The sequence below is a fragment of the Indicator indicator genome, chromosome 5, assembly GCF_027791375.1.
Source record: "Indicator indicator isolate 239-I01 chromosome 5, UM_Iind_1.1, whole genome shotgun sequence".
In the NCBI taxonomy this organism is placed as follows: Eukaryota; Metazoa; Chordata; class Aves; order Piciformes; family Indicatoridae; genus Indicator; species Indicator indicator.
In genome coordinates, this window is record NC_072014.1 from 31,122,773 (window position 1) to 31,368,197 (window position 245,425).

The 245,425-nt window shown below is 40.6% G+C and overlaps 2 protein-coding genes across 2 annotated transcripts; both read right to left on the reverse strand.

Annotated features, from left to right (window-relative positions):
* Positions 1-1,408: 1,408 nt before the first annotated feature.
* ADCY5 (adenylate cyclase 5) lies at positions 1,409-209,004 on the reverse strand. The gene is made up of 21 exons (XM_054380728.1): positions 207,994-209,004; positions 86,928-87,077; positions 81,878-81,999; positions 55,426-55,537; positions 55,124-55,251; positions 51,425-51,583; positions 50,231-50,372; positions 41,605-41,745; positions 29,147-29,169; positions 24,455-24,599; positions 22,779-22,876; positions 20,564-20,651; positions 13,989-14,105; positions 12,188-12,352; positions 10,574-10,749; positions 6,793-6,819; positions 5,835-5,967; positions 4,390-4,653; positions 3,854-4,058; positions 2,965-3,089; positions 1,409-1,537 (listed from the first exon to the last, which is right to left on the reverse strand). The coding sequence occupies exons 1-21, from the start codon at positions 209,002-209,004 to the stop codon at positions 1,409-1,411; spliced, it is 3,660 nt and encodes a 1,219-aa protein (XP_054236703.1).
* Positions 209,005-221,250: 12,246 nt separating this feature from the next.
* On the reverse strand, positions 221,251-241,558 carry HACD2 (3-hydroxyacyl-CoA dehydratase 2). The gene is made up of 7 exons (XM_054381157.1): positions 241,419-241,558; positions 235,210-235,327; positions 234,832-234,850; positions 231,538-231,626; positions 224,466-224,587; positions 223,631-223,809; positions 221,251-221,333 (listed from the first exon to the last, which is right to left on the reverse strand). Exons 1-7 carry the CDS (start codon positions 241,556-241,558, stop codon positions 221,251-221,253), a joined length of 750 nt encoding a protein of 249 aa, XP_054237132.1.
* Positions 241,559-245,425: the final 3,867 nt, after the last annotated feature.

Genomic DNA, 245,425 nt, shown 5'->3' on the forward strand with positions numbered 1-245,425 from the left:
TAGGAAAGTCAGCTCAGTGCTGCAGTACAGAGCTCCTTGTAGTGTCAAATGGCAGTTGCAGACAACTCTCATATTGGGATGATTCTATTAAGACCATCTATGAAAAATTAGTTTCTTAAAAGAAAAGTTCAAATAGGCTTTTTTTTTTCTCTCTCTTCTTGTAAGAGCTCCTGTTAGAAGATTTGCTTAGAGCTCTTTTTGACGTTTGACTGATACCACCTCAGTAGCTAAAATTTAAAGGTCCCGTTTCCATTTGTTAGATGCCACCCTCTGAATGCTGCATGGAATAACTGTGTGACTACCATGGTTTGGTTTTTCCTCTTCTTTGGGGTTGTATGTTTTTCTGGATTTTCATTTAAAAAAATGCATCTGATTCAGCCTGGAAACTCACCTGTTTACTGTTGGTTGATCGTATAGTGATAATCTGAAAACTGCCAAGTCTGTATTCAGAGTATTATGCACAAAAAAAAAAAATTCCACAAAAGTCTACAGGTTATATACACCTCCCACCACACCTTGGTGTGGACAGCCTGCCTCCTAGTTTATATATAATTTACAAAATATAGAATTTGGTATATCTGTTAGATCTCCATGTTTTCAATATTACAAAATAAAAAATACAAAAAAACCCACAACAAATTTCAGGGGAGTTCCCCCCCCACAAAGTGTCCCTTGTTTACATCTAGTCTTTCCCATGTAAACTGATAGATACCAATGAAGAGCACAGAAGACTTTTTAATAAATATGGTTGTAGAGCCATCTTTCCTTATCTTGGTCTTCCCTTTCATCAGACGTGCCAGCCCCACTCAGAAGACCAAGTCATTTTTAGCCACATAAAAGAAGGAAAAGAGGGGGCCAGGCTCTGATGTCTTTTCACACTAAAACATTACGGACACCCTTGTTAAAGGCCTTTTTGTGTGCTGCAACAGCGGGTGTCAATTCTGAAAGCCCATTCAAAACAGCTAATAAAAGCACAGTGGTACACTTCAAATAGCTGGCAGTATGGGATGGAAACATGATGGGAGTGCAAATCCGTTCCAAAATGATGCTTTGTAGTGAATCATACATTCCTTCAACCAAGTAAATGTTGTGGTGTGTCAATAAATACTTAAATAGCTTCTCTATATCAACCTGTGGTAGCAGCCTTGGTTAAAAATTCCAACTCCATCTCTTATCTGTGAACTCTGTAGTACACATCTTTGGTCGACTTGGCGCTCAGCCAGGAACACCTCCAAGGTGGTTTCTTTCGATTGCCTTTCGTGATGGGTGGCCAAAGAGTTTGCTGATACCAGCTCTAGAGTCACAGTGCAAAATTTCAACTGCACTGCATATTCAGCTTCACTGCCAAGAAGCCATTCACAACCTCGTGGAACGCAGACTCCGTCGTTGAGTGATGCTGCGGTTGGTGCTAACTAATCGGAGGCCCTTCATTTAGAAAGTAGGTGGTCATTTCTCCTTTGCCTTTAACCTTAATGACCCCTCGATATTCCAGCTGATAGTTGTTGGCTGCTAAAACCTGGTACATGTCTGTGGTTACCTGCAGAATAAACAAGAGTAAATGGATGCTTGTCACACCCTTCCACGTGGCCCTTTCATTTACTTTTGGAGTAGCCCATGGACGACATTAAAGTAGGATCAACTATTTTGTTTCTCAGCCAACTTTTGCGTATTGATCACTAACTAAAAGGTTGGCACAGGTTGCAGAACAAACACAACCCTTAGAAACTGAAGAAAACCACAGAAGTCACACGTGGCACACAAAAACCAGGGGAACCCACAGTTTTCACAGAGGTCACAGGATAAAAGGAAACAAATAGCTACATTTTAAAAACACCTTGCAGTTCAGGATCACTGGAGTGGAAGTAGGAAAACAGGTTAAACATATTTCAAAACTTCTCAAAAATGAGTTAGAAATTACTCAGTGATGTACAATTTAGAAGGAGACATTCGGGAGTTTGTTTTTATGAAGGAGCAGGGAGAGGGCCATGAGAAAAACTGAACAAATGGAAGATTCTAGCCAGCATCCAAATTTCCTCTGCAGCTGCCATTCAAAATTAATCAACTGTGCTGAAGAACAACAGAAGTTTAAAGACCAGGTTTCCTGAGTTACTTATTTATGACAATGTATTTTCTCACCCCTTTTCAGGTGGCTTTAAATATTTACATTTCTGGTGTCCTATTGCTGTAACATTGCTGTGGTGATTTGCTTAACAGATGAAAATGGTTCATGGACCATCTCACAGGGAAGTTCAAAGGGTGTTGGATGAATATTGATCCAGTTAACTGACAGCTTAATTGGAAAGAAACAACATGGCTCCCCTTCTTGGGTTTGACCCCAGTTACTCTGAACTATTTTTATATCCCTTCAAGGAATGACAATCTGTTACTGTGGAAATGGGCCCAGCGAAAGCAGTACAGTGGAAGTGAATCACTGGAAAGGTCACTGTCTGAAGGCCAAGGAGATGTCTGAGTACAAGACAGTTTCCATTAACCCCTTAAACTGTCCTCTTGCTCTAGTTGTATATCCTCATCCTGCTGATGTCAAGATCCTTGCTAGCCTCATAACACCCAGCACCTACAGGGCTGTGAGCAGAGAAGCGAAGTACAGAGCTGCACCCCTGAATCAAGCCCTGGGAAAGTGAAACAAGCTACAGGTGCACATAGCCAAACTGAAGCTGGCAGCATCGCAGGACTGTCCTCACAGTGCCAATGTGGCACACAGAGAAGGAAACGCAGCAGAATTAACCTGCAAGTTTTTGACCAAAGACTGCAAAACTAGTTAAAATTAAAGGGCAAACCTTGGTGGTACCATAGCCTTCCCCCATTGTTCTTTATTTCAGTACTGTGTAAGTAGATGTATGACATAAAGGAATAAAATGAAACAAAAATTCCAATCCTATATAACTTTCAAATGCCATGAGTGACACAGGGCTGGCTATGGGAGTTTCCCAGTGTATTCCTCACCTGAATCCTGTCAGGCACACCGGTACTGTCCATCCGGCTGGCTACATTCACCGTGTTGCCCCATATGTCATACTGGGGTTTGCGTGCTCCTATCACCCCAGCTACAACAGGACCAATATTGAGGCCTGGAAAAGGGAGGACAAATGCCACAGTGCTCAGATTCATCACACATGAACCACATGAAGCTGGAGGCAAGTTATTGTTCAGACAATAAAAAAACATTAAGGTTCATTGGTTCTCGCTGTGCTTTACCCTGACATGTAAAGCTCCAGCCAAACTGAGGGGAAAGAAACGTATAAAGAAAAGTTGGCTTCTTTGACTCATTGTGCCTGGCTGGCAGCACAGGCTGGATCTGCTCAGTCTAGAGCTGCTTTCCAGTACCATCCATGATAAAGTTTATTTGCCATCTAGCTGCCAAGCAAACCGCTCACTTGGAAATCAGCACAGAGCTGCTGTAATGGCGAGTGCTTGCAAGGCAGCAGCACACTGGTCATTCAGAACAAATACCACACTTCATCTTCACATTTCTTCTCAATCTCCTGTCCCTTTTTATTCCCTGACTTGAAAAACAATTTTATGTACAAGAATGGCAGCTAGGGACCACAGGGGGTGTAGGCAGGAGCACAGCACAAGGCAAAATGAGCCCAAACTCAACCACTGTGTGTGGTTGTGCCCTTCTCTTTAGGGCAAGGCTGGTTGCCCAACCTGGTTGCTGCTACCCTGAAAAAAACCACACTGATGTCTCAGAGAGGCCAAAGTGGTCACCAGGCACAAGACAATGAACATCACTATATAGCTAAAGTAAGATCTATGGGTTTTATGCTCCATAAAATCCCTGTCTCAGGTTGACAACTACCTTTAGTTAATCCTGTAAACACTGTGACATTACCTATCTTCATCTGGAAGTTGTTGAATGAATGTTCATTAATGTATTTCATTTGGTCCATTAACCTCATGGCAAAATCAGCCAGAGCTTTGATGTGTGTCTTCCCTTCCTTGTCGTAGGTGGAATCGTTGAGGCCTGATGCAGCCATGTATGTACTGCCAATGGTCTTGATCTTCTCCAGTTGCCGAAACTGGTCTTCACTTATGATCTATTTCACAAGGGCAAAAGAAGTAGATAAACCTTGCCAAACATAAACACACTGGTAATGTCCTTGCACATGCCTTGGTACAAGCACTACAAAGTGCTGGGCAGAGCCTCCACTACTCCAAGTATAGGAAGAAAGGGGATTGGATATTCCGAAAGGCAACAAGGGAACAGAAGGGATTTTGATGTGGAAAAAATTAAAGACTTATAGAGCGAGGAGAAACAAACCATGGCACAAGGATTCAGTAAACCACCTTCCTTCAAAAGCTCAGCAAAGCTCAATTAAATTTACTGTTTTGATTCACTCTGTCCAGTCAGATTTTTATGTGACTTACTTCATCAAAATCGGCAATGATTTCATTGAGCAGCCTCAGACACTCCACCCCTTCATTGTTGGCCTCCAGCTCCACGTAAAACTCTGAGAAGTTGCTTATGGAAGCGAACATGACAGCCACACACTCACAGGACTGGTAGTACAGTTCATCATTTCGCCGCTCCTGAGCCAAGAAATGGGCTGCCACATCCTTGGGCAAAATGTTGTGGAGGAGGCGTCTGTTATACGCCTGCAGCTCCTCCATTTCTTCTTTCTCTTCAGTGGCCTAGTTTAGGAGGGAAAAACAGTGACGTGCTTACTCTTCTGGTAACTCCTCTGGAGAGGGCAAAAAGCTGAAAATGAGCTTGCAGGGAGAACAAAATACAGAAGAGAGGGAGAAACTGCAAAGGAGGGCAGAACCACAAGGATGATTAGGGGACTTGAGCATCTCCCCTATGAAGAGAGACTGAGAGACCTGGGGCTATTTAGTCTTGAGAAGACTGAGAGGGGATCCAGTCAATGCCTATAAATATGTGAGGGGTGGGTGTCAAGTGGAGGGGGCCAGGCTCTTTTCAGGGGTTCACAGTGATAAGACAAGGAACAATGGACTCAAACTAGAACATAGAAGATTTCACCTCAACATGAGGAGAAACTTCTTTACAGTGAGGGTGATGGAGCACTGGAACAGGCTGCCCAGGGGGATTGTGGAGTCTCCTTCTCTGGAGACTTTCAAAACCCACCTGGATGCATTCCTGTGTGGACTACCCTAAGTGATCCTGCTCTGGCAGGGGGGTTGGACCTGATGATCTCTTGAGGTCCCTTCCAACCTCTGATGCGATACTGTGATACTGTGAACCAGAGAGATGCAGAAGCGTGTTTTGCAGTGGCAGATGGTCCATGTCTGTGTGCACACATGTATTCAACCTGGATAAGATGTCTTCCTTTTAGGGAATTCCACCACTGTCCTACTATCCACAAGTACACACATCTGTCTTTCCCAGTCAAGCACCCAGGTTTCAGGAGGAGGACAAAGACAGCTCGTTGTTGCTAAAGCCTGACTGCATGATTGGCATAGAATTACAATCCTCTCCCTGAACCCCTCAAATGCTCATTCAAGTGCAGTGATGGTCATGAAGCAGAGTTACCATGCAACACATAAAACAAGCCTCTTCTGATACTCTGGAGAGGACTTTTCACCAGCCTGTAAAGCCCGCCCATGTCTCCTGTGGTACTGGAGGTGTGTCTGATCAAAGGGAAACACGATGAGGATGGGTCGGTCTGTTTCTGTGTCAGTAGGTGTGGATTTGGGTTTAATGTTCAGTTGGAACTGCAGCTTCAGGAAGGACGTACCTAGGCCTAGGTAACTAAACTAAACCAAGCATTTAGACTTCACTGTATTAACCTGACTTCAGAATCACATTTGATTTCTCTCTGCAGACTCCTCCAACACAGCAAACAGCCACTAACCTGGAGTTTCCAGAGGAAATCAAGTCTTGCAGTGGATTCTACTTGCTGGGCATGCAAGTACAGTGCCAGGACAAAGACAGTAATGATGACAGGGGTCACGATCTTCAGTGCAACTCGTGTGGTCACTGGAGAGCTGCAACCAACGACAGAGCAGAATTTCCCAGTTAGTCTCAGCATGGAGGAACACAGCTTAGCCACACTCCCCAGCTCCCACTTTAAGACTAGCCAGCCTCTGAAGAAAAGTTTTGTTTCTTTCCCCTCAAAGCACATGTTGGTAAAGGGACAAATATGACCTACAAAAAGCTGAGGACTTAGGCTCATAAATGCTGGTTTCTAAAGCAGGACTTTGAAATTGGAAATTTAATCCAAAATCTTAAAAAGAGTTAATGTCAGTACCAAAGCCATTTTTTAGAGCGTGACCATACATGCTCAGCTACCACTATGCTTGGCAGAACTGAAATGCTGACAGGTCTTCAGACTGTATTCACTGTGTCTTCTCCTCTGGCTTCTCCAGAGTCATAATGCTGGAACTGTTCGACACTCACTGCTTCTCTAATTAGTCACTTCTTACCGCCCTTTGTTTTTTAAGTATTCTATAAAAGCACTAAGACATATTCCCATCCCTTCTGACAAGCAAGCAAACAAAACCTGGTTAAATCTGAATTACAGATTTAGTATGGAAATACTGTTTTGACAAAACCTTTAACTTAGTAAGCTCTATGAGATGCTCTATAAAGCAAACGTAAGTCTCAGAAGAAAGAGGATGATGTGAGAGTATCCATACATAGAAAAAGGCAATGCTCAGTCCACTTAGGGCATTGGCACTGTGTTGTACCAGCTCACAGTGACGCAGTCAAATATCAGGCACTGCTGGTGAGTGAACGTGCTGATATCGCACCTTGTCAACAGGAAATGCTGACCAACAAAACCCCAGAAAAAATATGCCAAAGTGACTCACCATGACAACGTTGCATTTTCAGACACGCTGGAAAAAACACAAACAAACCACAAACACAAGGTTAGTAAATGTTTGGTTCCCTCCAGCACTCTTCCTGCTGTAATTCAACAGCACCTCTGCAATGTGGCACCTCTGACGCTGTGTGGGGCTACAGCCTTATTACAGCAGAAAACTGCAAAAAGCTGCAGGGGGGGGGGAGAGCGGAGGGAAGAAAAAAGAGGGTCTGAGCTACACTCAAGCATTTGGACTGATGGTGCAACATTGTTTATGGGGTTAAAGCAACATGGTTTATGAGGTTAAATTATCTAAGCAGCATCAAGAGTCAGTCCTTTGGGATTTTAATGTCTCTGTGGGATTCTTAGCAAATGCTTGTGGGTCCATCACTACTTCATTAGGTCAGGCTGGAAAAACGATCTAAAGGAGAAAGCTTTGGGCTAACATCTTGTGAGGGACAGCTCCTCTCTTCTCCATTTATTCTAGCATACAGATGCATTTCATTTCTTTAATGTTACTCCCTTGTCCTGCAAGTTGCCTCTCCCCAGCTATGTGTGCTGCACACCAGTGCACTCAAAACCCTCATGTGGGTTGCTATTGTTATTCACAGTACTGCAAAGTGAAGCAGGGCTGCTGGAGAGGATGGAGGGTGAGCTTTTCTGATGGGGAAAGGGTGGAAAGGAGTTTTCTGGTAGGTAGCTGTCTGAGTTCCTAACTGATTGATTGCTTAATGCTGCTGGGTTTCTTCTCAAGTGTGGGTGGAGTATTAGGTGGCTGAGAACCATGTACGTGGACCTTCTAAAACACTATTTAAATGTAAGGAAAGAGATGAGTGGTAAAATACTGTAGTGTCAGTGATGCAATTACAGCTTTGCAGGCTACTAATATGATACATCTGTAGTCTCAGAATTTCATAGTTGTCTTGAGAGCTTCAGGCCAGTTTTCTGGGACTGGAGGGAATCTCTTGCTACAGAATCAAAGACACAAATAATCAAAATTGAAATAGACAAGGGAACCTAACTGGGCATAAAATTTAAAAAAAAATGAAAGCATAGTAACTTTCTAACCTTGTTTGTTCTGAGACATTTTCTGCAGCTCTGAGCATGTAATTTCTTCTGACATGGATTTTGCAACCCACCGTTGTCTTGCACACAATCTATTGCACAGCCTCTTGGCCAGCTCCAGCACTGAACATGTGTGCTTGGATGTGGAACCTGTTTGGGAATCCTGGGGACAGTGATTCCCACACTAAAGGTTGGGTTTAGTTGCAGACACTTCTCACATGCAGCATGATTCCCCTTCTAGCCAAGGATGACTGCCTGTCTCCCTGTTATGACTCTGTCTTATGACAGGAGCATGGCAGAGCTGATGCTCTGTACTGGGGCTGCAGCTCACTGAGGGTGTTAGTCTTGCTCTAAAATCTTCAGAAGAGACGATGAAATGGAGCAAACCCAGCACTTACAGTAAGGCTTTGGATAAGTGAAAATGCCCAATGCAAGCAATAATGGCACTACATTGGTAGCTTGCTCCCCCATGGGAAAAGTATTTCCAGTAGCAGATGGCTCTTTAATTACTGGAAGGTTAACACAGAGAGAAGCTTGCTAAATAAACTGTTCAGTGTAAGTGCAGCTTGAACAGCTCTAAGGGGCCTGATGAACAAATCACTGGGCAAAGCTCTTTGGGCTCCTCTATGCAGCAACTCAGAAGATTACATCATATCTTAAACTCAATGTATTGGGTTTATCTTCTACACAGGGAAATGGTAATATGAGAGTAGCTCTGTGCACCCAGTTACACTCCACGTGTCACCACGCTGATGTGTTGCTGCAGTCATGTCTAGCAGCTCCCAATGTGCCATAATCAGCCCTTCAGCTGCCTGCATGCTGGGTTGGTTGGTACACAGAAGCGTGAAGTGACATCTGCATCACTTCTAATTATTCAGAGTACCATAATGGCTGCAGAGCAGACACTAATTACATGGCTACAACGGGTACCCAATTAAAGTAGTATGAGGTCATGTTGCCTTTTTTTTTTAACATCAGCTGTACAATATGGTACATCTCTGAACTCTGTGCTACATGTTGGGCTCCCATTTCCCACAGCACACAATATGGACTGCCAGACACTGGGACAAAAACTGTCCATGGAGAGATTTGGACAAAATGTCTTTCAGTGAGAGACAATCTAACATCATAGGAAGCTATTTTTAGGAAAACATGCTAACCTTCCCCACTTCATTGTTGACATTTTGATTGTGAAGTTATGTAAATTATACTTCTAAGAGCTGTAATTTTGCTTAGTGCATGAAATAATATTTGGGATATAAAATGCTTTTATTCTTATAATTGTGATAGAAATTGCTAAATAGCTTCTGCTGTTGCAATATGTAACATCTGCCAAAGAAGGAAGGAAACCTCATTCTTCCCATACCTCCACAGAAAGCTCCATGGGGTTTCCTACAGAATTTCACTCGCTTGAGTTAACAAAATAATTTAAGTGATTACTGCCAATGGCAATAAAAGCCATACCTCATTAATTATTACTAGGCACACAGGAATGCTAAAATCATGGAATATTTATGTGAAGGCCAGAAGCAACCATGTGCATCTGGCTTGAAGGAGTTAATGACCATTAGGAAACCCAAGCAACTACACAAGCGATTTCATAACTTCTAAGATGGACTGGGAAGGACTGGGAGTCTTCTCAACTACCCTCCTGTTCAAGACAGGAGTAATCACAGCTATCATTCTTGACAAATGTTTCACCTAAATCAGTGCCTTCTATACCTCTGACTGTTCTTTGCTGCTCTGGGTGCTCTGTTATCGTGAACTGCCTTCGTGCCCCAAACTGGAAAATGTATTCCAGGTTAGGCCTTCTCACTCCTGAGTAGAGGAATGGTCTACTTCTCACTCTTAGAGGCAACTCTCATTATATATCCTAGTATCAGTTACCCTAAGAAAACAGCATGCTTTTATTGACTCACATCTCAAATACAACTGTTGCCTGCAGGGGGAAATCACCAAAACAAATAGTTACCACAACAAGGCAATTCCCAGTGAGAAATGAAACCTGAGGTTTGCCGATGTGCCAAATTTCCCTCCCTGGTGTGACCTTCAGGGGAGGGGCAAAAGAGGTTGCCACCATGATTGATGTGTAACCTGGTGATGAGAAACCACATTTTGTAAGTAAAAGGGCAACTCCCACTTAGTCCAGGCCCTTCTGTTGTGAATTATGATGAGGCCAGCTGTGATACTGGCTTTTCGAAGGCAGACGTGTCCAACAGCAACTGTCAGGAGATCACTAGCCAAACATCCAAAACCACCATTCCACCACCCCAGCCTGGTTTTAATATACCAGATGTCTGAACATCTTGGTGGTTTGCTATCATGTCCCTGAGCCAGCTCAAATTTGTTGGAGACTCTTTTTTATTTTTTTGAGAAATGACATTTCTGCATTGGGAATGTAATAGCAGAAGTGAGAATGACTAACTACAGCTCCCCATTTCTAGAAGAAGAAGAAATATGGATCCACTCTGATTCCACTTATATTTTGTTACTAATAGATAGTTCATTAATCAAGGTCCACATTAAAAACATCTTAAAGGGAACTGTGCTACTCTTCAGAGGTGGAGAGCAGCATTGACAAAGCCTTTAGTACAGCCATGCCTTCTCTGGTGTCATGCACATCCCCAGCTTGCAGCACAGCCTCCACAGTCTTACCTAATGCCACACTGAAATCATTGGGTGAAAGAAATTAGGTGAAGATTTCAGAAGTGAAAGGCACTTACTAGATGTTAGCTGTAACCAGGAGATCTGCATTGTCAAAAAGGTTGACCCCTGGCACTTCCACAATGAGAACATAGATAAATTCAATGATTAACATAAGGATCAGTTTTCCAATACAGCTGATCTGAAGGAACACAGAGCAGGCCAGCAGACTCAGTAAGACACTGTAGGTAAAGTACTGTATAAAGACAAAAAGGGGAAAAAACAAACAGAAGAGAGATGAATGTCAGCTAGATAAATCAAAACAGAAAACGAGGCTAAACAGAGGAACAGAAAGGGACTGGGAGTTACATAATTGAGCTGACCAAACATGTAAACCTGGGGAGGCCTGTGGGATTATCCCATGCTACAGGACCCTTAAGTGTTAAAACTGAACTGGTGGAAAGGAAAACTTGCATTCTTTACCATGGGTTATATACTTTACAGTCAAGTGGCACAGGGCTCTATACCAAAGCTTGTGATGTAGGTTCACCTGCACATGTTTACTGAGTTAGCAGAAAGCATTATCCAGTTATGCTGGAATACTTCATGCTTTAAGGTCAAATTTTGGACTCAAGTTCACTTATCTGCACAAGCAAGCATATTAACAACTCACACCACCAGGACAGATTGAGGCCAGTTGGAAAGTACTGCCTGTGTAACACACTGGTTCCATTAGCAAGATACATGCTGAACAAGCTTTTACCAGTGGTCAAGACCATGATAATTCTTTTTTCTGACAGCAGTTGCAGAAGTGTGTGTGTGTGTGCGGTAGTGAAGCCTTTACCACACCTGGGGGGTGGGGCAGCAACTTCTGCCAATCTGAGAGATGAATGTTTATCATGCCAGTGCTTTGGAATGCAACTGTAGATTGCAGGTGCCATTTATGGCTCCTGAGAAACTAGCATGGATACAAAATGCGGAGAGGCAGGTTATCCACCTCATCACCCTCCTGCTATTAAATCCATCAAGATTTAAACTTTCATTCAGTCCAGACAGGCCTATTTCTGGCCAAAAAAACCCCTGTATCAGGTGCCTGAGGCAATCCATCCTTGGTGGTTTGTTTGTTTGTTTTTGCTATTAAGAACATTTTTTGGTTTCTTTGAACAAGTTGTTCTGAAGAGGTAGGATTGCATTTGAAAACTGAAGCAGAACATTATCAGGACTGCTAACCTGCCTGAGGACAGAACCTACTACACTTAGTGAAAGATATATAAGCAAAGTTTTTCATCAGGACACAAAACAGTAGAGTGAACGGTTAAACCTATGACAAGACACTGCTTTGCAGTGAACTGATTCTCAAGAAACACTGAGCACCCACAAACTCCTTTGAAATGACTTGCAGTTCTGCACACCATTAAGGACTACTGGAGAAAGGCCGTCTCTCCCGCTACAAGCAGGATCCAACAATTACAAGAGCCTACTGATTATTCAGCCCTGAAGGAACTTAAACATTAATGTGAACTCATGATAATAACTTCAGACACTTCAGTTTGTGTGTAGTAGCCTGTGTCAGTCCTATAACGTCAGTCATGAGCAGCCTTGCTTTCCTCTGAATCACTGAGATTTTTAACACAGCTTTTATATCCCCTTTTCAGTTCAAGCTGTGCAATCAATTTTTTTTTCCCAAGCAATACCTCTGGAAAGTTGCAGTTGGGCAAAGGACTGTCACAGAATCCCTGCAAGGTGCCCAGGCTGTAGTTGGAAGTCAGGTTGCTGATAAGGCATACATCGACCTGATCCGGAGTGATATTGTATTCTGCAGCCATGCAGCTGGCAAGATCCACAGTGCTGCACATGAACTGAAGAAAAATATGATATTAAACTCAATGGCATAAAGAAGGGTAAGAAAACAAAACAGTTTGCATCAATTAAAGATCCCCTTGGAAATGCTGTAGCAATGTGTAAACTCTGCAAAATGAGATTGCCAACTTACATGTCACTGTATACGGAACAGCTATGAATTTTCTCCTCCAAAATATTAATTAATAATATATATTATTATTATATTATTATATTATATGTATAATAAAATATATTATATATAATATATATTATTATATTATTTCCAGGCTATATACGCTGGAATGCTAATTTTATGCATAGCTTCATATACAACTTTCTGCATTAGGGGTCACAGGCAGAGGAGCTGCAGATATCACATATTCAGATATATCCTGCTGTCTGTGATAAGGTCCTGCTATTGCTCTGTTTCTGCTGATGGGAATTTCTGAGCTGATAACTTGCTGCTGCAATCTCTAAAGCCTCTGCCACAGATCCTTCTAGAGGGAAGACTTTAGCAGCATGGCTCAAAGGCTGATGTGCTATGTTAGACTGAGGAAGCAGCAGAAGCCTGTTCTGATGGGCTCTGTTTGACCATTTTGCTAATTTTTGCATTAAGTAGTTCATGAATGCAAAGAAACAGGCCTTATGCAGAGAAAAAACCCAACAACTCTAATTTCTGCATGGTGCTCAGCAACCTGCACCAGCTCTTTGCAGGTAACTATGGAGGAAGGCACTGGGGTGTCAATGCCACTGAGTTATGATCTCCTATTCAAGTACCTCCACAGAGTGCAAAATTGTTCATAATTCTCTACTATGTGTATAGGGAAACTGAGGCAAGAGCAAGCAGTGGCCTGATTTTTAGGTGTTTAAGCCTCTCCATGCTCAGGCATATCACCACTGCCCCAGCTGAGGCCACAACTGAGGGGAGCAGAGGGCCATATGAAGTCTTTGTAGCTACCTCCAAACTCAAGACATTAAACTTCTCTCTTCCTCTCCCTCCCCTCTCGCTTAAAAAATGAAATAGATGTATATGGGTTAGAGAATATTCAAGCAGTTCTTCAGAGTACATTCAGACTTCAAGCCGTTGATACAAGTGAGAAACCAGCAGCCACAAGGTCCTCTGTAACAACCCATCCCTCTCTCCGAGTCTGAAATCAGCAGCAGAATTTGCATGCAAAGCAAGACCCAAAAGTGCACTCAAAGCAAAATCTTCACAGTCTTATTAGGTGACCACTGCACTTGGAGCAGGATGCAGCACCATGCAGAAGGCCAGCACAAAGCCTGTGCAATACTGAACTCCCACTCAGCACTGTGGGAAATAAATGACACATCAGCCTTGTGCTGGCCCTTCACGCAGGGATATGCTTCAGGCTCAGAGTATGCTTCTGGGGTAAGCTTCAGGCTTGGCTTCTGCACTTGGACTAGAAGCATTTGAAAGAACCAGAAAAGAACATGGGTACAAATTGGTGCCAGGCATATAATGGTCTATAGGAACGCAGCTGTTTGGCTTTAATTTCTTTACTGTGACCTTAGATGTTGTAAGAATCAGGCAAGGTTACATTAAACTCAGTGGTCATAAGAATGATGATACTGCACAGCACCAGTAAGAAAGCAGGCAGAACCCCGTGGGTGAAAAGGGGTGAGTGTACATACCATGTTGACAAAGGCAGATAGAAAAACCAGGATAATGGCAAAGACTCCAACTAAGGTACTATTGGTCCTGGACTGTACAATCTTCCTAGAAAGAGTCTGGAGTGGAGCTGGGAAAAGCTGCATGTGGGGAAAAAGAAAAATTGTTAAATATATGTAAAATCCTTGCTTGTTTGAGAGATTACAACCTGCATTTGAGCTGCCCACGTCCTTCAGCTTGACATGTGTGCAGATGCAGCACAGTGGTTAGAGAATGGTGATGAGAGATGGTGGCTCTGGGACAAGGGTGAGCAGGAACATGACTGCCTCATGGCAGCAGGCCCAGCTGGCTCACCAAATCTTCTTACTCCTGCCTAATGGGAATGATAGCTTCTCTAAGCTGAGATAGCATGGCTTGCAGGGCTATGCTCATCCTGTTGTGAGAAGCAAACCACAAGCCATCTGTAACTGAAATAGCCAGGAGCTTGAGCCTGTGAATTACTGGATCAAAAATTTAAAGAAGCAGAGATTAAAAAAAGACATGTCATATCCCTTTGATCACAAAGGTGTATCAGAAGACTTCCTGATACCATTTCAGAAACAGACTGTTAAGAAGCCTAGGCTAGCCTTGTGATCTGTCAGATTCTCAGTGAAGGGTGCTGGAGAAATCAGCTGGCCTTGCCTGGTCTATGGCACTCAGCACCACAGACACATGGGGCTAAAAATAACCACTGGTGAGGGCGATCACAGAGCTCCCCTAGACAGACTGTCCCAGTGATTCACTGCTATCAGAGCTGGAAGCTTTCTTCTAATTGCTTTCTGACTGCAGGCTACCAGCATGCTTTGCTTTAGGTGCTGCATCCTGTTCTGGGTAGAAGCAGTCTCTGTGTTAAAGTGGAGAATAACCAGGAGTGCTCTGCAGCAGTATCACACCAGGCCCCCTCACACTGCATTAGCTACAAGAGAAGTCCTGAAGACAAAGAGAGCAACCCTTTCTCTTCATGAACCACCACCATCCCAATGCAAGCTCAGGGCTGGAACAAAGAGAGATGGATGCCAGGAAACCCTTGTGCGTGGACAAACTCCTGCTGAAGAACATTGGCCTGCAGTGCCCTTCCTCTCCATGCCAGAACCGAGGGGCTCTGCTGGAGACTGCCAGAGTTTTTTCCATAACCCAGCTCTCTCGTCTCCCCCAGCACATGGCATGAATAACCATGCCACTAGAGGATATTTTTAGAGACACAAAGAAGCACAGCAAAGAGACACAGCACTGCAATTTAACTATGACTAATGTTTCTATTAAAAATCTTGCTTTTCCCTTTCATCCTGCACTTTCACATCTTCGGAGATACAACATTTTGTCAGTGCATAGCTTCCCACACGGAGTCCTACAATGCAATTATGAAGCATTTGGATGGCCAAAGCACCCGTTAACTGGTGACTCTTACAAAGGGAGAGAGAGATTGTAGCAAGTTTTAAAAGGGCTGATTCCACCTGTTAACCAGCACATGCATAAAATTCCAGCAAACTCCAGGTGAAAGGAGAGGGCAGGGCTCTGTGGAGGCCAGGAGGAAAGGGGAAATCAGGGTTATGACTTATTTGTACTGAATGAGAACTGATTTAAATTCACTGAAAGTTTATGCAACCCTTTAGGCTCATGCAGCCACTGTAAAACAAAGAGACATTTTGCCTTCTCAGAAATAAACCTTGCTGATACAGAAATCCTTGGCTCTTGATAGATCATGACCCTAAATATCTCCTTGCCTTACCATGTCCAGTTGCATTCATGCAGATGTTGGCTAGCAAATCCCTACCAGTGCAGGGATGTGGGAAATGTCATGGGGCTTTCCTGTGGTCATTTCTAGGATTTGAAGGGAGAAGGAGGATTTGCACTGCACATAGACAGTTTTCTCACTAGATAACAGCAGGACAGGTTTTCCTGCTAAGCCCTTTGTTTAGGGCCCAAGTTCCTCAAAGGTATGCACAAACTTAACCTCCTTCTGTAATCTCTGGGAAATCAAGCACCTAAATAAAACTCAGGAGTGCTTTGTTGTGGATCTTGGCTCAGACCCCTGCTGCCAATGATCCCAAAAAAGCCTGACTTTGAACCAAGCCTGAGATATCAAGCAAAGCCATCAGTGGAAGACAGATAAATTCTAAAGAAAACATATTTTCTTTGTATTAATTTTGGTTCTCCTTACTTTGCAATCTAAGGAAAATGTTAGATCAGTAAACAAGTACAGATGGAAAAAGTCCTGAAGAGGAAACAAATGCCAAAAACCATAGGAGGTCAGGACTGCAATAGAGTGCAACAGTACAGCCATGCCACATGTCTAAGGAAACTCTGCCTTGCAAACAACATTCATGGAGGCTTTATCATGTAATGATCTCCCCATTTCACAGAGGCAAATGGAGACCAGGAGGAATACTTGTAGATTGGAGAACTTCTATGAAAGAAATGCAGACCTGTCTCAGCTCTGACAGTTCAGCTCCATTCTCTCAGTGTGCCCTTCATAAAAACACGTACCAGTCAGAGGCAAAACACAAAAGAAGAAAAAAAAGAAAATATGACTTCCCCTCCTGTTCCTAAATAAAATAAAATCCCTTCTGTCCTAGGAAAAGAAGCAGAACATCAAGATGTTACAGTACAGTGAAAACGGATGCACTGTTTCTGGTTAGCCCATTGGTTTGTACTGTCCAACACCATTTATTCCCTTAAATAAGACTCAAATTTTGCCTGAGTGCAGAACAGGACAAAGGAAGATCTGATGGTATGGAAACTCTAAGCCTGCACATTGACTACTGAGAAGAGGGGCTGAAAGAAAGGACATGAACCACATGGACAGCTAAGATTCATGTTTGGGTTGCCACACACAGGTGAGGTCACTCATTAGTCCTTTTAAAATCCCCATATGAAGAAAAATAAACCACAGTGGGGAAAAGGAAATTGGATTGTCCAGTCGATTCCAGTTAATTCTGAATTGAAATGCATAAATCCTGCTGGAAGACATTAGCTCCCAGAAGACAGAGGCTCTGAAAGCATGCAGGTCCCAACATATTTAGAAGGTGAAGGTGGGGCACTGTGGTACAGGTAAAAGTGCAAATTTAAAATGTTATCCAACAAGTATTAGTGTCACAACCCCTAGTTATCTGAACAACAAAAATACACTAAATAAAACCTATACTTTGCAATAACAGCTGATCACAGACAGAAGAGTAGTATTTATCTTTTTTGTCTTCTTAACATATATTGCAGACATGGAAAACTACTTAGATACTTGCTGTTGTGCTGTGAGATGAAAAAAAGCTATGAGGTCTTTAAGTTCTGATTTTTCAATTTGTAATAAAAGCCTTTGAGTCATTTTGAAGTACATTAAGATGCTTCTGGAGTATCTCCAGGCAACTTGATGCTGCAGATCCATTTATGTAACTTATTTCACAGTGATTTATTAGTCTATTAAAAAGTACAGTTTTCAGACGCATTCTTTCCCCTGCTTCAGAGAAAAAAAAAAAACTTTAGGAACGTCTACACTAACTTTGGAAGGCAAAGAAATAGGTAGGCAGGCTACACCTATGTAAAGCTACAGAAAAACTTATTTTCTCATAAAGGACAATTTGAAATGTCTCTCATACATGTTGGCAGGAACATGCAAGAAGCTGGAGTCCACGCAGCAGTGCAGACACCAGCAGTTAAGGATTTTAAGAAGAAAGACTAACTTGGTAAGTTAATAGCAAAACAGATGTCTGTCAGCAGAGTATTTGCGAAGGGACCAAGCTTCCCATGACCTTATACTCTATTGGGAAGGAACACCATCTCACAGTGGCCAAGTCTTCACGAAGCATCAAAGAGAAGAATTGGAACCCTCTTGTTTATTACAGCTGGAGAAACTTGGAAAGTCAAGCTGGCTGCACTGGCAGTTCCAGGATCAACTTCCAGTCCATGAAGAATTTTATAGCAAAAGATAATCATGAGAGCAAAAGAAAATAAAACATCATCAAGCTGCCCAGAAAGAGCCTGCTGGCCACTGTCAAAGCCAGAGATGAAGATGCCAAAACAGGGAAGGAAAATCTCACATGAAAGCAGGAAAGAGGAAGAAAAAAAAAGTCACTTATCATGTAACAGCATAGCAAACAGGCAGAAGTTATGCTTATGCTGACATCCTGTGGTGGGCACCTGCTTCCCAACTTTGTGTGGAATGAACTCTTGGTATGTAAAACACATTGCTCTCCTATCCCACATCTGAGTGTGAAACAAAACAAACGGCACTGACATCCCTGTGTCTTGAAACTTCACCTAAAGGATCTGTGAAAGTGCCTTCCTTGTGCCACTGTGTAAAAATGCTTCCTGCAGCAATAACAAGTACAGAAACAAAGCAACACCCCTTAAGCATGGGCTGGGTAAACCCATTGCTTAAAAAACTGTGACTTGAAATAACAAAATCTTTAATGACAGAAGGAGGCTGTAGTAACTGGGGGCTGCTGCCATCAGACAGGTAGCTAAAAGTACCCATCCTCTAAACAAGCCATCTCATCATCAGGTATTGTCAGCAGAGGATAATCTGAAGCACTAAAATAGGGGTAATCAAAAAAGTAGTGGGGATGGAAAGCCTGATGTTTTCAGGAGACACTGGTCATACTGAATGTTATCCATAAGCACCTTGTGTATCTGGGCCAACACACTGAAAACTCACTTTTGGAGATGCCAGGAGTTTCACAAAATCCCATTAAATTCTGATGTTAGTCGGACTTCCCTCTGATGTCTGTGTTTCCACCTGTGCACTAAGGCAAAGCCAGCCAAAAAAAACAGTTGTAGGCACTACTGAACAGAGTTATTCTAGAAGAATTTGGAAGATTAAGGAAAATAAAGCAAGACTGAACATCTGCCTAGGGTCTTGGGGACTGAAAAATACTGTGTGCTTTTTAGACTATCATTAATTAAGATTAGCAATAACATTAAATCAAAAGGCCCAAAACGTTTAAATGAGTGCTGTTGTCAGGATATGGAAGCAACCTAAGCCCATAAAAGCCAGTAGGTGGCAAACAGCTGTGCACTTTGAAATATGTCAGGCTGCAAGTCAGCCAGCTCAGACCCTTCAGAAGTCTGGGTCTGCCACAGCTTTTGCTCCAGTATAGCTGGTGCATTGGTGTGGCTCTGCACAGCTGGCAGTGTGCTGTGATGTTGCTGCTGGTGGCACTGCAGCATCAATAGATGCCATCACAGTTCTGCACCAAGTTTCCAAGCAGTTTGTGGCTGTGATTGGAAAGCAGAAAGCGAAAGCTTTTCATATCCGTGTAAATCAGTTGTTAACTAACTGCTAAACACACTAACTGCTGATATACAAACTAGCTACAGTAGCATCCTCACACACAATGGACACACCAAGTATAACCAGGCATGTTTGGGTATCATTTCCCAGCTCAAGGGACCCAAGCCTTCCTATTAGCACTGTTATTTCCGACTTGTAATTCTCATTGCTGGTAAACAAGCAGGACCAACAGGATGCTGTGCTTACAAATTAGGCTCCCTTTAAAATTGTCATAAGCCCAAGGGAAGCCCTGTGAGCAAGTTGTTAAGTTCAAATATAGCCTGAAGCTTCTTTCACTGGGAACAGTTTGTAGCTCTTATTAAATGAGAAGACAAAACTTAATTCTCCACATCTAACTTTCAAAAATCAAAAACACATGAAAGGTGCAAGTCTGTCAAGAGCACCCACACTCAACTGTTGAAAATAGCACAGAGAAGATAATTAAAGTGCAGCAAATCATCTGGCTGACACAATCCATTATCCCACTGTTACTTCTGCAGGATGAACATAATGCTACTGAACTATTTTATTCCAGGCTCTGAGGAGCAAAGCTGAGCTTCGGCTAAGGAGCTTGAATCTGAACGTATTCCGTGTTCAGACACTGCTAGACTGGAAGGATTCCCAAACCCGCAAATACAACCAACTAGCAGCAACATTTTAATAGAAATACCTCTGAGTGAAAAAGATGAACACATCAGCCTTCCCCAAACACTGACTGCCAATTTACAAAAGACTCCCAAGAACTCATATGCTTTCAGATTTCACACAATGTATTTCTTTGCTGATCAAAACCAGTTACAAGAAAGAGCCCACCAAATTTTGGAAGCTCTGTATGCTCATCTGAGAAAGGCTGATAACCTTCTATATGTTTACGGCTTTTATTTCCCCCCAGAGCATTTTTCCTTGATGATGTTCTGGGTCTGATTATCTGCCTACCCAAACATGCATATGCGGCAGGGGCCGGTACACAGGCAGCTCCACAGGAAGCTGGCAGGGAGGAAAGGAATGGTCAGAGTTTTGTTCCGTGCTAGAAAGCGTGTTCTCACAGCAATATGAGAGTGTCTGCAGGGGACTTAACAGACATGCAGATCCACAGAGTGGTTACTTCTCACTGGGCTAAAGAGATGCCAACCCTTACATCTGTTTGCAGATCATTCTGTCTTATCAAAGGCTTTTTCTTATCACATAGTGTTAAAAGGATAGCTAATAAAACATGCTCTGTTAGCTGAAGAAACAGATTGCTGACCCAGTTATCTTAGGCAGAGGACTCCACAAAGAAATCACAGTACTCACCTTTACACAGGAGTAAATGACTGAGACAAACACCACCGTAGTCAGGATCAGGAAACAGGTGAGGTAAAACCCCAGCATAAACGCAGAGCTGAAATCAAGGAGATTTTTGGTTTTTAAAATGCACCCCATATAAAACAGCTACAGTTCTGCTCTCCACAACATCACATTTGTACACACTGCACAGGCTTTCCAGTTAGGATGGCAGGAGGGGATAGGCAGTGCCTTGAATACCAAGAAATACCCTGTCCTCTTTGAATTATTCACACAGGCTGCAGAGCAGACAATATTGCATCTTTAGAGCAATCACCTTCCTGCCAGACTGACAGCAGAGGGACTGACAAACACTGCATGCCCTACAGGAGCTGATAAAACAATTTGTTACGGCAAGTCAGCTCCAGCTGGCTGTGGGCAGGAGACCCCCAGAAGGAAAGCATGCTGAGCACTGCAGTGCAGCCAAGGGGGAATACTCTCCATGGGAATAGCTACCCATCCTTGCTGTGCACAGGAAATGTCTGTGCTGCACCATCCTCCATGGGCTGCCTCATGCTTGAGAGGGAAGTAATCATGGCATGACCTTAATCAGGGAAAACAGTCTGAGCTTGGCCAGCTTTGAGAGGTTCCTGCTCCTCTCAACTATGAATTACAAACAGGAACCCAGGACCAACATTGTTCTATACATTTTCATCTGCTTTGATCACAAAGATGTTCAGCAATTTCCCAGTGATTGGTCTCAGTGTGACAGGAGCAGTCCCATCCCAGGAGTTAGCCTTATTCATAATTTAAAGGAAGTGTTCTTGAAATGTGGCATTGAGGCCAACCACACCAAAGCCAGTTGGTCTCCATGTTCTCTCTGTGTACTACAAAGATAACTGTACTTGCTGATTCACTCCTGAAGCCTTTGAGAAATTCATTAAAGCTATTCTTCCTGATCACCGTAAATTGTCACTGCCATTTTGCCTCTGTTTTCAGATTTGAATTCCATGTTGTCTCTCTCATGAAGTTCTGGCAGTGACACATATACACCTGTGGTTTCAGTTGCTGCTGAACTGTTAGCTTCAATAAAAGATCAAAGCTACGCAATTGAATGTAAGTAAAAAAAAAGCAAAGCAAAAGTTGAAGGAAGGTATGACCTGCAATTAAAACATGTAACTTTACTTTTGAAACAACTCCTCATTCAGGCAGGCCAGAGTGCCTAAAAACTTACCAAAAAACCCAACCATCACCCTTATGGGTGGCATGGAAGGAGATTGAGCAGCATGACATTTACACCATGCTGCCATAAGGGACTGGCTTCTGCATAACACAAAGGAGTCAGCCATATGGTTGTCACAGATCAGAAATTGTCAAGTTGTCATTTAAATGTTAAACCGGGTTTTATGGAGACAGCTTAGTGGCTGCTTAGGGAGTTTGATGAGCAACACAAAGCCTGGTAGAGGGCCTCTTCAGGTGTGAAGTCACAGCAATAATATCCAGAGATCTAAAGTGTAAGCCCTTGCTGAATCAGTTACTCTCAAAGAACATTGTGGGGCACAATTAACAATGATTTATTTGCTAGGATTGATCTAGCTTCAATTCTGAGACTCGTGCAGCTTTTCCTCCAGTTTCCCAAAGCAGATCTGTTTGTTTACACAGAGCAAAAGATAACAATGTCAGACTGACAGCTCTGTAGTTCCCTGGGTCCTCCTTCTAGCCCTTCCTGTAGATGGGTGTCACATTTGCAAAGCTCCAGTCAGCTGAGACCTCTGCAGTTAGCCAGTCATGCTTCATCTAGGAAGCAGACCCAGAGATCTCAGTGCTCTGAGCAATGAGGCTGTGATAGGTTTTTCACCTCCTTGTGTCCTGCTGCATTCAGATAAGAGGACAGCCTAACCTCATGTTGTGGATGCATATTATGCCTTAGTAGTGATATTACTTAGTGATATTTGTTTTCCTCAGGCTTATAAACATGCTGAACTGAATTTCCTAAGATGGAGGTACGTGGCAAGAGAAATCACACTGGGAAAACAAATCCTCACGTGCCAGAGAGGAGGTTTTAATCTGCACTAGAAATGAGTGAGAACAATAAGCACCACACATCACTTGAGCATGAATTATTTAAGGATTTTTTCCTTCCCTTTGGTGCTCTGAATTCTCAAGAAAAAAAAACAACCAAAGAAAAGTAGGCCAGAATAGAGGAGGGGAGCAGATGGGAGCAAAGGGATGAAAAGGCACTTACTGTGGCATGATTATGATTTGAACGAAGCAGATGAAGAGGAAGACTAGGGAGGCACAAGCCACATAGGCTCCAAACCTGTCATCCACCTGCTTGGAGTACTGCAACAAATGCAAACAGGGTTATGTTAGTGGGAAACTTGGCTGACTGCCTTCTCTCCACAAAATCTTCTTACTTGGCTTCTGTTTAGGTCCTTGGAAAGCAGCACTGGTAGGAAACGACTTACATTACAAGCTCCCCTTCTCCCTGGGCTAGCTCTATGGGTATGAACATGATGTAAAGGCCAACCCACACAGCTGGTTGGAGACAGGATTCACCACCTGGCCCTTGCACAAGAGGAACAGGGATGGATTAACTGGGACCAGGATTCCAGATCACCATGGTTGGGCCTAAACTTCTTCCCTGGGAAGTCTCCCCCAAAAGGTACCGATGCTGCTAATGATAAAATCTTGTATTTTGTGCAGAGGACTTGGCTCGCTCTGACGGCAGCACAAGGACGCTGCGGTTTTCACACAGCTGCTCCTTCCAACTACTTGTCAACATAGCAGTCACATGGGAGTTGCATCCGATTCCCAAAGATGCTTTATTTAGCTTGAAGCACAGTTCTCACTACAGATGGTTTCCATGTTTGAACCACAAAATAAAAAGTGCTCAGAACAGGTGAACCACTAATTTCCCTAGCAGTTTTCAGCTGTAAAATTAAAGGGAAGGAGTAGGGGGGGAAATTACATGCTTGAGCCCTACACTGATTCACTGAATAGCTGTAAATCCTGTAAAGGTCTGCTTTTGCAATAGGCTATAATCCCTGTCATCGAAAGAGTGTTTAAAAAAAAAAAGATAAAATAATTAGTGCAAACTTATCACTCAAACTTTTTCCATTAAATAATGAGTCTAACCTGAAGACCACTCAAGTATCCCAAGGATCTGTACTTGAATAAAAAAAGGTAAAAAAATATTACTTTAACTTTCTTTGGGCAGTTAAATCCATTATTTTATATTGTACCTTTAATAATAACATCCAGGTACCTCTAGACTTGACTAAATTTAACCATGCAGCTGTCTAGAGCTGATGTTGTCTCTATTATATAGACAGAGAAATTGAAATGATCTTTGCCTCACAACAATGGTAGCTGAAACTAAATCAAGAAGCAATGAGCTGTTCAGGAGCCCTAGGTCCGTTACTCCCTTTTCTCACATTTGTGAGATAGAGAAACCCACATGTTGCTTAAAATGGACTCAAAAACAAAAAAAAAAAAAGACCAGAATTGCACCCTAATGACCCTAGGACCCTCCAGAGGTGATTCATAGCTCAGCAGGCTGAAGAAGGTATCTCCCGTAATTTCAAGGAAATAAGGGGTGACTGCAATCTCAATTTAGATGGCTCAAAGTCAAAGAAACAAACGTGTCTTATTCTGGATTCCCTTTACAGCTCATCATTGCATATTTATGTGAGTTCGACAGAAATGGCTTGGTTTTCCTGCCCAGTGCTCCCTCCCTTCAGGTGACTGCAACTTTCTAGGGACATGGATATTAAGGTTTCCATGAAGAAGCATGGGTTTTTTAAAGACCATCTAAAACCTAGCTTTAGCTATAGATATAAAAGCTTGACCTCATGCAGGAGAATTAAAACTCGTAAGAAGGCTGACTGACATGTTGCAATGAATTTTAGACAGCATTACCTTTTTCTCCAAGTCAGGCTCCCTGAATGTTAAGAGGAACTTGCGCACGTGCTCAGAGCGTAACCGATCAATACTTCTGGCATCGATGGCACGGCCAAGAAACTCATCCACTTCATCTTCTGGGTTCATACTTTCCTGTGTATTCCTAAGGATGTCACAAAAAGGGAGCATAAGAGGACAAAGTAATTTCCCTCTCCACCATATGTTATTATCTGACTGTATAACAAGCTGGAGGTTAATGGCATTTTGCTTATGACAGCTTCAAGTTGAAAAATGAGCTGAGACAAAAATGACACCAGTGAAAAAAAATATTTACTTGCCTTTTTTTCTGAATTATATGAATCTTTTTTCATGCCTTGCAGTCTTTTTTCCATCCCTCATTTTCTAAAACCAACCAGTAGTCTCCTTCTACTAGTCCTCTGACTTACTCTTCCCTGCACTGTTGTAGCTGGCAGTGCCTGGACTGGCAAAATGATTTCTGTAGCCAGCCATATTTCTTGCTTTCAAATAATAATTTCTGTGAAAAATTCTAAACTTGAACATTTCTCCATTTCTGAGAAAAGGCTGTTCACAGAATGAAGGTAGGGAAAAAAATGTGGCCTTATGCCCTACTGCCTCCCCTTCATGCAGTTATGAAAATAAAGCATAAAGCAGACAAAAATTTCTGTTTACAAGGTATTTAACTCAAGGAAAGAAAAAAAATCAAATTAGATTCTGGAACAAGGTCTCTAAATTGCTTATAACCTTAATGCCAGTGTGTTTCTGATGCTTAGCTACAGCTTCAGGGAAATGAGGCTGATTTTCAAAAACTGTTGGAAAAAACCCCAAACCTACAACTTAATCTCCCTGAAGCATTTTTCACTGAGGATCAGGAAACCTAAAGCACCTCCACAAACTTCCTAGTTATTTTTTAAAATCTAACAGGATTTAATAACTTGGTGTTGTAACTTTAATTGCCTGCCTTAAAACTAGCTATAGGCAGAAATTAAAAGCTAAACCTGGAGTGCTGTTTTTTCTGCTCTTCTTGCGTGACTGCCAAGGTTATCCACAGGATATGCCACTAGTTACCCATTGGGATATGCTCCCTACTTACACTGGGTCCTATTCCAGTGGGTAACTATTTCTGTGCACAAACCCCATAATGGCACAGCAACTTATGGCTTGTGTTGTGTGACCTTCACTTTAGGCACTCCAGAGAAAAACTCCCAAGGTCTGACATGCACGATGAAAAGCCACACTGCTTTATTTTCTGTGTTGTATTTGTACTGGATAACAATGCATAATGCACAAACACTGTGCTGTAGACAGCAGGCCCTTACAGGTACAACTCTGCAACACAGCAGAGACTGCTCAAAACAGCTTACAAGCCAGAATGGGACTCTATTTTAAAAGCTAGAAGTCTCTTTTCAAAAGAAAGACTCTCCAAAAGCTTTCTGCAAAACTGGACCAGATGTGAAGAAGGCCTCTGTAGTCTAACTCTACCACGTCCCTCTTGCCAAGAGAAAAATAAATCAGGTCCATCTATTTGTTTCCATTTCAACTCCCTTTGGCCCAGCCAGCGAGGTGACCGTGTCTGCACTGCAGCTGGGTCATGATGACACACCATGATCTATTTAGTGACCATATGTCAACTGCAAATCCAGCTTGTCTCAATGTCTTACCTGTATTTTAGCCAACATTCAGTGGGGTTTGAAAAAAGATTTTTTTTTTTGGGTTTCAGAGTTATTTAATTTCTTGAACTTCATATATTCCACTTTGGAATTAAAAGTGTTTTTGTCCCTAGAAGGACAGGACCTTCAATTTAGTTCTAGCTATTTCCTTAGAGGAAGCACATCTGCTTGAGCATTTAAGACAATGCTGCTTATTTTCATTCAATCCTCACAATACCTTCTGGACTCACTAAAATAAGCAAGGAAATCATTAGACTTTGTATTTACAGAATATCTTCCAAGATCCTGCAAGTTATTTACACTTTGGTGTCATTCAAATTTAGTCATTTCATACCACATATGAGACATGCAATACCTTTTCCCCTAGAAGCAAAGCAAAAGAATCAGCTCAGCATCTTGCTGAACCTCAGTTAAATTTCAAGTTCCAGTCTAAAAGTGTGAGTCAGGAAGACAGGAAGAGAAGAAACTGCCTGCTTGGGCTTTGGCCTCGGCCACCTCCAGTTTTGTAATGTAGCATTATGCTGCTGAGGGTATCTCTAATACTGCAATAACTTCTGTGGCTGCAGATTGTGCAGAAATACCCTTGCAGCTTTTAAATCGCTGTGCTGGGACGGTCACCTTCAAGTAGACTGCAGGGAAGCTTAGTCACCTTGCACGTACCTATAGCTGCTTGAGTGACTTTTGTAGCTAGTTGTACCCAAACTAAATTACTGTACAGCAAGTTTGGGTACATTTGCATAAATGTAATTTTAAATTGAAATACAAAATTTCCCTGTGGTAAGGAGTGCCCTGAAGGCAGTGCTTGTAAGTCAGAGCTGAGGTACTACCCTAGACTAATGAAAATCCTATGTGGAAGTACTTACTGATATATTGACAGTGTGGGGAGGGAACCCCCAAAGATTTCAGGCAACTACAAAACTTCCGGAAACACCTCTTAAAAGCACTGCTGAAATACCTCCAAATGCAGCCAAGAGAAAATTGTTGCGAGGGACAGCAACAGCATGAACAGAGCTTGGAGCAACTTTCACACTCTGCAAATGTGAAAGCTAGCAATTAAACCAGAGATGCTGGCTTCAGAGTAATCCAAAAATGTTCTGCTGATTTAATTGCAACCACTGCCAAAACTACATGTATGCCATAATTTGAAATGGTTCATGCCTAGATTCAATAACTAAACCTGCATTTGGGCACAGAAGCGTTGGGTCCTGTGTTCAGAGATGTGTGGTGCCTACAACTTCCGTCACTTTCTGTAAGAGGAAAGTACTGCTGCTCAGTACTCCTGCACATGAAGGCACTGGGCTGACTGCTTGACATGGTTTAGGTATCTGATTTTAATCAACTTCACCATGAATATTTTCTGCTAGAGATTTTTTTGACCAAATATTTGTTCCTGAGCGAAACAGATTTCTGGGTCAAGAGAATCTGAAAGAAGTAGTAGCTTCTTTTGGCACTGAGCAAAATACAAAAATTCTGCAATTTGTGTAATAAGATGGCATCACATTGAATCAACAGTGTAACTATACATCTCCTAGTTATTGGCTGCAACAGCTCAAGTAACCTTTTCAAACTATAGGACAGAGGAGAGACAGTATGGTCCTTGGAGTAACGGTAGAGCTGTCCTTCCTCACCAGCTGGGTGACTGTTGTGGACCAACACTGAGGCAGCTGAATTTGTTTTCTTGCCTCAACTACAAGGAGAGATGCTATTTCATAAGGAGTACTTAAAATTTCTATATTAACGTCTATTTTGCTGTAATGTATTAGTCCTTTTCTGTCCAAAGCATATCTAACATCAGCTGAGTTCCCTGCAGCCATGGATGCAAGAAGAAACCCTGGTGACTCTGCCTAAACACCTTGTAGCACCAGCAAAACATCCTAGGGTGCAGAGAGCTAAACGTGTTAGCAAAATCAAGTTTGCAGTGAAGGACAAGGGAAGGAAAGAATGATTCAAACTTATCACCTCCCTTCACTTTTGGGGAGTTGCTCTCAGTGCTCAACCACCATAATGATAATTTTCTCAAGGCTGAATGCTTAGGGCCCACAGCAGCGTTCAGCTGTCCCACCTCACTCACAGAGGTCCACTTAGTTCTGACTGGCAGCCTGAGAAACATGATAAGGAGAAACAGCAACAATTTTAGGCATCAGTTTCCTCTGCCACTACTACCTGCTTTGCTCTGAGCAAGCTCACAATTAATGCCATTTGCTAGGATTGAAAGCATAATTATTTCAAACATCTGCAGTATAGGAAACGCTTCAGTTACGTCTAGCTGTAGAAGTTAAAATGAGAACACAATTGATGTTTTTTCCCTCAAAACCAAATTTTCAAACTGTTTGTTATATTGCTCTTTTAACCACTTTCTACGATCTATCTGAAAAAAAATGCTGCTCTAATGTGGCTGTATTTTGGAGCATGAAAGTTCAAATTTATTGTTTCAAATAAGCTACGATTTCTGAGTTATCTAGGTGAATCTGTGTTAGCAGGGGGATTGTACTGCATGATCTCTGGAGGTCTCTTCCAACCCCTACCATACTGTGAATTAATTTTTTTGTATAGAAGTAAGTAATATGCAATGGAGAGTAATACAAAATATATACAAATAAACTCAGAAAAGATAGATGTAATTCAATATGTACAGAATTGTTTTTTATCAGAGATGTTCAACACTTGGACATACTTTACAGGAATATTTTGTTCTTAGGATGTTTTCAAAGCAGCCAGTAGTGAAGAATACTGGGGGCAAGCTGAAGAGCAGCAAGCGTTTTAATTACAAAAAGCAAGTTAGAGCCACACAAATGAATAACTGTTTTGTGGTCAGTGGAAGTTCTGAACGCACATCAGTCAATGCTGTGTTTTCAACTGGCTGTCCCTCCATAAGAAACTTCTGAGGAGTCCAGGTTGCTACTCTTGGCTGCTGGGCATTAATTTTTGTCTTTCTTTCTTTCTTTCTTTCTTTTTTTAATATGAGAAAAAAAGTCCCAAATGTGCAAACATGACAGTATATGACAGAAGTAAATTTGCTTACTTGTCCTTGGGGTCCTCAAAACCCTGAAAGAAAGGAAAAGGACATAAAGGTTAGGAAACCAGGTTGACCTTGAGAACACAAAGTACTCTGAGAACAGCATTTTGCAGAGGAGTTTTCAGGGCACTCGTTTGTTAGGTGCCTTACCCACCCAGAGCATTGTTTTGTGCTGCTGTGTCATCAGGCAGACAGATCAGTTTTAGAAAGACAGACGTAAATGGATGGAACAGAAGGTAAGGAAAACGCTTCAGCTGACTGCTGGTCCGCTTCACCTCAGGTGTCTTGTGCAGTCACCATTACGCACGACACAATAGAAACACTGATATTGTAAATAAGGATGTATTTTATATAATGATAGAACTATAGGGGAGTTTGGGTTGGAAATGACCTTTAAAGGTCATCTAGTCCAACCCCCCTGCAATAAGCAGGGACATATTTAATTAGATCAGGGTTCTCAGAGCCCTTTCCAACCTGACCTGGAATGTTTCCAGGGATGGGGCATCTACATCATCTCTGGGAAACCTGTGTCACTGTTTCACCACCCTCACTGTAAGACAGTTCTTCCCTGTCTCTAGTCTAAATCTTCCCCCCTTTTAGTTTAAAACTATCATCCCTTGTCCTGTCACAACAGACCCTGATAGAAAGTCCCCACCTTTCTTATGGGCCCCTTGAAGTACTGAAAGGCCACAATTAAGGTCTCCCTGAAGCCTTCTCTTCTCCAGGCTGTACAACCCCAACTCTCAAAGCCTTTTTTCATAGGAGAGGCGCTCCACTACTCTGATAATTTAATTGAAACAAAACTCAGAATATGAAGAGTTCAACTATTGTATTCAAAAAGTTGCACCTCTTTGTGCCAGGGCTCAACTAAGGGAGGGAACTGGATGCATTTTGGTTTTCATCTCTTCAAGAGGAACCTCAAGGGGCTCTCCTTCCCTTCTCCCCTCACTGCATGCACACACAAAACACATTTTCTTGAATAAGATTTCAGGAATTATTTACAATATTTGTAAAGGCCAAAATGTTCACAATTCCATCAGGGTCACATAAACTGAGTATGTATTTATGGATCATCCGTGGTTTAAGTGGCTAGAAGGCCGCAGGAAAAAAATATGTACAGAGGCATAATTTTATATGTTTAGCATTAACATATATAATAGACCAAATTGCATCAAAATGGCCATTTTCCATGGGCTGAGATGGAATCTGCCCTCCAGCATCTTGGCTTAAATTTAACTGAAGTCAAGAAAACTTTTTATATTTGACAAGCAGGGTCAAATACTCAGAGGAAGAGTTTGTACCCTGTGTTTCAAAACATAACTCAAATGTAGCTGGGAGATAGGAAGAATTCCTTAAATTTCCCTCCCAGAGATCTCATGCCAGCACTGCTCAGAGCACATGAGGATACCGCAGCTGCTGGACCTGCAGGCTCTATACCAGCAGGGAGATGGCAAACTGAGATTCATCCTCGCTGTAAAAAAAGTAAAAAAAATCCTGCAAAAGTCTTCACACAGTCACCTTGTCCCACACCATCACAAACAAGAATGCTGACCAGACACTGAATAAGGTTTTGCCCCTGCAGCTAGTTAGCAATGTGGCAGTATGGTGAGAGGCAGAAGTAAAGCCAGCATAGACTCCCTCAGAACAGCATCAGCTTTGCAAGAGGGGAAAAAGTGGGTTTTGTCACTCAGCTCAACAGCCAGGACAGTGATTCACTGAAAGAGTGATTTCCATTTTTACATACTCCACTTCAGACTAAAACCACACTTCCAAATAGAAACTGCAACTCCAACATCCCCCATCAGAAGTTCAGATAAAAGTGCTCTCAGACCCATCTAACAACCAGCAGCAGATCCAGTGGGAAGAAGGAAATGGTCTTGTGGATTCCAAGTTAGCATGTCCAGTTATACAAGCCAAAATAAACATCTACTTTTGATTTCACATTAAAGAGTGATGAAGCAATCATTCGACTTTTTGTTGTGTGAGTTTTTGTGCTTGTGGTTCTTCTTTTTTTTTTTTCCTTTGCTTAATAATGTTGCAGTTGTCAGGAATATCTGACTGATTTATTTATTTATCTTCTAAGCAACGGTAAACACAGTGCCAAAACTGAAAGCTCACTGATTAATCATACAGACAAAACACTCACTAATTTGTCTGGTGTCATAGTCAGTTAGGCTGAAAAAAAAAAAATCAGCTGCACACAAATAACTACCAGAGAAGCGATAAGGCGAGGGAACTGATGAGAAAACAGACAGCACTTGTTTACTAGACAGACATCAAGCTCACATTTTCAAGCTCAGCCACATGGGAACTGGATGACTGGCTGCAGTGAGAGAGTCCCCATAACCCCTAAAATGGTCTGATTTTCACAGACAGCTGTGTTAATCATTCATCCCACTGAAACTACACTGAGATCTCATACTGCTGCCTTCTAGGTGCACCAGTGTGAGGCTGCAGACCACTTGGGTCAGGTTACCATAACACCTCAGAAAGTGTGTCCTCAAAAAAATTCCCCAATATTTCAAGCATGGAAAAGTATGCTGGAAAAGGCTGCATATTTAATTGGTTGATAATATGAGTGATCACTTGATCAATATGGAATTTGATTGTCCCCTGCTTCAATCCTGTGGCAAAACTGTTATAAGGAGTCTCTAAAATAATACAGAATCAGTTGATCTAGCTTTCAAACTTAAAAAACTACACTGTGCTTGAAACTCATGCTGGTAGCTCAAATTAAATAGGTGTTTCAAATTAAAAAATCATCAAAAGAGGCATATCCCAGGTAAAGTAAAAAAGGAAAATATTATCATATTTTCTTCTCTGTATCTTTATCTAACAAGGCTAAATATTCAAGAGTGACTTGAACTTTAATTAGGCAGAATCAGCTTAAAATTAAATGTAGTATGAACCTCTTTAAGTTAAGCAAACTAAATTATTCACTTCAAATATGCTTTCATACAGAAAACTCTTTAAACAGAATTGCCAAAACCAGAATTGTTATGGAGAAAGATCTGCAGGATAATTTTAGGAGAAAACCCTCAAACACAGCTTATTTAAAAAAATGGTCTTTTATTACAGGAGATCTTTCTTGTTTGCACTGAAAGACTTTGCCAAGACACAGAGCAAACACACCTCCAGGATCTCACTGCGACCAGAGATTTTCCTCCCTATCCATTAAAGCATCCATGTCTCAATCACACACCAAGAAGCCTTCTAAGTGGAGGAGATGATTGCACACACAAGGTTATGATGTTCACCCTATTTTGAGTTGGGAGGAACATTTCCCCTTGGGTTTTGGTTAATGTGTTTTCACCTCCTCCTACTTCAAGGGCATGCTTCATCCACTGAAAAATCTTCACTTAAATTATTTCCCTTCCTTTGCATGAGGCTTCGGCACTAATTACACATGGCTCTTGTTTCTTCTCCAGGAGAATTGCAATGGTTTGTGTTACACTCAGGGTGAACATGAACCACAACCAATCCTTCAGGAATAACACACTCTTGATCTAGTAGACAAACTCAAGCAGGAAGCAAAATAACAGGGGCTGCTGCAGCAAGTGGACCTATAAAGCATCCCTAATTTCACCTGTCTGTGCTCACTCCTGGAGGCTGGGTAGATGAGCTGGGTTTGTATTCAGGTACAGAGCAAGTTTCAAGCTGCACAAAGATGTCAGGGTTTGCATTCCTGCACACACACATATACAGAAATCCTCAGGAAAAGAAACAAACAAAAAAGCTGATAGAAATGAAGTGCCTATCATTTAGGAGAGGGTAGGAAGAGATACAGGCAGTTCCTGGAGATAAAAATATAAATCCCCTTGTAACTGCTTACAGATCTGTACCTGAATGAAGCAGCACAAGTGGCTTTCTAGGGTGCTATGAAGAAAAGGCTGGGAATTGTTAGCAGAACAAAAATGGCAAAAGTGGTAATGGCTACAAGAATCGGGCAGACAGAAGTTCATAGGAGTTCAAGAACAGCTTCATAATCATGATGATTAAGTAGCCTACATTAAGGCCAAAATTCCTTTTCTCTAGAAGGGAATATAAAACATGAGACTGGTCTTATCGCAGCGCAGTACTAATGGACTGCTGCATGTAGGACCTCATGCATTTTTTATTCAGCCTCATTTTAAATATCCCCAATACTGAAGTATTTCCCCTTCCCCCAGGAGGCTGCATTATTCTGCACCAGACTGCAAATGTAAAGGTAATACCATTTAATAATTGCCCTGAGACTAAACCAGTTTTCTCTCTGACTCCAGGAATATTAAGCCAAACTTAGCTGATCAGCTTCCTAAGAGGTACTAGTACCTACCAAAGCACAGTCCTGCTCTTTCCTCTTTTCTGCACAAGATTCTTTAAAACCCATATTTCTTTTAATGGCAGGTCAGGTGGCTCTGAATTTACAAGCACTTACTTTTAATGACTATCCTCAGTGGGAGTAGACATGTGCAGAAGGAAAAAAAGAGGAATATTATATTACTGCATCTGCCCCCAAGGCTTACTACTATTTTGCGGAGGATATTTTATGAATATCTATTGTGCTAAAAGCTCATATGACTGCCATCTCTCTGCTTGACTTCTAAATTAGCTAAGCCCTTTTCTTTGAAGATTAAAACTGATTCCCTAAATAGAATGATAAAGTGTTTGTCAAAGCCTTGACAAGCTGACTGCTATGTCATAATGCTTCAAATCAAGAACCATTAGAAATAATAATTCTAACTTTGAGAACATTAGCTGCTATTATTAACATATTGTAAATATGCAAAGAAAATTGGAATTGACTTTTAACTTTACATTTAGCTCCAAAAATCAGACTGTAGAGGGGCTGAAGAACTCTATGACCATCATAGTGGCAACCCGGCTGGGAAGCATAGATTTCACCCTAAAAACTTCACTAGCAACTGCACCAAAGATTGTAAGATCAAAAATGAGAGAGAAACTAATTTTTCTGACACTTTTTTTTTCTCTAGAACAAAGTTAAAATGAGACTCATATGGTGTTAAAGAAGAAATCAAAAGAACTTTAGACTTAAGGACAAAATGAGCTTTGCCAGAGGTCAGGACAACATGCAAAGCAAAGGTACTTCATAGAGACAGTGACCATGGAAAACAGTAGAGTGACAGGCTGAGAGCAGATGTAGTCAAAACCAAACCTGGTTTGGACCCCCTGCAAACCAAATTATTCATGTCTGTTTTCAACAGTGTTGTACATACCGCCTTTGTCCCTGTGGTTAGCAAGACAAGGCTACAAACATAGACACTGTCAGGTGTAAAAACAGGGACAAAACTGAAGGACTTCAAAGCACTCAAGCCAGAAATAGCACAATTTCTATACCAGAGTCCAGAAAGAACTGGCACAGAAAGGCCTGATAGGAAGGATATTTAACAAGCATCTAAGTGCAGAACAACAAACTGGCAGGAAACCAGTTTATGAAACAGATTACACGATGAGTGTGTCTGCTACAGCTGGAACACAGACTAATGAGCTCCGAAAAGGAAAGCTGAAGTGCTCCTTTTCTGCAGCCCAGCCTACTTGATAAATAGACTTTCATTCCACTGCACTGCTCACAGATGGCAAAACCCTCTATTTTGTTCTACTCAAAATGATTTTCTACACAGCCTTGGGCTAGTACACTGGACCTGGCCGAACGCCTGAATTCATTTGGCCTATCAGATTTTTGTCTAGAGAACATAACTTTTTGCTTTTGAAATAGGTCTTCTTCCCTTATTTTTAACTAACTTCTGAGTCTGAACTCACACCTCTGAGAAGTGCAGGTTGCTCACACTTCTCAGTTTTCTGTGAACTCTGAATCAAAATCTCTCCAGACCAAAGGTCATGTTTTCAAGCAAAATGGTACTTGGCTCTGCACCTCATTTGTGAACAGTTTCCAGAATTTGCAAAACAGAAAAAGACATAAAAATAGGTAGTCCTAGAACTGCTCTGAATTAGTTCCTGGCTCCCTAATCTCTGTCCTTTCATCTTTGCACTCCAAATGATGATAAACACAATATACTTCCACAGAAACTACTATCAAATAGCCTTCTAATGAGATGCAGACATATTGAATCTAAGCCTAACCATCCTTAATTGAAATTACCCACTGGCACTGGACAGAGCTTCTCACCCTCCCTGAAAACCAGACCCAAACCAAAGGATGCAGCAGACCTGCATCCTTTTGCCATTAAAGCTTACTGCCAGCTTTAGGAAGCTTTGGAAATCATCCTGTTAAGTGCCACAACTCCACCTCTGATGTCCACCTGTGCAACACTGCTACGAACATTAGAGAAAATGTTTCTGTGAATAAAAGAGAATTAGTACCTTTATTTCTGGAGGCTGAGTTTCACTCAGAAGCTAACCAACACTTTTGAATAGTGACTCGATCCAAACCACCTTTTCCTGTATGACTATGATTTACTCCAGAAAACGGTATTAAGTAGTGGAAAAAAATATCAGTGCAAGACTTCCAAGCAAAAAGTAAACTCTGCCTAAATTCCACAAAAGCAGCTGCAAATCATCTGTTGCATCTTGCTGACACTTATCCCTCTTTTAAAGAATTTAATCAAGGATGATCGCAAGCCCTGATCTATGAGAAGAAAAGTTAGGTTTGCAGATGAAAATACAAAATTTTATGAAGCTTCTGGCAATCTGAGCAATTTACAATGCTTTATATGGTTTCCAGTCGTTTATAGGAGATTACACAGAACATATGAATCAGGCAAATCCTCTTTTCAGAAGCACCAAAGCAATTATATAGCATAACTGCAGGATAGGATTCCTTCCCTTGTTTGTGAGTTATCTAAACCAAATTTGCTATATAAAACCAAGACTTGACTAACAATTTCCTTCCAGGTCTATAGCAACACAGGCAGATTACAGCAGAAAGCATCATTTGAGGGTTTCTCCCTGTTTGATGAGTTCAGGGGATTCTGCACACTACAACAGCAGCAAAAAAATAGTGAGTCAAATTCTCCTCCATTGGGTGCCCCTGCCCAGCTCCACTGAGATCAGTATTGCTGTTACCAGATTTAGCAGATGATTGCTGGAAAAGAGGATAATGGTGACCTTCAGACAAATGAAACTCTTAGGAGGCTGTACCTTTAGTGCCTCATTCATGGACTCAAGTTCTTTGATGGGGATTCACTGCTGACTGAGGAAAACTTGCCCTACTGAGTTTTATTTTAATTTTGTATACGTTACTGATGTTTGAGTGGTAAAGTTGGCACAGAACCAGCTACAGTGTCTGTTCCTCTGATGCACCTGTTCCTTAGTTTTGATTTTTGAGTAAGAAGAAAATCTATTATAAGGGCAACTTGGAGACACAAAGGGAGGAAGTAAGCCATATTTGCAAGGCAGCATGAAGAAAATTGTTTGATTTAGGACAGGGTGAATAGGACAATAAATTATATTTTATGGTTGAATGATCAAGCTTGTAGATGAGTGTTGTTTAGTCAAAAAGTAAACACAAAGCAATCAAATATCACGTAGAAGACTGTGCAGAGCTCTGAGCAGTGCTGAAAGAAAGCAGGCAGTGCCTACCTGAAAGAAATGCTTGTTCTGTATCGTATCCAGGATGCATTGTTATAGCCTTGCCTCATTTGCATGCACTATTTCCTACACAGGTATAAACCTTATGTGATTTTATTTCAGTTTCTACTTTGTAACTAACATTGATGTTATACCCAATTTCACTGCACATTAAATGCCTCATTAGCAAGACACATGAAAGAAGCATGGTCAGACTGAAATCAGTATTGCAGATCTTCAGGGTTTTATTTATCTGTTCCTAAATTTTCTCATGTTAAACCTTTCTAACAGCTGAAAAAATAAAAGGAAATCTGCCAGGCAACTACAATCAGGCTCAGCAATCTTGTTAGCCACTCTGCTCACATTTGATTAGAAGGACTCAGAGGTACAAGTTTCTAAACTATACCTTCCCCAAAGCATGTGATACAAGCTAAGCTGCTCAGTCATACTAGCCACTGTAAAATAAATAGGACAGCTGTATGGCAGCCTTAAGATCATAGAAACAGAGAATCACACAACAAGAGTTTGGAAGGGACCTCAAAGATCATCTGGTCCAACCTTTTCTGGCAAAAGCACAATCTAGACAAGATGGCCCAGCACTCCATCCAGTCCAATATTTGGGAACTCATCACTTCCCTGGAGAGACTATTCCAATGGCCGATTGTTCTCGTTGTGACAAATATTCCTCTTGAATCTAACTGGAATGTCCCCAGCAGTAACTTGTACCTATTATCCCCTGCCTTTTCCATGTGACTCCCTGTAAAAAGGGAGTCTCTGTATTTTTTTAGACATCCTTTAGATACTGGAAAAATATCCCACTGGATATGGTTTTCTACCTACAACCTTGGAAAGGCTGAGCAGAGTAAAAGATGCAAGACAATCATTTGCCACCTAGAATTACGCTGCAACTTTGGAAGGCATCAACAGTTGCCTTTTTATTGCTGTTTACAACAAGCCTCTTTCAGTTTATGTCAAATACAATCCCCAAACAGTTTTTAATAGCAGTTTTGTTTCACTGATGAAAACTTAGACTCAAGTAGTATTTCCAGAAGTCTAAAATCCATCAATATTTATAAAAGCACTTTGAAATCTATATTAGGAAAAGCAAAGTATTTCTTAGTGGTGTATAAATATTGTTATAGCTATAAATACATGAGTACTCTTCAATGCTTTCAAGTCTGTTTACTTTTGACCCTTTTGCAGTTAAAAACTGGACCAGAGAGGTGGTGTGGAAGACAAGACTGGTGTATGGAGACTTGTGGGAATGCTACTCCTTTGTGCACATCATGAGCAGTACAAAAGTCTGCATTTCCAGAGACACAGTCACTGGTCCTGGACTGACTGCCTTTGTTTAGGAAACGAGAAAACATGCTGTAAAACGCAATAAAAATGGAAAGCAGCTGTGCCGCTCTTTTGCCGTGCTCTGGCTCTTTTCATACTCTGTATACAGCCACAAAGCTGATCCTGTCCAGGCTTCTCTGATGGTTCAGGGAGTGTGAGGCAGCCCTGCACTCACTCCACACCAGCAGCATTGCCCTGTCCAACTCCATGGGCTCTGAGGGCTCTGGCAGAGGCTGCCAGCTCAGAGCAAAGCTCTTTGCCCTCTCCATTTGATCCTGATCTTCTGCTGCTGCTGCTGCAAATGTACCAATTTTTTAGGGCCCAACACTGACCTAGCAGTCCAACTCAGCAGTCCCCAGGATCAGCATTCTCTGGGCAGTGGCTTCACCAGCTAACGGATCAGGGTTACTGCTGTCTGCCCGGAGGCTCTTCACAGCAAGAAAGGCAACCACCAAACAACAGGAGGGGAAAAAGAAGGATAGGAGATGGTCTGGAAACCAGACTGGTGCATGAAGGAGATTGGAAGGGCTGTTGGGCAGGATGGGATAAGCTGGCACAGTTGCAATTCCAGCTGACTTGGACCCTAATTAGCTAGGGTAGGTCTAGAAAATAATTCCAGTTATCCAGAACAATTTAGATTTCTGCTGCATGGACATGGGTAAGATATTTTGTGTTATTTACATGTGTGTGCAAGCACCTGAATAAACTCCTGTGGGACAACTCAGCCTAGGAGCATCATGGAAAGTCAGCTGGATTCAGCAGAAGTTAAGCTCGAAGCCACAAGCTTGAGAGTGGCAGGGACCAAAGACTTCCCCACGCTGCTGGGTGGGCTGCCCTCCCACACAAACCACCAATGCACTTTCAGTGTGCCTAGATGTGGGAGTGTATTGAAATGCCACACCAAAAGAGGAGGGAGTTTGAAAAGGGATACATGGCTGCCTTTAATACTAATCTGCCTCATAAGAATAGAGACAGCTACCAGAGTCAGTATTCTAAGGAAAGGAAAATGGCCAAAATTATTCTGTTTTCTATTAAATGTAACAGTTCCCTCCCCAAAATGCAATTCAAGGAACTTGAATATTCTCTTTTGGGGAATAGTAAGTAGTGCCACAAAAGAGTTGTCTCCCTTTTTTTCTGGAAATACAGTTGTCTTCATAATGCAAAATATTCTGATCTTGTGACAAAAACCTGTTTTTATAACCATCCATATTACTCTCTATGCACAAATGTATTCATATCTACATATCAAGATAATCTAACTGCACAGCACTGCAACATTAAGTGGCTGCTGCCTGAGAACTATCCCACAATTACCCTTATAAACATCTGTTTTAAAATTGCAGAGCTAGGGAGCACCAGGTTTTAAAGAGAAAGGCAATGTTGCACTGCCTGCCTTCAGCATACTACTTAGAGTAATCCAACCTTACATGTTTGCAATCTTCAAGACAAAATACTACACGGAATTGCATGAAAGAAGCCCAAGGAAAAGGTGGCTGATGAGGAATAAAGAACGCATTTTCAGGACCTTGTGAAAGCTACACCATTTTACCAAGATCAATGACATGTCATCCCAGAGGAGCACTGAAAAAAGCCTTTGTAGTTCTGCTCCCCTTCTGCATTTTGCATTTCTAAGGAGGGTGTTTACAGGCAGTGTGCATGTGTGTGCAGTCAGCATGCACTGTGCATGAATTTCAGCACACAGCATCCATGCAACACAGTGTCAGATGTTGTACCACTGTGCAAAGCCGAGTGGTGCAAAAAAATGTATATTTAAATTAGAAGTTAACACAGAGAGAAAGAGTTGAGACAGGAGATGGAGAAATTGTTCCTATGATCTAATCAATAAAATATTAATCTAGCAGATATTAAAATGGTTTCGAGGCCATGGAGAGCAGCGTGGTTTCATTTTGACTAATGGGAAATACTATAAATAACAGATTTTTAAGAATAGTCCCGAAGAACAACAAGGAGTCTATCTGAAAATAATACATCTGAATCGGGTTTAAATTGGTTTGCAAGAAATATAGCCTGACGCATGCAACATCAACCTCTCAAAAAGAAGCTTAATACAAGAGGCTGTAGAGAAGCAGAATGAGTGGAAAAGATTTTCTGAGCTGCTGCATTTATAAAAAGGTAAATACCATTAACAGGGATAGGTTCAAGATAAGGATAGAGAAAAAAAAAAGAAAAAGAGAGAAGCTTTTCCTCCTACAAGTGAGGGGCAGTGAAAATGTTAGGGCTCAGCTTGACATTTCAATAAATAATTATGTTTTTCCAACTGAACAACCAGCTAGACACGGCAAACTGTAATTAACACCAAGAAGCATAATACCACTTGGCATGCTTACACCTTGTTTCTGAACAGGAGGCTGCAAGAACCCCTTAAAAGCTATTCAAAGAAACTTATAATTATAATTATGTGCTAGTGTGATTAGTCTCTTCTAATAATGTCATGCCTATTGAGTGCACCCTATTGAAAAGCCCACATAAAAAATGCACAGTTCCACTGATCTGTATGCTTATGTCAGAAGCCTTCATTTGGAGATCTGAGAAACGAAAAGAAACTTGACTATGGAGATTAAGAAATTTAGTTTAGCACTGTAAAATAATATTATGATTGAATAATATTAGCACCAACTATTAATAAATGTGTCAGCCTTTCCCATTAGAAGACACCATGTGGCCGCTTATAGCTATGCCAAAATTTTTAATCTGTGGGAGTGAATCTCATGTTAAAAAGTTCTTTGAGTACTTTAAGTCTGTGATGACCTGGAGTAGAACTTTGATTATGGGCAACAAAGTGGGCAATAAAGACACACTTTTGACTATGCATGAAGGGTCAGACTAGCAGCAGTTAGGTTATGGAGCAATCACATTACAAGACAGTAAGTAGTTTTATGATTACAAATAGCATTATAATAGAAACTCAAATGTCTTCATCTTTATTGCATAAAACAAAGATATCATCTACAATTTTATGTAAAATAAGCCATTAAAAATGCTCTCAGTCCAATTGTCTTAACAGCTACCTCTTGTTCACTTTAATCTAGAAGGACTGAAAGGTATAAGCAAGAAATGAAGATGCTTGCTACTTTAGGCCAATTAATCTATGTACTCAGGAATGTAATCTCAAGAGCTAAACACAGCAGTGTGATTCCTGGAGACCCCTGAAAACACAGGAGTATGTAGCTTCTAGAAGGCAAACAGAATTCAGCTGTTATAATGCAAGCAAGAAAGCTTTGCAGGTGCTGGTCTGCAATGATCTAGTACAAATTTATGTCAGCTGCTGTTTGACTGTAGGTAATCACATCTGCTCACATGGCCTGGATGAGTTTTTAGAAGGTGGGACAAATCAGATGAAAGAGCCTTCTTTGCGCCATTCAGCCTCCCTTCGCCTCCCAAACAACTTTGCACCTCATCTCACACTCACTCACCTCCAGATGTACCAATTATTGTTATTTCCAGAGTCAAAGCAGAATTTACCACCCTCATTTGGAAAACACCCTCAGGGCTGCAAAAACCTTCAGACAAAGCAGGGAGTGATATATAATGCTGTATTAAGAAAAGAAATGAATGTCCATAAAGCAAGGCATTACCATTCTCTTCATTTCCTTGGAGACCTGGTGAGCTCCGAGGTGGTTATAAAAGGGCCGGTCAACACCCCAGTGTGGTGGGTTATGGCTGATGGAATTAGCACGCTGACGGTTCATCTTGGCTATCGTGGCTTTCTCATCTTTCTGAAACACAAAACATAGAAGAAATTTTAAAACATTTTCATGGCAGTCATTCTCCAAGTATCTCTTCTGATCTCTCACTCCAGAAGCTGGCTTTGTGCCTAGAACTTTAGGATGTGGTCAGTGATCAGAAGCAGACCACCATTTATTTTTCTTGTCATTTTTCAGAACACTTGCCTATAAATAGTGCCCACTATTTTACTCCTTTGCTTGTTTTGAATAACCACCATAATCTGTGTAAACAGAGGGAACACTCCAAAATGGAGATACCTATTTTCAAACTGAGTAGCTTCAGATAAGAAATTGCCGTTCCAAACTACACAGAAGACTCCTGAAAATGAATAATAAAATAAATAAAAAATCCTTTTGGAAGAGGAATGACACATGGAGCTACCTGGTTGAGGAACAGGAGCTCTGAGAATAGAGGACACCTTTCTCTGTAGGTAAAAGCAGATAGTTTTCCACAGTTACAAGAGCATCTTCCCAGACGTGATAGCGGAAGCATCTAGATCTTGCAATGCTGGCTAGGATTTTTTCATTAACTTTCCTGAAGTTTGGCCAAAATATTTGGATTTCTTATTAAACCTGGCTTTGAATCTTGGTTGTAATTGTGGCTTACTGCAAATTTTGCACAGGATCTATTGGAAAGGTTTCATTCAAGCTCAATGTCAGTTACAAGAGCACAGAAGTGCAGCATGTAACTAGGCTACAATCCAGGCTGGTTACTTTCTTATTTTTAATATATTCTTTATCTAAAAAGACAGACAGGTTTCCATGTAGAATGTGTTCTGTGGAAAGACAGGACTTTATTGCACAGGATCAAACGCTTTAACCTTCTTCAAGGAGGACTGCACTGCAGACTTGCTCAGTGAGGACTGAAATTTACCTGCACTGACTCAGAAGGAAGGGGGGTGGCAATTATTACATCCTTGCCTGAAAGAGGCAAACCGGAGAACTTGAAAATTTGGACGGTACGGATAGGTACAAATTGCCTGCTTATAATTTGGGAGATTAAGCTTTTTCAAGAGAATTGCTGCTTCCATGAGATTACTGAAAGAAATTAGACATAATATTTATTTTGGAATTCAAAAATCATCTAGACATTAATAATTTAGAAAGCATCACTCTAGTATTTTGGTTCAAGTGCTGTATGACAATACAGGTAGGTCCACATCTTTTTTTTTTTTTTTTTTTTTTTTGCCTGGAGTCTGCTTTCCCTACCTATTTATTTTGATTCCCCGCTATTCACCATGACTTGTACCTGTCAGGAGTTTGCAAAATGCTTGGTGTAATTTCCATGGCAACCAGAGAGTTAAATGTCAAGTGCTACACTGACTTAAATTATTTTTTTTAAAAGATGTTTTAAAAAGCTTGCTAAAATTCGGTGCTGGGAAAAGCTCCCTGATTGACAAGCATGGGAAACCATCATCTCTTGTCTTGCAAAGAAGAGACAGCTACGACGACAACATTTCCCATGAGACCACAAGTTCACCACGCAGGCACCAAACGTTCCCAGGAATGTAGTGCTACAGGCATCGTGACGACTAGCTGGGGACGTGGTGCCACTTGCAACAGAGGCCCTGTGTCAGGCACCTCACTGGTCCTGTGACAATAAGTAGCACAGGATCTGGTCACTGCTGCCCTGGGCTGCCAGTAAAGATCTTTCTCCATCCATCCAGGATGACAAGTGTAGGACCTCAAGGAAAGTCAGTGTGAGTAAACCTAAAGGAGCTGTCAGCTTCCTGGGATGTTTGCTGGGAATATGTGCTCCCACATTGCACATCCCCAGGACAGAAAGTGCCTCCCACATCACTTCTTTCTGGTATTGAAGCCATCACTGTTTCATCTGCAAGAACTGAAGCCTCTGTCACTTGGCACCAGCTGAATTTCACATGAGCAAACATGACAGAGCCACTGGATAACCTCCAGGAGAACTGTGTTTTAAAGGTTTCTAAAAATACATTAATGTGATGCAACACCGATGTCCAGATCTGAGTTGGTTTGAGATTTTGTTTTTTTAGAAGTCACTGCTCTTCATGGTCTCTGCCATCATTTGTAACACTTTCTTATGTTTTTTTTTCAGTTATGCAATCTTTTTTCATATTATGCTTCTTTCTTCTATGATGTGAGGCCAGAAAACTGGTAAGAAATAAGATTTCACAATCTTCCAGCAAATATATATTGTTTTCAGTAATAGAAGTGCCACTGTAAATCCATTTTATTACAACTTAGTGAAAGGGTTTCAACCAAAACCAATCAAGAAAAACAGACACTGAAGCTAGTCTGGGGACCTACAAAAGCAAAGTTACAAATGCCTTTACATTAAAATACGATAAAAGCTACGTACAATAGGTTTCCTCCCATGAATTAGCAAATTTAGTTAGAATCTCAGAAAAGCCTTAATGCCAAAAATCTAGGCAGATATACGAATCCCTCTCAGCCCAGTGAGTGATCCTTCTACCTGCCTCTAGTGCTGGTGACTCTGACGCATCTCATATGTATTTATTGAAACATCTGGGTTGAGGTAAGTGTGGTACAAATAAGTAAATATACACTTCTGAGATAATTTCTAGCTATATGGTCGGGCACCATAAATTGTCCATGGTGACATGAACTCTGGCAGTATTTCCCCCACCTCCAGTAGAAGGTTTCCACTGGATTGTGAAGTATACTCCAGCAGTACCTCCAATCAGATTAAAAATCTAACATACAAGCATAGTGGGTTTTAGTTTCCCACATTACATGTTGTACTACTACATTATCTGGAACAATAGGGCTTTGTTGTTAATATCAATACTTATTCAAAACCTTTTTTCTTTTTAAATCAGGTATCTTCAAAAGTTGAACAAATTTATTTTCTGAAAAAACACTTGTTCAGTGGGTGATGGTGACAGACTCTAAAAATGAAGAATTAGAAGGATCACAGCCCCTCTGTTTCTTCCTGGCTAAGTGGCAGCATGAGGACAATGAATACACAAATACACAGGGCTAGCTAATGTATAGCAAGACTGGAAAGAAGAATAAAGAAAAGGAAGAGATGGTATCTTTCAGTACAACTCATTACAGGTAGCACCAACAACAGCAGCAGGTGAGAAAGTTTCTGACAGCAATGAGATTTTCAGATTTTTAGTGGATAAACTCCAGAAAGCTGTTGTGGGAACTTTTAAAATCTAGACTTGCGAAGAGGCTGTAAATGTTATTCCCAGGGGTTTTATTGTGTTCCCACCACCAGTTCCCACATGCCAAACTACAGTAATGCTATAGCAAAACTATAGAAATAGCTGGGATTTTTTTTTATCCTTATCAATCACATCAAGAATGTTCCTTTAGTGTGTGAGAATGTTTTCCAACATATTGATTGCTATCAGTACAACAAAGCAGTGAATTATGAGCATGGATCAGCCATCTCAGATGCAGCTACATACTATTTAAATTGTCCCAAAGTCCCACTGACATGTTAATGGTATTTCTTGCAGTGCTACATGCTCCAAACCATTGCTTTCATAAATCCACATGAGTGGAACCCTGCTGAGCTCTGTTAAATTAAGGAATCATCACATTAGATTGATTGTGTTTTAGGAGAGTCACATGCACAACATTTAAGGACCATTTTGTTTCTTCAGCTGGATGAAGTTCCAGGATGCTATTTAGAAAAGATTGAGAATTGTTTTTCCAGAAGTTAGCGCCAAAGTTTTGTTGAGCTGTTCTAAGGCAACCATCAACAATCCTTTCTGAAACTGTTGTGTACCTGCTATTATTGAAAGAAACACCCATGCTCACTGCAATTGAAAGACATTAGAAAAAATGTAAATATTTTGTTTTCAGTTTGCTGACTTTGTGCACTCAGCACAGTGTGTTTAGTCAGCAGTATTGCTCATCTGTTGACAGTCACATTTTGTTTCCACTTGTGTTCAAAGCAAAGCATTTCTCCAGACTTCTGACAATGCTGAGGACAATAAAACTAGAGGTAAACCTAATGTGCTGTTAAAATTCTGTTTAAAAATCTAAAGGCCCATTTCCCACTTTTCCAAGCACATACTTTTCCACCCACCTCAGAGTAAAGCTTTTATCAATGATAAGAAGTGATGAGAAGAGTAGCTGTTCAGCACTGGATCACAAAGAGCAGAAAGCTGTCAATGGCCACCAAGTGACATGCTCTGGTACAAACTACAGAAACCTGGGCAGCACAAGAACTGGGACTACTGGATACTACAGTAAGAATTAAACTGAGTACTGTAAGAATAGCAGGAATGTGATAGGACAGCAGTAATGATGGAGACAGATTTTTTGAATAAAACACAGGACAGATATAAAACTTAAGGAGTTACAGAGCTGTGTTAGAAATGCTATAATCTGAAGGATTAAAGAAAAAACAAAGTATAACAAGAATAATCCAAAACGACCCTACAGAAGGATAAAGACATTATACTGAGTAGTGCTGGGCAGTTCACTACAATGCCTCAGCGAGATGTTTGTGAATCACTAAATATCTGGGTAATTCTAGCTGATAATTCACTGTTTACCTGCAATCACAGACTTCAAAATAAAGAATGAAAATGCGAAGTCAGTATCAGAAGAAAGGCAAAGAACTTCTTGGAAAATTCCCACATTTCTTTCCTGCTAAGGTAATAAAAGGTAATAAGTCCACTAGAAACATATCCAAATGATTGAGAAAAATGCTGAATAAGGACAGGAGTCACACTTATGCAAGCCACCCTATATCATGTGAAGATAACAGAAACTTAAAAATCTGCATTACTCCTAGAAGTGAAGGAACAGATTATTGCTCTTCAGATAATTGCCACTGCCACAGCAGAGGCAAAAGGGAAGAGGGATCGTAAGCGTGGGGCTACAAACAGAAAACATGACTAAACTGGAAGCAAACTTTAAGTACGATGTGCCCAGGTCAGAAGGCCTCCATTCCAGATCTGTGTAACACTGAAAACTCCAATTTCAGTTCTGGTAGCAGATACTATTTAGCCAGGGATCATGACACAGAACTTGCAGGGTGGCCAATGCTGAGCTTGGATTAACAACCTTGAGAATACCCAAATTCTTACAAAAAGAAAAAAATACAGTGGCTTTCATTGGCCATGTTCTCCCCATAGAACATTTGAGAGAGTGCTGTGCTGCATATCAGTGACTAAGACAGACAGGGCAAAGAGCTGATTTCCAGTGAAATGGAAGAGATGGATTTGGATATCAAAGCATTGGGCTGGATTATTAGTAGAGTTACTCAATGATTAGTTTGGGGGAAGATTTGATTTAATTATTTTCTTATCACATCTGGCACCAAGTGTAGCAACAACACACTTTGCTAATGAGAGTATTCGATAAACAGGACAAAGAAGGAGGAGTAGCACCCAGCATTAGAGGGCTGATAAAGTAGAAATGGGACATGAGACGTTCAAGTGTACAAAATTACGATCATAAACTTCCTTTCATTATCAGGAATCACATCAATTCATCACAGAACAAATATCAGATACCAAAATAATGCAGCTGTGCAAAAGGCAAAGGGTTCCCTTGATTATCATGAAAATAGAGTTTGCTGTGAGAGCTTGTGCTTCTCTCTTCTTCTTTGTGAGAAGACATTAGAACAGTTTGTCTAAACAGAAAAAAGCTGAGAGGGAGAGAGGTAATACAGATGCTGTCTGCCAGCAGACATCAGACTACCAGAGCAACCAGGTTTTAGAGCAGCCCACAGTTAGCATAAAAGCAGCAAGCAAACCACAGCAAAAGATTCAACAGATCTTTATGATGGAGCCTGCTAATTTTATGACAAGAATTACTTCATACACAAAAAGCACGCCATTCTTTGTATCTCATACAGTTAAGACTGGCTTATATTTTAATTATCAAAAACCTAGCTGAAGGAATTGAAAACAAACACAAAGAAAACAAATTTGGGACTTTGGATCTACAAAACCTTTTATCTATGGCAGCACAACACTGCAATAACAAAGACATATCTGCACTGCTCTGGGGTATCTGGGCACTGCTTTCTTCACAGGCAACCCCTCACCCACAAGGGCAGCAACATCACAGAACAGGGCAAAGAGGAAGGCAAAAGTGGATTGGGAGGAAGCAACTCTTCTGTGCACCAGACAGAAAACAAGGACTATGTTTTCAGCTCCAAGGATGTTGTTTCAAGACTGAGTGATCAGAATCTAGCTGTTTTCTCTCTAAAACTCAATTAAAAATGTTCCTGTTAACAGTGTCCTTAAGAAGGTAAAACCCCTTTTTTTGTAAAGAAGGAGCTAGTTTGACTTCTTGGAACAAAAATATCCAATAAATGTTTTTCCCATTTACTCTGTGCCAAAGAAATGGCATTAACATGAAGTAAAAAAAAAGTATGGTACAGATGCTGCTACATTTAATACATTCATCTTAACTCCTGGTATTGTTCGGTTATGATGGCCATGGGATTGATGGACCAAGTATTCAGATAATTGAAATCTATCTGTGAACTGAGGAGCAGCTCAGGCATGAAGTTACTTGGGTCAACTAAGCATTGCTCTCAGGTCAGTGTAAATCCTGTGCCTTGTGTGTATGGATAGCAGGAACACAGACATGACTCACAGGAACCCATTACTAAGTTAGGTGAACATTTTATAGCCATTATTGGAACAGACTGAATATCAAAACCTGGCTAAATACATCCCAAGAAGTCATTAAAATCGAGCAGAAATGGAAGGAAAAGGTGAAGTGCTAGAACTTTGCCTAGCATTAGGCAACATATTCAAGACTGAGCTGACTACTGGAGAAAGCTTTTCTCACTTGTGACTCTTCGTATTATGTGAAAACGAGTTTTTAAAGAAGGAAAGAACTTTGAACTATTCACAAAGGGATAGAAAATGACTATGGGAGCAGGAAAGTGGCAGCAGTATGGGCCCCTTAAACTCTAAACACTAATATCCATGACCTTGGGTAGCAGTTTCAATTTAGCACAGTAATTACATAGGTCATGTGCATGTCCCAGTTCTTAGCTACTTTGGGATGCAGCACATCAGAGCAGCAGTGCCTAGAGACCTCAGCTAAGGGCCACACTGTGTAACAGAGCTGCAATAAATACATATAAAGCACTGAAAGAATGATGAGGGGGACAACATCCATTTTATTTTGCCATGGAAAATCAAGGCCCAAAGACGTAAGTTCCTCAAAATATAAGTCTGGAATTGAATCCATATCTACCCTGACTCTCTGTCCTGTGTCCTAGTCAAAAGCGAAGTCAAGTCCCAAGTGCTTTGTGTCACTGTTGCTGAGTTTTTTTGTCTACACTGGCAAGGAGCAGACTCCTGACCTCAAGTCTTCTCTCCAGAGAAACCTTCAGTTCTCCACAAGAACATTCAGACAACTTGAGTGTATGATTTAAGGAGTCAATATATATAACTTCTCCACTCCAGGAGACAGGGCTCAGCTGACCATGAGGGTATTTTGTTTTATGTTCTCAAACCTATCCAGCAAAGAAGAAGTGTTTTAGGTATAAACATCATCTGGCCCACTGACAGGCAGTGATACTCAGGAAACAATAATCTTTCACTGCAAGCTCTAATCCTCTTTTGAAGACTGACAATTATTAATGAGATTTATTTTACGAGCAGACAGAAACCAAAACAACAGCTTCTCTCTTTAGCAGATGATAAGGGATTTTCTTGAATATTTTTTACACAATATTCATTAAGGAGATTTGAGGCTTCCATTCACTCAGGAAATGAGGCATTGGAAGCAAAGCATTTCCATTTATGTTGTTATAGTTATTCAAATCAACCATGCTTTTGGAACATGTCAATAATGAATCTAATCTCGCTCTGGCCATATTTATAGCCCTGGGAAGGTTTAGTTGGTCTTAGATTCAGAAATGGTTTGAAATGGTTTTCAATTCAGGCCAATCTTTCCGTGCTTGCTTGTACCGTGAATAGCAAAGTAGTGTCTATAGTGCAGAAATTGCTTAGAGAAATATTATTGGCTAGGCTCAACTGGATGATCTTAAAAAGGTAATTTTCTAGTATTACAGTCTATCATTACTTAAAAGAATACAAAGTCGAGATAATATCAATGTATTTTCTGCTCTTTGCAGTGTCACAAAAAGAAGATATATTGGCTGAAGCCCATTTGAGTTTGAATTAAGTTCAAATTAGTAATGCCCTAGTAGCCTTACTTTGTGCAGCTTGACCTATGTCATAGCAGTAGGCACGATGATCTCATCCCACTGTCACAGTGATCATTACGTTATTTCTTCAGAAAGAGGCTGAGAAGTAACGACAAGGAATGCTCTGATCTTTGTGTTAATGGCAATGTGGTGAGCAGGTGGACAAAACCAATTCTGTCTGTAATCTGTCTGAGATCTTTATAGTTTTAACCTATTGCTTTAAGACCTAGTATAAGTATCAAATTTAATTCAAAAAATATATATCGCTATTAACAGCGGAGTGTTGGAGACCATCCAGTTCTTAGAAGTTCTAAATCTGCATTACTTTGCTCTTACCCGTTTCTGGCTGCACCGTACAATCAAGAAGGTCTCAATACTGTGCTCTTTCAGATAAGCGTTGCGTTCCCCTCCAAAGCCCAGCTCCACCTCATAGTCTCCATTGAGATAGTTCAGGGTTGCTTTTGTTATGTGGATGCGCCTTGAATGAGACAAAAGACAAGCCAGTTGTGTAGGCTCTGAAAACTTATCACTTAAAAAGCCTGCTCCTGTCCAGTTTGATCCAGGTACTGAAGTTTTACTTCCTATCTAACAAATTTCAACTTCTGTGGTTTACAGGTACTGGATCAAACAAGCAAGAAAAGGCAGTTTATTTAGCTATGCCACTACTCTCACAGATGTGGTATGGGAATTTTATCTGTTCTAAAGGAAGCAGGCCAGGAGGTATCTTCTTAAAGAGAGAGAGGTGTTTGTGTTAAGCATCTTACACATCTGTTTAAAAGAATCTCCTTAGATATAAAGCACTCATTCTTTGGTCTAACATACAGCAGATACATTCTTTTGGAAAACACAGGCCCTTCACAAGGCCATGTCTACTGACTGGACACACGTAACATATACTGCAGCATGTATCTTCTTTTGTTGTATCCCATAAATCACTATGGTATATGAGTGCCTTGCAGCAGTGTCCTATCAAGAATCGTAGTCTTACACTTTCTTCCAGAGCTGAGAAAAGATGGAAAGGCACATAGAAAAATGATCTCGTGGAATCAATTTGGCAGCACCTCTGATTTAGTTGGTCCACACAGTGGTGGAAAAAGCACTGATTTTGAACGTTTCAAAACAAAAAGCTGGTCTGAAACAGTATTTCACACAATATCCATCAATAGTTGGGACGCTCTCCAGCAACACTTTTAATATATGGTCACCTCTCTCTGTAACTGTGAGCACAGACTTGCTCATTTCTTTTGTACCTACTAGCTTTGTTTCATAGGTAAGGAATTCAGTTTTTACCACAGAAGGATATTCCCATCTTGGTATTCTGCAGACTTTCTGTAATCAAAGACATGTAGACATGGAGCAGAATAACCTTGCTAACATTTGTACATGCTTAAAACACCACAGCCACAGTTTGTTTTACAGCTGACATATAGACTCTCTGAACTTCTGGGCCCCATTTCCCCACCTCACTGTGACATGTCAGACACAAACCAACACATGGATTCACAAGACAGTTTTGATGAAGCAACTTACCCAGCTTTGCCCCCGGCTTCCATGTGGTTGGCTAACGTTACATCATTGGACCACACATCAAACTGCCACTTCCTAAGGCCCAAGACCCCACAGTGAACTCTCCCACTGTGGATTCCAACCCTCATGTTAACATTTACTCCTGTCACCTCCCGAACCAGTCTGAAAAGAGATATTGGAAAAAAGGACATCACTAAGAACTGCTTGGTTGTAGTTGGTGGCACAGACTTACAACCAGAACACCAAAACCCATACTGACCCAAAAATTACTCACACATACACACAGTGCTGCTCATTCACATCAGCAGGACAACAGAACAAAACCAGACTAGCTCTACTTCTATTGGATGATCTGGCTGGCAAAGTACCATGCTAATCAGAAAAGGGAGCCCTTGGAGTAAATCTATGTTCTCTGAACTCATGGTCAAGCTGAGAATTCATACAGTAAAAATAAATGCTTGAAGGCAGTAAAAGGAATAAACTGCTGGGCTCTGATTTCCATACCAAAGCTGGACATGACCTGCCATCACTCAAACTCATTAAGAGAAACAGTATGTTGCAAAGAGAAAAAGGAAGTGATTTCAGAGATCTTCATTTGTCTGTATGGCACCAAGCACCAACTCTTCCACAGATTGAATATATGTGTGTGAAACACCCCACTGCAGCTGGAAAGCCTGAATGGGGCTTAAAGCTGCAGTCAGAGCAGCAAAACCAGAGAACCACATTTACTGCAGTCACTCTAAACAGGCAGCTACAAATGCTCAAGCTCTGATTTTAATGAGGTTTTGGATGTTCTGCTTACTCTCAAAATGACTGCTGGAATACTTTGTGGGTTTTGCCCTTTTAGGGCAAAAGTTAACTTCAAGAGCTGTTCACATGGAAAATATGTTTAGGAATGTGAATAGAGGAAAGTCTTATGAGGCCATCAGAACAACTCTGCTTCTTGTTATTGCTGATCACATCATTCCCAGAATGTCCGTGTTTCACAGGCAAATTCACTTACATTACATAACACGGACCCTTCCTTTGAGTTGTCAGTTCCTTGCAGCATGAAGTTTTACTTCCTATCTAACAAATTTCAACTTCTGTGATTTACAGGTTCGTCTAGTCCTTTCTAGATAGCATTCTCTGGGAGGACAGGTAAGTCCTCCCAACTTCCTCACAACAATACAGAGCTAATATTAATGCTTTAGTAACTAATGAAAATAAATGAATAAAGATAGATCAATTCTGGAAGCCAGTTCACTCCTCACAGTGCCCTTTAAAAGACTGTTCAAGATGAATTCTTGTTGAAACAACACCTACCCTCTTACAGTTCCTTTTTCATTGCAATCCCTATCTTACATCTACTACACCTACTTGGCTGAAGTGACATTCATTACTTTTATTAGCAAGCAGCAGAGATTCTCTGGCAGGGAAAGGAAGCTGCATATGGGTAACATGTCACAGGCTTGTGGACTGAAAGAGCTCCAACCACAACACTTGGGAAAGCAACAGGAACTGGAGTAATGAAAATGCAGCTACAGCCACAACCCTTGCAAGGATAATAGCATCTGCAGTGTGGGTACAGCACAGGGGAGGGAGAAAGAACATGCTGCATGAGTGCTACAAAGCCTGCTGCACTCTCTGCCAAGCCACATTACTGACACAAGACCAAGGAACTTTTCCCAGTAGAGTTGTTGATGAGAGGGTGACTTTCTCCAGACTTTGCAACAAACAAATGAGCTTGGTTATCCTTTATAGGCAAATTAAATACTTTATTACCTTCCTCTTTTTTTCAGTTCATTTATACAAATGAATATAATTCTACCTTTGTGATCTGGTGGAACACTCCCTACTGTTACTATGCACAGATGAAATCAGCCTACAGTCAAGGCCTAGTGCTGGTGAAGTCTGCAATCAAATGCTCAGTAGCGATTTGTTACCTGCAATCAAATGTTCAACAGCTACTGGTTACCTTAATTGTGAAATCTCTTATCTTGATCCTTAGGGGAGAAGGCAGGGGGGAAGCACAGGTAGTGAGAATGATCACTTTCCAGACTTATTAAAGAGATAAGACTTAAATGCATTCATCACACATCAAGTGGGAAGTAAGTTTTAAAGGCTCCTGAAGAGCTATTTGTAAACAAACACTGAGTGCACTTCAGCTCCATGTTTGCTTCACGATAAGGCAGGTTGGGATTAATGAAGTCTAGACATCCTGGTGTTACTCAGCCATGTGGGGAATTACACTGCAACATATCAAGGTCTCTGCATTTCATCAAGGTCAGCTACTGCAGAAAGTGAGACTTTCTGGGCTGGTGTCATCCAAGAATTACTGCATTTCATGTTTGACAAGACACTGTCACCTGCCACTTAATTGTACTCCTTTTATTTGGTATTTTGCATACAAACCCCAAAAGGTCAACAGCAACAGAATTTAAAACCAGGAAGAGGAAAGTAGGAAGTCCTGACAATTTACACCTAAGGAACGGAATGCTGCTGGGTACTGCTCTTTGAATGGGGTCTTCTGAATGAAAACATTGCTTTTCAAAATATTATTATGTGTAATGAAAACAAGGTGGAAAAGTTTGAGTGTGTTTTTATGTCCTTGAAGAAATTCAGAGGGTAAGGATGTAAGTATCAAGCTCAGCAAGTAGTTAACTCTACTTTTTATCAGGATGAAGTGGAAACTCCATCCACTTACTGAACGAAATGAGATGAGAACTGCATGGAGATCTACTTCTCTGCAGCTATCACTGATACTTTAGAAGATGTTTTTGCAAAATAAAAAGGTAGAAGAAAAGGGAAAATAAGCAGATTCTCTGTGCAGCAGGGATGGTGTATTAAGGTCAGCTCAGGTACCATCCAAGACTGACAGAAATTTGTGCCTAAGCTAGCATACACTCAAGATGACCGAATAGATCTTCCCTCACAGATTTCTGAAAGAACTGGCTTGTGAAACCTCATGTCCAGTACAAACAATATTTGATATTGTCTACAATCTTCCAAGTAATATAACTAGATATGGTTCTTACATTTATTACTCTCTTAAGACAAAAATGATCTGGACAAAAGCATAACTACTAGTCTGATCTTATGAGCAGGCAAGGCAGATTTTAAAAGAAAAAAAAAAAAACAAACATAGGGATTAAATGGAAATAAAGGAAAAAGCACCATGGATCTGTCCCAGTTGGTGCTAGTCCAACTTTATTGTTTTCTTCAATAATTAATTTAACTAAGAAAGTCTTGAATATGACCTTTTTGGCACAGGGACACATAGAGAAGGATTAGTTAAACTAGACAAGATAGACCTTAGCAGAGGAATTGTAAGGTGAGTAAAAAGCTGTCTTAAAGACAGACAAGTGAAGAGTAACTGAAGATTAATAGTTATTATGAATCCTCTGCTTTTACATTTCTGTAGGTCAGTGGAATGAATCCTCCTTTGGGAATGAGACTTCCAGTAATTACAGTAACTAACCTCTGCCTTTCTCACCAGGAGACTGAGCTCTGATATCCACATGGCTGTGAGGGACTCAAGTGTTTGCTTTCTGCTGTCAAACCTTTACTCAATTGTGTTTTCTTGTTCCAGCTGTTTTCTCTTTTTGCTGGCAGCAGTTCCCTGGTTTGGCTACCTTGCCACTAATGTAGATAAGACCTAACGGGAAAGAGAATCCGCTTGCTTTTTGTTCTGAAATTCTCCATGGGGAATATGGTACTTACGAGATGGCCTCTATCATATCCATCCCCATTTCCACACAGCAGTGAGCATGGTCAGCTCTTGCTTCTGGCAATCCAGACACACAGTAATAGCAATCACCCAGGATCTTGATACGTAAACAGTGGTTCTCCTGAATAAAAAAATTAATTAAAAAATAACAGTAAAGGAGAGAGAATTAGTCTGCTTATATTCGTGCTTGCAATAGTTTGCCTTTTAGGGCAACAAATATTTACAGAAATCCAGTGAACCAGCACAGTATGTCATCCTTGCAACAGGAAAAAAAAAATTCTCATAGAAAACTTACAGCGGCTAGCTTATCAAATCTGGCAAAGAGCTCATTCAGTGTCATGACCAGCTCCTGCGCAGTGCACTGGGAGGCCAGGCTTGTGAAACCCTCTATGTCTGCAAAGAGGATGCTAAAGAAAAGAGGAAAAAAAAAAGTGTCACAAAATTTATTGCTGATAATTGCGTGTGTTCTGGAGTAGAAGTCCAGGGATGGTGACGAGGCATGTAGGAGTGTCCCAGCCCTACAGCAGCAAGGAAACGAGCACCCCTAATGCCACCTTATACAGCTTCTCACACTCCAATCTTTGAGAGGCACAGCCTCATCCCCTCTAAAGATTAGAAACAGTGAGGAAACCACACAAGCTTTTTATCATCCCAGCCTTGCCCAGAAAATTTGCAGTGTGCTGGGAGTTGGTGGTGGCTATCGTTAACAAGGTACTCTTACTCAATGACCAGGTTAACCCAGATATAAAATCAACACTTACACACTTTGTTCACATCCCTCAACCTCTCAGCTCAGTAACAGTGCCTGTGTCCTAACTCTGCTGCAAAAAAACACACTTCTCTGCCCACTTCCCTTGTGGGTGAATAACCTTAACCTGCCAGGCGTGATGGCATGGCATGGCATGCTGCCAGGGCAAAGGCTTGGGCACAGCAGGGCTGGCTGGCTGGGCCCTAACACACCTGGGTGTCCTGGCAAAGACTTGCCACAAGTCTTTTATGCTTTTGATTCTCTGGGGAAGAAGTCTACACTGATTTATTCTACTTTTCTCATATCCCAGCTGTACATGCTTCTCCCTCACTGATTTCTTTTATTCTTGCCACACGTTCCAGCTAGCTTAGCCCCTGAGACACTGAAAATATACACCTCCAGGGCACAGGAGCCCCTCTCTGTAAGGCTACAAGCAAGCATCATCCAGCTCTCTCCTGAACGACAAACACAGCCCTTGCCAACTGAGGCAAACCTCTGCTATTGCAACAGGGGCACTGAATTGGTCACAGCAGCTGAGGATGGACTGGAAAAGCCCTCTGAAAGCAGTGTGGACTGTTCTGAAAGCAGAGGGGTTTGAATTACAAGTATTAACAACGATTCTTTGATTTAAGTGAATCAATTTTAATGTTGTAATACAAAGTTTTTGTTGTTTTGTTGTTGTTTTTTTTTAAACTGGAAACATTGTTTCATTAATAATTACAACACCGAAAATATTAATTTGCAAACACAGCCATTATGCTAAATTTAAAACTATTCAGTAAAACAAGCACCAGACAATGCATGTAGAGCCAAGATAAAAACATTTATGAATGCACATTTATATAAATATAAAATTCTTATGCTATATTTGTACATTGGAACATTTATCAAATAGCTGATTTCTTCTTTGAAGTTGATTATTGCATCAAGCTGTACTTGAAAAGGACGAGAAATGAAAAGTGTAAATAACAAGCACTCTGGAATTATTTCTTCTATGTAAAATAACACTCCAGCACGTTTTAGGCAAATTGCAGAGGCTGTTTTCAGTTGGAATTCCCTGCAATGTCTTCAGAGAGAAAGCAAAGACAACAAACATACTTTCACAAGCATTTTTTGCAAAAACCCTGAAACACATTTCTATCTTGGCTTGCTTTCTTAATTTTCCTTCTACGTTTCAACTCCAATAAATCATCAACCAAACATGTTGCATTAAATATTTTTTGTTAGTCAAACTCAAATGAAAATGTACACAAAAAAAATCAAGATGAGAAAGCAGGGATTTCAGAATCAAAATATACTTTGGCATTTTTTAAACACTTGAGGAAATACAGAAAAAATAAATTAAAATTTGACATATTTACAAATAAAAGTAAACCTCCCAAAGAAATACACTTGAAATCAGCTGAAATATCAGATGTCTGTATTGCTCACCAAGTAACTTAGTATGTTTTAATATGTAACGTACAAATAAGAAATGTCTCCAGTTCTCATGGCAGTAATGAAATGTATCTTGTAGCATGTTCCTCTTCCAGCATGGGCAAATGCCAAATTCCTCACTTATGGAGCTATTCACACTTTTTTCTCTTGTGTGTTGTAACAGCCATGTTATAACAGGAGGAATGAAGAGCAGTTGCTGTTCTGATGTCCACATAGCAATGGGTATATGTGAAAATACTACACAGGGATGCCCTGAGTCTTCTACTCATGCCTCATTCAGAAAATTGATGCTGGCATAGTGTCCTAATAACCATGGGTAAATGACTGATGTTTGCTCCCTCCATTTCCCATTGCTGTCACTCTAGATAAATGGATCAGACATTCCTATAAGTTAAATGGTGGCAGTATTTTCAACCAGGGAATGAAGTCATCAGCAGAGACCTATGGAACTATCCCATGCACTGACTTACGATTTTTCAAGTTGAGACTACTTGATTACAACATTTTCTCAGACTTGCAGCCTTCTACAGGTGACTAGCAAATTGTTCTTTGTTCTAATTTAGCAGATATCTCCTTCATCTTTATTCTTGTCTTGCACTTCCACGGACAGCATAGTTGCAGCTCCACATGCAGCTCTAGCTGAATTCTAGAAAACTACAATTATAAGCACTATAAAAATGTTTATTATGAGAATAAAACATGGAAAGCTTGCATGATGGGAATCAGAACTACACAAGTCAGCAGCAATATTGGGAAGTTAACACTGATGTCCCTATTAGGAAGCCAACACTTACTATATGAGATGCTTCTTGATATGAGTGTTTTATTTCAGGAAAGAGGAATACATGAAACAATTTCGACAAAGCCAGACTAATAATTTTTGAGTCAAGGAAAAACAAGTTTGGTTTTAGCTAAAGAGAAGAAATGAACTGCAACTATCTTTTTTGATGCTTCAATTCCCTTCTCACTCTTGAACATGGACATAATGCTTGGCTATTAGGGGAAAAGTTTCATTCAGAACATACCTTTTCCTCCTCATATGAAAACCTACTCAGAACTGGTTATGTGTTAAGTCTGTTGCATGACTCCATTTTTGCACATTTTGTGATTAACATGAAGATACCTACCTGCATGGCCATCCCCTTGCCTCTCTTCTATGTCAGCTAAGTAAGTAGTATGTAAATGGCTTGAAGCACCTGAGCATATTCAATTGCAGGCTGGAGACAACTGTGTGACCTGCTGTACAACCAATAGCTATGCCACTGAGCTAGCAGAATACACTGCCTGGGAAACATGGGAGCAGGGATGGAAAGGACAATGTTGGAGATGGCAAAGGTCAGAGCAGTGATCTGTGAACTAAAGACAGAGAGGCAAAAGACAGATCTGTAGCAGTAGACTGGAGAAAGAACAGCACAGGACTATCAGAGAAAACAGTCCTAGAAAACTGGAACCTGGCCTCAACAGAGAGCTCTGAAAGGCAGTTAATCACATTTTACACCTCCTGCCTAATCTGTTCCCTCTGCACACTCCTGCTAGCACTGCAGCTCCAGCAGCAGAGACAACAACCAGGTTTATTGCTCCCAACTCTGCTAATGACCCACAAGGGAGGAATGGGGACCTGTGTACGTGCTGCTGAGCCATGCCACTTCTGTTCTTTTTGTTATTATCCCCGGTAACCCTTAAATTCAGCCTTGTCCCTGTAAAATACTCAACAGCCCAGAAGCAACTAGGAAAAAATCAGATTGATCATACCACAGCTATCAAGGAATAGTACATGATCCTTTTCCTGTGTTTACTCAGAGCTTTTCTTTACAAATGAAGTCCACTCTATCTCCTTACACACACAACATGCATACAGTGAGGTGGCAGGAGCATCTCCCAGTCCTGCCAGTACATCCTATCTAGAGTAGAAGCCTTAAAGCTTAAGCATACAGTTTCCCTACTACCCTTAGGTCTTCACTCCACACTCCACTCTTTTATGTCAGACTACCCTTAACAATGAGTTTATGAAAGGATAATGCTGATGGATGAAGGGCATAACTCAAGTTAACCACTTGTTAGTTTTCAGAAGGCAAGACACTTCCTTGCTGGTGGGAGCACAATGCCAGTAATAGGCTTTCCTTGTGCCAAAATATGGAGTAAATGACTGGTCAACAAAAGGTCAAATGAAATAATTATTATAGCTACAAAATATCATGAGATAAATAAGGCAGTGGTTTAGAAGCACTGTTAGCTGAAGCTGTCTGGAAGGGATTGACCACACAATGCCTGGGCATCAGAAGCTATTATCAGCCCTGGGTCCCAGTTCCCTCATCAGAATCAGTCCCTGATTTTGGAAGGCTACTGCTTAGTGGAAAAAGCAGTTTAGCATGTAATGAAAATGTTGTAATGTCTTTAGAGCTCTTGATATATTTTCCATTCCACCGTTGCCCTCAGATTTACCATCTGATTGGGTTTTGTCCAGCAGTTATGAGGGTACGACCTCAAAGAAGACCAAAAAATGGTTTATTTCTGGGAAAGACAGACAAGAAAATGGGAGTTATCATTCATTTAATAACTTTTTTTTTTTTTTTAATTATTTCAATTTCATTTTGGTTGAAAAGTACCACAAACTGTGTTACAGGGTAGAGGTGAATACTTTCCTAAGCTCCCATTTCAGCTCCTATTTCCAGAAAGGACTGGCTCATGATTTCATAGCTGTACAAGGCAAGCTCAGTTTTGTGCCTGTTGCCCTATGTGGCTCATGACACTGACAGGGAAGAAGGATGAAAATAAGATTGAGTAGCTTCCAGATCCTGTTGTCCTCTCCTCCTGCCTAGGGATCATCCTGATACCTGCTTGCTCCTGCCCAAGCCCCAGGCAGGGGAGCAGGAAAAGCAGATACACAGACTGGAGTATCCTTGTGCCACAGGCTCCTGCTGATTCCAAGAGTCCAGGTCTGATGGACAGCACAGGGCAGGCTGGGCACACAGTTGCTGCTGCCAACAGGCTGCCAGCCTCTGCCTGGGCTTGGCCCTTACCAAAACCACCCCAGCACTGTGGGTTGTGAGACCTTCACAAGATCACCAAGTCTAACTGGTAACCCTACTCTACAAGGCTCACCCCTAAACCATATCCCCAAGCACCACATCCATCCAAACAGCCTTTAAACACATCCAGGACTGGTGACTCAACCACCTCCCTGGGCAGCCCATTCCAATGCCTGACCACTCTTTCAGTGAAAAAACTTTTCCTAGAATCATAGAATGGCTTCAGTTGGAAGGGACCTTAAAGATCACCTAGTTCCAATCTCCCTGCCACAGGCAGGGACACCTCCCACTAGGGCCCTTGCTCAAAGCCTCATCCAGCCTGCTCTTCAAACTTACTTCCAGGGCTGAGGTGTCCACAACTTCTCCGGGCAACCCATGCCAGTGTCTCACTATGCTCACAGTAACAAACTTCTTCCTAATGTCTAGTCTAAAACTACCCTTCTATAGTTTAAAACCACTGTCCCTTGTACTATCACAACATCCCATTGTAAATACTTCCTATCCAGCTTTCCTGTAGTCCCCCTTCAGGTACTGGAAAGCAGCTATAATGTCTCCCCAGAGCCTTCTCTTCTCCAAGCTAAACAGCCCGAACTCCCTCAGCCTGTCCTCAGAGGAGAGGTGCTCCAGCCTTCTGATCATCTTTGTGGCCCTCCTCTCACCCCCTCATCTTTGTGGCCCTTCTCCAACAGACCTCTGTCATTCTTGTGGAGGGGGCTCCAGAGCCAGATGTCCCAGGTAAGCTGTCACAAGAGCAGAGAAGAAGGGCAGACTTGATCTGCTGGCCACAAATCTTTTGATGCAGCCCAGGAGAAATGGAGAGAAGCAGCTAAGATGCAGAACCAAGAGGAGAAAATTCCCCAAGTATTGAGCTCAGCTTTCTCATTTTTTGGTCTGTCATGCATTCATGGAATAGTTAAGGTACACATGGTCAGGCAGCTCAAGTATCTTCAGGAGCCAAAGTGCAGCATCCCAGAGATGAACAGTGTGAGTCTGCCCAGCTTGGGCTGCTTTCACACTCTGTTCAGTTTTGTCCCACTGCACCTTGGGTTCTGCTATTGCAGGTCATTTAAAACTAGCTCCTGTAATTCACAGGATCCTTGCTGTTGCTGCACAGCCAACATATTCTGAGGAAGAAGCATTACAGGATCTTTCAGATGGCAAAGGAGAAGGTTCTTAGCAAGATTACAGGAAGATCTTGGTAGAAAACAAAGACCAAAGTATGGATTAGAAAGAGTTAAGGACAAGGTAGGAAGCAGGAAAACCACAGAAGACATTTAAAAACCACACACACCTACAGAGAATGATTCTGAAGCAGAGTCTTAAATATTTGAAGCTACTAGAGTGATCAAAGGAGGGACACGACACAGCCAGGTTTCCCTGCAAATGCAGAATTATTCAAAAGGTTAAATTAAATCATCAGTGCTTCTAATGTAAAACCAAAAAACCAGTTGTGTTCTATTTCGAGACATGTGCGTGCCATGCACGCCAGCCACAACATAAATCAAGCGAGGCAGGGAACACAAACCCTATCACCATCACAACGGTAACGCCAGTTATGAATATAAACACCATGTGTTACTGGAAACTGAACACCACAGGCACTGCATGGGAAACAGAACAAAACCCCAGACTGGGTGAGCTTCAATGACTTATAAAACCAGCAAAGTGCAGCTGATTGCATGTGAATCAAAGCCCCGGTATTTTACCACAACCAGTGCTACCTACCAAGAAAAGAAAAAGTTAATGTACCGTAATCAAATAACCATTGTTCACTAAACACAACCGGCAACCAGCAAAGGTGTAACGAGAGAAAGCCATTTGCTGTAGGCAATCTGCCCTTGTTGCTGAATCATTAGGCTAATTGGTGGGGGACACTGTCTCACTGTTACTGTTATTTGACAACACTATCCACTGCTTTCAGTGTTGTATGTCATTAAGTCATGTGCTGAACAAGGAAGAAGAAAGAAGGATGAATTGGGATGAGGATGACAAAACTCTCAGTTGAAGGGCTGGGTTCAGCTGTTAACACCAAACTAGGCTTTCACAGAATCAAAGAATAGTTGAGGTTGGAAGGGACCTCTGGAGGCCAACTTGTCCAACCTCACTGCTCAAGCAGGGATACCTACAGCTGGTTACCTACTGGTGTTCAGATGTCTTTTGAGTATCTCCAAGGTGGGAACATCTCTCGAGCAGTTTGTAAATGAGTCAGTTTTTGCACTTGGGTATCTGTTTAAAAGCTAGTTCCCTGCTAGCACTGTAAGCCTAGAAGTTATACTCCAGCTCCAGTTACAAAAACATAGTATTAAGTTCACCTAGAAGTTCCCAGAACAGATGTAGCATCAAGATACATCCAGTCTTCCTTTTCTAGCTATAGCCACTGGGGGATGGGATGACAAGGAGGTCAGGCAGAACGTCTAGGTAAAGCAGTACGAGTGCAAGCAAGGGCAGCAAAGCCCACCTAAGAAGGGTGAAGTGACCCACACAGATCATTGTGCTGAGTGAAAGCCCAGTGATTAGTCCAGCAAAGGCTGCGACTTACTTCCAGACTAACTCAGGTCTCAACAGCATGTCAGCCTTGCTCTCTAGGGATGTCTATGTGGCAGGCTAAGGTCTTAACCTTAGCAATGCAAAACAAGTTACCCTGAACAGCAGGACATCAGATAGACCAGAGGTTAAAATATTTCCTTTCCTTTGGAAAAACAAAAACCAACAGTAAGATATACACTTTCTTTCCTAAACTTATATGGTCATTTCAGAGAAGATCTGTTCAGCATGGGAAAACACCTATTGTTTCGAATGAGCTCTAGCACTTGTGAAACACATCAGCTGGCACAGGTTCCCCCTGGGAAGCAGGACTCTGCTGTGCACTGTGACAGTGTTCCATCTTAAGATCAGTCATGCTGGCTCCCACTTGCTCAAGATGGTGAGAAGGCACATATGTACACCAGCTCTGTGATAAGGAAAGCAACACTTGAGAGAGAGAGAGAATAACACAAAATAGGAGGAAATACACCCCAAACCCTACAAAATCAAAATCCCAGAAAACAGCAAAAGGCAGAAAGCCTCCTGTCTCTCTTCCAAAGCAGACAAAAATGTAAACCAAACTCACATCTCATATTTGAGAAGTTCATCTACATGATCTTACCATCTGAAACTGGTAACAAGGTAAAAACCAACAAAGAAGCAGGAGACCAGATGGCTCTCAGCGACACTGGTGGCAGTACACAGACTGCCATCCACAGGGCATGACAATAATATGGCTCATTGCAAAGATATAAACTGCAGAGTCCTGTCTTTACTTGATTTTCTCTCAAATAAGTGTTACTGGAGGTTAGAACTGCCTGAGGGACTCAGCTGGGAGATGCACATCTCCAGCACAAATTCTCAGCATCAGCAGTTGCAGCTCTCTCTGTTAGCAGTGTGCTCCTGGGAATGTGTTGCTGAGAGTGCATGACTCTGCTACCACCAAAGTACTGCTGAGGAAAATGGCACCACCATGGCCAGTGCTCCTCACCTTAATACCTGTGGTATGTCCATCGTCACACCAAATGAGAAGAAATTAAGATCCTGAAATCACTAACCAGAAAGCAAAGACTGTAGTGGTCACACAGGGAAAAGCTTTTCTGTGACATTCTTGCGTTTGTAGTTTACAAGCATGAGCAGCAACCCTCTAGTTATTTGAATTTAGTTATAGCTAAACAGCATCAATACTAATTTTTTTTTAAATGAAAAATCTGCAACCTTCTTCTTCTAAACATCTTGAGCTAAAAGATTTTTGTATTTCAGGAGGCTATATTTAACCAGACTGATTCTTCACTGGAAACAAGAGTAATAAATAGCCTTTTGGGAAGAAAAACTATTTGGGGAAGGCAAAACAAATAAAGATAGCTATGCAGTGGCTACCAGCCAAAACTATACGTAGAGCAGATTATAGATGTATTTGAGATGAGTGGAAGGAATTTTATTACTCCATCATCACAAGCCAAATGAGATGTTACTGACTGTTGAACATAAAAAAGAAATTCAAGCTGCCTAAATGAAATTTTTGGTTACTAAAAGGAGGGACTTTGGAGCTTTTTCATGTATGTAAGGAGGGACTGATGGGAATGTGCAAACTTTTCCAAAACTTTCCTGTTCATGGAAAAAGCCATGTAAGTGGGGAGAATGCCAAATCCATTTCAACTCCAAGGAAGTTTAGAGAGGCAAAGATGAAGGACATACACAGCCCTTTGTAGAAAGGCACAAGGAACCATGCATACCAGCAACCCCAGTGGTGTGTCTGTGCTTTGGCTCCAAGCAAGCCTGGACTCACTCACCTGGGTCTGCCTGACCAGTGCGATAGAGCTGGCAGGTCTGTCCAAACTGGAGCTAGATCCAGCCCACATCAAAATACATATCAGATTCACTTATCCCACAAGACAGCCTTAAATCCAGAACTGCATATAAAACAAAAAGGAAAAGCCATGATATTGTTTGGTTTTCAGACTGAGCCTACTTTTTGCACTGAGCATCTGGCAGCCTGTTTTCTGGCATTTCAAAAAACAAGGAAGACAGAGCTAATTCTGTGAGAAGGGTCTATCCATTACCACTACAGCTGCAGGAGTCTGGCACTATTCCTCCCTGTCCACCTTTGTAAGAACACTTTGCAAAATGACTGAAGCCATAAAAGCTGTGCAACAGGAAAAAGAAACAACTAAAACTGTAAAGATTAAACCAAAAGACAACCTGTTGTGTAGAGGCTGTGTGCCAGCAATCAATCAGTTGTCAGAGAAGGCAAGAGGGTAGTAAATTTTGACACAGACAGTGTCATATGTATGTCTTGGGTTGGGCACATAGGACAGAGATTGAGTAAGCTGGATATATCAAGTTTGGGATGCTTCGTGCTATATATTGCTCAGGTCTTTGTCTTTAATGGTGAAAGAATGAGCTCTTCATCACTGTGTAAATTGCATCTAGTCCATTCTTCCCTTGCACCATGGATATCCAGTCAGACAATGACTATTTTCTACTCCCTACCCAAAAAGCTGCAGTAATTCTGCATGCATTTCATTCGAACTGAACTATTTCCTCACTCTCTCCACTAGCTTCCCTAGCATCCTGTCCTTTCATGATTTATTTACTCAGCATTTTGGTAAGTCAGGATTTTCCCTCTAGAAAGTCACCACATAACGAAAGCATGATATTAGTGTATAAATGTCAAAATTTAAAACATTAATGAGCAGCTATGCCTTTCCTATTGTTACATCATTTTCCCAAGGAGAGTAGGTGCCAAAATCTGCAGACTATTTCATTGACAAGCTGAGAAAAAACAAGCGACATGAGATTCTGTAGACACAATTACTGTTCATGTTTGGGAGCTTACTAGAATCAATAGTATTCAAGTGTCCATTTTCTGGGAAAACTGACTGCTGAAGGATAGGAATGTGAGACTTACTGCCCTTTTTGGAACAGTAAACATGAGCTGACTCATTGCCTCCTTGTTTCTATACTTTTAAATTAATCAAGTAGTTGTGTTTTTAAAATGTGATGAAACTGTAAAGAGAAATAGATGCAAAGCAAACAGAGAAACTTAAGTGTGCATACTTGTAATGGCCACTCTTCTCAGAAATACCAATGCAACATCAGTGGAGAACAACTTTAAAATGCAGGCATAATCCTTTGTTAGTTAGTCTGAAGGCTAAGGTGACTGGTCAAAGAAAATGGTACAGAACATTAACAGAAGAATCAACTTGTTATGTATCAATAAACAAGCCTGATAATAAAGTTAATAATAAAACACATGATGTTTTCAGTGAGAAGAGAGATTTGCCATAATTTCAGAATTAAATAAAAAGACAAAATCCTGCAGGAAAATGAACTTGTTGTCTGGTTACTGCACATTAAATTAACATTAACATTGCTCCTTAACTGATAAGAACCAGTAATGAATAGATAACCTCAACTCATGAATAAAGTTCTTCCAACTTGACCAGGGTTAGGAGTTAACATTAAAGGGTTTGTTTCCTTTTTAAGATGTGATCTACTATCACATTGCAATTGATCAGAAGCACTTGAGCTGACATCTTGGTTCCCTTTGGTGACACAGAAAACTCATGCTGCCATGGAGAAACAATGTAAATATAATGACATTCTGTACAACTAGTATCACCAGTAAACCCACTCCTCCTTAGAAGGCAGTTTAAGTGAGCTCAGTAAATGAGTGTTTCTATGCAAAAATCATCCTTGTGCATCTCTTCAGCCCCTAACATATCACCAAATAACTTTGCATATCTCCAAATACTTTGCATATGCCCAGTATTTCATAGATAGCAAGCAGTGTTAAATCTACTTGATGACAGAAGAGCATCAGAACATTTATACCACTTTTTTAAAAAAGATAACTAGCCATCAAGACACCTTGAGGCTAATCTTTGACAGCCCATCATTTGATTCTGTGATCAGTTTACTTAGCTGGCTCTATCACAACTTTTTTTCTTTATAAAAAAAAATGGACCATTACGTCTCTAACTTCTTAAGGCTACAAAGTCCTCAAACTGGCATTAAGCAATTGTTGACATGTCACTGGTGCTAGAAGAGCAACACCAGACTATTCTGCAGAGACAGCCATATGATATATTAAGAAAATATATAAAAGAGTCCAAGTTCATGTGGGAAAACCATGGCAAAGAAGGAATGTGAATCCTGGCCTCAGGAGTCCGGGGAACATCTGCACTGGATGCTGGAACAGAGAGAGTGGTGGGCAGGTCTGCCCACTGCATATGTAAGTCTTTTTAACTTCCCACTGAATCTCCCTTGATTTTTGCAATCAGTGGTTTCTTCTCATAGGGAAGAAGGCATGTAATTCTAACTTGATTTCAGAGAATTACTGTAATTGCCACCATCAGAATAATACATCCATATATAAAGAAATGGCTTTTCCCCTGCATTTTCCATTGGAAAATTTAATTTCTGTGTTAATGCACAAAGATACTTCACTAAGCCGTTTGCTTGCTGCTCTCAATATTCGCAAAATATCATCTCCAAATGAAGTTCCCATAAACAGTTATTAGTTTTCCAGTCAACTAATAACAATAAAATCAATAGAGTCTGACCAGATCTTTTATATAGCATAGAAAACCACCACAGGGACCACTTAGAATATGTTATCACAGTATCACAGTATATCAGAGGTTGGAAGGGACCTCAAGAGATCATTTGGTCTAACCCCCCTGCCAAAGCACTTAGGGTAGTCCGCACAGGAATGCATCTAGGTGGGTTTTGAAAGTCTCCAGAGAAGGAGACTTATGGGACTATGTCTCAGATCATAAAAACAAGGAAAGTTGCTGTGCCAGATCTTTCTACGTATATGCAAAATGAGCTTTATCTGATTTCTGTTCACTATGCCACTACAGTCACAGCAATTTTGACTTGAAGATTAAAACTGACATTTGAAAGGACAGGGTCAGTTCAGTTCAGAACAGTGGGTGTCACAACTTCAAAACACTTCTGTATATTAATGTGTTATACACACACCATACAACTTCAAGCAAGGAGTGAAACTGAAGACACAGCTGCTGGAGTCCCAGCATTATGGTGGTGTTTCACAAAGCTCCATGAAATGGACTTAGTGTTGTGGAGGGCATGTGCCCATCTGAAGGCTAACATAGCTGGCAATAAAATGTGGCTAACAAATCACAGTACAAAAAGTTTGGGACTTTTCCTGTAGGGGATTCAGGGAAGCGAGAGCTAAACTCACTTGCAGAACAGGAAGAAGTGTGGCTTCATGTGTAATGTCTTATATATTCTAAATGTTAACAGCAACACTACTCCTGTCCCTGTCCTGTCAGGTTTCTAAACAGAAATGCCTTGGATTAGAATAATCTGCTCTTCCAGAGAGGAGCAGGCATAGCCTGCAGTAGAGAGTTTCCAAAACAACATACCCCTGCTTTCCCTCAGGGGGCTGTACTGTAGCTGCATGAATTAAGGCAGTACAAGTTTCCAGTGTGAACAGGCCCCAAGGCTGACAAGGCAGATCCAGAGCGATGGAGAGGGGAGCGGAAGGAAACAAAGCAGGCAAACAAAACATAAACTGTAAAGATTTTGAACAAACTGGAATTCACAAGAGGTACACTAAGACAAATAGCAGCTGTGGTATTTGATGTTTGTGTAGCTGTTTTTAACGCTCCTGTAGTTCAGATATCAAGAGATGATTCTCTGTTTCAAAGTACCAAGTCACTCTCCGGAAACATGGAAATGCTTAGCACAGCAACTCTATTTCTTATATACCACAATAAACAAACTTGCAAAGGAGCTGGATTCTGAAAGCCAGTGTAAGAAAGAAAAAAGCGGGGGGGGGGGTGGGGGGGGGGTGGGGGTGGGTTTGGGAAAGCAGCAGCCTACACAGCATCAAATGCTGGTAGGTTCTGTGCTAAATAGCAGATGATTCTTACTGAATAACTGCCCTAGATTTAGCAAACAATAGAGGGAACAAAAATAGAAACCTATTTACATATTGCTGTTAATAACTTTATTTATAGTGTCACAGCTACAGCACAATAACTGCAGCCATGGCTTGACTTGAAAGCCATTCATTGTGGAAGAGTCAGACAGATACTGCTTTCTCAGTCCTTACGCAACTGAAAATAAATCCTGCTGACAACAGTCAGTTACCAGAATCCTTACAAACAGAACCAGAAAAAGTTAACAGCAATGAAAGGAAAAAGCAGAATCCCAGGATTCTGCTGGCCTCTGCCCCTCCTGGTTACTTCAGACATGCTGTGGTTAATCAAGGACCACTGAGGCTAGAAAACCCAGGAGATAAATTGTCACTTCAGTTTGAGCTTCATGATAGCAGCTTACAGGCATACTTGACTGGAATTTTTAGGGTTGGTTTGCTGGTTGGTGTTTTGTTTGGTTGGTTGGCTTTTGTTTGTTTGGGATGGGGTGGCAGAGGTGGGTTTTTAAACAAGAAATGCAGACAGGGCTCAGACTAAGTCCACAGCTACAATAAAAACAGATGTGTCCAACATTTAATAACATCCCTGACTGTAGCCAAATCTTTGCTGGGACCCCATATTCCTGCCAGCTAAAACACCACTGGCCTGTCACAAAAGACTGGCATATCAGAAATGCACACAGAAACTTGTGTCCTTGATTAGTTCATATTCTGCAAGTGCCTGCTATATAGAAGCAAATGGAATTAGAATGCAAGCAAAGAAACTCTCTTAAGACCCTTCAACTGAAAAGAGGATCTGGTTTTTCCTCCGCCTGAATCCAGTCTGGACAATGAGCTATATTGGATTGGGAACAGGGCTGCCCTCAGGACCTCCTGCTGCCACACTCATTACATATAAAACAGAGTGATTAGAGGCAGAGATAGCAAGCACCTTGCTCTGCCCTGCTGATCATAGCACGCTCCATGACATGGGGCAGTGAGATTCAAACTGCTGCTTTGGGGTTTGATTCTTTTATGTAAAAAATGAAACAGAGTTAACAAAAGAGAATACGGATGCCTTCTTTGTTTAGGGTCTCTCCTAGGAGGCATGGCCTCAAATGCCCTCTAGCACATAGGAAAACTGAATCTGGATAACCTACACTACACTAGCATGTGGGTCAAGCCCCTGTGCCCCAGGATGAACACAGCACACCTCATCACTGGTGCCTCTTCAGATCTTCACAATCTTTGTGTCTTACTTTTTGCCACCTGCAATGTAAGCTGAATTAATTAATTGCTCTGGGTTTTCATTTTAGTGAGAAGCAGAAAGATGCCCGTTTGGCATGGCAATCCAGCCGAAATGTAGCACTAATTCCCCCTGGAGATACAGTCAACAGTCACGAGAAGTCCTGAGCACAAAGAGCGCATGTGTTTGTGCACACTCCCTGCTTGTTCCTTCTGCACAATTCCTCTGCTGCACAGGCAGGACAGAGTGTTCAAGGTCTAGTTGTTAGGACGTGTCTTAGGAAGAGCCAGGCATTTCTGAGCTCTTATCAGCCTTGCTACTCAGTTGGATTAAAAAACTGTCAATCTCTGCCTCTCCATCCCCAGTCCTAACCTCCTTGGGGGGTTGACTGGTAGCAGTGGATACTTACACAAGAGTTTCTGAGTGTATAAGGCACTAAAAAATGGAAGCAGGTGTTTCTAGGCAGTGCCCATTACTCAGCAAGATGACTTAGAATTTGTTCAGTTATTAGTAATATAACAAATGTTGTCTTATATACTTAATGGAAAAATATAAAGTTGTACACCATGACAGGCAACAAAATGCAGCTTTTATGATCCTCCACTAAAAATGATCCTTGATTCTGCAGCAAAAATAACCTAAAAAGGTGAAAGAATACACAAAAGACATTTACATAAGGCACTGAATGCATATACTTAAGTGACATGTACTGATCTAATAAATACTAATGAACTCCATATTCTGCATTACGAAACTGTAGCCCTGGATGATTGTCATCAGACTCCATTTTATCATGGAAGAACTAGAAATATGAAGCATTTTCATCCTCCTGCCACCATACGGTATCCTCACAATTAGAATATCCCCCAAATCACTTAATTTCATCCTTAAATATAGTCTTAGTTTTGTACAGGTGTTCTCCAGTATTATTTCCTCTCCTCTCCTTGCCCCCACAGTTGTTTTCAGGCTTTCAGAGAAGATGCCATTTTCCATTTACTGCTTCCACCATTACATACTTCCAAAGAAAAGGAGCTCAGCAGGTAAATCATATCAGCAATTTCAAGATTTCTTGGCTTGGCAAGACATTTGCAAACCATCCAATTTCAATAATAAAATTTTGTTCAGTTTCTATCTGAAAATGACAAAAAGTACTGGATCTTAAAAACAGAGTATCATTTACCGTTTGTATTCTGCAACACAATTTTGTCTGTACGTTAGATCTGTAATGCTAAACTGATCTGCTGGTTGCTGTTCTGCAGAAGGGAAGATTCTTAAGGAAGAAAGGCAAAGACAAGGTGGGGTTTTTTTCCATTTTAATTGAAAGAAAGTAAAATTATTAAATCAAAAGGCCTCTTTTTTCTTGCCTGGAAAGAAAAAGAATCTCACAAAGGGGCTTACAGTAGTTTTGAATGCAATCCAGAACAAAAGGTTCTGGAATGAAACAGAGTAATTATACTTTTATGGATCAGCATTTGACTTCTATCAAAGCCTGATCCGAAGCTACAATTGCTCAAGTTCCCCTGAGCAGAAGCCAAAGTTTTGTTTGCTTTATTCTACAAATTGATTCTTATTAGCTCATGCTTTGGAAACAGCCATCAGCTGAAAGCAGCAGTGCATTGGTGTGCATTGCTTCTGAGACAGGAGACTCTCCACTAGAACTGCTACGGCACAGAGCCATCCACTACCAAAAACTGCATACATCTGTGTTTCATTCTCTTATTGCCTTTTCTCCAGTCATTACTAACAGTTGCTAAATTTGCCCCTTGTTTTCCAAGGTTGTTTTGGCTTTCCCAACTTTTTTGCCTACTGTCCCACCTCACAAATATCTCATCAGCTCAGCAACACACAGCTCTCATTCCCTTCATGGCCCAGGATATTACAAAACATCTTTCCAAGTTGCTGCTGCTTTCAGCACTGATGTATGGGTCTGCCAGGGCACCCAGATAACAGAAATTAAGGAGCATTAGAAGGAGTGTTGTCCTAGTAACCTATCAGCTACACATTCCTCACAATGAGTAGGCAACGGAGCCAGCGTTCTGATAATAAAGAATCATGCTTAAAGAAAACCACCCAATTTACCAACAAAACAAACACCAAAGAAATGAGCTGACATGGTGGGATCAGCAAACTGTCACTATGACAGCTCTGCTGGAAAAATTCCCCACTGCCTCACACACTTAACCTTCCTCTTCATGTGGGAGGGCAATTGTGCTTCCAGATGCTCTTTACAGCTACTAATGGTGGACATGGGGAAGGCTGTGGATGTAGTCTACCTGGACTTCAGCAAAGCCTTTGACACCGTCTGCCACAACAAGCTCCTGGCAAAGCTGGCAGCTCGTGGTTTGGACAGATGCACTCTGAAATGGGTCAAGAATTGGCTGGAGGGCCAGGCCCAGAGAGTGGTGGTGAATGGTGCCACATCCAGTTGGCAGCCAGTCACTAGTGGTGTCCCCCAGGGATCAGTGGTGGGCCCCATCCTGCTCAATATCTCAATATCTTTACTGATGGTATGGACAAGGGAATTGAGTCCATCATCAGTAAGTCTGCAGATGACACCAAGTTAGGAGTGGGTGTTGATCTGTTGGAGGGTAGGAGGGCCCTGCAGAGGGATCTTGACAGGCTGGATGGGTGGGCAGAGGCTAATGGGATGAGATTTAACAAGGCTAAGTGCAGGGTTCTACACTTTGGCCACAACAACCCCAAGCAGCGCTACAGGCTGGGGACAGAGTGGCTGGAGAGCAGCCAGGCAGAAAGGGACCTGGGGGTGCTGGTTGACAGCAGCTGAACATGAGCCAGCAGTGTGCCCAGGCAGCCAGGAGAGCCAATGGCATCCTGGCCTGGATCAGGAATAGTGTGGCCAGCAGGACAAGGGAGGTTATTCTTCCCCTGTACTCAGCCCTGGTCAGGCCACACCTTGAGTATTGTGTCCAGTTCTGGGCTCCTCAATTCAAGAGAGATGTTGAGGTACTGGAACGTGTCCAGAGAAGAGCAACGAAGCTGGTGAGGGGTCTGGGACACAAACCCTATGAGGAGAGGCTGAGGGAGCTGGGGGTGTTTAGCCTGGAGAAGAGGAGGCTCAGGGGAGACCTCATTGCTGTCTACAACTACCTGAAGGGAGGTTGTAGGCAGGTGGGGGTTAGTTTCTTCTCCCAGGCAACCAGCAGCAGAACAAGAGGACACAGTCTCAAGCTGTGCCAGGGGAGGTATAGGCTGGATGTTAGGAGGAAGTTCTTCACAGAGAGAGTGATTGCCCATTGGAATGGGCTGCCCGGGGAGGTGGCGGAGTCATCATCCCTGGAAACGTTCAAGAGAAGACTGGATGAGGCACTTAGTGCCATGGTCTAGTTGATGGATAGGGCTGGGTGATGGGTTAGACTGGTTGATCTTGGAGGTCTCTTCCAACCTGGTTGATTCTATGATTCTATAAAACAGGCATAGATCGGTGATATTACAACTGAACAAACCCATGATCATCCAACCTTCTGCACACCACTTACTGGGGAAGACCTAACAGGAGGTTAGGAGAGAATATTCTGCTGACAGTCACACAGATCCAAGTTTCACAGGAAGTCACTGTACTAGGTTTTTGGGCTTGAGGGTTGGGTCTAAAAAACTGGAGCTGAGGGAGCTGACAATTCTCCTACATATTGAAGAGATTCCTTTAGGAGTTTGACTCAGAGAGGGACATGGTTAATGGCTAAGAACACCCCTATAATTTTTCAGTGCCTTTGAGAGTCTCAGATATTTCCCAAACCCACATACAGCAACCACAGAGATCCCTGTTAGCCGTGGTGTCAGGGAAGATAAAATCTGTATTCCTGTATCTTGTTTTTTAAATCCCCCCCACTCACACACACACACATACACACACACTACTTTCCAGTTTCTGAAAAACTATTTTGAAACTTCCAGGTCCCTAGAACTGACATGATCTTACAAATTCTTATTCCACCACTTGAAACTGTATGCATCTTTCTAGGGCTACGTAATAGAGACATAAACAGACATTGAAAAAAATCTCAACTTTCTAAAAAGGGCATCTCTATCACTCCACAAGGCCAATGCCCTGCCAACGGTGTGTGCATGATGAAATTAATCTGTTTGGTCTTTTGCCTCCTTTGCTGTTTTGTGCAAGTCTGTTGCTTCTCATTTCTGTTAGTTCTGTTTCAGAAGTTACCAGTTCTTAGCCTGGTTTCTTATAAAAACATAATTTCTGGAATTATGCAGTGTGCATACTTAGTACCAGTATCTCCCTAACTTTTTATCACTTAATATCATGCAAAATTAATAGAAAAGAGGAAGTCAAAAAAATATGTTATGGCTTTCAGTTACTGGAGGACATAGACTCAAGCTAGCAATGCATTAACTTGAGTCACAGGATACCAGATCACTTGAGAGCTCTTTCCACTAATTGGTTTCAGCTTTTGTCTCTTCTTCATTTATCTAGTGTCAAAATTATATATAAACCCATAAGAACAGATGCACAAATTAGCAGCAATTGTTCAGGGATATAAATATAGTATAAGACAAGAGAAGTTAATCCATCCCAATCCAAAACTCTGCCTCTGTTTTACAGCATCTGTGAGAGAGCTTTAAATAGTTTTACAAAGTTCAGTGCATTACAGAATAAAAAGTTTAACTGATTTTTGCTTTTAAGTCATTCTAGTTTAAGGAGGGAGCAAAAAAGCGGGATAATTTTAACAAGAGCCTTTTCAAATGTTACATAAACTCAATGTTCTTAAAACCACTTTGCATGTTAACAACATGACAAAGCAATTCATTAACTGAAATTTAAGCAAGTTTGTACAAGTAGGTCATTAAAAAAGGAAAGTTTTGGTCTAAGAAGACTCAATTTTTCTTCTTAAAGTTAATCCAGAATAGAGAAGACTGGGGAGGGATTAGTTTAACGTATTTTGATCCATTTTTTTTACTATAAATTTGATATATTTGTTTTTACTATCAGGCCAATCAGCAATAAGACTTTAGTTTTAAAGAAATAATAATTTGGTTTTATTACTATTGAAGAAAAAAGAAAATCCTAATAAACATAATGAATTACTATGGTGCTCTGTAAACTTCTTCATGCACCTTCATTATTCTCCCCAAATTACTATTCACAGTATTTCATCATTAAAACATCTAACAGTCCTCAATCCATCACCTTGTGAACTTAACAGACCCTTGTGTAAACTCAGAATAGCAGGGTGTGAATTATACATCACAGGCCCTTCCTAATTGCTGGTGGCTGCAGATCTGCAGTCACCTAGCTTGCCACACTTCTGAGATGTTATCTTTATTACAATACACATGTTTATGTAGTGCACCCAGCAGGATGCCTTGCAGCCAGTTATTTATCTGTTTTGCTCTTCGGAGGGTACAAGGCTTTCTCATGGCCCTGAAGACACCAGGAGTTCCCAGTAGGGTCCAAGATCACAACATGTCCTCAGTTCAAAAGGAAAGCTCTACAGACAGCCAAATACTTAACCAAGTTGGCATGCCAATACTTAACCAAGGGTGCTGTGCACATGTACAAAGAGGAAGATTTGATAAAATATATATACCTGACCTATTCTTTGGCTTAAAAGCTTTCAAGACTGAACCATCAGAACATATATATTCAAAGAGGGTGTGATCTTGGGTTGAAACACCTGCTTTAATATTAACGTCCTAATTTATTGCACAGCTTTGATGTCAAGTTCAGGTGCAACAATGGCTGCAAAATAACTGAATCCCTTTACATGTGGATTTTAGCTTGAATGCCTTTCTCCAAAAGACACTTATTTTTCCTCTCAAATCCAACAAATTGGCTAAGAAGAGTCAAGCGATTAGTGGTAGTAAGAGCAGAGTAAGTCCCCTTCAGCCATGCGTGAAACCTATTTCAGCACTTCATAAAAATTATTGGCAATTTAAAAATAAAGAAATAATTTTGATCTCTGGAAAATTAAAAAGCCAAGATTCACTCTCAGGTGAAGTTCCCAGGAGCTGGCTCTTGACAGGGAAACAGAAAAGCTCCCATGTAGGTAAAATTCACCGCTGTCATTTGGGGAAAGGTGTGGGAAGGCTGATCGTTTCCTTCCTACACACTTTTCTCAGCCTACAGCCACAATCAGAAGTTATGGCAATTAAATGTTGGGGGCCCCTAAACCCATGTGAAACCCACACTTTCCCCCCACCCACCTGCAAAAATAACCTTCTTGTAACTTACTTGTAGGCATATGCCTCGAATGAAGAAAAGAAGGCAGAGTCTTGCTAAGATTCGATGCTGAGAAACAATGAATCATCCCATGAATGCATTTGGGGAGGAGATTGAAGCTCACAGACTTTCAGACGGAACAGCACTAGGAAGCAATACATGGATAAAACCTGTTCTTGGGCTTCCTCCTGCTATTCCTCTTCTTCAAACATAAGCCATCAATTTTTGTTGTGCCAGCCCCCCAAAAGGGGGGAAGATAAGAAATGAGATATATTATACAGTAAATACTAAAACCAGATACTGCTCCTGTCTTTTCCAGGAAATGAGCATTCCACAAAAATTAAAGCTACATAAATTTTGGCTGAGACAAGAGATTTGGGGAATCGTTGAAAATATCCATGGAAGAACTATCAGAAATTAATATACACCATACTGTGAAATTAAACTGGTTGCTGCTTACCTTCAATAACCTCTTCAAAAAGCCTGAAAGCAGAATAAGGATGAGCTCCTAACAAAACCAGGCCACTGGCATAACTACCTCCAAAGAAAACGCTCAGCCTGACCTGGGCTTGATAGGATATGCCTCATTATAAACCTACTTAGCATTTCAAAAGGCACAGTTAGCAAACCAGAAAAAACAGCCTCATGCCTATACTCAACCACAAGAACATACCATTAAGCAGCACTCTGCTTTGACAAGGCACAGCACAGCACTAATATGTCCAGTTAACACCAATATCCTGGGAGCTGCGATCAGAGCTCGGCTTTGTACTATATATATTGGTAAGTATTTTAGCATAAAGAAACATTAAGACAAGATGTCCTGTGTGTGAAGACAGTGAGAGGAGGGAGAAAGAAGATACTTGCTTGGTTGAAATTTTCACAAATTTTGTAGAATAAAATTACATAGAACCTAAGAATTTAACACACTTCATAAGCAACAAATTAATCATCATAATGCCTGTAAGTCAAAGAGGTTAAGTTGACATGGCTGGTCTGAGTATACTGATGCTCAGGCAAATTGCAACTATTTGGTCATTTTTAAGGGGAAATTTTTTGCAGTTAGAATGTAATTAAATCAAAAAAGTAGTTAACAATGGTCTTTGTTTACAAAGCTGAAAGCGAATGGACTGCTTCATTTCTGTAAATGGTTTAGTTCAAGTTGTCAAGATATTTAAAACCCCTGAAATAGGTTAATGTTGAGTACATGATTCATAAGAATTTTGTGAAGGGGAGAGAAGAGGAAACTGTCACTTTCACTGTGCTTGGATGCCAGCCCTAAAATAAGCTTCTTGAAACAGTTCATCAAAAGAATTTCAATGACAAAGCCAACCTTTATCCCTTTACACAGGACTTCAAACCTCTTTTTATAGCACAGAGATTACTATATTTGGCCAAACCTAGAGAACATTAAAGCCATTATCACTGCACTGTGATACTATAAATAGCAATACTAATGTACAACATTTAAAATTCTGCCTGGGAAGCATGATAGATAAACAATATTATCTATGTGTATTTTAGGATTTGTCTATCAGACACAACCTCATTCATGATAACACAAACCAATTTAGTTACATAACTAACCTTGTTGTTTACCCAAAATTACTTGCATTGCCTTGGGAACTCCTTTCCTGATTGCATTTGACAATAGACTTTATATTTAACACACACACACACACGCACGCATATGTGGGAAAGGTCAAATCACACTCTGAGGTTCTGGATTTGGCAAAGTTAAAACTCTCATTCAATAAATTTGGACAGGAAATGGTTTCATTCTCTGTTAAAAGGTTCTGTTCATTTGCATCAGAAAAGAGTCTATTAACTCTAAACCTCTTCATCTTAGTTTCATCATCACCCTAAATAATTCAGAAACAAATTTTCCTGCAAAAAATTAACAGGAAATTATATTTTTGTTATGGATAAGTTAGTTTCTGAACTTTACTTTCCATAACAATAAGCAGGAGATTATGAACTCATTCACAGGAAATCCTGACAGGGCTCTAAAAAGATTTTCTTCTACACATTCAGGTCAGAAAGACCACTGTATTTTGCATAAAAACATAACATTTACCCCAACAGAGAAACAGCCCACCCCCTGAGAGAAGTTTAACACAGTAAGCAATATCATGGCAGAACTGCCCCTTGTTAAAGGATCATGGCTGTGTTTTACAGAGCTACTACTGGCACCTGAAAAAGAAGTAACTTCTGCATAAGTTTCAGCCTGATTTCTTTTTCTCTTAAAAGAAAGAGAAAAAAGTGTGTAACCACTAAAATAACCCCAAAAACAAACAAACAAAAAACCCCAAGGCAGCATGTAACCTAGTAGCTAAAACGAAGCATACCACAGCAGAACTGCTCATTTAAAGACCAATCAATTTAAAACAGGAAACCCCCTCCCCAAACATGGTAACTTCACATAATTTTATAATAACGTTTTCTGCTGGTAGAGTGGTTTAGGTTTGTTTTTTAATTAAAATTACAGATGGTCCCAAAAGCCCAGAACAAATCATCCCTGCAAGTTAAAACATGGAATCTTATCTGGAACTGAATATAGTAAATCACTTCTCCCCCACAAAATGTCAAACCAGGCTAAGTGCAAGAGGCTGTGCTCCTAAATCCAGCTGGGAAGGAAATGTCCAGTGTCAGTGAGGCTCATTATTTTCATGTTGACTGCAAAATCAGCAAGCAGCCCCACTTTGAAGATCCAGTAAAAACACAGATCTGAAGCTCCAAGTGTGACAATGGTAATCAAACTTTTAAATCAATAGCTAATGAAAATTCCTATCCATTATAGTTTCATTTATAATACACCTTTTTAACTGATCTGGGAGAGTAGGCAAAGGGAATCACTGGATACAACTGATGTAGGAGGGAAGCCTGCACCTCTATGCTGACACACAGAGCTTTCCACTTCTACAAACTGTGGAGGAAATGTTCCTGCTCATAAATCATCAACAGGAAGACAGATTCAATGGCTGGGCACAGAACCCTTGCACCGACTTCACATACTTCTCAATTGCCTTGACACAATAACCTTTATCTCATAAAAACTTGGATCTTATGACATTTTTGAATAGTGACTAAAACAAAACAAAATTGCTAAGAGTGTTCTCCTCTCAAAAGCCTTCCCTTGAGCATTTCCCCATGAAAAGTAAAGAGCATGCTTGTTTTTATCCAGCCATTTCATTAATCCACATCAAGAGACTATTCCCCCCCACCAGTGTGTTTCTGTGCGCACATAAATGCTTCTACATCATTGGCAGTCATTCCCACTAGAGGTGGTTTCAGTGCACCCAGGCAAGAGCAAAGGCTCCATGCTGAACTCCTAGTGTGAAATGAGTCATTTGTTCCAAATCATGTTTCCTTTTTTCAATATTCATACTTAGTTATTCATTTCCCTAAAGTACATGAAGATGAGATGTTCCTAAATTACTTTCCATTTGCTCTCAGTACATACACAGTCTTACTCCTATTTCTTATCTCACTTTTCCATGGGCTCAGTGGGCTTTGATTTAGGGCCTAGTAGAAACAAAGCCCATACTTTGAGGAAGATGCCATTGAAATTGTTTCCCTTTGCAAGATCTTTTGAGATCTTCGCCTCCCTTCACTTGGCAACAGTCAGTACCTGTAAGGGCTTGATTCCTAAACACTCATACCACGATGAACACCATTGAAGTTACTTTTAGGCTGCAGAAGTGTTTGTATTACTCAGTAAATATGCAAGATGAGAAAATTAAATGTGTGTAAGCTTTCTGCTAGCTACCCATCAGGATGATCTCAGGAACTGATTGGTGTTTATACCCATTTATGTAAACAGACTTCACCTTTTATATTACTTCCCAGCCATAACTGAAAATCACAGCAAACTGTTTTCTCTCTCTATACTCTGGGTCATGCATAATTTTTTTGTTTTACCTTTTGAGATCTCCATGTCTTCATAGCAGCCATTATATTTGTACTATTTTTTCCAGTCACAACCTTTCCATCAGATTCCCTTCTCCCTTTAAAATTGTTGATTTGCAAATTCAGTTTATTACTGTTTACTTAGTAGTATAGTTAAACTTAAATTATTGCCCTAAAGAGATAATCACCTTTACTAAGTTTTGACTGTATTGAACAATTTTCAAAGCTGCAAATAATGAAGTATGGAAACTGATGTGAAAGACTGTAATACCATACTGACGAATCTCATGTCATAGCTGACATGAATGTCAAGCTGACCATTGAGCACTGGAATAAAGTAATTTCTCTGTTGAGAAAATTCACAAACAACATCTATCAAAAAAAATGTACACGCCTTCTTGAACAAGCTCGGTGCCATTAAGGGAAAAATGAACTTAATCTAATGTACTGTAGCACATATACTCTGCTGAGGGCACTCTGTATGTCTTCTTCTGCTCACTTTCATCACCATATGTGTATTATTTATTTTTCATCACTGAACCATTATTGTCTTTCACATCTGATAATTTTTTTCTTCAGTATTGATAGTGGATCTTCATCTGTTTACTTAGTCATGATCAAAAATATGAGGCCTTGAACAGAAGTCCATCAGAGTAAGCAGATAGATTTGCCCTGATTTTAGTGAGCCATCTCTTCCTAGTAGTCTGCTTGCACATTACCTCTCCCTGCAACCCTCAGTGCTAAGGAAATGTCTTTAAAGGCTTCAGAATTTCATGTGACTTTCACTGCATCAACTATTGGAGATTATGAAGGGCACAGTATATTAGAGATCTACTTTTATTTGTTGATCATCAGGTATCAGAAAATGTAATTCACCAACATACATAAGAGAGAAGGCTATGCAAGCAGGAAAATCTCATCAGAAGTAGAGATGGAGAGAAGAAGAAGGGAAGCTTTCTTTGACTCAGTAAAAACATTTATAGACTCACAGAGCTGTTACACAATTCCAGAATTTGGCTTAGAAGAGAGATAAGTGATCCTCAAAGAGGTCAGGTACAACAGTGGAGGTAAAATGCATCAAGATTAAGTTAAATTTAACTTTGCAACTGCAGCCTGTAAAGATATCCAACTAAAGACTGTATCACCTCTTTCCCTGGGAAGTGGACAGTGGAACATGGTAATGTTCAGAAATTTATGGGGCTGGACTACTCCAGCAACACAGACTGGGTCTGATTTTGCATAACTTGTCAAAGATTGGATATCAATTTATTTGGCTCATTGAGGCATACCAAGGAGCAACAAATCACTGGGTGATTGAGCAGGTGCCAAGGGTTGCCACTAATGAATTCTTCTGTAATTTCAGATTGGCAGAGACCACACCATGTGAATTTTAACTCTGCAATTCACTCCATGACAATCTTTAACTTTTATCCCCACCATGGCTTATCAGAAGAGAGTGTGTAACTGTCCAAATATAACTACACCCAAATTTATCACCTCAAAATCACTGAGACTCATTCTAGGAAAGGGGGAAAAAAATCTAAAGAACAAGATCAGTTAAATTTGCTTGTCAAAGGAAGATGTTGCAGGAATGTGGCAATCCCCCTCCCATCCTATAAACAGACTTTCAAAAGTCAACTGGTGACACTTTAGAGACTTTACACTTGTTTTGGATTATGTGTCATAGACAACTTCGTCTCTTGGTATTAAGTGCCAAGCACTGGGGAGGGTCCCTCCTCTCCCAGAGCTGGGAGATGAGCTGCTGTGCTTACCTGACGTTGTCATGCTTCTGGATGTAGATCTTATGAAACATCATATCTTCCTGTTTGGCATTAATGTCAGCTTTCATCTCCATGGCAACATGTCGAGGAAGTACAGATAGCAGGAGACGCTCCTGTGGAGTCAGACAGATGAACCAATTAAAACACCTGCTGCCCAGTTAACAAACACACTTTGTTCCTTACTGGGGAGAAATGAGTCATCAGTTTGGTGAGAGATGAGTACAACCAAGTGAAATGGTCTCCATAAACCCAGTAGCTGATCTCCTAACAAGTCATATGCAATTCTGTCCCAACTACTTAATAACAATTCAGTGATATTAGAAAAAAAGCTTGGATTTTTCATCCCTGCTGCACTGGGCCTTATAATTCATAGTTGGTAAATTCTTGCAAATGAAGGAGCCACACAACTCAAAAAGTGCCTGTACATCATTCTTGGAAGGACTCTCACAAATTATACTGTCTGATCTCCTACACATGCTCTCCACATCACCATGAAGTCCTCTATCACATAACACCAGAGTTCTGATACCAAACACCCTGAGGCAACACTTACAATTCCTTCATTTCCTATCTTATCATCTACGCATATTACTCTAACAGGCTCAATCCTGTCCTTAGCAGCTAAAAAGTCAATAGGAACACCCCAATAAAACTACCATGGAAAGTTAGCCCAAGTACACAATGCAGTATTACACTTCTACATTTAAAACTGCTATTTGTGCCTAATTGCATGAAGACATGTATACCATCACTCACCTACAAGAGTATTTTCAATAATCACCTCTATTATCAACAGCTCTCATCTCTTCACCCTCACCTGGCACTCTTATTTACTGATAATAGCATTAGTGTGACTTTCATAACATTATTTTGCAAGCTGTTCCATACATAGTTTTGCATGCTAAGCAAAAATCAGTGACATGATAAAATGATGACTTTATAGTAATTTCCCCCAAAACTCACACAAAAACCTCTCTTTGTTATTACTCTAAATTTGGTTGCAATTTCATGCAGAAGCTATAGAGTTTAAATCCGCAGGTAATATGTGCTCCAGGGATGCATTGGTGTACTTCAGGAATCACACCTGAGAAATTCTGCCTATACCTTCATTTTATTCTCACTTCCATCCTTTGCAGTTCAAAACACGTTGCTATAGCTGAAGAAGGTGGGGAGCATCTCTTCTGGGATCAGCTCCACTGTGGTCCAAGCTGCAGGCAGTGCTCTGGAATAGCTGAAGAATCCTAAAAGCTTGTGCCACTCCCATCTTTATTTTTCTTTACCTGCAGTGAGCAGAGGGAAGAAAAGGGCCTTCCTTCCTGACCACACAGACACAATGTGGCATAAATGAAGGTCCCTAACCTGATCTAACAGCTCATTAATTCTCAACACAGTGAACAGTAGGACTCAAATGCAGTTCTGACTCAGAGAGGTCAGCAGTCCTCCAATCCTACTAATTACTCACGTCACCAAACCTCTTGCCCATACGACAGTTTTAGTTAAATCTAATTCCTAGATTTAACTGAAAGTTCCCCATTTATTTCTTCCTCCAAGGAGAGAGGGGAACTTTAGGGGAACCAGAGGAAGATGAATTCACTGGAAATCTGCTTAGCATGCACCAAGAGGTTTTATAGTCTGCAGCACTGTCCAGTGTTTTCTTTTTTATTCTCTTTCTCTTCACTGTATACCATAAAGAGATTACTTCTTGCCTCCAGTCGCTGAAGAGGTAGCAGTAACACAGAAGAAGATGTGTTGGGAGAGATTTCTGTCTGCTCTGCTCAAAACTGCAGCAGGCCCGATAAGAAACCCTCTTTCAAAGTACTCTCACCTTCCCTAGCATACTGTAGGTGTTAACAGTTACATATCCACATTTTTTTCATAAAAAGATCATGAATCAGGCACGTGTCCTTAGGCTTCTGTTAGCTGTTGACATACTCCTTGAGTGCAAAAGCACAACACATTATAATGCTCTCAGAGTAACTAGTGTATACACTGTTGTCATTTGCATATTATAACAAGCATCCTCAAATGTGTGAAAACTGCTATTTTACATATGATTTTATGTCCTCTAAATAACTCAGAGCTTAATGGGAACTTCAGGGGCACCCACAGGTTTGATGCATTCCTTGTAGGCACACAACAGACAGATGCGTTTTTTTCTTTTACTTGCTTGTTAAATAGGGACACATTCAGGGGACTGAGCATCTCTTACTAGTACTCCAAGAGATATTCACATAAATTTCTGGGCAACTTTTCTTTGAAAGCCACCTGCCCTGCACTTTCTGGCAGCACAAGCACTTGACAGAATAAATCGTCAATATTTTCAAGACACTTGAGATCTCCAGGAGATGACCTAACACTGCCCCTGTTGGGGAGTAAGATAGGCTTGTCAGGCAAAATAAATACCTGAAATACAATGGCCCTTCATGTAGCAACTAATTTGGAAGTTGAGCCATGTTATAAGGTTGGATATTTCCTTTATTCTGTTTGTTTGGAGCATCATGATCACTGAAAATAACTAACAGAAAGGTCTGTAACAAGTGCCTTTGTAAAGCACCAACCATGCTAAAAGACCTTCAAAACAACAACATCTATATGTTTTATTTCAAATGAAGCACAGAAATTAAAGTCTCCACTAGAATACAATTTTCATTTTGCTATAATGACTATAAAGTACTGCAGTTCTCACTGTAAAATCACTTATTATGCATCAGTGAGGTGACTGAGGCTGCTGTTTTACAAGTATAACAAGGCAGCATTCTGACCTGATAAAACAACAACAAAAAAAAAAAAAAGGCAAGACCAAATTCATATATACTTCCCACTTCAAAACAACATGCAAGTATAGTTCCACTGAATTATACATTAAACAAATGCACTGCGAAGAGCACCAGTCTTTAGAACTAGCGCAGATGAAAGAGTACAATACAGATCTACTCTGCTTAAATACGTACACATAGATAGATGTATATCTGGGCACATACATCCCTAAGATGACTCTGTACTACACAGGAATTTTAAGTCATACTCTCGCAAGATAACCTCAAAGCACTACAAATATTTAATGTCTTATGACTATCCAGGTTTAATAACACTTATTTTTCACTACAAGTGATGCAGAGATGAAAAAGAGAAGGATAGAATAACTTCTCAGAGACAAAAGTCAAGCAATGGTAGAAGCAAAACTGTGCAGTCCTGAAAACCCATCTCTTACTCAAATCCTAAGTATTTGCTCACTACAGATCGTGGAGAAAACTTGTGTTTTCATCCAAGAGTATTTTATTCTGGGCAAGTAACAGTGATTCCTGTGATGGCTCTGCCCTAGGTTATCTCAAATAATGAAATCCAAGTAAGTTTCTCTTTTTCATTGGACATGCTGGGCATTTATTTACTTCCTTGCTAATTTTGGGTGCCAGTAGATGCTTAATAAAGGAAAATACACATCCTTTTACTGGAGATAATGTGCTTGCTCCTGTGTGCAGATCTCCAGAAACAGGCAAGCAACAATAACAGTTTTGAGCTGTGCAGTTGTTTTTCTCTGCACCCATGTTTGGATACTGAGTCTCTCAGATGCAGCCTGAGCCACCCTTATTTATGTTGGCTGTCACCTCAAGATTATCTCAATGCATTATGCATAGGGATGCATCTGAACTGAACCTGGAGACCAATGCCAGTGCAGACTGTAGCTGAAAATAAGCTACAGTTACTGCTGGAAGAACTGGAGGGTATTTCTAAGTGACTGGCCTTGACCCATGTTCTTCTGATGTCCTGGCTTTCTTCTGTACGGTACAGTGCTTCCTCGGAGGGAGGAGACAAAAAAGGCATAAAGACAGGGCATTTGTCAGGGCTTGACCTGCTTTGGATATAGAAGCTCCTAAATCTAGAACAGGACAAGCATTTGGGGCATGCTGCCAAGACAGTCTCATAGAAGGGAGGAATGGTTGTAATCAATAAGTAAAATGGGGTACTTCCTTGGCCCAATCCTTTGCTCCACTTCAAGGTGGGGAAGGAGGAGCTGCTGCTTGGTTCATCTTTCCCAGACTACGCTCATTTCAAAGGAAAAAGGAGCTTTGAGTGTGAATGTTGTTTTCATACATATACTGCAAAAAATTACGCATGTGCACATGTTGTTTCACAGTATGGGCTAAGTAGCAAGTATGTCAGCCAGAAGTACCTCATGAAATGCTGCCAAAAGACAAATTCATAGACGCAGATGGTCTGAGACATGAGGGAAAATTAAGCTTTGTTGCCTCAGAGATGCAAAGATACTCCAATTGATTCATTCTCTTGATCTCTTCCCCAAACCCATAATCAAGCTCTGAGATATCTCCCAAGGGAAGAGTGGCAGCCCCATTCAGTGATTCATTTCAAACTGGACAGACCACTATGAGATATATTGCAAGGCACAGATGTGTGTTAGCAAGGAAAAGTCAAGCTTTCCCAAAAAGTCCTTTGTGTCTAATTCAGAGGACATGCGATTCATTGCAGCAGAACCCATATGCTCCACACCCTTAACAACTTGGTTGTCAACTCAGTTGCTGTTGCTGGCAGCAACAGGTCTTTTTATAACAAAAAACATGGAAGCTGGTGATGAATCTCACTTTTTGAACAAATACAATTCACTTCAGGCCTACAAGGTGTACAGAGGTGTGCAAGCAGGTAGGGACCTTTGGGAAAGGCAAGAGAAGGACCCTCTTTGGAGGCATCAAGGGACAGTACGTTCTGTGGATCAATTTTTACCTTTCACTTCAAAGCCTGCCTTAGAGATACAGGTGGGCAGTGGTGCTACTGACACCATTCTTTGACCTTACAAAGAAGGTCAATCCGAAGCCTGTGTGTTGCATCTGCATTCAACATGTGGCTTCAACGATGGGTGCAAATAAACTACACAGAATGTCTGCATCTTGTGTGATTCTAATCCCCAGAGCACAGCCCACAGGATTTGTTGATGTTTGCAGAGGTATCAGGGTATTGGGAAGAAATACTCCCCTGAGCTCTCTTTGCTTCAACAGTTTCATTTTTTGTTTCCCACTGTTGCTCTTACCTGCTGCTGGTTTTCCCTCTGAGAATGCAGCCTGGCTTGTATGCATTCCCTGGTCTCCTGGAAAGCCTGCCTTTGGGACACCTCTGCAGGGTAGTGGGTACACACGCCTACAATGTTTGTACAGGAGAAGATGAGAACATTGGAGACCAGCTGCAACAAAAGAAAAAAAAATTAAAAATCCTGGGTTACACTTGGAAATCTGCCACAAGTAACAACACACCAGACAGAACCCAGCCCCTTCCACAACTCCTTAATCCAAGCCATGCTTAAACCTCAGGCTCTTTATTCCAGTGTCTTTTATCTCTTTAGTCATTAAAATATATAACTTCCATACACAGCTTCACATATATGTTCCTAGCACTGTTTTACATCACTGGTAAGAAATACAATCCCATTGGTAATTCTGTAACCTCGGTTTTGGTAATCCAGTGTCTTGGAACTACAGTGACAAAAATCTATTTAAAAATGCATCATTGCTTTGTCAGCTACAAGTCATGCAGAGAGATCTGACAGAGGAACACAAATATTTCCATGTTTGTATACCTACATATCAAAGAGATATTAAATCATTATCTTGAAAGAGTGCTTAAAATACTGAAGGGAAAATGTTGGTATTCACAATGTTTAAGATCAACTGAATTTTGTTTGTTAAATCTAGTTCCAAGTCAAAATTTTATGTTATAAGATTTTAAAAAAATATGTGGTTTTTACATGTCTGTGAACATGACTACAGAAAGAGTTGTTAAGACTGAAACATATATAAACTGGGCAACATGAAGGAAAAGATTTATCACTCTTTTGTTTTCATGTCAGTTATGTTTCGTAAAGAAGCTCTCACATAACATTTGCTGAAAACTATTGCTGCAATCTTTCATTTCCAAATTATTATAATTTTCTGTAATAAAAAGAAAAAAACCACATTCCTATTGGCAGCATATAGTTAATGCAAAATGTTCAAAATCGCATCTGATGGTATCATGCAAACATTTCCTTTGACCGAGGTCAGTCGCGGTGTAACTTTTTAAGAGCTGCACAAGCTGTACGGGATCTCCCTTTGAGGACAGACTTATTTTAAACACCTCTCATCTCTTCTAGGGGGAAAGACTGCCAGATCTGCAATATTTTTAAAAAGACAGATCTTTGGTCTGTTCCCTATCAAGTCCAAATACACCCTTTGCCTTTATTTCTTTTTTACTGTAAGAAAAAAAAAAAAAAAAAGGTAATTTCCAGACCAGCCTATTTCCTGAAAATACTGGGCCACATTTGAAGGGCACCCCTCAAGCTCTGAGCCCACAGGGGTTGCTCAGGACTCCCCAAACTAGCTTGGTCAATGTGCAGAAGAGAGGAGCCACATTCATGTCAAACATGGGCCCACATCCTGAAGAGTAACAACCTGTCAGAGTATTCCCACTAGGATTTCTTACAGTCTTTGACTACAACCACATGCTAAAGACAGCAACAATTATTTTATTAGCAAGTCTTGAAACAGGATTTAGGCAGGAAAACTTCACATTCCTGCTCAAAATAGGCAATACTTCAAGCTAGAAGCAGCTGAGGGACTTCGGAGGATGGCTGCCAGTAGATGGCAACACTCCAACTTCCCAAACTCCTGCATCAAAGTGCTTCATTTTGAGCCATGTCCCCACAGAGAGTTCACACTCGCGTTCTCATGTTAGAGCACAATAACCTGCAGGCTATAGATACCCACGGGTGATTATCACCACTGCCAGCTAATTGTATTTGCTGATAACTGCTTTCCAAGGAGGAAATTATTCTCAACCCACACAGATTGCTCCCTCCATCCAAAGAGTCCACACCACAGACAGAGACAGGGCTCTTGAAGTCACAGGTCATACATGAACATGAAATAAACCATAATCCTAAACTCACATATTCCCTTCACAGTTATATTTTCATTCAGCTCATTCTAAAGCTGGCTAGATCCTGCCAGACCCAAGCTCTTCTATCTCTCTCCTAAGCTGATCAGGGACTAGCCAATTTCCACCCAGATCCCTGCTTCCCTAACACGGTGCTGCATTCAGTATGCATTTGACAGTACTTTTTTGTTGATAATGACAATTTCTAAGGATTAAAAATCTCCCTCATAGTACAAAAAACACAGTGGTACTTATTATAATGAAGAAACATCTTAAAAAGAGAGCAGGTTTCCTAGGAGCCTGATTCCATGGCTCACTCACAACATTCCATGGCTCACTCATTTCAGCTCACAGTCTGTGAACACCACTTCTACAAATTCAGAACAGTTACTATGGGCTCAAAGGGATTAACGCTACACAGCATCTTTTGCATGGCCAGATTATGGCAAGACTCTCAAATTCTCTCTATTGGAGTTATTTGGTTGCACGGTGAGTGGAAAATTTATCAAGGCATATAAAGCAGCATAAGCATGCATCATACATCTGAAACGGATAAACTGAGAACACAGAAGATTTTAAGGAAATATGCAGTTCTATGTTTTAATCTGAGACTTCAGTTCACTTGCAGTCAATAGCACAAACCCAGAACAAACTCCCCATAACAGTCTTAGAGGACGTCTGTTCCTGACAGCTGAAACTTGTATCCAACTTGATGAAGGGGGATGGTGCTGATTCCTCTTCCTCCAGGTGGATACAAGTGAACTGTTGTACCAGGAATGGTAGACAACACTTGGTTTAGATCCTAGGCAACATACCAGAAGCAGAGTACAAGAACAGCTCTGTCCTTAAAACAAGCTCTTTTGGGCTATATCTTGGAGCCATCAAAAAGTCCCCCCAGTGGGTCCCACCCATGAAGACACCATTGTGGTAATGATACCTTAAATAGCCAAGCTGTACAGTTCAAGGTACACCATTCATATCACATGTTGAGACCAACATTGTCGAAGGGGAGTACAGAAACATCATCAGACTTGACATTATTGATAATGTTTGTGGCACACAAGGCAACTTAACTTTTCAGCACTCGCCAACGTAATTTTACACAAGCCCAAGGGACTTCACAGACTGATTTACAAGACAGATTCAGACAACCATGCTTCATCAAGTAGGAAAAAAACAACTATATTACCAGCTAATTTTTAAGTAGCAGGGGACAGATATCTGCATTTATTCTGTTAAGTAGATGCTCATTTAATTCACAGTATGGCATCTTTGTGACACCCCGAAACATAAGGGGAGAAATTACAGTATATTAGAAGTCTGCAGAGCTTTAAACCTGAAGTTCCTATTATTCCTCCTTGCCACTTTGCTATGGTAACCAGTTTAAGTCCCAGGAGGAAAGGGATGATGTAGATATTAAAAAACTGATTCCCTAAGCTCCATGGCCTGAGAAGTAAAAGCATTACAGCAACTATTTCAGACAATCTGTGCTTGAAGAGCTGTTCACAGCAATGAGAAAACACAGTTGTCTATACTGTAGTTGATTTTCTTGCCCTGCCTAGCCAGAAATCTAGACTAAGAAGATTCCTATCCTTCTGATTTTGGAAACTTGTATTTTATAAAAGACTATTTCACTTACCTATAATTCCTAGATAAGCCTGCAGCATTGTCATATTTCAGTATTTTATAAATACACTTGCAGCATCTCTGTGTGGCAGAGAAATGCCATTATCCAGATGTTACTGAGGCAGAGCTCCTTACAGGCAATTCAGTACCAAAGAAAAAGCAAGGTTCTCAAAAATCATGGTGAATTCTTAGTTCCACTGAAATAAGAGACCACTCAATCTCAAACAAAACAGAGCAGGCAGTTTCTAGTCACTATGATTTCACCACGCAGACAGAGCACTACAATGCACTAGTTAAATCTCTTGCAGGAAACCGTTTTCAATATTTTTTCCCTTGGTGACTGAAAGGAAAAAAAAGAAAGATGTTAACAGTTTAGTTCCACGTGTCCTAGGAGTTATGAAAACCTGGTATTACAAAATCAAAATTCAGAGCTAAATTTGGCCTTGACACTATCATTACAAAAGCAATGTTTTGGGTGTTTCAGACCAGGCTGAGGAAGAACCAGAATGGCTCAGTGACCAGCGCAGAGCCTCTGGACCACCATAAGCTGACAAAAGTATCAGCTTGCATCAGTATTGCCATGCTTCTCCCTGCTGTTTCTATTCGATTATTCTTCAAACACCAGATGCTATTCAATATGTAATTAAGAGACAACAACATGCTTAAGTGGGATAGTGTTGAGATAAATTTTGTTAGTTTGCTACCTCTGCCAGAGCAAACAAAGCTGGCTACTGACATGAGAAGGTGGGCCATATTCCTTGGAATGTCACTGTTGATTAAAAAAAATCACAGCTTCTGTTTCCTGCCAAATTACTCTGCTTTGGTCCCCTTCTCTTGAGAGACTCAGCATTATTTCTGTTCTAAGATCACAGCACAAGGCTATTCCCTGTTAGCTTCCAATAGGACTAATCAGAATTTTGATTTTCTATTTTAGTTTTCATTTAAATCAAAGCATTGTTTTAGTATTTTCATAAAGTTCCATTTTGAGAACAATTGCCTTTTAATTTTTTACTGTGGAGCAGTAAAACTGTCACAAGCATACAAACCAATCTAGACCAAACAACAAACCACATAACCTTTCTTTCCAGATTGTGACACTGCTCTCCCTTTGCTTTCCAGCTCCTATGATACTCATCCAATAGTAAAAACCTTTGTCAAATCAGTTATCAATGCAACAGCCAGGTTAAAGGCAGATAATAACTGAGTTTCTAGACTACATTTCATAGTGGTTGTATACTGAATTGACAAATTGGTCCAATTATTAATTGCAGGGGCAGACTCTGAAATTAGCTTTATACTTTTGAAAGTTCTTTTTTTTTAATAGAAAAATATTATAAAATCTTTAATTCTTATTTGAAACTACGTAAGAACAAAAATATAATGGACTACAAAAAGCTCTAACTATCCAAGATATTCTTATAGCACCTATGTGTACAATCTTTAATTGGAAGTAGGGATAAAAAGCACAAATATTATGAAACACTGTTGTTGTTACAGGGTATAGTTGGTGCTGTTTTTAAAACACTTTCCCTGAGCAACAATTAACCCTCTATTGCCTCTTTATATACTGCTATCTAATAAAAACATTGCAGCAGCTACAGAGCCAAAGGCATAATGAAAATTAAAACGAAAGACAACATCAGCAGGCTCCAAGATCAAATTACTCATGTATTTGTACTGTATATAAAACATCTTTCATTTCCCAGAGCTACAACTAGCAGAGTACTAAGTGAAAACTTGTACATTATGTTAGAAAGATAATTAAACAGTTGAAGTCATCTGGTCTTCTCCCAGTGTTTGGCTGGTAAAGGGCAGGGCAAGCAATTAGTAAGAGTTTTTTATGTTAAATGTGACAAGTACATCTACTGATACTTGAAATAACTGCAACAACAAAAGCCAGACTCTAAGACCAAATTTTCTGAAGTTACTATATGGTGTCTCCCCTCTCTGTTCTGCTGCATCTGTGCAGCAGCTAATTACTTGGATCTTGTGCAGAACAGAAAACAAGTTACAACCACTATCTTCCAAAGACTCCTTTAGAGGTACACTTTATGCACCACAGTAGTGCTACTGAAGTTTAAATCCAAGTCATGGCACAATTAAACTATTCCAAACTATCAGAATTTATCAGAGAGTGATGCTCTAGATACATGGTATCTCTTCAGCAGATGTTGAGAACAAAAATTCCTTTGCAGAAGTACTTTTGAAAGTTTGTTTGCCTATTTTGTCTATTTAGGAAGCTTACAAGGAGCAAAAGCTGTCTACTTCAAATCTTTAGGCTAGACTGAAGCAATGGCATTCTAGCTGCAGTCAGTAGAAGAAGCCTTACGTCACTTAGTTCAAGAATTATAGTCAACAAAAACATTACACTGAAGCTATCCATTTCATTTACTTAGTAAACTTTCCAGTCCTGGTATATAAACTGATCTCTTAGATGTGATGCTCTGTTCTCACAGAAGAATGTCAAACAAGTATTTTGCTCCATGTAAGTTCATTATTTCCTTAGAATAAAAAAATACTAATTTACCTTTTAAATACACAGTTGCAGGTAGAGATATAATACATCTCTCAGAGCAAATAGTTATGGTTTTTATACTTTTTAATTCTTCCAGTGGTTTCAGAGAACATCAAAATGTTTGATGCTACTTTCTTCATTTTAATGTCTCACACCTTATTCAACAACATTTTAATTCATTTATCAGTTGTTGTAATTGCAAACTTTCCATGCATTCTTTCTCATTGACATTCTTGCTGTCATATAGGATTTATTATTTTTTTTTAAAAATCATTAAAATCTTTAAATACTGGTTTTATTAAAGATCAAAACATTACCAATACAGATGTATTTTTAGCATCTCAAGAGGAAACTTTCCTACATTTGCTGATAAATTCTACTTCCTTACCACTTTCCTATTAATTACTTTTTTCTGCTGGGATTTCAGGTAGACTCTACTTTCTTTGGTTACTGAATGTTAAGATTAAGAAGAGGAGAATCTACTGTCCTAACCAAATCTTGCCTTAACATGAGCTCAAAGAAGCATTTCTGTGTCTAAAATGTCCTTGAACTCTATCATGACCCCAGCAAAGCATCCTCTATATTGTGGGGAGGAAGTGCTGGCCTTGCTATAGCAAATAGTAGGGAAGGAGATTCCCAGGTCCTACCTTCCATCTTCACTGAATCACCATGGCAACCAAGTTTCTGTGCATCTTCACACTTAAACATACTTTAAGAGCTATGAATCAGCAATGGTTTTCATGCAAGGTTCCTTGACTGCAAACCAGAGGAATCAAGCTGACAGTCCCTAGCTAAAGGGGAAAGACAGTTCTGTGGGAAGATGCCACTGGAGGGGAACCATCCAGTGACCCTTGCACGCAAGATTAAGACCCTGAGACAACTTAGTGGAAGGCTTCTTTCATTGAAAGAGACATTTCCCCTTTCCCTTCCCCTGTCAACAATTCAACTGCTTTGTTATTTTAATTATCACCTCTTAAGACTTTGAAACCAAGCTGTTTGCTTCACCTTTAACGACTTCTTAAAGCATGGCCCACCAGCCAGATGTCCCTCCTCAGCAGAGCTGATCACAAGCTGCAAGTTTGGCCAGTGTCAATGCTTCTCTGTCAGCCTCCAGAAGGAACAACGTGCCAGAAATGGAGGGCTGGGATTGCTACAGCTCTCATAGGCAATACTGTACAGTGGGTTATTTGGGGTACATTTAACACCCCAGCTCACTTAACCTGATCCTAGTGAAAATGCATTTGTACCAAGTGTGTATAGTTTTGATTCATGGAAGCCTCTGTGTCAAAGGCTTTGGCAACCAAATACAATCTTACAGAAATAAAAGTTCTTTAAATAGGACTTCAAACATTTGGTACATATCTTTGAGGTCACAAAGGCAGAAGAAAGCTCCTGGACTTTTGTGCATGACTCACAGCAGTCATTGGGTAAACATCTTCACACACAAAATACGTAAAGATAATTTTGACAACTGTACAAAATTTGCCCAGATGCATGAGCGCTTTGGCAATTTGAACAATTAGTTAAGAAAATTAAGGAAAGCTCTGATATCCCAGCAAAATCAGTTGTTCTGCAAAGGACTGTAAGCGCATTTGAGTCATCTTCATGCCAGTCCCACCTGCCCTGTGCTCCTCAGGGCAGAAGAGTAGTTCAGAGAAGATATAATAGGTGTTAATTTAAAGGTGTTAATAGAAAACATTGCAATTGAATGGAAGTTGAATTAATAAGTCTGGTTATGCATTCTAGATTCTCCACAATGCCTCTAAAGCTAAAGGAAGCAGTTACCAATGAGGAAAAGGGTCAAAAAATGTACTTGATTAATCTTTTATATCCTATTTCATTCCTTATCTGGTGGAAGGGATGTGAGGGAAGGAAGCCGAATGCCTAGGTTTTCTATCAAGCTCTCTTAAAATTAGCCCACTACACTAAAACATACAAGAAATTCCATTTAATATATGCTAACTAACTCAACAAGCAAACATATATGCTGATTTGACCCATGATGGGAGCAGGATTTTGTTTACTTTGCTTTTGTGCCTTTTTTGCTGTTGTGTCTGACAGACATAATATCTACACAGCCCATCCTGCAAGATTTCAGTTCTTCAGAGTCACCTCCACATCTGCCACTACCTGTCCTTTCTCCCCTCCTGGCAAGGGGTGCCCTGTCCATCCCAACAGCCTACACACTGCCAGCAAACACACTTCACAAAAAAGTCTGTTCCCAAGACCTGCTGTTGCTTTCAATGGCTATGAGAAAAAAGCAAACAAAATCACAACAATCAACCCCCCTCTGTTGCCCTTCCATCACAGTGCACCATGGTCCTTCATGTTTCTGGGAATATTTCTGGCAGCCCTGGTCTCAGATACGGGCAGTGCATCACCCCTTATCTTCCATAGCAATTTGAGCAAAGGCATCACCTCTAGGTCACTAGGAAAAAAAAATATTTATCTAGTTACATGAAAGTCTTATTTATCTGGGGGAAAAAAAATGTTCTCCAATTGCTCAGCAGGCAGCAAAGAGCATCCTAAATATGGTCTGTAAGACATAAAAGTCGTTATTTCCCAAGCATTTAGAATGTGTTTTTGGGAGGTGGTGAGTTAGACTGGCTTTGTTTGTTTGTTTGTGTGGGAAGAAATGTAAAAGTAGGGAGAGAATGGAATACAGAAGAATATTTTGGTTTTGATTAAAGACCTCCTTTCTTCTGTAGCTGAATTTCACATAGCAGGGATAGCTTGCCCACAAGCTATCTTCCTTCCTATTAACATCCCTATCCCAACATGCGTTTTTAATAAACAAAACTTACCAAGAACCACCAGCACAGTTTGAACTCTTGAAATGAAGCAGTGGCTAATACCACATGATGTGAAGGAGCACCACTTGCAGCAGATAGCAGATATTGTGCGCAGCCACCACTAATACCTAAGTCAGTCTATAAGGGATCTGACTGGATGTTAAGTGGATCTCTCCTTTAAAAGTTGATGTGGTGTGGTGTTGCCAGCTATACAGTAAACTGGGCTTACTTCTGAATGAGAGAGACTGCACAGAAGCCTGAGATTCATTATAGTATCTTATGGTCTGGAGCAGCTGAGCATACTGATCTCTAAGAAGATTTGGATTCAGTAACACCAAAACTATCAGTAAGCAAATTCCCAGCTAAACTTCAACTGAGTACAATGGACAACTTGAAGGCACATTCCTCAACCTTCAGCTTCATCATTCTGAATTCCAAAGGTCTACAGTAATACAATAAAGATTTTACAGAGAAACTCTAAAAGACTCTTCAGGGTTGTTTAGTGTAAAACAACCTGACAACAACAGTTACAGCTGGCTCTGTTTATAATACAAATTAGACAACACAATTTAGCCTGCCTTCATTTTGTTATAGACAAACCCCTTACTCTCCATCTTTGGAGCTGCACTACTTCACGTGTCTTTCATTCCACCTTCTTTACACAGCAACTCCTATTACCCACCCTGGACTTTCTTCTCAGCTCTCCAGTTCTGTCTTTTCCCCAAATGCACACACAAATGTGTGGCCTCACAATTTCAGGATCAAACCAAAATATTTCAAAATTAGCCAAGATGAACCTCATTCTTTTCTGATAGCTCTAACAATGTGGTTACTTTGCTAGTACACCAGCTTTCCACGGTGTATGATACGGAGTACAGTTTAAATTGCTTTGCAGTATCTGAAGGAAAACATTTCAAGGTATACATTCAAGGCACATGTACTGCAAACATTATTCAAGTCCCATACCACAAGACTGCATCATTAATTTCTGCAAGCGTTATGAAATGACAGGAAACCGGATTCTTGAATTGGCGATATGCTACAGGTGAAGGTTATTTTTGCTAGGATCTGAAACTTGTGTTTTCCTTCTGTCAAATGTTTAAGATGAATACCCTGAAAATATTATACTGTAAAAATGTAAACGTTTAACAGAAACAAACAAATCAACCTCCCTTTGCGGAGATGCAGTTTGGAAGAGTCTTGGAATTCTGATCATTGAAATAAACTAGGTCTGCTTAGAATTGAACAGGATATAAAGAAAATAAATCCAACTTTCTCTAGCTAGTGGAAAATTTTGAGTCTGTAATTAAACATGCATTTTTATCCTCCCAAAGATTGTTACCAGAGATTGCACAGCTGAATAGGTTTTCTGAGGTGAACTTAAAATAGACCTAATATCATACTCACCTCCCCAAGAGAACACTGTACACCACAAAATTGGACTTTGAAAAACAGTAAATTACAAATATTTAAAGTAACCTAATCTGAGGAAGACAGAAAAAAAATAGGGAGTATCTATTTTCAGATTTTTTTGTAATATGACAAGGCAGCAAAGGACCTAAGAGACCTCATGGACTATATAGTTTATTCCGCATTTGCCTCTTAAAAAATTGCCATATCCAAAAATGGATACAACTGTTGCAGTTTAAATGGCACTGAACAGTAGTACTTGCTTTTGTTATATTTTATACAGTATTTCTCTTAATATATCCCAAAGAGACACTTTTACTGGAGTGGATAATATTGATCATAAACAAATTAACTTGCAATCAGCTCTCCCTGCCATCATAATCTGTTGCATCACTGCTTAAATATGTAGACACGGCATTAGATTTTTCATTTCCAAGAATACAGTATCTGTGCACTTGGCCTTGCCTACTAAAGTCTTTCATAAATCAGCACTTGTATGATGTAGAGAATTATTAGTATGCTTCTAATCAAAATGAGTTTATGAAAAATACCTCAAATACAGAAGATAACTGGATAAATAATTTCTTAAAAAGGAAAAACATAGCCGAGAGAGGTTTTGCTGTCTCCTGAAAATCAGGTGAAGTTATTGCCTTTAGAATCATAGAATTATTTTTGTTTGAAAAGACCTTTAAGATTATCAAATTTCACTGTTATCTAACTCTACCATCAAGTCTGGTGCTAAACCATGTTCCTTAGCACCACAGCTGTGTGTCTTTTAAACAACTCCAGGGATGGGGATTCAACCACCTCCCTTGGGAGCCTTCTCCAGTGTTTGATAACCCTTTAAGTAAAGACATTTCTTCTAATATGCAATCTAAATCTCCCCTGGTGCAACTTGAGGCCATTTCCTCTTGTGCTATCACTTGTTACTAGGGAGAAGAGACCAATACCCACCTCACTGCAACCTCCTTTCAGGTAGTTGTAGAGAGTGAGAAGGTGTCCCCTCAGCCTCCTTTTCTCCAGACTAAACAATTCCAGTTCCCTCAACTGCTCCTCAGAAGACTTGCTCTCCAGACCCTTCACCAGTTTAATTATCTGTCTCTGGACATGCTCTAGCACCAAAATGTCTTTTTTTGTAGTGAGGGCCCCAAAGCTGAACACAGCATTTGAGGTGCAGCCTCATCAGTGCTGAGTACTTGAGGACAATCACTTCCCTGGTCCTCCTGGTCTATTGATGATTATAGGCCAGGGTGTTACCTTCTTGGCAACCTGAGCACACTGCTGGCTCATATTCAGCCGTCTGCCAACCAGGCCCCAAGGTCTTTCCTGCCACTCTGCCCAAAGCCTGTAGCATTGCATGGGGTTGTTGTGACCCAAACGCAAGACTCGGCACTTGACCTTGTTGAATCTCACAAAATTGCCCTCAGCCCATAAATTCAGCTTGCCCAGGTTGCTCTGTAGAGCCTTCCTACCCTTAAGCAGATCAATGCTCTCTCTCAGCTTAGTGTCATCTGCAAATTTACTGATGGTGCAGTATCACCAGATCATTGATAAAGATATTAAACAAGACTGGCCCCAAAACTGAGCCCTGGCCCCAAAGTCAGACTGATAGGTCTGTAGTTCCATGAGTCCTCCTTCCAGCCCTTCCTGGGACCTCTGAAGCCAGCCAGGACTCCTGGTAAACGATGGAAGGTGGCTTGGTGAGCATTTCCATCAGCTCCTTCAGTACCTTCAGGTGTTTGCCATCCGACCCGATAGATGTATGCATGTCTAAGTGCAGCAGCAGGCCACTAATCATCTCCTGTTGGATTACGGGGACTTCATTATGCTCCCCATCCCTATCTTCTAGCTCAGGGTGCTGGGTTCAGAGCAAACAATTGGTACTACAGCTAAAGACTGAACTGTTTCCCCCTGCATCCAATAAAGGACAGAGAATCACCTTAGCCCTCCTTTTGTTGCTAATATTGTAGGAAGATTGTCTATTCTCTTTAACAGGTGAGGCCAGATTCATGCCTAGTTAGTTTCTCTGCATAGCCTCATGACAACTTTGTAGTCCTCCTGAGTGGCCTGTCCCTTCTTCCAATGACCATAAATTCTCCTTTTTTTTCCCCTAAAGTGCCAACAAATCTCTCTACTCAGCCAGGCCGGCCTTCTTCTCCACCACCTTGTCTTTTGGGTGCAGCCTACTCCTGCACCTTTAAGACTTCCCTCTTGAAGAATGTCCAGCCATTCTGGATTCTTTGGCCCTTCAGGACTGCCTCCCAAGGGACTCTGTCAATCAGTCTCCAAAACAGGCCAAAGTCTGCCCACTGGAAGTCCAAGGTGCAGCTCTGCTGAGCCCCCTCTTTACTTATTCAACAACTGAGAACTCTGTCCCTTTGTAATCACTGTGCCCAAGGTGGCCTCCAGCCATTACACCACTCACAAGCCCTCCGCTCACGAACAGCACGGTCAGCACAGTGCCTTCCCTACTCGGCTCCCTCACCATCTGTGCCAGGACATTATCCTACACACATTCTAAGAACCTCTGGGACTGCTCCCTCTCTGCTGCGCTGTATTTCCAGCACACATTGGGGAGGTTGAAGTTTCCTACAAGAATAAGGGCAAGTGATTGTGAGACTTCTCTAGATGTGTACAGAATATTTTTTTATGTCTGGGCAATGAGAGCAACATAAAACCAAAGAATTTATCAATTATTATCAATAATAATAGCTACAAAAAGGTATGAAGTGGTATAAAATCTTTCAGTATGTGATCAAATCCATGACTGTGGTTTGAAATCATAGATTGGTTCTTTGCCATCACTGCAATGTGATAGCATTTGTTGGTCTAAATCCAATAGGGAACTCCTAAGTCACTTCTGAAAGGATAAAGATTTAGGATCTAGTACTCTATTCTTATCAGCAAAACTCTATCAACTTAAGATAGATAGAATTAGAGAAAATTATTAATTATATCTCTAAGATCTTATCTCATCAAACACTTCTTAGTGCTTTATGTTAATCAGTCATAAGCAAATATGAGATATCCCTTCAAAGGCAAAGCAGGTGGTCCTTGACAGATAGCAGTGATAACTGATGTATCATTTGGTACACAAAAGGCCCAAACATGCTAGCATGCTGCAGAGCTGGTAAAATAACAGTAACGAGAAGAACTGAAATGATGGTGAAAGTCATAATTCCAGTAATGCAAGAAAAAACAGGAGAATATGGAAACAAAACAAACCAGAATGAAAGATTTGAATGGGTCTTTTCTGCCATTGACTTTCTTCATCCATTGAGATCTCCAAAACAGTCTTTAAAACTAACTGCTCTTTCAAGAATATCAAATACCTTTGCTAAACAAAGAGTAGAAAAGCTTCTCCAAGTGATTCCATCAGAAGTTCCAGAAAACAGTAATTTAACTTTTAAAAGACAAACCATAAAATGTACCATTTAGATGTATCTCATTTGTTTATGAACAAAACCCCTGCAAACCCTATTTCTTTTTAAGGAACTATTTCAGAATTTTGTAGGAGAAATCAGGGAGAAATCAACTGATAAACCCAACTATTTAATTAATCTGATACTAAGACATTGGCATAGTACCAGGCATCACAAAAGCATACTAACCACCACTAAATTTGTCTAATACTTTTGTTATTATGAGAACCAGGGCAGAAATTTCTCATGTGGTTCTCTCTTAGTTTGTCTGTTGCATTCACATTTAACTGAAAAGTCCACAATGTGGAAAACATACACGCACACACACACAAAATGGGGAGAGAGAAGGAAGAGTGTGGTGGAACACCAAAAGAGGCAGAATACAAACCAAGTGGGACAGAAGAGGGAAATGTAGATGAAGAAGCAGAGATCAAAATATAGGGCTAGGATTACCAAGCTATGAGCAGAGAAGCACAAACATCTGCACTTTTTCTGGAATGATGGCATATTTCCTTCTTCTAGGACCTGAAATAAGCCCACCGTTTTTCCCTACTGTTTTTTCTGCCTATAAAAAAACCCTACATGTACAGTCCCCTCACCTGTCAGGCCTGCAAAGAACCTAATGGTCTCTGTTGCTACACCTTGCTGGCAGAGAATGAGGGTATTAAACACTGTGGTGTGTTTGTCCTGGGACTGCCTTACACAAGGGAAATGAATTGAGGCTGCAGAAGGCACTTAATTGTTGAATAATGTTCATCATCTCACAGGGAAGTTTTTATCAGATTCAGAGATGGCTCAGTAGGCAATGTGTCACATTTCCTAGCATAAGTACCCAACTTCATAGATTCAGTTTACCCTTTTACAGTGCAATATTGCTATATCTGATTATCAGCACTGAACAGATCAAAAAGAACTATCTTAAATATGGCAGTTTAATTAGTATTGAGAAAGCTGTGCTCCTTTCAAAAAGGCTAGTTGGAAAATCAGCACCAAATTTGATTGGACTTTCAGTATGTATTTGATAGAAGTGAATACCCAGGACTTTGTGGAGCGTATTTACCTTCCCTGTGATTTCCTACCATTCCAGATGGGTGTGGACAATAGGAATAAAAATCAAAGAATCATAGAATTGTTTAGAAGCTAGAAGTTATCTATCCACAAGAATTAAAGAAGAGAATTAGAGACTGAGAACAACAGAAATGAGAAAATAAGGTTGGGTTACTTCCCATGCCTTTCTTTAATTCAAGAAACATGAGCAGGGTGATTTTGGGGGGCAGGGAAAAGGTAGCAAAAGAAAAACGTAAAGAATACATTGTCCTATGTCCACCATCCTATATGCTACCATAAAAGCCACTAGCAGTGGAAGACAGTGTAGCTGACATCAAATAGGAAAGCAACTCAGCTGATCATGAAGCGCCTCCTTGTAAGCATACCTCCTTCAGCTCTGCTTCTGCTTCTCAGTTTGAGTGTCTAACACCAACTTCAGCATCAAAGGAACAGAAGACGCACCTGGAAGTCACAGTTTCCACTTTAGGGAGAAAAAGGTCATCCTTTGATCTGAACACAGATAGAAAATGCGCTCAAGTACACTGGTTCCTCAAGCGTCTGGAAGCAGTCAAAGATCCCCCACACTGAAAATCATTTTATCAACAGTGGGTGCAATTCCCTTGGGGGAGATGAATAACCCTCAGTTTTTCCTCAGCTCTGCAGAATTGCCTCAGTCCAACTACAGCTAAATTTCACCCAGTGTGTGTTCAATCAAGCCCCTTTTCAGCTACTCTTAAGAGCTGTATCAGACAACACACGTTTCTTCATACTACCTTACGATTAAAAAGACAGGTAACCTACATTCCTGATCACTTAAGTATGTAAGGTTTATGTTTTTGTATTCCAGTGTTCCTTGACATATCTTATACAGTAATCTATGACCAGCAAGCACTAGGCAATTAAATAACTTGGATCCCTCTAAATTGTTTCCCTGCCCAACTTCTCAATACTTGGTACAAGACAAAACACAGGAAGCATAGCAAGGAGTAACTTGCAAGGAGCAAGTAGTAACTTACTTCATTCATGAGAAGTTTCAGACAAGCAGACAGTGGTCCCAGACTACAACCTTCAGCTCTGTCCTTAATATCATGGTCATGTGAATAATATTTTTTGACCACCACAACTGATTACCCAAGGAAGACTTGATCCCCTTCCTTCAATGGAGAGCAGCTCTGCTTTGCAGAACCTTCCTGCTGAGCCAAGAACAGTCTTGTTCCAGCTCATGAAGGTGAGGCTCCTAAAGCCTCGCCAGCTGCTAAGAAAGGCCAAATTTTGCTATTGTTCCATCTGTACAACCCAAGCAAGGACAGCAAGGGTATGTACCTACTTAGATGTCGACTCCTACTATTTTTGAGACACTGTTCAGGGGTACAAGACCTATCTTCTCAAAACAGGGCAAAAGAACCTCCATTGCTGAGTAGTGATAGATGCTTTGCTAGTATATGTTATCATGTTAGGATTGTTATATAGGTCTTCAGAGAAATAACAAACATTTGATTAATTCTCTACCTTTTACCTCATGTAGTGAAGCAGTTTGTGGTAAGATTCATAAAATATTGACACCACTACAAGTACTTTATTCACACAGAACAGAATTTATTTAATCACTGAAGCTATCCCCACTAATTTTTACAACTATCATGGGTGGGTTTTCTGTTCTGTTCCTGAAAATAAAATATTTTTCACACAGTCTCCTTTCTACCACAGTCTGCTCTGATCTGTAGGCCCCAACTACACTGTTTTCTGCCCACCTAATTCTAGTTCTTCGCTATTTGGCAAGACATACAGAAAATGGAGTTACAATCCAGATCTGTAAGGTTATGATTCAGCCAGGATTTTAGTACTTCTAGGAGACCTTCTACTCACCAGATATTGTTAGACCAGGTCACCTTCCATTTTTATTTCGGTAAACCAGTCCTTCCTGTCTGTCATTTGGCTATTACCTCCCTTTCTCACTGTGTGCATTACAGAACTAATTTTTAATTGCTCTATAACATCTAACTTAAAGTAATTTTGTGCATTTTCAAGGAATGCATGTTGAAAATGTTCTCCAGATCCTGTGCTGCAGGATTCAGTCACTAATCCATTTAAGCAGCGTGAAGTGATAGGAAAGTTAAACACAAATTTAACCAGGAGATTTAAAAATTGTTTTTTTATCCTGACCCTAGAGGGAAATCAATTTTTGGCATTTGTGCCCACACTCTCAAAGATTTTCAGGTGCTGTCATCAGTTCATTAAGATGCTTTGATGAGGCGGTTTTAGGAGTTGAAACTCTGTACAAAAAGTTCCATTTCTAAAAGTAGTTTAAACAAATGAACTGCTCCTATGGTAAAGCACAGTCTTTGGGCACCCAAAATCAAATGTAATTCATGTACTCCTGAAAATCTCAGTTCTTGTTCCCCTGCATGTTCTCATAGAGTAAGTATATTCTGAGTTTCAATGGAGACAGATACTGAAAGGTATTAGCAAAAACAGTGAGGGTCACTGTTCAGAAGTAGAGAGGCTGTTGATTTTGTTTCCCACTGGAATCTACTGGGAATAAATGAACTACAGGACTCCAGAAGAACAGCTTGTTCTCCAGGCTTTGCTCTGTTCAAACAGGAAAAACAAAAGTTATTAAAATACATACACGGAGTACAAGGATTGAAAACAGGCTGCGAGGTCTTTTGCTCTCAAAATCACAAGCACAGCTCCAGAGCAGTGCTGGCCACAACAGATGCCTTTACTCTTCTTACTGCTTTTAGATACTATCCTTATTATTAGCAACAGCGTTTCATTCTTTCTGTCCATACTGCTTCCCTCATAATACTATAAAAGACTGTCTGTATCACAGATGCTTCCATTCAAACCAATCCTTCACAATGGTTTCAGCAAGGAAGCTAATGGCTGAATAAATAAAGGGTGGCAGTCCACTTCAAACAAACTCAGTCTTTCAAACCAATACAGAAACCGTCATTACATGTGTTAAGACAGGCAAAACTCCAATCCTGATAGTTCAGAGAAAGAAACTTAAAGAAATCCTGCATTAGACCAATCACTAGAATATCCCACACAATATTCCTACAAAATCCCATTACTTTGGTACTGACTCTTTGGCATGAAGGCTAATGTTTCTTTTGTTATTCTAACTCAAACATGTAAGTAGGGGAGGAAGAAAAACTGATCCTAGTCTTCTGGGTACTTATCTGTTACAATCTCTCCTGTACATCCAAACTCTAGATTTAGTTTCTGATTTTAGCTGCAGAAAGGATAGAGTTAATTTTGTATCATCAGAAACTGCACTAACGAGTGCCATATGATTTCCTACTTGATCATTAACCTGTCAAATTCAGCACAATAAACCCTTCACCAGTTTAAGGAAATACAAAAGACTTGTCACGAAGAGAATTTTAAGAACATGACAATCATGTATAAATTAAAAAAAAAAAGTAATGATGCTACTTTCAACAGCTGGATCTGCAAGAAATAACTTTCCACCTTCACACAGTAAAAGCAGCTGCTTCTGTATGAAGTTGGGGTTTTTTGTTTTCTTTTTTTGTTTTAAATGTATTGAAACTTTCTGAGCTTTCAGTCTTGCAAAGAACTCATCTGCATCGCAGAGTCACTCAAAGTGTCATTTTAATGCTTTTCAGGAACCAGGAAATGGTCTGGTATACATTAAGTTTATGAACTATATTTCCTTGTAGTCTATCACAACCTAATAAAACTATGTCAACAAGCTTTATGGAGGGAGAACTAACACAGTAATTTTCCAGCCACATTATGCCAGCTCTCAAATGTCAAACTTCTACTGCCAGTGTATCTGCAGAGCCCACAGAGGCAGTGCAGTGAGCGTATTTCAATCTAAGCTGCAAGCAAGTTACTGCTGGCCGATTTTCTGATACAGTGTTCAAATGCAAGAGAGAATTCCAGGATCTCCAGAAGCAGTAGGAGGACAGTATTCCAGGTGCAGTTTGCACTCCTGAGTTTGGAAACATCTGCACTATCAGATAAAAAGATGTTTTTACAAGCAGTATCAACTTAACGTCCGAAGCGCAAAGAGAACCACAGATCCTTAAGTAGTAACACGCTGACAAATGAGAGATACAATTTTGTGGGAGGAATTTCAGTGTGTTTCTCCCTCATTCAGTTGCTTCTGCTGGTGGCTAGCTTCACTAGCTATAGATTTCCTAGAAGACCAGGTAGAGGGCTTTCAGGCTTTAGAGTCTACCTTACCACTCATCAGAATCAGGCAATCAGTGCCTGTTTAACATAATCTATACAGTCTTTTACCAATATCCTCTGCTGCCATACGATTTAGCACAGCAGCCATGCCAAATCATCTGATTGAAATAATGAGGTTTGGGACCCTGCTGCAACAGTGATATTTTCAGTACACCAAACACTGCATGTCTTTCTCATGAGAAAAACATATGTCACAAAAAAAAAGGTCAGTCCTGAGGACTTAAGAAGAGATCTTCAAGGATGTCTCCGAAGCTTTCCTCTTCTCTTCCTAAGTAACTGGTAAAACTAAGCCCTTTGAGTATTCACAGAAAGGAGGCTTCTGGCAGCGGACTTGGTATCCCCACTGAGTACACCTTTATACAGCCAACAATTTCACTAGTGAAGTGAGCAGACAGTACTTTCAGTGGCCCTGTCTGATAACGATGGACGAGATTGTCCTTTCTCATTCACTCCTTCACTTGTAACCCTGCTTCATTTATTTGTAGCAGCAATACCTTAATGTTATCTGACAACTAGTATTAAAGTGTCACAAGCATGTGCAACACATCCTGCAGGCAATCTGCTGCAGGCCACTATCTTCCCAGGCACAGAAAGCAAGAGCTGGGAGGGGAAATGCCTTATAAACCAGAAATCTTCTCCTACTCCCTACTACTCTTGTTCAGAGGGAAAATTGACAGACAAGGGAAAGGGAAAAAAAAAAAGAACTAAAGAGGCCAAACACATGCAGATGGCACATCAATGTTCAGACAAAATGAATGCTGCAAGTTTTCCCATCTGTGTCTTGATAATTAAAAAAAAAAAACAAACACATTAAAATCAAAACTAAACCCAACCCCCTAGTAGGCACCATCCTACTCAGGTACCCATTACAAGAACCTGGGCAGACTGATGGCAGATGAATAATAACGGGCTGTCAGAATGTCAGGAGACATAAGAAAAATCTTTTCTTTTTAGGCTTCTTTCTTTACAGCAGTGTACAAGTGCAGTGCTAAAATGGCATATGTTTGATTGATGACATTTCCTGCCTCCATGACTCCGCAAGTACTTACAGATCTATTATTGTACCACCCTTGAAAATGAGAGAGATGTTACCCTCATGTCTCATATATACAGAGTACGCAAGGAATTTGTCCAAGGTCACTGAAGAGGCAAAGCCAGATCTGCATACAGATTTCTCAAGCATTAGATTGCCCAATATCTTATAAAAAAACATTCACCAGCCTCTTCTCTATCTCACCCTCTGTGAGAAGAGCTATGCAAGAAGCAGCAAGGTAAAATATTCTTGCTACATCTCTTCAAGCCAGTAATGTTAAAGAATTTGGCTTAAGCATATACTATACTTTTATCAGGTCTGAGAAGCAAAAGTGATTCATGTTCCATAACTCATGAAGGGCTAGAAACACTTGACAACCATTATGATCTAAAGAACATCATCATCATAAAAGGAACCAGAGAATTATTTCTCTTCTGCACAAAACAAGAGTTTTCTACCTTCAAATATGAGGAGGACATGCAGGAATCTCATTGTCCCTTTTTCATGATCTAAATGAAACCATTAGGTACTTTGTCCTCAGTATCCAAAGGACTATGTATCAGAACGATTGCTGTACTATTCACAGAAATTCAATGCACCAAGTAACACAGTATAATTCTATTAATTTTTCAAGGAGAGCTGAAAATAGACTCTAGAAAAACAGTCTGAGCTGGGACATTTGTCATCTTGTCTGCCAAACAAGCATGAAACTCTTAAGACATCTGTCCTAGCAATGAAATTATGTCCCTTCTTTCCCTGCTTTAAAAAGTTCTCACTGTGACACATTGCTTCCTATCACAATACATTAATAAATAAAAAGTAGCCTATTGTCTTGTGACATGAGTGAGTTGACTGAGTGAGCTACTCACAAAATATAGCAACACTGCTAATCAGACAGGGAGTCCAAGGAAGGACAAAAAATAGGTGTCACCAGTCTGATGTGGTTTGCTAAAGATTCCACCACACAGGGTCTACTGAAAGCATGGCTGGAAAGATGGCTCCATTTTTTCATGTCAGAGCACTCGTAAACCCCTCCTAATGGGACACAGGTGTAATAGAAGTTTTGCACAACAGTTAGGACCAGCCAAAAGGCTGATTCAGAACATTTACTCAAGAGTCTATTACCCATGTCAGCAGCATTTCCTGTAGAAACACAGCAGGGCAGGGAAATAAATCCTCCTGGAAAAATCTGCAGCATAGCACACTTTGCTCAGCCACTTCCACCACTGTCCTTTTCCTGTTCTCGGCACGGTCAGCAAGATGGCTGATGCTCCCAAGATCCACAAGGAAATAAGCTGCAACCTATTAACTGCATAATCTACCTTCACTCCTTCCAAAGCCAATAGGGGTAAAAAAAGTATGGGTCAGATTTGCAGAAGTATTTAGGCCAGATGTGCAGATAAGCAACAAAACTATTTAGACATACATTAAATCACATTAAGTGCCTATCTGCACCTTTTTAAACCGAGCTTCTTCTCCTTTATCAGATTCATAGTAATTTAATAGGAGCTGATTAGAAAGCAAGGTCTCCAGGGCCAGCACATAAAGTTTACTTCAGTTCACTCCAAGCCACAAAGCCAGCCGCAAACTACTTGTTTCTGTGTGAGTGGAGCTCAGTGCATGCAGAGAGGTGCCAGGTGAGTAAACCAGGGAGGTCAGGAGACTCACACCGTGGGGGACACAAATCGTGAGTGCTGAGCTCCACAGCGAAACAGAGGATGAGACTGATGATGGCTACAGTAATGTGCTGCAGCCAGCTACATGTCAAGCTGTGCCTTGGCTTCGAGTCCCCCTAAGGGGAGAGAAGTGCACTAAAAACAAAGGCCAAATAAAACATGCTTTAATTCTCAGTCATTAAAACCCCAGCTGCAAATATAACTGAGGCATGTTTCTTTTTAAAGAAACAACACAACACTTTCTCCCTCCAGCTCTGTTGACTTCAAAGGCTTCAAAAGTAATTTGATGCCACGACTAGAGGCAAAGCTACCATTAAGTGCCAGCTCCTGCAGTTGCAGAGATTTTGAGGTCCCAAATTCTGTTTTGATTCTTTAGCTTCAAATGAATGTAAAACAACAAAAAGAAATAGAGAAATAAGAGGGGATGCTGCTTCCAACATTGCTGTCTGAATGTCCACACATATGACAAGAACTGTGTGGTAAGTAAATACACAGAGCCCATGGTTGCAAGCCATAATCTTATATATACTTCTGATACACTCCAGTGAGGACCATCTCTGCCCACCACTGAATGGCTTGTCACAAAGGATTTCTGGTGTCCCTGTCCCCTCTTTTATACAGGTTGTGCTATCAGCCTCAATCAAGTTCAGCTCTTGCAGAAAACAAGCCTTAAACCCCGCTTAGAGTTACTTCTCCAAAGTGCCTATGTTGTAACTCACCGAGTTTAAGCCAGTACAGTTTTAATCCATGGTTTTGCACATCAGCTTTGACAGAAATTGAGTTTCTGCATTCATATCACAGACTTGGGGACTTCCTGAATTCAGTTACAGATACTGGGTATCGTTAGCTTCATGAAATCCCTTTACTGACCAGGAGCCACAGCCCAGGCTCCAGGTGAGCTGGTAACTTTAGGAGACTGAAGGTAAAGAGGGACAAGGCATCTCTCACATTGTGCTGTGCTGATACTGACCCCCTTACACTTCTGAAAATCAGCCAGAGCACAAGTCCCTATCTTACCAGTATTGCCCTCAGCCTAAGCACTACTGACAAGTCCATGTGCTCAACCACAGAAATCTAATAGAGGGAATGGGGAGAGAAGGAAAAATAACACCAAAAAAGGGATTGAGCCCTGTGGCTACCTCGTACTTGGATGAAAAACTGATTCCTTCCTTATGCTGATGATGTTCTAGTACAGACTGCACATGAACAAGGCATTCCCAAGGTTTTAATTTATTACAGAGTTCCCAACAAGCACAAACATTTTCAGGCTTTCTTGTCCCTGTATACTTAAGAGCACTGCAGCCACACCAAACCTCCTTGGCCACTGCTGGGTCTGTGCAGAGAAGAATCATTCCAGACAACAAACCCTCCTTCCTCTGTAATTCTCCATCAAACAGATGGGAACACAGGGAGAGGGGAGAAACTAAGGAACAAATGGCTGAGCTGACTCATGCCTTCAATGTGTACATCTAAAATGACCAAGCAACTATTCTTCAGGTCAAACCATAAAAAATACAGCTCTGCATATAGAAGTAGCTTGCATAAATGCAGATGCTAATCACAAAAGCTTAACTTCAAACATACTCAAGGATGCTTGTCATTCCTGCCAGTGCAATATCCAGACATCTTGCAATCTTTCAGTCATGGTAATAGTAGAGGACTGAGAGCAAACAATCTTGAGGGATAAGGCTGTAATCCAGCCACATTTCCACATGCATCTATCTACACTATTCTCTGGAAAAGAGCTGATGGAATAAATTGAAACAGTTAAATGAGAACACAACTAATAAAGAAAAGCTTTTATTTTTTTTTTTTTAGAACATAATGACAACACAGACGACTTCATCCTAGTTTCTACCTTTGCAGCAGACCCACAGCTACAACCTGTAGCTATTTACTTAATATCATCATGTGCCAGAGCTTGGTAGTGGATTATTTTTGTTTCATATCCCTTCTTATATTTAATCAGGCCACTCAGAGAACAGTGATTGTTACTACGCAGATTCACAGCATCTAGCACAATGCAGCTCAAAAGGCTGGTAGAAGGCACTGCATACACAGCACAGTTACTCTGTGGTATAACCCTGTGGCCTTTCCTCTTGGACAAAGGATATCTGAGTGCTTTCATGGGAATTTGGTCAAGGTAAACCCTTAATTTCTAAAAAAATATATCAGTACACTTGCAGCAGCATCAGGGACAATTGTTTCCTATCATCTACCTCTGAGGTCTCAAGTTGTTGAATCCACTCTACTACCCCCAAATCCCAACCAATTTGATGAGTTGCAATATGTAGCCATGAAGGCTGCAAATAGCAACCTGTTTCTTCCTTCCAGACCAGTCTTGTCTTCCCCAGAGACATATTTTGCTATGGCAATAAATACAACCTACTTTTTTCTGTGTTTTGTTTTCAAGTAATTTGTGAAAAAGAAGCAGTGAAACTAACAAAACAGACAATGCCTTTTTCTTTAAATCTTTCCAACATAAAACAGCAAAGCATGCCTAAGGGTTTCCAGGCTAGCAGAATTTTCTTGTTTTGTTTATTTTAACAAAAGTAATTCAGAAAGCATGAGAGCAGGACGTACTGGTACCAACTATGTTATCTCAGCAGTGCTGTAATTTCCCATAGCCTACACTATCTGCAGGACCTCTGTTTCTTTCTGGTCATGAATTCAGAAACAATGATAGAGCTGAATAAAACCATGTGCCTTGATGAATAGTAGAGCATAGAAATCCTGCATTTGACCAGGGCTTCCTGCTGGTGCCTGTACAGAAAAAGCTTGGCATGAGAAATGCTTTAAAAACTCAAGTACTTACTATTCAGAAGCCACACAAAACCTGTCCTGCCCTCAACCCAACTCTTATCACCAGTCTCAAATTTTCTTCACTACACGTCTGCAAAGGGTATTGAGTGTGCTGAGTACATCCACAGGGTATTCACAGGCAGAAAAGGTGGGCACCATGGATGATGCAGACAGGCAGAAAGCCATACAGCCGACCTAACTAATCTAATAGTAGTCACCCTTCTACATGGAGCTCAGTACCCTGTTAACGCAGCCACACGAATGCTAGCTGGCCCAAATGTGTTCACATCTGCCTTCAAAACATCTTGCAGATGTATCCCAGTTGTATCTGCCAAGGCCACAGAGCTCTTCTGCTGTTGTTAGTTAACAGCTGGCCCTGAGCAGGATACTCTGAGCATTGGGAACAACTGCCAGGGTCTGACCAGCTAAGCCTTGTCTTCTTCAAAATTAACAGCAATTTTGCATTGACTAGCAGCTCAGGATTGTGTGAATGAATATCATACCTAAGAACCTGGTGGGGAAAAGCCCATAAGAATTCACTTAGTTTTAAATGAGTAGAGAAATCTGCATTTCCCCAGATCAGAGAAGAGAAAATATGAGAAGATGAACCTGCCATACTCCAACATGGCCCAAGTCTAGAAGCCAGCAAGTTAGCAGCAGCAGTGTGGAGCTCACAGCGTAATTTCCCTCCAGACTGCTCTAAACTTGGAATGCTTTTTTTTCCAAATTTATTGCTTCTCTGATTTCATAACAAATTAGCTCTATGTACCATTACAAGAATTGCTTTGCTGTCAGCCCTGCAGGCTTAATCTGGGGTCTGGGAAGCAGAGGGCTCTTCCCTTCTCACACATTGTCAACAGCCATACAAGGTTTTGAACACAGAGTTCCACCCATGCTTGTCCTTGTGCAACCCCAGTGAAGCCTTTCACAAGGTTGGACAGGTGTAAAATGACAGAACTTGACCTAAAACAGCACTAAAAAGACAACACTGGGGGAGAGGAAAAAGCTGTTGGTCTGATAGTACATACTAGACTTGAACTGACTAAGAGTTCTAGGGTTTGGATTTGTTTTTTTTTCCTAAAAAGAACATCAATGTATCAAATCAGAATGAAGAACGAAGATAACTGAAGGAAAGGGGTAGGAGGAAGAGAATTCCTGCCAACAGTCAGTGCAATACTACTGTTTTCATGGAGCATGTGTTCCCTTTAAAAATGGTCTGATAAGCTAGTGTGACAGCCATCCTGCTACTCAAGCACTGCAAGAACGTAAAAGAGCTGGTTAAAAACCAGGACCATGTGTCACAGGCAATCTTTCACAGATTTATGTAGGTGACTCTTGAATTTAATTATCTTTTTTCATCTCTACTACGCACATCTCTCACTGATCATAAATACTATGCATCAGACTAGCACAGAAACAGCTCCTGTTGGGTGCCTGTTCTAGCTGAGGTAATGCTCATATTGACAGGCAAACAGAAACAAAGACTCTATATTAAAATAACCCAAGTTAGACTTGGATTTAGTTGCATACACTAATTGAAAAGATTGCCCCAAAGCTGCAGTAGTCCTGAATATGCTGAGCACGCACGCAAGCAGGCATGCTGTCATGATGCTGACAGGTGAAGAATTTGTGTAGAGTACACTTGTGCTTGTGTAGTACAAGCAAGAGGCTGCTGGAAACATACTGTAATGTGCTCTATACAAATCTATTCTCTGCTAATATTCCTTGGATTCTAGCTGCTGGCCAAATGGGTACCACTGAATGACAACTCATGTATAAACTTCTATTTGTGACTAAAGGACCAAGAAACTTTAGCTGAAAGGCAGATCACATGATCAGAGGATGTTAGGGGTTAGAAGGAACCTCAAGGAGATCGTTGAGTCCAACCCCCCTGCCAGAGCAGCACAGGAACACATCTAGATGGGTCTTGAAAGCCTCCAGGGAAGGAGACTCCACAACTTCTCTGGGGAGCATATTCCAGTGCGCTGTGACCCTTACAGTAAAGAAGTTCTTCCTCATGCTGAGGTGGAACTTCCCTTGCTGTAGTTTGCATCCATGATATTTGAGGAATGGCCAGTATAAGCTATCCTAAAATAATGTTTTTTAAAGAGGTGAAAACAATACTCAAATTTTCAGCTCAAATTTACTTGCGTCCCCATTTTTTTTGGCTTAACTCAATCTTCTTCCTTTCCCAGTTGCCTCATTTATACATGTAAAAGGGTAAACAGCTGTATTTTAAAATATTTGCAAAAAAACAACACTGAATAAGGAGAAGCTACTTTCTTTCAATTTCCCTGTATGAGAGAGTCTATCAATTCCTTTGCTAACCCTCAGAAGTCCTTCTTACATATCTAGTTTGAGGTAAATAATTCCCCAGCCTGGCTAATCAGACCTGCATGCAGTATTCCTAGCTTGACATGGTCTCACACACTGTATGACAGAGACATTTATTCCCTCTTGTACTTCACTGAATGCATCCCAGGGTTGTACTTGTCTTTCACAGCTTCATTGCTACAGCAGCTAAGTCATTCTTGGACTGATTCATGCACTGTGGTCATTTCCAACTGACGAAGGCTAAGCATGGAGCTGAAATTAAAAGTAGTATGATTTAACAGCTATCAACTGGCAAGATTCTACCTCTAAGAAGAAAGAGGGCACAACTGAAAAACAAGATTTAAACTCAAGGTTTCTGTTTGTCAGTTGAGATCACAACTGAAATCACCCAGGAGAGCATCCTGACAGTTCACTTAGAGTAATTTGTTTTCTCCAATATCTACCTGTATTTGATATTCTTCATAAATATACTACCCTCTCCAATACGATGTCTTCATTAAAATCCTTGTTTGCTTGTTTTGCAATTTCTTTACTCATTTTCACTCTCCCTCCATTTCAGCATAGTTAAAAATTGCTTACATTTAGATGTGGCAATTGCACCTTCACTTCTCCACATCTCTTAGCAATGCTCCTTTCACTTTTTCTCCCCTTCTCCCTCTCCCCTGCTGTTCAGCTGTATTGTCCTGAGGCGAAACAGTTATTCACCTTTAATCCATTCCTAGGTGGTCTTTAACTTAAACTCAGCCTTGGCAGTTGCTGTTCTTTCCTTGTTCTATTTTTATCTCTATAAATATGTTCAGGCAGGCAAAATAACAAGAACAGTGCTGGAATTAGGTGGATCGTTGAATGACACCACACAATTAGGAAAGTCAAAGTTTGTAACACTTCAGAGCCTCATCTACTGTAACTCAGCACAGAAATGGACCAAGAGGTGAAAACAGTGAGCCAGAGACAAGTGAGATACTGCTCAAAGCTCTGCCACAAGCATGGTATCATTCCTAAGAAATAACAGGGTACAGGTACTGTGCTTGCATTGTGTGCAGTTAGAAATTACTGGCTAGCAGTTCACCTGGTGGTGTTGATTATTGCTCTGCTTCTATAAGGTCAGTTCTAAGAAATAAGGAAAACTGATTGGCACTAATGAACCTCAAAGCAAGCACAGAGCATGGAATCTTTTGGCAGCTTCTCTGGAATTAAATATTTACTGGACACATTTCTATTCTAGGGATTTAGCCAAAATAAGAGAGAAGGCATGTGAAGCCAGCCTTTTCCAAAGCAAGTATAAAACCTCACACGCATAATGCCACACATCCCCCTCTGAGAGATCACAGAAACCTGGCTGCCTTGGAGATCATTCATCTGAAAGGAAAAACAAGAGTGAACTAGTAGGCTGGGAGGCACATCAGAAAGCCATCTCAGTTGGGGTGTGCCAAGGAATAGCTGATCTGACCCTGCCCCTTGCTCTTTTTTCTCTAGCAAATATTGCTTCTTGCTCTGCCAGGGCAGAACTCCAGCAAATGTTTACATTATTGCATGATTAAGGTAAGGTTTAAAAATATCTTGTAGAAGATTTTTACTCTGCATGTGATGAGAGCTTGTGATTGCCATCATCCTCTGGAACTAGATGCTTACTTTGGTTACCACCTTCCTTCTCCCATAGCAACCCTTTCCAATCAAGCAATGTTAACTGATCTCGGAAATCAATCAAACTCCTATTACATTTACGTACAATAGACCACCATGACTCACTTTCACATACAGCCACTGAGCTCCAAACACTGGTTTAAAACAAGCCACAGATTATTATAATCATATTTACAGAAGAAATGTGATATGCAAACTTGCCAAAATATTGTCAATATTTGTTCCACATAAATCCATCCCCAAAAACTGAAGTGAAAATTTAATGAAACAGTAAAACTGAGGTAGGCTTGGGAAAAGGTAGAAGCAAATATTTGAATCAAACACAAATCAAACACAATAGATGCAGCTTAAAAAAGGTTGAGTATTGAAGAGAGGGAGTTGTCCAAAATAAATTAGGTGACTTCACAACAAGCAGTAAGGAACATGAAAAGAAAACTTTCACAGGCTATGGAAGACATCAAGACCAAAAAGGAAGGATGGCAGACTGCCCTTAGAGTCAGGAGAGAGAAGTGCAGTGCACACTTGTGTAACAAGAGGATAAAAGGCTACCTTCACAGAAAAGCAGCTCTAACAGCAAGCGAGTAACATGCTTTACTTTCTAAGGATAAAAAACTTAAAACTAGATGGCCAAACATCGTAGCAAAATGTATTATGTGTCCATAAAAGAGAAAATTGTACATGACTTTTTAACTATCACTTCTCCAGGCAAAATGCATCTAGAAAGGGGTTACTTTATGATGAAGGGCAGGAAGGAATCTTTACAAACAGACTAAGCTCATTAAGTGAGCCCATGTTTCATTTCTCCTCGAGGAAGTGTTTTTTCTAATACAGCTGGAGATAAACAGCGCTGATTTCCAAAGCATTTAGTACCTTTCCAAAGGGTTCTGCTCTCTCCCGTGCAATGCAAGCTTGGATGGATTTCAGTGGGAGTTAGTAAGTGAAGCTTGCAAACAAATGCCAGGAAGGAACTCCATGTTATTTTTGCCTAATCTTATTTTTCCATGTGAAGTCATCTGCAGCAGTTTTGTTCCTGCTGGAACCTCTGCAGTCCATGGGAGTTTCAGGTAATCCATATCTTGAATTAAGTACTGCACAAACTAAAGGGTTCATATATTTGGAAGTTAAAGTCCTTACCTCTTTGCCCAATCTGTATAATGTATGATGATACAAAATGAACTTAACAGGTTCATGAGCCAGTTTCTTTTTCTACAGTCAACTTTTCATGGAAATAATTTCTACTCTCAGTTGTGAAGCACAACTTCTCTCAGAGTTATGAGTTTCCATAAAATTCTTAAGTCTGAAAAAACTGACACTACGAGGAATTCCCTGGCTCCCAAAGGCATGTTCAGAACACGAGAACAAATAGAGCACTAACACTCCTTACTAGTTATCTCTTATCTTCCTCGGGGATAGATAAATCTTTTGTTAGGAGTTTGCACAGGACTCTCTAAATTAATGTCTGAAGATACTAGGTTTTCTTTATATAGAAAAAAGAGGGAAACTACTGGTGAACATATTCCAAACCTTGGTTAGGCATTATTCTGTTCAGTTCTCATCATTTGTCCTCAAAGGGATGCAGCAGAAATAGAACAAGATCAGTGACAAAGAATGCCTACTACTAATAATGGGAAGCATTATTTGCTGTCCCTTTCCTTTGTAATTCTGACATATGTTCTGTTAGATCACCACGACACACTGAGCAGACTTGTTCATTCAGCTATAATGGGAATAAATATTTGTATTCCCTAAAATATTTTTCAACCCACAAACAATGGTTGTTAATTTAAAATCCTGCAGCACACAACTCAGTCTTGTCACTCTTTTTTCTCTGCCTTGCTTGTGACAAAAATGCATTGATGGACCATCACATCCATTCACCTCATCTTTCCCTAGTCTTCCTTAATCTTCACTAACCTTTACAATTTCCTGTGATATTGGGTTACTGCATCTCCTTCATCATGTTTTCCCAATAACATGCACAGTATCCATGGATCATGATGTGCGATACTGTACTGAAGTCCCAACCATTCACTTACTTTGAACAAAAGTAAATATTCCTAAACCTTTGTTTCCTGTTTCTTGGCAGGATGGTGAAAGTAGTTCCACCATACAAACAGCAGAAGCTCAGAGAACAGGATAATGGTAGTGAGTAATTTTACAAGCATATTCTGACCTCTGGGACTCCTCCCATTATACAGTTATTGGCTTGAGAGACATAGAGAACAATCCAATATCAAAGGCAACCTTGTGCCCTCTGGCATCACAGCCAGTTGGGTGATAAAAACTTCATTCAGCTTCCCAGTACTAAACCATAGCTAAACCATAAAGGAAACATAGGCTTTCAGCCTCTTTTTCTCCCTGACAAAAGCTATCCTGTGCGTGAAGCCGGTGATGAGTGGGGCACTAAGATGGATGTGTATTTGGTGAGAGGCTAAACTGGGTTGGACTCTGCATAAGCTACTAAAATACACAGCAGTCTGTCTTCATGGAAAAATAAATTATGCTGAACTTGCCGTAACAATTCAGTCAGATACTTATCTCAGGTGTTAATCTGTCCTGGGAACAAAAATCTAGGATCAGTTTCCCTCACTAGAGAATCCACATTTTCCTACACGCTATTTCATGACAACGTGAGAAGCTTAGACTACTCCTTTTAGCCTCTTTATTCCCAAGTGTTGGATGTGGGTGGGCCATAATCGTGTGTGCCTGGTCATGTCCTGGTCACTTCTTTGGCATGCTTCACTAAATAGCAGCAGAGATGAAAGTGAACATCTCCTTAAAATTCTCATTGCAATACAATTGACAGCTGCTGTTCCTCCTACAGATGAGACAAGGTTTTTTATCCATGTTATTTCTTTCATCTCTTTTAAACTCACATGTCAGGAGGTATTTTTTTCCCCAATAAATCTTCAGTCATACTCTGAGGCTTTTCATTTCAGAGCTGGGTTCAACAACAAGGACAGTGGCTGTCTGTCTGCTTTTGCTGTGCTGCTTAAGTGGCAATGTATTTCAAATTACAGTGGATTGCTGGGTTCTAAAAGCCTTTTCCTTTCAAAATGACAGTACGATACATTACTTTGGCCTCTGAGCCTGGTTCTTAACTACAGCATGTTCTGCACACATCCCAGAGCTTTATGTCTCCTAAGAAACCATCATAGCCTTCAGTCCTGCCGCTGTTCTTTGCGAGGTTCCGATCTTGATAAGTGTTTTGGTTTCAGAACAAATTTGAACACCTTTTTCTTTGACTTTTTACCAGTACATAGTACAGATCATACTTTGCACATAACTCTGAAACAAGAGGTTCTATGAAGCTTGAATACATACCCAATTCTGTTCAAATTCTGGTTTTATTCTATAATTAATAATTTATCTATCATATCTACATAATTTCTCCTATTCTGATACTCTCAATGTTGGCTCTGGTCCAAGAGATACTGTGAAGGAGAAGAAAAAATATTTTTCAGCTGCTTTTACTTTAGATCATGAGATCTATAGGTTTTTCAATGTGAATTTAAATTTGTAGACTTTTTCATAAGGAAAAGAATATTAAATTAGAAGTGCCAAAATAGTTTTATGCAGAGGGATTTCTTAAAGGAAAAAATAATTCATAAAATTGTAAATTAATACCTTAATGGAAAATCGAAGTCTGCTCTCTATATATTATCCGTCCATACCTATCTATGTTCTTGCATTTTTTAGAATTAAGAGGGACGTTTGCAGGATGGTAAATTTTCAGTGAGAGCTAACACAGAAGCACTGTTTGCAGATATTATTAAGATAAAAAGCAAGAATTTTAAGAATCTTATTAGTTTTTATTTTCTCTTTGTTTCCTCCGGTTTATTCGTGATCTACTTTTTTTTTTTTTTTTTTACACAATTTTTCTCCCTGAAACTGAAGTATTGTGAGTGTGACACCTTTCAGAGTGAATATGCTTAGGAAGTCTCAAAAGATGATTAACTAAGTAATAAGCAACTGTGAAAGAACAGAGTGCTAGTCATGCAAACACTTAAAGATGGACTTCCAGCACATGGCTCTGAATACTGATACAGCTGAAGATACAGTGTGTCACAGATTGAAGATTGCATTAGATAGCAGTGCTGCTGAACTCTCCCAAGAGCTCCTTTGCACAGTTTACATATGCTCAGGTGCATTTGCAAATGGTACTAGTAAGATTTACACCTATGTCACTAGACTGCCTGCTGGGATCCTCAGCTTTGTCCCCATGTCAGGTTTAACAATTTTGAGTTCTCTGATGGCTGAAGAACTACTATAGATCATCCAACTGCCCTTACTGCTAATAGAGCAAAATGGTCATGTTCACAACACAGCACACAAAACCCTTCAGCTTTTCTTCCATGTCAGATTTCTCCTGTTCTATCTGCACAAGCTTGTTGTATCCACCCTCAACCCATCCGCTCCCTCACCTCATTATTTCTTGTACTTTTCAGACATAAGTTTTTCTGCTTCCCCTTGTTCTGCTCCTTGCTGCTTCTTGCACATGGGCAGACACTTCTGAGAATGAGAATTCTCAAACTCTTCAAACTCTCCCCTTCAGACTCTCCATTTTCAGATTTGGTTTGATTGTCTTCTCCACAAAAGTTAATGCCATGGGAGCACTCAGTATGGTATCTGCCCAAAAGAGCAAGACTGAACCATGCCTGCCAGTCATACAGAATAGCCTGACTGTTCCTTCACATCCCAGTCTCACCATGCATCTTGCATTGGGTTTCAGCTAGAAAACCTCTGGGGATGCAGAATTTCTATCCTCTATTCATTTTTTGTCTTATTAGGAACCATAGCATCTTGTGCTAAGGCCAAAAATTGATTAGGTAGCAAAACAAAGCATCTCCTCAAAGTTACAAGGATCATCAGCACCAGTATAACGATTAAAAAAATCATCTACTGATGTCCAGTCCAGCTGTTCTGCTAGAGCAGCAATTTTCAGCTCTTCCACAGTGACACCCTTTGGAGAGGAATAATGAGAAGCAAATGGGGAAATAAAGCTATGTGGTACTTTCCCTTCAGCTTCCATATTCAAGGAACCAAGAAAGACAATGACTATTCTATCCCTTAAATTCTATTTCATACTGACTCCCTGACATCTATCATCACTTTAAAAAATGTGAAGAAACATACCAGTTTACTAGGAGAGTGTCAACAGCTACTCATTAAACTTTTATATTTTTCAGCTTTTTATGGCCGTGGCACGGAATTCCTGTCTGTGTTGGCATCACACAGAGAAAAATTGCTGCTCTAGTTCTGTTTTTTTGCACAAACAGTGCAATTTTCCTCTACACCACCTAAAATTAACTAATCTTATCACAAAAATGGTGACACTCAAGTTATCTTCAGCATCTTAAGCTAAAACTATAAAAAGATCAGGACTATAACCGACATTCGTATTTCTTAGGAGAGTTATAAAAATAAATTACCGAAGATATTTCAGTTACTCTGAGCACAAGGCTGGTGACATATAATTAACTATTATTTTCTGAAGTTTGGAATATCAGCAACTATACAACTCCCAAGGTTAGATCAAATAATAAAACATCTGCCTGTATGACAGTTCCTCCAATTAACCACATCCCAGTTTCAAGCAAACTGTAAGGTCTCCTGTATCTCCTGCTTGAACAGTGGCATAAGACAAGAGTACCTAACAGCCTGCAGCTTTCTGCAAAACGATACTGATTGCTTAAATTAAGCTATGGACTGGAATGTGCCTGATGTCAGAAGATGGCCACAAATAAAGAGATGCAAGTTGTCGGAAGGCTGGAAACGACCTTTCCTCATGTCTTCAGTGACACACTGGTAGGCAGTTTTACAGCTGATCTCTCTTCAGGCTTAAACACCTTAAGCTTAAGTTTTTATCAACTTCTCCAAGTCAACAGAGCCATTCACCTCAGGCTGTGGTGCTTTCTGGGTTTTTATACTCCAGTTCAACACATGTCGAGAACATGTGAAATACTGAGATGCCATAATACTAAATGACATTTCAAAAATGTTTTGATACTCAACAAAAGCAAGATCCAGATTTTTAGCCCAAGCATTAAAAGTGTGCTGAAAACAATTCAAAGATCAATGCTGAAAGAATCACTTCACTTCATTAAGAATAAAGAAAACCATAACATTACAAGACTGTGAGCTGGTAATAAATAATATATTCAGAAGCATAAATGTTAAACAACATAGTTACTACAATTTTTACTGGCTTTCCTCTATTCTAGCTCTATATTGCTTCGTTGTTCCCACTCTATTTCCAAGCTCATCTGATTTACTTTAAGACCTAAACTTAACAAATTCTTTCTGAAGACAAAAAGATAAATCAACCATTGGCAAAGTTATGAGCAGTTTCTTTTGTTTATCACAGTGGCCAGAAGTAACTATCATTTAAATAAGAGAAGGTCAATATTGACCAATGCTCCTTGTAAGAACTACAGCAAAATTGTAAAGCTAGAAATACCATTTAAATTAGGAAAATATTCATTCCCCCTTTACAAACCCAAGCCAACTAACTTCACCACTTTTTTAAGCACAACAACATGATGTATTTGACATATGTCTCATCACATAAAAGGAGATGAAATAAAGGCAAATATTAATAAAAAAGTGAGAAATTCTGGTACTGATATACAAGCAGAGATATGGTCAGCAAAACACACGCAGCAACGCTGTTATTCTACCCAGTGCTCGTTGTCCACAGCTCTAGCAGAACAACAAGGATGATTATAGGGATAGAAAACACATCCTGCAAGAAGTACTACACTTGCTTAATTTAAGAAAGGGAAGCAAGAGTGACACAACAACATATTCTTCAATATATGAAAGCCTACTGCAAAAATGGAAAGAAAATCATCTGTTCTTCATGTCACTGTTAGCCAGAAGTAGTTAATTAAAAAAAAAAAATAAAGATTTCTTTTCTTGTATTAAGGAACAAACACAACTTTCTAAAGATGAAGCTTATTAAGCAGTGAAATAGATTGCCCAAGGAATCTTGGAATTCTCAAACTGTAGAGATGTTATGTAATAATTTTGACAGGTCAAAAATGACATGAGTAGATAAGGACGACTTTTTAAACCGCATAGTTTCTTAATAAATATGGTGTGTCAATTAACATGTCTCAAGATTATACATTTCAGTTGGCTTATGCTAGAATGAAATAGACCAAGTAAATGCTCTAATTATTTTATTTATTAGAAACATTTACTTCCTAATTAAGAGGAAAATGCTCTCTTGCTTGTATAACTATGGGATTCAACAGCATTCCCAAAGAGGCCAAAACTCACCAATTTCAATGAGACAACAGTAATTATGAACATCATCACTTACATAAGGCTTTTAAAAAAAATCAAAAGAAAAAAACAAGCAGAACAATCTCTTGCTTAAAAAGTGAAAAAGCACCCTTGTGCTTTGTCAGCAGAGGCTGGCATGGATGATGAGTTCCGGTTCTATGAGAGAGAGCAACGTACTAACTCTTTCCTAAGACGTGCTTATTTTCTTAATTGCATTATTCAAAAGGAATTTCATTCCATCTGCTTTACTGGTGACAATTTACTTGTATTATGGAGTTACTACAAAAGTCAATTAACAAACATAACAGATGTGAAACAATAAGACACACATGCAAAATAAGAATGGCTTGACTGGTTTAAATGTTCAGACTGTTTTTCACAGTACGGTTTCATGTTATAGTGAAGAACATGCTCATCCTTCTAACCACATCATTTGTAACACTGGTTTTGTTCACTGCTAAAATGTAATCTCTTCAGACACCTAAAGCCTGATAGGCCAGAAGTCATTTATCTGCTTAAAGCAATCTCAGTCTTGCAAGTTTGCAAATCTGACTAGATTCTGCTTCCCTGAGATCTTCATATTTAATCACAGAACATCTAAAATGAGAATTTTATAGCAGTAGGGTTTAAGGACAGAGCTATGGATAAGGCAACTCATCTATCTTTCAATCGGTAAGTGCTCCTTTTCCATAAACTTGTAACAAAGACTTCTATAAATCAGTGGCTTGCTGTCATCTAGAAGACTGCATGCTAAAGTGTTTCCCCCATTACAAGATGCTGAAAAACTGAAAAAGATTCAGAAATAGATGACAATCATCAAGGGCATGGGAGAAGAAGGGTTTATCACAAAATGACATGGAAAGACGGGAATTGCTTGCCTGAAATAAGATGTATTAACAGAGATATGTATTGTCACAAATAACTAGCAGAACGGATATCAGAATCCTCTACTCTGAATCAAGTTCGCTCGGTTATTCAGAACTTAACCAGGCCCTTAGCAAAGCTTACTTAATTGCAAAATGTTAATGATGCTACCGAGGGCAAAGTCTGATCAAGGTTCATGGAAAAATTGGATAGATCTCTGGCAGTTGTCCAGAGAGGTGTCTAGAAAGGGTTCAGTAAGGGTGAGCAGTGAAGGAGTCTAACACTTCAGAGTTTATGTTAACCTCCAACCTATTGGGTTTAAGAAGAACAACTTCCTCAAGCAGATTAACTGCTTTCTCCTGGGATCTGTAAATTGACCTCTGAAGTACCTGGGACTGGTTACTGTCAAACAGTCTGCAGATGCAATATCTTATGCTGCTTCCTACGCTTTGTTTCCAGAAACAGTGCCATGGAGATGTCCTGAAAATGCCCACTTGTATTTTGACTCAAAGAAGGAATTATTCCTGCTGTTTCCCCAAAAAGAAAGCCAAATCATTACCATTTGAGTAAAATGGTGTTTTAAAATCAATGCGATATTAAAATAACTGTTAGTCATGTTATTTAGCCATTAAACAGAAAGTTAAGAAGCTGAAGTTGTAATAACATCTCCATTGTAAGCAGAGTTCACACATCAAGTGACTTTGTCCATTCCACTTTGTGACTGCATACTAGGTGGTGTTACAACATGTTTGGCCACCAACCTCAAAATTATTAAATCATTACCACTTATTTCAGTGTGGGATATTCAGCTGCACCCAAACCACATTCTCTTCATGAATTTCAAACAGACTTGTGCTGTGCAATGCAAGTCAATTGCAGAAAGATTTTATGTTTTCTGCTGGTAGGAATCAAAACTCTTTTCCCTCCCTGACTGCCATCTACACTTCAAGATGGAAAAGGTCTTTGAAAGGCAAGCCTTCTGACTCCATGTAACAAGGAAATGTTACCCTGCTGGAACTAGCAGTGAGCCCTTGATACCTAAGGCTGCATAAGGGTGAATATTATTTTAATTACTCTCATTAATTTAAAAACAGGTTTTCTGTCCTGTGGAATAAACAGACAACAACAGACTCCCTTCTGGGTTGAATCCTTAAAACCTCACTGCAGTAGCTTTTCTGACTGTCCTTCAAAAGAAATTTTAATTCTGCTCAAATGAATCTGTTTTTATCAAAAAGAGATGCTACTTATTTTAAAGAGAAAGGGAAGAGTACTGTTAATTTGTAATACTCCTAAAACCCTTGCCCTCTCGGGTGCAATACTGTCACTGAAAAAGCAATGCAAGATGTTATCACTGCAGTAATAAAACCAAGAAAACATTCCACAACAGCAGAGTGCTTTTATCCCAAAGCCTTCGCAGAGAAACCAGTACAGAAATTGCTGCTCTCTGAAATACAGTACACATACACTCAACTTGGTGCCAGCAGACGAACCTGCTGGAAAAGACTAAGACAGCTCAACCACACACCAGACAGCAGAGAGGAGCAACTGAAGGGCAGCATCTCTGAGGGACATTCTGGTGGAAATTTAGGTAGGTTGAATGCAGCCTGGCATTTAATGAGGTCTAACATATCCCACTATACAATTTTATGAATAAATACATCTTGCCTGTTCCACACGCACCAAAGCTCCCATTTTTCAATCTAGTATGGAATATATTACTCTAACTGAAAAGGACTCAAAGAGAAAGAAACACTATCAACTTGTGAGGTTGGAAAAAACTTACCAGGGACAAAAAAAGAAAACAAACCAAAACACCTTGCAAACTCCTGGCCTTTCAAAAATCATTAATTACTAGTATTACTGAAAACTTTCAAACAGAAAAATGCCAGATGGAAAATTATCTGAGCATCAATATTTCAAAGGATACAAACCACTGTCTTCAGCTATGAAAGACACCCCTCTAAACCTATAGTGTATGAATCATGGCTTTTTTTTTTTTTTTGTTTGGTTAACTTGTATCAGCTGGAAGACTGAGGGAAGAGAGAGAAGAGCACAAGAGGCTGCTGTCTTACCAGCAGGAGCTATCAGTTCTTTAGAGAGTCCCCTTCCCTCAAGCTAATCATCCTGGAGAGCTTGTTTCTCTGCAGCCTGCCTGTCCAAGACCAACCGAACAGGATTTACTTTGCGACCCTTTAATCCGCAGACTAAATTGAATTAAAGGGGGCTGGCTGGATCATTAAATTAACAAATCATTAAAGTTTGGGGTTTTGTGAGAAGTATCTGAGTAGAAAAAATAACAGTAAGAAAGGTAAGAGCCCTGGAGTGGTTTCCTGCTGGCTGCACAATATTCATCATCACAGGATTTACAAGATCCAATGCAGACCTTCATATAATGTTTCATACCACTCTCAGTAAGGCCTTGGATAGGTCCCATCTCTCAAAGTCACGTAGGTCAAACTGTATTTATTACTAATTCAGGCTGAATAATGTAATAATATTAACTCCAGCATAACATACCACATGCAGCAAATGTCCAGCAAAAACTGTTTTCCTACAAATAAACAAACGAGTGCGTTGAATTCTTGAGCAGCATCTACAGTACACCAAATTTCACCCAGAGACCCAGCAGAGAACTAAAACAAAGCAAAGCATACTGCTGTGAGATGCTGAACTTCCTTATAGGGGCAAAAAATGTCAAAGAAAGTCAAATGAAGTCAAGTTTATGACCTAGAAAGGAGGAGGAGGAGGAAAATATCAATAGATTGAAATTGCTTGTTTTGTTAAACTTTGTGTAAAGAAAGATAAGCTTACATAAGTACAGTATTGTTCACAAAAAGTTCTGCGTCAGTTAAGTAAAAGCACTTGAATTACTGCTTTCCCTGGATGCTTTCTACATATACTCATTTCAAGCACTATTCTTTAAAAACAGAGGTGAGCTATCAGCTTTACGAAAGATGGGGATTAAAAGACTGAGGAATCAAGTTATTCCCTTTGTTTGGAGCAATGTGCTAAACTCCCATTATCCCCCAGCTGCCATACATAGCTTTCCCATAAAAGGAAACTACTTTGGCTAACTTGAGCTCAGAAATAGGAAAAATCTTTTCTAATAAGACTTGAGAAGTACCTGCAGCAAAAGTCTGGAAGAGTGGAAGATGCTTTGCAAACTTCACGATGAGACCTAATATTCTCTTGATGATGGATCATCAGCGTGGCAGGCTGAGGCACAAAGAAGAGGAGTTTTCAACCACCAGCATTGCTCTTACAAAATTGCTCAGGGATTAATGTCACCCACACACAGCCTTATTGCATCCAAGAGACTCCAATACACAAAGCAATGGGATTCACTGCAGCTTTAGCACCTCTAACAGAGTCAGGACCAATTAACCCTACTGATATTCTGTATCTGTGTGCCAGAAAAGATCAAGATTCTACACTGCGCCCAGCTGAACCAGTTTGAAACAAGGCAAACAGAAAGTCTTACTAGTGCTGAGCTACCAGACAAGACCATAAAAAGTGCTTCTTGGTTTACACTTGAAGGTGCAGGGGATGAAGGACAAGGTTCCTTTTGTCTTCTTCCCAATTTTGCTATATGCTCAGCGTGGACACTGCACTGTGCCTGAGTTTATCATGCTATGCAATGTGCAACAGAACAATTCCCATCTCCCATGGAGGATGACATCTGCTTGAGATGGTGAGAAACATAGCACATACTAAGCACTATTGACAAAACTCCGTACAATCACTCCCTGATGATATGGTACTTAGTACATTCATTGCTTGATACTGAGATGCACTGCTATGGTTAGATGACATGAACAATCTAATGCCACTAGTGAACTATTTTCATGTTTGCATCCACACAAAAGCAAATATTTCCTTAAATATAATTCCTGTGTGTATTTTCCACTGCCATCTTGTGAGCAAAGAAAACATTGATTTGGCAGATAAATGATGCAGAGCAGTATTCCTTCTACAAAGCCATCACACAATACCGACTTTTCCCCCTTACCTGAAAAAAAAATGAGGTGCTGCTCAAGGTATTGGCTGAAGAAGCCAGCTCCTCAGCCTGCACCAAGCGGCACTGCCACACACCAGCCACAAACACTTTATAGATTTTCCTGCAAATGCTTTCTAGAACCTATGTTCAGCCTCTCTCAGAAATGGCACTGTAATATTTTAACTCCCATTTAGAGGCCAGATGCAAAAGAAGCACATTCTACATCAGTGGTAGCAGCAGCTCATTTAATACGTGGGGCTGCTGCTGAGTTAAGACTTCCCTCACTCATGACACCTGTTTGATTTCCTCAAGCTTCTCGCTTTGAGGACTCTGCTAAAGGCAAACTAGTTTGAAAGCAGCATGCATTGTATGTGGCCAGGAAGAAAAAGAAAGAAACTAAGGGTGAATAGTAAATGCTTAAAAAACCCAAACCAAAACAAACACATAAATCCAATGCTTTTTACCTATTTACTAAATTCAGAAAAGACAGAGCATTCACAGCCTTAAAAAAAATTATATAAATAAACAATGCACCTAGTAGCTTGATTTTCTAATTCCTGTGGGACAATGAATCTAAACAAATTGAATTAGGAACTTAAAATATACAGACCACTTTGTTCCTTTAAAATCAGCAGAGAGGGTAGAAATACAAGCTTCTGATTTCAATTTAATCATGGTTCAAATAGAAGAGAGATTTTTCTATCAAAAAATACAGGATGAGATGTGAAAGCTTCCTGCTGGAGAACACTGCTAAAGAGATAGATCCTCTTAATTAAGGTTGTCTTGTATTTGTCTCCCTAAAACAGATATGATCAATAGCTGCAGAATAAAATTGATTGCTGCAGCTCATTTCATTACGTGAAGCAAATGTCTCCATAGAGATTAAGCATGTCTTTAATATCTGAAGGTGGCAACATCTGTCTGGTTGAAACTCTGAACTCTCCAAGGCTAGGCTGAAAAAACCCCCAGCCAACCAACAAGATTAGTAGCAGCTGCATCATTCTTATTGCTGTCTCCCCCATTCTAAATCACCAAACCCCATATTACAGAAATTATTCTTAGGGCTCCTATCTAATTGACCTGCTGTGCTAACACTAAATGTAAGATCCTTCCCTAGCAACAGCTGCTAGACTGAGCACAGTCTTGTCTGTCACGCACATTTCTGCATTATCAGTCATCCAGGAGCCCCCACCAAGCAAGCAGCTGGGAGAATGGCAGAAACGGTGCTCCTGTGCAGCCAAGACAGAAAGGTGAGGAGGGAAGGCACGAGCTGGAGGAGTGCTGAGGTTAAGTGTGTGCAGAGCAGCATTTGGCAGCGAAGCAACCCTGCCACGGATGGACAAATGGCAAGTAGAGGTATCAAGTAAAAGGTTGAGCATATTTACTGCAGTTACTGCTAAGTGTGTACCTTCTCTGCTTTTTCTCCTGCCCCATTTGCTTCCACACTGCCAAGCCACCGTTTTAAAGCAACCTGGCCAAACAGTGAGTAACAAAACAGTGCAAGTGGATGAGGCAGGCAGGCAGGAATGGGCGGATGGATGAAGGATAGAATGAACACAATCCATTTCACCACACAAGGGAAGTCTGATTTGAAGAGCTTTGCTGTCATTTCTTGTTTCTGAAAGGTGTTCTTGTTTACTTTTCTGTTTTTCTCAACCACCTCACCTGTGCATGCAAGAATGTAGAAAGGAGAATACAAGACATGTCTGCAATGTGGGAAGCCTTTTGCAGCACTGCAGATGACTAACGGAGCATCTGAAGACCTGAGAAACTAATCCCACCATTGTTTCATGTTTACATTGGGGGAAGGCTATATAAAAATGCTTCTTGGAAGCCAAAAAATAGGAAGAGATTAAAATGAAAAGGAGCCAAGTCAGCATCTTTGCTGAGTGAGAAATATTAAAGAACTCGAGCTACCTGGAATAGTATAATGCAATTTTCTGCCAGCAAGAGCCTCAAGCTGAGGGATTATTCTGAACTCAGGCCCAGATCCTGCTTAGAGCTTCCACACAAGCAAAGAGACATAAAACATTTCCCCACCCATGTTTAAGGAATTGTTTTCATTGTAACTACAGTCACACCATCTGTCTGAGTTGCCTAAACAGTACCATGTGTGCAGTTTGTGCTACCCTCTCTGTACAGATATTTACATACTCTTGCACAATAGATCTGCTGAAAGATGGATGAAAAGAAAGCATAATCCTGCTGAGGCAGCTGCAGGGGAAAATTAGGGAAAGGCATTTGGACTTGGCATGATTTGGGATGTTTAGCAAATCATTAAAACATTCTCATCAGCAACCCACAAGCACATCCATGTATATTGGGAAGGTAGGACCCTGGGAAACAACACTCCCACTTCCCCTGCTTCTAAAATTTACATTTCTGTTGTTGTCAACTATACAATTAAGTCCTGTAATAGTTCACTAAAAGGTGGTAGGCTCTTCGTTTCATGCAGTTTGCCTTTAGTCAGTCAGCTTCTGATATCAGCATTGAAACATCAGTGTAAATAATAGAAATAATTCTTTATGCATTGGCTTTCCAAAGCAAGCCTTATGAACACTTTACTACTCTTTCTGAAGTTTCCCTTTCCCTGCATTTCAGGAGAATATCGAAAACGAGAGTGATGCAGTGGGACACCAGCAAAACCAGAAGCAAAATTCAGGTAGTGTGCACCACAGTCTAGTCTTCTGCTCATCAGGACACCACATAAAGAACTCTTTGCAGATTCAACAGAATTTTTAGGTTTCAGGTTTACTTTGAATGGAAAGCTCCAGCATCAAGCTGCACAGGGACATTCCCCACTCATACAACTCTCTCCAATACTGAAAAATATGAAAACAAACCTCCTGGAATATGATACAATTTACAAGATGGGACAGTTGTACAAAATATATGGTGAGACTATCTTGTTTTGTTTTGTTTTTTAAAAGGTTTACTTAAAGACATATGACACAGACGGATTTTATATTTTGAGGAGCAAAGTCTCAATTCAGCAGCCAAGATCACAATGTTAATTTTTCAAATGTGAAAAGAACATGAGCAAATTGTTCTTCTAAAACTAGTATGCTCACTTTTGCATGAAACTTTGGCAAAGCAGGGAACTAGATAATCAGGCTGGTGGCAAACTGGATTGAGAATAAGACAATTTTTTTATAACAGTCACCAGACTCTTACACCAAAAAAAAAAAAAGGAAACCTTATAAAAATATTCATGAAATACTACACAAACAATTATTTTAAAACCAATTTTCTCTCAGAAAAATAAATCATTAACCCCAGGAACAGTTCTGAAAAACTCTAAACTTTTAGTTGAGCATTTAAGCATGTGTTCTTTCTGCATGCATGTGAGGTCTGCTCATGTTCTCTCACTGTTTCACACCCCATATTCCATTTTTCCTCTGCCCCAGTCTATGGATTAATATAAACTTAAACAAAACAATCAGCCTTTCAGCAAATAGTAAGCTCTACCAAAAAAATTTTGCAAAAGACAATGAAGAAGCTGGCTTGCTTGAAAATTTTCTGAGACTGCTGTCAAATGTCTAAACATTTAAGTTCCCTCTGAAGAGTTTCTTCAAGCAGGTCACATGCACAATGAAAGGCCCTGAAATCAGATCAAGGTGCAGGCAGACCAGCAATGAAGACCCACAATTTGTACTTAAGCAAAAACCCACACAACTGGCATGGAAAAACTACAAGGGCAACGGTAAGCACCATCCACGCATTCTGGGGCTGAGGTTTTCTCCACATTCAGACCTAAGAGGAACTCACGACAAACGTTTTTCTGGGCTGTGACTAGTAATTTCCAATGAAGGGAGTCACTGGCCAGTCTTGTCTAAACAAACCAGATGAGGCATGTTTAGGAAAAGTGTTAGCTAACGTTTTAAACACCACTTAGCACCTACTTTAGGTAAACGATTTAGCTAAAGAGGTTGGTAAATGCTGCCGTTTTCCTAGTCTGGACAGTGGCAAAAAAAACCTGCTTTGTCCAAATTTTTCTCTGGTGGTTTATATTAACAGCTATTTTGCTTCAATTCCTCTAATGGAATAGGCTAGAGATGCATAAGGAATTTTTTCCTCAGGTGTTGCAGGGCTACACAAGAGTGTCAGTGGGCACGTTCACATCATCCCCCCTCCCCACCACCTACCCAGAGCAACGGTAGAGGCTGCCACAGAGATGGGATGAAGTCCACCTTCTAAGACAAAGCAAAGCTTGTAAATGGAGATAACATGTTTTCATAAACTAGCACAGCAGGAAAAGCATCATTCAGACACACAAATTGTTGTTCACTTCTTCCATCTCTGCCATTGGACCATCTCACCTCCAGCAAAATTTCCTCCTCTAATTGTCCTAGTGGTATCTGTTTCTTACTGTTCAGATGAACACCCAGAAGCTCAGCCTCTTAAGACTGCACCAAGACTTGAGATATCTAGTTTTCAGTATTTATGTTTAAATAAAATTAATCTCAAACTCTTGACAATTTATTCAAAGGAGACTCACCTACAAAGGGACAAATTTTGGTGTCAGAACTGCAAGAAATGACAATTTCTTGTCACCACCTTCAGAGGTGATTGCTTTAGATGTAACTCTGATCTACAGGAATGCACCCTCTGAGGATTCAGAAGGAGAACTTGACCAATACTGATGTTATCCTCTAAGTGTGAGGGAAAATAACAAAAGAGACAGAATGAGGATGATACAGGGAACTAGCTGGCTGGACTCTGGAACAGAAACTTCAGTGAAAGAACACTAAAAAGCTGCCAGGAGGAAAGGCTGAAAGTAGGACAGTAGACAAGAAGGCATCAACTGCTTAAAAATCAGAAGTTTTGAAATTCCAACAGAGAAACAGCTTCTTCTAGCTAAGAATAAATGTGAAACAACACCAAAGCTCTCCTGTGACAAAATCAGAACCTACATCACGAGTACCACAAGTACTGAGGGACATGAAAGATGAAAAGAGAATATTCTATATCAGAGGGAAGGTATAGCCCTATTGTTTAGTAAGGAAGGAGAGAAAATAATTCATGACTAAGGCAGACTAAGTAATCCGTGCATTCATTGCTCCACATCTTCACAGGAAAAAGTTAACTATGACCAGAAACTTCAGACCATTCTAAAAAATAGTTGAAACCAAGATAGAATAAGGAAAGAAGCAGTTAAAAATGTATGACAGGTTAAATGTAGTCAACTCCACAGTTTTAGTGAATTTCAGTACTGAATTAAACAAAAAAAGCCACAAATCTTTGAACCACTGCCAATTACATTCCAAGAATCTTCCATCAACACTGAAGATACAGAAAAGTGGGAAAGTAAAATGTTGCAATTCCCTCTAGAAAATGAAGGAGGAATAATTACCAGAAGCAGAGGGTGAAAGATCTTGATTAGTTTAGAATAAAGAAAAATGGGAGGAGTGCAGTAACTCTTGATAGATGCTAGAGATATTTAAAGAAGTCAGCAAATAATTGTTCATCATATTTACCACATAAAAGATAAGTAGTTGGCTCCATTTTCAGAAAAGGAGGTTCATTTAGGTCAAGCCCCAGGGAATTTTTCCCTAAGTATGGACATTTAAGGATGGGAATGTGCCCCAGGAGTACTTGTGGAACTGCCCTCCCTAAAGATGCTCACCAGTAAGAAATCAGCTGTCAGGAATGCCCTGGGATATTCATGAGTCATGAAAAACAAATCTACATAATTTTTTCAAGTCACTTCCAGGGGTACATTAACTTTCTGTGATTCCCTAGGATTTCAGGAACAAACCCCAGGTGATTCTGGGAAGAAGGGGAAAAAATAAAGAACAAATCAGCAGAAAGCAAAGCCCACCTCCAGGCTGCTGCTAGTCTCTCAACTGGTAGTTCTTTTAGAAAAGCTGAAATTACTTTGTTAAAGGATGCAGAAGAATTTGCCTTTTTTGGGAGAGTGATTCAAACCTGAAGCTCTGTTGTAGGTGCTCTGAATTGCCCCCAGAAAAGCCTCCCACTTGGCTCATTAGGCTGAGAAAACAGCTTTCACAGCTAAATCAGCCCTCCTGAATACTACACTCCTTTTGATGCCTCTTAGAACAATGTCAACTACTTCACTCGAAAAACAAGCAAAATCCTGCTTGCAATGCAGGATAATATATGTGCAGTCCATATGAGACATGGACTGCACACATGAAACAAAAAATCTCTTACTCTAAGCTGTCAGCAGTTTCCAAACCCATTTAACCAACTACTGTGTTTAACCAACTACTGGAGCTAGCAAAAGGGTTCCTTTACCTGAGCATCTAAAAAGTAATGTGCACTGCTGTAAAGAAAATTTACACAACGATTGCTACCAGAAATTTCTGTGCCAAAACTGAGGTAGTCTTTAGAACAACTGGACAGAAACTCATTTTGCCACTGAGAGGAATGATTTGCAAAATATGCTCTAAAATAGCTTCTGATCGTTCACTGCACTCTTTGTCTATCAAGGATTCTCAAAGTCTGTCTTCCACTTGCAGAACAGCAGGTTGATATCCATGGAAGCAAGGACTGCCTTGTAACACTCACATGTTAAAGACAAAGAGGCAAAATTAACCATGCCAGCTTGTACAGTGCAGTGCTAAAATGGTGATTTACTACAGAATAACTCAATTGATAGAGATATTTAAAACTTGGAAGAGAGAGCCTGTAACTAGGAACATATGGGATAGAAATGAGGGTGAACAGCTACCAGGGTTATATGCAACAGGGATCATCCTTGCTCTGCCCAGGACTATAAAATGTTTCCAATAATAGCTAAAAAAAACTCTGAGGCAGGGGAGGGAGAAGTTAAAATGTTTCTCCAATATTAAAATTTTGGAGAATTATGATCTAGTGATATGGTGAAACTGGCTCAGCAAGAACTTTTGCAAGATTGTGAGACTGATACAAAAGTATTTTTGAGTGAGCCATTGAAATCAGTCCTCCAATAGCTAGCTTGCTGCTCGTGAAATTAATAAGGCATAGAAACAGAACTCTTTTGGGAAATTTAACTGCAGAATTGCTAATGTGGAAAGAACACAGAAGAACACATTCCAGATGACTGAGGCTTTGGTAAATTTAATTCTAACCATGTATTGTAAATACTCTTCAGTGAAGCCACACAACTACAACCGGTGTGATGAATACAGACTGTGCACCAGGTTCAACATATTTGGTTTGCATGCAGACAGAACATCAAGGTATAAGTAAATCTGCTTTGTGTTCCCTTTCTTCCAAATATTCTTACTGTGAAACACAATGAAGTGAAAGAAAAGATCTGTATCTTATTTTGGATTACTTAAACTGCATCTCTGGGTTTTTGCTATGCTACTCTACTGCTGCTACAAATACAAGAGATACCGCCCATTGCCATCAGTAGCTCTGCATACTCATATAGTTGTCCAGAAACACAAATGTTTAGAAAAGCTTCCTGAATAAGCTCTCCAGTATGTGGTTGGGCTAGAAGGAAAAATGAGAGTTATAAGCATATACCTTACAAAACAGCATAGCAGAAACCTTAATCTGTGCAGCAAAATGAATACCTCGGTCAAAGAGATTCGAAGGCCAGCAAGGAGCCCCATTCCTGCAATAGCCCTTTCTAGTGGCTCTTGCCCACCTATACCATTATTTTATTTATAGTGTACTATCATCTTGAAGAAGTGTCTACCAAGAATTAAGCTCACACTATAGTTCCTTGAACTAGCAAATTTTCACAATTCTGACACCATGTACAAAACCCTGCCACAGATATTCTGGGGGGACATTAGGCATTAAAGAAAGAAGCCCTACTCAGGAAACGCAGTTCAGTTCAGTGAGGAATAATGCCTACAGTCTACACCTTCAGGCTATTCCATATTCCAGAAACTGTGCTAAAGGTCTCTCAGGAGGAGAAGTCGATAAAGGCTTTTGTATACCTCAGGCTGGGACACATTTTCCCTATCCCTCCAAGGTCACGCTCTGCAGGGTCATGTCTTCCTCACATGTGTCTGCTCTTCATAGGAGGCAGCAGGAAGAAACCCTCAGGGCCCAGGTGAGTCCCAACTACCAGCACTACTGCACTCATACTTCAGACAGGGCTACACACAAGGCACAAGGCTGATCAGTTTCTAACAGTACACAAACGTACTAGAAAAAACTCAGGAGTTACATAGTGTGAAGCTCCAGGGATTCACATACTATTTACAGAAATAGAGTCACGCTAGCAGGGCTTCATTTGCTGCTTAAGCATATGCAATCTTGGATTCCCAAACTGTAAGCATTTTACTGGCATACAACTGACAACACCACTCAGCCTCTTTTGCAAAAATTTCCAATCCTCCCATGATGTTCCAATCAGGCCTGCTACTGTCAGCTTTGTGAATAATTTCATATAATTCACTTGGGCAGAAGTCTTCCCTACAAATCTGTGGCTATGACTGAAGTAACTGGCCACTACTCACTTTCACACCATAACGCAGTCACAGGTCATCCCATTAGCTTCCACTTTCCGTGCTCAACAGTGCTGTCCCAGTTACGCTTTTCTATGCATTGAATTACAATAATGGTCAGGAACACGTGTAAGTAGATGGACCTAGTGCAGCAGCTAATCATCTTTGGATCCAGTGCAACCTCCTTCACAGCTGAAGGATTTTCTGAAGTCTCTCTTAAGGGGTTGTATTCAAGAGAGCATATCCACTTCTGAAATCTGGTATTATGAGAGTCTTTCTTCTTCCCAATAAGAGGAAAAGGAAGATCTGTGAATCTAGCCTGGACCAGAAAAGCACAGATATTGAAGCATGTTGAGTGCTTCCATAGGCATGACCAGGAGCATATTTAACCTTGCTTTTTACAATAGTAGCATTTTCTCTACTTTCCAATTTACTTTGACTCAGAGGAAATACGTGACAGTCAGCACAGCATGCAAAATTACATTGTGGCCTAACAAAGCAAATCAACAAAAGCTGGAGAATTGCTTTCATCTTTTGGGTTTTGTTTTAAGAAATGCATATCTACTCTGAGTTTTAGATTGGGAAGCTTTTGATCTTGCAGTTGAATGGAAAGGAAATCTCTGTTTGAATTTTGCAGCTAATGCTCTTTTTGCAGAGGGCAAACTTTCCTTATCAGAGCAGGCACAGGACAGGAGGACTCATCTTTGACAGCAATTTGTACCTGTGGCCTGGAATATATATATATATGTGTGTGTATGTATATAATTACCTGCCTTGAACAGTGGTGCAATATGCTTCTAGTAAGAGGCCACATTCCTTTTCAGAGGTGGGTGAAATGATTCGTTTTTTATATATAGACCTGTACAAAATGATGCTGATTTCTTCCATGCAGTTGTTTCAACATATGTTTTGCCACTTCACATTACTATTCTAAAAAAAGTATGGTGAATATTTATCAGACTGAAGTTAGCTGAGACATCACTCATAAATGCAGATTTTAAGAGCTTCTCATCCTTACTGTAAAATTTTCATGATTCAGAAATAATCTAACAAGAACATTCCTAGATAACTTCCTCTACCACTTTGTCAAGTCCAGTTTAGCTTTTCAAGGGTTACAGGACTTTCACAAAGAATCCATCTATGTTTATATATAGCAGTACATTACAATGTAAGGGAATATAGTCAACAAGGTATATCTCTCATGCATTCTCTCTCTGCAGCTGGGAAGTTTCATTGTTAGAGATCCATTAATGAGATCAATACAAGTTATATCCACAAGGGATTAGCTGGCTAATATGCTATTGAAAGGCTCTCGGGTTCAGCAAACTGTTCTGGTTCTCACGTGCAGTTATGCCTAATCGTGTCCTTCCTTTCCTCCTCTTGCAATCCAAAACCTGGAAACAAAGCATTCCTGTTTTCCCCTAATATCAAATTTCACACACACACACACAAAAGACACAATAAATAGATTCAGAAATTCTAAATTTATCTTTAGTGGATGTTCTTGAGAATGACAAGGGGTAGGTAAAAGAGAAGGCTCTCTTCCAGATACTTCTTCTCATGTACTTATTAACTGACTTTTTCCCTGCTTTTTCCTTTGTGGCTTGTCTCAGGTTTAGTTATGCATTCATCAGTTTTGGTTCCTAAGTAAGCCCAGCTGCAGCCACTGTCACCTCTTATCAACAGAATTTAATGGCTCTCTTGTACCCTCTACTCCTACTCAAGAAGTCATAACTTTTATTTTGGATAATAATGGGTGCACGTGAAAAAAAATTGAATGGACAGCAACAACAATTTTAAAGACACTCCCTCTGCTTTCATCCCCTAGTATAAAGAAGCAGAAAGACAATAAACACACAACTGTGGAGCACAAGAGTCTGCTTGTTTCTCTAGGGAAGAAAAAACACACAAATACACATCAAAACCATGTGTATTTGCCATGGAAGAAAGACTGCCTTTCTGGTTGTGTTGGAGTTCACATGGCAGATGTAAGCTGACATAACGCTGCAGTTATTTATCACACAGACGTTTAAAGATACTTCTTAATAAAAAATGATAATCATGTACAGTACCACAAATCCACCATGCCATGAAAGCTAATATTTACTCAATACTAAATACCTACTGCAAGCCTCTGAGGAACCAAATTCAGATACTGCTTTACTACTTGGAAAGCCAGTGCTTCAGAGAAAATAGATTATTTGGATTTTTTTACCAAGCTATTCAAGCTTTTACATTATCCATAAGTCAGTCACAGCACACAGTTTTCCATTTTCAGAAATTCTGTGCTTTCAGCTCTTCTAATACCAGTGAAAAGGATTTTAAGCTTTCCATTTAGTTTTGCAATAGTTTAACACTGACAGAGGAACTAAAGAGAGAAAGGGCATAGAAGAACAATGCAGACCTTGAGCAGAGTCTTGTCTGCGCACCAGGAGGTAATGAAGGAGCTGAAAAACTTGCTGCAAATGTTGTCCAGCTTATATACTGCTGTTCCTGCCCTGGTGGCATTTCATGCCATGCCTTTGTGAGAAAGAGCATGAAGAAGCCTCCGTTTACTTTTCATCTGTTTATTTATGGAACGAACAGGCATGGCCATACTATGGCCCTATCTATGCCACATAAACTTTCTTTTTTTTTTTTTTTTTTAAAATCTATTATTGACTGTAATCTTTATCACCGAGATACAGAAGTGTTACTGAGAGCCCGCTTTCCTGTCTGACAAATTTCTGCAGTGCAGGGGTATGTAAGGAGTCCCAAGCTAGCCTGGGTACCAGGAAATGTAGAAGCAGATCAGCACGGTTCTTTGCCTGAGGAATGTCTCATTTTCCCGTTACCACGTGGCTTTGCTTTGTACAGCAGTGGCAAAACCTGAATTTGAAGAAATTGTGATTTACTTGAAGCAGGCAACAACTGAGGCAAAAATCTTTAGATGCTTTATTTGCTCAGTTTCACCCATTATACAAGGACAAATGCTATAAACAGCAGAAATTAAGACAGCTGCTTTGGGATGCTGGGAAATAGTGTCAGTAAACGCAATGGGCTCTATGTGGATAGAACCCACCGTTTGCACATACATAGTTATGTGATCTAAATTACCCATTATTATTCAGGAAAGAGATCTTGGAATCACAATGCAGAGTTCCCTGAAAGCATCAAGTTGAATGCTGGGGGATGGTAAAAGGCAAAAACAATCACAGGGTTGATAACAAAAGAAACAAAGAACGTAATCTCTCATATAAACTTTCGCTTGGATCTTCAATACTACTCACGATTCTAAAATTAATCAGGGATAATTAGAAAAAGACAGGGAAGACATAAATAGCAGAGGTACAAAACAGCTTCTTTCCAAGAAGAGATTATCCAGAGGAGGACTTTTTAGCCTGCAAGAGACGATCTCATTGTGGAAAAGAGTAAGGTTATGGTTTAGTGTCATGACTAGTACAGAGAAGTCAGTGGGAACAACCATTCTCATGACGCAAGAAACAGGGGGCACCAAATGAAATGATCAAACAGCTTAAAATGAGAGGGGCCAATTTTATCTTTTTTTATTATGCACTACATAATTAAGTTGCGGAACTTATTGCCACAGGATGTTTTGAAAGCCAAAAGCATAAACGGATTAAAAGAAAAGCAATTAGAGAAATTCATGGAAGAAAGGTCCATCATGGGCTATTAAATGCAATGATGAGATACAACTTCTGGCTCAAGTAGTACCCAAGCAGCTGACTACCAGAAGCTGGGAAGGAACACTGCTGCTGCTCTACACCAGACTGTAACAGAAGCTTTGGGACAATAGAGGGAAGGACCAAGTTATGGTCTGAGTCAGGATGTTGGATTAGATGGGTCTTTTCTCTGACCAAGTATAGCTGTTTTGGTATTCTTTTGAAGCGGACTAATTTGTCTTTGAGACTCTGATGCTTATTAATAGCCAAATTTAATTCCTTCCCTGTAAGAAGACAAGACTAGAAATTACCTATACTTCATACTTTTGGATTGTCTTTATTCTGGAAATTGCTGCATGATATAAAAGCCACTCAGCTAACCTTAACCATTGCTTGTCCATGACAAAAGCTTTACATGACAGTACAAGAATACTTGGATGAAACAAACACGCAACAGTTACTGCTTGGAAGGACAGAGATGTATAAAAGCAATGGAAGGCCCCATCTTCTCTCACAATATATCAGTATTAAGTAAATCAAAGGTACTGAATTTCCATAGATCAGCAGTGACATAGAAGAGCAGGATGACCTCAAAAAAAGCCACTAAAGACACACTAGATCATTTCAACAATGCAAATTAACATTTTCATTCTTGCAGGTTTCTCTAAAGGCAGTGTAAAGTTGCAGAAAAATCAATTACTGAAATAACATATAATCAACAGCTCAGGGCTATGCAGAAATGCATATGCACTAGGCTATGCAAATCACTGTCAACTTCTCGAGTTCTTCTGTTGTTGCTTTCATATTTCCCTATCAGTTTTAGCACACTGAAGTTATTCAGCTGGTTAAGGAACAAGATAAGCAATTTAATCAGTGAGATATGTTCCTCCTCTGCATTTTCAAAAAAAGAGGAAAGATAAGATTCAGGTAGGTGGACAGATTTGAAGTAAGAGCATTTTGCACTAAACTTTTTGCAACTTTGCAAGAGTTTTCAGTTTTTAAAAAGCATGTGCTTCTTTTCAGCCCTCCTCCCAAAACAGGGCCGGAGAAGGCCCTGTTCTAATGTATTCCAAAAACCTTTGTGGGAAAAAATACATATGAACAAAGCAAAACAGAACAGCACCATGAAAGCACAGCTTTTAAATTAAAGATTCACATTCACAAGGATTAACAGGGTTGGTTTCTAAAGCAAGTCCCCAAAATAAGCGGTAATAGATGAGTCAGCTTAACTTTAAATTGATCTTGACCCACATAACACTCAAAATTCTCACAATATAAATGCGGTACTCAACAAAGTGACCCAGGGAGATGAGGATAGGGGGGAAATGCATGCTACAATGAACGTACCCCAAGGAGACATCTTCATTGGCAAATATGACAGAGGACTCCTTGTAATGCAGACATTCCTGACTGAGGTTGCATTCCAGAAGCTCACTTCTCCTTGACCATCCCACCACTCTACACAGCATTAACAGGAGAGGGTACGCATCTTCACTTCCCATCATAAATTGCTGCACAGCAAACTGCATTCAGCACTCCTAAAAAACTCTCAGATCTCACCACATACAAGCATAGTATTTTGGGGATGGGAATGATTTTGGGGTGTGTAATCAGCATATCGACTCTAGTGAGAGGAAGGATGATAAACAAATGGTAGAAGTGAATAACCATTTTAACTAAAAATGGGTAAGTGACAAAAGGGACAAGGATCCCAGATTTCCCTGGGTGAGCAGGGCTCTGTGAGTCCCTCTGACATTGTGCAACATGGTAACCCTCCTCTGCTTACTCCACATCTCTTTCTCTTTTCTGTGAAGTGACATGCTCCAGCAGAAATGTGGGGATGTTTAGTTCTGCTTAGAGGTGACTTCAACAGCACTGTGGCTGAGAAAGCCATTATCTGCCATTTCACATTCTCTCTTTCTTCCACCTGCAGTTTAAAGTCTGTGAAGGGATGGTTGCACACACCACTCCTTTGAGAGCGCTTCAAGCTGCAGACCTTGCGTTCAATGTGCAGGCAGCCAGTTCCTCATCTCCAGAGAGAGGATGCTACTCTGATGCAACATTATCCACAGCTTTTCCTACAGGAAGGAGATAGATGTCCCATACTCAGCATGACAATGGTGTTGAGGCTTTATTTCCCAAAGCTGCATGCAGGGGAGACTGAGAGCCTAATATCTAAGTCATAATTCCTCTGTGGGCTGAGATCTTGAAACATTAGATGCACATGCTGCAAAATATTTTTTGGATCTATAAGCCAACACCACTGATTACTCATTAAAATATTGAAAGCACGATGCCAAAGCAGATAAAGGTCATGTTGCAAAGTTCCCAAGCTCAAACAAGACATTGGCTGAGTTGTTGCTTCACAGTCTAAGCAAACAGGAATGCATCAGCTGCATGCCCCACAGCTGCACTGTAAATACAGTTCTGTTGCTTAACCTCTGGTGCCCACAAAGGATTGGTTTCCCACAGCATCTTCACAGCTGAGAGACTAGGTTATCCTTCCTCCTCCTCATCCTGAAAAATCCCTGCATCCAGATCAATATGATTCAAACATAATGAGCCCTTAATTCTGGGTGAAAAAGTTGTAGTAAGGGACCATGGGCAAAGCACACCTTCAGCTTCCACTCCTGCTCTGGGGAAAACAGCTTCCAGTTACCACGGGAACACAGTACCATAACCTCCCATCTACCAGGATAAATGCAAGCCAGCATCTTGCAACAAGTCCTGCTTTGAACAGTTCACCCTCTCCTCTAGGGACACAGAGAAGAATGCCTGCACATGGAGGTACAACCTGAAAACAGCCTGACTTTTCTTCTTTTCCCCTGGGACAGGCATGTGTGCAAGGCAGGCCTTCTTCCACTTCAACTTTCTCAGGTTTGAATCTTTTTCAGATTGGTGATAGATAAAGATAGATAAAGCAAAAGCAATGTTTTAGTAGTTTCCAGTCTGATCTTTGAAATAGCTAGGGTTGACTCCTCAGTTTGCCTGATACTAATTTCAGTCTCTCTGCACCTCAGCTGTGCAGAACACAAACCCAGTGCTTTTCCCTTCCAAAGGAGATGGAGGGAAGGATAGCATCTCTTTCCATCTGTGGCATGGAAGCTGCCAGAGCTCATCATTCCATTACATAACTACTGCAGCATTTGGGGGTTGTGGGTTTTGGGGACTTTGGTCACTTTTTTAGGTGCTGCTGACATACATTAACCTTCAGATCCTGAGCCCTTTGGCCATCCCCTGAAGCAGCACAGCCAGGGAGCTAGGAATGATACATATAGAGACCTGACAGAGCTGATGAAGACAGCCATGTAAAATAAGTGGGATTTTAAACTAATGGATCCTTGCTGCTATACGCAAAGGAAAAGCTGAAGGCAAATGGTTTATATTTTAACCATTTGACTTCAGCTTAAGAATACCATAACCACAGCTTCTCCAAATTAAATCAGGAGGTTAAAATCCTAGTAAAGAAATGCAGATTGATAAGCCTTTTTGCACATTCCAACCTTGTTCTTACAAAGCAGCCTGAAACTTTCCTAACTGGCTATCCTTACAAAAATATAAATAATTTTTCAAATCTCTAGAAAATATTCAAGGTTCATCTTGAAGTTTGGGAATGTGTGTTGGGGGTGGGAAGGCAAGGTTATCCACAGCACACAGGATCCAGTTTGTTTAGCACTGTTTATCACAAGTTTAGCTAAGCTAGCTGGAGAGAGACAAGAGATCGTCCATGCTACAGCTGTTCATCATGGTGAAACTTTCATCACATCAAATTTCAATTAAGTGCATGGACAGTTCAAATTAAAAAAAAAAAAAGAGAAGGAATTTCAGAGAATCCTTACAAAAAATGATTATTCAGTATCACTAATTGTAGTGATTTATAGCTGATGAGCTATCTCCACATCTACAAACACTCAAATTATTAAGCAAGAAGAGGTCTTATCCTAGACTGGAGTATGATGAATGAGGGAAGTTATTTTATCAGAAAAACAGATGTCAGTATTTAGCACCAATAGTCTATGACCCCTTTTATCTCTGGACCTCAGAGCACTTTACCAACATTAATCAGCCTTGTGAGATAGCTCTGATACCCATTTCATGGACACAGAGCAATTACGTCTACCTTATGGGCACACAGCAGTTAAATCGCACTCACAAGGTCAAAGATGAGTTCCGGTATCCAACCACCAAATCTATCCAGCATCTCACTCCACTAGTAATACATTTAATCGTCATTTATTAGATCAGTTCCCCTACTTGAATGTCCATATGATCAAAGTTTAGAGGATCTATAATATTTCCCTCATATAGGTTGCTAGGAACTGCAAAGCATTCCCTATGGTGTAAACCCATACCACTATCCCAGTGAATGGGAAGGCTCACAGCTAATATTTGAAGCCTTAGAACTTTGGTTTTTCTATAATTGCAGTCAATATCAGTATTTAATGAAGAACACTATATAGATAACCACAGTGTATTCATTCTTTTCCTAACCTGCAGCTAGTAAATAACACTGGGAGACTGCAACCAGTAAACATCACTACAAAACTCAGTTTTGCATAAATAATTGCCAATACACCATGGGTGAGAGGAGGCAGGAGCATTACCAGAGCACAGGAAATGAGACTTTGCACAACTCTCCTACTAAAGTGTGACACAGGCATGAAGACAAGTTCTGCTCAGCTACAATACAGTTATTCCCCACTCTCACCCCACAGAGGTGAGAGAGCACAATGATCCACACACTCAAATACATGACATTTTCAGTTCTATCACCAACTTGTGGTGTAACTTTTCTTATGCTGCTTTGCGCCTTTATTTGTTCCTTCTTTAATAAAAATAGAGAGAACAAGTCTTTCCAAATTCAGCCTCCTCTGCTTTTCAGTTTGGGAGATAAGCTCCCTGGACATTTAGCCTCTCAGTTATGCATGGAGCTGCATAAATCAAAGACTTCTCTTTATTTTTGAAAAAGCTGTAACCAAGTGATCAAAAATCCTACCCCAAAATGTTCTCTTTTTGCGGGGTTCACAATGTGGCCTTTTGGCTATTATTACTAGCTTCAGATACCTAGATTCCTTTTTAAGGAACTTAGAAATCAAGACACCACTTTGAAACAAACCAGAAAATCCTATTTACATCTCCTCTCATGTTGTTTTTCTTCTTAAACAAACCTGAATGAAGTTATGCATGAGTCTAACAGGTCCAACTCAAAAGCTGCATTCTCATAATCCTTTCGAGCTTGAGAAGTTCATTAACAGTTTCTGCCCAGATGTACCTGTCTGCTTACACAGAAAACAAATCAGCATCTAAATACAGAATCAAAGAATGATAGAAGTTGGAAGTGACCCTTGGAGATCATCTAATCCAACCTCCCTGCTAGAGCAGGTTCACCTAGAGCACAGGACAGCATCCAGATGGGTTTTGAATGACTCGAGAGATGCAGACTCCACCACCTCTCCAGGCAGCCTGTTTCAGTGCTCTATCACCCTCAAAGTAAAGAAGTAATTAGGTGCACATGACTTAAGAGCTACTATGTAGTTGCAATATTGTAACATTTTGTAGTTTTAAGTACATGACATGCCACAAACACTACCTGCAAGCACTGGCCTAAACAACTTGGTCTCATATGCAGGCATCCGGAACACAGAAATGCCCTTTAATTGACACACTGGAGGAAAGACTGGATGTAAGAACACAGCATCTTTTTCCCCTAGCAATTGCATTCCAGGTTGCTTAAGCCAACAGGGCTGTTCTTGGCATAGAAAGATAGCATGTTTATTTTTCTCCTCAACAAACGTATAAGGCCTAAATATCTGCCAGTTTCTCCAAAAGAGAAAAGTCTCAGAAAGGAGCAAGGCTTGTACACAACAGACATAGTGGCAGCCACCCTTGGTGAAAAGAACATGCTCAGGAGTTCCTGGAAGCCATCAAGTTTACCAACACCCATGGAAGAGCAGCTGTGAGACAAAAGAGGTGAGGAATGGAAGGTGAGAGGAAAACCCATGACAGTAAACAAATACCAGCTCCCTTAGGGATGCCCCACTCCATCCTACCTCCCCTCTCTCTCTTTTCATCCTGTGATCACCACTGACAGCTCAGCTGAGCTGGACAGGACGGCTCTAGCCTAGTACCATCACGCCATGAGGTTCAAATGTCTTCCCACTGCTCTCACCTGGCACAAGACATCAAATTTGTTCTGCCATTTCCCCCAAACTAGGGAGAGGCAGGGCAGCAGGGAAGCATGAGGATATACAGGGTGGTGGGTGCTTCCAGCATCTTCCTGTAGCCTTGGTTTTAGCAGATGAAAGCCGTTCCCAGCTCTGCACTGTCATCTTCTACACAGATCATGCACAACAAGGGAACAAAAGAGATGTGTTTGTTCCAGCTCTATTAGAAAAACAAGGGCATTGTTTTGGTGGATAATTCATTTGCTCAGGAAAGCACAGCTCAATTGCAGGAGTAGCAATTGCTGTGAGGTCTTGCCGCTGATTTAAATAAAGTTAAAAACAACACATTCAAAAGTGTGTTGAGCGAGAAACACAGATCTTGGGCCTTACTTTTAACATAACAGAGAAGTAGCCTTGGTTTGCTTGTGCAACTACCTGACTTTTCCATGTAACATAATAGAAACTAGAAGATGAGGCTTCCTCTCAGATTAATTTGCACAGTCACTATGTTCGTAAGCAGGTGCATCCATAGCAGACACTCATCCTGCTTGGAAATGGGACTTGCACTAATTCTTCCAAAGTTCTGTTCATGGATAAACAGCATTCACTGGATGTGCTTTGCCTATCTTGTGGCTTATTCCTTAGCTGCCACATTATGTATGGATATCTTGCATTGTTTATTTTTTATATTCTAGACTTTTCCATAAAACCTAGAAAAATGAGTGCAAACAATTTCTTAGAATTTGTTAGAGCTGTATTCATTTATGAAGAAAAAGCAGTCACATCTGTGCTACATGAGATGTGCTGGAAGGCCATGATACAATTATCTTATTGGTGGTTTAAATATAACTTTTACTAGAGTTCATCCATGCTGTAAATTGAGTTAATTTTTCAGTGTGTCAAGTGGCAATTTATTCTCTTAACATGAATGGGTTTTGTAACATCAGCTGCAGCTTCACAATATTAATATCTACCTTTTAGAAAAACTCTGAAAAAAATGAACTTTTCACCCGAACTTGAACAACTGCTTCATTCTCAAATCAAGCAAGCAATATTAACCCTAAATTATTCTGCAACACATTATGCAAGAGCTGTCTCAAACAAGAATTAAGTTAGTATTTACTCCACTTAAAAATGAAGCATCTGTTTAGACATACAAATCTGTGACACATATTCCCTACAAGAGTGAGAAGTGCTGAGTTGTAAAATGCCTAAAATTTTGCAAAGGGACTGCTCATCTACCAAGGCATTGGCTTACCCCATATAAGATACAGAAAATGACATACAACAAAGAATTGCAAAACTATTGGTTGAGTAGTTGGCAGGTATTGCCACATACATAACAGAAATGATGGAGAGTACGGAGACACGCCAGCCTGTATCACTCTGCAGGATAATGGTTGCATCAGGAAAAAAGACCTTCCACATCAACAAATCCCACTCACTGCATTTGTGCTGCAGGACATTTCATAGCCACTTCATGACCACAAATTTAAAAAACCCCAAACCTCCCCAAATTTTACATTTCTTTGTGGGAGAGATGAGAGAGAGAAATGTCTGTTTTCTAGTTGCAGAAACACTTGGCATATGCTGGTGAAAGCAGCTAGTCTGCATTTCCGACAAGGCAAGAGACAAACTGATTTCAGTGATAGTTCCATGATTGGGAAAACAAAAAAATCCCAGAAATGTTTTCTAATGAACTGAGTTCCCTTAACTCTACACAAATCAGGTAATAATTCTATCTTCAGATATATGATGTCTTCAAAATGTTTGGAAACTATTTTCAAGGACAGCCTTTTCTTCCTGAAAACCTCTGATGAAATTACAGGTTGTTCTGAAAGCATTATTTAGCATGTAATGAGCCTAAAATGTACCAGGTCCTGTTCTCCATACTTGCACCTCCAGACATACACAAACTTGTTCACCTACATGGGTCTGTAACGGCTCAGGGAGGTAAATCAGGTACACTGGCTTCTCAGAAATCAGATTTGTGAAAGGAGAATTACACCACTCCACAAAGGCTTCCTCTTATGAACCCCGCTTTGTACATTAAACAACTGTAAAGAATTTCAAGTCTTCCAAATTTTTACACTTCACTTTCCCTAAAGAGCAGGGAGGAAAGTAAGATGTGCTCCAAAGCATCTCTGAAGCATGTACTAAAGACTTTTTTATGATTCAAGTAATTCTGACCTCTAAAAAAAAGAGAGCCTTCCTTTGCAGGAGACAATGGAGGTATTCCAAGAGTGTGATGGAGTCCCCCGTATATTTTACATCTTGTCCCACCTTCCCCATTTAACAATCCAATTTTCAGTGTTGTTTCCAGTAGGACCAGGCTCTACACAAATTGTAGGGTGTAGAGGTACTACTGTTTCACTGTTAGAAGGACTGGTTGTGCATCAGCTTCCTCCAAGACAGAAGCAGACACAAACCTGGTGCCAACACACTGCGGCTGCCAACCTGGTCTGGAAGAACTAGGATTATCTGTGCCATTCTGTTTTCAAAGCCACCTTCATCTGGAAAGAAGGGGAATTAATTCTACCAAAAGGCTGACTAATAGTGTAAGGTCAATTCAGTGCACAACAGCAAAGCAAACAACTTTCAAGGATTATTACTGTTGTTTCAGAAAGTCCCCTATCAGCCCTGCGTTTTTAGACACACCATCTCACCCTTCTCTTGTTCTCTCTTGCCCATCTGACTATAGGTAAGTATATATTTACATAAAGGCTAGCAATAAATAGGTCCTCCCTGTAATTTAATAAAAGAGAATTTATCTTTAGAGTCAGAGTAATTGCCAGAAATAAATTCTGATTTAAATATTATGGTTTATTTAACATTTCCTTTATTCAAAATGTAGTGCTCTGTTTACAAGCTAATTAGAAGGTTTTACAATGTTTAAAGAAAATCTGTTCATATTAGTAAACCAACAACAACACAAGTCTTGTGCAGATCTGTATAAGACATCCAACAGAAGCTGGCAGCATCAATCACCTGTCTTCACTGTCAGTATAGTTAGAATATTATTACCATAGCACAGGACTTGCACACAAAATAATCAGATTTAACCTAGGAAAACAAATTAAATAATCGAAAAAAACCCCAGATCGAATCAACAACATTCTTCCCTGGACTCCTGAATATGCACATATTTAACAATGCCCTCAAAGATCTACTTCTTTTCTTTTGTTGGCATCACATGTGATAGAACACACTAACACAAGATACTGACAGCTCTATATAATAAAACTCCCTTGTGCATCACAAGCAGTGGCAGTTTTAAAGTCTCCCCTAGGCAAGCTTGACCTTGTAACTGACAGTAAAAACATTTTAAACATGTAATTCCTTCTAGGTCTTGGGAAAATATGTTAAGTTAATCTATTGACCTTGGAAACCCATCAGGAATGTGAAACATTTGTGAGAGTGGAAAGCTCAGTCTTTAACCTCTCTGCAATGCATCTTTGATTTTGATCCTCCACCTGCAACTGTCTGAGCATGCTATACATAAAACCAGATCAGCTGCTTTGCGTTTTCCAATCTGTTTCCTAGGGTCTCTGGCTCTCCAATGAGGGTAAGAAACAATGTTTGCAGTCTGGCAATAGGGTTCTTACTTTTAAAGCTGAGTTACACTGATGTAGATGCAGCTGCTTGGGTACCATTCTACCTTCTCACACTCTGGCTAGGATGCTAAAAAGAGCAGGCACCTGGAGCCCATGTCCACCCCTCCTTTAGGTTACAGATCTCAGCATGCACACAGTCCTTGCTGGCAACAAAGGTGTGCCTAACTGCTACCCAATTAAAACCCCCTCCAGCAACACACATTTACAGTAACTTGAAACGCCAGTCCTCTGCACTATGGCTACAAATCACTTGCACAGTGCTGAACTGTAATATTGGCCTGTTTGCAATGTGATCTAGGTCTGTGCAAAAAAAAAACAAAAACCCACAAAAACCATTTTGTATCTGTGACTGCATGTGGGAGATGTGGGCAGATGGATGACAGGTGCAGTAACATAAAGCCACTGTCCTGGTTTCAGCTGGAATAAAGTTAATTTTCTTTCTAGTAGCTGGTATAGGGCGGTGGTTTGGATTTAGGATGAGAATAATTTTGGTAACACACTGATGTTTAGTTGTTGCTAAGCAATGTTTATACTAAGTCAAGGACTTTTCAGCTTCTCATACTGCTCTGCCAGCAGAGGCTGGGAGTGGACACAGCAAGGACAGCGGACCCAAATGACCCAAAGGGTTATTCCATACCATATGATGTCTTGCCCAGTATCTAAACTGGGGGAAGTTGGCTGGGGGGAGCACTGTGGCTCAGCAACTGGCTGGGCATTGGTCAGCAGGTGGTAAGCAATTGTGTTTGTATATTGTAATTTCCCTGATGCTTCATTTTCAGTCCTATTAAACTGTTTTTATCTCAACCCACAAGTTTTACTCCTTTTTCATTTTTCTTTTCTGATTCTTTCCCGTATCCCACTGTGGAGGGGAGTGAGCAAGTGGCTGTGTGGCACTTCATTGCTGGCTGGGATTAAACCATGACAGCCACAAACTAAGCAGTAATAAGGCTCCTCATAAATAAAAAAGGTCTTCAGGTAGCCATATTTCTCAAGAGCAGTGGCAATCAATCAGCTATAAAAAGACAACCTAAAAACACCCCTTGCATTTCATTTTATGTACACTTTTCCCAGTACTTTTCTTACCCCATATTCAGAAAAAGAAGGGCTTAAACCCACTATCCCAAGATCATCAAGCTATCCAGTGAGCAAATAAAGAGAGAGTGCAAATTTAAGATATAGCACTGGCAATGTGCCCACAAGGCCTCCAGCTAGGGAGATCTCTGAGCACACCTGCACACAAAGATGAAACTGCAGTTTAAGGTGAGTTACTGATCGCAGGCAGAGACATAACCAAGCTATCAGTTGTTATGGTTCTCTCTCATCATTGCATTACAAGGTGCTTGAGAGACTTTGTAGTGCAAACCAATATGAGTAGTAGAATATGGTCCACTGATCATTAGGCTTCATGTGCCAGGGACTGCTGTCCCAGTCTAATTTACTTACCCATCTTTCTTCTCTGTCTTTTTTGGCTATTCCAATTTCAGTTTTTCTAGGCTTATTCTCCCTCTCTATCTACAGAAAGCCTTTATTCTGGAATGAGGCATGGTTTTAAAGTGCAATATCCATTTCAGAATACAAATTAAAGCAATTACTCTTGCAAAGTAGTTTGTCTTGCAATAACTACTTGGGTCAGCTTCTCCTTGCATAAAAACTTGCTGTGGTTTTGCAGGAAAGAACAAGATGAAGGAAAGCATCTCCTGCTTTCCACACCAGAACAGACTTCTTTAAACCCTAGTACAAGTTCAAGTGTCTCAAAACGTCAGATGTGAGGAGACACCAGCTTTTAGAATGTTTGTTGCAATGAAAGTATCATCATCTACAGCTGCTTGTCACCAGGCCCTTCACAGGCATGGCAGAAAGCCTCTGTGAGCAGTAGGGCAGCAGTGGCAGTGGGCAGCCCCATCTTGCCTCGCACAGCGGGATGCAGAGCCCAGACGGATGTTCTCCAAACCCTCTGTAGCAAAGGCAGCACAGCACAGGAGTGGAAAAAATCCTGCATATTGATTTTAAATGGTTTGCATGCCACTAGCAGCATATGTAGTTCAGCTTGAGGATGGACCCCTGACTTACAGCTTTAGAGGACTTCAGTGGTTGCAGCTGTGCCTTCACTAAGGATGCGGTCCCCAGTTCTAAGGCAGGTGAACTGCATGGGCAGAGCAGTGCTGACTGCAAACTTCAGCACTTCCCAGCCTGCTGCATCACTGCAGATACAGGTAGTGCCATCAAGTACTAATCCAAGGTACTTTTCACCCGCCAAGCATACTGCATACATCCTGCCCCACAAACAGCACCAGAAGGCAAATCAGTGAATGGGAGAAATAAAAATTACCCACAACAAAGTTTTTCTGCTTTCCCTTATACATTAAGTCATACTTCATAAATCAAACTATTTACCTTTCTTGACATAACACACTGGCTGTACATCCCACCTGAGTTATGCTCCCTTTTAAGCAGAGATAGCATTTTGCCTTTTTTACTTCCATCCAAATGTTCACTGGAGCCCAGTGAAATCCCACCCTTTCAATCACCTTCTCCTCCTCAGCAGAGCAGCTGGGGCATCTCTCACATTCGACCTTGCCCCTACGCAAATATGCAGTGCCGCTTCATTTCCCTTTTATGGTCTTTCAGCTTATTGCTGATGATGGCAATTTTAGTTTGCATCAAACCACACCTAGATTGGTATCCAGTAATGTTTACAGTCTCCTATAATGTATACTTTAGAAACGCTAATGAAAACAATTATTGAAGAGGAGAAAGGAATGGCATTCAAATTGCTCAGTGTGAAGAAAAAAAATACTATGTTGTCAAGATTAGCTGTGGGTCTCTTACATTATCCTTTAATTATTATTGAATGGCAGGGTCACAGGCTCTTACAGGGGAAAACCCCCCTCCAAGCTTTCCAAAATTCCCAACCCAGCGTTTAGATATGAGGTTTTATAGAATGTGTTCCTGATACCAAATGTGATCACACATTGCACATGAAAATATTGTTTTCACCAATATCTGGAATTGTCTTTTCGAGAAGCAACATGCTGCACAGTCAAGATGTGCAATGAATACAGAGGCATTTCCAGGGGATGCAACTGACATCGAGAAAAAAGGAAAATATAGGTATGGACAACAAAATAGCTGGATCATGAGCTCTGCTGCCTTTGAAAGGAATGCACTGCACAAAGGCACAAGATTGATTACATTGGTCTTCTCTGCACAGAACTTGACTCATTTTTCAGTTTAAATTAACAAATATCTAGTATTGGTGCTCTTACAGGAAAATAATGAACTGTTCTATATTCATCTTTCTCATTACAGATTTGTTACAGTTTATCACATGAATGATATTCTAGCTCTTAAGAGGAGAAAAAAACACCCCTGTGTCAAAGCAATATACTTTAATATATCACATGCACTTAAACAGTAAGTTAATTAAATAGTAAGAAGTCATATAAGTTACTTTAAAACTGGCAACACCAGATGAAGTTCTGCCCTTTCTGTGCACAGGATGAATTTTATAAATTATGTACCCTCTAGCTACTATCACAGATAAGGCTTTTGCAACATTTTTTGAGAGAAATTGATGTAATTTTGCAGCATTATACGTTATTCTGGGAATGAAATAAGGGCAAGATTTCATTCTATATCCATAAAAGGGAGTGGTTCAGAACTCACAGCCTAGGAAGAGGACAAACTAGAGGCTTTGTGTCACTGGTTGGCATTCCTGCTTGTGCTCCACTTTGGCTGTTTCAACCTTTGGCCATTTCCAAATTATGGTAATCTAGCAAGGATGTCCTATGGGCCACAGCACCATTTAGAGTCTGTACTGCAGAATGGATGATAGATATGTCTAATCACACCAGCACTGCCTATAAAATCACTGCCTTCTGAAGCTTTTATGCTGGGGAAATCCTGCTGCAGCCACAAAAGTAACTAAGGTGTTTGCAGCTCTTGATAGCAATTTCAGAACAGAGAAGTGTCAAAGGGCAAGGATTTCTTCCAAAAGAGCCAACAAAATGGCACTTACAAACACAATGCAGAGTGCACAGACTCATTGGGCTTGCCACTTGAAGAACAACTCAAAGCTACAATTAAAAACTTACATCCTGCATCAGGGAATACAGTCAGTTGTCTGTGCAAACCTGACAACATACATGCAAGCTGTGCATGCACAAACATAGACTTTCTGGGCTATACACTTAATAAAATTTACTGCTAATGTGGTTAAAAATGAGAACAATCCCAGAAGATCTCCTGAGCTTGACACCCTGAAATAAGCAGGTTCCCAAGTCCACCAAGCCAAAACTAGTTGTCGCCAGAACCTGGAAATTGCACCTTCAGCAAAACAAGAAAAGACCACAAAATTTATGGCTAAATGGCAGGCATCTAGAACTGGCACACCTGGATGCATTTCACTGTCATCAAGATTTTTCCTAAAACACTGGCTGCCATCTGCCCTTTGGAAAGAAACACAAGCAAAACCATCAAACAGCCCTCCCCTTCTGTGTCTGTGAGAAGCTGCTCTGACAAAGGAGGAATATACTGTAAAAACAGCCTTCAGAATTCTGCCAGGACTGAGGTGGCTCTGGACCTCACAAGCATTACTGAATTAAAGAGTCCCACTACTAATAAGGCACTAGACTGGGCACTGAACATTCAGTATTGAACATTAGCTCTGCTTGTAAGTCCAGGCAAATCACTTCAATCTGTTGTACTTTCTCCTCTATTTAAGTGTAAATACGACAGAACAAACAGAGCTTCTTTCTGTGACATTGCTGGCAGTTAAGACACAAAGCCCAGATTTCGGTTAGGGTCTTGAGACACAGAACTGACAATAGCATGGTGTTTAGGAAACATCCTTTAAGCAAAACAGTGATCATTTCTACCTTAGTGAGATCTTAACAAGGCTTTCTATATGCTCTAAAAGTTTACCTGTCCAAAGTTGGTACAATCCATGAATAATTTTAGATACACAGATTGTTACCCATTTAAAGCTTTTCTATCTTAAGCATTGAAATTGAAGAGATTGGTAGTAAGGATTTCATTTGGATTAGAAATTTATTTCAGAGTTTACTTCAACTACTGTTGAATCTTTTCTAAATGAAATAAATAATTTTTAACATTACCTTTTTCTTTTCTACAAGTTTTCCCTGATTATTAATTTCCATTCTCTAGTTAAAACATAAACATTAATTTACATGCAAAATACAATAACTGTTTTTTCCTACTCTGATACATGGCTAACTAGCAAATTTCTCAAAGATATCAAACAGCATTTTCTAAACAATAAAAAGACCACAGCTTTCATCTCCAAAAGTCACAACCATCACTGGAGAGAGGAAATTGACATTTATGAGATAGATAAAAGGGGTCATTAAGTGTTCAATAGTTCTTCTGATATCAAAACTGACTGATGATATTTGACCTTAGTGGTGTTGATCAATTAAAAAAAAATAAAGCATTTTGAAGAATGCTTTTAAAACCACAGACTCTCAAGAAACCATGAAAAGTCTCAGTTGTGAGACTTTTCTGACATCCAGAAGGTGGATAAGCTTGCATCCTCCTCCTTCAAAGTGACAAGCAGCTACAATATTCCTAATATCTGACTACATTAAATCAATCCACTTCCAAGACATATAAAACTGATCAAGGTTGAAAAGGAATGAGGCTCCAATAAATTTTTCTAAATATTTATTTTTGAGAACCTCAAAGTCTTTAGAAATTATGACCCTTCCAGTTTGTTCTGATGCCTAAAAAATTCACTCCGAAGTCACTCCCTGGATAAGCAACACAACTCAATACAGCCACTAAGGTATACCTGAAATATATTAATTCTTCTAGAGGCCTCATTCACATAGTTTAGAAGTTCAAGCCAAATCTGTAGGCCACCAAAACACAACTGTCATTGTTTTTGTGGAGGTAAAAAAATTGCTTCAAGGTGCTAAAGACCAAACAGAAGATTAATCTGTGCTGATGTACATGGTAGGCTTTCTTAAGACCTGCAAATTCTGGATTGGTCTGATTGTTTTCATGTAGGTTTTATCTTTTGGTGAAATGGGAACTGCAATGTTAAATTCCTGGTTGCTGGTTTGAGGTTTTAAAGGAGATCTGTCAATTATTCTTTCATTTATTTAGGAAATGCCTCTCTGAATGTATGCAAATGAGCTTAATAAGGCACTACTTCATTTCATGAATAAAGAACAGCACATGATTTATGCGGGCTAGACCCAGTAGGACGATCCTTCTCTTCACTAGTGCTGAGATTACTCTCTCCCATTTTCATCTTTTTTTCATAGTTTCCAAATTTCTCAGCACAAAGTTTAGTTTCTGTTCATCCCATCTTCAAGTCTCCTTTTTCAGTTGGCTGCCCTTTCATCAGAGTCTTTTCTTCTAAGGTTTTCACCTTCCTGAGCCCACAGAAGCAGTGCATAAGATATTTCCATGGCTTGAGAAGCACAGCTGAGTGAAAAGCTTGTAAAAGCTGATAAATTCACAGGATCTGAAAACCACAATATCAATACATTTCTATACAGATGGTGTTTTGGACAGTGTGCAACACAAAATGCTAGAAGTAGATTTTAGTCCACTATCTTTCCCTTGGACAGGATGGAATAATAATGCTGGGCCTTAAATTCATCATTAACCTCTGCCCTCTGCTTTCATCCTTCTTTGAAATCACAGTTATCATTGAGCTGCTCTTAATTGCAGCTATGAACAGGGCTGCTTTAAGCTAGTATTTTTTGAGGCTAACCACTCTAATCCAGGCTCCTGAACTTTGACAAAGTTAATTTTTCCTAAGCATTTTCTGGAACCCATCATTGGATAAAAATAGTAAAGCATTATTCTGAGGAGCATTTTTTTCCTGCCTGTTAATGTATTTCCTGATAGCTCTGTCTTGTGAAGTTAAACATGTGCTCAGAAAGAGTCTCTGCTAAAGAAGCTTCCAACAGCTCATCAGTTCAAAGCAGACCAAGTCTTAATTTCTTCTGATGAAGTATTGTCCCTGCCTTGAGCAGTCAGTTTTCTTTATCCTTTCATGCCATATGAAACATCTGTACAGCAAGGCCAAACTGATCCTGTGGGTTTATTATTTTGATAGCTTCCTAGGCAAAATTAATTGCATTGTCACCATATTCATTTTGACTGCCCCACAAATTAAAACCACCAGTAATTACTTCCCATCCCTCCAGCACTTTTCATGTCAGTGGACTGTTTGTTCCCATGCTTTATCTTCAAAAAGTGTTGTTATGCCACTGCTGATGCAAATAGCTGGTCAGTTTTTATGATAGGTGTATTATCATCTGCTGTTACTGCACAATCTGTAATACATTTGATTTGCTTCTCTCCTGCCGTCAGCAGAGATCACATAGCCCACACAAACTTTCAATTACAAATACTTCTGCAAAAATTAGGCGATAAAGCATCATGACAGAAGATAGTCTAAGTGAGTAAGTGATGGGTCTTACAATATGCAAGACCATATCTGAATAATACATTTAGCCAGATGTTATACGGCCTGATTTTCAGGGATCCTTAACATTACTCGTAAGTGAAATCCAGGCCAGGATCTTATGATACATTGCAGGATTATAAAATAACAACATTGTCTCCTGAATTGAGATACAGCTTAGTACATGCAGCTATATGACTAAGAGGAGAGCTAAGTGGGCAACACTGATCAGTAGTGACAGGATGCTTCAGTACTTTACTAAAGTTAAAACTTACTAAACTGTATTTTGTTTCAGGTGACTACATTATTTTGAAGACTTACATGGCCAAGTGAAGAGAGCTGGATCACTTTGGATGTCAGTCCTAGGAGCTGGCTTCTCTTCCCACCCACAGTCATGATCCTGCACCATCCTTACACTTCATAAGAATGAAGTTTGAGAGAAGTGTTTGCCAGGTACAGGAAAACGAAGGCAGAGGAATGTTGGGAAGTGAGGGATGAATTCTGCAGAGTTCAGCCTCACTGCATGGTACACAGCTCAACAGGCTAGCTAAAAAGCTTTTCTCAAAGTCAGGCCTATGAAACTAGCTGGGTACTTTTTGTGCTGTAGCAAGATCTGAATGAGCATTTCTAGGTCTCCCTTGGGGCTTCCCGTTTTCTTAACACTGGGTGACCAGTTCATACTACAGTGGCTGAGTCAAAGATCTGAGGACAATTACACCACGTAACACCATTTTGTGGATCAATAACTTATTCAAGTAGCGGATGAAATAGCACAGCAGGACACTGGCTGACAGCCCCAATGTAGGCTACAGAAAAGGATGCTTTTAGCACAGATTAACTAAAAACACACAAAATATGAGTTTGGCTGAACTCTGCTGACATGAGAAGTGTGCTATTAAATGAGAATCTGGTTGAATATAGCAAATATAGTTATTCATGGTGCACACTTGCAAATTAACAACCCAGGCAGCTACAGAAGCTCCGATAATCTTTTCAGTCTTGAAATTTCATAGACAAAGTTCATCAAGAAAACTTTTTTAAAAGTAGAAAACGTCTTTTCACATTTTGTTATTTCCATGGAAACCTTTAATATATTGTGCAGCACAGTATGTTCTTTAAATGGTCTAAACTCAGAGAGACTGCACTTTGTCAAGAGAAATGGACAGGCTTGTATAACTGCTGGCAACACACCTAATATAAACAGTATCTTGAACTCTCCTTCAAGTGTGTTTATCCTATGTTTTCCTCTGAACGAAAATGACCCCACAACATGGAAAAAGGATAACAAATCCCAACAAGATTTAGGGTTGCCTCATGCACCAGAATTGTCCTGTGCAATTCCTCTTGCAGACGAGCTGCAGTATGATTCAGACAGCTGATCTCTTGACATTGGTCTGGTGGCCTACTTCTCCCTGGCAATTTGTCCATAAAACCCCCTGGCATTCTTATTATCGAGGCTGGCCAAGACTTGCGTGGGTGTGGAAATTGAAGCTGCAGAGAGCATCATTACAGGCCAAGGTGAAGCACACATCGTGCCATAGACATGAGGAGGGGTCTCCTTGTTCCTCTCTCTGCTGTCCATGTGTGTAAATAAAGTTAAACTCCACTTGCTAGAGGAGTCCATTTAGTACATGTCATAAACATTAAGAAAAAGTCATTACTGTAAGTTACAACCACAGCTGTCATGCACTGGAAAAAGCTTTGCATAGCTGTAACTGATTAACTGTGTAATGCTGTCAAAACTGTATCAGAAACCAGATTATCACACACACCCCAAAAAAGTATTCTGTTCCTCCTCATTTTTGTCTTAAACGGTGTGAAGATATTATGTTTCCAAAGTAACACATACTTCTTCCTGATCATCTCCTTTGTGGTTAAACATACATTCAGGAATACCAAGGATTATCTGCTGTTCTCATATCATACCAACCAGACATAAGATGCATGCTGTGACATACTGCACTTGTGCTTCCACCTACTGTAAATAAGATAATAAGCTTGCAACATAAAAGATAAAGGTAACAACTAGATATTGCAAGCAACTGAATAGATTTAAGCAGTCCATTGTTTGACACTGGTAGAAGAACATTTAAAGCTGACAGGAGAAATGGCTTTTATAGGAGCTATATTCTTAATGCTATTTGGGAAGGGGTATGATTAGCATTGTAAAGTGCTACTAACTTTAAAAGCACATTTTTAGTAACCTAGTGAACATTCCTCTGAGTTCTAGTTAGATGCATAAGGGAAAAGAAATAAATAAAGGGGGAATAAAAAGAACGCCGTAACATCGGTAGATCACCAAAGACCTGTCTTCCAGGCACAAAGTGAACAACCATTACCTTTTTGCAAGACTGAAGGAGTCCTGTTTTAAAATTCGCTCCCTTTGAGCCTAATTCTTTTCATATATAGCTAAAAGGCAAAGCTCCCATTGGCTTTAAGGCTAAGCAGAGCAGGGTCAGAAGTGAACATTTCTGAAAAATGTTTCCACAAATGCAAATCTAGCCTCTCACAGTCACCTGCAGATCACAACAAAGTATCAATACTATGTTGCACCAAGAGACAAAACCATCAAGAATTTTTCCTATCTAATGTATCACCATATTGAGATCATTCACATCCTGAGGAACTCACTATTTAAAAAAAGGAAAAACAGAACACTTAAAGATTTCCAAGCAAATTGTCCAAAATGGCAGAAGTCTGTGGCAGGACCACCACCGCAGGCTTCTCCACCCCTGGAGAACCATGCTCAGTTCTGCTGTGGCCCATGTCCATTATCATGCTCATGCTCTCTGCATTGATAAAAATATTAACAATAACTTTCACAGGTTTTTCAGGTGAAAATCATGAAAATTCCTTTCAGAAACTCTTTTCAGAAAGGAGTTTTAGCACTGAGGCAGAAAAGCGGTCTTAAAAAGCTTAGAGAAGCTGGCCTTGTCTACACAGACACACCCCATAAACTATAAAGACTTCAAGCTGGGGCAGCCAGGGCTATTTATACAAGTGACAGCTCTGTATTGGATTCTTCAATACTCTATTTCTCCCACACAGGCTCAGTTAACTGCACTCCCAAAACTACTACCATAGATAGTACCACACAAGGAAGTAAACAAGAAAAAAAATCCACTTAGCCATTTCAGTGGTATTAAAAAAAAAAAAAAAAAAAAAAAAAGAGAGAGAGAGACTTCTAATGAAAAAAGTGGCAGCAAGAAAGGAAGTTTGGAGTGGCAGATTTTTTTCTACCCAAAGTCTTCAAAGGAGAGTGTTGCCAAAGAGGACACTGTGTAATTATCAAGTTAGTATTGCAGTTAAGAACATGAATCTAGTGAATTTATACTCAAGAGACTTTGTGCTTTCCCTTGCAACAATGTGCTAGTCCATTCCTTGGATGCTTGTTCCTCTTCAGGATTCTCCTTTCTTATGCACCAAATCCAGTGGGCCTGTGTGCCAGCAGACTCTCAGCTTTAGCATGTTACCAGATACAGCAGTCTTTCTGGCTTGTTTTCCTGCTGCCAACATTTTGTACCTCCAAGGGAGCCTTTGTAAACATGATGTTAGAAATGCTTTTGAGACAGTTCCCCTAGCTAAAAATCAGCAGATATAAACCCACTGTGACACTGGCAAAGAAATCTTACAAGAAAACAACCAACCAACCAAACAAAAAAAATCAGGAACAAAAAAACGTCCTGCTGCACTGATTACATTGTCAAGCAAGATGGAGGAGTCCATTACCAGACTATCTCTGTGTCAGTACATTAGACTCAGATTTCTCTAGATGAATTGAATTTTACATGGAAAGAAATATCAGCAAAGAAAGTCAAATCCACTTGATCTCCAGAATCTTACATCTCATGTATGGAAAGAGACACATACATTGATTTCTCTTTCTTATCATGCAGGTACAAGGCATTTATCTCTATCGTATCAACATGAAGGCTATTAAATAGAAACATTCTGTCACATGGAAGAGGTATTCCTTTGCATTTTCACCTACCAAAGTTTAATAATTGAATGTTTCGATCTCTCTGATAACAAGTTCCCTGTCTTACTTTTATAAAAATAGCCTGGTCCAACCTTACATGTTGGCATGTGTTTACACACAGTGACTAACAGGTCTAAGGAGGCTTTCAGGAGTTATTCAGTCCTTTCGAATTCTCCATCAGCACTTGGAAAATAGGTAAGTGCAGCATACAGCTGTATGTAGGAGAAACAGAAAACCCAATGCCAAGCTTCACTGAGGTACAGTCACAGGAGTTAGTCATCTGCTTCTCCATGTAAAAGAACAGCTTCAATCAAAAATTACTCCTTTTTACTCTTCATCACCTCAGTCCCTTCCATTCTCCTGGCAGAATTTTTCAGCTAAGAATGACCATGCATGCAACACAGTGCATCTACTGAAAGACACGAAGAACATGCATGCTGCCTTACCTCTCTAGAAACAGCATTTAACAACTGTAAACCTGAAAGAGACAGGAAAACCAATGGAAAAATAACATACAAACCATTCAGCTGAACTAACCAGAGACCACTGCAGATTGTTTTTGACAGTTTTCTGCATCACACGTATCACCCTAATGCTGCATGCACTGCATGCTCCCAGTGGCTCAAAACTACAGTTCATTAAACCAAAAAATGGATATATCATCTACAGCATTGGCTGTGGGATCACAATTTGTGGCATTTTGAGATTGTTGCTGCTCCATATGATAATAACTGAATCTTAAATCACTTCCAAGCAAACCTACTTGACTTCATGACTTCAACATCATTGGTAAGAAAAGCACAGTCACTGCCACAGTAGTTAAAGGTTTGATCTTGTAAAGCTCTTTCCTGAGAAGTAAAATCTCCAGCAGAACATGCTGCTGATCCACATAGGGAAATCTGTGGTACTTTGCCACTCAGCTGAGACTCATCCTGTGGAAATGACTCCCCTACTGTATGCCAAAAATTCCATTTCACAGCCTTTGATCACAACCAGCTCAGTACCATCTAGGTTTTCTCACAAGAATATTCAATTTAGTTCTAAGCTTTTGAAGAGAAACAATAGGATCTAACTGTACCCTAGAAGATTCTTTCTTTACGAGATAATCCTTTTACAGACAGACTGCAGAAAATCTAGAAGAGCAGTGCATGATGGAACAACATAGAAGATTGTAATGTACGCATTGTGGCAAAACCTATAGAATCAGACAAGCAGCTCTTCCTACCCCTATCCTTCTCCCTTCTCTATATTTGGAATTGCAGTGAAACATACATTTACAATACCACAACCACCACTGGCTATCTTCAAAGCTTTAACATATAAAAAGTCTGATATACACCAGCTACTCTCAAAACAACTACAGTGAATTATTCCCCAAACAGGACCAGTCCTATTAAACACAATACCTATTAAAATATGTTCATGTCTTTTCATACTATAATTTTGACCTTTTCACTTTCCAATTATTTCTCTCAGTAACTGAAAAGATTTGTTTTATGATACTTATAATTCAGGGAGCTTTGGCAAGTGTGTACAGTAACTTTCAGCACTGCTGCCAAACAACTTGAGTTAAAGTAGTAAATCAAGCTGTAACTGTCCTCTGCTGATAAGCAGAAGTACCAGCAACACAAGCTTTACAGCTTAAGGATACTAGTTTGCTTCATAATTTAAGTCCTGCTGTCACCTGACAGAAATCCACACAAAATATAATCACAAAGAAGCACAGATACGTTGCACTAACATGTCTAATAATTGTAACTTTATTTCTGTCCTTCCCACTGCACTTCAGAAGAGCTTTGCTAGTCAGCAGCTGAAAGCAACAGCATACTTCACTCAAAGAAAAATGAGGTAGAACAGTGGGTTTATTATTCGTCAGGATGCAGCTTACTCCTTTCAAACAATTTGTTTTGGTTTTGTTTCAGCTGCCTGAACTTTGGAAAAGCAAATATTTCCAAAAATTGACACAAGAGCACTGCAATGTCCTTGACACCTCTTGTAAGCTTCTTATTAGGGTCCAGTCCTGAACCTGCTTTCTCTCCCACCGCCATACGTAGTTCAAGTCACCAACCCCTTTTTTACTGTCAGATTTTTGCCAGAGGGAACAGCACAACGGATGGGGGAGAAATGCTGCAGCAACTATCCACAGGCTACCATGACTGGATGTATTTTGTGTGCAGTCAGGATGCAAGAATTGGCATTGATCTGTATGATATCATAAAATACTAAGGCATGAAACAATACACAGTATTGTATATGTCCTTTGCCTTGCTCTAAGGAGAGCTCAGAGAGAAGAAACTGCTTTAGAAAAGCTTTACACAAAGAAAAATCTTGTCTTCAGTGCCTCCCAAGCCTGACTCAATGCTTTCCTTTGGCTAACCTGTCTGTCTTGCTATGCGTCCCTGGTCAAGAAACCATTCTTCACCCAGCTGGGGCTGTCTCCCCTCCTCAAGAGATGCAATGCTTCCTCATCAGCTTTTACCACGTGGATTTTGTGACTTGTTATGTCAGCTGGAAGACCACCTATGCAAACAAGAACAAAAAAGTGCCAGATTGCATCTGCCCTGGCAGAGATGAGCCCATGGGCCAACATCAGGTAGGAAAGTAGCCTGCCCATTATCCTGTCTCTCATCTCCATCTCACAAAGTGCAAGCCAGAGGCAGGGAATGAGAGTTTATGCATGTCTGGGCCCCAGGAGAATCCAAGTTGTCAGGCAGGGAACAGATGACAGCAGAGCTACAGCTACTGCCCCTTTCCCTGTTTGCCATTTCAAAGAGCTGCAAGTAGGCGTGCAGCATAATGCAGGGACAGTGCAGTGACCTGCCAGTGAGGGCCAGCAGCAGTCTCCTAGGAAGCATTTATTTGAATTCTCCATTCCTACCAACTGACTTGCAGGTGCTGTCTGGCCTCCCCCAATACGTATGTGCCAACCACAGCTGCAAGGGGGCAGTCACATCCCCCATAACTTGTCTTCTCTCTTCCTTTGCTACAAGAATACAGTGTCAAATGAGAAACCCAATGGATGGTTAGAGCTGACCAACCCCCATCAAAGATGAGGGGCCATAAGTTCATCTCTAGAAATGTTTCCATTTCCATGTTGTTAGAAGAAGAATACAAGCATGATCATAAAAGGAGTATTTTTTACATCTAAGAAATGTTGCAAGAAGAGCTTCGGATTTTTATTTGCTAATTATGAAGACATTTCAATCTCCACATTCAGGGCAGAGAGATTTTGCAGCAAAAGGCATGCTATTTCAGTGCCAAAAAGTCCATTTTTCTTCTTCCCAGTGGGACACATTTTTCATCCTGACAGTTTCTGAATACAGAAATGTGAAACAGAGAAAGCCAGGAGATCTAGCAAAATGCCACAGAACTGCAAGACCCATGGCATCTCCCTGCTGTCTGGCTTCCCCATGAACTGGGGTGCACTCATCTCTGTAATTGTCCACAAGCTTTCTCTAGTATTTTGCCACCACAGAAGACCAAGCATTGTAATGAATTAACCTTTAAGCAACTATTTTTATTGGAGAGACTAAAAGCACTATGGACAGAAGGAGAAAGATTGACCTATTCATAGGAAGATTTGTTTTGGGGAAAAACAAGTGTTTGAACAGTAGAAGCCATACAATTTAACAGCACAGGACAGATCCAAACTCTCCACCACAACCCTGATTTGTTGCAGGGGTTTGTTTGTTCCTGCTTCTGTCTCCCCTCACCCATAAAACCAGGATTAAATCTTCCTTTGCAGAACTGTTAAAAATGCATTGCCAATTACCATCTGTTCAACATCCTACTTACCTAGTCTTGACTGAAAACACCTTTCTCCTAGTTCCTCAGAATAAGAAGCAGAGTTGCAAGAGCTGCCAAAGATTCTGCCTCTCCCTGAACATTACTGTTTATAAAAAAATGTATTAATACTTTAGAAAATTAATTCCTATTAGCTGGCCTGGCTAGTTGTTTGGAATAGAATATGGATAAACTTAGTTTAGAAGAAATACAGGCATCAGGAAGGGTGGTGATATTTTGTTTTTAAAAATGCACCTTCAATGACATCAGGGCAAGGCAAGGAAGCTATGCATTTGTCTGGCACTTTTTTGTTGACTCGGTGACAATTTCTTTGACTCAGAACTCTGAATTCTGACATCACCTTGGTACAAAAGAAACATTTTCAGCCACAAGTTATTTTTCTACAGGGATTTGACTCATTCTTCCAAACTTTAATTTAGAATCAATTGTTTACTGTGTTATTTTCAAACATAAAAGACAGCACTAGCATTCATTACCCCACAGAGATTTTTAAAAACCTAGAATATAGATGTGGAATAAGTAGCTCCTTTATTTAGGGAGAGGACAGAGAGGGGGAGGAGAAGCACAAAAGCACCTTCAATTGATCAAATCACTTAGTTAGCCAAACATGTTAAAGCCTTTCTTTTTGTTTCCAGGTGCAATTCTCTAAGCCACTAGGGGTTACAAGTTCATGCAACTCAAAGGCTAATAAAACAATTAGACCATCAATTCTGAGTGGGTAGAAGCTCTCTTCTGCATCCATTTGGAAATAAAGTCACCCACACATTTCCATACTTGATAAAGTCCACAGGGCAAATGACCACCTGCCAGCAGTGAGCAGGGAAAGGAGGGGAGAAATCAAAAAGAGAAAGATCTCACACAAGGTTTTCCAGCTGTGTAATCAGGACAACATTCTAAATACTAACATTAAACTATTTTTTATTCCACAGTAAACATACTGAGCTATGGACAAGTAGGTTATTCACAAGAATTTTTTTTCCACCTCTCAAATAGGTCACACAACTACACAAAGACTTACTATAAAATGGTTCCACAAATTCACTAAGATCAGTATTGTGCCTTTTAAGAGTTGTCCCAAGCAAGGTTTTCATCTGTGAATCAGAATCTTGCATGAGAAGCAAATGGAGATGATGCTACTTAGCAAATCAGGCATCTTCTCCAAGTTGCAACAGCTCACATTGACCAACTTTTTTATCATGATGAGAAATACACTGTCTGGAAACAGAGTCAGCTGAAGCAACAACATTACACCCATTTGTATGCTGATCTGATAAGGAGGATGACATCTTCCACAAGTAGCTTGCAGAAGATGCAACGAAACTTAGTTTAAAAAAAAAACAAACAAACCAACCATGCCACAAAAATGCATACAAACCTTCCTGTAAAACGTAGTATTCCTTACCCTGTGCTGAAGATGTTAACCCTTACAAGTGTCCTGTGCATATCGACGCTGTGTACTACAAATTTGGGCTTAATCAAGGTCCTGTGTCTGGCCCAATGGCTTCTGGATGCCCTGACATCCTGGAAGAATTGTTCTGTCAATGTCTTTTACTAGAAGTTCCCGTTCTACTCTATAGCCCAGTCTGTACCAAAACCAAACCAAGTCAAATCAAACCAAACCAACCAACCAACAACAACAAAAACAACCCAAAGCAAACAAAAAAGGCAAACAAACCAACCCACCTGAAAATCTGAAATGGTTTCAAGGAAAAATTAGTAGTATGACCTGATGCTGAGAACAGAAAGAACGCATTTACACAGATTAACAAAAGTAAGTTAGGAAGACAATTATTCACATACAGAAAACAGACCTGATGCCACAGAGCTCTCAGTCATGCCAAGAAAGAGAAGAACATAATCAGAATGTTTTCTATTGAAATATCACAATGATCAGAATCTGAGAGACAAGATATTCGAGCTGGAAACAAAAGGTACCTTGTTACCACAGAGGCAGTTCCTTATTGTGAAGGCTTAAAGTGGATAACAGCAATTAACTATCATTTAGGACCCACTTCAATCCAGACTGGGTATATTTTGTTAAAGTCCTTTAATTCACCAATAAGCATCACAACTTAATGCAAGAATTAGTTGGTGGAGTCACACAACATGTCATACATGAGTTAAAATTGTAAGTCTGAGCATAACCATGACAAACAAGGAATTAATCTTTGTAGGGCTTTCCCAACTGGAAGTATGCAGTAGATCAATACAAGTTACTTTGCACAGATATGCAAACAAGCAGTTATCATCCTTGAGCACATTTCTATTATTGTGGAAGAGATAGCTGCTAAGCAGGGCTGGATGCCAGCACATATAGGGAAACCTACCCATACCACCTTGAGATGAGGTGGTAGGACTGAATGCTCACACAGAGCTGTTATCACTCCTCCACTGCCATTCCCAGAGCACCACATAGTTCTCTTTCCCTGCAGTGACACCCATAAAAGCTCAATTTGTTTTTATCAACACAAAGTGACACAGGCTTCTAGACATTATCCATTTTATAGATTAAAATTATTTTTTTCTTTTCCATGGTCAACCAAAGTCACACACAAAGCACGGTCAGAGCTCCTAGTAGAAGGTCAAATGGAGAGGTCTTATATTTCTGAAGGTGAACGCTATGACCTCCATAGTATCAGCATCCTGTGGTCAGAACAATGTCTGAAATTTACATCAGGATGCAAAATAGCAAACATGAATTTTATATGAACAGAAAGACTTCAGGCTTTAGGCTGGCTTTTGCATATATTTGTACAGCTGATTTCTTATAGTCATAGAATCATAGAATGCATTGGGTTGGAAGGGATAAAACAGAATTAGGGCAACCTTGCTCGTTCAAGTAATGACAACACTGTAGCTAAAAGAGCTCATTTTAAAATACTGGATAAACTGTACATGCCCATGTTATAAGGTACACATGCCATAGTGGGGTGTACATTCCCTTTTTTAAGCAGTCCTTCAGAACATGCTACACTGAAGTGACTTTGTTGCTTGCAAATAATGCATTGCTCTTAAACTTTCTGCAATAAAAGCTTTATATTACATTGTTATTAATTTATCTCATAAATTCTATTATCTTCAGGATGCACTTAATAACTACTTTGAAACTGTAAAAGCTGGCTGAAGGCCAGCCATAGAGACACTGAAATCAAAAGAAAAGATCCATGAAAGCTGAAAGAGAGTGATACTCAACAAAACCTAAAGCAAAATGTCAGTGTTATTTTAGATGTTGACATTTTAAGTAAACCATGACCTTCTCTCTCTGAAAACTTCAATGTAATTGTTATATAGAACAGGTTCCCTATTAAAACTTCAAAAGGCATAGTAATTTTAAAACTCTAGAGAAAAAAAACATCCAGCTCATTCAGCACAAGACCATTACATCTGAAAATTTCTCATGCTTAAATAATATAATTTGATGGGTCCCCCTGACTACACTAGACTACTCAGTGTTTTCTGAAGTGTGTGCTTACAGCAGCTGAAGAACGACGCAGGGTCACAGAGAAAATAAACGTCTTCATGTGAACTAGAAGAGGACATTAGTCTTGAAGAAGTGGACAGGCAGTCAACAAGGCATGATAGAGTGCACCACATGTAGGTCCTAACGTAAGGCTGTTCTCTAGGCATTACTAAGATGAAGCTTCAAATGAGGGCATGTAACTTGACAACATGTAGTAAGGCTAACCACTAAACACATGGAGAGAAATTGTGAGCCTCTTGTTGCTGTTCTGTCACAAAACCAAATACAGAGCCTCTTTCCGAGCCCCAGTTTCTTGCCAATGAATAAGTTAGAGAGAAAGCATCTCAGCAGTATTTCTTCCTTTCATGGGACATAAACAACTCATGTTTGTACCAGTGAGGCAAGGCCTAGCAACTTACACATCTTGTTGAGCACATGTAAGTATGGTTATAAGTGCCAGCAGAAATGCTGGGTCTTTAACTCTTGTTTCAGGACATCTCTGCTAAGTTAGGATGAAGTATACAGAAGAATATAATGGGGACAAAGTAAAAGTGAGACTGAGTTTTGCTGGGCAGCTCAACAGGGAGGCCAAAGGGAGAAATCCATCTGCCCTCTTATAACTAAGAGCAGCGCATCACCATGACTCATCCAAAACACTGCTGTTCTCCCAGTCCAGATCAGCACAGCTGTACAAGCAGGGGATAAGGCTGTGCAAGACTGGCAGTGTCCAAGCTGACAGAAGAGGGATGGCTGTTCAGGTTATGCAGAATCTGGTCTGACATTCAGCACTGGGTAGGGATGAATTTTAAAATATGAGGCTCAGGGAACTTCACCTGTCTTGTGCTCTGTAACAGAAAGACGTCTTACCCCAATTAAAGTAATGTGGAACTAAGAAAGTTTGCCTGTCTTTGATACAGTTAGCAACCAAGGGGACAGAGGGAGATAGATGACCAGAAAGAAAGGACTTAATACCAATTGTCACTGATATTCTGAGTGCTCTCCTTCACCTTCTTCCTTTTAATAAGAAAGGTAAAATTAATGGTGTGTTTTAGCAACAGTGCAACAGGCTGCAAAGAATCTCCCTGCTGAGCAATCCAAATACATACCAGACTTTTGCTAGTCTCAAATTTCAGACAATTCTGATATCCCAATTTTGTCATTCAAAATTCATGTTCCTATTAGTAAGGCTTATGTTCTTACAAAGGCTGTTTAATCCCATCATAGTCAGGGCATGGGTAACATGAATAGTATGTAAGGAAACTATGGTCAGAGTGGAAAAATAACTGAAAATGCATTTGATCAATATGGGAATGAGGATGAAGCAACTGTAAGCAGAGATCAAAAATCTAAGAGGAGAACTGAAGGAAGATGCTTTCGCTTTCCCAGTCTAGAAGGGAAGACTCATTCAGACCATCTGTGATCCACTCTAGGATGGGCTTAGATCTGTATGATTTTCAGATGTCACAGTGATGGCAGTGAAACAAACACAAGGAAAGAAGACTAAAGAAATAAAGTTGTGTCATAGTAAGTATGAACAGCATCCTTAGCTAAAGTCCCAATTATACTGTATTTTTTTAAACACTAAGCACTGGCTTACAGATCTGCTCACACAGGCATCACAGTGAGCTACCAATGCTGTTAAAAAAGGATGCCCCACTAGATGCTGTAACTGAAACCAGCTTTCTCCCCACAAAGTCTTAGCTTTATACAGCATTCTAAGTCTGAAGCACAGTACAGTGAAAACACCTCTCCAAGCACTTATAATTGAATAGAGACTAGAGGAAAAAGCTAGAGAAAATATCCCACAGCTTTCTTGTACCTTCCCTATAAGGTTTGCTTTTTCACACTGAAAACCTCAAGATCACAGGAATTCTTTAAATTATCAAAAGAGGAGAGAGGGAGAAACAGGCAAAAACCCCATCACTTGGAGGCTTATGCAACATGGAGATATAATTGGGAGTATAACTAGGATTGCTTCTGCTCTGAAAAATTGTTCAGCTGTATTTCTTGTTTCAAAAGAATAAAGATGTCATAACAAGAATTAGAGACTGTCAACAGTAAGAACGACTGAAGGAAGACTTATTTATTTGTTTGTGTGAATGAGACAGCACAAACAGGCCCAGGAGATCCTCCTGAGACCCCCATAACAGGGTTACCTGGCTTCCAGTCTAATCTCCAACAGGAGATCTTCACTCTATAGACTACTGCATATAAATCCTAATATGAAGCACAGCTGTGAACACAGATATTGCTGTCCATCGATATAAAACATGTAATTTCCCAAATAGTGGAACTAAGGAAGTGGTTTCCTGCAAATCTACATCTTGGGATCAGTGATGTCTCACTGCACAGCTTTGAACAAAGCTCTTCCCACAGCTAGGACTGTCACAGGGTTCTGCCCTAGGCAGATTCTCTGTAATAACTCATAGGAAGCTCCTCTGTAGTAATATGATCACCCTTAAGACTTCCAACAGTGCAAAACCTGTGATTAGCCAATGGGTTAAAATGGGAGGGGAAAGGAGGGAAAATCTATGCAGAACCAGCATCTTGTATGCTCGTTTCCTATGGAAACAAGGCTAACCCAAACACATTACTAAATGAACACTCATTTTAGTGCCAGTTCTGTTTGAGAGCATAAGATGACAGAGAAAGCTCAAGCACCAGAAAGTACCTGTCCTTCACTATTTCAAGCAGGAATCCCTATAATAATTGCAGTGGTGCCTTTTTTTTGTATTCCACCATAGCAGAGCAACAGCAAGGGGAGAGAGAAGGCACATGTCATGAGATGTTGAGCACAGTTAGCACAGAGGTATCCCTGCACTGAAGGACTGCTAGAGAGACAGAGCAATTCTATTTTTATACAGTTTGTTTCTCACTGATGTGAGAATATCCTTGGTCTGCTTCTACTTAAGTTACTTACTAGCTTAACAACTGTTGTTTTTTTTTTTTCCAAATCCACCACTTACCTGCTCATCCATTCAAGATGGAGCACACTATCTACTTCCCATTTCCCTGGGGCCCAACTGTCAGAGAACAGACTTTGGAATCTACCAATGAACAGACAAAAACACCTTCAGCTTTTGTAGAATTGCTTTCTTGCAAAGGAAATCTTGCCCAAGAACAGCCCTTCAATGCTTAAACATGGCTGCAAAACCCTCAGAAAGAGGAATCAAGTTGCAACTATATTATTTTCCACTGCAAAATATATTCCACCTTCCCACCAATGAATAGTTACCCAAGATACTGCCTCAGTATTCCACTTGGAAAGTGAAAGGACACCATTCTGACACACAAACATTGCCAATTAACTACACAGTGCCTTATCTTTTCCAATAGAAATAGTATTTCACATCTATCCCAACTATCCCTGAAGATTAAGCTTTTCCTTATCCAGTCACATTGTCAAAAACCACAGACATTCGGCTATTCCTAATTTATTCTAGAATTTTACCAAGAAACTATGTAGCTTTTTTCAGCCAGTAAGTTTTTACTTAGATAAAACAGAGACCTACACAAATCTTGGGGCTTTTTTTTGTCCAGCAAAACACAGTTTTTAAGAGCAATCATCTAGTAACAAAGATGTCATGTTAGCCAAGGTCAGTCTCTTCATTGCAGTCACCAGAAACTGAGAACCCAAAGTAAGGATAGTCTAGGAGAGAAGTATGACAGTTGTCCACTTAAAACATCTGGATGTAGAAGAGAAGCAAGCACTGGTTCTAAAGTGTATTTATCATAACAAAAGTAACCTCCTTTCCCTCAGGGTGATTTTGAGAAAAAAAAGCAGGTCTCTATCTGGAGCCCATTTTAAACCATGAAGCCTGAGTTTCTATGTCATCTAACAGGAAGGTGTCTTCTTTCTACGGTGACACTTACTCACTAGCTCACACCACCCACACCACTGCTAGAGAGGACTCTCAGCTCTGCAATGGAGCAGGTTGTTCCCCAAGGATGGATGCAAACAAGCCAAGGTGATAAAACATTCAGAGGGAGAGAACAGATAAAACTTTGTTTCAGGCTGCATGTTACCAACCTGCTCTGGAGTGCTCTCAGCTCTGCAATGGAGCAGGTTGTTCCCCAAGGATGGATGCAAACAAGCCAAGGTGATAAAACATTCAGAGGGAGAGAACAGATAAAACTTTGTTTCAGGCTGCATGTTACCAACCTGCTCTGGAGTGCTCAGAGGTCACCTGCTCTCACTCTCAAGTAAATTCATACCTGGAAATTCAAACTTGCTCAAATACTACATTAGCCTCTGTCACTACTGATCCTCTCCACCTGATGTTAAGCCTTAGGTCATTTCCAACCACTTAGAATTCCCTCAGGACTCTCTCATATTGAAGCAGTGAAGTCAAGTAAAGAATCACTAGCTGGGATTTCCTTTATCTTTCCTTTTCTTTGACACTAAAGGAGGCCAGCGTGTTTTATAAGCTCTTAGCTCCTATTGAGGTAACTTGGAGAATAGACTCATATGTTCAGTTTCATGGAACAGTCACTTAGGGGAATCAGATATCTCAGAAAAGTGGCACTCCAGATCCCTATGCTGTAACAGCTTTCACCTACATCCCACTTACAACGGGTGTTTAGTACAACGACATCTCTAAGTCCCCATTTCTCCCTGACATATAGGTGTTGGAAAGAGGGCTAAGCACTGGATGTTTTCATGTAGCTGGACAGAGAACATGAGGGCCTTGCCAAAGAGATGCCTGAGTAGGGTTCAGTCTCAAGATTTTTCACTGCCATGTGCATTGAGTGAGGAGGAAGTCATGCTGTCCCTCCTCAGCTTTTGTAATGTGCTGAGTGAGGAGGAGGTCACGCTGTCACTCCTCAGCTTTAATTAACAGTTTAATTCAGCCAGGAAAATGGAAGATGTCCTACACAAGCAAAGAACATGTAAATTTATTGTACCCACCTCCCCACACTATCAGACTGATCTGGACAAAGGCACTCCCTAAAGTGCAGTTAGAAAGCAAACACCATGGGAGTAGAAAAAATATGACATCACAGTCCCATGGTTGAAACACGCACATGAAGTGGGAGAGCTAGGTGGAAGGTCTCATTCCTACAAAACATAAAACATCTAAAAAGCCTGGAACTGTGCCTAGGTTCACCCAGCTCTCCTCTCTAGGGATATGGTTATTGCAAATAGTACAGCCTGTTAAAAAATCAGGACTGAAGAATGCAATTCTGATGAAAGATGGCCATAAACAAGGATGTGATGAATCTTCATCTTTTAAAGGCAGCACTCTCCACTCTTCTGTACTGCTACCAATTTTTACATTAATGAAATACCAAGGTAAAAAACACACCAAGAGAATTATTGAATACTATTTCCTTGCCTCTCCCCTTCTTCAACTTATGTCTCATCATTTTGCCAGCACAAATCTTCTTATTTGATAATCTCTCTAAAACCTTCTGAAACTATTTTAGAAACCTGACTCAACTGGATGTTGAATTTTGACAAGTTTTTGTGAGAAAAGAGTTGATTAACAAGTGATCCAAAATGGCTGTGTCAAATACTGTGATTTTGAAAAGATTTGGTCTGTAAAAAAGCCCATATATTTCGTTTAGACTTTTTAGCACATCTGTTTTAGCTCAGAGACAGTTGTTCCCTTGTTAGTAGTAGTACCAGAAGCAGAGATGAATAAGGCTTGGCATATGCCTCATGACTGATGATTTGCACTGCATCTTGCCACAGTTGCCCAGTGAAATGAATCTAAGATGAAGTCACCAAAATAATCTCAGACTTTCAAGATTGGTACCTGTGCATAAGGAGGCATCATGGCTGAAAGACTAAGAAAGCATAAAATCAACTACAGCCTCAGGTAGAGCACACTTAGTGCTGCGTGGCTGTTTAGCATGGAAGCATCATTTCAGTTTGCATTGTCCTGGTTGAGAAACAGAGGGAAGTTCATGAAATGCCATTTTCCCTGAGCCTTGAGTTATCAAAAAACAAACAGGCAAACGTGAGAATCCACATGTAAGTAAAATGGGTATATTTTACTAATGTATGTGCATGAAGGAAGGAAACTGTGAAGGTTATCATGACTTCACCAATGTGCCTTTCGATGGGCTGCTGGGAATCATCAGGGCACAGAAACTGCAGGCAGACTGATAAGAGCATCAAAGGAGACTCTTACCATTTGCATTAATATAATTGGCTATAGCACGGGGATGTGGACAGAAGATAATGATGGCAGCAGTTTGTTACATTCACTCATTGTTGTTCTTTTTCCTCCTGCAATTAGAGAAACTATACACATAATGCAATGCAAAATTATATTGACTGAATTTAGTCTACTAGCCCCAGCAGACAGTTTCTGATTAGTGTGTTGTCTTTCAACATGCAGCACAATGCAATATTAGAGGCTTCAGATAGATAGCAATAAAGGGCATGGGCTCATTACAAAGATTCATTACTGATTATGCCATCAACATTGAGCTCTGTTTTTTCCAAAATGAAACATTTGTTTTCTAGCAAGAGAAGCATAGCAATTTCTGTGGCAGAGTCCTGCTGAAGCATTCTGTTTATAAACAGGGCCAGAACATGTCAGGTCTGTTTAAAACTGGGATGGATAAAGTCACTTAGGTTTTGCTGGAAGGACATATTCTCCTGTTATCTAGGACAGCTACTGCCTTCTGTCAAGATGCAGAAGTGATGACAAAGTGGCTTGGCAACCATCTTGTCAGAAGCAACAACAAGAAGGAAAGAATAGCACAGCTTAGAAACAAGAGAACAAAACACACACCGTTTCCACCACTGTGACCTTTTCCTCACAAAGGGAAATAAAGTGCTGTTATCAGGAAGATATTAGAAGGGACCTTGGAAGAAGGAGCAATGCTTAACCAGCTGCTAGAGATTGTTCTGTCCTCATTTGGAGTGTTCAGTGGAACTCTTAATTATGAGAGTATGGCAAGGAATTCCTAAAAAAAAAAAGTGTAATAACTTACAAACCATACAAGACTGAGGAAGGGTCTTCAGCTGAAGTCTTGCATTACAAATCTAATTCTACAAATGTAAACAAGTGCAAAACACACTGACACTTTTGTCTGCAACAGAGGAAAGCACAAAATCCTATATTTAGTTGGGTGATTTCTAACATGAGGACTACTTTTACTGCTCTGTTTATCACTTTTGTTTTCACTGACCTTGCAGCAGGGACTAGAGCTGGTGCTTTTTCTTGATTTCAAAGGAAAGTGCAAGTACTCGTGCATGTAAGACCCATCTCACCACACCACAGCATGGGAAGAGGGCCTTTGTCCATACCGACAGCGCACAGGTTCCATTTACTACATTCCTCATCCCTACAAAATGACAGATTGGAAATACAATCTAATCATACACTGAAATTAAGAAAGCCAAAGGAGTGGCCTGCTCTAATTGAGTCTTATGATCAGATCTGTTTCAGAGTGAAGGTTGTTTTTTCTTCCAGCTTGCCTAACTCATGCATTCTTCAACAGCTTCTGTTACACAAGTCAGGATGCCTTGCATACAATTCAGTGGGAATAGGTAATGCTTAGCAAGGTGCTTTTTACCAATTGTTCTTGCCTTGATAGGCAAGAGGATTTAGATCCTCAGTTAGGCATTTTCAGCTAATTTCCCCCTTCACATTACTTGATTCTGAATGCAAGATGGGGAGAAATAACAAATTTCCCAGTAACTGAACCCTCAAAAGCAAAGCATACCTGTGCCTTAAATACAGAGGTCTCATCAACCCTGTCTACAGAAATTCAACCCTGGCAATGAGTTATTGATCCAGAAGCAGCCCTTTCCAGCAAGTGGTATTTTATTTACAGCCCATCTTGAAAACCAGCTTCTGCTAAAAGGAACAGGGCTTCTGCTTCACAACAGTTTTAAAAGGAGCTGAACCTTAATGATCACTACTCAAACATGAAAGCACAATTCTTATTTCCATCAAAGCTGTTTAAGGGATCCCCATATGACGGTCCTGGTTCTCCATCCAGCAAAAAAGAAGTTGTAAATGCAAGTGGGAATCCAGCATCCTGAAAAAAAGCAACATTAGTTGACTGCATTAATCTGCAAAGTAAAATTCTTGGAGATGGAAACTTTGTGTATGAAAGATCTGAACGCCTTGGTGATGGTAGTGGGAAACGGGTTCATCTACTGTTAAAGCCTTGCTGCTTGACTAGCAGAGCCACATGGCACTCTCTGAATAGCCTGAATTCTTCTGAAAAAAAACAGAGCCTTGGTGAACTGAGGTGAAAAAAAGTGACATTTAGGAAAAGATGTTAAAGTAAACAATGTAAAAGCTCTAGCTTAACTGGTGTGATAGAACTCAGGCATGCTTTATCCAGATTCCATTAACACAGCATATTTTAGAAATCTTAATAAGGGATGCTAGCAGCCACTAATAGCTGCAGCACACAAATGAATTCAGAAACGATGGACTGCTTCCAGCTCTGCCACTGACTGGAAAAAGTCTGAGTGCCAAGGCAGCAGCATTAAGACAGCACCAGTATGAGTTACCTATTTTTGCTGCTTTAATACATAGGAAAGATCAATATGAACAACACTAGCTTACCATCCTGCTTGTCATCAGAAAGTGGCATCTGTTTTTCCCTACTTCATAAACAGAGATTAAATTTTGTGATATACATCTTCTCAGTTTCTATTACCAAGCAGGTGCAGAGTTAAGAGAACATCATATTCCAACCCCTCCAAATATGTGGTTTCATTCAAATGAAACATACCCCAAATTTCTAATTTAAATAGCTAGGGAAGCAATATAGAAAAAAAAAAATTGGGGAAATAGGGATAAAAGTAATTTTCATCTCAGTTTCATTCAGTCACCATCTTCTTCATATACAAACACGTTTGTTTTAAACTCACCTCTGGTTCAGTGACCATCCTAGTAAGTTCTTCCCCACAACTCACCAATGCTTTACTTTTTCTCTCTATCACTTCAAGTCATGGCCCACCACTTTTAGGACCTCAGTATGAACAATTTAGTTTCATTATTGCCATCAGTTTCCAATGAGAATTGTTATCTGCTAGAAAGTTGTGCAAACCCACAAGTAGCCATCAAAGGAAAAGAAACTTTCAGCTGCAGTAAATCTAGCCTGAACAACTCTGGATGACAAAGTCGAACACTTATTTCTTTCTAGGTATCCACAACACATTCAATTACCTAAAACTTCATGCTAGTTCCTTTTCTCCTTTGCATACTTCACCACAGCTTTTCTCTGGGAGAAGGACAGGTAGCTTGTGATTATGATGCACAAGCCAAATAAATCATAGTAGTTCCTCAGGTCAGACAACAGGGAAGAAAAAAAGAGACATTGCACACCCACTGTGTCCTTCTGCCCCTGTCTAGCAGTGCCTATTCCAGGGGCAAAACCTATCAAACCATAACTTTTGGCTCAAGCAGGAAAGCTTCATGGGTTTGGGGACAGAGAACCTCAGCACAGAAAACCAAACAGACTTGTCCTCCAAGATATGACATGTGCCAGAGTTTGACTTCGGTGAAAGTAGAGTCAAAGTTCTCATCTTTGTTAGCAACTGCTGAACATCTCTAGGCTAGACAGAAAGTCACCTTAAGCTCAGTCAATTTAACAGAAACAGCAAAGGTACATCATATCAGGTTTAACTAGTACCAGCTGCACGCTACCTCTGCCAAGCTTAAACAGTTTACACTGGCACTCAGTATTGATTACAATGTCTTAATTAACATATTAGAAATGTTTCCATAGAACTAATTTTCAAGGTGCAGACAAAACTACAAAAGGAATATAACTTTGCACTTTTACACAAAGAAGAAATGGGAACAATTTTAACACAACAGCATAGCACTGTCCACTAGGGGCTCAGAGACATACCTTTAAACTACCTACAGCCGCTTGGCCTCAAATCTTGACCAAAAAAATGTTAGATACAAGCATCACGGGAACGAGTGATCCACACACAAATCCTTCTAATATCTTCGTAGCAGTTTCTTCAAAGGTAACTTTACCACTAAAACATAGACATTATTAACAATGCCTCTAAGGACACCACTTTGAGCTAACAGCAAGACTGGAAACCTGCTCACAGTTTATGGAATCACTGTACCAGGTACCATATGAGACACAAAGAAGGGAGTCTACATACAGTTTTAACATAGGAGTTGAGATGCTCCCAACCTACTGAATTCTCAGCATTACATTCAAGAGGATCAGCCAAAGCATGATTGAAACCATTGAGAAATACAACTACTGCTTAAGCATTCTTGATTAATGGCAGTACACAAAAGTCCAGTTAAAAAACAACTAAACACACAGATCTTGCTGTTTTCTTCTGTGTGATTGAAGAGGAGCAGTGCCAGGGGATAAATGTTTGAGACACTGGTTTTATGCAAATCCTTTGAAGGGTGGAAAACAGCCTGCCGGGAGCTCAGGTGCACTCACAGACCTGTTCCAGTTTTTTATTTGCCCTGCAAACACTGAAAGGGGAGCCTCAGTACATGCCAGCTCTCTACAGAAATTAATTAGCAGTTCCATGAACCAGGGAAGCTGGAGTATTTATAACATCTCTTCTTTCTCTGAAGATTCTCCAGAAATTACAAAAGTCAATCTTACAGTGTTATTATCTGTCTAAATGGGCACTAGTGCATGGGGAGTCTTGTCTTCCATCTGCCTAGATTCATGAAACTTTATCTGAAATTGCTGCTGTAGCTTTGTTCCACTTGGCTGAAACTAATCAACAGATTTGAAAGTTATGGTGAGGAGGGAGGGAAGAGAAAAATATTGTTTGAGCTTAATTTTCACTGGAAGCCACGGCAAAAATAGCACAAAACATTTCATATTAACATTTTATACTTCAGATCACCTCCAGCTCTGCAAGCTGGTCCTCTAAATTCTAAGAGTATCCTTTATAATGCCCTAGAAACCCATGCTCTGTCACATTTCTTTCAGCATCATTTCAAACATGCTCATCAGAGTGGAAGCAATTAGAAAAAAAATAAATTACCCATCTATATTTGTTTTTCAAGCTTTCCCCAAATGCTGAATAAAATTGGCAAATACAAAGTCAGCATGTCAAAGAGCTATTTCTAGCTTGTCATAGAAGGTGTGAAGAAATACATGGCATTTGACTGGTTTCTCCTGTCCCTGCTGAATTAATGGATTTAAGGATCAAACTGTCAGAAAGGGTGACTGTCACTGACTATAAATGGTAATTGTTTCAAACAGCCTATGCCACAATGCCTATATCCCTTTAACTGTTGTCCAGACCAGCTGTAGACTAAAAAAAACCCTCCAACTGTTTAACAAAACAAAATAACTTAAATGCCAAAAAACCCACAAAACAGTTATCAAAAGTTGAGGACAAAATCTGTGCCTGAAGTGTTTATTAAAACTGCATTTCTCTGTCCTCTGGCGTGACGTGTTTGATGTGCCCTCCTTTATGAGATGGGATGTCTGCTAGGTCAGCTAGATTCCAGCCTGGTGGGGTGACATGAGGAAGGACAGGGTGACTGAAGAGCTCCGTAACCACCTTAGTTCCCGACAGAAAGCAGATTTGGCTAACCTTTGGCTTCAAATCTCTACTCCTTTCCTGGGACAAGATCAACAAATATTCAGCAACCAGTCAGGATTTGGTTTGTAGCCTTACAGACAGAAGCCAGAGGAAACGTTCATTCCTGCAACAGCTCAGGTTCAAGGAGAGGCTTACTGTATCACTGCTACTACTGATGGGCTTACAATTCTTCCTGGGATTTTCCTGGGATACATCTGAGAGATGTATCTTTTCTGCTGAATATTGAGTAGAAGCAGATCCAGGAAAAAAAACATGCCTACAAAACTTCACTCAATGCATTCTTTCATCTGACAGTAAATCCTTTACAATTGCACTAGGATATACAATCATTTTTGTCTTTCCTGCTTGACCCTGTGTTGGGAAAACAAACTCTATATACTATTTGCTTCTGAGATTGTTGTATAAAACAGAGTCAAAAGCCAACCTACAAGATGCAGGACATAATTATTATTATTACTGTTATTACAACTTCTCTTACTGCTGTTACAGAAGGAAACATGACTGGTTGGATGCCATTTGTTCTCAGCAAAGCCACTTTGGCTGTTACTCATCCCTGTGTTATGTCCCAGCTGCTTGCACATTGTGCTATTATTTCTTTCAGATTTTTCCAGGAACTGAAGTGAAGCTTGATGGATCTACAATTCCCCAACACTCCTCCTTGCCTCCCCTTTTTTAAAAGGCGGGCATTATGTCTGATGCTTTTAATTCTTCCACTACCTCAGTGACCTTTCAAACATAACCAGTACAGTAACAAGGGGGTTTCAGCCACTTTTAAGTGTTCTAGTAGGCCTTCCCCTGAAAGCAAATGGTACTTTCAAGAAAATAGCTCCTACCAACACTGAGAGAAGAATCAGTGCTCCAATGCCTGGTGCATGGGTTGACAACTCAAGGATATGACAAACAGTTTCTGGCAGTTTCATCAATCTCTTCTCTCATAACATGAGAGTCACCAAAGTTTTGAATGCAACACAGCTCCTGAAACAAAAACTCTGAAAATCCAAGGGCCTGAAATGAAAATCTTGCTCACATCCTGATGTGGTGTATTTAGCTGTACCACTCTCATGAAAAACAGTGTAACTTCCTCAGCATGGATGAAATGACATTACTAGGAGTTCACTTAAAGTATTTTATTTATGTACAAAGCCACAAGTTCTCTATAAAAAGTACCACATAGGGTCACACAACGGAATACAAGCTAAGAGCCATGTTGAAATAAGCCATCATCATACTTCAAAATAAATAGTCAGCTGCTAGAAATCCCAAGGGTAAACCAAGCCTAACATGCCTCACAGATGAAGGCAACATTTAAATGATTTCTTCAAGTGGATTGCTTTTTAACTATGACCATAGACTCCCAAAATTTTCTTAACACTTCCATTTAAAATGGATAAATACATTCTGCATCCAATTTCATATCTGTAAAAGAACAAAATAAAGCTTCTCAAACTAGTTGCAGTAAGATACTTGCAGAAAATTCACACCTAATCTTGCTGTCAGCAGAATAGCAATTTGCCAACTATAATATTTAGGAACTACTCCTCCTCTAGCAGAGGAAGTTAAAAAATATTTATCTCAAATAGTTCTTGAAGTTCTGTACATCCATTTGGGAGTTTGTCCTAAGGGTCAGAATTAGAAGATGAAAACATGAATTTTTTTGTACATGAATTATCTGGAGCTCTAGAACACGTGAGTTGATGGTAACCTAGCTAGTTTCCCTAGTAACCAGAGATACCTAAACAACAACCTAAGTTTGAGGAAAAGTGCCTGGTACAAAACGATTTGCAGAAATGAAGCTATTTTGAAAGGCATTCAAAAAATCACTGAAGAGGAGATTTCAGCATTTTAAGAAATCTGATGTTGCACTTGCTCTTGAGCCTTGCCTTGATAAGCCATGGAAAAGACATCTAGGAACTGGAAGCCTACTGGTAGTAGGTTTAAAACCACTCCACGGTTCCCTTGGAAGCAAGGGCTTTCACACACCACACACCCCCCCCCCCCCCCCCCCAAATCAGATGGCTACTGCCTCAAATTATTAAATTATTACTTTCTTCCTGACTACGCTTTAAAGACCACACATAAGTGCCTAGTTCAGGAAGGATTCTGTGCTCTGGAGAAAATGCCTAAATGCATCCCCTTAATTAGGTATTTAAAACACAGAAAACTCTGTAAGCTTCTTCTCAGCATGTTATTGCTTGTTTGCATCCTGCAACTTTCTTTGTATAAGGAGCCTACAATGCCTACATCTGGGTTTCTGATTCTGTTTTGGGGAGCAAACATATAAGTACCCCAGACTTTCAACCATTTTAATTTTGAGGTATCAGACTAACTTTCACCTTTGCATCATTCTTTTTCCTAAAACAATGCAAGTGTATTAAATACCTTTCTTTGAGAATAGATTTTGATATTTAATTATTTTCAAAAAGAGTACTTCCATTATTCTAGTATTTTCTCATTTATTATACATACTGTGGGTTTAAAGTATAACTATTCAAGGTCCAGAGAACCTTAGTAAATAAAATGAAACAATCCACAACAGCATTTGAAACTTATTCCACAAAGGCAGTAAAATACACTAGGCACTATACAAAGCCTGTAAATTCACTTATATAGACAATTTTCTACTCCATTCTTCTGAAAAAAGTCCTTATTAAATAGGTAAGTTTAGGTGAAGGTCTTAAAGGTCAGCCTACTTTGGCAGAGATTATTATAGAAAAGAGAATTAAGGTAGACTTACATCCAGGGGCAACCATTAAGAGATAGAGCCAAACCAGGAGATATAAATTGGGAAATGGCACCTATGGTATTCAGTTGAGTTTCAAATTTCCACCCCCATTCCAGAATATTGCTCCCTAAGGAAAACTAATGAACCTCAACAATAGTAAAGGCTGGGAAGTGTCAAAAGGAACTATTCTGCTCTGCAGGATAGCCCAAAGGCAATGGAAAGATTCCTAATGGTTTCAAGAGGGAACTGGATCACATTTGCATAATGCATCCATGTAAGTCTGAAATAACTCCATGGCTGTTTGCTTCCTCAGCCCATGCAAGATGCACATTGGCGTAAGAGAGTGAAAGCTGTTGCACAGCATCCACAGGTTCCCTCTCTGAGGGAAGTCTTCTGCAAGTTTGTCAGTTTCAGGTAGCTTTAACAAGTAGCCTCGCATCTGCCTATCTCCTATACAAAGATATTCAGATCAGACTGACTTGGTTGTAACTGGTTCCTTCCCAGAAGACAAGCCAGCATGGTGACCACATGGCTAAAAGCCATTGCCAGAAGAAATGCGTGGACTCAAACCAAGTTCTTCCGCAAACGTGTAGCTCTCCAACCCTCCTCTCTCCCTCCACTGACAGTGGTGAAGTGCTGCCAGCTAAAATTAAGTTCTCAATTACACCTTTTAGAGGCTTGCTGTCTCTTAACCCTTGGATGCAATAGTGTGGTTGGCAGCAATACACAAACACCTGACAGCAAAACTGGGTGTAAGAAATTAAAGAAATTAAATTTAAATGACATGTGCCACTCCACTTCTTATCAGAGGATTTGAGAATACTTTTCAATTCATTTACCTTTTAAGGTAATACTGACTGATTTTGTGACATTGTTAATACTATTCTTTGATTACAAACATGCAAAAAAAAATTTGGAAAATAAAGTGGGAAATATGGAAAATAAAAAGGGAAAGGGAAAAGAAACTCAGTCAATGCCATGGCCACAGAGGACTGTCATCCACTTTCTCTCCTTACTCTTTGTAAAGTAAACTGACTGAAAGGAAATTACAAGACTTCACGAAAACACTGACAATGTTTATCAAAGAAAATCTTTTAGGAAGTTCCCATGCAGTAAGGGTTAGGTTACTGAAATTCATCTAATTTCTCTGGAAAATGTAACAGTACCTCAAGTATTCAACTGAGAGCACTGACATGAAATGGAAGCATTGTGCAGTGTAGTTTGAAGGAGTGTGAACTTCGCAACTTCTTTCACAATTGGAAGATTAATTGAAGGAGGAAATATTTGATAGCTAAAAATTCAAAAATTTTGAAGGAGAAGCAGCCAAGTCAAATGCAAAACAAAAGCAAATTTGACACACAGGGAAAGCAATAAAAGATTACAAGAACATTTTTTGTTTACCTCAACATAAATATTTTTAAAAGCTACTTTATTTCTTAAACATTCAAACATTTACTCTGTATCTAAAAGTATTGCTCTCCAGACACACACTTTCATGTTTCACATGACTTGTAAAAGCCAAACAAGTTAATGAAAGGTAAACAGCTTTAATTGTAGCTTTCAAGCACATGTTCAGAGACTCTCACAGACTCTGGTATTATTTCTCTAGTACAACATTGCTAAGAATAGGTGTAGTAGTATCTAGCATCAGCTGCTGCAGCAATCTAGCTGTCTCTTACAAGATGCCAACACTTTACATTCTTCAAAGTTCACACTTTCTGAAGCTCACCAGGACCATTACCACCACTTCCAGTGTACTGCCCACTCAAATCCCAAATATAAACAGACTAATTGGAAAAAAGTTTTACAATTTTCCTCATTTTACTTATAGAGATCCCTAAGCAATGATTCAACCAGTGTAAATTTAGTTTAGTGACAGCCTGCACAAGAGCCATGATCTCATCCCACATCCCTGTCTACTGTAAGGTCTGTAAATCACACCTATTTAAACAAAACCTCCAGTGTCTTACCTACTTCTATGGACTCTATCTACCTTATAATTGTAAGAGAAGCTAAATCAATGCTGCAAAAAGATGTTGGCTAGAGGTATCAGGAAGACATATTGGGACATGAAAGAGAGCCAGGGAAAATTGACAACAAAAGTAGAGAAAATGAGTTATCAGAAGGAGTCAGAGCTACTGTAAGCAACAACAACAAAACAATGGTGATGGGACACAGCAAAGATACTTCTGTCTCCCTGTACGCAGCAATAACTTGGCAGAGACAGAAGTTGAAAGAATGGACCAGTCTCTTGGACAGAGGTGATAAAACAGCAAAGAAATAAGGCAAAAAGTTAACTGAATCCACAGAGAAAGTAGCAGCAACTCTGTGAAGAAAACAACATGGGATGTCAATGGAAATGCAAACAGTTGTTGGTTGCAGTTGAAAAGTCTTTGCAAAGGCTATGAAGTTTGTTTCTTTGCAGCAACAACCCAGCTTGGTGAAGATGGCAGCTCAAGTAGCCAACCACCACTATTCCTTAAACAGCAAGGGACCCCAGAGTGTGGCATTGGTTTGGTGGGGTTATCCCAGGGATTAACTAGCCTTTCACCACTGCTGTTAACTGCAGAGTGTGCCTCCCTCAGACACAGGGAGCTGAAGTCAGAACAAGCTGTTCCCTTTTTGGCTAGTTGAGAATGTCTCCTGGTAAAGAGATAACTCAAGTGGGGACTGCTCTGTGGGAATCTCCAAGGATCACCATCCAAGAAGGCTGGGAGACACGGCAGGGGGAAGGGTGCTAAGCCAGCTAAGTAATGGCCTTTCTATCCTAATTACAATTTTTTTGCCAAGAGGTAATTAGTTTGCCTGGTTTGTCTTCTGCTTGACAGCCTGCTGCTCTCACAGTTACTGCTCTGCATACTGACTTGACAGGAGCTCCTCTCTGTCCCTTGCTGGTATATGGATATTTTTATTTAAAGCCCTTATAAACTAGATAGACTTTACTGAATCAGTAAAACTACTCCTGTGATTCCTACTTCCATAGCTACCTTATATTTGGGCATAAAAATCCATGTAGCCCTTCTGCTTACATCCACCCAAAGGATTCTGTTCCAGCTGTGCAGGGAATAGAAGCTGTAAGTACATATTACTAGCATTATCTCAGATCCTCTGAAGTCAATGAACTATTAAGATAAGCAGTCACTGTAACAAGACCCAAGTACTTAACTACTAACTAACTGAAATGAACCAAATGTATTAACATAGGGTCGCCCTAATGTCCAGGTTAACAACAGGTGATATGCTGCAGCACATAGAGTAAGAGTCCATTACAGAAAGTATTTTAATCTTCTGAGAATTTATATTTAAATATTTCCTACGGTTGTGGAACCAAAGGAAATTGATTCTCTTCCAGGTTATGCAAAGTGGCAGGTCATGACCAGAGTTATCCAACTTAGTGTACTCTCATAACAAATCAGATGAATCAGTCTAATAATGCTACAGTCCAAGAAGGAACTTTTACTGTGGACAAAGACTCCCTGAGATGAAACTCACTTGGAGCTCTGAGCTACACGGACTTGCTCTAGCTAGAAAGCATCCCTTGTAATTTATTCACCCTGTCAATACTACACTTAAGTCCTGAAGGAGGTCATCTACATACATCTAGTGCCAAGAGAAAAAAGAGTGCCCTGTCCTGCCACTTTGGCTTTATAATAGAAACTAAAGGCTGCCCCTCTAGAAGAACATTTACAGAGTGCTCAAAATTAAGACTTGGGTACGGAGTCCCCAAGTACCGAGAGATGCATCCAAAGCCAGGAGTGGTGCTAATTTGCTCCTGTGACAATGAACTCTCTCCGTAAATTTAGTAGCTGACAGCATTGGCACTGCAGAGGCCCTGTGCTTAACAGCTTCTCCCCACTCATGCCTTAGATCACCAATTCTTTAAGGCTGTTTTAGGTTGATTCATTTGCCTCAGAAAGGTCAAGCACTGAAGTTTCATCCAGAGTTCACTTGAACCTCCTCCACAGATTGGCAGGCTTTTATACAAACAGTATGGAGATCAATGCAACTGTGTATGGTAGACTACTAAATGCACAAATCTACAAATAAGGAGAAGCACAATTTTAATCTATGCTGAATCACAGAGCTTCCTTTGGTGTTCTCAGTACCCCTTCTCTAGAGGTCCTTTGTCCCATCACAGCTGTGAAAGTCTGCATCCTGCATTCCTACAACCAGAGCCCTGGACAAGTGTGTTGGTGTTACAGAAGCTCCCCAATTCATCACCCTACCTTCTCTGAAAAAATGTGCATTCCCAGATAGCCTGAAATGAAGTAGACATCTTGGATATCCAAAGAGAATTCCTGTCCCTTATTACCCCATATCACCTGAGACTGTCCGACACTGTCCCTGGAGCTGGAGGCAGAAGTACTTTGAAGAGGCACCTCCTCTTCATCAGCCTGCTGTCCAACTGGCTCCCAGCTGTGAACAGCTTACTTGATACTCCTCCCAGCACCCAGTGAGACTACTGACAGACGCATCCCCAGAGACTGGCTTGCACAACAGGAAATCTGAAAAGTGCATTTCTCTCTGCTACCCTGTCAGTCCTGTAGGCCCCATGTTATTAACAGACGATAAAGCTAAAGGGAAAAAAAAAAAAAAAAAAGAAAATAGATACCATGCCCAGCCTTGCCAGAGTAACAAACGTACCATGCCCCAAACCAGCCTTTGCTGGAATTTCCGTGCCCATACCAGTGCAGCAGGTGTGTGCCTATCCAAGGATGTTTGATTATCCCACGCTAAGGATTTTTAAAGCCCGTGGGAGCTAGAGTTAAACCCAGTTGCCACCAGTTCCTACTGTGAGCACTCTTTCAGGAACATGCCTACAGAAGAGCAAGTCTGAACCTTTCGGTGGGTTTAAAATAGCTATCAACCAACTTGAGTGAAGCAGGGCTGGTTTGGGGAGTGTTCTTGGCATGGCTGGATGAGAAGGCACAGGTTTGCATTTGTACTTTTGACTCTCTGTTGTAGGTGCGATGCTGCAGGAATCACACTGGTCGTGTGCAGATAAATCCAGACAGCTTCACTCATCTGGGCCCCTTCACTTTTCCTCAAAGGGAAAATCTCAACTCTTTCACTTTAAACCTCCCCACCTGCTGGCAGGCTGTTTCTCACCAGAGGGCATGCATTTTCTCAGATACATAATTTCCCAGATATTCTTGATAGTGGAAACCGCCTGCCTAGAATTCGGATGGATTTCTTTCAGCTTCTGGAACCATATGCTGTGAATATATATGGCATGATAGGACATGCAACTATAAAGTCATGTGATATGACAGCTCCTACCCTGAGATATAACTTGGAGATTAGGGTGGGACATCACACAATGATAAAAGTCACCCCAGGAATTAAAATGGAGCCCATGTATCATTGGCTGAAAAAGCAGAGCAGACTGAATAGACTGAGCAGTGAGCACTGCAAATGCTGTAACTCACAGAGGCTGGTTTCCTCCAACCACTCTTGTGGTTGACCCACGTGCTCCAGCTGAAGCTTTTCTGTGGTTTTGGCGCTTAAAAAAATTTTTGTCCAAGTTGATGACCCAGCATTTGCTCAGGCACTGACACCACAGCCTTTTGCCTCTGACTGGGTGCTCCCCTGCGCTTCTGGGCTGAGTCTCTCCATACTCACACCAAAGCCTTGGAGCCCCCACCAGAGGACAGCAAGTACCATCCAAGGCAGTGAAGGGAAAGGCACTTTTCAAAGAAATAATCTGAACAGAACAATGTGAGTGTCATAGCCCAAGTTAACTTTAGATTTCAAGTGGAAGAGCTGCTGGCAACTTGCCCAGATTCCCTGGCCTGCTGCCTGCCAAGTCCTCAGAGACTATTTTTATCATTATTTATTTATTAAAATTAACTGTCTTGAGGCTGGACCGCAGACAGACAGAATCTAAAAATGCAGACACGCAACAGAAAGCTAGCTGGGAGGGAGGGGGAGAGGTTAATTATAATATCTGGTCCTGTCCCACTGAAGAACAACAACAAAAACTTCTAAGAGACTTTGTGGTTTAACAGGCTTAAATTCTTGCAATTCTTCTGGGCACCATGTTGCCTAGAAAGAAAAGGTGCTGGTTCACCTGGCAGGTACATGTGCCACTTCCATACAGACTGGCAGACTGGGCAACAGCTTATGAATTCAGAGAACAATGCCATGAAAGCTGACACTTTGCCAACACCAGGCAGGAGAGACCACTTCTAAGGAGCAACCTGAATCAGTAACTGATCCTCCACTATGAATCAGTTTTATCTGCTGGGATCCTCTACAAGAAGGTAGAGTTTTTGGCTGGTAGTTTTTTTTGGCTGCCTGAGACCACCAAATGATACCACACAAGCTGCTTGTAACTAAGCATTCAGTCCAGCTTCTGCTGCTAGATACCTAGTGTTTGGCTAGTGTCTTACACTCCCTGCCTTTAGTCTTTCCCAACCTGTGATGGAATCAAGCCAAAGAGGCCATACATCCCACACTAGCCCAAACCACGCTCTGCTATTTGGAGAATGCAAATCCAGCCAAAGCCACAAACAAAATGTATTTTCCAAAATGCACTTCCAGATGGATCACGATGAATGAAATACAGAACACCTACAAAGAGATTTCCATCTTCAAAAGGAACCAGTGCATCTGATCTCCCTGAAAACCAAGTCTGGGAATGGGAAACTACAGCAAGTAACACTAATTCTTTCTACTACAGAAATACTTTAAACTCAGATGAATGCTTTCCACCCACAGACAGTAAAGCACTTTTTCTAAAAGCAAGCACTATTCTGATTTCACTCAGAACAGCAGAAGCAAGGCATGTAAACCACTTGCTCAGGGCCACAGAATACAATATGGTATTGTCAGCTCTTTGACCTTGCTTTTCCAGGGCTTACCTTGCCCTATTGTGCTGCCTGGACAATATGTTGATAGACAACAGGCTTTCTATTCCAACAGAGCCCCATAAATCACAGCTACCAGTGTGCCCACATCATGCCTAGGTTTAACTGAATCAAGAGCTGGTGGCTGTTGCTAGCACAACACTGATACACGAACCTTCCTCGCATTTGCACATTACCAGCAGAAACCTTGCAAGCATGACACAGCATACTGCTGGGAGTGCCACACTGAAATCAGAGATTGACCTGTGATGCTGATGAACAGTCACTCTTTAGCAGGACTGCAGTGTGGGTCTCAGTAGTTCACATGGCTCACATGATTGTACATCCACTAGTAGGATATTTCCCTTGGCTTCAGTGGGACTTCTGGATGCAAAAGAATCCACAGGTATAATGATGCTTCAGCATACTCCGAAAAAAAACCAAGACGTGTTTGCATTATCTGACTAATTAGAGGTCTCTCCTTTTTGCACCAATTCAGGCCTGAAATTTGGGTGTCTCTTTAGGCAGGTCAAAATCACAGCCCAAACAACCATGATGCCATCCGTACAAAATTTTAGCAACACCTTATAGACTATATGTAAGTATCCCACAAAATAAAGTTTTATTTGTAGTCTAAGCCTCACAGCCTATCAAACACAAAGCATTCAATCTTCCTTTCTCCCAGTTAGAAGAACACTTTAGCTTGGAAGGCCATTTCCCTGAGATAGGCATGCATTTCAAAATGTAAATACAGCAGGGCAGGGGGAAAAAAAAAAAAAAAAAAAAGGGACTGTTTGACTGTTAATGAATCACTCTTGTTGAAAGTTTCCTTTGGGGCATTCTGCCATCTGAGTCACTTCTCTCTGCATGCTTTCTAGCTTGGTTTTCTCCTGGCTTCATTCACCTGACATACATCTCTCTTTAGGCTGTAGGAATATACACCCTGCTTTTGTAATTCTATATATCATTATCTGGGCAATGGATGATTATATGGCTATATTTTAAGCTCACTGCAAGGGCAATGACTAAAGGTACAAACAGTCTTTAAAAATAGCGTTTTTCTTTCAAGACTAATCTCGATGCTGTCAGAACAGCACTTGTATACCATTCCTCATCTTCAGAGCTTTGCTAAACATTAACTAGTTGCTCCTCATATCACTTGTGGTGTGGTCTCTATAAACACGCATTAATTTCCTCATCAGTTTAACAAAGATGAGATTGATAAATTGAAATGAGTTGCTAGAGACCAGAGATTAAAGACTTGCATCAAGACTTGGGCCCTCTCAAGCCCTATAATCTGGCCTGTCTGTTAACAGTGGCACTGTTGACTGCTTTCTCCTATTCTATTGTGATACAGTCCAGGTCAGATCCCTTTTCTTAAAAATATTAAGAAAGAAATAACTACCTCAAGAGTTGTGCTGTGGTCAGTTTCACTCATACTGAACCCATACACAATTTTACCCATATGAGCACTAACAAACATGTTATGAATCCTGCCCTCCCCTGTACCATCTACAATTGTCCACCCACTCCCCCCAGGTAATTTCAAATCGAGCTAGTTCCTAGATTTGGGTCTCCACATGCCACAAAAATACTTGCACTGCCACAGCAAATGCTTCTTTTGGTGGCTGTGCTAGGCTGTGTAGGTTCATATTGTACATTAAACCAAGCCAGAAGATTTTGCTTCTGCTGAGGAGAAACATAACATCCAGCACAGCACATGCCCTGCCAGCACTTCATCCAACAAACCCCTGTCAGACTTCTCCATCTTAATGAAATGTCACTCCACTTCAACATCTCTGTCTTTCCTTCCATCTAGCTTTGGCAGCCTCCATCCCTTCCTTTTGGAATAAGATTCAATAGGTAAAACACAACTTCAATAAAGGCATGAGAAGAAAGCTGTGTGAAGCCTACCCTAAGCAAAGCCACAAGACACCATGGTCAGGATTTGCTTGTAACACAAGATCCCACCCCTTTCAATCAGCACTTCTTCATTTAACTGCTGCCACATGTCACCATGCAAGGCATGCAGAGCAATAAAGGATTCTGTAGAGTGCTCTGCTTTGTCTTCTGAAGGCTTCCTGACACGACTAGACACTGTAAAACATCCTGCAAAGAGAAACTAAAATGTACATACTCAGCTGTTGAGCCTGACTCACAGAGCCAGTTAAGATCCAGTGTGGATGTGGCTGAAGTGACACACCAGCTTCATATATTCATGGATCTGCCTGTTTCTAGCAATTTTGCCCGTGCAGTAGGGAATCATCTCCATGCTGCAGGAAGCTTGTAATCTGCAAAGTTAACTTTGTCCAATTACACAGGGTTGGAGCCTGGAAGAGGAGATGGCAGTGAAACAAAGGCAATGCAGAAGAGCCTGCCAGCAGTTTTCATAAGATGGATACTGACCCTTGGGATGATAAAACTTGCTAGTAGTCTGCTGTGTTTACAGTTATGCAGCAGATGGTTCCTTTAAAACAGAAAAGCTCAAAACCAAAACAGGAGGTAGCCCTACCATCACGTTGTTTGGTGAAAGTTTCCTACAATTTTTCCATTGTCAGTCCCAGCTGAGAGATGTTTGCTATGGGTAAGTCACACACAAAAAGAAGACAAGCACCTGCATGCCAGGGAACTTCAGCATTACTCCCATTGTAAGATCCATGGTAAGACATTCTGAATCTCTTCTTCAGAGTACCAGTCTGTCTTTGCTTCTTCCATTCAGCCTCTTGATCTCTCCTCACTCTACTCTCTTAATCTCTTCTTTGAAGCCTTCTTCAGACAATTTTGAGCAATCACTGCCCTTACAGCCTGTTACCATGTACCCACTTATCCCCTTCCAAGGGAGCAGCAGGGCTTGGGCATACTTGGCCCATTTTCATGCTACAGCCAAAGTTCTGTGTTTCACAGCACACTACTAGACTGCCAATTCAGCTAACTCATGAGATTTTTCTCAACAGGCACCAAATAACACTTCACAATTCATTTTAATTGCAACTTCTTTGCAATGTTTTCCTTTGTTTGAGGGAGAAAAGGAAATTAAAGAATTGGTTGATCTGTGCTATATTATAATTCTGATCCAGATCTAAAGCAATCCTTGCTTTCAAAAGAACAGAAACAAGTTTACTGTGAATAAAAACAACCCCAAGTGATGTCTCACAGCTGCCTCTCCTCAGCAAGATGCTATTGACCTTCCTGGTTTCTCTTCCAGTGTGCTGCTCCCACCATCTCTATACAGGCTCACAAGCCTCCTCCATTTCACACACGGTGTTTGCTGTCTCCTCACACATATTCTTATTCACAGTCCATTTTCAGTTTGACCCTCCCCGTAGTCCCACCAGCCTAACTCTACCACTCCATGTAATGTCCCTGTTTTCAGCAGTGAGCTGCCACTGCCTTCTCTTACCATGGATGGCACAGAAGTGGGTGGAGAACAGAAGAAAAACAGGCAAGCAGGAGTGCAAGTACAGAATTTTACAAGGAAGCTGTAGTCCAGCCATTAGCATCCCTAAGTGCATTCCCTTCACCTGCAGAGCACAGACATGCCCTTCTTCAGGCCAACACACAACGCATTTGCAATAGTAACTTGTTCCTTTTTGCTATGCCAGCATTCAAATTCAATGCAGTTTTCCCACTGAAAATGTTTCTGTTTCAACAACACTCAACAGACACCTAGCTTGAGTCTACTACATTGTCTTTCATTTCTTGCAGAAGTCTGCTGTTCAGTTTACTTGAAGGCATTATGAGAAGTCTTTCTGCTCCACCACATGTTTCCACTGATGATCATGTAAGTAATCAGCATGCTGTGGTATGCAAGATTGGTCCAGGCAAGCTCATGTCTATTCAAGTTCAGCTACATCCAGAAGATTGACTGAACAGTAGGAAATACATAAGCTTACAAGCTCATTATTTATTCTGTAGAAGTGACTAGAGGCAAGAGAAGTTAGTCACAACATTCAGTCAATGAAAAGTGCTCTTTACAAAGATTTTAGATGCCTAAATTCAGAAGACCTGCTTGGGCCTTCAGATGCCTGAGGCATCCCACACTGAGTGCCTAGGCACTACAGGAAAGAGCAGCTTTGGAAACTGTTTCACGTGTTAACCAACCCAAGGTCATGCAAGAAGGTTTTACTCCTTTCTTAGACCTCTTCTTCTCCTCCTCCTTACTGAGGCTGGAAGCTAAGGACCTCAGGAAGCCATAACCATTCCCCTTTCCCTGCAAAGCAGATAGGACAAATCAGCTCTCTTATAGGTTCAGTGTGATGAATATGGGATGCTGCACAACACACCAAATTCCCTTTCATCCTGCACCATGTTTCCACCATGATCAAGACAGACACACCCTGTTGCACACTCATCAGGAGGATCAGCCCACCATCCTCATCACGTTTCTCAAACATCTTGGCACAGAGAGGAATTCTTTCAGCTAAACGGACTGATCAGACAAACAAAACCTTGGATCAGACACACAATCACTGCAGAGTATGAAAGTGTCTCCCAGACTGAAAGCAAGAGAATGCTGATGAACACAGCTGTTTGGAAAAAAATCTCATTGTTCCATAAGCTTTTCCCTTAGGACAAGTTACCCTGGTCTGAAAAAAAAAAATATAGAATGCTGGTTTTAAAAAGAGTAGTTGAAACAAAGCCCAGCCACCATTTTCTATACCACAGTTTTAGAAACCCCTTTACGGCGGATGCTAACATACAGCTGTGAATGCAACAGTCAAAGAGACACAGTGAACAACGACCAGTTCAGAGCACAGTTATGCAAAGAGGTGCCACCATCACTGACAATGCTGTTCTGTTCTTCCATAAAGCTGTTTTGTTTAAGGTCCTCTTTGGAAATTCCATGACAAGATACATGTGAAGTACCAGCAAGGACACATGTGCTTCTCCAGCATTGTTTTCACCACAGCTAAAATTCCACCCCAGAAGACCTCCTCAACCACAGTCTGTTCCATATGTTCAGTATCTAATGATCAGGGCTATACAGTCCTGCCCACACACAGTTTGTCTGCCTGTCCCCATTCCTCCAAAATATCACCAAGCACTTCTGCAGCCCTTGCTTTTCATGAGTTTTGGAGCTGTCTTTGAAGGCAGACACAATGATGAAGCTTGCACACCCTTTGTGACTCCACCTCTGTAAATCACAGAAACCAGTGGTCCTGATAACACAAGATCAATGCACATTTCCCTTACACAAACATTAAGGAGCATAACAGTGTAGGACCTCAGCCCAAGAAAGTTAGGAAACACTTTAGTATGAATGCCAGCTGAGTAATACCCTCCCCATTTCCTCAGCAAAACAACATTTGACCCACATGATCTACAAAGCAACAGCTTACTTGTTGCTCTATGTAACCCCTCCTTATAAAGAAAGAAAACCTGACCCACATTTGAACTGTCTCAAAGCAACACCATTAACCTGGTGCATCATCTTCCATGGAAGACTTCTCTAAGGCAATTTATCTTTCGCAGGAGCTAATGCTGAAGTTTCTCTTCCTGCCTACAGCATTCACTAAGAGTAAAGCTGGTTAGTCCTGTTCATAGCAACTCTGCCCCTTGGGAAAGAAAAACAGCTTCCACCTCAAAAATACATTTCATAAACTATCACCTTCCTGTTACAAGACCTACGGATATACAGTAAAGCTATTACTTGTCATTCAAAAAACAAACCTAGATGGGTCATCCATGGGGTAAGGTTCTCTGCTGTAATAAGGAAAATCGTACAAGGAGGCCTACACCAGAACTTCATTATTAAATTAGCATGCCCTATCGACACTTCTATACCCTCCTCTTACTGTCAATGACTTGTAAGGTCTCTTTGGTATTTTAATCCCTTACTTTTCCTATAATCATTGAGTATTCACCTGCAATTTTGTTTTGCCAGACTTTTTCTATGCAGTCTCATTTTAAAAATCATTTGGAATAGTTAATATTCTGGTTAAGAATCACACCATGTAACTCCATATATATATATATGAGGTTTATACATAAGCCATCTATACTCTAGCATATGCACACTCCAGGGAGCCACTGTTGGTCACAAATACTGGCTAACGCAGATATTTTAAGGCCCCTATCACTGTGATACCTAAATCAAAAAGACGGATAACAGGAGAATTGCTCTGCAATTTCCCATCAGCATGTTCCTCTGCCAGGCAATGCCACTTGCAGTGCAGTTCATCAGAAACAAGCCCAGTGTTCTGCTGAAAAGAGGTCAGAAACTGAGTGGTAAAGCACGTCAAGGAGACATGGTACCAGAGGTCTGTGAGGCCAAACTGCAGCCTGTTGGGCAAGTCATGGCCTGATTTGCTGGAAATGGGTGTCATTCCCTCTGCAATGCTGGTAGCAGGAACAGACAGGTGGGCCAGGCCAGGCAGCAAAAAGAAAAAGGCACAATGCCAAGGTATGCCTGAAGCAAATTAAGTATCAGAAGGCAGCAGGTTCCTTTGAGACTGCTTGGTTGCTCTTTTGGCAGAGGAGGAAAGCAAGCCATTAAAGAGGCAGAATACATCCATGTCGACTTCATTTGCAGCACTAATTGCCATGCACGTGCACTAATTGCCCTCACATGAAGTACAAGGGAGCAGGCACTACTTGAATCTCATTCAGTAGGTGAGGCTTCTAAAGTAATGCTTGTTGAATCATGCTTTCCACACTCTTCACTCATACCAAAGCAAAACGAAGGGAACTGGGGCAGTGTCCTTTTTCAGTGAAGTCACCCATTGCTGTAGAGACCAAAGAGGAAACTCGCAACCCCACAGCCAGAGTCATTTGAAACATTAACAAAGTCTTTAGCTTGTTACCAAGGGAAGTGGAGGCAACAGCCACGGAAACTAACTCCTCTGTTGTCTCTGAAGAACAGAGCAATGGAGATGTGCTCTGCAGCTGCAGGTACCCTATGCAACTATCTTCCTTTTTTTGTCAGCAAGCAACATCGTTTCATTGCAGACAGTGAAAGCTGATGGCTGCCAGAGCTCACCCTACTTACAGTGCACAGTTAAAGCACACCAGAAAAACAAGCACCAGCAGGAGGCACATGGAGCTGCAGGGCCTGGAGCCTTCTCTGGCTGTTCATTGAGAAGGTGAAAGCAAGGAAACAGGAGAGGAAAGCTGGGCTGCAGCAGGTGAAAAACCCATGCTTGGCCATCCTCAGGATGTTGTCCTTAATACTGCTCAGCTACATCAGTGTTTTCTTCTAGCTCCCTGACACTCCTTTCTCACTAGTTAACACCCACCTCTGACTTGCTATCTCAGGTGCATGTGTGCATCTTCCACACTATTTTGGTCCAAATAAATGGACTACACTAACTTTGACTGAGTTGTGCCAGAACCAGTCTGGGAACAAAAAAATATTTCAATTATTCAATCTGCCTGTTAGGCATTGCTGCTAAAGTACACACAACCCAAAATCTGGAAAAGCAGAACCTCAGTGACCCCTCATACCATGGGTGAAGAAGAGGAAAATGCACTTCACAGTACTGTATTTTTTTTTTACAGTATTTCTTTTCAAGGTTATTTTTTCCAGGACCTTCCAGTCAGGCTGGGGAAAGACACAGGAAACACTGCCAACACATCTTCCACCAGCATCTCTCAGAAAAAAAGTGCACTGCAGGGTGCCTAGTACAAGACAGATGCCTTTCAGTAATGTGTGAAGACTGATCAGTGTAAATCAGTCACTATTGTTCTACACCAGCTGTCCCTTCATACAGAAAATCCCTGAGGGTAGTTGAAGGCACTTTGCAAGCAGCCAGAGGGGAAAAAAGGTATTTTTAGTGATATGCAGAGTGCATTTAGATTCCAAATAATTTCTTGTGGTGCTAAATAAAAGCTAGAAAAGACAACAAGGGTTTCAGGTATGGCTTGAACAGAGGTAAGACTCCTGTTATATCTCCGTGGGACACGGAATAGCAAAAGGAGGCCATTAAGGTACAAAAGTTGTTTAACTATGCCCAGGAAACTGCAGCCCTGCCTAAGACCACTGCGCAGAAATCAAGCCACCAAGCCACCCATTTGAACAGAGCACAGTATTTCTCCAATAATCTTCGGGAGGAGGTTTGGTGGACAGGAAGTCCAAGGGTTGGCTAAACATGACAGATAGGTTTCTCTCTTCATTCTGGCCTATTCTATCGCAACTGGCCCCAGCCCTTGCCAAAGAGGTAAGCACATAGCACGAAGGGTGACACTATCTCTTCTAATAGAAAGTGACACGTGTGGGCAACGCACTAAGTTAATAATATATACTACTCCTGACTTACACAAGCTACCATCTTGCCCTTAAGATATTACAGTAAAGATAGGTCTATTCAAAGAAGTTCATCAAAATAAATTAAAGCAAATTATTTAAACTTGTGTGAACACTCCGCTTAAGAAGCATGACTTTATTTAGTCTGTATTCCCTCTGGAAGTGAATTAAACTAACTAGATCCATTTGCATCTGAAATAGAAGAGTAAGGTGATTTCAGCAGTGAGCCCCAGTCCCTATACAGTTAGCTCTATATAGTGGTTTAACTAATGTGCCCAGGGCTACCTTTCCAAGACATCTTTATTTGTCCAAACTGTTAGTGTCATGACTACAGCCACCTACTCATTATCTATGTTAGGAAAGAAGGAAAACAAACAAAAAATGCAGTCTCTTAACTTTCTCTAATAAGAGAAGAAAATATTTTCAGGAAATACCTTAAGTATTTCTTCACAGTCACTTCAACCATGGCTGCAAAAAGCACACACTTATAATCACCTCCAGAGAAGCTCTGGAGTGCCAACAAGTTACTGAAATGCACTAACAGCTGAGGATTGGCCACTGAAAAGGAAATCACCTGTGCAAGGACACAACTTTCAAGCTTATTGCTTGTACGGAAGTGCCTGCAAGAAGGCCTCATTCAGGAATGAGACCCAGCGGTGCCAGATGTCATACTCTGTGATGCTACATTGTTTGTGACAAATAGAACTGCAGGCTTTGGGGGGGGTGGGAATTAATGATAGGTGAAATAAGGAAACTAAACCTAATAAGATGCCAGAGAACTCTAGTTGTGGACCTCTCTTTATTATCTGTTCCTACTCAGGGCTGTACTTGCTTGTTTGCTTGAAAAAAAAAAAGCAAACAACAAACCAAACAAGAAAGCACATCAGTACCTTTGCGACCCCAAAGAGTATAAACGAGGGTTTTTTTCAGATGTATCTATGATCAGTACCTGCCACAAACAATTTAGGCTCTTGGCCTTGTCTTGGTGCAGTGGAATGGCATAGCTGACCTCTAGAATTATCTTTCAACCATATAATCTCTGGTTTTGTAGCTTTCAAAAGTTATCAGTGCATCTGTCATACCAGTGGGGTGACATTTGCTCTAACACAGCAACATGATAAAGAAGATCCAGGCCCAAGCTCTAGTCTTTCATTTTCCTGGCTCGTCAACAGCCTTACAAATTTGTCATCTAGAATAGTAAACCCCACATATGTACAGCAGCTATTTGGTGGCGTACTGATAAAGAGTCAAGAATAGAAATGGAGCAAAGAAAAATGCCACACTCAACATCGATCAAAAAGGCAAGAACATAATTATCTATTATGAGCATGATGTCAGAGCCCCTTCACAAACTAACTCGACCATCTGTATTATATTTTAAGTAGGAAAAATACCGCCAATATGTTCCATCACAGGGTGCTATATGCCTGTCTTACTAACAGGGAAGATGAAAAAAGAAATACTGGTTCAGTTCACCTCCAGTTGAGAGATCACTGCAGACTGCTTTTTCAAATCGCAAATACTGTGCAGTTCAGTATTTAAACTTTTTTTCCTCCTTTACCCTTTGAAGAGAAGAAATGATTAAGTGTAAGAGAAGAATTGTCCAGTCAGTAGCGTTTAATGTGCTCAGTAGTCCTTCCTGGCTTTAAGATCCAGAGAGTTCACCACAGAGCAACAGTTCCCACAGCAGTAACCTACTCCATGGTTAATGGTTTTTAAAGACTGCCGTTAGCTTTTACCCTGAGTGAGACTGACATTTTAATTACAGTCTCCCATCACAGTGCAGAGCATTTCTTCCTTTCCTCAGTGAAATTACTAGTAAACACCTGCCCCCCCCAAAAACTAAATCCCATGCAGTTGGAAATTTTTTAATTAATAATGTATCCCTTAGCCCACCCATTTGTGCAATTCTGTGCATAAATATCCACACATTAAGCAAGAACACAGACAAGGCTGATGCTGGGTACCTCCCAGCAATCGGAAAGAGTTCATCACTCAGCAAGCACATCTGAGTAGCTCTGTCATCTGTGGGCTGACCAGCAAACTACTGTTTTTAGAAATACTGATTTGAGTAGTCCCTTACCATGTGTCTAGCTCTAAGAATTTAGTTTTCAGAGTCTAAGAGACACAGAGATCAGCATTTGTAGCATTTAGTCTAGAGAAAGGAATAAAGGGAAGGAGCCATGGTTTTTTTCTGGAGGGGAAAATACAGCCAGAGAACTGTCTGCATTAACAATTCTTGAAAGTAACGTCATAGCCTTTTCTTCTGACTAGGAAGTAAGACAGAATGTCTTATAAAAGCTGCAAATATATTTAAGGAATAAAGTTTGTTGTAAGATGCTGCTTTGAGAGATTAATTTCTCACAGGTAGAGGAGAAAAAAAAACACAAACCTTTCCTCAATTATTTTTCCCCACTGTGCATTGGCACATTTCTTTGTTTAGTGTCTGCAAAGATGCACTCTGATACTAGTAGAACGTGCATCTTAAATTTGTAGAGCAGCTTTAATCCCCAACTAAACGTCCCAAAAGCAAAGTTTCCCAGGGAAAAAAAAAAGAGAATTACAGCCAAGAACAGTAGTACCACAAAAGCCCAATTCACAGTAAAAAATTTTATGGGTGTTGCATGGATGTGTGTAACTTTTCGAGAAAAGAAAAGGTCTAATATTTCACCTGAAAACATATCACTCAAACCAGAGAAGCGGTCTAGCTAGAGGAGTAGAAAAAAAATTGGGGCAGGATTGAGGATGCTTTGAAATATTCTTCTCTTCTGGTGTTTCTGTTGCTATGAAGTAGAAGAAGCCACAAATGATGACCACAGAGTGCACGCTGGATTTGCTTCATGCTATTACTAGACACTCTGAATAATATCTTAAACACAAAACCATGATTTGTGCTCTTGATGTCTGGGGAAGAGTGTAAGAATACATCACAACTGCATTAGTGATTTAGAAACAAAGAAAAAGGTACACAAAGATACTTTATTTTCAGAACAAAGCCTGACAATACAATGACGCTTTCTATAATGAACACTGTAATGAAAATCCTACTCAGCATCTGTGAGGCCAGACTGGCACTAGAAGCAACACTGTTGGTGATGTCACTGCTGTCCATGAATTCTTAAACTGTGGGGTCTCTTGCCACTTGTAAATGTATCATCTTTGTAGCACAAAACTGTGTCTGGCTGAAGCAGTTCACAAGCCTGTCCAACTGCCAGGTTTCTGATGGGAGAGAGACCTCCTGAATGTTTAAATGCAAGGTTGAAAGCAGAAGGAAGAGCTTTAAACTATTCTCAGTCCGTTTCTCAGTGTCAGAGATCTTACGCTAAATTCTATTGCAGATCTGTTCAACAATACCATTCCTCTACTCTCCAGTGATGAAGCTGGCAAGACTTACCACCATCATAAAGCATGGATTTGCTTGGGAGTGGTCCAGTTGCAGGTGATAAAAAGCAGATTGACTCTTGTCTTGGCCTGACAGCCATTTTATGTGTGATTTTATTAAGTGCTAGAAACTTCAAGCTTTCCTATGATAAGGTGAGAAAACTTTGGAGTTCAGGAGAGAAATATTAAAATTGTTGTCTGTTTCTCACACCCCCTCATAAGTACATTATCCTTTTTAATGTCTTTGGGGTTGTGTTTTCTCATTCACATGATATTTCCCCTTGGGTTTTTTACCTAGCCTGAGGACTCCATAATAATAATGAATCAAATTAAATTTCTGGCAACGGCAGGACACATCTCACACAAAGATAAGAAAAAGAAGTATCGTTTTTATAAGTATCAGCAATATCAAAACAAAAGAAGAAAGAGCATCGCTTGGATGCTAGATATCACAAGTTCAGATCACTAGGCTAGACTTCAGAAGGAGGGAAGGAACTAACACTGAGTTAATCCCACATCAAAACACTGGACTCACAGGAGATGAAAAAAGTCACAGGGCTGTTATACGGGAACCCCACCCACTTCCCAGAAGCTGTGAATCTTCACATTCCTTACACACACTTTGTCACAGTCTTACTCCTCTGGGACATGAAAAGAAAACATGTGGCACATCATGAAATCATGTAGCGCTGTAAAGGCTCAGGAGAGACTCTAATGCACTCCAGCTACCTCCTCGCTACATATTCTGGGTACACAGCCACATGTGCCATGTAAATCCTACAGTACAAACCAGACAGAAAGATAAAGCTAGCCCAAGGCTAGTGAAACTTGCAGTCTTGTCTTCCACCTCCCCAAAGTGTGTATTTTCTCTGAACCACACCCACCTGCATAGGGAATAAAGAAAAAAAAAGGCAATCAAAAAAGAAAGAATACAGGAACTTTTCAAAGCACAGGTTCTGAGAAGCCACTACCAGCTACAGGGTGCATCACATTAAAGCATGTGTGGAAGGTACCATCAAAATAATTTCAATTTTTACCTCCTGGTGTTTCAGTTGCTGCTGATTTTTCATTGAATCTTCTACCAGGATAGAAGGAAAGTTCTTTTAGCTTCGTTAGAAAATGAAAGCAACAGCCAGTACCAAAATATGAAGACAAAACCATCTATTCCCAAAAGACTGTAGCTATTCCAACTACTGCAACAGCCAAAAAGTTAGCAATTGTCCTGATTTTCTTAAACAGACCAAGAGGGAACTATGGTGCATGACTGAAAGATTAGCTAATCAAACACAAATTGAATGCATTTGTAGAACAGTTTAGGGCCCAAAGTTCACATTCCATCTAGGCAGAGTCCCAGACCCCAGCACTGCTGCCCAAGCATCAGCAAACTCAGAGCAGAAGGGCATTTAAGAAATGCTGAATTGATTCAGGCTCCAAGAAGGCACAGTAAGTAAGCCTTTAACATTAGGAAAAATTAGCATTTCATTTCCACTGCCACGCAGATTTACAAATCATCTCAATGCAGTTAATCACAAAAACATGTAAATAAGATGTCCTGCCTTGGACAGGTTTCTGACAGAGTATAAGGGTCATACTGGTGACAAACCAAGCCATCCAGGACACTAAAGGACAAGGCAATGACTGCTTTCTAAGACTGTGGCCTATCCTTCTGCCTCATGCATCTTGATGAATCCCAACATTTTGCTGAAGCATCTTCACCTCTCCAGAAAGAAACAGAACTAGCACACTCTTCCTTTTTCAAGCACATCATAAAACTGCCTAGAAGAACAAGCCTTTAGCTAGAATTAATGAATCCAGAGCAATGCACCTAAGTCATCCTCATCAGGTTTTATCTTTAATTACTGAGATCTGAGCTAGCTAAAAGACTGCAATTGTGACCATGAGATTGAGAGAAATGAGTTAAAGAAGTCAGTTTACCAAGACAATGCACCTTTTACAAATCCAGAAATGCAGAGAAATTAGATGCACAGCATTCAAATACTATTACACTAAAAGTTTTTGATACCAGTGAATATTACAGTGAAACATCAAACTAATGCAGGGTGGTAGGAAGGAGGACAAAGCAAGGCAAGGGATTAGGAGGCTTCAGGATCATAGGGTAATTTAGGAGATAAGAAAAACAGGTGTGTCTTTGTAAACCTCAAGCAACACAGGCACTCCCAAGAGATATTGCCTGCCTCCTGAGGACTAATTGATGTACAATACCTCAGGGATTTAATTAATTACCTCTGTTACAGAATTACATTAGGGAGGCAATACCAATGCAGCAGTCACTGAATATTCTGGGTTACCGTATTTTCCCTAAACAAAAGGTGGACAACAGTAAAACGGGCAGCAAACCATAAGAAAAGTGGCACACATCTATCTGCATTCCAGGTAGCTAATCTCTCCTTCTTTATGAATAAAGACCACTCAAAGACAATGAAGTTCAATATGATAACTTGAGTAGCACACTCCTGAGAACCTGCTAGTCTCGAAATTGGTCATCACCTATGTATCTTAAACACACTGAGGCCAATGATGGAACATACAGTAGTATTTCTCCTGTTATGTGACTAGCTTCTCATTGAATGCCATTTAAATTCCATCTAAAAAGTATCTTTGCAAGATTCCAGAAGATATCCAAGTCAATATCCTATTACAGTAAGAATTTGGTTTTATCCTGCTGAAGTGACAGCTTATTTAGGGAAAAAGAGACTGTACATGTTTTCATACCAGCATCTTCCTAGAAATGGTTAAACTGACATACTATGCTTTGAGGAGAGCCACCACACAGCTGCAGAACACTCATGTACCATTGAAGTGGAATGACAGGGAGAAAGGCTAATATGTACACAGTTCTCAGAAACGAAGGATGAGGAGTACTTATGTTATATATATATATATATATATACACACACACACACTTATGTAATATATGTTATTATGATGGAGACGTATGGAAAGAAGGGGCTGAGCAAGAAGCTCAGCAGCCTTGAATCAGAGTGCCATAAACAAGAGCCATGTGCTAGGACAGCTGTTCAGAACTGTGCAGCATCCTTGCAGAAGGTGTGCAGTATTATTTAGGGAGGAAAGAGATTAGAGCAATTCAGTTTCTCTTTTGATGAAGTTACTGACACAGGGCACCACAGAAAAGTATTTATCTTTCACAGTCTTCTGTTTTCACGGTGCCTTAACAGTCACCCACTCACATCAAGTTAATAAACTACAAAGGCTTAACTACATCCTTGAACAAGGAACCTTAGAAAGTTAGAATAAAACAGGTTTGGATGGGAAAACAGGAGTAAATCTAACCTCAGTCCACAAGTTTGTTTGATGTTTGTATATGGCATTCTTATCCCTTACTCCTGATCTTCTACCCACTCCCACATACAATTCCCATCCCTTTTTAAGTCTGATTCAGAGCCCAATAAACTCTGTTGTGAAACTCTCTGTCCCTTAGCCTCTAGTCTTACAAAAATGCCAATACTTACTCAAGACTATCTACACTGGGGGCAGCTGGACTACTCACATGACATCAGTTAAGCATCTTCAACCTGCACACTGTAAGATCTTCCCACGCGTCTGTACAAGTTTGTGTGTCAGCTAAGTAGTTTGTTCCTACCTGAACACAGAATAAATCTCAGTATCATCTTTGTTGTGGATGCAAAACAATTAATTGATAAATAGTATCTTTCTTTCTCAGTTAGATATTAATCTCATTCACACATAAAGTACTTCTTACATGCATCCTGGAGTTGAATGTGTTTTCAGAGCCCAGAAGTGCATCACAACCAGTACCCAGAAGAGGCTGCCCACAAAGAGAGGAGGACAAGCTTGTGTGTATTGGAACACATATGTAATCCAATCTGTCCCAGAATAACACAAAGACACAAACCTGAAGACAAATTAAGTCATCCTCTCCTTAATAAATCTGAAAGCAGTGCCTCTAGAATTAAGTGATCATAAGTACACCAAAAAAAAAAAAAAAAGCTTTCTAAGCAATCAAGATTTGTAGTTGTTGGAGTGTCAGATATTTAGTGTGCCCTGCTTCCAGCTCCAGTCTTTGGATGTGAGTATATTCTGAAACACATGATTTCTTCTCCTGTCCCTCAGCACCAGAAGACTTTGGAATGCAATGCCATAATTTCTGTTAATTAGGTCTTTTTTTTTTTATTCCTATCAAACATTAATTCAAAAAGCCAAGATCATTGTCTCTACCTGATCAGACTTGCAGATGTATCAAGTACCTGCTGCTTTTGCTAGGGGTGGCTCAGGGCACTCTTTTGGAATACAGATCCCAGAAGTAGCAGCAAACAGAAGTCAGAGCCTACTTTCAAGTGCAGCGACCCTAGATTATTTTAAAAGGCAAGTCAGTTCTAAGACTGTTCACAGCTGCCTTTACTCTTGCCACCTTATTGATCTAGAAACAGCAGACTGCCCTAACACTTTCATGAAGTGTGATTAGCAGAGCCTCAGACCAGAGAGTTTGGTGACAGAGAAGCCCATCAGTGCTAGGAGAGGGTCATTCAGACAATGAAATCATGCATCCTCAGCAAGGGAATCCAACAAGTTGCCTCTCTCCTAAAAGGAAACTACAATCAAGAATTTCACTTTCTTTCTCAAGAGAAACAGCAAAGTTTTTAACAGGCTCTTGAGCCTCATAAAAGTGCTCAGGAGTCTACACAAGAGTCAGCTTTGAATTTTAGTGGATCATAACAGGAGTGTATCATTTTTCCTGGCTTGGAAACAACTGGGCAAAGATTAAAAAGAAAAAAGCCCCCACAAAGAACTTGCTTAACTATTATGGTTAAAAATGATATGAAAAAGAGAGGAAAGGGAATATACATCCTAACCAGCCTTTCTTCTATGACTAGGCTGTGGATAAAGAACCATCTGGTCACAAATGCATTCATATCCAGTCCTGCTCCACAAAACTCAGGCTGATGTGACTGCCAGCATGAAGTCACTGAAAACAACTTAACCCCCTCTTCTCGATTTATCTGGTCTTTGTCTACCTTCACCCCTGTTAGTTTGAAGGGGGAAAACAGGGCTTGCGTACATCAGTGGGGCAGAGCTGAGCACAACAGATTTCCATGGTAACGAGATACAGCCCCAGTGAGGAAGGTTTGATAATAGCTGTGAGGCAATGTGCTCAGCAGAAACAGATTTTTCTATCAGACAGCCAGAGATAGCAGCTCATGCTCATACGCAAACGTGCAAAGAATCTCATTCTTGGCCTTGTACAACCCCACTGAATTCAGGCAGAGTTACGCCAACATTGACCACAGCAAGATAGAGACCAGCATTTGGGGTTAGCAGGAAAAATAAACAGGCACTATGGAGAGACACTTTGCCTTTTAAAACAAAGTAAGAGTATTCCTAAAACAGCGTCCATTAACTGAAAATGCATTGTCAAACTGCAGGAGAACTCAGCTCTAGTACAGTTGTGCATACTGTACCATCACCTACAGCCATGGTTTTATCTGAGAAGTACACGTTTATAAACAAGCATTAGCCTTTTACAAATAATCCTGCTGCATTTGGAAAGGGAAGGACCTGTAATTATCCCACACTCTACTCAGGGAGTCAATCATTTGGCCTTTATGATTTAGGCTCTTTCCCATTAAAATATAGTTACTAACACTTTCCAACATAATGGTATTTTATGCACTCATTAGTATCCTCTAAATTCAGCTTTTCTCATAACAGACTACTAAGTCTTCTGGCCACAACCATGACAAGCTTTGCCTTCACATGCAAGAATAGAGTCTCCAAATACACTGAATTCAATAGGACAAATCTCAGTTTATGAAGCTCAGAGCATGCACAAGGTTTTGCAAGACCAAAGCCCCAGTGAGGAAGATTACAGGCCATTAGTAAACTTTTCCAAGTGAAGCAGAAAAATAGCAACTGTCCCACTCTGTGTATGCTCTGCTGGAAATGCACAAAAAGCCATTTATACCAGGCATAAGAAAAATATGCCATGTACGGTTTATAAAAATATCTGTAACAAACCAAGAACAAAGGCAGAAACTGTCCAAGCAGGCTCTAGTGGGCAAGAAAGAGAAAAAGAGTAATTTCATGGGCTATTTTGTAGAGCAGAGCCCAGTGGCAGCCCCATCCTAACTTAGTTTTATTAAAGCTCCTCAACTTTTCCTGACACTGCAATAGGTGGAACTCAACTCAGAAGTAAGACTCGAGGCAGGCACTGCAAGAGCAAGGCTTTGTTTTGTATTATATGATAGGGCTGTAAAACTAGCAAACACCTGAATTTAATAAACAATCCCCAGTTGCACACAAGCGTCAGGGGTGATTCTGTGACAGGCTCATCCTTGTTCAAAGTCCTGTCCATCAGAAGGAGGATGATTACCACATAGCCACGATGTTTTAAATCAATGGTTTCCCGATTGCCAAGGTAAGCTTAAAGCACTTGAATCCCAAGGCTGCTTGCTTGGCTTAAAAAGAAGAGTAGTGCCTTGTATTGCCCTTGTTTATACAGATACGGTAATTAAAACTTGCATTGTAATGCATTCAATAATAGTCTTATTGTTCCCAGGAACTGAACTGCTCCAGTTAAACATGAAATCACAGCTAAATAATTATCTGCATTTATACTTAAAAAAAAAAAACAACACGCTATTTTTCTGGCTGCGTATGAACTTCGGGCTTCCTCACCACAGATATTTCCAGCACATCTCAGAGCAAAACGCCTTCCTGCTAAACCAAAAGCTGACTCCACGTTACCGTGGAGCACACTCTCCGATGTCCCAGCAAGCACAGCGCTGACACTGAACTCAAACTCAAGTGACACACGAGGATAACCTCTAGCCTTTAAAAACGCCGACTTCCCACACAATTCTGTGACACAGCAGCACAAGCAGACACCGTTCCACAGGTGTGCTTAGTGCTGAGCTGTTTATATTAAATATAACCAAAGGGCATTAGCAGGGCTGGCTGACAGTGCTGGAGCAGCGGTCACAGGAAACCAGCAAGGCACATTTCTTCAACATTTAGAGCCTTAATGAAAACCAGCAACAGGAAACACCACAAAGAAACAACGTTACAGGCTTGCCACCACATTGTACAACATCTCATCTTGTGGCAGGTAACCTAGGGATTTGGCAGAAAGCCCTCTCAACCTTACAGTATCAGACAGTTCCGGGGAAGTCTGACAACCCCACTTTCCTCACCCTGCAACACAGTAGACAGGTAAGTGCTGCCAATTGCACATCCAAGCTGCATGGGGTTCACCTACCTGCTTCAAGAGGAACTTATCATCTGCGTTGATCTTGAGGGAGACGGCCAGGTGGATGGCGGAGAGCACCACCCCGCTGATGACCGCAGCCCTCATTCGCACAGGCAGCAGCGTGTAGATACTGTAGATAAAGAAGACGGTCCACCAGATGCCTTCCGAGGCACTCCTGGGCCACACCAGTAGAACCCCTACCACTTGCACTGCCAGAATCACCAGGATAACAGAGTAGCACGCCAACCACATATGGTCCTGGTGAAATTCATTGCGGTTGCACACCATACACAGCACCACCATCAGCAGGATGGCCAGAGAGAGCACCACGACGTAGGATACCTCATAGTGGCCATGTGCAGCATGGAAGATCAGCATGACCACACAGACCAGCACCAGCACAGCCATGAGCATGGTGAGGCTACTCTGGTTGAGCCGGAAGAAGTAGCGCTGATAGAGGCGCTCTAGTTTTTCCGACTGGAACTTCTTGGACCTGAAGATCTGCAGCAGGCTATTGCAACAGCCGCCCATGGAGAAGGCCACTTCGGAGTCCCCCTCGTCCCCGTCCTCCTCCTCCAGCTCCTCAATCTTGGCCTTAATGCGTTTCTCCTCCAGCCCCAGCTCCACAGATCGGGGCCGTACCTCCCCCTGCTCCTCCAGCTGCCGGAGGCTGGCATTATTGGGGGCAGCAGGGGAATCACTGCCGGGCGGGTGGTGGGACCGATGACGTCGGCTGTCGTCACCGTGCTCCTGCCAGGCAGATTTGGACCTAAAGCTCGTCATCCTGCAGCCGCTCTCCCCGCGGCTCCTGCGCGCCTGAGGCTCGTAGTCTTCCTCGCTCCTCCACCTGCTCGACATGCGGGAGGCCTTCTTGCCCGAGGACCTGTTGGGAGGCGGTGGGTAGGAGTAGCCATTGGCCCGGGCCTCCGCTTCACCCCAAGCTGAGCGGTGCTGCTCGGTGCCTGCCCAGGGTGCGGGGCCGCCGAAGCCCGGGGGGCTGACGCTGTTGGACCGGGACATGCCCTGAGGGGAGGGGCAGCGGGCGAGGGGACAAGCGCCGGGCAGGCACAGGGGGCTCCCCAGCCACAGGGGACGAGTAGCTTAGAGAAAAGCCCTGAAGACGACAGGGAAGGCGGAAAAAGCGAAAAAAAAAAGACCAAAATCCGCAAACGCCCCCAAAGTCTCAGGAGCGGCCGGTCCACCCTCAGGGCCAGGGTCTCCCCGGAGGGACCCTCAGGGCAGCGCGGTGGTGGCCAGCGCCATCTCCGGCCCTGGTGCTTCGACACCCCCGAGCGAAATCGGCACCGCCGGGGCCGGGACACCCCCGCCTCACGGCAGCTCGCCCTTAGACGAACCGCGGCGGCCGCGGGGGCTCCGGGCGCCGCGGGGGAGCCACATCGCAACGCGCCGCGCCAGCCCGGCACCCGCCGCTCGGGGCCAGGCGCAGGGCAGGCGGGCGGCGGCACCACTGAGCGGCGGGTAGCTTCGCCGCGGACCGGTCGGTGGAGTGGGCACGGAGGCTCAGGCTCGTAGGGCCGCGGCAGTCGCCAGCGGCTGGAGCATCCCCTGCCAGGGGGGCCCTGGGCGCGGCGGAGCTGCCCGAAGCGGGCCGAGCTGCGGAGGCGCCCCTGCCTTGCCTCGCCTCCCGGCGGCGGAGTCCCGGCGGCAAGACAGGGCTGGCGGCAGCCGCACTGATCATGCACACGGCTGCCGCTCCGACTGCCGCTCCCGCTAATGCCGCGATGCCTTCGGCCGTTGGGAGCGCCTCTCGCCCTGGCCCAGGGAATGGGAGAAACGAGCAAATCTGAAGAGAAAGGGAGGAAAAAAAATTTAAAAGGAAAAAAAAAAAAAAAGGCAAGAGGCTGGCTGCCTGACGCTCCCTTCCCCCCCTCGCTGTCAGAGGAACGGAGCAGCGGCGGCGCCGGCGCGGGGCTACGGGCGGCAGCAGCCCCGCGCGCCCGTCTGCTAGGGACAGCGCCAGCCCGCCCCAGCCCCGCGCCTCTTTGTACTCCCCATTCAACCGGGCGACGGCCGCGCCGGCCCCCGCCACCGCCCCCCGCCAGCCCCCATTGGCGCGCCCCCCGCCGCCGCCAGCCGCCATTGGCTGTTGCAGGCAGCAGGCCTGCCAATGCGCCTGGGGGGGGGGGGGAGGCGGGCCTTCGCGGGACGGCCGTTAACTCCTTCTGCGCGCGTCGCCGGCCGCTGGCGCCTCCCGAGGGCACTCTTAGGGTCACCCACAGCGACATCGCTGAAGTGCTTCCCAAGGGCTCGTCCCTGCTGCCGGTCCCACCCGTCGCAGAGGGGCCGCGTAGTGCTACTCGCCGCCATGACGGGAGGGAAGCAAAGGGGCTTATTTCCATGTTCTGCCTCATCTTTAAGGCTGCGGATTTCTGTGTGGTAGCTGTTCCTGGAAGAAGCAGGGAAAGAGAAACCGCCTCCTGCTCAAGGTGACAGAAACGTCACCATCAAGCATCGGTGATGAAAACAGTGGTGAACAGAGGGATGGTAAAACGTCAAAGTACCAATTACTGGACCTACTAATAATACAGCAATTAGAGCTCAAATACAATACAGGCTATTTTTTGGGTTTGGATTTCCCCCAACTACCTAGAACCACAGCCCACATCTTCATCTGACAACACTGACACTCGTGGAGTGCCTGGTTACCTGGACTGGTTGGGTGGCAGAGAGAGGATAACACACCAGTTCCCAACAAGTTTCAAACACCAGACTGTTCTACAATATTCTTTCAGATGATCCACTCTTTCTGCAGATCTGAGTTAGCCAATTAATGATGTACAATATTTTGAAAGTAAGCATAATATGTACTAACAATGCTGCTTGATGGTCAGTTTCATTGTATTCAAAATAAACTGTCAATTTGGATAACTGCTTAGCTTTGGTAGCTGAAACTGATAATTGTCTAAGTATTTGTCCAAACATCAACAATCCCTGCTCACAAGTAGTCCTTTGTACCAGTAGCACTGAAGCTGTGGTTGTAAAAGGACAGAGATACAGCAAAAGGTTTGTAGTGAAGTAGCATTGGTGGATACAGTTGGGAAAACCTTCCAAACACAAACCCTTCCCCATCCTTTAAATTTCTAAATAACTCCACAGACTACAGCAGTTTAGGCATTTCTGCATTTCACTGAAGGTTTGTAAAATCACATGCTGAATGTTAAGGATCTGCTTACAAAGAGCATCTTTCACTTATCTGGAATAAAGAGTTTCACTTTAAAAAATGCATGCAGCTGTTAAGAGTGTGCTCACTTATGTGGCATCTGCCTGCCAGATGCTACATGTTGCAGCTGATCAAGATTGCATTCATAGGTCCTTATCCATGAGGAGAGATTTTTACATATAAATGCTTCTTTCAGATGGAATTTATCTTCTGTTATGATATTATTCAATGCTGTCACTATCCTTACGCTACAGTAAAACAAAACTGAAGAATTCTGTGGTTGGTTACTCTGGATGCACCATGCCTGAACTCCAGGGATAAAGACAGTCAAACAATTCTTCATCAGGTTGTAAATTGAGACAGATCTTACTCTTTTATACACAAGGCAAATTTTGGAGTTGTTCTTCCAAGGCCAGCAGAAAACAATTTCATTTTTTCACAACAATGCACAACTGCAAAACCACATAAAGGGAGACAGATGACCCACAAGAATTTAATGCTTAGAATTAATTCTGCTTGACAAAAGATGGCCAACTAGGTATGTATAAGAACCAGGCACATCCCAGATCCAACATCATCATCTTACTACATTTAGTTCTGGATATCAACAAAGGATTGCTTGGGTAGTGGGCCAAATAATCTATGTTCTACCACTTAGGGTAAGTCAGATCTTACTTAGCTTTTGCATCATGATAGCCTCTGGAAGCCTGAATCCAAGCCAAAATTCCACTGTAGAGTAAGCTATAGCCTCTTCTCCAGAAAGTTCATGTATACAGGTGCCAGAAACTGGTAGTTTTAATTCTAGAGTATCAATCATGTTTCTTTTCATTATGTGTGGGTTTTTTTTTGACCTATTAATAGTTTTGTTTTTTTTCTAACATTACAATAATTGATGTAAAGCTGAAGACATGAAAGTTTGTTTTTAAAAAATTTCTTAGCCAGAGGGGAAAAAAAGCTTAGTCCTTGCTAGAAGAACGAAAGTCTTCATCCAAAAATTTTGTAACTTTAAAACCAGGTAGGTAAACACAAGGTGTCAAATTTAAAGAAAGGCAACAGAGCAGATAGAAGAGATTCTCCAAGAAATCTTGACTTGTGAAAACAGGGGAGGTGGGGAGGATGCAAAATTCCATTAGGTACCTTCAATCATAATCTCATCAAATTCCAGATTAAAGTAGAACCCTGCCTCTTTGGGCTGCTCTCTTTTTCAAATACTATTTCTCTGGTTAAAATAATTCCTATACAGAAATAGACACATGCAAGATTTAGAGAACACAAGCACAAAATTACTAGAGTGGCATCAACAAGATACTTTAAGGAAGCTGTGAGAAAAACAAGTATAGTCAGAGAGCTAAGTGAAGCACAGACCAAAAGTTTTTCAATGCACAAACAGTGCGTACAAATTCTGATTTCAGAAGTAGCTTCATAAATCTGTATCAAAACATTTTTTACTTCGGTATCATTAGAACAGGTGCAGTAGACAAACATTAACATTCTTTCTTAGCATTATTTACTTAAAACAGGGAATAGCATCTAATGACCTCATTCTCCTGGCTTCCATGTACCACAAGATTTATGCAAGTATTAAATCCCGAACTGTAAAATCTCTGTGCTCCCTAAATTAGTGACGCTTTTATTAAACAGGTTCTTGGTCCTTTCACCTCTGCATACTCCAAAACAACTCTGTAATCCACAGCTAATAAAAGAATTTGACTTGGTGGCATGAAATACTGAAACTGAGTAAGCCATTATTAGTATTTTTTTGCCCCCACCTCAATGTGGTAACTTACAAGGAATAGAACCAAATGGGAGCAGAAATCTGTGAACACATAAACCCACAGCCATTAAAAAGAAAAAACTATGCACAAAGCCCAACCCTAAACAACCAGACTTATTACTGACTTTTTGGGGTTTTAGGGATACATAGAAGCCTAGAAAGACAAGGTGCTTACTCAGTCAGGTTTATCAACTTTTTCACAACAGCATTCAGCCTTGTTAGCTCACCTATGAATAACATCAAAGCAATGTTAGCATGACTGAAGTATTTGCCTAGAGTGGACTCCTGTAACCTGTATGAAGCTCAGAGCAGACAATTGTGCTTCTGGCACATAAGCTGTACCATTTTAAGCTAGTTTATCACCTACTTTTAAACAATCTGTAGTGAGGCCTAGTCATAAGTTCCACTTACAACATTACTATACTTAGCTGCAGTACAAGCACAAATCGTAAAGGGCCACCAGTAGTTAAGGTCACACATGCCTACAACAAAAGTGTGATAGGCCTTGTCATTAGAGCCATAAGCACGCCAACAACTCATCAACTTCCACTACCAGACAGCCTAGCTTTGGTACACCTGAAAAGAGGGCCCCAAGTCAGGTGGTCTTTTCACTCATCAGATTTACACTAAAAAAATGGACCAATACTGTCCTAATTACTTAAAGAACCACAAGTCGGTACATGGAAAAGTGTTACATTCTGTGCACAAGACTAGCAAAACCCAGCCTCAAATGTTTTCATTTTACTGTGTCTACCCTTCCCTATTTACTCTGCCGTAAGATTAGTACACGGTGTAGATGATTTAGAGATAAGCTTAGAGAGAAGTTGTAGGAAATTCTTCTGAGAATTCCTTTCAGAACTGGCTTGCACTTTTGGCAACTCTAGTCCCAAGTCAAGAACAGGTAAATGGTCCAGGTGGGAAAAAAAAAAAGTTCAAAATTGCCTGCCGTGTTTTCATGAGAAAGCCAGGTTTGAATTTAAAAAAAAAAGGCAATTTTTTTTAAAATTGTGAAGTTATTTTGAATTACACAACTTCACTGGGCCGATACCAATACATTGTACAGTAAATTTATTCTTAAAAATTCCTCTAATGGAACTCCAAATGATAGTTTATAATGCAAACAATTATCAGTTTATAACATGTAACTGGAAATAATTAAAACATGATTTTTAACACAAGTGCTATGTAGTTTTACATCCTTCCACCAGCAATTTATTTCTTTAAAATCTGGCAACCTATGGCCTGATCTGTAGTCACGTATCATCACGACCCTGGAGAACACCAGCCCATGAATGCTTATGCCTGCCACATGTTTGCATGCATCCATTATGCCTAGCACAGGTTTCCACATCTCCTTTGATCTGATGCTACTTTTTGAAGACTATTTCAGTACTGTGAGGTTACAGTTTACTTCTAGCAGGGCTTGGACAAGATGAACTGTTATTTTCCAGTCTTTTTAAGTAAACTAACCAGCAATGTCTGACTTTCACATTCATTTTCTTGCTGATATAAGAAAGCTTTTCCCACTGTAATAGCCTGCTAACTTCAGAACAGTGTAAGCGCTTTGTTTACTTAATTTAAACTGCACCAAGAAGCTGACTAAAGAAGCACATTTAGTACTCCAACCAGTAACTTTCCCAGTAGTTTATACACAGCAAATTAAAACAGAGGACCTAAACCAGTGTATCTAGTTCCCCATAATCACAGTGAATGAAAGGCTATCAGGACACCAGACAAAACATTGCCAATTCCATTAAGCACTGATACGATGCCTTAAAAAAATCATGAAACAACCCTCCCCTCCAAGAAACCCACCACTACTGGATACCAAAAGTAAAAAGGAATTTTAATGTTCGGTCAATTCCCAAAACTTCTTTAGGAAGCACAACGCTCCGTTATCCCCCAGTACTGTTTCTCTTCTTCGACCTCACCTTCTTATTGACAGCCATTTAATAGAGAAAACCAGGGCCAGCACGCAGTACCTGTTTCCTATACAGTAAGAGACGAAGTTATATTTTACCTGAAGATGTAGAAGGCACCCTGATTTCATAAAAGCAATCTAATGTTAGATTGACCAAAGGGCTCTCCACTTCCTATAGCCTCTCCACAACCGAGTATTTTTGTAGACATGCTAGATGCAGAAGGACCAAAGGGGTGACCTTTAAATTGACGTCAACTTAAAACTAATTTTAAAGACAATACCTGAAATGCCTATGTATTTTCTTTAGATCATCACTGAGTTGTTGGAATTAGACTAACCCACTGTAGTGTCCAAGAGGCTGAATGTAGATTAACAGCAAATATGATTCTGTGAGTTCAATTGTTCAACCTAGAAAATGCCAGTATTATGGTTTAAACACACTGATTAGTGCTAACAGGTTTGCAGAATGATGTACAGACTCTTTGAAGCAGGATTCAAAAAGGACAAAATGCAATTCAGTATTCACAATTCAGCTGAATAAGCCTCTGCAAAACAGTCCAAATTTATTTCCCGAGAACAGCAGCCTCATGTAGTACCAGTTAATGTAAAAATGTCTGAGTTATACAGAATTAATTTAATCTACAGAGAGGCAGTTTGTTGTGACAGTTTGTGCAAGCAGAACTAGACATGGAAATATTTCTAAAAGTAGAATCAATTATGGCTTTATAGTGTAAGACAAATAATATGTATCTGCTTAAAACACTAGAAAAAAATCCAGATACAATCATTGAATGGTTGGGGTTAGAAGGGACCTCCAAAGGTGATCTAGTCCATCTTCCACTAGATCAGGTTGCTCAGAGCCTTGTCAAGCCTGTCCTTGAATTTCTCTAGGAATGGGGCCTCAATTACCTCCCTGGGCAACCTGTTCCAGTGTTCTACCACCCTCATGGTAGAGAACTTGCTCCTAACATCCAATCTTAGTTCAAACCATTGCCCCTCATCCTATCACTACAGGCCTATGTAAATAGTCTCTCTCCAGCCTTCTTCAGGTACTGGAAGGCTGCTATTAGGTCTCCCTGGGGTCTTCTCTTCTCCAGCTGGCACAACCCCAGCTCCCTCAGCCTGTCCTTGTAGCAGAGGTGTTCCAGCCCCCCAGTAATTTTTGTGGCCTTCCTCTGGACCTCTTCCATCAGGTCCATGTCCTTCCTGTGCTTAAGGCGCCATAGCTGGATGCAGTACTCCAGGTGAGGTCTAACCAGACCAAAGTGGCAGAATCACCTCTCTCAATCTGCTGGCCTTATTGACAATAACATAACATCTCTTTCTCTGGTATCAGTACATTATCAGTGTCAACATATCAAAGGAAAAACACCCCTAACAATATTAATGTCCAATACTCATGTGAATACAAGAAGGGCTTTTACATCTTTAACATTTGTAAAAAAAAGTATTATTCTGGAAATCACTGACCAAACATTATTAAAAGAGTTTTAAATTTTCCATTCACATTTTTCATTCCAAATGTTCTAAGGTAGACTCTGGAAATCACCACAGAATCTTTATTAATTCTGTCACTACAATATTAAAAGCCTTTTGACAAGTGTGGAAGAGTGATTGTTTACAAGATGGGAAATAAGAGTTTAAAAGCCATGTGATACTGAATGGAAATTCCAGGCAGCTGGGTGGCTTGAATCAATCTCAACTCTAGAAATGCTAAGTTCATACCAAAAGATATTCATATCTTTTTGCTTCATACCCAGCACAGCATCACAGATCCTTCCTCAAGTCTTATGTCAAGAACTGCTGATGCTTTAAGATGAGCCTTAAATGCTATTGTGAAAACAATTTGCTTACAAACACATTTTTCATTTTGCCCTAGATAACTAAAATTGCTTCCACACATGCTGCTTTTAAAACGCAAAGAGAAAACAAATAACCAGTAATAGTTATTCTAAGGCATGAACAGAATTCAGCACCACTCTTCACAACATAACATTTCAAAGCAGTTTTGAATTACACAGCGGTGCTAACTCACAGCTATCATGCATAGGACATGTGCTGATGCTGGCCATGACAACATTATTTCATCCTGTCTGCAAGTAAAAAAAAAAAAAAAAAAAAAAAATCACTGTAGTTGTCCAATCTTATGACAAGCATATGCCTAGAATAGCAGCCCTCACTCTGCAAGTACTACTCAGTTCCTATTAGAGGATTATAACTTGTTATTTATGAGCATTAATGGCATCTAGACACAGTATTTAAATCTCTCTCAGAAACTGTTAAAAATGCTGTGAACGTTGCCGTGGTAGCAGACATATTATATTTAGTAATTGAACTCTGAAATATTCTGTTGCATTAGTTAAGCATTCCACTATATTTATAATACTCAAATAATTTAGGTTTTGTAGAAAACCATCACCATCTAGAGTACAGATAACAGAGGAACAAAGAGTTCGCGTTCTCTTGAGGATCCTGCAGGAATTTTTAAGTTGGAATGTTAATAGTTAACACATTGTTATGAATACCTCTTAAAAGTGAAAAGCAGGGCATTTGTAATGGTAATGAGTTAGATACCATTATTTGTTTTGTCTGAGCTCAGAAGTTATGTAAGCAATAAAAAAAACCCTTGTAAACTGTAAGGTACGCATCATTATATACAAGTGAACATAAACGTAACTCTAATTCACATCTATAAAGTATCTGCTTTTGGTCAAACAGTAATGATACAACACGTTTTGTTCAGAATTATTTTATTTGGATTACAGCAATTAGTATCACTGATCAGTAGGCCAAATCCAGGCAGAGAGCACAGAATCAATTTCACAAGGCAACAACATGGACTAGTATTTTAGCATACAAACCATTTCACTGCATTATCAAGTAGAAATATCTTCCAATCATGCATAAAAAGTCTATGCTTAATCTTTCAGAGCTCCAGGTAATACCAGATTCCTAAATATACAAAAAATACATTTAACTTATAATAATCTTAGTGAATCACTTATAAAATTACAGTTTTATTCTTCACAACATAGAAAAAAATACAAAAATGGCTGTTTTCACCCAAATTTCACTGACATAAATATACATCAAAATGTACGATTTGATGCATACTCATGAAAATTTGAAGCTGAAAGGTTTTTAAATGACACTGCAGATTGGTCCACACAAATGCCAACCTTTCTACTGATAAATAATAATAAAAAAAACTTTGACAGAAACGTTACGTTGTGAAAAATTACAATTTACCTGCACTGTAACCTGCATCTTACTGTAATTTACAATATGAACATTTCTACAGTTCCAGTTGTAAACTACACCCTGGTAAGAACCTTGGTCTTTTAGAAGGAAATAACTAACTTGGACAAAGTTATCATGGTAGAACACAAAAGTATTGTTGACTGAACCAGTGCACACAACATACAGGCTATCAAAGCAGAAAACGTGTCTGCTGCACAAGTTTGGTGATGCTGACAGAAAACATGCAAGCCAAGTAAATAATCTGGGAGGGGTGGGGACACCCTCTGGACTGTGACAAAGAGTACTAATCAAAGCTTCTATTATAAAGTTCACACAAACCACATTACAATTTCAGTCACAGATGAGGGGAAAATTGTTCTTATTTTATGAGGAAGAAAAAAAACCCACATGACAAAAGTCAGTATTAGGGAAAAACCCAAACAGCATTAGGGCATCACACTACAGTGCTTACCCGAGATCATCTTCCAGTGTTTTCCATGGAAGCTGAATTTGAACACAGCTGAAGTGCTGTAATTTTTATATATACTAACTGCAAGTTCATACTTCAGAATATAGTTTTTAAATCTGCTTTGCTAATAATATATAGCTATCAAAGCTATTTCTTCTTTTAAAAGTAACTCAATTTTCTTTTGAAAGACTGTAGTTTATTTGCATTTGTGTGGTAAATTAATATTTTAAATTAAATATTCCATACTAGAGCTTATTCAGTCAAGACATTGGTTGCATAAGTGTTCTTCCTACTGGCAGTGCTCTCTGCTTTTCTGTAGTGCCAATGCTACCTAATGCAGACCTGTACTACATCCGTCTCATCAACACAGCTATGGATTTGTTTTCAACAGGAATACCGCACAGCCTTTTTCTTTTTTCCAAATTGGACCAACAAATCTTTTACTGGACACTGAAATCAAATCAAAAGAACTTTAGGAGCTGAGTATCAACAATACTTAGTAAGCTGAGTACATCAGGAAAACAGATCTTTCCGATGACAGAGATGCTAACTCCTTTGATAGTAAGTATAGGCAAAATGAGATGCTTTGTCCAAGGTGGAAGTTCACACTTTTGAACATTGAGTTCAGTTTAATGCAACATTTCTCTGATCATTACAGCAAAGCATTAAATAACCTAACGGAGAAGTGAAATGAAATTGCTGCATCTTTGAATGCAAAACCACTTTGAGGTTCTCTATGGCCAGAGAATTTGATTATAGCCAGTAACTCTACTGAAAGGTTTAAAACAGAAGCAAAAATCATTATTCTTAACTTCTCCCTGCTTACAATAGTCCTATTTGTGTTGAACAGGAAAGGTGTTATGTGTGTTACTGAGCACTAGGAAAATTCAGTCAGACTTTTGATGAAGCCAAAGGAAATTATGAAAAACACAAAGCTCTTTTTTTTTAATATAGGTCTGACAAACATAGAGCAAAATAACTGGAAATCCAGCTCTCTCCAAGTGCTGGAACAGAGAGCCTGTTCCCTTAGTACTTGCTGGCTATGTTTAGGGAGAACTGCTATGTGTCAAGCACAAGTAACAGGGACACAGATATGGGCCATGTCCAGGAGAAGGCGCTGGCAGGCACAGCACAAAACTAGTATTACACGTACCATGGTAGTGGTCACATCTCATTTATGTACTGAACTATGATGTTACAAGATGGAAGTCAAAAGAAGCCCTTGTGTTGTTGTTCAGTGGCTCTGACTGGGTGAAGATAGGACTATTCGACTATCAATTCCAAACAGAGCCAAGGTCAGAACCTGCATTTCCTCATATCTTTACTTGAGTACCTATTCATTTCCATGTTCTCTGTCCCTTCCATTCCCCACCCCCTGCCCTCCATCAACAGTTAGTTCATGACCTGGGGCACTGCTCACATAAGCCCTAGTGCTTCCTGGCTCACCATAAGGTTTTCTTGGTTCTTTCATTTTCTATTCTACATTCCCAAGGGAAGGCTTAGCCTGAGAACCCACAGAGAGCACCTAGGAAAATTTAACTTCTATAAACTTCAGCTCTTCCAAAAGAATAGATGAGGGAAGGCTTGTCCAATCTGCAAAAGCAGCATGTAACATACAAGACAATCTACTTTCAAAGAAGGAGCTTATGACTTTGCAGCATTTCAGAAGCTCAGTGCCTGGAACTGCCAGCCTGGATGTGCCAGAGTGATACACATTAGTCACTTCGGAGAAGTTAGGTTGAGGAACAAGGCCCTCAAATGATTCTACAGTAGACCAAATAGTCCTCAACGCTGAAAGATGAGTACCACTGAGACAGTGGACAGTGATTAGAGATGATAATTTAAAGTAAAAAAAGGGAGAACTGCACCTGTTTCTGGGTGACCTGCCTCCTTATATTGTTTAGATTCATTACTGATATCACTAGAAATATTTAATACAGGCAGCATTTATTTTTTAGCACTCAAAGTATCCAGGGATGCAGTACTTAGACTTCTAGTGTTTCAGATAAGCACGATAGCCTCTGAATTAACATTAGGACTTGGGTAATCATCTTGAACAACTTCAGAGAACATATTCTGGTCTCTACTGTTTAAATTTCTACAGAACCACATTCCCCTCATTTCTCATAACAGGTTCGCTACTCTTGTTCCCATCACCTTTTAAATACACAACCTACCTTTCTACATTCAAGCACTTTGCCCACATTACATTCTCCACTGGAGTCTTTGACAAAATCCTAAAGTACTCCAGAGCATATTATTTGCTTTCACAGCAATACATACAGTTTCTGGCATGCAGTCAAGCACTTTAAAAAAAAAAAAAAAAGAGGTATCAGTAATATACTCCCGATTCAAGCATTTAGTGGGTACAACTTCATCACTCATACTGTAACCTCCAGGCATTTAGTAATAAATGAAAACCATTTAGCACATCATTTAAGGAAAAGGCTAAATGCCAAGGCATATAAAGATTAAAAGTTTTCTGAAGCACTGCAAGCTATAAATTATTTAAATGTTTTACATTGTGGAATTTCAGTGAAATCAGGTTTATCAGATATTTTTGCTCATCATTGGTCTTTTACCTCTGACTTACTTTATCTTGGTATACTTTTTATAAATGTGCTGGGTATTGAAAATCTGCAGCATTTTGATGTTTGAAAAGTTCTGAAAAAGTGTCAAAATTACTCTGACTTCTTGTGTTCTTCAGTGTGGGAAAGCACCTTTCGCCTCTGATGTAGCATATGAAAATACAGCTGAGGAAAGACTAAAAAGAAAACAGACTTAAGTAAATAAAGTATGACTTGAGGCTTACATGTCAATATAAGATGCACAGTCACATGCCCAAGGTCACCCATACTCTGTTAAAAGAAAACATGCTTATCCACTTTCTGCTCAAGTCACCTACTACCTTTTACTCTTTAAAGAGACTAAGTGATGTTGTCCCTAGACCTCAGGTACTACTGATTTTTCCCTAGAGCATGCAAAATGCCGTATTGAAGTGCATCTACAAAAGGAGAATGCCAACTTTCCTGAACTGCACACACACACACACAATATAAAGAAATTACACTGCAGGAAGAAAAAAGTCCTTCCAAAACAACATTTAATTTCTCTTAATTCTAGCAACTTTTCAGAATCTAAGGAACTTTGTACAATTTGGCGTCTCTTCCATCTCTTCGATCTTCCTCCTCCATGCAAAGCCTTTTCTCCTCCTACTTCTAAGGCCACATTAAAGTGTATTTGCAGAAAAACCATTTAGGGGATAGAAAACACACATACAAAACAGCAAATGCTAAAATTGCCATGAGACACTAAACCTTTGTGAACCATAAGAGATTTAAACCATGACAGCATCCACCCAAATGATATGCTGCTCATGCAAAGTGCTCATCATAAACACAGGCCAAAGTTTAATTTGTGTACCACTTTTTTTTTCAGGTCAACATTTTCTTTTGGCTTTCTATACCCTGTATTTCATTTCCTGATTGTTTCTTCTCTATCCCAGTTCACTCCACCAGTGTTAAGGAGTGAATACAGCTGTCCAGAGGCAAAGAATAGAACCGCATCATTTCTCCATTAGGAGTTTAAGTCAAGGGGATCCATTATATGCAAAGAATTTAATGATTTCTTTTCTAGCAAGATGTCAGTTTTGACAGACAATTACTAAACCAAGAGATTTAAAGTGAAATTGTAAGATGCAACTATCAAGAACATAGAAATTTAATTTTAATTGTCAGTTTTGAAAGCCTGTTTTCCTTGTGATATTAACCTTCACAAAGTTCCCAAGTTCTTCAGTGGGTTCAGAGGGTACAACTCCTGCACAGGAAGCTTTTACAAATGCATAACTGCACTCTGGTGTACTCAGTGTCTGCAGTGAACATTGCTTTTCTTGAATCTCAGGAACCCCACAGAAATATTTTCATGTGAAAAGGCACCTAATACTGCTTGAGTCCAAGCAGCTGGTTCTCAAAGTTAACAATTCACAATAATAATTAAAGAAATAGTTTTTAAAAAATTAAAGAAATAATACATTTTTAAAAGATAGTATTTGAGTTATACATCCAGCAAATTAGAATGGATACAGAGAAAATACCTCATTTAAGAGACTGCAATTTTAATGAAGAAAGCAGGCTAAAATTGTCACTTGGGCTCAGTTTGGGTTCCCTCCCACATGGCTTGTCAGCTGTGATCTAGCTACTACATAAGAAGTAATTACTACTTGTGGTTGTTTTGACTAAAACAACAGATATTATTCTGGCTGCTCAGAGTTAGTAACATCATTTTTGGAAGAGAGGGAACAAGAATCAGCAAATGCATGAAAAGGGTTTTGTAAAGAATAGCTAGAAAAAACGTTATGAACCTTAATGTCAGAATTACAAGGTGGTTCACTGAAAGTCTAAGTGCCTGTCAGAGAGACAGGTACACTACGGAAATTTAAATCTTTGAATGTGGCTTTCTCATTCTGCACAAACAAGGTTCATATACAGACAGCTGCAGAGATAGCTAATAGCAGCAACATCATCACTGTATTATTCTGCACATCAGGCATTATTTGTACATTTAAATTTGCTAAAGGTTCCTATGTTTCTGTTCCCTATTTCGAAGCAGTAAAGCGAGATCTTCATTCCATCTATAGAAACATCAACCAGAGATTATACCAGTTGAAGCCAATTCAACAGAAATGGTTTCCTACCCACTAATGCAAAAGCAATGTTCTTATTCCTGATAAAAGAGCCCTGAGTTCCACAAAGCTGGTCTGAACTTTGTTCTCCTAAATACTGTTAATGCGAGGGGGGTTGGCGGCAGTGGTATTAATAAAGATGTCAACATTTGCAAAGTACCATCACAATTATTCTATATTTCAAGTGTAAGAGAAAAATCGTATATTACTGTTTTGTAGGTTTGGTAGAAAGCAATCCCTACAGCTTTAACTCTGACTTTTTTTACTTTAGATAACTTTTTAAATTCATTTTACAAAATTAGACATAAGTATGTTAATCCCATAATTATTAGTTTTCCTGTTACAGCCTTTAGTTTGAAAAAAACCAAACTCATACTTACTTGGAATGTAAGAGATCATAACCAGGATCAGGAATGTGTAGTAGTCAAAAGAAAAATTGTACTTGTTAGGTAAACTAATGGAATACAAGCCAGATTGTCTGACGAATGGTAACGCAGCATATATTGTGAGTAATTCGCCTGAGACTCCCATTGGATACAGTATTATAAATAAAGTGTACCTAGAACAAAACATTTACAGAAAGGATTTAAAGTTATGAAAAACTCTGAAATAAGTATTGGTTAAATGCTATTATGGATATTCAAATTTTAAATTCTTAGGACTTGTTTCCCTTGGTGCTTATTTGAAAGTATGAACATTGTTGCAACGTATGTATTCAACTTGGCAGTTTGAATTAGTTAAAGATTACTTTTGAGAAGCTAAGAACTACTTTTAAAACTATTCCCTCACATAGACTTTGTTTACTTTGATTTCTGAATGCTTTGGTAGAAGTCATTATATGATTTAAATGGGGGCAAACACAGTTGATAGTAATCAAAGAGCTTACAGATTGTTTCAAGTATAACCTCTGGCTTCAAGGGTTACTGTTAAATGTCAGCTTACTTACTGATACCCCTTACTGTTAAATGACAATTTCTAATAAACATGATCACTTTGTAAATGGAATTGAGTTCTGAAAAACTACTTGTTGCATTTACAATGTAATGAAATTTTTTTTCATGCAGAATCTGCTGGAAAGAAGCTAGAAAGTCACATTCACTAACAGGGCAAGCACCTCAAGGCAGAATCTAATTTTTTGTACAGTAACTATTTTACAAGACAAATACCGCTGTTACATCAGTGCTTTAAGGTTCTATTTTTTATGATGCTACATACCTGGCCCATTTGATGAGATAAGGGAGATGGTTTAACAAGCTAAAAGTATAAAAGGAATAACGGATTATCTCAGTGATTGTCCAGGCCACAACAAACAACAGGACACTGTCTTCAGTTTGTACCTGTAAGAAAGAAAAAGCTCAGTATGAATTCAAGCCTTATTAATTACTCACTATACCAAAGGAAACCTTAAAAGAAATAATTCTCCTGGGTTGCTTTACTGCAACATTTTATATAACAGACTCCAAGAATGAGCTTGAAAGCAATATTAGTAACAACAGTAAAAACCTCTTCTTATCATGCTTCATATTTTTCAAGTTGCTTAAGAAAGCTCTGCTTGGTGATAACTTAAGATCTCCCATTCTCTGCATGGTAAATCTCTACAAGAAAGCCCAGAAATGCTGAGAACAGCTCATAACTCTTCTCATTCCTGTATAGTATCAGCTTCTATTCCAGTCCTATGATTGCTTCTTAGTTCAGCAAGGACGCTAACATACCAATCTTACACTCGACATCTGGTTTAATTTCATATTCTGGTCCTATTTCATGGTACTTCTGAGTAGAAGCACTGTTTTCCTCTTCCTGCAGATGAGAAACTGGGTCCTAATTTTGAGCTGCAGCAAAACAGCTAACACCAGATTACAGGCTGGGAGGAGAGAGGGCATTATTATGTTTCACTGCTTTACACCTCTTAAAGCTTTTATTTCAGACACACAACACTGAATCAGCTTTTACTCCCTGAAGGCTAACCTTCAGAAGCATGTATTTTAAAAATTATTAGATTTATTAGATTTGGGAGCATAATTGTCAGGTTTAAGTTTCAGATGGAATAACAGTGATGAAGTAGTATATGGGGTCACGTATCCATACTACGAACTCCTGAGAGAAGAAGTATTTTTATGCAGCCCTCCCCCTCCTTCCCTTCAACAGAATTCTCACTGTATGAGTACCTTGAGCCCAAATTCAGCGGACTGTGGGAACAAAAAGAGCTCAACCACAAGGGCTCACATTTTTTTTTCCTCCAATGTTTGAAAAAATTGAAAAGGAAGTCAGTGGGAGTGGGTGGTACACTCTATTCATCTTGAGCAAAGTACATGTATAAAACAAAAAAGGAGTAAGAAAATATATACTCAGAAAATATATACTCAAAAACCTTTTAATAGGAGGGGAATGATTGTATATTTGCGTACTAAAAAACCCCCACAGAACTCAGGAGGATTACCCATAAAAAGCTTTCTTTTACAGACTACAAACGCCAGAATGATTTATAGAGAAATCTCAGGATATCTGGGAAGGAGTTAATGGTAATCCATATTCCAAGTCATTTTTAGTACATTTTGCAGCAAATGGAACTTGTCCTTCTTCCACATGTAACCAGTAATTTGCTTAATCTCACTTACAGCATCATAGAATCACAGAATCAGTCAGGGTTGGAAGGGACCACAAGGATCATCTAGTTCCAACCCCCCTACCATGGGCAGGGACACCTCACACTAGATCAGACTGGCCAGAGCCTCATCCAGCCTGGCCTTAAACATCTCCAGGGATGGAGCCTCAACCACCTCCCTGGACAACCCATTCCAGGCTCTCACCACTCTCATGGGGAAGAACTTCTTCCTCACGTCCAGCCTGAATCTCCCTACTTCCAGCTTTACTCCATTCCCCCTAAGTCCTGTCACTACCTGATTACTACCTGATTACCAAAAACATCCCTCCCCAGCTTTCTTTCCCCTTCAGATATTGAAAGGCCACAAGAAGGTTACCTCGGAGCCTTCTCTTCTCCAGACTGAACAGCCCCAACTCTCTCAGTCTGTCCTCATCGGAGAGGTGCTCCAGCCCTCTGATCATCCTGGTGGCCCTTCTCTGGACACGTTCCAGCATGTCCATATCCCTCTTGTAATAGGGGCTCCAGAACTGGACTCAGTACTCCAGGTGGGGTCTCACCAGAGCAGAGTAGTCGGGGAGAATCACCTCCCTTGACCTGCTGGCCACACTTCTCTTGATGCAGCCCAGGCTCTGGTTGGCTTTCTGGGCTGCAAGTGCACATTGACAGCTCATGTTGAGCTTCTTGTCCACCAGCACCCCCAAGTCCCTCTCCTCAGGGCTGCTTTCCAGCCAGTCCCTGCCCAGCCTGGATTTGTGCTTGGGATTGCCTCGACCTAGATGCAGGACTCTGCACTTGGTCTTGTTGAACCTCATGAGGTTGGCTTGTGCCCACCAGCCTGTCAAGGTCCCTCTGGATGGATCCCTTCCCTCCAGTGTGTCTGCTGCACCACACAGCTTGGTGTTATCAGCAAACTTGCTGAGGGTGCTCTCAATGCCACTGTCCATGTCACCAACAAAGATGTTGAACAAGACTGGTCCCAGGACTGAGCCCTGAGGGACTCTGCTTGTCACTGGCCTCCACTGGGACATGGAGCCATTGACAGCCACTCTTTGGGTGTGGCCATCAAGCCAGTTCTGTATCCATCTAGTGGTTCACCCAACTTATTTGAAGATTTTCAGAGAAGAGACCAAATCTATTTTTACACTGCTACAAGATTCTAATCCTGTCTGAAGTCTGATTTATAAGCTAGACCTAGTACTCAGCATGGAAAAGTTAACAGCACTTGACAGACAATTCTGTTCCAAGGAGCACCACTCTTCACAAGCACTCCAGAGCTACACCTTCTGGTCAAATCAGGAGTAGCAGCTCACTGAATTCATCTAGACCTTTGAGTCACAGACTTCAACCTCTACTTTGAAACCCCATTTGTTTCCTTAACTACAGAAATCAGTAAAACCCAACAAAAAATTGTAGCACCCAAGGTCAAGAAACTGTGAGGCTAACTGCAAATGATACATGTAGAAACAGAAAATCTAGAAAATCTGGCAGTTACAATTATGTTCTGTCACAGGACTTCTTGAACCCTGCCTTCACAGGTCTAGCCTTTCCCACCTACTTTAATATCAGAACTGTGTTTAGATGTTATTAAAACAGTTCACACTATTATAAAACACACATGCACACAACCCTGTTATGGTCACTTAACAAAAACCCAAAACAAACAAAAAACCAAACAACATTCCACCCCCCCGCCCCTAAAACCCAAAAAGAAAAACAAACTAACAAACCAACCCAAAACCCAACAACACAAACAGAAAAATCACCAATTGTATCTTAGCTTGTGTCCATACATAAGGGAGAAAGAACACTTGAAAATGGTGGTAGTTTTCTTGCAGAAGTGACCTATACAGTTTTCAAATAGTTCCATTCCATGCAGTAAGGAAGACTACTTCATATTTTATCATCATATTTTAACCACATTCCACAGCTCATCATTAAGTAGCATGTTTCTTGTATACCAACAGATCTGTCTGAAATCTGTCACTATTAGAACATCTCTTCAAGGATGGACAATTTTTCAAATGAAGATGTCTGAAATGAACACTACCAAACCCCTGGGACGTGATTTACAAATGTCTCTCAAGAGTCTTACCCATTTAAGCACTGTTACTGCCACATTTGTATCATTCCTCTTCCAAGTTGGGAATAAAAGGGATAATATGGACAATAAACAGTAGACCATTCATAAACCACTAAGCCAAATGCTGTCCTCAGAACTCGTATTCTCTTCCTCCACTTTTTCATTCTGGTCTTTGCAGGAGGTGTTAGACAAAGTCAAAGGCTGTTGTATGCTTTACATACAACTTATTTCTCCAAATGCCTTAAAAAGGGTCAGTCACAGTGCAGGCATAATTTTGGGGATGTTTCCATTCAAACCAATTTAGCATCAAAGAGGGTCCGGAAAACATATCAGATTATCTCAATACTATGAATTGCAGGCAACGTTGGTAGAAATATCAGAGAACCTAGAGCCTTTTAATATGCAAAGATGAAAATTGGGAATTGACATAATAAATCCTGAGAGGTTTTTACTGTTCTCCTTATGCATGAAAAGGGAAATTCTATAGATTTCTGCATTTTAAAGAGTGTGACAGTGTTCACAGAAAATTTCAGCTAAACACATAATTAAGCAATCCAGTGCAGAAGAGTAAAACCAGCAGCACTGTGCAACCTTAATGATGAAACAGCATGTTCCCCCCCAGAGAACTGGCTCTTTGGTACGTTAATTAAAAACCAAAACAAAGGAAGCTTCATGGTAGGCATATAGAGCCTTGCCGATATTTGTGTTACACGCTATTACTTAAATTTTACATTGATGTAAAGCTGTGATGTAAATCGGTCTTTTCAACTGCACTCACCCATTTAGAGTTCTGAACTTTCCAGCATGGAAGTCTTTTACCACAACTCAGTTTTAAACATCATAAATTAAGATGCTATTCCCTCATTCACAGCTTGAGATACTAGAAACTTGATTACCAGCTCAACACGCTGTATGTGTTGTCTTTACACCACTCCTTTTTTCTGTGTGTTTTAGAAAGGATCCTCTAAGATATTATACTTATCTGCTACTGAACCAAATTTGCTAAGCATTAAATCATTGCTGACACCATCTTTAATTACCCATCAGAACAAGGTAGAAAATAATCTATCAGAACAGAACTCCATAAAGGCCTGCCATGATGTCACTAGATCACCTCACTGTTCACACAAATTCAAAAATATAACTTCAAATTGAAGGACACCTTCTCCTGTGCCTGCTTTCTTCTAGCCCTTCACACCAGTCTGCTCACACTCTGCCTTTCTTTGTAGGAGAAACAGTAAAATTCACTAAACTGATTCCTTCCCAATGCAATGGCAAAATCATGTATTACATGCCAAGCCCTCTTCCACTCAGTTAATAGCTACTCATCTGGTGGAGGTAAGAGGAGTCTCATTGCTACCCAAAGTGTGCAGTGCTTTAACATTCACCATGCTTTAACATTTAATAATTTCATATTGAATTTAACAACACATCAGCATTAAATTCAACAAAAAGCACAAACATGTTAGTGGCAAGAAGCATGCTTCAAATCACATCACATATCTAGACGTGTACTCTGACAGAAAGGAGGGATGCAGTACAGATGTTTCTTCTTTTAACTATATTATATATGAAAATAGTCTGGAAAAGCAAGATACTGAACAAGTCTCACTCAAAAAGTTAAAGAGGAAAGCTGCATTTTATTGTACAAGAACCTCATCATGCAACTGCATAGCTTACAAGTTCCATAAAGCTGTGTGAGAATTTAATCCTGGACTTCACCACGGAGCTCATTTGTGCAGACAGCCCTTTAGAAAAAGTAGAACACTCATGACACTTTCAATACATCTCTCTGGGTGAGACTGCATGCTCTCTCGTTGAGGGCAAGGGGAGGGGTCGGAATAGAACCTCTTCATTTGATTTGCTCTAAGTCACAGGTAAAAAACTCATCATAGCATTCCTTACCCTTACCATTCATATGTCCACTTCCTAAGACATTAAAAAGTAACAAATTATAGTCTCTTGCAAGACTTTAACCCAAAGACCACAAACACAAATGGGAGGAAAACCCCCTGTGTGTATTATTGTGGACTTTATTGTTAAAAAAAATATTTTTTACAAACAATGTCAGGCTAAACTTGTTGCTCACATTTTCTCCCATGTTGCTGTTTTTTTTTTTCCTCTAATGAGAATGTAGGCACAAGTTTAAAAAAAAAAGAATAACCCACAATTATTTTTACAGGCTTCCGTTTTGATGTCTAACAGACAAGACATGGAGTAATTCTAATCCATACAATCCAACTCTTAACATTTAGGTTAACACAACACCAGGAGACAAATTCCTAAGAATAGATTATTACTGTTCTTTATAAAGCACCAGGTACCCCAACGCTACACTGGTAAACAAACACAACTACAGACGTGTTTCTTTTAAAATATTTTACAGAAGCATCGATAATCAAATGTCTTGGGGTTAGATTTTGTTTGGTTGGGTTTTTTTTGTTCAAAACACAGTATTTACTCCAGTAAATTAACAAGAGATTGGAATACATTTGTTTGCACCAAAACCGAAATCCATCAGAAAATATTTACAAAATTCTGAGTTTGAGAAAAGTAACATTCCTCCACTTTAAATCACATGAAACTAAGGCTCCACAAGAACAAACACGATAATATCAGAAAGGGCTGTTAATCAGTATGAACTAGAGTGAGTTATGGCATTCTACGTGTGTATGGACACGCTGGTAACAGGTTTGGAGAACCTTCCCTGAAGGCTTGGTAACAGAACAAGCTCCTTAAGACATTCTCCATGTCAAGTCACAAAAGGTCTTATGCATATAATGACAACAGATGACCATCAGTTATTTCAAGCAGCCATGCTGACAGTGGTATCAAGACATTCTTTAAAAAGAAGAAAACCAGTAATACCAGTTGGCTAAATTAACAGCATAGATGCAACAGTATCTGGAATACTGCAAGGTATTCACATGACATGAGCGAGTCAATCAGCATGGTCTGTATCAATTAAAGCATGTTTAGATGTAAAAAAAGCTGTCAGGAATAATTTTCAAATAAGATTGCTTTCAAAAGATTCTGCAAAAATCTGTATAAATTACAACAATATGTAGTATAGTAAGTGATGATAAGTAACACTTAAGCTCCCAAACCTATCTATACTTGAAGAAAAATGAATGAAGGACAGAGGGAGGATTACCTGAAGTGCGACAATGAGTAACATCCAGGCACTGCTGTGCGCAAACAGTTGAGGGAGAGTTTCCACATGCCATGGCAAAGAAGGCAAATTTTGCATGAAAGAAGGGGGCAGTGAGGATATTTTACTATTAATTATGGCACTAGTGAGGTCAACACTAGAACACTGTCCCAAATTCCGGATTTCATATTAAACACTGGAACCTCTTTCAATAAGAGCTGCAAAATCTTCAGGAGCTGGGTCTCTTACAGTGAGCGAATCAGACCTCAGACTATTTGACTATCAAGAAAGCATGACATCGGATTCATTTTTATTTCTTTTGAACCACAAAAACTCACATGCACAATTTCACATGTTGGGATATGAACAGAATGCAATTTAAGGCAAGACAGTGGTCAACACTTGCTTTTCAGCAAGGGTCATTAGTTTTCTGTTTAGTGGCTTACAAACTTACCTCTTTCACACTATGTGTTACTGCCCACGTCAGGAAAACCCTTGACATCACTTGGAAAGCAGTCAGAACAACAGAAGAGGGAACAATGCCTGGAAGATATTTTGCAATTAGCAAATATTCCTGACTATGAGGGTGGGAGGCAGGGGTGGGGAAATAAAACACAGTGGTGTGTTTATGCAGCCTAATGTAATGCAATCCCCAAAGAAGATTTTGTGTCTCAAAATACAAATAAAAGTAATTGGTCTTGATGCAGTCACAGCACATTCCTTAATACACAAAACAAATGAACAGGATAACTTTAGTCAAACAGCTTTTGGGATACAGTCTTTCAAATAAACTGTTTGATTAAAATATTCAAAATACTCTTCATTACAGTGATTTAAGAAGGAAATAGAGATGGTTTCCACAGTATTTCCAAAAAATTAGTAAGCAAAAACTCTAACTGCTTTGAAGAAACACTGATCTAGCCCGTGTCCTAATAGGCACAAAATTTAGAATTCTTTCCAAGGTATACAACCATTTAAAAAAAACAAACAAAAAAGCCCCGCAAAATAAGACACCAGGAAGAGCTGATGTAGATAGGCACAAAGCAATGTTAAGATTTTCTCAAGGAAGCAGATTTCACTGGATCTTCTAAGCAAGTTCAAGTTCTGAGGTGCTGATTACACTGCCATTAAATGGATCCTACACATTCAGGTCTGACAAAGCAGGAATAATTTTAGACTGCACAAAAAGTTTTCTTCAAATGGCATGACAAAGACAAATGCAAGAACAGTTGTGTCTCCTAAAACACAGTAAAAAGTGCTTCTAAAACTAACACACATCACAGCAAGTAAGACAATCAGAAAGATGTAAAGACCAATGTGGAAAATTGAAGGAGTACAAAAACCAAAACCAAATTTCATAGTTTTCATTATGTAATCATTATGTAAGTCTTGCTTTCAGAGTAAAAAGAGAAAAAATCCTACTAACCCAGTTTTCTTGAGTTTTATTAAGGCATTGTGTATAATCTAATTTCTGTTGTAAAACCTCAGAGCAGCACTGTTGTCTGTTACTCATAACACAAAAAGCTGCTATAAAGCCCAGCAACCTGTACTCATTAACTGCTCACTCCTATAAGAGGTCTTCTCTTTTACACAATTTAGATCATCCCTTACTAAGCAAAGTAACCTAATGTTCTTGCAAAGGAATCTATAAATAAGTTGAAAAGACTAGGTAGACAAACAAGGTTTTTCATTATAGTCAAGACAATGCCAATCTACACCAAGATTGGGAGATCAAAATGAGTGACTCACCAGCTCCAATTTATGTAAACTTTACTTTCCTCTAATTATTTACTCATTGGACTGAAAAGGTACCTCATGGTCAGTTTTAAACTTGGTATTTTTAAAAACACGTCACCACTTATACAACTCTACATGTGTTTCCTTAGGTCCAGAACCAAGCAGCAAGTAAGCCATGTCCAGACCTCTTCCAGAACATGGACTAAGCCTCTCACCTCCAGCAGGAAATCCTGAGGCACTGGATTTGGCTAAATGGACCCGCACCTCAAATCACCTGAGCCAGCACTATTAGCTTTGCACACAGGCTGGTACAGTCTTGTTTGCTATTCTGCACCAGCCTGCAAGGTGAAACACAGGACTCTCTCCTGCTATCCCCTGATTTGTGGGGATGTGTAGTCTAAATTTTTCCACTCCTTAGATTTAGTACTAGTAAACACTGGCATCTGCAGACAGGTTTAGCTTGAGAAAACAGCAGAGCATTATAGATTTAGAATGGCAGAATAGCATTTTATCCACAAGCTTTTTTGTCTAGTGTTCTGAGACTTGTCCTTCTTGCCACTTGTTAAAAAAAGACTTCAAAAATTTCACATTTTATTTATTTCTGACAACTTTTTTAAATAAATGTGGTTTATTCTGGTAAAAAAAAAAAGTAACAGATTTAGTAAAATAAAACAGTATCAGAAGTACTACCTTGGCAGCATGGGCAACTACATGATACATAAAGTTCACTCTGAGAAGCCTTTACATTAATTTGAGGAGTATATGTGTCTATGTTCATTTATTTCTTGGGATGATCTGTGCACAGTCTGCAAACTGCCCTTTATAGAATAACATTTTCAGAGTAACTGAATTATTCAGGAAGGTCAGAACTACTTTATCAAATACAGAATTCGAGTGCCCTCTGCTGACACATTTATGTACATGGTTATGTACATGATTTTGTACACCATTTATGTGTAAGTTCTCCAACTTTTTCACAGGAATTCAACAAGAACCTACAATCTCATACACTCTCCACTACACAAATTGTTTGCATAATATGTGAAAAGCTGTAGCTTAGGAGCCTTAATGCCATCCTACTCTTTAAACAGTGGCTAGCAAACATTCAGATAGGAGCTCAAACTTTATACTTAAAACTTTATACCTAAAAATCACAAAATCAAAAAAAAAATCAACTGCCTAAACATTAAGATTATCTCTTTGAGGACTGGATTGTTTAGAAAAAGCAGAATTAAGCAAAGGTACGCAGACAGCCACTGCTCCATTTTATAGCACAGTGGCTTTCAATCTTGCAGAGGCTGTGACAGTTCATCTGTTTTATGAACATGAAGACTAACCAACAAGACAAGATGTCATCCTATGACTCAGACATGGAGCTCTTCAGGTCGACTGAACCATGACACTGCTGCTGACCCCAGGCCATGTATTCCCAACTGAGTTCCTGCTACCCAAAAAACAAAAAAGCCTCACAGCAAAGGCTAACGAGATTTATCAAATCTTAAGTAATTCTTACTCTCCTGAAAGGTTCCATTAAAGAATAGCTGAATCTGGGCTAAAGAGTGGTTATCTCTTCCTAATATTACAATGTATATCCATGCTGCATGGATGTGGGCAAAGTTCTAGTGTCTGAAATGTTATTTTTATAGGATTTTATACTCCAGATAAGAATTTATTTCTTTTTTGAGGAAAGACAGCTTGGCACAAAAGATAATAGGATGTAGAGATGGAGAATAATGATCTCTTGTAAAGCATTTCTAAACTGCTGTAAGATTTGTAGCATTGGAAGGATCTAGATAAAACCAGAAACTCAAGTACCTGAAAACCTGGTATGCTATTTTCCATTTTGTGATTTCACTTGCCATATTATTTAGTAAAGAACTGGGATGTACTTCAAGCAAAAATGAGTTATGCAAGAATTAAATCTGGCAATTTATAGACTGTAATATTTTTCATGCTAACAGCTAAAACCGCAGTCTTCTATAAAAATAAAACTGAATATTTGCGAGCTTACCAAGTGCACAGTGCAGAATCTAGAACAAAAAGAAAAATTAAAAATCACTAACATTTCAAATGAAGCAATTCAGAAACACATTTAGTTTCATCAGAAGAGCTTAAGATTCAGTATTTGTAGTTCAAAGATTAAGCTTAGTATTTAGCTGGGCTGCCCAAGCTAAACAGCAAGCAGTGAGCTCCCTCATTGCTTGTTAAAAGGAAAAAACATCAGCATTTGTGAGAGGCACACTTCTTACGTTTTCCTTCAAATCACTCAATAAATGCTAACGAAAAACCATGCAAATAAAAAGCACTGTTCCACAAAGGCCGTGTTATTTCCCCTAAACAAAACAGTCATGCAAATATTAGTGATGCTAGGGAAGAAGAGTACACCTACCTCAAGCAAAGCTCCAGTCTGGAAGAATTTCAAGGGTTTTTCTATTGAATAGTAAAGGCTATGGTAGCTACCTTTAGCCAGGTATGCTCGAACTAGACCAACTGCAATAACAAGCCATCTGAAAGAGAGAAAACAAGATAAGGAAGCATGGAGCAGAGCAGTCCTCAATCCCCCTTTCAGTATCTGAGACAGCAACAGACATAACTGTCCTAAAAGATTGTATCACTTTGCCTACCCCCTGCAACATTAAGAGTACGAAATATTTGGATTCTCTGCATATTCACTGAAGTTAAAGACTATGCATTTTTAAAACATGTTTCAAGACTAACACAATACCAATATATTTAATGTCCGAGTTTATTTTTCAGGGAGATGTATTTAATTTAGTTAAGGGAGATATTAATGACGTTTTAAATAGACTGGCATCACAATTTGTTTAAGCAGAAAATCATTTACTGCTAGTCACAGATGTCTTATCATAAAGTACGACATTAACAATTAAGATTCAGAATGTATTAATTTTAATGTTTCAGAATTAGACTTCATGATAGACCATCCATCTTTACTGCTATCATGTATTTTATGAGTAGTAGTTCGGGATAAGTAACTGCAAGAAGATTGAGCCTGCTAGTGAGACAGGAATACTGTCTCAGCTTTCCTTTCTAAGCAATGAATATACCTAGCCATACTTGAGGAGTGCCTACATAACTGCAACTATACTATAAACAATGTGACTTGTTAACCCTGATGATTCTCTCCTCAGGTAATTTAGGGAGCAACCCTAAGAATTTTTCCTCCAAGCCTCACTGATGCAATAGCATCTTTCACTAGCACAGCTGTCCAGAGTCAGTGTTTGCCCACAACCTCAGAACTAAGGTAGGTATACCCTGGTCAAACGCTTTGTTAATTAAAATGAGCATTTCTAGTTAAGTTCAGTTTCCAATTGCTTGTGGCAAACATGAGGGGCAGTCAGTCAAGAAGTGGGAATTCTTACTAGTGGCTCGCAAACCTTTCACTGACAGCCTCACCCAGACTCTGTCTTGCCCTTGGCTATTCTTAATGCTATCCTATTTTACCTTCCCCTCCCTCCAAACTCAGAAGTGCTGGTATAAAGCTTGTGCTAGCCATCACCAAGCATCTCTGCTGACAGTGGTGCATATCTCCTAAGAAGTCCCCTAATTATGTGACAGCTTTTTTACCATTTGGACAAAAATTCTGCAGCTGTGTTTTAACAGGGAAGATGAAGAAATTACCTCCATTTACTGTATGCTAAACACAAGTACCAATAAGCTTAGGTACTATGAAGTACATACACATATTGCCCCAAATGTACTAACTGTTTGAAATACACTGTGAAGTTCAGATTTGTCAACAATAAGTAACTCTGGCATCCAAGTTTGTGTTTGTAACATTTGTTAGCACAACTGAAAAGAAGTGATTTCCTACCTGTCTGGACTTCTCAGAAGACCACAGAAAAGCAGGAGTGGGAGGAAGAGAAACAAGCCCTCCCTTTTTTCAGTAGTGACAAGTTCTTTCAGTTGAAGCGGTCTTGTGAAACCAAGACAAACATTCACTAAGTAACTGCTGCTTACAATGAAAGCATCAGTATTTGGACTTCAGTGTGCAATAAACCAGTAAGCACTAAATCATAAACAACTCTCCCTTGCAACACTTGACTGATTCATTTTTAGAATAGTAAATAAGAACAGGTTGATGCTGTCCTGGTCTTATCTGTCAAGTTTCTCCACTTTTCCTAATCTTCTGGGTTCGTTGAGACACTTCTCCAAACTGAGCAATTTCTGAAGCTGCGTAAGACACCAGTTCTTGGTTGTACCTGCAAACAGTTCACACTTTAACTGAGTGATTTGTGAAGAACATGGCTCCCAGTGGAGCTCCAACCCCTTGCTCATCTCCGCCTTCCCGGACAGACTGCTGGCTTCAGACAGACTGCATGTTCCATTTACTGCCCTTCAAAAGGCATCTAATACAGATCCAAGTATTAATCCATACAAAATTAAAAGAGCTGTGATGAGTTTCTGTAAGAAGTTTCTAGTACCTGTGTCCTGCTTCTGTGATTACAAAATAGTTCTTTGCCCTCTTTGATTAGAGGAAATGGAATAGGAGTAGGTGAAAATAAGTAAGATCAGCTGAAAAATGAACTTGAAAAGTCTACAAGGTCAAAGAGCACCATTACCACATGGAAGCTAAGATGTCAGTTAGTTTTTCCAGTTTTCTGTAACCTAGACACTGACATCTAGTCAATGCACCAGCTGGAGATATCACTGCCATGCATTATTTGACTAACCCAAACCAAGGAAAAAAGTACAGTATACAATTTATTTTTTTCACTTTCAGTTGCTGAAACTTGATAAGCAAGCTTCATCTTAGGAACTTGGTTTAATTCCCTTTATTTCTCTTTAGAATTATAAAAAAGTGTTTTCCTATGCAAAGTTTACTGAGGTTCTGCACTATTTGTGTAAGGGAACACAGCAAGGAGATAGAGTGAATGCACCTGAAAAAAGAAGTGTACTTTGACTCTTGACAGCCGATCACTGAAAATGTGGACAGTGAAACTCATAACCCAGAATGCTCTTTGCTCAACACTGATAACAGCAACCCTTGCAAATTCAAAAGCTATTATAGAAAGATCTATCTTATTGAGTGAAATGCTTTTGAAAGTCATTGTTTATAGCACCATCAGCTACTTCCACCCAGAACTACTAGTCAGTTAGGGCATTTGACTAAAAATAAGAAACAGAATTGCATTTTAAAGTGGCTTTTCAAACATTTACACTCAATTCCAACAACATGCCCTCTCACGCCTGAGCCCCTCATTTCAGTCAACCACAGGTCTCTGTTTCTATGCTGCATCCTACGCCTCCAGAATGAGCCTCCTTTGTCAGGTCAGGCATGACTACAAGACTCCAAGAAAATAAGTTTGACTGAATGCAAAAGAAGAAAGATGCGATGCTTAAGATGCAGCTTAATGTTTTGAACCATGGTCAAGAGACACCTGCGCAAGTGCAGCTGAGAACCAGCTGCAGGACTTGCTCCTCCTTGTTGTGTCACCTTCCTGAAAGGCAACACCCAAAATGTGAACTAAACGGCAAGAGTATGCAGTTTAATTAGGGATCCACATGGATATGTACTTTCTCTACTGTTCTGCTATTGTATTATTACAAATCCAAGATTACAGTATAAAATCAGAAATAAGATCTATTATTTTTAGAATCAGCATGCTTTCTTTAGTTAAGCCAAGATAAATGCAAAGTAAATACAGTAATTATGTTTAGAATTTTCAACTGTCACTTGACCCATTTTAAATAAAGCTAGCAAAGACAATTTTAAAACATTTACTCTACTACCTGTTTATTGCACAACAAAGCTGTTGTGTGTTTCAGTTTAAAACCCACCTTTTTGTGAATCAAAACCAAAATCCACATTTAAAAGATTTTTTTTTTAAATCCTATGTCTTTTTACAGCAGCACTTCATCATCTGGGCACCTTCACATTTTTGGTGTTTTGGTGTTTTCCCAATTCCCTTTCCAAAGGACTGTTGTCTGAGAAACTAAGTCTGAGCACTCTAATCAACACAGCGACAGTAACTAATTACTGCCACCAGCTGTGTACCAATCCCCTCATACTGAGCTGCCAACCAGCTTCTGAAAAACTACCTTATCATAAGTTTTTAAAAGGAAGAAAATACTTTTTTTTTCCCTAAGCTTAACATTGCGTACTGTGAAACTTGAGCAGCGCCACTGGAATGCACAAAATCCTTGTCTATCTGAAAACACGTTATCAGCCAAGAGCACTCAGTGACCTACTCCAAAGAATGACAGTGAGTGACAATGCAGAGATATAAACCCTGATCACAGGATTCCTATGGTAGGTCTCCAAATGTCAGAAATCTTCCAACTGCAAACATGCCCAAAAAAACAGCAGCTCATGTTAAAGCCCCATAAGCCACATGCCACCTCAGACTGGGATTTTCTAAGAAGTTTGGTGCAAGTCAAGAAAATATTTAGTATCAGTCACAATTTGTGTGACAATAGGAACCTAAATAAAGATTTGTGCAATTTATTTCTGAGTTTCCAACACTTGGATTTGTTTCCATTTTTTCTTCCAAGGAACCAAAACTTTCATATGCTCAGGACCTTTAAAGGTTTCCATTTATACTGCAATTTCCCTCTCAGGTTTGTGAGACCTTTTATAAACTTAAGTGGATTAAGTACAAGCAGCTCAATGCACAGACAAGTACTTTAATTACTAAGAAGAGCTCAGAGAGGTTAACTCCTTAACTTTGTGCAGGGACAACACAACAAAATTGAAGAGACCTCCTGACTGCCTGTACTGCTCAAGTAATTAAACATTTCTGAAGCAAAAGATTAATTTTTATCAGACTGGTGGGTAATTATCATTCTCCTCTGAGTAAAATACCCTGCAAATATCCCATGGTGCCATAAACCTGCTTAGCAGGTCTATTTCAAAGTAATGTGTCCATTGGGTAATGGGTGTAACAAACACCTTGCCAGACCTGAGCTCTCCCATCCCACCTACCTTAGTTCCACCTAAGTGTAAATATCTTATACATATATATATATATGTATACAGCACCAGATGTCATCAGCAAAGAACATCATGTCCAATTGCCTTATTGAAATAAATCATATTAATTTTATACCGATCTTTCCCAAAAATAGTGAGACTAGTCTGGTTGCCTGACTCCTGAACTGCTAGGACTTACCGAGTGGAAAACAGGCTCATTTGAGACCCATTTTAAAGGCTCTTTTCTCCTCCCACCTAAATAACCTCAATCTTTCAAATATGGCTTTATATTTAGCTGGATTCCAGTCAGACTCTTGGAATAAAAATTTTAAGAAGCCTCCTTTGACAGTCACCAATTGTTTAGTTATTTTTATGCCCAAGAACACACTTGAGCATGCACTAGTTCAAGTCTTCGTTTTGCTACACAAGGCAGGGGCAGAGCATCAAGTAGGCCTAGGTGCTGAAGCAGTCTGTAACAACTGAAGGGTTTAATGAAGAAACCTCGCATGGCTCTGAAGGATAGTGGATTTGCCTTCTTAACTACTGCTACAGACAAATTCCCCGCGTTTAGGTGCATGTCTCTACTGAAAAGCGCTGGAGTCCACAGCACAGGCATGGTAAAGTGAGACAGTGACCTACATAATCACCTGTATGAGAAAATAGTTGCAGTGCAAATTAAGGTGTCAATTACAAAACACAGCAGTTCCCTGAGAACATGCTCTTGTGCTGTTCCTCTTAATTAGTTTGGAATGGGCTCGTAGGAGAGGACATGTTGCAGTGGGGCTCGGCCGGACCTGCGCGACCTGGAGCCCAGGAGCTGCTGCGGTCCGGGCGGGCCCGGGCGGTGAAGGGGTGACGCTCTGGGGAACAGCACCCAAGCTTCCTCACCGCTGTGTTGTCGTCATAGCACAGGATGGAGAGCAACGCGAAAGCAGGCAGAACAACTTTACAGCTCCATGCAAAGCACCCTTTTCCAGTATGAGGCAGCAGGGAGGTTTTTGGATGTGGGTTCTTAGCGTTACTGAAAGTATGAGGTACGGCCACCAACAGCACAAGCGACACAGGAACAGCAACGCATCTGCATCCGATGCTCCGGCAGGCACGGCACAGGCTGCGTGTACTCGGAGAGGCTTGGGACAGACGAGAAAGGGCACGGCAGCACGAAAGCCCTCCTGAGTGTCTCCAGCCTGGCTCCCTGGGGCGCAGAGGAACCCTCTGCCAGCCCGGCCCCGTGCCACCCGCCGGCCACACACACGCGTGCGAGCACACACAAGCGGCCGTCGCCGGTCCCAGCGGACCCCGCCTCGCTGGCAGGGTTACCACCCGCTGGGTACGGTGCAGAGCGCTGCTCCCGGGGGACAGGCTCCGCCGAGCAGCGCAGGGGGGCAGCCCCAACCGGCCACAAGCAGAGGGCCCGCAAGAGGCGGCAGCAGTGGCCCCCGCCGCCCCGCCAGGCTGAGTGCGGCCGGTGCGGGCAAAGTTATCCCTGTGCCAGGAAAGGCGGCGGCCGGAGGGACGGTGGCGGCCCCTGCCCGGGGTAGGCGGGCGGAACGTCGAGGGGCCGCGGGGCGCCAAGGGGAGCCCGCGTGCAGGCGGGCGACGCGCCTCTGCCAGGGAGACCCCCGCGAGCGGCCGCGACCGGCGGCCCCCGCATGCCTCCTTACCCCGCCGTCATCACCACGTTGTAAATAACGAGGTAGGCCGTGGCCAGGGCACCTGGACCCTTCCTCCGCCGCGGCGGCTGCTGCTGCTGACTGCCGTAACCGTTATCCGCCCGGCTGCCGCCGCTGCCAGACGCCGCCATGTTGCGGCGCTCCTGCTGCCTCCGCCCGCTCTCAGCGTACGGCGGGGCCGCGGGGCGGGGCCTCCCGGCACTGCCTGCGCCGCCATCTTGGGGGCGGGGGGACACTCTGCGCAGTCGTCTGCGCAGTCGCCTGCCCTCCCGCCTGCCCTCCCGCCTCGCAGCGGGCAGGAACCTCGCAGTAAAGCTGCTCCTCCCGCTGGCCTTGCGCTTTGTCGGTGCCTTACCCCACCCCCGACCCGCTCTTGCCTGACGGGTGCTCTGGGTCACAGCCAGCAGGGGTCTCAGAAACGCGAACCGAGAGCTGTGGGCAGTCCTTGGGGATGTCGCTTGACGTCCGGCGCTGCCCTATGCCCATGCCCTATGCCCATGCCCCAGGGCGCCGCGCGGGGGGGCCGGCCACGGCGATGCCCGGCCCGAAAATGAACGACGTTTTGGATCGTTTTTAAAAACAGGTTAAAAATGTCCCTTGCAGTCTCACTCCTGCAGGAAGAAATAGATCTGTCGTTTCCTTAGAGAAATTAATAGCGTCAGTTGTCAAGGGAAAGTTATTTTAGGAATATTTAGTTAGGTTTTCATCACTTGCAGTTTAATAAGCTGCTGGAGCCGAGCACTGCCGGAGCTGTAACTCATTTTCTGCTGAAGTTTTAGGCAATAGCAAAAAATCCTGGGTGGCGTTACTTTCATAGCAACACAAGTTAAAGCATTTTCAGGGGAGGGGAGATGGAGCTACCTTTCCAAAGAGTTATAATGAAAGGATGAAAAGGTGGGGGGTTGGTACAGAAATTGTAAATATGCTGTGAAATTAACTTCCCTACTTCCAGAAACGATTCTGTTTATTTTTCATGCTGTTTATGATGCAGTTCCATTATGAGCAGTGCAGAGTTAACAGCATAAGCCTCCCTCCCCCCTGCCCATTCCAGCAAATTTCTGCATTCATCGAAGTATATGACCTAATAAATTCACATCTTTTGCAGTCAATAGGACTCAAAATTCAAAGATCATTTATGAGAATTTAGAGAGAGCAATGTTTTAGTGCAGTGTTCCAATACATATTCAAAGAAGTTCTAGTTAAAAAGGTCATTCATTTTTCATGTATGCAGTCTTCAAAGCCTGCCACTTGCTACAGAGGTCTATGAAGTTCTGTGCTGTCTTCCTTGTGGGCAAAGAGAAACAACAATACAGAAGTCTTTGCATGCCACACCTAAAATTAGCAAAGGTCTTTTCTTCAGCTACAAAGATGTAGAGGTTGCTTTGGTGGTTGGACAGGTCTGTAACTAATTAAGTTTCTGTACATCTGAGTAGCGGAAAGCAACAACCAGTCCCAAATTTTCCATGTGTCTTTAAAAGTCTGAATTCTCTACAAAGGAAGTGGAAGAAGAATTAAGTGGTCCATCTTGGGTAGTGCCAATGTTTTGTGAACCTCATGAGGTTCAACTAGATCAAGTATAGGGTCTTGCACCTGGGCTAGAACAATCCTCATTATCAATACAGGCTGAGGGATGAGGTGATAGAAAGCAGGCTGTGGAAAAGCACTTGGGAGTTCTGGTGCTTCAGAAACTGAACATGAGCCAACACTACGCTTGCAGCCCACAAGGCCAATCGCATCCTAGGCTGAGAATCAAAAGAAGCATGGCCAGCAGATTGAGAGAGGTGAATCTGCCACTTTGCTCTTCTAAGACCTCACCTGGAGTACTGCATCCAGCTCTGGAGGCCTTAACACAGGAAGGACATGGACCTGATGGAGCAGGTCCAGAGGAGAGCCACAAGAATGATCAAGGGGCTGGAACACCTCTGCTACAAGGACAGGCTGAGGGAACTGGGGTTGTGCAGCCTGGTGAAAAGACTCTGGGCAGACCTAATAGCAATCTTCCAGTACCTGAAGGGGGTTTACAAGAAGGCTACAGGGGGACTCTTTGCAAAGGCCTGCAGTGATAGGACAAGGGGCAGTGGTTTGAAATTGGAAAAGAGTAGATTTAGATTGGATGTTAGGAACAAGTTCTCTACCATGAAGGTAGTGGAATGGTGGAATAGGTTGCCCAGGGAGGTGGCTAAGGCCCCATCCTTGGAGAAATCCAAGGTCAGACTCAAGAGGGCTCTGGGCAACCTGATCTAATGGAGGATGATGTTCCTGCTGACTGCAGTGGATGGCCTTTGGAGGTCCTTTCCAACCCAAAGCATTCTATAATTCGCTACTGGGGACTGTTTCCACCCTAGCACATCCCAAGAGTGGCTTTCTGCAAACATACAAGCAAGACAAGGAAGAGGTAGTACCTTTTATTAGACCCATTAGGATGGCTGGCAAAAAAGACAGGATTTCTGTGACATAAAATATCCTTCTTCAGTGGAAATAGAATTCTCATCTTCAAACAAAATCTCAAGATCAAATAGAGGTTGGAGTAATTTGCTCAGAGTTGAATGAAATACATGTCACATTTTTTGAAGCAGAAGTTTATTGTTTCCTGCAGACTAGAAGGGATGTTAATAGGAGGCAATAGGGAGATGTTAAGCTAGTTATATCCTTGGAGAAAAATAAAAATAGGTAGTTTATAGCCTGTGGGACATGGAAGGACTAGTAAAGAAGAAGAAAGGGAAAACACCAATACTGAGTCTGTGATACTGTAAGGGAATTCTCAACTGTGAATGAAGACTGCAGCCGTCATGGGACCCCATCCATGTTCACACTTCTGTTCATTGTGAGGGCAGTGATGAGGCCAAAGGGCAGAGCGCATGGCTACAACCACTGCCAGCCCCAGGGTGTACCTGATGGCATTGGGGCAAAGCAGCCTCTGCATAACACCAGCCCGCACTGACAGGGTAGAAGTGCAGAGATCAGGGAGGTTTCACTGCTGCTTCCTCATTTGTGTGCCAAGCAGCTCTCAGGACAGACCAGAAGAAGACTGCTGCTACTGATACGCTTAGCCAACGTGAACGCAGTGACGCCTGCAACAGAGCATACGAGGAGCATGCTTTGTGGTATTATTTATTTAGGAACTGTGAGTAACTACAGCCGTAGCGTTCTCATCTTTGCAGTTCTGACAAACTGGGAGAACATTAGCATATTTTTATTAAGGTACAAAATACACCCCATTGTCACCTAAAACATTTTTAAAAACGTGAGAAAAGCTCTGTACGCTCTAAATCAGATTCAAAACCTTTCTGCATCAGGAATTGTGGCAATACTGTGTTTAGTATAACAAGAGGTTTTTATCAATTGGAAAGGAAAAGACATGCTGGCAATCTGAACTTAGCAACAAAGAGTAAAACACTTAAAAACCATCGTGTCATCCACATTAGCTGAGCTTTCAATGTAGAAGCAGCAAATCATATGAAATACATTACACAACTAGGTAATATCAAACAACCTAAGGCTGATATTGTACACACCTGTACTGAAGTACACTGACTACTTAATGGTGAGGATTTAAGGTAATGCTTTTTGAAAAGAGGTAACCTCTGAAATGCAAATGGTTGCACTTTACACACAAAAAGTGGAAAAGAAAAAAGAATCACTTTTGGAATGATACATAGATGTAAGACACACTGGTTTTGGATTACACGTATCAACTTGCAGCCTCTGATATCACCTCTGAACAACAACCCAAAAAAAAAAATTAAAAAGTGCCAATACTGTGAAAGGAAAGCAAAGTTACTGAGTGCATTAACAATTTCTGAGAAAAAAAAACTGGGTTTTGAGTATTTTTTTCTGCATTAAAAACAATAAAATGCAACAGCCTTACTGGTGCAGGTTCAAGACAAAAACAAGACAGTCAAGCTCCTAAGGTAGAAATAGGTCATATATAGGTTAAGATTCTTTGGAAACTGCTAAGTATAAAGGAGTTTGTAATCCAGGCTACTATCTTTTTTTGG

Bases quoted from the DNA above. Each gene is read 5' to 3' on its own strand.
- ADCY5 (XM_054380728.1), bottom strand. From the start codon at position 209,004: ATGTCCCGGTCCAACAGCGTCAGCCCCCCGGGCTTCGGCGGCCCCGCA. The intron at 50,373-51,424 runs GTAAGTTGCTTC...GTCTCATTCAAG, and splicing joins GAAGCCGGGGGCAAAGCTGG to GCGCATCCACATAACAAAAG. The intron at 41,746-50,230 runs GTAAGAGCAAAG...TTTGTGTTTCAG, and splicing joins TACGGTGCAGCCAGAAACGG to AAAGATGAGAAAGCCACGAT.
- HACD2 (XM_054381157.1), bottom strand. From the start codon at position 241,558: ATGGCGGCGTCTGGCAGCGGCGGCAGCCGGGCGGATAACGGTTACGGC. The intron at 224,588-231,537 runs GTAAGTTTGTAA...TCTTTCTTACAG, and splicing joins TAACACATAGTGTGAAAGAG to GTACAAACTGAAGACAGTGT. The intron at 221,334-223,630 runs GTAAGTATGAGT...TTTTCTTTTTAG, and splicing joins TATGATCTCTTACATTCCAA to TCTTTCCTCAGCTGTATTTT.